Source organism: Lithobates pipiens, unplaced genomic scaffold, assembly GCF_037356315.1.
Source record: "Lithobates pipiens isolate NorthernLeopardFrog02 unplaced genomic scaffold, aLitPip1_a1.2 Scaffold_23, whole genome shotgun sequence".
NCBI lineage: Eukaryota > Metazoa > Chordata > Amphibia > Anura > Ranidae > Lithobates > Lithobates pipiens.
The window spans coordinates 276,883,374-277,141,831 of record NW_027507785.1 but is presented as its reverse complement, the minus strand read 5'-3'; the positions used below and the strand labels follow the sequence as shown (position 1 = coordinate 277,141,831).

The window sequence follows — 258,458 nt, the reverse complement described above, 5'->3', positions numbered from 1 at the left end:
ACTCCACCTCCTGAGCTCTGGCCATTGACATGCTCACAGACCGGAGACCCATTTAGGCTAGGTTCACACAATGTGCGGCATGGGGTACAGCAGGGGCTCCGGTACGTCCTGAGACAGAGCCGAATACATACAGGACTCTTCTGCTGTGCGCTCCATGGCCGCCCCGGAGATGTGTGAACCGGGTCCATGGAGAGCCGGTCACACTCTCCTGTCATGTGAATTGGATGCAGGGAAGCCCGCATCCAATTTGCAGTGTGAACCCAACCTCAGAGGGCTGTGACAGGCATAGAGATTACAACAAAGAGATACAGATAATGGGATTTAGATTCTTAGGAGACAAAGCATAACAAGGTGCATGTCTTCTAACATTACTTATTATGGGGTTTACAACCACTTTAATAGAATGCATTAGGCCTCTTTCACACGGACTGTCCGTTCAGATCCGTCTGTCAGTTTTTTAGGCGGACCTGAACGGACGCTCCATAGACCTCTATGGAGCGACGGATGTCAGCGGTGACATGTCCACTGACATCCGACCCGCTCCAGTCCGAAAAAGCGTGACGGAGGGAAAACCTATTTTTTGCCTCTATGACTCTATGGTCCGTCTTCATCCGATCCCCCATAGGGGAGAGTGGCGCTATGACAGGTCCATCCCTGCACAATGTGCAGAGATGGACATGTCATCTGCCGGCTTGGTAGGGATCGATGGAGCGATCCCCCGCTGAGCAGAGCGGGCTCCGTACATGGACATGTCTGTGTGAAGGAGCCCTTAGGGTAAAAAACCTTTAGCCTTTAAAACTACTTTTAACATGAGATGACAATTATCTGATTGGTACAGATGATCCCATGTGCATGAGTCTCGAACACAAGCACTCCCCAAAAGCTTTTGAGAAAAAAACTGCATGGTAGGTCAGAAGACCTCTTCTTCATTGCTGATTTTCATCTGCAACGTTTACCTATGTGATCTCCTTCCCCCTCATCTACCCTTTGACAAAATATTAACATTCCTTGGGGCCAGGCATCTGTCTATGGGAGTGTGTGTCCAAATCCTGAACCGTGGATGTGATTGGATCATGTATGCACATTCAGCCATTATATCAAAGGGTTGTGCAAGCGCAACATTGCATCACTCTTCTAAACAGAGAAATGAAGCAGATATTGCTCCTAATTAAAGGAAAGCCTATAGTAAGGCTTACCTGTAGGTAAAAAAAATATCTCCTAAACCTGTACGGTTTAGGAGATATTCCCCTCAGTATGCGCCGCTGACTGCAGCGGCGCATGCGCACAAGGGGATTCTCGGCTGAAAGTCCAGCAGTGGCCGCACCCGACCGAGATGAAATCTCCCGCGCGCATGCGCGGGAGTGACGATATCGCGACTCCGGCCACTCACAGCGCCGGAGCCGCGATACCCGGAAGAAACGCAGAGGGAGCATGTCGGCTCCCTCGGCGTGGATCGGGCCAGATGTCGGGGCCACGTTCTAAGGTAAGTATTTCATAATGAGCTAATATGCGGTGCATACTAGCTCATTATGCCTTTTGCTTTGCAGGTGGTAAAAAAAATAAAAATTAGCAGGTTTACTACCGCTTTAAGGGGCGCAAGATGGCTTCTTTGTTGATTAGGAGCAATTGGTTCTCTGTGTCAGGCAGCACACAGAAATGTCTGTTGACAGTTTTTGACAGTTTGTTAATTCCTCCGATAGTGTCCTGTGTCACAGATAAGCACTTGAATGACCGGTTTCCTGGGATGGAGTACTACACAAATATTGACCCGGTTCCTTATTGGACCGTCACTGTAATAGCAAGCTTCACTAATCAATAGGCTTGGCGGTATTGGCTAGGCTGCCAATCCAAGAAGCCATAGACTTTGATTACTAAGCAGTACAGTATAAGACTACATCTATGTTTTCATCCTTTGTGTTGTCATTAATCATGGTTATAGATTGCGTTTGCTCTGGAATTACATAGCAAGGTCAAAAATCTCCTTCATTGGATTTCTGGCAGTGAGCTTTTCTTTCCTTTTCATTTATTTGTGTTTTACACAAATGTGTTTTAATAAAATAAAAATACTAATATATAGTTACTATACATATTTAAAAAAAAAATCTCTATATTATTACAAAGTGCATTTGGCATTGTCAGGTCTCCATCGGTCATTGTAAAGAAAATCGTAGTTGCTGCTGATCTAATGGATTCAGGATACAGCAAATCAGCTTGTGTACACCTTTCTTAAAAAAAATAATAAATGGTTTTCCCTTTTTTTTTCCAAATATGTGAAAAGTGTGGGGTGCATTTGTATTCAGCCCCCCCCCAAGTCAATACATTGTAGAACCACCTTTTGCTGCATGTCTTTTTGGGGATGTCTCTACCAGCTTTGCACATCTAGAGGGTGAAATGTTTGCCCGTTCTTTTTTTTTTTTGGTTTAAAGGACAATTTTATTGAGCATAATGAACAGGATATAATCACGAAAACGCAATGCAACATGCACTACGCAAACAAACTTGTGCATTTTACAGACAGGTACAGTAAATATACGAAAATGTTTTGCAACAAAAGATGTGTGATGCAGTGATCAGCAGAGGAACCTAAAGGGTATACAGTGTAGGGAATAGTCCCTGGAAAAGACATAAAGACATATAGTACAGAGGTCAGCTAAGTCACGGCATTGCAGGTAGAAGCATTCTCCAACCATCTATCCCATATTTTGTTGTATTTATGGGGACAACCCCTATGAGCATACAACAGCTTCTTGAGGGGAAGCGTGTCATTGATCGCCCTAATCCATTGCTGTAGCGTGGGGGGACGCCCTCTCAACCACGTCCTAGCAATCTGCATCCTAGCCAAAAACAAGGTCTCCTGTAAAAAAATGTTGAGGTATTTCTCACTGTCGGGTAAAGAGAGGAGCCCCAGTATACACTGTCGAGGGGACAGGAACACCGGGGAGCCCATGCGGTCGTGAAGAAATCGGACCACCTGCGCCCAGTATCCCTGTATGATCGGGCAGGCCCACAATAGGTGGTAAAAGGATGCAGTCGGGGAATCACAACGGGGACAGTTGGGGTCGAAATCAGGTCTGTATTTAGCTATGCGTTGAGGCGTAAGATAGGACCTGTGCAGAATGTAGAGGTGGGTAAGGCGGTCCGGGAGCCTAGGTGACATGAGCCTGTGATTCGCCAGAGCTTCATCCCAATCCGCGTCCGACACCGCACCCAAATCACCCTCCCACCGAGAGCGCACCTGATAGGCCACGCTCAGGGCAGTAGGGGATAGCAGATACGCGTACAGCCGCGAGATCAATTGCCAATGGTCGTCACCCAGCACCAGGTCAACCACAGCTGGCGTCTCAACCCTCGGGATACTCCCAGTAAACTGGGCTTGGAGCGCGTGTCGGAGTTGGAGATAGCGAAACAACATGTGGTTGGGCAAGGCGTAGGTATCCTTGAGGGCCTGAAAGGATCTGACCACCCCATGGGAGACCACCTGTGACAGATAAATAACACCCTTATGCACCCATAACCCGGGATCTGGGACAAGGGCCAGTTCTGGTAGCTCGGAATTATTCCACAGAGGTGTGTGAGAGTGAGGAGAGGGGGCCTGTCCAAGGCGCATAGTAAGCTGCCAGATTCTACAATGATGGGAGAGCAGGAGGTGTCCGTCGTTAGGGAGGGGCGGAAGGCGTGAGTGACTAAACAGCAGTTGGAAAGGGTGAAACAAAGGGCCTGAGGCCCGTGAACACACTAGGGTGGTATAGCGGACTCTGTCCGTTTGATTGAAGTGAAAAAAGTGGGATAGTTGAGAGGCTATGTAATAGAGTTGGAGATCGGGCAGGGCGGCTCCCCCCAGGGTTGACGGACATTTTAAGACCCGCCACGACAACTTGTGTCGAGACGAGCCCCAAACAAATGTGTTAAGGATAGACTCCATAGCTTTAAATAGGCGGGGAGGGAGGTACAGCGGTGCCTGCCAGAATACATAAAGCAGCTTGGGAAGGATAATCATCTTAACCAAATTTATTCGGCCCATCACCCCAAGGGGGAGACGAGACCAGACTTGAGTTTTGGATTTTAGAACGTCAAATAGGGGTTCAACATTAAGGACGAGATAGTCGGAAAGGGACCTAGAGATGTGTACACCGAGATATTTAATGGAGTCAGTTCTAGCAAGTGGGAGCGCTGCCTGTTCAGCGGTGGGGGGCCCCAAATCTAGCGGGAGTATTTGAGATTTGGACCAGTTAATCTGGAGCCCAGAGAAGGCTCCAAAGGCCGTAATGAGACGCAGGGCTGTCTGCAATGAGGGACCAGCATCAGCTAGATACAACAGCATATCGTCTGCATATAGGCTGATCACCTCATGCAGATCACCACAGCGAAGACCCCTAATGTCTGGGTGAGACCTAAGGGCTATGGCCAGGGGCTCTACAGCCAAGGCGTACAGCAGCGGGGAGATAGGGCAGCCCTGACGGGTCCCCCTGGAGAGGGCAAATGAGGCGGAAGTCCTACCATTCACTTGAATACGTGCCGTGGGGGCGTAATATAGGAGCTGGATCCACTTAATAAACTTGGGGCCTATTCCGAATCTGCGAAGGCACTCCCAGAGGTAACACCACTCCACAGAGTCAAACGCCTTGGTGGCGTCCAGGCTGACCACAACCCTGGATCCAATATCAGCGTGCTGGGCCTGGAGGTTATGTTTGCCCGTTCTTCATTGCAAAATAGCTCAAGCTCTGTCAGATTGGATGGAGAGCGTCTGTGAACAGCAATTTTTAAGTCTTGCCACAGATTCTCAATTGAATTTAGGTCTGGACTTTGACTGGGCCATTTTAACACATGAATATGCTTTGATCTAAACCATTCCATTGTAGCTCTGGCTGTATGTTTTCGGTCATTGGCTTTTTTCAACAATGGCTTTCTTCTTACCACTCTTCCATAAAGGCCAGATTTGTGGAGTGCACGACTAATATTTGTCCTGTGGACAGATTCTCCCCCTGAGCTGTGGATCTCTGCAGCTCCTCCAGAGTTACCATGGGCCTCTTGGCTGCTTCTATGATTAATGTTCTCCTTGCCCGGCCTGTCCGTTTAGGTGGACGGCCATGTCTTGGTAGGTTTGCAGTTGTGCCATACTCTTTCCATTTTCGGAGGAATGAACAGTGGATTGAACAGTGATTCATGAGATGTTCAAAGCTCGGGATATTTTTTTTATAACCTAACCCTGCTTTAAACCTCTTCACAACTTTATTCCTGACCTGTCTGGTGTGTTCCTTGGCCTTCATGATGCTGTTTGTTCATTAAGGTTCTCTAAAAAAAACCTCTGAGGGCTTCACAGAACAGCTGTAATTATACAGAGATTAGATTACACACAGATGGACTCTATTTACTAATTAGTGACTTCTGAAGGCAATTGGTTCCACTAGATTTAGTTAGGGGTATCAGAGTAAAGGGGGCTGAATACAAATGCACGCCACACTTTTCAGATATTTATTTGTAAAAAAAAGTTTGAAAACCTTTTATCATTTTCCTTCCACTTCACAATTCTGCGCCACTTTGTGTTGGTCTGTTACATAAAATCCCAATAAAATACATTTACGTTATTGGTTGTAACATGAGAAAAGTGAAACATTTCAAGGGGTATAAATACTTTTTCCAGGCACTATATTTTTTATTCATTGATAGGATTTACATACACTTTAACCATAACAGTGATGTACAAGTTTTGGTCAGCATAGCTCCTCTAATATTGTTCTCTACTATTTCCAGGAGGATGTCAAGGATTTGGAGAAGCCGATTGTGGTACAGAGCGTGGGTACAGACGGACAGCTGTTCCACTTTATGGTTCTGCAACTGAACACTCTGGATTTGGAGTCCAGCAATGGCATCAAAAATATTGTCTGGATGGATGGAGACCAGGCCTTGTATGATACCGTGGCAGGCAAAGCAAAAATCATAAGGAAAGTGGTTGTGGTAAGTGGTGTGGAGGGGAGGCATGTAACGCTGCTAACACAATAGAGGGTGACATTTTATTATCCAAACCCTTGTGTTTCATGCATTTATGTTGTAGTTCCTAGAGTTTCTGGGCTGTCTTCAATATGCAAGTCAGCCTGTGTACACCTTTCTTTTAAAAAAATGTTGTAGAAACCAAATTTTGTATTCGTTTCTTAGAAACGTTGATGACAAGATGAGTTTGAGGTCCCAAAAAATTCACACATGCCACATCCATCCATAGAGGTTACCGCTCTCTCCTCCTGGATTGTTTTATTCATCTTGTATTATGGAGCATTCTAAAGAAAAGTAAAATCATTGCTCTAAAGTGGGCAGGAACAAAACCGGAATTGGCAGGGAAGCAGGGGCAGTTATGTTCACACTGCCCCGCTGCGTTTTTTTTTGCTAAAGTGCAGCTAACCCGTGGGCTATGAAGTCCTGGTGCAGTTTCAGAAATTGCAACCAAATTCCTGCATGTCGCATGCTTGGTGCATTTTCTGAAAAATGCCCTAAATTCACAGGACATTATAGAAGTATACGGGAAAGTGCAGCTAACCCGCACAAAATCCACAGATTAGCTGTGTGCCCAAAGCTCAGGGGGACAGCACCGGGACAGTGCAAAGCCCCCCTTAAAGACTTTGTAAAAAAAAAAAATTAAACAAAGTGACCCCCCCTGCAAAAAAAGAGCAGATGCCTCTCCAATTTCCTGTGCTGGCCATCACTGCTATAGCCATAGGAAACCACTGCTGTCAGAATCTGACACTTTCAGTATGTTGGATTTCTGGGTCCAAGAAAAAGACAACTTCTCCTACACTCTTCGAAGTGTGATACCGACAGTTTAAGAAGGTAGTGTCAAAAAGGTCTTGCAGCCCTCCTTAGAACATTGGGTATTCAAATACTGGAGAAAAACAAAACAAAAAAGGAAGGCGCACTGACCTAGTGCATTACCATAAATAGAGCTTTATTGAAAACAGAACATATAGTAAAATGGCTACTCACAAACGAGTATTGATAAAAGGCATAATCAATACAATTGGATCCATCGCACCAAATATTGACACATCCAGATCTGATGTCAGATGAATTGACGAATACCCCAACATAAACGGCTGACGCGTTTCAGGGGAGAACCCCTTTTTTCAGAGCCAAGACAGGCAAAGTGTGAGTAGTTATTTTGCTATATGTTCTGTTTTCAATAAAGCTCTATTTATGGTAATGCACTAGGTCAGTGCGCCTTCCTTTTTTGTTTTGGATTTCTGGGTCCCCCACTGTACTCAATGGTTCCTCCCACTGGCCTTACTTTACTACTGAGTGGATGTAAACCCTCACATATACCCAGTGAAGCGAACAGCCTCAGATGATACACAGGGATGAAACAAATTCAATTAAAACAATCCATTAAGTTCTCAGCTACATAAGAGCGGGGGGGGGAGAGAAGCAGCAGTACAATAATCTTCCCAGTGACAGGCTGTGCTGGGGGAATGTGTCAGGACAAGTCTGATTATTGGAGGAGAGCAAGTTGAGTTCCCAGCATAGTTGGAGAACTTACCACAGTGTGTTTCCTGCTTAGTGTGGTCAGTTTTTAATAGAAAACAGAGGGACTAGCAGGAATACCATGAATTTCACACAAAGCAAGCAATACAAAGAGAATAGGATGCGCTCTCGTACAAGTACATGGTACAGCAGCACATATCAGGAATATGAAGTGTTGGGGTAACAAATGCTTTGAGTATGAGTCATATGTAAGTCAATGTTTGTTTGTAACTTTGGGACAGCTTGTATTTATTTTAGGGTCACTTTAGGTTGGCTTTGCCTTGCATGAATAACAAAAAAAAAAAAATATTGCTCATCCATGTCTTTATGGACCTTGCTTTGTGCACTGGTGCGCAGTCATGTTGGAACAGGAAGGGGTCATCCCCAAACTGTTCCCACAAAGTTAGGGGCATGAAATTGCCCAAAGTGTCTTGGTATGCAAACGCCTTAAGAGTTCCCTTCACTGGAACTAAGGGGCCAAGCCCAACCCCTGAAAAACAACCATAAAACCACACCAAAATCCCCCTCCACCAAATTAGTTGGACCAGTGCACAAAGCAAGGTCCATAAAGACATGGATGAGTGAGTTTAGGGTAGAGGAACTTTACTGGCATGCAGTCCTGACCTCAACCCGATAGAACACCTTTGGGATTAATTAGTGTGGTGGGTATAGAAAAAATGGGGTTCCCTCACGATATCAAAGTGAAAAATATCTGAATGTGGTATGTCGGTTAGATTGCTGCTAGACCTAAAGTGTATACCATGCACTTGAACAAAAATAAATGAAAAAGGTGATCAGCGCAAATTATATACCATATATTACTACATCGATGGAATATCCTTGTTTGATATGTATTCTACCTCATAGATAAAGTGCAATAAATCAATAATTATACGAATACTAATGGTGAATCCTAATGCAAACTGCTGCTGCGCATGCACAGTTTGCACAGCAGCTAAATAATTGCATTCACAGCAGCAATTTGCATTGGGATTAAACATTAGTATTGGTATAATTATTGATTTATTGCACTTTATCTATGAGGTAGAATACATATCAAACAAGGATATTCCATCTTTGTAGTAATATATGGTATATAGTTTGCGCTGATCACCTTTTTTATTTATTTAATTAGCGTGGTGACTGCAAGCCAGGCCTTCTTGTCTAACTTCAAAAATGGGTTTCTGGAAGAATGGTCAAACATTCCCATAGACACGCTCCTAAACCTTGTGGACAGTCTTCCCAGATGAGTTGAAGCTGTTGTAGCTGCAAAGGGTGGGCCAACTCATTATTGAACCCTACAGACTAAGACTGGGATGCCATTTAGGTTCATGTACGTGTAAAGGCAGACGTCCCAATACTTTTGGTAATATAGCGTATATTGGGTTGGCTTGGCTTAATTTTTTGCCATGAGCTTAAAAAAAAAAAAAAATACATTGATAAACTGTTAATAGAATGCACTGCCATTATCACATTATAACAGAGTGGAAAATCTCAATTGACAGCTTTATATGACTTTATAATGAGTAGCCTGTACGTGGTTAGCTGAATATAAATGGGACATTTTTTTTGGAATAGAATCCGCTCCCTTTTTTTTTTTTTTTTTTAACTGGTTTCTGTCTCTCAGCTCGGAACTATATGAGCAGAAAGCCCAACCGGACATATAAATATGTATGAAGTGTGAAAAAATGAGCTGTGAGGGTCACAGATCTAATTTTGTCTCTATAGCTCCAATGTACTCCTTTACAGAGTACATTAAATCATTCTCATTCGTCTCAGTCCCCGAAAGAGCGTTCGGCCTGTTGTCTCTCTACACAAACAACACATTAGAGCCAGAAGACGCTTCTATTATGGCGTAGGAGGAAATTCTCACATGCAATCTCCTTTTATTATTGGCCTTGTGAGGATTGATCCGAGGTATCCGTGCTAACCACTGAGAAACAATGCTGCAGACGTGCTCATATTTCATTGATTGGTGCGTTTTATAGCACTAACTTATTCAGCAGCAATTTGCAGCGAAAGTTATTGGATTATTCCCATCTATCAGTGCCCACCAGCAATACTTCCAGTCATTAGCTCCAATCACAGCCAAACACTGGGGTTCATTTACTAAAACTGGAGCGTGCAAAATCTGGTGCAGCTCTGCATAGAAACCAATCGGCTTCCAGGTTGTTTTTTTTTTTGTTGTTTTTTTTTGTCAAAGCTTAATTGAACAAGGTGAGGTTAGAAGCTGATTGGCTACTGTGCAGAGCTGCACCAGATTTTGCCCTCTCCAGTTTTAGTAAATCAACCCCCCTGTAGCCTTGTAGTGCTGGTGCCCTGTGTTCAGTATGAGCATGGGTAATCACACTGAGAGCAGAATTGTTGTTTATTACAAGCAAAACACTGGTTGCTATGGGCAAACACATTTTGTCAGTAATTAATTGAGAAATGAGCTTTGAAAATGCAGAGTTTGTATGGAGCCCCTGTGTTTTAATTGGGGTGTTTCCTGTTGACAACCTCCCCCCCCCCTATTTGCTGGACTGTTAATATAAAAAAAATAAGCTGATCTGTGCAGACAACTAGAGACAAATATTAGATGTAGCGATTTAATGTTTTCTCTTCTTCTTTCAGGAACCTGCCGGAGTCTCTGGACTCAAACCAGAAATATTTCAGAAGTTTTGGGCAATGTACCTGCATGGGGCAGTCTAGATGAGCAGGGAGATACCTGTACATACAGTGTATGGAATAAACATTTGATATTTATGTAACATTGTGTCATTCTTCATTTGCTAACATCTAATTGGAAACATATAGATTGAAATACATCTGTCATGACTCATGAGAGATACGTTTTTAAAGTGGTTGTAAAGATAAATTATGTCGTTACATAGTAGGTGAGGTTGAAAAAGACACAAGTCCATCAAGTCCAATTTATGTGTGTGATTATATGTCAGTATTACATTGTATATCCCTATATGTTGCGGTCGTTCAGGTGCTTATCTAATAGTTTTTTGAAACTATTGATGCCCCCTGCTGAGACCACTGCCTGTGGAAGGGAATTCCACATCCTTACCACTCTTACAGTAAAGAACCCTCTATGTAGTTTAAGGTTAAACCTCTTTTCTTCTAATTTTAATGAGTGGCCAGACAATTAAAGTGATTGTAAAGACTTGTTTTTAAAAAAAACAAACATATTATACTTACCTCCTCTGTGCAGTTGGATTTGCACAGAGCAACCGGATCCTCCTCTTCTCGGGTCCCTCCTCAGTGCTCATGGCCCTTCCCCCTGTTGAGTGCCCCCACAGCAAGCAGATGCTATGGGGGCACTCGAGCTGAGTCACAGCTCCCTGTGTCCATTCAGATACGGAGCCCCGGCCTCGTCCCCTTTCTCCCCTGATTGGCTAGCTGACTTTGACAGCAGCGGGAGCCAATGGCGCTATTGCTGTGTCTCTGCCAATCAGGAAGGAGAATCTCAGACGACTGAAACACTCTTGGACATTTCTGGACAGAGAGGGAACTCTGGTAAGTAATAAGGGGGCTGCTGCACACACAAGGCTTTTTATCTTAATGTATAGAATGCATTAAGATAAAAAAAAAACACCTGCCTTTACAACCCTTTTAAATAAAAAAAAAAAAAGCAATGTCTATACTTACTGGTCATGAACCTCTTCTTCTTGGGTTCTCCTCTGTCACTGCTGTCTCCTCTCCTCTCTGTCCACTGCTTCCATGTGACAGAGTCTCCTCCCACTTCCCCCATGGGAAGCCACCAACGTGCACAGTGTTGGATCAAATGAGGGCTCAGGTAAGTTAAATGGGGGGGGGGGATGGGGAAGGATGCTGATGCCTAAAATCTTACCTTAATGCAATGAATACAGTAAGGTAAAAAAAGTTTAGGCTTTAGAACCCCTTTAAGTTAAGGAACCAAGTTTTGCATTCCATGCATTAAGATAAAAAAAACCTTCTGTGTGCAGCAGCTGCCCTCAGCCACCCTAATATTTACCTGTGCCCCATCTCTGGCCAACGTTGTCCATGAGTGCCTCAGCCATCCGGGACTCTCCTTCTGATTGGCTGAGACACAGCAGCAGCGCTATTAGCTCCCGCTGCCGGCAATCAAAGTCAGTTAGCCAGTCAGGAAAGAGAGGAAGGGGGGCCGAACCAGGACTCTGTGTCTGAATGGACAAAGGGAGCTGTGACTCAGCTTGGGTGCCCCCATAGCAAGCTGCTTGCTGTAAGGGCACTTAATAGAAAGAAGGGGCCATGAGTGCCCAAAGAGGAACATGAGAAGAGGAGGATCTGGGCTGCTCTGTGCAAATCCACTGCACAGAGAAGGTAAATATTACATGTTTGTTATTTTTAGAGGGGGGGGGGAGACTTTACAATTACCAGTTACTTTAACCACTTCCATACCAAGCCAGTTCTGGCATTCCACTCCTCCTATGTAAAAATCTGTATTTTTATGCTAGAAAATTACTCAGAATCCTCCAATATATATATATATATATATATATATATATATATATATATATATATATATATATATATATATATATATATATATATATATATATATATATATAAAAGCTACCTCTTATTGCTGGTGTTGTTCTGTTTCTGTAACACAGGCAGGCAGCTGCAGTAATTACAGTCGGTGTACTGTGTCATCTGCACCTAAAGCTACCCAATTGCTTGTTTTCCCATTTCCCTGCAGGCCATTACTATGTCTGGAAGGCCAACAAGGAGAGGCAGACAGTCACGAGTCAATAAAAGAGGGCAAGCAGGCTCTGTGTCTAGAGACAACAGTGCTGGTCGTGGACGTGGTGCATCGTCATCAGCACGTGGCCATGGGACACGCTTGTTCTTATTTTTGGCAGCTGGACGTGTTGAGCGTGTTGAGCCGCATCATGCCGAAGACTTGGTAGAGTGGATGACCAAACCCTCCTCATACTCCTCATCCTCTCACCCAGGCTCAGGGTACTAGCAAAGCAGCTGCCAACGCATCCTCTTCCCTTGTCTCAATGTCATCAGTCACTCCTTCCCTAGACCCACCATGTCCTCCTGAGGAGTCCCCCGAACTATTTGAGCACAATGTTGGGTACATGCTCCAGGAGGATGCCCAGCATTTTGAATGCTCTGATGATGATAACCAGCTAGAGGAAGGCAGTAGCGTGAGCACAGAGAGGGGATGCTCAAGAAGGACAGCAATCTGGCAGTCATGTTCCATCAGCTGCAGCATACTGCCAGGTTTGCTCCAGTGATGAAAAGGGAGGGGATGATGAGGTCACTGACTCCACGTGGGTGCCTGATAGGAGAGAGGAGGAGGATGAGGCACATCTCCAACGAGGCAGGATGCCCTCCGGGGGCCAGCTTAGGGGCAGCACACTGACTGAATCACACCGCAGAGCTCCGCCTGTGCAGGGCGCTGCCTCTGCATGTTATTCCAAAAGTTCTTTGGTGTGGGGCTTTTTTGAGACGAGTGCATCAGATTACACCGCTGCTATCTGCAACATATGTCTCAAGCATATCTCGCATGACCAAAACATCAGCCGCTTGGGCACCATATGTTGACCTGCCATGCAGCTCGTTGGCAAGCATACCTTAAAGACCCACACCAAAGAACAAAGCGCACCTCTCCTTGCTCCTCCTGAGCGGGGATCTCCAACCCCACTAGACCTTCAGTCCTCTCTGAAACATGCACTGAGAGGAATGAAGGTGTAGAATTAGGTGTGTCACTGCCAAGTACTTGAGGCCACTCTGCTAGCAGTACACCGACGTCCGATTGTACCAGGCAAATTTCCCTGCCCCAGCTGCTGGACTGTCAAAAGAAGTTTACTCCCAGCCATCCACATGCCCAGCGGTTGAATGCTAGCTTGGTTAAATTTCTAGCACTTCAGCTGCTGCCTTTTCAGTTGGTAGACTCAGCCCCCTTCTGTGAATTTGTGCAATGTGCGGTTCCTCAGTGGCAGGTCCCCAAACGCCACTTTTTCTCATGGAAGGCGATTTCGGCTCTACCTGCATGTGGGAGGCAATGTCCATGCCTCGCTGGACAGGGTGGTCAGCGGTAAGGTGCATATTACCGCTGACTCATGGTCCAGCAGGCATGGACAGGGACGTTGCCTGTCTCACGGCCCATTGGGTCACTCTTCTGGCAGCTGGGAAGGATGCAGGACAAGGTGCAGTAGTGTTGGAGGTTGTTCCGCCACCACGCCTCCAAAATGCTACTACAGGTTGTGACACACCTCTCTCCTCCACCCCTCCTCTTCTTCTTCCTCCGTGGCCTCTTCCAGTGCTTTGTCCTTGGAACCAGCGGTGCTCCGTAGGCGTTCAAGGGAGTACGCAGGCAAAAAGATGCCATGCCGTGCTTGCGCTGGTTTGTTTGGGGGACAGGAGCCACACTGGGGCAGATATTTTGTCAGCTCTGCAGGGGCAGGCCGAGAGGTGGTTGATGCCACGCCAGCTTAAGCCAGGAATGGTGGTTTGCTACAATGGCACCAACCTCCTCTCCACCCTCCGACAGGGACAACTGACCCATGTACCCTGTGTGGCTTATGTCCTTAACCTGGTGGTGCAACGGTTCTTGGGCAGGTAACCGGGCTTACAGGATGTCCTGAAGCAGTCCAGGAAAGTCTGTGCATTTCCATTGATCATTTAATGCCAATGCTTGGCTGGCTGAGCTCCAAAAGCAGTTGAACCTGCCCAAGAACCGCCTTATATGTGACATGCCCACCAGGTGGAACTCAACGTTGGCCATGCTGCAGTGGCTGCACATGCAGCTGAGGGCCATCAATGAGTACCTGTGCGTCTACGGCACCAGGACAGGGGAGCTTGTTTTTTTTCACCACCCCAGTGGGGTACGATCAGGGATGCATGCACTGTCCTGTCACCATTTTGAGGAGGCCACGAGGATGGTGAGCAGTGAAAGTGCATACATCAGTGACACTGTACCTCTTGTCCACCTGTTGGAGCACACGCTGCGTGGAATAATGGACAGGGCACTTTAGGCAGAACAGAGGCAGGAAGAGGAAGACTTCCTTGCCTCTCAAGGCCCCCTTTATCCAGACAGTGTTCCTGCTGTCCCACCCATCACAGGAGGAGGAGGAGGCTTGTGTCAGCATGGAGGTGGAGCCTGGCACTCAGCAGCAGCAGTCTTGTAGGGATGATTTACAGTCCCAAGAAACCCGTGGACTTGTACGTGGCTGGGAGGAGGTGGCTGCGGATCATGTTGTCCTTAGTGACCCACAGGACTCTGGACCGAATGCCTCAGCTAACCTATGCTGCATGGCCTCCCTGATCCTGCAAAGCCTGCGGAAGGATCCTCGTATTCTTCGGATCAAGGAGAGGGACCATTACTGGCTGACCACATGACAATGGTACCAAAAATGTGTCAAAAATGTCCGATGTGTCCGCCATAATGTCGCAGTCACAATAAAAATCGCTGATCGCCGCCATTACTATTAAAACTATTATTTTGTAAACGCTATAACTTTTGCGCAAACCAATCAATAATCGCTTATTACGATTTTTTTTTACCAAAAATATGTAGAACAATATGTATCGGCCTAAACTGAGGGGAAAAAATGTTTTTTTTATATATTTTTGGGGGATATTTATTATAACAAAAGTAAAAAATAATGCGTTTTTTTTCAAAATTGGCGCTCTATTTTTTTTATAGCGCAAAAAAAACAGCAGGGGTGGTCAAATACCACCAAAAGAAAGCCCTATTTGTGGGAAAAAAAGGACGGCAATTTTTTTGGGGAGCCACGTCGCACGACCGCGCAATTGTCAGTTAAAGCGACGCAGTGCCGAATCGCAAAAAGTGGTCTGGTCTTTGACCAGCAAAATGGTCCGGGGCTGAAGTAGTTAAATTACTTTTTTTTTCCATTAAATGTCATTTTGTGCAGGGACTGTTTTAAACATGGGAAACATGTGCCACTTCACAGGCATACTATAGACACCCCCCAGGCACAATATTTAAAGGAATATTTCACTTTTTTTTTCACTTTAATCATCATTAAAATCAGTGCTCCCGAAAAAACAGCAGTTTAAAAAAAAAAAAAAAAATTGGCATTGACCCATGTCCCCTGGGGCAGGAACCAGGTCCCCAAACCCTTTTTAGGACAATATCTTGCATATTAGCCATTAAAATTAGCACTTTTTATTTCGAACATTCGAGTCCCATAGACTTCAGTGGGGTTCTAAAGTTCGCACAAATTTTCGGTCCGTTCAAAAATTCTAGTGCGAACCGGGGGGTGTTCGGCTCATCCCTACTCCCTTACAAACCTCACACCTCTGCTTTCACTTTGTTTCTCCTATCTCCTATTATGTGAAATGGGAATGACTGTCTAATAATTAACCCTCTGTGTCCTTGGTGCTAGAGGAGGACTGCGCTTCTATACTCTGCTTCAATGGACACATGTACACTGATGCTAACATATATGGTCAACTCTTTACAGCTCAATATCTGCAGGCTGGTGCTTCTGGAATCAATGGCATTTAACACCTTAGGCTGCTTTCACACTGAGGCACTTTACATTCGCCATAGCGCCGGTAAAGCACCTTTCCAATGTGGGAGCCCGAGTGCTTTCACACTGGAGCGGTGCGCTGGCAGGACGCTCAAAGTCCTGCAAGCAGCTTCTTTGAGGCGCATTAGGAGTGATGTATCAGGAGCAGTGAAATCAAGGGGGGGCGCTTTTTAACCCTTTTTTCAACCTCTAGCGGGGGTTAAAAGCTCCCCGCTAGCAGCCAAAAAGCACCGCAAAAACGATGGGAAATAGCGGTGCTTTACCACTGAGGCCACCCACGCCCCAGTGTGAAAATGCCCTTAGTGTTTGCTTGTATATCCCTGTATCTTCCTCTCCAAAAACTCCAGCAACTGGTCTCTTCGGTTCCCAGATGTTTACAGAGTGTTGTTTAAAGAAGACAAGATGCTACACTGTGGGAAACATGGTTTTGTCACCACTTTTTTGAGACGTGTTGCTGCCATCAATTTCAAAATTACCTTTTTTTTCTTAAAATTTAAAAATTTTCTCAGTTTTTAGGGTTTTATTTCTTTCTTTTCTGTTTTTATGTAGATTTTACACAGCTTCTCAACTTTTTTGGAATGGGGGTCGTACTACATAGCTACTCTACTGGTCTATGCACATTGGTGGCTTTTCACTGAAACTAACAACTAAAGGTGGCTATCCTGACCTCCTCTGAAACCTGGAGCACCATAGATATACAGTTCGGTACGTGAACACCAAGATTATGTCAATGTGCATCCTTCCCGTTAGTCAAGTTGTTACTGGCAGAGAGATAATGGATACTTTCCATGTGTAGTCCACAACTAACAAAAGCGTTACAAATATCAAGATGAACACTTTGGGCCCGATATGGAATTGGATATCTATCTCAAATGTATGATAATGGTACATTCATAACCTTGCAGATTTTAAGAGCATGTATGGATTGCCCTGTACTACAAATTTTTGCTATTTGTAGATCAGGCATGCAGTGGCAGCACAGCTGGGTCTGGTTGACGTGTCTTTGTCTCTTTCCAGATTGGAAGAGTTGCTTAACCAATCATTGCACTCATTAGTGTCTACATACTATGTTCCACTATGCATAATAAGCCCAAAAGATTAATGCTGACTAAATGCCAGTGACAGGAGAACATATCTAATTTCCCCTAATCATCTTTCAGGACAGCCACCTGAGAGACCCCTCTGTAGGAAACACAGCTCCAGCCTTCTATAAATTTCCTCCTCGGTTATTTGTGTTTCCTCCAGAGGGGAGAGACCACCGGAACCAAGCCAGGAGAAGCCAGGGGGGCTCAGGCAGGAGGTCCTGAAAGGGAGCAAAACCCCAAAGATAGATGCAGCTTTCTCACAAGTCTCGAGGCACACGGATTTGGCCTCTGAGGACATGAGGGTTCTATCCAAAGGAATGGACAAAGGATGGACTCTCTCTTAAAAAGTCATGAGACTCCACAGTGGGAAGTCTAAAGCAAGCTTATGGCAGTAACGGTAGTGGCCAGAAATGCAGAGTTCTGGCTGACTCAAATACAGGCCCATATTGAGGAGGGAACTGCAAAGGAGCAGATTCTATCTTCCTTTCCCACTCTCCTGCAAGGTGTTGCATCGTATATTGCAGATGCATCAGCAGAGTTGGTACGGATGGCAGCCAGATCCTCCGCATTAGAAAACTCTACAAGAAGGGCTCTGTGGTTAAAGACATGGCAAGGGGACTGCACGTCTAACGCCAAACTTTGCAGGATCCCATTTACAGGGGACTTGCTGTTTGGGCCAGGGTTGGAGAAAGTGCTGGATCGCACAGCGGATGAAATGAAAGCATTTCCGCTGAAGCGTAAAACAACCTGGAGTGAGCCACAGAAGAATAAAAACAGGCAAAGAGGGGACACAAGATAGTGCTTTAGAGCACACAAGGATAAAAACCAGAAGAGACCTTGGGTACAGAGAGGGAAGGGCAAAGGAGGGGCAATTTTTCATCCTCTTGAACAAGCCTGCAATAAACAATGACAAGCCAGTGACAGTGGGGGGAATACTGGGGGCCTTCCTCTCACAATGGAAAAAGATATCCTCCAATCAGTTCATATTGAGAACGATAGGAACCGGGTATCACCTAGAGTTCTCAAGATCACCCCCAAACAGGTTTTACACCACCGAACTCCCAAAAAAACAGAGAAAGGCTTATGGCTTAATGAAAGCCATAAAAGATCTCAGAAAACAAAAGGTTATTGCCAAAGTACCAAAGGAAAAAAGAGGTCAGGGCTTTTACTCCCACATAGTCTGAGTACAAAAACCCTCTGAAAAGGTCAGACCAATACTCAACCTCAACCCCTTAAATCTATCCATAATTTACAAAAGATTCAGAATTGATTCCATATAGTCAGTAAAGGCTCTATTACCTCCAAACTGTTATATGGCTTCCCTGGATCTAAAGGATGCGTACTTACACATCCCGATAGATCAGAGTTGTCAAAAATGTCCAAGGTTAGCAATAAAAACAGAAAAAAGGAAACCATGGACCTTCAATTCCGGGCTCTACCTTGAAGATGCTAACACTTAAAGCAGTCTTCTTGGTAGCAATTACTACAGCCAAAAGGGTCTGTGAGATAGAGGCCCTATCAATCAGACCCCCCCCCCTTTTGTCTGTTTTCCCGGGTTCGTATTGTTTTTAAGATGGATTCTGGGTTTTTGCCTAAAGTGGCCTTGAAATATTACAGAGTCCAAGAGATTGTGTTACCATAATTTTGTACAAATCCTTCTGAGGAACAAGAAAGTTCCATAAGTTAGACATCAGGAGATGCGTCTTACATTATTTAGAGGTAACAAAAACCCTTGGGAAGACGGATTCCTTATTTATTTTAATTATTTATTTTATTTTCTGGAGCTAAGAAAGGGCACACAGCCTCAAAATGCACCATAGCCAGATGGCTAAGAGAGGCCACTGGACAGGCTTATACGTTCGGAGGCATGCAGATCCCAGAGGGTATCAGGGCACACTCATTGAGATCAGTGGCAGCGTTGCAGCCAGAGGGGGCTGGAGCAACACCGGAACAGATTTGTAAAGCGGCAACGTGGTCCAGCTTTGCCACCTTTGTAAGACACTATAGAGAGGACCTTTGGTCTGCCAAAGATCAGACCTTTGAACGCAAGGTCTTACAAGCTGTAGTCCCGCCCCAAGGGTAAATGCTCGTTTATCCTCTCAGGCGGCCATCCTGAAAGATGATTAGGGGAGAAACAAAGTTACTTACTGGTAACGTTCTTCCCTGGAGTCTTTCATGACAGCCGAGTACCCACAAAAATGTATAAAAAACATAAGATTTCCTTACAGGAAATGTGATATAGTTGACTGTGTATCATATGTTCTTGTGTCTCCCCAGCAGACTGGAGGTGCTCTTTAAAGAACTGAGGAGCCAGCAGGGGAGGAGGAAATGTATAGAAGGCTGGCGAGGTGTTTCCTACAGAGGGGAGGAGCCAAGGTCTCTCGGGTGGCTGTCCTGAAAGATTCCAAGAAAGAACGTTACTAGGAAGTTTGTTTTTTTTCAGGAAAAAAAAGGGAAATGTTCCCCAAGGATGGGATTTTCTAGGCAGCAATAATTGTGGAATAGACTCACATGGAGTAAAATTGATTGGCTTTATTAATATCAATTATAACATATTGACAGTAGGTTAAAATATGAGCTCTGGTATTGGGAATAGAAAACAATACAGTTGATGCAGACAGAATGATACACAACATTAAATGTTACAAATGCTGACAGTGCATGAATCCTGATGCCTTCTTCAGAGGTTTGGTCCGCTATGGAAGAAACTTTTTTGCATTCATAAATTGTACTTTATAGCTAAAAACATATTAATATTGATATTTAGTATATATTTACCAATAGCAATGTATAGTTAGAGTTCTCCTAACCAGAGATCCTCTAAAAAACCTTTTCACCTGATCCCACGGAAAAGTTCAATCCTTCGATGCTCTAGAAGGGGGCTCACATCACAGCCCACGTACACACAGTCAGAGATTTTGCCAACCAAATCCGTCGGATTTTGCCCGTCGGATTTAGTCCGACGGATTGTGTCCGAAACTGTTGCATACACACGGTCGGGCCAAGTTGGCGAAAAATCCGATCTTTCAGAACGTGATGACGTAATTTCGTTACGAGGAGACTACATTCAGGCTAGTAGCCAATAGCTTTGATGTAGGAATTTGATCTGAGCATGCGTGGCACTTGGTCCGATGAAAATGCTCTACACATGATCGGATTAGGTCCGTCCGGCCCAGTTGGTCGGGAAATATTTCCAACATGTTGGAAAATTGGGTCGGACGGAGATTCGGACGGAATCAGTCCGATGCATACCACACACAGTCGGATTATCTGACGACACGGTCCGATAAGACTCATTCCGACAGATTCTCCGACCGTGTGTACAAGGGCTTACAAGGAGTCACATTATCAGAGAAAATCCCCACACTTAGGCAGGACACGAGAGTGGAAAGCCAGCACCTGTAGTTGATCATTCGGGAACAGCACTATAAGTTACATCATATTAAACCCATATGGGTAGTATTACTTATAATTTCAATGATAAAAAACAAATACATTTTTTTTTTCTATTTTAAATTAATATTGAGTTCCGAATTGGAAGAGGAGGTCATTGCTTGCGGTATGGCCACGTTCATAAAGTATAACTAAAAATTAGGATATTAATTGATCAAGAGCACTGAGTGCAATGAAATAAAATAAATATAGTACAATAGTATTATCAATAATATTACAACCATTTTGAGAGTTTAAACATTAAATTTGTGAATCAACCGAAAACAAAAAATGTAAAAGATAATAATGAATGAAAAATGAATAAGCAGTGCTACAATGATCCCGATAGAATTGGGTGAAAAAAAGAGAAGAGTGAATGTGTGAAAAACTAAAATAATGAAAGAAAAAAGGTGAAAAATGGAAAGGGCAAGTGGGAATGAGATTGAAATAAGCAATAGAAAAAAGTTTTTTCAGATGCTTGGCAGGATATTATAGGCACACGTATTGCAACGATCATCTCCTCCAGAGACAAATTCATGTAAAATATTTACATTGTATAGATTATATGCAATAATAGATTTTTTTAAATTAGGAAAATTCCTACAGCTACTTGTCACAGCTCAGTCGACCAAACCTTTTTACACATATGGCATTGTCCCAGTAAAGCCATCATTTTGCCTCTTTTCTGATGTACACATAACCCAGCTAGATGCCTCCTTGTATATCTAGAAGATTCTGATATGCCTGACTGTACCAAATGTATTTTTTATGCAAAGAAATTGATAGCAGTCCAATGGAAATCCTCTGATCCTCCCTCCATTAACCAAGCCCTGCCGATGTATAAAATGACCTAAGCGGCCCACGATTGCCCAAAAAAATAAATGTGATAATCTACAGACCCGCTGGCTGGAAACCCAACATAGTGTTGCCCAAACAATACCCCATAATGACAACGTGAAAGAAGTTTGTTTGAAATCTTTGCAAATGTATTAAAAATAAAAAAATGTACATAAGTATTTACAGCCTTTGTCATGAAACTCAAAATTGAGCACAAGTGCATCCTGTTTCTGCTGATCATCCTTGAGATGTTTCTACAACTTGATTGGAGTCCGTCTGTGGTAAATTCAATTGATTGCACAAGATTTGGAAAGGCACACACCTGTCTATATAACGTCCCACAGTTAACATTGCATGTCAGAGCACAAACCAAGCCATGATGTTCAAGAAATTGTCTGTAGATCTTCGAGACAGGATTGTATCGAGGCACAGATCTGGGGAAGGGTACAGACAATTTCTGCAGCATTGAAGGTCTCAATGAGCACAGTGGCCTCCATCATCTGTAAATGGAAAAAGTTTGGAACCACCAGGACTCTTCCTAGAGCGGGCCGTCCAACCAACCTGAGCGATCGGGGAGAAGTGCCTTAGTCAGGGAGGTGACCAAGAACCGGATAGTCACTCTGACAGAGCTCCAGCATTTCCCTGTGGAGAGAGGAGAACCTTCCAGAAGAACAACCATCCCTGTAGCACTCCACCAATCAGGCCTGTATGGTAGAGTGGCCAGACGGAAGCCACTCCTCAGTAGAAGGCACATGACAGCCCACCTGGAGTTTGCCAAAAGGCACCTAAAGGACTCTCAGACCATGAGAAACCAAATTTCCTGGTCTGATGAAACAAAGATTGAACTCTTTGGGCTGAATGGCAAGCGTCATGTCTGGAGGAAACCAGGCACCGCTCATCACCTGGCCAATACCATCCCTACAGTGAATGGTGGTGGCAGCATCATGCTGTGGGGATGTTTTTCAGCAGCAGGAACTGGGAGACTAGTCAGGATCGAGGGGAAGATGAATGCAGCAATGTACAGAGACATCCTTAATGAAAACCTGTTCCAGAGCGGTCTGGACCTCAGACTGGGGCAAAGGTTCATCTTCCAACAGGACAACGACCCTAAGCACACAGCCAAGATAACAAAGGAGTGGCTACAGGACAACCCTGAATGTCCTTGAGTGGCCCAGCCAGAGCCCAGACTTTCATGTTGTCATTATGGGGTATTGTTTGAAGAATTTTGAGGAAATTAATGAATTTAATCCATTGTGGAATGAGGCTGTAACATAACAAATTGCGGAAAAAGTGAAGCATTTTGAATACTTTACGGATGCACTGTATTATGGCAGAGTAAAGCAATGCACTTACAAATAAGTTACATTTTGTTAATAAGCACCCCCTCTCCCATCATGTCTGGGAGGACAAGGAGAGGCAGATGTTCCCATGGCACTGTGAGGGGGCCAGCAGCGGAGGTGTCCACAGGAAAAGGTGGATGTGGTCAGTCCTCAGGTAGTGATGTTGCCCATGCTATCCAGCTACAGCATGCAGAGAAGGTGGTGGACTGGCTTACTAAACAATCCTCATCCTCCGTCACCCAAGCAGAGACTAGTGCTCAGTCCACTACCTCCTTGTCCACAGCTATTCCAGCCATAGCCCCCGCATCAGGCATGGAGAAGTCAGCTGAGTTATTTGAACACAGCATCAGCCACTTGCTTCTTGACGATGCACATTATGCACATTACTTGATTGCTTGTTGGTTCTGAGGTTGAGGAAGGCAGGAACATGAGCCCACAGAGAGGTGGTAATGAGGATGGAGGAGATGATGATGATGATGATGATGAGGTCACTGACTTGGGTGCCGGATAGAGCAGAGGAGGAAAGTGAGGGTGAGGTACATCCCCAATGAGACAGCCATCACGGAAGAGTAAAGAGCAGCCAACCTATTCCATGACATTGTGGAGCTGTTATCTCCTGGCCCACTTCCCACAGCTCAGCTGTCTGGGCCTTTTTTTAGCACATATGCAGCTGATCACACTGTTGCAATTTGCAAACTTTGTCTCAAGCACATCAAGCGTGGCAAAAACACCAGCCATTTGGGTATCACATGCTTGACAAGGCATTTAACCTCCCACCAGTCAGCTCATTGGCAAGAGCACCTGAAAGCCACACAAAAGGGGTGCAATTCTGTTCCTCCTCCTTACTCACCTCAGTCTGCCCCTGTGATACCTCATGAACGCTCAGCAGCCTCCACTGACAGGGATGATGGTATAGCGCAGGGTGTCCCAGGTCCTTGCAGCACATCTGCCAGTAGCACGCCACCAGCTCTAGACTATAGCCAGCAAATTTCACTGCCCCATCTGCTGCAGCAAAAAAAAAAAAAAATACAGTCATTGCCACCCACATGCCCAGCATCTAAATGCAAGCTTATCAAAGCTGCTGGATCTACAACTTCTGTCTTTCTGTCTGGTGGATTCTGCCCCTTCTGTGAATTTGCAGATTGTGCTGTACCACAATGGCAGGTTCCCAGTCGCTATTTCTTTTCATGCAAGACCATTCCAGCTATGTACCATCATATGGAAGGCAATTTTTTAGAATTGTTGGGCAAGGCAGTCAGCCTCAATGTCCACGTTACTGCTAAGTGGTCCAGCAAGCATGGTCAGGGACGATATATTTTGTTCCCAGCACACTGGGTAACTCTGCTTGCAACTTGGAAGGATGCAGGACAGGGCTCAGTGCTGCAGCATGTTGTGCCCCCACGTCTCCATACAGCTAGTGGTGATGGTTAACTTGTCCTATGAACCACCAGTACCCCTAAGTGTTCAAGGGGCTATTTAATTAGTCAGGCTAAAAGGTGCCATGCAGTGCTTCAGCTGGTGTGTTTAGGGGGCAGGAACCACACTGGAGCAGATATTCTTGTAGCTCTGCAGGGGAAGGCCCAGGGGTGGTCTACGCCACTCCAGCTGGAGCCAGGAATGGTTGTGTGCGATAATGGCCAAACCTCCTGTCCACCCTTAATCAGGGAAAGTTGGCACGTTTCCTCAATTTTGTGGTGCAGCGTTTCCTAAATAGGTACCCAGGGTTGGAAGATCTGCTAATGCAGGCCAGAAGAGTCTGTAGCCATTTCAGGCGGTAATACGCAGCCAGTGCTTGGTTGGCTGAAATTCAGCGGGAACCCACCAGTTAGAACTCGACTTTGGCAATGCTGTAGCGGCTGCACATGCAGCAGAGGGCCGTCAACAAGTACCCGTGTGAGTATGGCACAAAGACCACTCTGCTTTTTTCCCCCCACGCCAAAGGCTGCTCATAAAGGATGCATGCACTGTACTGTCACCATTTGAGGAGGCCAACGAGGATGGTGAGCTGTGACAATGCATGCATCAGTGACACAATCCCTGTTGTGTTTCTGTTGGATCAGAGTCTGCATGGCATTATGGACAGGGCATTTGAGGGAGAGCAGCGGAAAGAAGAGGAAGACTTCCTTTCTTCTCAAGGTCCACTTTAGGCAGACACCATTGTTCCTACGCCACAGAGCACACGGGGAGGGAGATTCTGGCAGTTCTGGAGCAGAGGAAGACACACGTCAAACAGTAATGCCTTGTACACACGACCAGACTTTTTGACAGCAAAGGTCAGACGGAACGAATTACAGGGTCGTGAAAAAATTAAGTTTTGAGGCTTCTGTTGGTCAAGAGATGGGAGGTGGAGAAGGCGGCCGCCTAAGTGATGCATTTCACAATTGTTTTAGTCCTCGCCGCTCAGGGCTGTCAGCTTCCACATTCCATCAGCAGCATCTGCATCACATGGTGGACAATTATCTAGGGGCGAAAACAGAGATGGAGAGCTTTCCAGTCGACGATCCACTGGCTTACTGCGTCATGAGAATAGACCACCTGCCAGAACTTGCCCAGTATGCAACTGAGTTGCTGGGCTTCCCTGCACCCAGCGTGTTTTCCAAATGGGCATTCAGTGCTGCTGGAAATTTTGTCTGTCCACAGACTACGTGGACTGTTGGACATTTATCAAAATGAATCAGTCCTGGATTACCAGCAGCTATGAAGCCCCTAATGCTAATGTTGCCGATTACCATATATACTTGTGTATAAGCCGAGTTTTTCAGCACATTTTTTATGCTGAAAAAGCCCCCACAGCTTATACTCGAGTGAGGGTCCCATTTATCTGTTCTCCAGTCTCTCCCACTCATCTTCGGCGCCTGCAGCCTCTGTGGGTGGTCCATTGACTGCTGATATCACCGTTCTTTGTCTCTCCTGCACGCTGGCAGCCTCTGTGTTGTCCGTCGGGAGCACTACATCCTTGTCAGATGAATGTTGGATGTGGCAGCTCTTCTTCTACTGGGCTGTGACCAATGACATAGCCTTTACAGTCTTACCCATGCTTGGTCACACCCCCTTGCTCTGCCCAAGCATTGCTGAATACAAGTACCGGTATATCTCTGGTCTTGGATATACAGTACATTTATTTACAGTACTTAATCTGCTATATTTTATTTTTTGTTTTCTTATTAACCCCTATCTGGACAGCACTTTGTATGAGAACGACAGCAGCGATGGTGATCACTGCGAATTCAGTGATGATGACAATATCTATGCCGATAACCTCACACCAGCTAATGCTGAAGCTCTGTTTAGACATACAGATGATGAGCAGGAATCCAGTTTTGAAGGATTTTAACTCTTGTGTTTTAGCTTGGTTGCTGATTGAGCTAAGGTTTTTGTACTTTTAAAGTTATAAATGATACCATATTGTTTTAGTTGACCCTCCTTTCCAGTTACAGCGCTAGTTTACTGTTTTTCTTTGAAATACATATTCAAAAACATTTACCCTAATGATGCCTCAATTAATGTAAATTTTTTTTGACAGCAAGGCCAATTCTTGCTACCATCAAGAGTACCTTAATGGGGTTACAGTGTGAAGGCACCACCGACACCCAAAGACCAATTGTTTCACACCTTTTTGACAGGTGCATATCATTAAAATTTTTGACAGCAAGGTCAATTCTTGCTTTCATCAAGAGTTTCTCTAGGGTTACAGTGTGATGACACCACCAACACTCAAGGACCAAATTTGCGCACCTGTTACTTCTATCCACAGTCTGTGGAAGAGGCACCAGAATTTATGCAAAAAAATCTCTAAATCTTGTTTCCAGTGCACTACATTGTGGCCTCATATAGACTAGCTCCGCAAGCTTACAAAATAAAGAGAGCCTACAGGGAAAATTTAATTTTTTTACAAACTTTTTTTTTCAATTGATGCATGTCCCCAGGGCAGTACCTGGACCCCCATAACCATTGTATGCACAATTACTTGCATATAAGCCTTTAAAATGGCACCCTTTTGATTTTTCCAGTTCGGGTCCCAGAGATTTCAATGGGGTTCGTTATTTGGTTCCAAACTTTCACGTTGTTGGAAAGCTCTGGTGTAAACCAAACAGGGGTTCGTTCGGCCCAGCCCTAGTCTCCACATACTTTTTAGCCATATTGTGTATGTAGAGATATATATATATATATATATATATATACACACACAGGTTGAACTTGTAATACAGAGCATAAGGCTGCTTTCACACTGGGGCGGTATTCAGGCGTTACAGCGCTAAAAATAGCGCCTGTGTAACGCCTGAAAAAAACCGGCCCCTTTAACTCCAGTGTGAAAGCCGGAGGGCTTTCACACTGGAGCGATGCGCTGGCAGGACGGTGAAAAAAGTCCTGCTAGCCGCATCTTTGCAGCGGTGAAGGAGCGGTGTATTCACCACTCCTATACCGCTCCTACCCATTGAAATCAATGGGATACCGCCGGCAAAGCGGCGCTTTGCGGGCGGGTTTAACCCCTTTTCGGCCGCTAGCGGGGGTTAAAACCACCTCGCTAGCGCCCGCACACCGCCGCTAAAACGACGGTAAAGCGCCGCTAAAAATAGCGGCGCTTTACCGCCGACGCTGCTCCCGCCCCAGTGTGAAAGCAGCCTAAGCCCCAATAAACTTAGAATAAGCTAAGGGGAACATGGTATTTAGATACAGTGTGGAAGGGTCAGAAACCATGTCATTTTTACTGCTAAGCAGGGCTCCAGTAGAGAGATTTTTCACAGCATGGGAATATCTGCAACAGGGAGTCAAACAACTAGAAAACCATCAAATCCATCCAGCACCTTACCCAGTGACCCTGTTATACCCAGCACAACACCAATGTGCCTAAAAGATGGATTAATGGCAAACGCACACCACCAATGCACTTTATTGTTTAAAAAAAAAAAGAAAAAAAAAAAAAGTACTGGGGGGAATTGATGTAAAAAACTGCAAAAAGTGGTAACAAAAAATTAAGGCAGCACATAGCATCTATTGACATTTCTCAAGGTAATAAGGTGACAAGATATCCATCACCTTGAGAAAAGGGTCCCTTGCGACTCTTAAGGCCTGGTTCACACCTATGCATTTTTTTTAGTGCGTTTTCAGTTTTGCAGAAACACACTACAGTCCATTTAACATGGCTTTCCTATCGGACACGTTCACGTCTGTGCAAGGACCAGGGACCAGCGGGTTGTGTTTTTAGTTCCATAGACTTCAATGGATCAAAAATGTGAAAAATGCACCTGGAATATGCATCAACTGCAACTTGCATAGGTGCGAACCAGGCCTAAAACATCAGTAGATGCTTTATGCCTGATCTTATTTATTTTTTCTCTTTACAATAAAATATCCTTTAGAGTAAAAGAATTCTGTTGTCACAACAACAGACGTTGAGGGGAAAAATCTGTTTGCCTTTGGTCTTCTGGAGGTAAAGATGGAAAGCAGGGTATCTGCCAGCTGAGCACACATCACAGCAATTGACCATCCCTTAAAACCTTCAGACGGTATGAAGCACAGAGTACGTGGCCAAAGGGCAATGAAAAGAAAACCACAAGGCAGAAACCTGGCTATTGATAGGATACAAGGCTAATTTCTGATCAAAACTCCCTTGGAAGATAGGCCAAAATCCAAGCTGACTATAGCAGTGAGGAGGTTTAGCACTAGCTATGACTGCCCTTAGGCAGTGCGGTTTTTTTTTCCTGGCTAGTGTCATTTGCCTGAAGGTGGCAATATAAACCTATGATCAAGAATATGAAGAGCTGTGTCAGTCAATGGTTGAAAGAGAAATTGGTTTTCCTTTGGTCTTCTAGAGGTAAAGATGGGAGGCAGGCTAATTGCCAGCTGGACACAATTCACAGCAATCAACATCCCTTAACCACTTAAGGACCAAGCCTCTTTTTGAGATTTGGTGTTTACAAGTTAAAAACAGTTTTTGTGGCTTGAAAATTACTTGAAAAAATTATGTATAATGTTGGGAGGGTTCTAACACCCTAGAGAATAAAATGGCGGCCGTTGCAATACTTTGTCGCACCATATTTGCGCAGCAGTCTTACAAGCACACTTTTTTTTTTTTTTTATTAAAAAAATAAGAGAACAGTATAGTTAGCACAATTTTTTTTTATATTGTGAAAGATAATGTTACGCCAAGTAAATTGATACCCAACATGTCACACTTCAAAATTGTGCTTGCTCGTGGAATGGCAAAAAAAAAAACTTACCTTTAAAAATCTCCATAGGCGACGTTTAAAAAATTCTACAGGTTGCATGTTTTGAGTTAGAGGAGATCTAGGGCTAGAATTATTGCTCTCGCTCTGATCAAGCCAATACTTCACACATGTGGTTTGAACACCGTTTTCATATGCGTTCGCTTCTGTACGCGACCTCGGTGGGACAGGGAGCGTTGAAACATTTTTTTGTTCTTTATTTTACCTTTTATTTTTACACTGTTCTTTAAAGCGGGAGTCCGCCGGGACTCCGCGTTTAAAAAAAAAAACAAAAAAAAAACAGCAGCTACAAATACTGCAGCTGCTGACTTTTAAAATAGTGACAATTACCTGTCTAGCGCGCCCGCGATGTCGGCACCCGAAGCCGATCTCTAGATCGTCTGTCGGGTGCTGCCGCCGCCATCTTGGGTATGGGAATCAGGAAATGGAGCCTTTCGGCTTCATTTCCTGGTTCCCTACTGCGCATGCACGAGCCGCGCTGCGCAATAAGGACGGTCCCCGCTGCCTCTGGGATCTGTGTGTTTCCCAGCAGGCAGCGGGGCACTTGCGGAAAGGGGCGGGCACTTGCGGAAAGGGGCGTAATCTACGCCCCTTTCCGCAGAGAGCTATCCCGGAAGTGGGTGCAGAATACCTGTACTGTACAGGTATCTGCACCCCCCTCCCCCCCTGAAAGGTGCCAATTGTGGCGCCGGAGGGGGGGAGGGTTCCGATGAGCGGAAGGTCCACTTTAGGGTGGACCTCCGCTTTAAAGAAGAAGAAAAAAAAAAAAAAAAAAGAAGAAGTGTCACCTTATTCCTATAACATCCCTTGTAATAGAAACAAACTAAAAAAAAAAAAAAAAAAAAAAAAAAAGGATGAGAGGACCTCTTAAATATGAGATCTGGGGTCAAAAAGACCTCCAAAAAAATAAAATGGCTAAAAAAAATAATGTTGCTTTAAGAGCTATGGGCGGAAGTGCCGTTTTGACATCGCTTCCACCATGCAATTGTAGGCAGACAGGCGAGGGCCATCTTCCCCTCACTCGTCTCCATACCAAGCCAGGAAGAGGTGCCCTCTCCCGCTGCCGATTAAAGCGCTCTCGCGGCAAATCTGCTGCAGAGGCCACTTTTATCTGAAACCGGACTGCTCACTGAAGAAGAGGATACCGGGGTTATGGCAGTCAGCTGCTGCCATAACGATATCCCTATTCAAAGTGCTGACGTATATTGGCATGAGCCGGTCCAGAAGTAGTTAAACAAGGGTAGGCGGCAACCTCAGCCCTCCAGCTGGGGTGAAACTACAAATCCGATCTTGCCTCTGCCTCTAGGAGTCATACCTGTGATTGTCAGGGTCTTGCAAGGTCTCACGGGACTTGAAGTTTCAAAACAGCTGGGGGGGCCACGTTTGCCTATCCCTGCCTTAAAACCTTCATCCTGCCAATCTAATATAATTTTGGGAAGGGGATTAAGCCTATTGGTATCCTGCAATATCTTTTACCTAAAATATAATTTAACTTCAGACCGCCGGCTGTCAAATGACGGCTAGGCGGCGGACCTATTGTGGCCTCCCGTTTAAACAGGGAATGCGCACGATCGTACGTGTGCATCCCTGTTTCTTCGTGGCGGCGTATCACGGAGACACCGCTTGCCACCGAAGGGGGTGAACAGCCATTGCGCATGGCTGTTTACCACGTGATCGGCCGTGATGAAGTCAAAGATGGTCACACCCCCATTGTGCACGGCGCATGCACGTCGGTGGCGGCGTGTTCCTGGGAACACTGCTCGTCATCGACGCTGGTAAACAGCCATTGGCTGGCTGTTTACCCACATGATCGGGTGTGATCGTTTCACAGCCGATCACTAAAATGTAAACAAACCGCGGTAACGAGATGTTACCGGGTTCTCCTCCTCACACACTGATCGTGTGTCAGGAGGAGATTGCAGTAACATCTCGTTACCGCTTACAGTGTACACCAATCACACTGATTACCCCCCCCCCCCCTTCAATAAAGAGGACCTGTCACTACCCCTCATAGTACATGTCACTCACACTCCATCAGAGTACCTGTCATAGTCCATCACCTGTCACGGCCCATCAGAGTACCCGAGCACCTGTCACGGCCCATCAGAGTACCCGAGCACCTGTCACGGCCCATCAGAGTACCCGAGCACCTGTCACGGACCATCAGAGTACCCAAGCACCTGTCACGGACCATCAGAGTACCCAAGCACCTGTCACGGACCATCAAAGTATCTGAGTACCTGACATGGCCCATAAGAGTACCCGAGCACCTGTCACGGACCATCAGAGTATCTGAGTACCTGATATGGCCCATAAGAGTACCTGAGTACCAGTCTAGGGGAACTGCAACCTAAGAGGCATAGCAGACAAACTGCAGTGCCTAGACCAACAGGTCCGCCAATGCAGCAAAAGGCAGGGAGATTCTGCTCCCTCTCTAGATGTTAGCTGGATCTTTAGACGCCAGAGATTCCTCTACTGGAATCATGGTTTCCTTGAGCAGCCTAGAGATATGGGGGGGGGGGGTCTACTACTGGTGGAACAGTCCACTTCTGAAGGAGGGACTCCTTAAGGAGTTACCTACCGCTCAGCAAGGGATTTCGGAAGCACAAAGGGCACTTTGGACACTCCCAGTCTTCATGGACAAATTTGGCAGAATAAGAGGGAGAAGGGAATGCTTTCGCCAAGCAAGGGGAACCAGTCTGCCACCGCTGCATTCCCCATCTTGAAAGGTTCCCGCACAGATGTAATAAGTGTGACAACACTGCAGTTTGAGGAATCATTCTCACTCTGACAGGATAGGATCATTCCAGACAAGAGGAGGTAGGGGAGGGAAAAACTCAGGGGGGGGCAGGGGGTGGCACCAACTAAGAACCCCACTGAACGAGGCCCACACAGGGGGCCCAGGAGCACCCACACCGGGCCCACCTAAAAACCCCCAAAACGAAATTGCCCTCAGAGCCCCCCCTCTGGTAGGGGGGCAGCCGTGAAGGCTAGCAGGCAGCAAAAGCTGCAGCCTAAATTTTCAGCTGCCTGCCGCGTGTGCAGCCTGCGGGGGGGGGACTGGACCGATCCAAGCGGCTGAACGGAGGGCAGACACCCAAAAATGGAAAGCGGCGGCCTCCGCCACCACCCCGCCCAGCAGGCCACAAATCCACAGCCTAAATTACGTGAGGGGCCCCCGATCACGGATGTCCAGTCATCCACCTCCCAGGCCCAACCACTGCAGCAGATGGGCCCAAGAGCTACCCCCTAGTAGCAACCCTGAGAATGGGGGGGGGGGGGGGGGGCAGTGTGTCCCAAAAGTGCCTAGGCCAGAAGCCAGGGCCTCACCCGCGGGAAGGGAGGGGTAGAGAAACCCAGAGGGAGCAACCACCCCAGGTAGTACCCCCACACCATGTCCAGAAGGAGAGGAGGAGGCTCCGTGCTTACCTATCCAGCAGAGGTTGGAGGTAATGCTCCCAGAGAGATCCCCTTGCCACGAAGTGGCGGGGGCGGTCAGCCATGAGGAATGATGCGACTCAGGCCGAGATCCAGTCGTATGCGACCTCACGAGACATTCAACTCGCAGGGCCAACCCCTATCCAGTGGAGATATGTCGTGGCTGACCTAGCGTGTAGCTGCGGTCTGCACGAGCTCGCTGGATCTTAGTGTCCAGCAGTTGATTGTAGATCTCACCAGAGAAAAAGACAGGAAAAAAGAAAACAAAAAAAAAATTCCTAGGACTAGAGATCCCAGCAGGGAACTAGGTCCTTACTCCCGACTAGGCAGAACAAAAAAAAAAAATAAAAAAAAAAATTGAAGGCCTATAGCAGAGAGGGGGGTGTATACCATCTAGGACTGCCCATAGGCGTAGCCAAGTCTTTCTGCCTAGTGTCCTACTCCTGTAGGGGGCAGTATAACCCTATGGTTCTGAAAAATGGAGTGCTGTGTCTGTCAATGAGCGAAAGAGAATTCTTTTTTTTTTTTTTTTTTTTTTTTTTACTTGTCGCTCTTTTTTGTTTATAGCGCAAAAAAATAAAAACCGCAGAGGTGATCAAATGCAACCAAAAGAAAGCTCTATTTATGGGGGAAAAATGGGTACAGTGTTGCATGACCACACAATTCAAAATGTTACAGCGCTGAAAATTAGGCAGGCAGGAAGGGGGTTAAAATGCCCGGTTTTGAAGTGGTTAAAGACACAGGATCAATTTTTTTTTTTTTTTTAGGGTAACAAACACTTTAAGGTCTGGAGACTGGCTAGCCCACTCCAGACCTTCTTGAGCCACTCCTTTGCTGTCTTGGCGGTATGTTTTGGGTCATTGTCCCGCTGGAAGACCCATATACGACCATTTTAAGTTTTCAGGCTGAGGGAAGGTTCTCATCCAAGATTTTACAATAAACGGCCCCATCCATTGGCCCCTCAATGCGGCAAAGTCAGCCTTGTACCTTTAGCAGAGAAACAGCCCCAAAGCATCATGTTTTCACCCCCCACGCTTGACTATAGAGATGGGGTTCTTAGGGTCATAGTCAGCATTTTTCTTACTCCAAAACACAGTGTCGCATTAATGTCAAAAATTTGGTCTCATCTGACCACAGTACTTTCTCCCAATCATTCTCTGAATCATTTAGATGTTCACTGGCATGACTGTAGGTGCCTTCTTGAGGAGGGGGGACTCAGTGGAGGAAGAAAAATGCTGACTATGACCGTGAGAACACGATCCCTACATCCAAGCATGGATATGGAAACATTTTGGGGCTGTTTCTCTACTAAAGGTACAGACCGACGTTGCTGCATTGAGGGGCCAATGGATTGTAAAATCTTGGATGAGAACCCTCAGCCAGAACACTTTAGATGGGTCGTGGTCACTTCAGCCGTCCTGGATGCCAGGCCGCCTGCCCCACCTCTCCTGGCCCTGGGACAGCCCTGTCAGCGTAAAGTTAAGACAAAATCATTGCCAGACCCTTTTTATGGATCAGGGGTCTCAAACTGGCGGCCCTCCAGCTGTTGTAAAACTACAAGTCCCATCATGCCTCTGCCTGTGGTAACCATGATTGTAACTGTCAGCCTTGCAATGCCTCATGGAACTTGTAGTTTTGCAACAGCTGGAGGGCCACCAGTTTGAGATCCCCGTTATAGATCCTTCCTACATTGTGTCACTCATTGAAAAACAGTGCCTGCCAATACCTTATTAGCTCCGTTCTTTCTGGCCGCTCTCCTCCGAGTGAAGCTTTAGATTGGAGGAGAGCAGTCACATGACCAGCGATGAAACATCAGAGGAGAGATGTGAACGGCCATGAAAGAATGGAGCTAATAAGGTATTTAGAGGCATCAGTTTACAATGACAGCGACAATGTAGGAAGGATCTATGAAAAGGGGCTGGCAGTGATTTTTTTTTTTTTTTACTTCAGAGTGCACTGGCAGGGCTGTCCAAGGAGAATGGGGGTCTCCTGGGAGTGCAGAGGGGATGTGCAATGTAAAAGGGGCCGTATAATGAAGGAGGCAGCATACTGTGCAGGGGGAGGGGGCAGCGTACTGTGCATTAATATTACTTTATGTACTAAAGTGGTATAAATATTACATTTAAAAAAAGTTCTGACCTACCCTTATTTTGTTTCAAAGTTCTTTATTTAAAAAGTATTTTTTTTCCTGAAACTTCCCTCTTAAAATTAGGGTGAGTGTTATATGCTGATAAACACAGTACTTATTTTACTCGCCAAACTGCAACTTCATTTATAAAATTTTTATCAAAAATTATAGTCCCTTTATTTCTTTGGAAGTGGGCAAACTTACAAAATCTGTAGGGGATCAAATAATTATTTTCCCCACTGCATGTGTGCTGTTATGCCACGTACACACGATCGGAATTATGGTCGGAAAAAGGTCTCATGGTTTTCCCAATGGAATTCAGCTCAAGCTGTCTTGCCTACACACGGTCACACCAAATTCTGGCCGCCAAGAGCGTGGTGATGTACAACATGTTCGACGGGACTAGAAAAAGGAAGTTCACTAGCCAGTAGCCAATAGCGTCCATCTCGTAGTTGAACCTGAGCATGAGTGATTTGCATACACACAATCGGAAGTTTTTCCGTCTGGAAAATTAAGAACACGCTCTCAAAATTTTTCCTGGTGGGAATTCGGCCAGCTAAATTCCGATGGAGCACACAAATGGTCGCATTTTCCAATGAAAAGCTCTCATCTGTCTCTTGCTGGCCAAAATTCCGATTGTGTGTACGTGACGTTATGCGTTTTGTAGCTTTAAAAACCTTTCAATAGAACAATTGGGGAAAAAAATACCACCAAAAGAACGCAAATAGCAATTGCCATTTCATATGCATCTCCGATGTATATGCTTTTAAAATGGATAAAAACACAGGAAATAAAACCACGATATTTGTTTGAATTTATTAAATTTATTACAGCATGGAGGCGGAAAAAATTACCATATCATTCCAAGCTGTCCCATAGCAAGAGACAATAATTTAACTATCCCTTTTCGAATACACAAGGAATTTCTCTTTTAACAATGTCCTGAGAGGAGCTGCTATTGTTCCTTCCTTCCAGTCACTCCTGACAAATAAAAAAGGACAATAAAGAGAAAAAAAAAAAAAGAAAAAAAAAAAGGAACACCTGACAATATGATCAGAAACTCCAACATCCTACACAAACTGTCCCTTTTACTGAGCGAATGACCAGCGAAGTCAAGTGTAGGTGCTTTCCAAGTTGCCAATGTTCACTTACTCAGAAAAATAAAAATAAAATACAGTGTTGTGTTATCAGCTGAAGTTGTTCTGGGCCAACAATGGTGTGACAACAAACAGACCAGGCAGTTGTATCTGTAAGGTTGGTGGCAGCTGTGCAGTAGGAGTGTACACGGGAGGGTCTTTGTTTGGTGGCGCCAGAAGCTCCGAAGCACACTGAGCCGCCACACAAATGAGTATTTCCTTCCGTCCAGAGTCTGCAACCAGTTCATAAAAATGCAGCAAGTTGCAGGCCGCATAGTCCTATAAAATCCCTTTGTGCACCGAATGTGTCCTCTTGGTTCTGGGAGCTTGTGGTAATTTCTCTTGCAGAGGTAAAAAGAAAAAAAAAAAAATCATACATAGTCTTAGGTGTTTAAACAGGAGATCAAGTGTTTGTATGAGGTAAAGAGGTGCAGTTCTGACCGCTTCTGCACGGTGGGAAAATAAAAATAATAAAATATTTCCAGAGGTCCGGGTCTGCACTAAAATCTCTTTGGAGGGAAGTGGGCAACTGAAAACCTCAGTCCATTCAAAAAATAAAAAATAAAGCTAAAAACTAAAGACACATGAATTTTCCTATTTGAGCTATTCTCCTTGAATATCACGTCACAGACATAGAACAATGGGGGGTGGGGGGGGAATATAAAAAGTACACAGCAATCATATTCATAACTTGAAATTTCCTTCTCTTGCAAATTAAAAAAAAAAAAAAAAAAAAATGAAAAAAATAAAATAAAAGAAGTTTTTATGTACAGATATAAATCCTTTGAGAAGGATTTTCTTGTCTTGACAGTTTTTGAACTGTTTGATGGAATAAAAAGTTTTGGCTTTTTATTGCATGAAACCAAACTGAAGGAGCTGTTTGATCCTCTTCTGCAACTCCAGACAACGGTCTCCGGCAATCTCAGTAATCTTCCAAAGTAGCAGCTGAGTGAAGAGTTGTCTCTGGTGTCACACGCTCATAGTCATGCTGGGAGAGTACTATGAAAAGGAGACAGGGGGATTAGACATTGCAAATATGGATGCAGCAGCTAACAAAATATCTGAAGCGAAGGTAAAAGTTGTGTCTACAACAATTAGATGGTTTCATTTCCTCAACTTATGGAAGGCGATGCTCAATTGGTTACTATAAGCAATTGCTTCACTTTCAATACATTAGTCCATGTGAATCTGAATTCACAACACAGTCATCATAGATGTGCGCAAGGGGTGTACCAGGTGTGCCTGGGCACACCCTAATCACCTTGTGCAGCACCGATTTGCTGCCCAGGCCCCGTGTTGAATAAAATATGACCAAAACTAAAAACTTAGATGACTAAAACTAAAATGGCATTTTAGTCAAAAGACTAACAAAACCTAAATTAAAATTTGATGTCAAAATGAACCCTGATCACGATGCCCATCAACTCTAAAAAAATAAAAAAAATATAATCCCAATGAAGACTCCTGCCATTTGCCAGCTCAGAAACGAAGGGGCGTGGCCACCCGGCAATGTCACCAGGTGACCCTGCCCCCTTGTGATGGGCATGCTGGCAAAGCACTACCCCCCCCCCCCCACCCACCCATTTTAAGTGCATGGTTGATTTCCTCCCTGGCCTGCCAGGCTGCATGCTCAAATAAGGGTCGGGGGGGGATCAAGAATTTAGTTCATAGTCAGATGGTTGCCAAGTCGGTTGTAGACCAGTCTTTCAAAAGAAGGAGGAAGGAAGGAAGGGAGGGAGGAAGGAAGTAAGGGAGGGAGGGAGGGAGGAAGGAAGGACGGGAGGAAGGAAGGAAGGGGTTGGTGGGGTCCAGTGAGGGCTTTTTAAGGATAGGGGTGACTAGTGCATGTTTTAGAGAGCTGGGGAAGATGCCAGAAGAGCGGAAGAAATTGAAAATGTGAGTTAGAGTGTACAATAGAGTCAGAGGGTGAGCGTAGCATTCTGAGACTTCTAGTGTCATCTGTTTGCGAGGGTTGTAGCAGTCAGGCCTAATTCTTCATGTAGTTGGGGGGGGGGGGAGCTTGACTAGGGAGGATGACAGTGAGCTGTTGTAGATAAAAGTGGCTAGGTTGGGGCAGGACAGGGGTAAGATTGTCAGAGGTTGTCAGTAGCAAAGTAGAGAAGTAAAGGGTTTAGGTGGCAAAAGGTTTCTACGGGTAACTGTTAGGCGGTTGGGGGGAAAGGAAGTCGAAGACCTGGAGAGTGAAACTAAAAGTTGTGATCAGAGAGTGGGAGAGGATGCACATATAGGAAAAGACAAGGTCAAGGGTGTTGCCATTGCAGTAAGTAGGATCCTGTATACATTGCTTCAGGTCAAGAGATGAGGTTAGACTGAGAAGTTTAGACATAGTAGTAGTGTTAACAGGGATGTTGAAGTCACCAAGAATGATAGTGGGGATTTCAGAAGAGAAAAAGTAGGGTAGCCAGGCAGAGAAGTCATCCAGGAAGGTTGATACCGGTCCAGTGGGCTGGTAGATGACAGCAATTCTTAAAGAAAATAAATGTATACAATGTGTCTCAAAAGAGGAGATTATCCGGGGGAGGTGGGTGAAGTACTGGATTGATGCTGCATGGGGCTAGAAGGATTCCCACTCCACCTCTCTTCCATCCATTTGGTCTGGGGGAGCGAGTCCAGAGAAGGCCACCATTGGAGAGAAGCAGGAGAAGTCAGGTTTCGGTGATGGCAAGTAGGTTAAAGGAATTTGTGATCAAGAGGTCATGGAGGACGGTGAGTTTGTTACAGACAGAGCAGGCATCCCAGAGAGCACAAGAGAAGGAAAGGCTGGTTTTGAGAAGAAGAGGAAAAGAGACTAAGTTCTGAGGGTTCCAACTGCTGCCAGTGGAGGCTGCAGGGAGATGGAAGCATCAGGAAGAGACAGCTGATGGAGGCACATGGTTTGGGGATGTGCTTCCAGAGGTTAGGAAGGTAATGTGGGAATGTGATTTAGATGAACTGACAGTCCAGGAGGTTTTATCAGTATATGGATGTAAAATAAGCAAGAGTTGGTTGGAGCAGTAATAGGGAGAGGACAGAAAGCAGTGGGATATATATAAGTTGTGGGGTGGAAAAGGGTGAAGAGTTTGAGCAGGGAGGACAACTGTCAGAAAGCACAGGTTACAGAGTGGAAGGAGAGCTGAATGGAGAGACAGGGTCACCTGCAACCCGTTAGGTGCTTTCCAGTGCTGTTTGCAATGTATGTTCGCTTCATGCAATCACTGAAGTGCAGAGCTTGAAGTGCATATCACTTGTATAAAGAATAACTGAGAAAGAAGCCTTGAGGAAAGAAGCCCACCAACGTGCTGACCCCTTAAGGGTGTTCTAAATGTATACTGTTATAAGGGTCGAGGTGGAAGATCGTTAATCACAAGTAAATATAAGGATGCCCAACAATCAAAGCGGACTTTTCACTTCTAAAGTCAGACTAGCAAGGGGCTAGAGGAAAAGACAGGATCAGCACATAAACTTAGGCAAGATAGTCCAGAGCAACAAAAAACATCATGATAATGCACACAGGGCAACAGATAGAGAAGGCAACATACCAAAAGCATATACGCATAAATAGCAAGCAGATCCTAGTTTTATTGTTTGTTTAAAAACGTTTTTTATTATGGATAAGGTCATAGTACAAGATAACAGTGGTAGAAGATGTACAAGTGAGTAATTTTGATTATCCTAGTTTCATTTAAAGGTGGAAGATGCGGTCAAGATGATAGACAGAAATAGCAACCAGATCCCAGTTTCAGCCCAGGTCCACACTGCAGCGCTTTGACATACGATTTGACACGTCAAATCAGCAGCAATTGCCATCAATGGCACCGTCCTAATCGGTGTGACGCTGTACCGATTTCAAAATGCAGTTTCTGTACTACTTTTTCTGATTTCAGGCTGCGATTCACATTCACATCTGTGCAGAAATCTGCACAGAGGTCTTTGAAATCGTGGCAGAAAACAGGACTGACATGCGGGAGTAAATTCGTGCAAGTTCAGCTGAACTCGCACAGCTTCCTTCCCGCAGCTTAGTGTGAACCTGGGCTCATAGATAGGTCTACTTTGAATAATTTCTAGATTGTTAACCTTTGTATAAGCCTCATTATTAGTCGGTATGGGCATACTCATGGCCTTTTTGTTATTCAAGATAGACAATTTGTCTTGTTGCGTATGGCTTAAACATAATAATGGATATAATATAATGTTCGTACAGCCTTCACATGCTGCTACGTTACTCAGAGTTTCAAGTACCCTTTGTTAGATGTTACATCAGTAAATGGCTGAATAGAGCTTTCTATAGGCTAGGTGGCTGCCTTATAATTTTGTATGATGTATCATTGTGCAGCTGTATTTACAGCTTACAGTTTTTTTTCTTTCTTCTTTTCTATTTTGTTTTCTGGTATGTCTTTGCTCTTTGTGCGTTGTGTCTTGTTAACAAAATGTATGTCTACAAAAAAATAAAAAACAAAAATAAAAAAAAAAACAAAAAAAATAAAAAAAATAAATAGGTCTACTTTGTAAAAACAAAGGTGTATAGACTGTTCATTGAGAAAGGGAATTTTCACTTTGCATGGATTTTTAATCTTGCCTAATGAATAAGGCGTAGCTCTGCTGACTTCAATCCAATCATGTGCAAGCAAAAACCTTTCCCCACTCCTTTTCTTGCACAGGATTTTGCAAAATGAATTTTCACCACATTCTACTCCTTTAGAGAAACAACCAAATTCTGCGCCTTCAGGGAAGTGCAAAAAAATTCCCTACATTTCCCCCTAGATATGGCATAGCATATACTACGTACTTACATTTGACTGATCTAGATCAAAGATTGGCCCTGAGGTGGGCCAAGTCATTGTCTCCCCTGATCTCAGCTAGCAGCGCACACTGGCTTAATTCTGTCAGTGAAAAATTTATGTAACATCTTCAGTACACCAAAGCCAGTGCATACTGCTGCTTGTGTATTGGACACCAATGGTGTTACATTCTGCCTCAAAGTCAGCCAACATAAAAGTTTGTAAGCGCAGCCCCCACCCATGGCATAAGGGAAAACGGCACGTTTCTCAGGGCCCCCCCGAAGATAAAAGCAGTGGAATAGCTTTATCAAAACTATTAAAGAAAAAAAAATAATTCAAAAGTGCAGGCACAGACGTAGTGTCAGCCAGCATCCACTTTACAAATAGGTCCTTTGCAAGTGGGAGTTGTTTAAGCCTGGTTCACACCTATGCATTTTTTTTAGTGTGTTTTCAGTTTTGCAGACACGCACACACTACAGTCCATTTACACGTTTTCCTCTGGGTCACAGTCACATCTGTGCATTTTATGGAAAGGGCCAGGGACCAACAGGCTGTGTTTTTGGTTCCATAGACCTTCAATGGATCAAAAACGTGCATTGAAAAACACAAAATGCACCTGGAATATGCAACCTGCATAGGTGTGAACCAGGCCTTAAGCAATTAAAACACAGGATCACAAAAATTCAGCAAGGATGGCTCAATATCCTGATGGTGATGGAGGTACCATTTTCAGGACTCTTCCATTCACTACTTGAGCTAGTCACCGATCCAAAACAACATTAGTAACCTTTACACTTTATTGGCAGTATGTTTGCTATGGATCATCGACTCAAATACCCATACAAAGAGTCTGGCATCACTAGCACTCTAAAACACAAACTATGGCAGCTCAGATATATTTTCTCTGGTTTTGCTCAAATTTAGCAATTTCTCATGGATCGCACACTTGCAGAAGCATACAGATAGCGATGGGTAGGCTGTACCAGATTTCTTTTCAAAAAGGTTATGAAACCGAGACCTCCACCAGTGTATGACTTGACAGTTTTCAATTAATGTGCATCTAAAGCCAAAGCTTTTATTTATTCATTTTTTTGCCCTTTTGGATAGAGTAGCGAGAGGTTCAAACCTCTGGAAGATATCCCTCTATGCCCACTCTGGTGACCTCTGCTGGCAAAGGGGGAAGGATGCACACTCGTACTGTTGACAGATCATTCCCAATACAGCCCAACCACCTTTTTCACATTTTTACTAATAAGGTTTTAAAACAGAAAGAACTACATTTTATTAAATTAGAACTCTTCATACAAAGCCTTTTGCTAGAGAACAGTTATGTCAGCAGAACACTCACATTGTCATTCTGGAAGGAATGAAGGAAGTTTCCTCCTAACTCTCCATCATCTCGAGGTGTGCCTGGAGGGTTGCTAATGCCACTTATGTTGTTTGGGGAATTCTGCAAAACAAAAAAAATATTTTCAATACAACATGACCAGTTATTTCGATTTGAAAGATGTTTAGCTCTGTGATACTCCACTGCACCATATGATGGCTGGGAGGGCTGCATCTAGACTAATGCCCCGTACACACCATAAGAAAAAAAAAAAAAAAAAAAAAAAAAAAAAAAAAAATCGGGCAAACATTTTCCTCCAAGGAAAGATCGTACGATTTTATAATAGTGTGTACACAACTTTTGAAAGCCGATTCCAAAAGAACAAACACCAAAATGTTCTCGTACGAGAACAGAACGAGGTTTGTTTAATGTGTACCGTTTTCATACAAGCAATATCAGATATAAAAGACTGCATATGATCAGAAGCAACAGGTAACAAAACAAAAAAGCCTTATGAGAATTTTTGTACATTTCTATCCTCTTTTCCAACTTTCTTTGAAACATCGGGGAAAACCATTAGTCTACTTTAACACTGAGGGGCTTCACAGGCACTAGAACGCTAAAGATACGCCTGCAAGAGTCTCTCCTCTCACTCCAGTGTGAAAGCCCGAGGGCTTTTAGACTGAAGCGGTGCGCTGGCAGGACGGTAAAAAAATAAATAAAAAAAAAAAAAGTCCCACAAGCAACATCTTTACAATGCTGTAAGAGTGGTGTATACACTGCTCCTAAAGTGCCCCTGCCCACTGAAATCAATGGGCAGTGCAGAACCAAAGCGGTGCTTTGCGGGCGGTTTTAACACTTTTTCAGCCGCTAGCGGGTGTTAAAAGCGCCCGCTTGCGGCCTAAAACCTTGGCAAAAATTATGGTAAAGCGCCGCTAAAAATAGTGGCGATTTACTGCCGACGCCCCAGTGAGAAAGAAGCCTCAAGGAAAGCGATTGTTTGCCCGATTCTCTCAGTGTGTATGGGGCCTTACAGGGGTTGAACTGGAGAGTGCAAAATTTGGTTCAGCTGTGTATGGTAGCCAATCAGCTTCTAATTTCAGCTTGTTAAATTAGGCTTTGACCAAAAAAAGAACCCTGGAAGGCGATTGATCTACATGCACAGCTCCACCAGATTTTGCACTCTCCAGTTTTAGCAAATCGACCCCACTGTTCCTTGTCGAGGCACCACTCACCATTATGTCTGCAACCGACCTCACCCTCAATGTACTGTGATCACCAAGTGTCTGAAACCTCCCCACCACTGTGCCTTTACTCTGCCAACCCCGTGCAATTGTTCCCCTCTTATCCTCCTCCTCCTGCATCAACACCAGCATCCGTTCTTATTGGGAGAATCCCTTAGAGATATGAAACAGGCAACTCATCCTACTGGCATCTTCCCAGAAAACAAAGACTGCAGATGGTTTAAAAGAAAAAAAAAAAAATAGACCAAGATAAATCACTTTGCATTATTTCCACCACCTGACTTATTATCTGTGCAATTCAATAAAAACTAAGTGAAATGTTTATAGAGAGAAAAAATAAAAATCATACTAATAGAGATATATTATAGAGAGATGGAGATAGATATCGATCGCTCACTGATCATCTTCTGGTGAAGCCATTATTTTGTTGATTTGGGCCGCTGTCAAACGGCCCAAATTAGCAGAGGCCTGAAGACTTCAATTTGTTTTTAATCGAATTGCACAGGTCACAATAAGTTGAAAAAAATTCTGATTTGGTTTATCTTGGTCTGATTTTGTTACATCGCGAAAACCTGGCATTTTAAACAGGGGTGTGTAGACTTTTTATATCCACTGTATTCCATGTCACTACATGGCGATCCAATGACCAGAACATGTACATATCAGACAACATGTATCGAAGTAGAAAGACAAGACCCCCGCCCCCTCCCCCCCACAGGTATTTGCTCCCACCTCTGGCGAAAGAGCGACGCAGATTATGAACTACGCCATGTCCAGCCCCTCCTCCGCCCGCAGTCAGAGACACACAGGACCCAGAAGACAGCAGGGACCACTCAGAACGTGCAGTGCGAATCGTGCCTGCACAGTAGGGAACCAGGCTGTGAAGCTGCAAGGCTTCACTTCCAGATTCCCTTACCGAAGATGCCAGCGACTCCACCTGGACCTGAGGGACAAGTCGGCTTCCGATGAGGACATTGTGGTTGCCCTGGACAGGCAAGTTACCTTATTTTAAAAGTGAGCATCTGCAGTATTTGTATCTGCTGACTTTATTTTCTTCCCCCCCCCCCCCCCCCCAACTGAACTCAGCTTTAATCAGACACTAATAAAAGTTTTGCATTTGATAGTATACAAAAATATAAAATAAAAAAATGCAGCTCCTCACCTTAGGAAGTCCGTCCATGTCTCCAGACCCTTCAGAGAAACCAAAAAAAAATATAATCAGTATCATAAGTCACAGATCATGTCATTCATGTTGTAAACCAAACTAGAATTGAAAAATGTAAACATAAATGTGATAATAAATGACTCCGGTAGGTCACTTACCTAATGACCCGTTCATATGATGAGGTTCCATTCCACCCATTCCTCCCATAGGCCCATCAGAACCGGGTCCCATTGGGAACTAAAAGTAAAAAACACACAAACATTACCTCTCTCTCCAATTTCATGAGCTGCCCAATGACAACGTTACCCCTGGATTGCCAATGCCGGGATATGTACATCAGGAACAATGACCCCAACATGGCCACACACTGGACCCCCCCAGGAATTAGTCTATGCACTCACATTTGACCGGTTCCCTGTGGGTGGTCCTGGATTCATCATTGTGTAAATGTTGTCACTTGAATTTGTCGACTCTGTAAAAATATGAAAGAGCATCAGTGACTGCATGAAAGCCGAAACGTTCATATTTCAAGGCACTGATCAATTGCAAACAATGCTACACTTGTGACAGCTGAAAAAAGGCAGAAGATTCTCGTACAGGATACAAAAATCTATAAGGCCTGATTCACATCTGTATGGGGTGCTTTAGACGCGTTCCTATTGACTTTTATATAAAGTGCGTTTTGATGAAAGTAAGCAGGATTGTTTTCTTTTAACACATCACACCAAAAGCACGTGTGACCAGGTCATCGAAAAAGAACATTCCTTTCACTGCATGTGTATCACACGCCAGGATCCCCAACATGTTAGTCAAATCAGCACAAGCAATACTATTACTGTTAATCATCACTTGTTGTTATCAACTCAGACAATAGCACCGTCGTGTTTCTAGTCAATGCTGTTTTACCCCTATATAGGTTAACCGAAGACAATAGAGGGTGACCCCAAAAATGTCAAAGTCTGGCCCCCCTGGCTTGCACATACTAACAGTTCTTTTGGACACCTAATGTTGGGTAATTTGGGTAAGCCCCCTTCTTGACACTTTGCGTTACTGGATGCTATTCTTTGAGATCTGCCTGACAGCGGCCTTATTAACAGTACCAACTACATCCTGACACTTTGTCCACTCATTAATGGGCATTGTTCCCTGTGATCATGGCTGCTCCTTGCACCTTATCCAGGTTGTCCATCCATATCAACAAAACGAAACACACTCCTGCGTTTAGGTGGAACACCAGACCGGCTATGGAAAAATTCAACACTAGTCTTGCTGCCCTTAAGGGTGTAGGACCCTAGAAGTCAAAGAGAGAAAAAAAAAAAAAAAGAGGGCGCACCGGCCATGTGCATTATCCTTTAAATATGTATTTATTGAAGACATAAAAAAGAAAACTACTCAAACGATCGTATAAAATCTTGCGATAAGACAGTATCTTGCGACAGACTGTCTTATCGCAAGATTTTATACGATCGTTTGTGAGCAGTTTTCTTTTTTATGGATCCCATAAATACATATTTAAAGGATAATGCACAAGGCCGGTGCGCCCTCTTTGTCCATCCATATCCCCTGGCACCCAGTTAAAAAGCCGGAACTGTATTCCTCTGGACATCATGCATTGTTTAACCCTATGTCAGTGTGACGGTTTGTTAGTTGTCATTCTGTAGCACAACCCCCCGTCAGGGGGGAATACATTTTCTATGCAAACCGGTAATAGGGGAAAAAAATTTAAAAATTACATCTCTAGCTATACATCTTTATTTCAATAGCACCATCAACAAGAGTGTAATAGTAGAACCATATGACTAAGCCTGTTGCTTGACTGGCATCTGAAAAGGAAACTCATCGCAAGAAAAACATGGAGGCTGCCACTGCTGCTCACTGTTCCTGATCCAAGCACTTGCTCCAGGTTTAGGATTCATTAACCACTGAAACCAGAGAGTTAGATCAACTGCCAGGTAACTAGCATTTTGAAAAAGAGGCCAGCATCCACTGTATTTCACGTGCAGATGTACTTTATATTGCAAGGATAGACCAGCTATGTTACTGTGAGCGAAAAGGTTACAGTTCATTGTTAGGTGAAAAACAATTTCTAGGTAGCATAAATATACACACACCTGCAGGGCTGGGCATGATCGGTGTTCCTGGAGGTCCTCCACCACCAGGGGGCCCCTGTAAGTAGACAAAATAGATTCTGGTTTGAAAATGTTCCAAAAATTGACCAAAGAATAATTACGTGGCTAAGATTATTAAACACATACAGTCATTGTTGCATCTAGTGTGCTATACAAGCCACATAAAAAGATCTCCAGCAAGATCAGACTAAACATGTCGTTGGCCGAAACATGTAAGCTGTTTTCATCCATTATCACCTCAAAGCAAATAATTCAACACGGATGTTTCGAGTTGCCGGCTTCCTCAGTGTCTGAGGGGGGTGCTGAGGTATGCAGCCAGTGTATGCTCTAGAGACCGAGGATTCTGCAAGGGGAGAAAAGGCCTGTGCAGCAGCAGATAGTTGAGATGGAGTACTGATAGAATGAGCAAACCTGCTCCCCTCAGAAGCTGTGTCTCTGGTAACGCTGAGGCAGTGCTACTGCACCAGCCAGGATCTGCCTTCTGTTCCGCTTCCCTTGCTCAATTGAGAATTTGTTATGCCCCGGGTGAAGTGATTGGTGGGTACAGCTGATCTCCCTATATGTGCTGCTCTGTAGAGGGAGGTCAGTAGCTCCTCAGGGAAGGATGCTGGATGGATCTGCCGATTTCCAATATGGATGTCCAAACACACCCCCAGAGTTTCCGATTGTATTGCCCCCTCCTCCTGGCACCCTAAGGCAGTGACAGTGAGTGGAGCTGTCAAGTCCAACCTCTCAAGTCGGGGGATAGGCGGAGATTATATTCAGAGCTCCGCCCCTTCTGTCAGACAACACTGTATTGACAGTGTTTATATATTGGTGGGCGAGGAGAAAGGTGGCAGGGGCAGGACCAATTGAAACTAATGTATATGTACCAGCTGCGGTGAATAATAAACATGAATTATACACCGCTGCTGGTACACATACAGTAGTTACAATTGGTCCTGCCCTCTGCCACATTCCTCCCCTCCCACCAATGTATAAACGCCAGCTTTTTGTCTAGGCACAGGTGGTTTGACAAAGAGGCGGGGCTCCACATATCAGCCCCGCCCATCCAACATCAGAGCTCCGATTTGACAGCTTCACTCACTTGTGGCCATATACGCCCCCCAATCCCTGCTATGCTGCATAGGTATTCACATTGCTGCATGTCCTGCTAGGGCTAGGCTGTCAGCAATGTGTATAGGCACTGCCCCCGAATCCGGGAACTGCCCCCGGAAATTGGGGACGTCTAGTCACCCTACTATAAATCCCTAGTGATCTTTAATTGTGCGTCCCTAATTTCTGATCTCCTTAAGGAGGAAACCAGGAGCACCTCTGGTGGCAGGAGGAGGAGATCATTAAAAAAGGAGATATCCCATCAGCGTGTTTGGGTTCCAATCCTTCCTGCTAAGGAGTAACAATGACCACAGTAGTGGATGGCCAGGTACGGCAGAGCACCCCGGAAGTGTCAGTCAAGAGTAGACATATCTGATCACCCATCATTCTCGGGAAGACAACATGTACCTACAGACCACTTTAGAACTTCCCATTGAAGACTCAAAAATGGTATTTGCCTGCCAAGTAGACTCGCCAAGTGTGAAGAGGTAAGCTATGCTAGAGAAGGGAGGAGTGGAGGGGAGAGATGAGTCAGTGGGATCAGTTGGTTTACCAACTGCGTGCAACAGCCAAGGAGAAAGGGATTAAGTAAACCAAGTAATAATCCGAACAGTTTATCCAACTTACCACATATGTGCCAGGTGATGACGAAGAGTATGGAATCTGTAAACAAGGTATATGGATTAGATATATGTTATATTAGATATATTCAGAGACATCTACCTACTATCCTATGTCCCCAATACATTGATTATTATGAGAATTTAATGTGTGGGCAAAATTAAAATAACTAAAAAAAAAAAGCAAACGTTTGTTTTGGAGAGGGAGAGAGGGAGAGAGGGAGAGAGGGAGAGAGAGAGGGAGAGAGAGAGAGAGAGATATTACAGCTCCAGGCTTTATTGCTGTCTGTGTCCCGTTAAGGAGATCCACCCTCTCTATTGGTCCTTTTTACCATCATCATTGAAAGTAGAAAAAAAAAAAAATCCCAAATTTTGGGTTGTCCCCCAGAAGTAATAGATGGGAAATCTACCAATGGGGATACTAGTTCTGGTGACCTGGAGGTCCCCAAGAAATTCATTTGCAGGGACCTTGCTTTTCCTGTTTGGCTATGGGACAGGAAGTGAAGGGAAATCTCCACAATGGGAAAGGGATGACGAAAATAAAAAAACTGACAGGGGTTATAACCCTCCTCTACTGCATCCAAATGAAGGGGGAAAAAAAAAAGTTTTGCCCATAGTTCTAAACAAAAAACAAAGCATTCTGTACATTTCATGCATCTTATCCTAACAATGACTGTATAGAGAAAAAAACTCTACATCTTGGCAGAAATTATAATTTCCTTTGCTTGCTGCCTGTGATGGCTGTTATCAGCTAGATGTGCCATCTATTCTCTCTCAACTACAGAACACCTTCCCCCTGTTATGGAGTTAAGAAAAAAAAAAAGGGGGGGGGGGGGGGGTGTGGGGTTTTTCTGTATTACTAGTTTTTTCTGCCCTAGAGTGACAACAAACACTGCTCCTCCAATGTTATAGCACAGCGAATGATCTCTTAACAGATACTTGTATTGCTCCATCAATTTAAGCAGAGGTTTACATCTATATTTTCCAGACACATCAGTCCCTACCCTCCTGGAGCTTACAATCTAAGGTCCCTAAATCACATTTATACATACATATACTAGGGCCAATTTGGACAGGAGCCAATTAAGCTCCCAGCATGTCTTTGCCAGAGTACCCAGAGAAAACCCACACAGTCACAGGGAAAAAAAATGCAAACTCCATGCAGGTAGAGCCGTGGTTGGGACATGTGAAAAATATATAGGAGAATTTGTTACATCTGTGTATCATCTTAGGCTGTTCACTTCACTGGGTATAGGGGAGGGTTTACATCCACTAAGTAACTTCCCTCTGCTAGGATCACCTGTTTAACATGTGTGTGATTGACCTTATATGAGATGAAGACGATTCCTACCCAAGATTGGGGAAAATTCAAGTGTAAGTAATAATTCTGGTAAAAGTCACCTCTTTGCTTCTGCAGTTTAGAGGTTTGTGCTTACTCCGTCTAATGGTAAATCCGAGCCTGCCTCTGTAGGATGGTTTCCTCAGTATCTTGCTACAGCAACATTCCTCGATAACCATGACCTTCACTGCATTGCAGATTTTGGGCATTACAGCAAAATGCAAAGCCTTTAGACTGTTACTAAACCCAGGAACCTGCATTCATTATATCTGTTCTCCCATAATACATGGATATGCAATCAATTTAGTAAATATAAACTGCTAAATAACTTCTCATCAGCAGTATATAGCAGTCTTGTGACTTCTATCAGTGTCTGCTTAAAGCTTGTAGGAGTTTTCATTCTCCCCCGACTGCCCTATGAGGCTGCAGGACCCCTGATCCTCTGTCTGGACAGTGCTGATTGGCCCTGTGCTGATCACATGCACTCTCCCAAGAAAAAAACAAAAACCAAAAGCTTTCTAGCAATACACACCGAACTGAGCATGTTCAGCTTGTCCCCTGGCCTCTGTTCTATCAGGAGATATATTGGGGACTGTGGAAGAAGGGGAGGATCAGAGGAGACCGGATCAAATAGTCTTTTTTTACACAATGCAGAGGATAAACCCCTTAGGTTCCACATTGAGTATAACCAGCATGCTTTTCTGTATATACAGGCTGATTTTACTGTTGTGGGTTTAGTAAAACATTAGGTTTGCTTTAAACTGACACTTACTGAATTTGCATTATTTGGATTTGGCCATGGTCTGCCTGTTCCTGGACCCCTGAAAGACGAGACAAGAAAGTACATTAGAGCAAACTTCCTTAACACAGAAAACCAAAAAACCCAGAATTCCCTTGTGCCAGACTGCTTACATGTTCATGCCGGGACCTAATGAATTGGGTGGAGGCCGCATCCCGCTTCCATAATTCTGCAATGATAACCAAGGGTCAGACTACGGTAACGAGGGATCAACCGGAGAGAGGTGGGAGAGAAGAAAATGAGAGGGTTAGTGGTGCAGACTGAAAAGCCATCTAGTAACAGTACAATTATTGACTAATAATGCAAATGATGAAAAGAGCGGCGGGATCATTATCATAATTAGTCGGAGTCTAATATGATTAACGCTTGCATTGATCCACATTTCAGATGACAGGACACAGAGCATTAACTGCCTGACAGTCAGAATCAGCCATCCTCGCATCCCACAGAGGGATAAAAAACAGTCACCAGATTCGTGTTAGTTTAATTATACAAGTTTCTCCAGACATCTCTTTTGTCAATCAAGGTTAGAACAAAGCCTGCCCTGCTTAAGTAACCGGCTTCTTTCATTCAGTTTTTTCATGACAATGTTATGTCCCTCTTTTCTTTGTTGTCGAGGTGACATAAACTTTTAATATAGACTTTCCAGCGTAGTTTTACATTACCGCATTTTGTATTGGACCTTGTTCACAGACAAGCAAGTTTTCCTTATTATTTTGGCAAACATGCAGTGCATGGTAAATCAACAATAAGGCCTCATTAATGCAGACGTTTCAATCTGTACGACGGCGCTAAGGGTCATCTTCAGCCACCCAGCATACACAAGTGATCTATGCAGGCAGTCTGTTTAAATGGATGGCGGGCAGCTGGCTGTACGGACCTCCATGCGGGTCTAATGCATGGATCAGAATGCAGTCCGTCTTTGACCTTACCCATGAATCTGACCCAGGATGTCCATGGAGGTCTGTGCAGCTAGCCGCCTGCCATTAATTTAAACCGGCTGCCTGCACTCCCCTGCATCCCGCTTAGCTCATATGTATGATTGGAAGTGAACAAGGCCTTAGAAGTGTTTACCAATATGCTATGAATTTAGAAGACCTTCTAAAATGCATCTGAGAGCAGATGTAAAAAAATAAAAATAAAAATCTGTGTGCAGCCAAAATCACAGATTGGCTGCTCAGCTAGTGGTAGCCAAACCAATTATGGGCTCTCCCTCTACAAAGATTCTACCCGTCAAGGTTCTCTGCCAGTGCCAATACCCAGAAGTAACCTGGACCTGCTTTTGTGAAAGAGCCAGTACCCAGGAGGGAGTCCAGAGCTGTACAAAAAACACAAAATGGCTAAACTTTTCATAATTGTAGAAAAAGTATATTCAAAAAATTAAAACTGAAATTATACATATTCTATGTAAATAAAGTAGCACTTTTACATACAACTAGAAGAACTCGTTATCGTTATTAACCAGGTTAGGAGTATAACATCTTGTGTAGAAGCAACAAATGACTGACCGCCTATTCATTAACTTCATGGGTATCCTACAGGTGTAGTAAAAAATAAAAACACACACACGCATGATGAAAGCACCTGGTTGTGAACACACACTGTGCAACTGCGTCACCCTTTGGTTTGCTGGAATTGTGGTCTGCAGTGGTGATCACCACACAATAACACACAAGTCTCCAATTGAGACCTAAGCAGATTTTCACCCATTTGACTGACTTGGCTCTTCTGCATCCAGCCCATTCTCCGCTGCACATATATTAGGTTCTGTAAGTCCCACCCTCATGAGATATAGGACGTACATGTCCCAGGAGGCACTGGGAGCCCCACACGTCACCTCGATCACTAACGGAGGAGAGGGGCTGGCCTAGTAGCATGGCATTGGTATGCTACGTCAAAACCCGAAAGAGTCGGTGCAGCCTGCCAATGACAGATGAACACGGTGGCTGCAGAGAAGAGGATCATAGCAGGACAACACTGGATCCTCTGTTTGGGCGAGTATCTGAAGTGTGGTTATTAACTGTAAGCTCCGATCCAGCATGTCCCGTCAACAAACGCTGGTCAGACTCCTGTACATACTGGCCGGAAATGGGCCAGTTCCTGCTGAACCAGCCAATTTTCAGGCAGTCTGTACTCCGTAGGGGGTCAACTGATTATTGGTGCGGCCGATATTCACTTTTTTTGAAGCATCAATATCGGTCACAAAACTTACCAATACTGCTTCAAGTGGTTGTACCAGGGTGATGCCTGTATCTGCAGGCATCACGCTGGTAATGTTCTTTAAAGCGGATATTACAAGCAGCCAGAGGGGACGTCCCGTCCGACTCTCCCGTCCCACTGGGAGACCCGAGCCACCAGCAAGGACGTCTGCTGACTGGCCAAAGACCCGAACAAAGCCAATGAATGCTTTGTTAGTCTCTTATCTAGTAACCTGGAAACAATGTCATAACATTAGTTCTGGACTACTGGCACGTTAAAGGTGGCAGTCTTAAAAAATAGAAAGTATATAAAAACGCAGATCTTGACGTTTTGAATACTTTCACGTGCAAAAAATAAAAATAAAAAAATCGGTATCGTATCGGCCCTCAAAAAGCTTTATCGGTTCATCCCTAGTACTCGGCTTTAGAACACTAAAGATTTTTAATCAAGTGACTGAGGGATCAGTCTCAGAAAAATGTCCTGTCGCACTGTAAATGAACCATTTAAAGCATTAGTGCTTAACCTTCTCCAAAAACTCTAATGGGTTGACGATTTTGACTGCTCATTAATGAGACTGTTGGCAATATTTCCAATATTAAGACCTGCAGAGTTCATTTAAGGACTAATGTTACAAAAAGAGAACACTCACACGCCCAACAACCCCCTGCAATGGAAAAACTAGCAAATATTACAAAAAAAAAAAAAATAATGACTTGTCCAATCACAACAAAAATAACATGACCAGAAGCACACAAAGAGACCAGCTCTAGCACAAAGGCCCTGCTCACAGGTAAAAAGGGTCATGTTAATCTCCAAAATACAAGAGAAATAAAAAAGGTAAATTAAAGTCTGTATTCTCACCTGAGGTCCAGGACCCATGGGGCCCATCGGTCGGGGGGGATTCATCCTTTGCATGGGTCCTCCCATGCCAGGGTGTCCTTTAGGATAAAAAGACAAGCTAATGAGAAATTCCCGCAAAGTGGAAAAAGAACCAAATGCCAGCTTTGTGACAGGTTACCTTGTCGGGTCGGGTCCATAGAGTTTGGTAATAAGGGCTGTGATCCTGGAACTCCACCTGGTGGCTAAAAACAAAAGCACATGTTCTTGATATTACAATCATAGAAGGCACAACCATGGGTCAAAAAAGTAACCAAAAAAAAAAGCCACATAAGTGTGGAAGGTGTTAAAAATGTATATCCAAAAGGAGAACTTGCCTGATTTCCCATTCTTATGTGCGGCCTGGGTCCTCCACCATATCGAGGAGACATAAAAGGCTATAATATGGAAACAGCATATAATTCAGGATATGTTAACGTATATTACGTTTTAGAGTGAAAATGTACAATTAAAACATACATAAAGCAAAAATTGAATGTAAAGATTGTGACAGTATATCCAATATTTGGAGAGGTGCTTTGAAAAAGGAAGTTATGGACTTGCACAGCACATGCCACGTGCAAACAATGAGGGGTAATTTCCTTTTAACGAAAGGGATAGAACAGGTCCTGGTTGAGGTGAAAGGCAGAAACTCAAACTACCCTAGGCTAGAAGTCATGGGTCTCGACACTACCCTTGTCCTTATGCAATACCAAAAAAAGGTTATTGGCAAGATAAAGCAAACAAATTTGTATGCAATCAGGCAGACCTTTGCACTACAAGGTTTTGGTAAATCTGAAGACAAAAATCTGCAGAAAATCTAATAGTGTATATGGAGGTCTAAAAGCCTGCAGGGTACAAATGCTACATGCATCGTATTATTCTAAAACTGAAAAAAAAATCCCCATACTTGTCTTTGAATGCTACAGCCATCTACTTCAGGCATTAAATAAGCAAGGGATCAACTGCTGCAGTGATAAGATTTCTAACTCGCTCTAGATTTTAAAAAACTTAGAAGACATGGTTAAAACAAAGTAAAGTCACAGCCAAGATTGAGTGCAGAGCAGGACCCCCCTAGCAAGCTTTAAAACACAGCACTTTGAATGTAGAGAAGAAAGAGCTACAGGTAGACAGGTACAACTTATATAAGAAGGATTTGTTTCCCCTCTGTATCACTTGAGGCCTGTTACATCACTGGGTATGTAAGGGTTTACAACCACGTTAACGCATGTGCAGAAACGCACAGCCTTATAGCAACACCAATTAATGTATGTGCAGTAACGCACCGCAACAGTGTGAATCTGCCAACAGAATAATCCACATAATCCCTTCAGCTTTGTAAAGTTAAGCAGAGGGATTTAAACATAATCTGATGCAAGCCACCAGCCCCTGCACTTTCCACATTGTGGATTGCAACCTGGCACTGGAACTATGCCAAAGTAATAAAGACAGCCCAGTTTTTTCTGGTAGGTGGCAATCTCCATTTTCCAAAAGCCTGCCTGTACATCTGATTGTGTACAAAGTCTCACATCCCTTTAAAAGGAAAGCAGAAAGTAAGCAGTCTGCAGTAAGAGGCAGTTTTAGTATGGCAGTTCCAGAATTCCATTTACACCTAAAGAGTTTAGATCATATGTGGACCAAACAGAGGCACTACTGACTCCAGTAATATTTTATGCAAGATCCTAAAATGAGTCACTTACCTGACTGTGAGGACCCATCATGTTGGGGTTGTGAGGTGGTGGCTGTGCATGAGGAGATGGCTGAGATCCTGGGGGACCCTGCTGAAAAGAACAGAAAAATCTTAGTTACTATAAACCAAGGGCATATTTAGCCACGTTCTGTCATACTTCTGGCTACAGAGACTATACAGATATTTACATTATGTAATATTTTTATATATTGTATCGTTTTTCAGAGCGTTGCCTGTGGGCCAAGATGTACAACCACTTTTGAAGGCTTCTTCTGCATAACAAATAACTTCCTTATATTTGCAATATTTTGGTCAATTATGCCATTGAACGCTTTTTTTTGTTATATATTTTCAATAGCTGCAATCAAAAAACAAAACAAACAAACAAAAAAAAAAAAACACATTGTCGTCTGTGCAACATTCCTTTATCTCAAACACTTCGATTACCCCTCCACTTTCTTGGACTACAGTGGGAGAAATTCTGCTTAGCAAAAGATAGCAGGGTTGGGCTGATACCACTCTTTTTTTTTTTTTTAAGTCCAGAAAAAGGGCACAACAGGAAATTCTGAATCCAAGTACATTTCTGGCCCTGCAGAGTTTTTAAAGCATTAAAAATGTGGACAAACATGCATGTATTTTGCTTATGTTTTAAAAAGAGAAATTGTAATAGTTTTAGGTCATTAACTATATATTTTTTTAAAGCTGATAAAAGTTTATAAATGTAATCATTGACCCTCTAGCCTCATCACGTTGATGGAGGGGCCTTCAAAGACAGAGGGAGGCTCAGGAGGCTAGACGAGTCCTCTACACTACTTCTGGGTGGTGAGCTAGGCTAGCCTGTCTTCTGCAACCCCCTAGTTGTTTATGGAGGTCATCCATCAATGTGATGGGCCAATCAGGAGGAAAGGGGCAGCCTCCAATACTTCAGAAGTGTTGCAGTATTCATATTAGAACACTCCAGCTTTCAGTGGTACAAGAGGACTCCTAAGCGGACCATAGATGGATCGAAATCCAGCATATTTAGCATAAATGCATACAAAATGACTTTAAAGGCATCCTTTGACATGTTTACCTGCATTTAGCAGTTTTCAGTTTTTCTGCATTCATAGAAATCTGTGTGCCCAGGGTTCGAAAGTCTAAATGCATGTAAACATGTGGAAATGCTTCTCTCCATGTTAGATTGTAAGCTTGCAGGAACAGGGCCCTCCTAACCCTCTTGTATTGAAATTGTATTGTTGCTGTATTGTCTAACTTTATATTGTAAAGTGCTATGCAAGCTGATAGCGCTATATAAATCCTGTATAATAATAATAATAATAATCACACAAAACAGGGCAAAACCTTGGTAAAGGGTGGTACATCTGAAACACAGAAGAAAATGATCTCAGAAGCATAAACTTTGTTCATACTTCCCAGATCATTTTTCATGTGCCCTGCACTTATTCCATGTCCCTGCTTTCCACAACTCCGTGTCGGAATGAACACAGGGAACTGCAGCTTGGCTCAGGTGCCCCCCATAGCAAACTGCTTGATGTGGGGGCACACAACAGGAGGAAGGGGCCAGGAGCACCAAAAAAGAACCCAAGAAGAGGAGGATCCAGGCTGCTCTGTGCAAAACCCCTTCAACAGAGCAGTCAAGTATTACACGTTTGTTCTTGAACGAGAAAAATAAAATTAAACATGAGACTTTAGTATCACTTATTAATGCCAGTAGGGTATTTCTAAAATATGTTCATAGGTAACTGATAGTATGTACAAATTTGAATTGCTAAATTTGTATCCAAAGTAAATTCATATACAGGTGTTTTAACAGTGTATATGTTTTGTGAGCAGGTTTTTGACCCAGATTTGCTTCCAGTCCTTCTGAATGCTGGACTTTTTAAGACGAAAGCCCACCACTGGCTATTTTCCTGCAAACTTTGCTTAAACAGCACTTTTTCGTCTTTGCTAGCAGAGAAGGAACTATTTTTACTACTATAGCTGCCCTAATGGATAAGCCTAAAATGTTCACCTTTGAGAGCATGTTATGTTACACCCATATTTAGGGTGCAACAGGCTGCAGCAGTCCACCCTCATGCCAGCAGACAGGGATCATCTCCCCGCACCCACTGTCATAATTTAAAAATAGCAAACCCATGTGGGGCTCCGCCCAAACAGCCACGTCATTCATTCACAGCGATCTGCAAGTACCCGCTTCCCCTGTGACAGGCTGCTTGTAGTTCCCAATGAACTGTGAGGGCACCGGAGAGCACTCTCCCTGTTCATTGATCTTACTGCATTTCAGTAACTGTCTGCCTGTATGGGCTATACTGACAGGTCTGCAGGAGCCTCACATTGCACCTGTGATTGCACCTGTGATCTACTGATGAAAAAAGCCTATTTTTTTTTACCCCAAAAAAGGTGAACTTTGAAAAAAGAATTTAAAAAGAACTTTTTAAACTTTTTAAAAGAAAGTATTTGCACAGAGCTACACCTGCTGGTTGCAACTAATAGGATATCCATATTTTAATATTTCATATTTACTGCATAAGAAGATTGTATTCTTTAAATATAAAGAACTTAAAACCATAAAAGTTGAAAGCATAACCTTGCATTTGCAATGAGAGATTATGGCAGCCCTTAGGTATATACTTGTATGAACCAAACCACACGGTAAAGCATTTCTGAAACTGGATTTTGAATAGGGTTCTACTGGGACCCTTCCAGTTTTTCATACAAAGTTAAAGCGTATCTAAAGCATGCAGGGGGGCTGTGCCCACACTGCATGGGTTAAACTACCCCTTTTCGTGCTCCTCTGACCGGTTCGTGCCCCCTGCATGCTAGGACTCTTGTGCATGGAACGCCCATAGACCGGCTCTGAACGTGAGGATAACAGGAACAATACACCACTGGACGTAGGAGAGTGCTGTTTTTCAGAGGATTGGGCAAGTATAGCCTTTTTGCCCCTGGACAAAACAAACAGTTAACCCATGCATTGCGGGCACAGCCCCACTGCATGAGGAAAAAAAAAAAAAATTCAGAGTTTTGCTTTAATATTTTGCAGCCTACTAGTCCTTTGATATAGTGGCTGCATTTTTTCTGGCTTCGGGAACACACTTCTTACTGCTGAGGCATCCAGGTTGTCTGCCTTTGTTCATCACCATTATGTAGTGGATGATGGGATTAGTTAGTCTACACAAGAAAGGTTGTTTGTGAATCTATTAAGCTCACAGGAAGTGATAAGGTACTTGCTCTGCTCTTAGGTTGATGGAAAAAAAAATAAAAAAAAATAAATAAATAAAAATAAAAAAATGAATGCAGCCACATATTACAATTTCGCTTTTGGGTTTAGGGACCCTTTACCCATTTGCGTATTGGGCACTTTCACCCCCTTCCTGCCCAGGACAATTTTCAGCTTTCAGCACTTTGAATGACAATTGCACGGTCATGTAGAACTGTAAACATAAGAAATGTTTTATTTTTTTCCACACAAATTGAGCTCTTTTGGTGGCATTTAATCACCACTGGGGTTTTTATTTTTTGCTAAAATGGAAAAAGACCAAAAAGTCTGAACCCCAAAAAAAGCAGTTTGACATAAAATTTTGTAAGTCATTTTTCTCCTTCACTCATGGGTGCTGATGAAGCTGCACTGATTGGCGCTAACAATATTATTATTATTCAGGATTTATATAGCGCCAACAGTTTGTGCAGCGCTTTACAATATGAGGGCAGACAGTACACTTACAATACAAATCAATACATGAGGGATCATAGGGCCCTGCTCGTTAGAGTTTACAATCTAGAAATGGATGATCAGTGTAGATGACCCCTTTCACACTTGCCAGTTATCACCGGCTCTCTCCTCTCCCCATGCTGTGACAGGAAAGGAATGTCGATAACCGGCAAGCCTGTTTACATCGTGATCAGCTGTGATTGGAGACAGCTGATCACATGGTAAATAAATGCTGCGATTGCCTCTTTACCTCGATCTGTGATCAGCTGTGTACAAGGACACATTCACAGAGTGTGCCGCAGCGCGTGCACGGTTCTGGGAGGACCTTAACAGACGTCCTCCCATAAATGGACGACGGCGATGTAGCCTTCTTTTGGCTACAGCACAGTCAGCAAACAGTTAAACATTTTTTTTTTAAATCATTGCAGTACAACTTCTGGGATTTTAGCAATTGGAAAACGTCAGATACAACGTTCTATATTGGCTGGGATTTGCAAATCCTTAACCTTAGGGATGCAGGGACACATGGCCAAAGCTGGTAATGCGGCAAGCTTGGTTGGTTGCTGGGACTTGTAGTTCCTCAGGAGCTGACAGATCCTTGTTTAGCTGTAGCTGCTCACAAGGTACGGCTGCGTTTGTTTTTTCTTCTTTATTTTAGCAGCTGGAGGGCTTTAGGTTAGCAACAGCAGGTTTTAGAGCCATGGTTATAGTTGCATGCGGCTGGAGATGATAGCTGTTCAGCAGGTGGTGGACCCAATATCGGCATGCCGCTTGAGAAAACTGCATGGCTAGAATGCTTTACTGTTCATCAGGAAGAAATTTTTAATGTGACATTTACATGCCACCCCCATGAAATCATTCTCTGCAGCTTTTACCTTTTATACCACCACCCCCTCCCTTTAGAATGTAAGCTCTATGAGCAGGGCCCTCCTGTACCTTTTGTATTGTACTGCAATTGTGTTGCCCCCCCTTATACATCGTAAAGCGCTGTGTAAACTGTTGGCGCTATATAAATCGTGTATGATTATAATAATTATATAAGGACTACTGGTCTGTATTCCTTTATGCACTTTATAGATTTGAAGATTTTCGCTCTGATGAATATCTAGAAGTTAGGGAGTGACGTTATCAGCCAGCAGAAAAGGAAAAAAAAAAATTTAGAAAAAGGGACAACTGCTGAGCGACACCAATTATGAGAAAGTGCGTCTTTTTTTTTTTTTTTTTTAATTACAAGTATTTATATATTGCCATAAATTTTTGGAGCGCTTTACATACAGTACATTTACATCAGTCCCTACATCAAGGAGCTTACAATTGAAGGTTCCCATCTCACATACATATACACACATAGTAGGACCAACGTAGGCTGGTGCCAAATAGATTTGTTCATTTATAATGGGTGCATGTTCATCCTGAAAGGATATGCTCAATGTTCAGAACCTTTATCCTTTATGGCCATGCAGGGCAGCGAGGACAGAAGGGTGAGAAGCTGGTCTAAAAGGAATGGGCAGACAATGCAAGATAATATTTGGCTATAGTGATCTGCAGAGCAGGGGAACCACAATGCAAATTTAAAGGTGCAGCAATTAGAAACGACATGATGTGCACACTGGGATTTGTAGTTTGTGGACAGCCATGAGTTTTCACGTTTGCATCAAGCAGCATATTAGGCATGGATCTATGCTTGCTGGGGAATGTAGTTCCTTAGCAACTGCAGAGCCAGTCTAACCACAGCTGGCCTAAAGGCATGCTTCCACGCTATGCTCAGTGACAAATCACCTCTGCCTCCAGAGGTGAACGAAGACTGATGACTGCGCTCTCCGTAGACCAAACTCTGCTGCTGTAATGCATCTCCTTAACCCCGTGAGAAGAGGAGTGTCCCATGAACCCGCCGCTGGAGCGAAGACGGCTAGTTACTATGAGCAGTTTGCCTTAATTAACAGAAATTAATTAGCCATTTTGCAAGCACTTGTTTAACAGCTTTGCTAAACATTAATGCCACTGATAATTCCTGCTGATTAGCAGGTCCCATAATTAGCGGCGGAGGAACAGAGGGAGGACGGCACGGCACCTGTACGCCCACTAATCAGGGATCTGGCTGCTGTTCGAGCCAGCAACGCCGCTGCAAACCTGGCTGCTTACATGCTTTGGAAACGTCCCAGAACTCTTCTCTCCTGCAGAGACTAACTAGCTGGCACTGGTCATCCAGGACAGCCAAGGGCACATTCAAAAAAAAACAAAAAAAAAACAAAAAAAACAACGAGGGTCTTACCTGGAAGAAGCCGGGGGGAATGGGTCCTCCTGGCATCCCATCGCTGGGAGGAATGTTGCCAAGAACTGGGCTTGGGGCGGCTGCCGCACTCTGTGGAAAGAAAGACATTTTGTGATTAACAGACGCTGTACAGGGGCTATAGATCATCAGCTACCCCAACCATTGGCCTGCAATGTCCTTCAGCAACTGGGAGGGAATTTTCCAATGTATAATGAGGCCTGTCACAAAGCAAAATACATGTGTGAGAAGTATCAGATGGAAGCTGCAGTTTCCAAGGGTGCATGCACCATTTACTTCACCAGCACTAGGACACATCTTCAAAGTTGGGGGTGCAGTTTCCAGCTGAGGCTTCTCACACATTAGGTTTTCTTTAATGTTGAATTGTGAAGAAAATGTATAAATATATATATATATATATATATATATATATATATATATATATATATATATATATATATATATATACACATACACACATATATACACACACATACATACATTACATACACACTTTAATCCAGTTATCGATTTAATGAAAAATCATTAAATGCATTTCAAAATAAAAATCATATTACTATCTTGCTCCATTCTTATATTAGGTTTCCCTGCTCAGCAAGCCTAAGAGTAAAGCAGGAAGACTCAGTACTGCTAGCCAAGTCAGAAACTACAAACACTGAAAAGTGTGCTGCCAGTCTAACATTGGCAGTATGCTGGCAGGAGAGAATAAGCAGAGTGATGTCATTACCAGTCTGCTGTCCAACTGGGTCAGTGACCAAGCAGTATGGTCTAAATTATCTAGAACACATTCCCCAAGTTTTGGAATAGATTAGAAAAAAGGGTTAAACTCTCGTACACACTACTAGTTTTTTTTCCTGTTGAACCCAGAGGGCTGAACGAAAAAACAAAACAAAAAACAAACAAAAAAACAAACATACAGCTCAAGTCAGAGTCGCAGTACTAACAAACTAATGTTAGTACAGCGATCTTCCCCCCTCTGAACTATTGCGTTCTGATGGGGGAACACTCCGGTCCAATGGCGGAGATGGCTTATTGCGAGCCAATCAGCAGACCTTTTTTCATACATGCCCCTTTGTTTACTGTGCAGAGAGGAAAGCATGACTTCTTACATATGTGGGCTGAATGAGAGAAACCTATATGTGTATGGTTAGGCTAAAGCATAGTACACGTGATCAGACAAAAAAAAAATACTGACTGTTAGTATATGTATGGGACCTATGAGCAAATTTCTTCACTTTGTGGCTGCCAAGAGTTTGATGAACCCCAAATGTGTTAGTAGTGCCATCTACAAAAGTCTATCTCATTTAAAGCGGAGTTCCACCCAAAAATGGAACTTCCGCTTTAAGGGAAGGTGACCCCCTGACATGTCACATTTGGCATGTTATTTGTTTGGGGGGGGGGGGGGGGGGTGTGGAGACCCTCCAGTTCCAACTTCCTCCTGGGGCTCCGCAAAACCGGAAGTCAGTTCACCTCTCCCTCCTCCCTCTTGGAAGTCACCTGGGACACGTCACAGGTCCCAGATCATTTCCTGGCCAGAAACAGCGCAGCGCCTGGCTCACGCATGCACAGTGCGTGCCCGGCTGTGAAGGCAGTGTCAGGCACCCACAGTGACAATGCCCGGGGCCGCCGAGAGCAGGACTAGCGGCCCTGGGACAGGCAAGTGACCGATTATTAGAAGTCAGCACCTGCAGTATTTGTGGCTGCTGACTTTTTTTTTTTTTTTTTTTAAGCGGAACTCCACTTTAAAGGTCTTTTTGAAACATTTAATGGTTAAGAGCATCAGATACAGCCAACATGTTTTTTTTTGGGGGGGGGGGGGCGCCTTAGCAGGGCTTTAGCAGTCAGTATTAAATAACAGAATGCACAAATGGACCTGTGGTAGGGGTAGATTGCTGCTGCCATCTGACGGTACACAGCTGGCTGCCTACGGTGCCGTCAGAAGACGCTAGTATTCATCAAGCCTTAACACAGGTCCCTTTGTGCACTTTGGCGTGATTTTTATTAAGATCTCCTGCTCAAGCCTTGAAGAAGGGAGGAGGCTTTTTCCCCTGAAAGGCATTGGTTGTATCTGATGCCCTTAACCATTAAAATGTTTGAAAAAGCCATAAGTGAGATGAACTTTTGTAGCCGGCGCTCCTCTATACTCATCTGGTGATCTCCTTGTAAGAGGACAAGAACGGGGTCCACCTACATCAGGCTTCAACCACAGACTTTCTTCTGTTTAAAAGAGGAATCCCTTTACAAATAGATCGATCCATCAGAACCAGTTTTTATTTCTATTGGTCCAGTGCTATCACACACACCAAGAGTTTGAAGGGAACATTCCCACCCTGGCGACTTCATTTATTACATAAATGGTCATTTCATGACTATACTTAAAAGGGGCTCGTCAACTTCACCACTATGGGAAACCCTGAAGCCGCGTACACACGGGCGGACTGTCTGTCCAACTTAGTCCGCTGAAACACATTTCAGCGGACAGTCCGCTCGTGTGTGGGCTTCAGCGGACTTTTTCAGCGGACAGTCTGGCGGACTAAGTCTTTCGGAATTTCCGTAATACAGTCCGTCCAACTTTGGTTTCAGCGGACAGTCCGGTCGTGAGTAGGCTAGTTGGACGGACCAAGTATGGCGCATGCTCAGAAAGGATTTACACGGCGGAAGGTTGCATTGCTGAGCATCGGACGTTCCATTTCTAGTCCCGTCGTACGTGCTGTACACGTCATCGCGCAAGCTTTCAACGGACTGTCTGTTCATCGTGTGTGGTCAAGTCCGTTCATTCAAAAGTAGGCCGGACTGTCTGTCGGATTGTCTGACGGACTTAGTTGGCCAGACAGTCCGCCCGTGTGTACGCAGCTTGACAGATCGGCCTGGGCACTCTCCCCGATCCTTGAAGGCACTCAGAGGAGTTTGAGTTACTTTTGCTTTCTCTGGTGTGATGTAGCTCTGGCAAACAATATAATCATTTATTTCTTTTGGCTTCTGGAGGCTGGAGCTGAATCACAATACAAAGCAGTACAAATTACCAGAGCATGCAGTCTCATCTTGCACAGGAGCTCCAGTTATTTTGAATTACGCCAGTCATGAGAGAATTGTGGCGGCTCCCATTGCTGACCTTTAGAATATGCCAGTTGCCCGGATGTCTCTCTGGATTCTGCACAACAAGCATGCAGAAAATCCACAACAGAAGTGGCAAACATCTATTCTAGGCCAGCGACTCAAAGCCTGAAGCTAGCCATACATGGCTCAAACTTAGGTCAGTTTAGCGTTTTGGTCCTTATTTTTTTTTATATGTTCACATTAAGCAAAACACATTCACTTTTAGGCCACCAATTCTCTACAAAGGGTGGAAACACTCGGCGAGGGAGTCACAGCATTGCAAGCTCAGCTGACAAATCATTTACAGAAAACAGAAAGTCCAAAGGACAGCCTCATCCCACCAAGATCCACAGCAACGTCAAGTTCTGTATCACCACATTTGTTATGGGCAAAGGGCCAGACACTGGCTTTACCGGCGTCCATTTCTGTTCTGATGTGCTCATTTAATGTACGCAAACTGCTTATAGGGGACCCCATTGCACTGCTCACAAATTAGTATGATCCATACCAGCATCTCTAAATCATTTGTATTTTCATTAAAAAATACCCTCTAAATAATAGCCCTCCTATATAATAATGATAATAGCAAAGATATTGCTTCTGATCTCCCCACCTAAAGCCTAGGCAAACATAAAATTCTTTACCTACCAGGAGCACTTGTAAATGTATTACAGAACGCAGAGAAACCACAAATCTTAGGGAGGCCATACACGGTTTCTCCTGCTGAACTGGCCGAGATATGTACGAAGTTGATCGGTCAACTTGGGTACAATCAGCATGCCGTGTTTTACCTGAGATTATCGCCAGCGGCTGCTATAGCCACTAGCAATAATCACTGTCTTCTCCTGGTGGGGGCGGCACACAGTAGATGGGTACTTTGAGTGAATGGAGGTCTTAGAAACTTTTCTTGGTTTTATGATCCCCAGATGTTTCATTTGTTTGACAAAATCCTTCTCTGTATATATTTTAAAGATCAAATGTACTCAAGACACCAAATCAGCATGACAGTCAAACAGTTCTAATGTTTAGAAGTAATAAAGACAATGGCTACCTCCATAGTCTCTCAATTTAGTAAGAAAAAAAAAAAAAGTGATTAGAAACAACAATCTTGTGTACAGTTTAAATGTACTATATTGTCTTGGCATTGGAAAGAAAAATAAAAAATAAAAATAAAAATGGTCCCATCGACTTTCGTACCCTTTAATGGCCCGTACACACGATCTGAAAATCAGACGACAGATACTTTTTTTTGCATGCTAGTCGCATATCAAAAATGGAGATTTTACTACAGTTCCGAAAATTCTCATAAGACAGAATAAAAATAAAATCGGAAGTAATGTCATGTGTTGTAGCGCTTGTCGTGTGTTTACAGACAACAACTGAACTGATTGAATGAAAATCGCACGATCTGGTATCAAACAAGAAAAAATTTCCTGTCGTGATTGGCTCTCGAAAACGCTGTACGAACGATCCGATTATCGCACGAGCAGCATTTCTCGTCCGATTTTCAGATCGGGTGTACGGGCCATAAGTTACAGCGCACTTCAGTCCAAATGAGGACACGAGTCGGCTGTAACTGACAAAATGTAACAGTTGTAGACGAGTAGAATAATGAATGGGGTTTCATAAAGGTGATCTAACAAGGAAGACATGGACAGTTCAATATGTCCAGCCCCGAGGGGCAAAAAGAAGAGTGATGAGAGAGGGATCATTAAATATGTAGTGTTCAAATAAGGTTTCAGATGGAGATATTTTTTATATATTACATTGAGCTGCAAGACACTGAAGAGCTCAGACAACTAAAAGTGACAATGTTTTTTTTTCCAAAGAGTGGCACGTGCTGAATCCGCTACCAGCATCCGCCCACCAAGGGTGCGCAACAGCACTAGGCAATCCATACCATACCAGAGAACAGTGACCCGCCAAGTCCAGTTTGACCACTGTAGTCGTTCTGTACTGGGCTTGGGCACGATTCAGCATACAATGCCCTGGCCCCCTTGAAGAGGCGGCCTCAGAAACAGTACCCATCTGTGTGGGCATAGGCGATGTAAGCATGCTCAGGCTTGGCACGGTGTGAGCAGCAGGGCCATGGGGGAAGTGGGAACAATTGCTTACTTTGATATTTTGTGAAAATTTTAATTTAATTAAAATAAAACTGTCCATAGATTGGTGATGGATCACGTCACATCCTAAGTATTATTAGATTCATATCGCCAAAGTTGCAAAAAAAATGTACTTAACTTGTCAACTGTAAATAAGTCCTGGATATCCAATTTAAAAAATTTAAATTACTACAAAATCAAAAAAAATAAATAAATAAATAAATAAATAAATAAATAAATTTCTCCCAAAAAGGCACAATTGTTCAATATTAATGTACCGACAATCACATCCCTTCCCATGCATCTGCCCCTTTACTATCCATCAAAATTCCAGAATACTTGATAACGTGTATAGATAAGGAAGGAGCACAAGTTAGCCAGAGAATTGTAACTTCTAAAGTATGGTCCATAGTCTATTATTATAAAAGAGCAACGTGTAGATCAAGTCAATGCGTTTTGGGGGAATAAACTCCCCCCCCTTCTTCAGGGCCAGCAAACAAAAAAAGCCCTGAAAGGGGGAGTTAATTCCCTTGAAACACCTTGGTTTGATGTACATGTTGCTACTTAATAAATGTCTATGAACCATACTTTAGAAGTTGCAATTCTCTGGACACCGGGTGCTCCTTCCTTTTTATCCAAGTCTACATGTGGAAACAACTAAAGTAGCACAGAAAATGCAGCAACCCAAGAGGGCACATCACCACCATCATTTACTAGGCACTATTCACCAGTAGGCATTCCTCCATTTTTGCCCACATGAATACCCACCCAGAAACAGCGACCAATCCAGTCAGTCCAGCACGGTCTCCAACACAACTAGAATACTTTATAATACGTTGACAAAAAGGAGAGAGTGACAATGGCAAAATATTTGACACGTTTCTCAGAATCCAGTCTACTTCCTCAGGAAGTATAGAAAATATACATATAACATGTATGGTGCCATGCCTCAACCAAACCTGGGGATACCGTAGGGGATAAAATTTGCAGGCCACACAGTGCCAACACAACCTTGCTGATTCACTAAAAGCAGTTCTTAAAGTGCCCATGCACTGGTTCAGAAAATACAACCCTGCTGTTGATTCAGGGGAATTAAGCCCAAAGGATAGGCCACAACTTCATTACCACAACTATGTTAACTGCAAGTGTCCATGTCACCACCACCTCCCGTCATCACCGATTGCTCCATCAGCCACATTGGTGTCAACACCACAAGTGTCTAGATCAGAAGGAGACTTGGAAATTACACACCCACCATTAGAACAGATATAATGTTCTAATAAACCTACCGTGAACATGGTCACCTCTTCAGAGTCAATGCACATTAAAGTTGAACTTTAGTCAGAAAATTAGGTCCTACTAGATCACATCAGGCTGGCCCCTTTTGAAGGTATAGCTATGTAAAACATTAAAAATTAAGTTGATACTGTTGAAAATCCTGTAATATGCCATTTCTTCCTGCTCTGCACATGCCTAGTTGCTCTATATTTTTTTTAGGTACTGCCGAATTTGTAGAGGTCGATCTGTTGAGCCTAAATATTTACTGCTGCTTAGGGGCTTTGGGCTTCAGCAAAATGGCAGCCTTTGGCAAGAAGAAACAGGAACAATGCTGGAGGCAATTTACAGCAAATACTAATTTTGGTAGCATAACTATTAATATGAAATGCGTGTTCCTTGCTAACAGGGCATTATTTTTTATTAAGTTATGGATAAAGTTCCACTTTAAAACGAGAACAGAGTAGCCAGACCTCGCATCTGATGCCAGCACCGATCCCCAAATATTCCCATTTTTGTCTGGACAAAAGCTTTAATGAAACAGGCAGACAAGACGACCACACAATGAGAAAATCGTCCAAAAAAAAAAAAAAATTAAAAAATTCGGAACCATCATCCGATAATCGATTTGATCGTACACAGCTTACGAGAGCCAATCAGGACAGTTTGTGCGAAAATATCCAAAGGGACAAGCACGAGAAATTCTCCTGCACAACAAATTTTGTGCAATTACTGTAGCATTTGTACAAAAGAATTTAGTGACCAGGACTACGCATGCTCAGAAATTAAAGAATACATTTCATTACAACACTTCCGAAACTGTATTTCGTCTTATGAGAAGTTCTGTGATTTTAGTAACCTCTTGATTTTCAATAGGACACTAGCATGCAAAAAAAAAAAAAATGATGATCAATCGTTCGATATTCTCATCATGTGTATGGGGCTACTAACAATTAGAACCTTCACCAAAACCGCCAATTTAATAAAATGTTAGGACAGGTTTGGATGTAAAGCTGGTCATACACCAGAAAGAAAGATGACTTTTGGAACCTTCAATTCTCCAATAGTTAATACGATAAAAGTGATATGTTTTCTCAACTGTAGTGCCAAGGAAAATAAAATTTTAAGACAATGCGATTTTTGTCAGGAAAATTCATATGGGGTATGCCCATCCTGAAATGGATGCAAATCTTGAAACGCTGGCACGGCAAATATTTCTCATACTCTTTATACAAAATTTGCGTAGTCCGTAGTGCTACTGTATGCCCGACAACTGATTTTTCCTGGAGTTTCTGTACAAACACAAATATCGACTGGTGTATGTCCAGTTTACGTGATATCTTCTCCTTGGAAGGTATATCCAGTTTATAGTGCTGACACTCGATCATCAGGCCTTTGGTCTTTTTGTTGTCCTCGTGTTTTTAGAGTACGTACACAGCACTACAACAGTCAACCAGCAGGGGGAGCTCAGGCACCAAATCTGGAATACGAGCTCAGCTTGAGATCAGCAAGTCAGCAGCAGTGTCACAATGCCATCAAAGGCCACCAATCAGCATAACAAAATGGGTGCTACACTGGCCTGAGCAGTAAAAATAAATAAAATAAAAAAAAAAGGTAAAGATTGAGCCTCTCTCTCCAACTGTTTTGCATTACAAAAGATGATTAGCCATGGATGATAAACCTACTCTTTGTATATTTCCTGCTATTAAAAGTATAAATTCTGTATTTTCACAAGGACATCACATCCTGTCCTAAAACCATCAGAGCGAACGCCGTTATGACAGCAATGAGCACGCCGACATCCCAGGAATTCTACAGTACAGCTAAACAATGGAGAGATTACTGAAGAACGCAAGATTTTATCTCCCAAACAAGTAGGTTTCTGTCCAGGATGTCCGCACAAATACAGGGCCAAGCCAGGCAGAGCGAGACCAATGAGGACAAGGAGCAGAGACAAAATGGCCACCCTTTGGCCAAGTACATTCCAGTTTGAAGACTAAGGCAATTCTAAGCCCCACTTTGCTGAGGTCACACGTGAAATTTCGTGGCAGAGATTTCTAGTTACAAATCGCTAATGGCAGTACTTGACAATGATTTAATCGCTAGAGTCGCAGGCGCCTTGTCGCCAAGAAGAGATCTGCTGTTGCTACAAGATAAACCAATGCTACAGCATGGAAGTTGGTTTGCTCTGCTACAAATGGCTCTCCAGCAATTTGCAGCCAGGCCATAGTGGTGATCTTGTCGGCGACATGAAGTGTCGCTAAAACTCAAATTGCTGAAAAACTAGACAGGTAGCAATTATTAATTTCTTAGAAAATCGCTGAACTGACAACCCTAAATTATAACCAAATGCAACATTTTATCCGAGTAATATATATATATATATATATATATATATATATATATATATATATATATACATATACATATATATATATATATATATATACATACATATATATATATATATATACATACACATATATATATATATATATATACATACATATATATATATATATACATACATATATACACACACACATACATATACACACACACACACTTTTTTTATTTTTTTTTTATTTTTTTACACCTTTCATTTTTGTACAGCTTCTGGAATATACACGCTTACTGTACCAAAACTTTATACCGATATGTCATATATAGATTTAGGGATAATCCCTCTAGTGGCTATTTGTAGGGCAGGCCATACGGGGTTCATTTTCTTTTGTTTAATGAAAAAAAAAAAAAAACGGAATTGATTCCCCCATTCATATATTTGAAGGTGGATGGAGGAATCCTTCCTCTGGAGTTGCTGTATTCTTACAGCGGGGAAATGTCCCCACCATCAGAATACATTCATCAGCACCGCTGGCCATAACCAGCGGCACTGATCAAGTAAATACTTTCCAACAGGCTGGTGGTACAGAAGTTAAATCCGTCTCCATAGATCAGTGATGGCAAACCTTGGCACCCCAGATGTTTTGGAACTACATTTCCCATGATGCTCATACACTCTGCAGTGTAGTTGAGCCTCATGGGAAATGTAGTTCCAAAACATCTGAGGTGCCAAGGTTCACCATCACTGCCATAGATGGCTCCATGTACAGGCAGCGTATGTCAGACCGCACACATGGTGTCCTTCAAGAACAAAGTAATAAATCCGTAGAATACATTTTTATTCTGGGTTTTAGAGATACTTTGAAGGATGAGCCACTCAGAAATTGAAGTCTTATTTTAGCCGAATCACGTTTGCCATCTTGCTACACTTTACAGAATACTTCATTAATCCCAAAAGGGAAAATACTTCCCAAAGGACTGGTTAGTACAAAGCTTCAAGTGTGTTTAAGCAAAAAGAATAAAAATGCAATATTGCAGCTTACCAGACCTCAGATGTGGTGGCTGCATTTGTTTTGTTTTTTCCAGGCTTCTTCGCCAATGACATCTGCAGATCAAGCCATTAAAGTGGAGGTTCACATAAAAATGGAACCTCCGCTTTTCAAAAGCCCCCCCCAGTGTTACATTTGGCACCTTTCAACCTTTCAGGGGGAGGCGATGTAGATAGCTGTAATACAGGTATTTGCACCAACTTCTGGGTCTACACCTCCCCCCCCCCCCCCCAACCCCCCGCTGTGTGCTGGGAAACACACAGGTCCCAGAGACAGCAGGGACCATCCGGATTGCTCAGCGCGGCTCGAGCATGCGCAGTAGGGAATCGGGAAGTGAAGCCGCATCCCCGAAAATGGCGGTGGCTGTACCCGAGTGACAGATCGGCTTTGGGTACCGACATCGCGAGTGCCCTGTACAGGTAAGTGTCCATATTTTAAAAGTCAGCATCTGCAGTATTTGTAGCTGCTGACTTTAAAAAAGAAAAAAAAATTCGGCGAACCTCCGCTTTAAGATTTGCTGTGGTCAGGCGATAATGATTACTCTGTACAGTACCTATGCAGGAGCAGTGTTGTCACCATCCATAGAACAAAGTTGAAGTGGAATTCAAGCATAAAGCCCAGTACACACGGGCCGAACGTCGGCTGGTTCAATAGAAAGTGGCTGACATTCAGCCAGTGTGTATGGCAGTCGGTACGACAGAAGTCAGCCGTTTGGCCAACTTCTGTTGGAGGCTCATGACTGAAAAAGCTGAGCACACTGACCAGTGTTCTGGCAGGAGGCGGACTGTCAGAACACAATCGCTCAGCAGGGAAGATAGCTGAACTAACATCAGATTGTTAGTACAACAGCTCCAATCTAAGCTGCCTTTTTGTTTAACCCAGCAATTTGATCTAGTGGTGTGTATGAGGCTTTGCATCAACTAGTGCTAAAAATGTTCTTACCCCCTCCTGTTACCTATCCTGCCCATGTTAAAGATTGTATACTTTTTCTTAGTCTAGTCGTGTGATCCTGCAGTGTCAGCTCCCATGTGTAAGAGGACTTGACAATGGCTGGGAATTCCAGGAGCCATGTCGTCACCCATAGGCTCCCATGGCCAAGCTGTTATCAGCGCTCGTTCCTCTCCCCTGCAGCTGCCACTCACTGACACAGGAGCTGCAGGATCATGTGACCAGATCGAACTTAAAAAAAAAAAAAAAAAAAAAAAGCATACACCACTTAATTTGTCAGGTATTTTGGGCGCTTACCAAACAGATACATTAATAATGCTTCAATTATAAATTTAACAGACCAAAAATGGAGCAAATAAGAGACGTTCGTTGGTCGAGTTTACATATACTTTAACTCAATGCACATATTAATAAACACAAAATGACTGAAAAGATGGGAATGGCTTCTATTGTTTACCGGGACTGATTTACGAAGCACAAGGACTGTGCTTACTAAGCAGAAAGTACAGCATGCATATATAATTAGCAAATATATTGATGGATTCTTGCTCTCAAAATTAGGATACAAAACAAGGTTTAGAAGCCATTACAGAATTGGGCGTCGCGCATCGTCATGTAAATTAGGCGGATCACATGAAACGTCTCTCTACAATGCAGGCGGCAGGGGCCCACTAACAACCCGGCAAAGGCGGCACTTTCTCTGCCCTCACCGGCTTCAACCGGCCAAACAGAACGAAAGTGCCGCTGAGGAGTTCAGCCAGTGGTGCAGTCAGGTACATTTAATTGGAATCCAGCTAAGTCTCTTATCTAATTAAAGTAATCACATTAACTTCAGTCGGCGAGAACTGTCACACCTGCTGTTCTCAGAGCAGACGGGCGGACATGGCAAAGTCACCTGATATTAGGGCAGAAGACCAAAAACAATGAGAACGAGCAACCGGACACAAAAGATGCAAAACACGCTCTGAGCCGCTCTTCAGACGCATCCATGAACCAAGCAGAGCATGTAAAAGGCTGATCAGCACATATCGCTCCGGCTCAGATTGGATTCCCGGATTTACACTTTTGCAATCAAAGTTGAGAAGCCCCCACTATGATTGTTCTGTGCCACCATTCATGCTGCATACCGGAAAATAATATAAAAGCATCTCTTATGTTTCGAGTCGCTTCTTTGGAGCAGGTTTATAGGACTTTATAGAGCACTTTAAAAATTCTTCAGACTAGTTTTCAATTAGGGGATAGATTTTAAGGGTTACTAAACCCACAAAAGTAAAATCAGTCTGTATATTCAGTAAAGCACACTTGTAATACTCACTATGAAACCTAAGGGGTTAATCCTCTGCATTGTAAAAAGGCTGTTTGATCCTGTCTTCACTGATCCTCCCCTTCTTCCACAGTCCAATTAATCTCCTGATAATACAGAGGCTGGGGGGCAAGCTACAGCTCAGTTTACTGTGTATTGCTAGAGTAGTTTTTTTTTCTTGGGAGGGTGCATGTGATCAGCACAGGGCCAATCAGCACTGTCCAGACAGAGGGTCAGGGGTCCTGCAGCCTCAAAAGGACACTGGGAAGAATGAAAACTCCTATAAGCTTTAACCAGACACCGATAGAAGCCACAAGACTGCCAACTGCTCATGAGAAAGGGTATTTAGCAGTTTATATTTACCAAAACTATTGCATTTCTATGTTGTGTACTGTGGGAGACCAGATATAGTGAATGCAGGGTCCAGGATTTAGTAACACATTAAGAGCCGGTTCACACAGCGGGCGATGCGAGGCGACACGACTCGCCTCACCTCGCTCTTGCAAGTCGCCCCCGTTCTGTACAATGGAACCGTTCTGAGAGGAGCGCCTCGAGTCGACGAAAAAAGGTTCCTGTACTACTTTTGGGCGACCTCGGGGCGACTTGCATTGACTTCTATACAGAAGTCATCTGCAAGTTGCCGCTGAGGTCGCGGCAGGTCGCGGCAAGGCAAGTCGGAGTCGCCTCGCCTGCAGTGTGAACCGGCCCTAAGGAGAGTGTTTTTTTGCATTAACATATACAATGCACCCCTAAAGCCTTGAGATGTTGAAACCTGTTAGGATACTCCATATCAAGTTTACAACTGACAATGAAGATCTGCCAGCACAGTACAGACACTGTTAATTATGGTTAAGTTAAATAACCCCAGCCCCATACTATAAAGATGAAGTTTATGCATGCCAATTTTTACATAGTTAACATTGTTCCAAGCTGGACCAATTTAAGTATTTATGTGCCAGACTTGAGGGACCCCCTAGAAACTGGAAATCACTGCAGTACACACCGCTGCGCCAGGGATCTTCATTAGCTTCAGAGTCCCACGCTCAGCAACTGCCCTGCTGTATTGTGAAAGCAAGGAGTCACCCACCCTGCATGGGCACCATTCAGATAACACTTTGTATTTTCTCAATATAAAGTATTTTTATTGGACAAGGTGGAGTTTGTGACTTCACCACCCTGCCTCTCCACCACCTTCAGTCTGCTAGCCGCATCTTTGTAGCGGTGTGTATACCACTCCTCCGCCGCTGCTGCCCTTTTAAATCAATGGGGCAGCGTGGCTATACTGCCAGCAAAGCGCTGCAGTAGCAGCGCTTTGCGGGTGGTTTTAACCTTTTCAGCCACTAGTAGGAGGTAGTAGGTGGTAGCTAGCAGCCGAATACCTCCGCAAATACAACGGTAAAGCGCTGCTAAAAATAGCGGCACTTTATCGCCAACGCCGCCCCTGCTCCAGTATGAAAGGGGCCTAAGAAGATACAAATTATTCCCCGAATGGCACCTGTGCTGAGCAAGCGACCTCCTGTGTTCACAATGCAGCAGGGCAGCTGTTAATCACGGGATCAAGAAGCAAGTGAAAATCCATTTTAGCCCTGGTTCACACTTATGCACTGTGATTTCAATGCAAATTTAGTGCAAATTCGTGTGGGGAGTGGTCACATCTGATTTTATTTTCTATGAAAATTAGACAAAAAAAAAAATAGTGATGTGAAAATGTGTCAATCTGGACCCATAGGAGTCTATGGAGCTGAAATTCGCAACGCCCTAAACTCGTACAGGACTGTTTTTGTGAACCGGATTAAATTCTCCCCGCATATATGTCAACAGCCTTCACTGGAAATAATGCTTTTTTTAATTTATTTTTTTTTTTTTTTTTTTTTTAACATGGCATGCAAATCTGCGCTTTTTTTTAGATCACATCTGATCCACGTAGAATTTGCAGTGTGCACCAGGGCTTAAAGAGGAGGGTAACAAATATTCATATTCACATGGGACCAAAGATGTAAAAATTGCCATACCTGGAATCCAGCAAGAGGAACACACAGTGAAGTGAATACACAGAAGAGTAAAGCAAAAGAAAAAAAAAAAAGAAAAAAAAAAAAAAACACACACACACACACACACACACACACACACACACACACCTAAAAAGAAAAACCAAAGGCAAACAGCTATTTAAAAGTTTTAATGTTATGGTACGTTTTAGAGAAAAGAGCCTAAGCAGTCAGTGGGCCCCCAAGTCAAAAAAATTAAAATAAAGCACAACTAAAACTCCCATAGCTTATTGCGCCCCAATCCTGTCCTGCTGCTAGGACGCCCGCCCCCCCAACACCAGTCAACTGAGCATGCTTCCTCGCTGAAATCCCTGCACTTATGCAGTACACACTCTCCTGTCCCATCATCACTGAGCTCATTTATTACCTCCCAGGTCTACATAGGTCATTTCTTTAAGAGGTGTGTAGGAGGTGCACAGAATGGAAATTTTGGTGCTGAAACCGAAAGCGTTTAAAAAAATATATATTTTTTTTTAAATATGTAATTGTATTATATTCGACTTTTTAATCAATATCATAAATTTAAAACAAATACGAATATGTCGGTCATTGTTGTCACCTTTAGCACAAGAAAAGCCTCAAGAAAAAGGCATCCCTTTAAACTATGCATGTCTTCTCACTTCCGTTGTGGTGTTAGAAATCTTGATTTTTATTTTTTCCCTGACTAAAAACGCAGCAAGAACCTCCTTGCTGAAACGCATTGAAAACGCAGCAAGAACGTGTTACCTTTTTGATCCTTATGACCTACGAGAACGCACCATAGGCACAATAAAATCATGGTAAAATCTTATGCGTTTTTCGGTGCCATTATCGGCACCGTTTATCGGCAAAACTCCCAGAACATTTTTAGGCCGAAATTTCAGTGCATCTCTAGGCCCGAGCCTTCAAATATACATTTTTGTTGTGGTGCTTTTTACAACTTAAGTTTGACGGGTCTGTAAAACTGTCCCATGCTGCAGGTATTTGGGGCATTTACTGCAGATATTAAAAGCCTTAGGGCCTATTCACACCAGAAGCTGCATATAACTTCACCTTTTTGATTGCATGATTACAGCGCGTTTTAAGTGTGCTTGAACGCGTTTAGGAGTACATTTTTCTATACATTTTTGGGCTTTGCTTTCTTGGCCTAAAAATGGGGCACAGCGCATTTGAAGCTCGTTCCCTGCATTTTTGGTGCGGAAAATACAGAATGATTTTTATCTGCACCGAACGGCAAAGATGTGAACTATGTCTATAGGATTACCTTGATTTTGGGCTGTCTATGAAGTTAGAGTGCAGTTTAAAACGCACCCAACTGCTTTCGTTGTGAGAGGGCTCCTATGAAGATGTTCTACCTGTGAGCAAACTTTTTGTAGAATAGATCTGGTCATCCCTAAAAATGTTAAAACCATTTAAAATGAGCTTAATACGGCTGGTAGACAAATGTGCAACAATTGTGTGAAATGAACAGAAGATTCCAAAATGACGGTAGAATAGCGGGGAGTGACATTTCCAACACACCTTCCACTTCCTCTACATTCACTGCCTACCATCATTCTCTTCAGAACTACATGGCAAAAACCGAATAAGGATTCTACACAGATATAAGAAAAATCCTTTGCTTTTATTGGTTAGTCGTCTTTTCAGGACATATTAGGCAGGCAAAAATGGCCACCTTCAGATCCAATCACAGCTTACAGCCGCTGACCTCTCGCAGTTCCAGCTCACCTTGCTAATTACGCAGCAGACACAATCCTCACACGGACAAGTAGTTTATGTAGGCATCATTAAACACAACAACAGCGTGGCATGACAGACTGAAATAACACGGCCTCGCTTACATCGCTTCTCAACGGCTGAGCTAGGGTTGGAAATGAACTGTATATATGGGACTTGAATTGTTCACCTTACTTTCCACCATGTTGCTTAGCATACAACATGGATTACAGAGTAAATTTAACACATTCCTATACAGTACCAAAAATAGACATATGTTATATACAAATAACAAAAAATTTCCTTGGGCCTAGAGAAGCCTCTCAGCTAGGGGTTCCACCTGAAGATACCCAAGACTCCTTGAGCAGATTGATGTACCACCTACCCTGACCACCAATGTAAGCGGTCACTTCTACCCTGACCACCAACTTCAGGACACAATATGTTTTTTTACCCCATTAATAATTTTTAAGATTATTTAAATTTTTTGTTGTATAGAGCAGGAGATGGAGATATATATATATATATATATACACACACACACACACACATACATGGAAGAGATTATATTTTGTGTTGAATGACTACTTGCTTTGTAATCTTTAAAGATTTGATAGAATAAAGCACATTTTTAAGTGCAGCAACTTTTGGAAAAATTATATTATATATATATATATATATATATATATATATATATATATATATATATATACACACACACACACACACACATACACACAGTCGGGGGGAGGACCTGTATGCTGGCACTAAATTGTATAATATATATATATTTATATTATACAATTTAGTGCCAGCATACAGGTCTCCCCCCCCCCCCCGACTGTGAAAATAAATAACATACACACACACATATAATATATATATATATATATATATATATACCCTGGATGTCTAATACTCTAGGTATCACACATTACATTATTCGTTTATTTAAAGTGGAAGTTCACTTTCTCAATCAACTCGCTATTTTTAATCTTTATGCTACTAGCAATAGTAAATAGATATAACAAATACAATATACTTTCCTAACCTTTTTTCCTTACGTTTCTTCAGTTACTTCCTGGTCTCCATGCATGTTATACGCCCTTAGTCAAGATGGCCACCGCCAGAAATGCTAGAGGGGTGTGTTTATCAAAGTGATTTCCCAAGAAAATAAAGCATGGATGGTTTCCCTTGAATACCAAAAATGAATTAAATAGCATTTTTTGTTTGTGGTGCTCAGATGCAGAGTAGTTCCACTTTAAAACCTTCTACAACCTATTGATCATACTAGTGTACAGGGTAAATTCCTGTGTATGACAAAGTCCTGTCTAAAGAACAAGCTGGTCATTACACACTAGAAATCCATCTCTAGCAGAATAAATTTCTACCAATTTGGCCATATTTGCTAAGGTAAAAATAACCAATGTAATCAACAACAATCATTTATAACAGGGGTTCCCCAAGACATTTCTAGGGTGCCTCCAAAGTGAAAACAAAAATTATGATGCCTGCATATGACAATGTCCTGTTCCATAGAACAAACTAGTCATTACGCATTAGCATATTGAACGGGAATTTTCCCACCAATTGTTACCATTTTCTCCTATGGTAACAATAATCAAAAGTAATCAATAACATGGGCACCTGGCCAGGTCTTTGGCCAAACCACTTTAGTTGGCTGATGTAAATGTGTTTGCCCTTGCAACCCCATCATTTTACACACCTTTACATATCTGCAGTAATGACCCAAATACCTGCAGCATGGACCAGTTTGCAGACCCATCAAACTCCCCAACTTTGCCCAGGGTTAGGAGAAAAAAAAATTCAATACATTCTGAATATGAATATAGGCCACCAATCTATAAAGCCTTTACACAGAGCTTATGTCATACTGAACTGGTGTACATGTTTTTCAATGGAGGAGCCTGGGAAGGAGTTATGCTGTAGGAGGCTTTTTTTGGCCTTTCTGCATTTCAACCTTTTCCTTTTTGCAATCTGTCGTAAAAAAAAGTGCAGAGGTGTGAAAAGCGCTTCCAATGTCAGTATATATAAACAGGGCCTTTATATTGCGTTTGCATGCTGCTCGTTTTTGATTGAGTTGGGGAGATTTCACTTTTTCCACAGAGACATGGACCTGGAATGTAGTGGAATTCCCACCTTCATGATTCGCTACTCAACAGATGGCCTCAAACGATAGAGAAAATGTATAGATATAGATATTAGATATATTCTACTACTGCAAAATTTTGGCTTTCCTCCCACTTCCTGTTCCATTGACAATGGCCATCATGACAGTGAGGGTGAATCTCCCACACAGGGACAGAAGTTCTATATCCACATTATCCATAAGTACAGGAACAAAGAAGACACTTAAATTTTCAGGTGGACCAAGAAATTATGTCCGTCTATAGCAGAGATTCCCAACCAGTGTTCCGTGGAACCCTAGGGTTCCTCCAAAAGGTTGCTAGGGGTTCCTTCAGCATTGGGCAATTTCTGCCTCTCAGATAAGTTTCCACTGACACCATTGATCTTTTTAGCTATCTGTAAGGAGGCAATTCTTCCCAATGACGACAAGTGTAAGGACCATTCTTCCAACTGATCATCACACTATTGTATCATGAGTTGTAGATTTCAAATTTTTAGTAGGGGTTCCCGAGACCGGAGAACTTTTTCAAGGGTTCCTCTGTGTTGAAAAGGTTGAGAAAGGCTGGTCTGCTGGTCTATAGCTTCCAATGGATATATAGGCAGTCCTCGAGTTACGAACATCTACTTACAAAAACGGAGGTGGCATGATGCACTGGTCCTGGATACTGCCGAGCAGCCATCTTTCAGCGCACGTAAAAGCGCCCAGAACATCCCACATCACAGGCTGGAGTTGCACTTTTAAAAAAAAGTACCGTTCCAACTTACAAATACTACTGAACAAACCTACAGTCCCTATCTTGTTTGTAACCCAGGGACCGCCTGTACTTGGTCAATTCTTGTAGATCATTTGGCCATTTCAATTTTTGACCAATTGCTATTGGCGTGCTATATGCGTTCATGCAACAGAATACAACAAACGTAATTAATTCCCTGGCAGTCACATCATTGCCCTCATCTCCAACTACACAATTGTGCAGCTAACTTGGTAAGCCGTCAGGGTAGAAATATGGAAGCTGCAAACTCCAAGATGGTCATTATTCGTGTAATTTATTTTAAAAGACAATACAGTCAAAAAATTGACAAAAGTCCAGAGATGGGAGCCCAGGCTACCTTGTCAGAATTTAGATTTTTCATCAGTCACTGCTGCAGTGAACCAGTTCACCCCAGTTTTTTTTTTATTATTTTTGTTAATCAATAATTCAGGAATCCTGCTTGTGATGCAGGATCGTTACTCCCAATGTAGGATGTTTGCCATTTCTTAGATACAGAAGGCCAGTTAGTGCTAAGAAGATTTTTCCTGTTATCCACAAGATTCAACCTGCATGGGAAGCTTAACTAAAACTAGTGACGGCATGAGATAAGAGGAGGTTACATAGTCCATGCTGCAGGAAGTACATTTCAAGTGACCCTGCAAGGTAGTAAAAGCATAGAATGTTGATAGTCTGAAATATCTGACGGATGGTCATACATCGATCTCGGGACACAAGCGGTATTTGCAGTCCATAAAATGTAATAAAGGAAAACAAACAGCAATTAAAGAATATGAAAGCTTTGGTTGGAGGCCTTCTTACCAGTCTTGACAACCCTCCAAACAATGACACTGCGGGGATCCCACTGGGACACACACCAGTCACTGCATTACAATGCAGTGGCCAGAGTGAATTAGTGCCAATACAGGGGTGTCCAAACTTTCTTAACAAAGGGCCAAGTTTACTGTACTACGTACTGACTTTAGGGGGTGGGACGAAGTGTGACCGGACATCAGTGGGAATAAACAATGCCCCATCTTTGGTATTAGGGGTAATTGTGCCCCATCGTTTGTGTCCATGGGAGGAATCGTACCCCATCATTGGTGTCATTGGGAGGAATTGTGACCCATTGTTGGTGCCAGGTGGAGGAATAGTGTCCCATTGTTGGCATCAGTGCCTCATTCTTGGTTTGAGCAGGAGGAATAGTGCCCCAGGTACTGGATAAAGGCAAGCAAAGGGCCACATCCAGCCCTGGGCCACAGTTTGGAGACCACTGCTCCAATAGTACAGTAAAACTAACAATATAGCCAAGGATGCTATAATCCATGGACCAGGTTGTCCGTAATTTGGCTTCAAGTTCTGTACAGATGCCTGGATGAGCACATAAACCAATTAAAAAGGACAGAAGGATTTTAATAAATTCTGTCTACACCCTTGGCAAGAGTATGCAGTTTGTAAAGGAGAAATGTGATTTTTGGCAGGTTTATAGAACCATAGCTGGCTGCAGAACACTAAAAGGTCATTCTAATTGTATTTTTTGAAAAAGTGTTAAATAAATTTTTAATGAAACCAAAGTTCCTCTAACACTTCTATCTGTTGCCGACCTGTATGCGTTTGGTACATGGAACCCTCATCACCTACCGAAAAGGAACTTGTTCCCAAGTAGTAGTAGTAGTAGTAGTAGTAGTAGTAGTAGTAGTAGTAGTACACCACCACCTTCTACTGAGGGACAAGGGATATAAACCTGATTTGCAATGTAGAAGGCTTACTAGAGAAAAGTAAACAAACATGGCAGGTGTGAAGAGAATAGGCCAAAGACTAACAGGCCGGCCCATGTCTTTGTTCAGACGGCCCCTATTATTTTGGGCTGCAGGGTGTCTTGGAGTGAGGGGACATCTGTTCCTGCCAGCTAAGGTTGACAGCCATCAATCAAACCACAGAATTCAGCCTAGCTCTTACCAAGACGGAGCATTATTAAGAGTCATATCAGAGACAAGCGCACAGCATTGCGTTGTGTCATTTACTGGAAAGGAAATAAAAACTAAATCCAAATCCTAAATAAATTTGCCACTGTGTAACAAAATTCTACCCCCCCCCCCCCCAACAGAAAATACGATTTTCTCTTTTCCTTTCCTGCATCTCAATCATTCTGATCTTCTGCCTCTAACAAAAAAGGTGACAAAGCCGGGCGACAACTACAGAGGAACTACACTGTATCCGAGCGCCACAAGTGCGATTCACTTCATTTTTAATATTCAAAGCAAACTCAACCTATCCATCCATCTCTCCTTTATTTTGCAGAGAAATTGTTTGGAAAACATTCCCTAGCATTTTTGGTTGTGACCATCTTAAGAGCAGATGATTTTCGTAGCATGTACTTCCTAGAATCTATCGGCTCTTAGCTCAGGCATGCAGATAAGAGGGTTTGGCTCAGCTGCAGCAAAAAAAAAAAAAAATAAATAAAAAAAAACTCCTGGGAAGTAGGACATTACTTGTCTACCCTGAAAACCAGGAAGTAACTGAAGAAATGTTAAAAAAAAAAAAAAAAAAAAAAAAAAGTAAATATACTAAAAAATACTTTCCTATCCATTTACTAAAGATCGCAACATGAGGATTGAAAACGGTGAATATCGATTGAGAGTGTGAAGTTTACTTTAAGAATTAGTTGACACCCATAACAGGAAGTGCTTAAATAAGGACCTTCAAGGCAGGGTCAATCTATTTACTTTTGGAATAACTTAATATGTAAAAGCATACAGGAGACATAACACGCCAGGGAATGTAGTTTCCCCATCAACTACATGCAATGCCCAATTTAAAATCAAAATTTGTCAACCCGTTTTTTTTTTCCCCCACTGTACTACATTTCAAAAAGATCTTAAAAGGTTGTTCAGATGGCTACGATTCCTGCAGGAAGAGAAACTAGCCCCCATGCACATGCTGTGTATGAACAGCCATGCCCCGATTTGCCCCCTGAACAAATCAAAGGCCGGTGCCACCGCTCATACAATCTGTTACATGCGTATAGGTCATCTCAACAAGCCTTGAAAACTGTGTGCATCAAGAGCTGGTGGTTTTGGCCTTACAAAAAACAGGACACCGCTAAATCGACCAGTTTGTATGCCGCTATATAGCGCATCAGTCACCAACAAACTGGTGTCATGCCTGATGAAGGACCCCTGTCCAGGCCACAAATGGTAATCATGCAATAAAAAGGGCTTTGCACCTTCTCTCACAAGCTTGTTGATGTTCTGGTGCATGATTTGGATAAGATATGTCACCAGGACTCAAATCATGCACCATGACTAGATGGGAATAGTTGCAGAACTCTAAACCACATGGTCAATTCCAGTATGGTGAGAGAAAAGAATGTACTCCACTGATCTTAGCTATCCTAACACAGAAGCCATTGCCCTGTCTGAATATGCCCTTTATCTGGCTGAAAAACTGCATTTAAAGTGGAGGTCCACCCTAAAGTGGACCTTCCGCTCATCGGAACCCCTTCCCCCCTCCGGCGCCACAATTGGCACCTTTCAGGGGGGAGGGGGGGTGCAGATACCTGTAGAGTACAGGTATCTGCACCCACTTCCGGGATGGCTCTCTGCAGAAAGGGGCGTAGATTACGCCCCTTTCCGCAAGTGCCCCGCTGCCTGCTGGGAAACACACAGATCCCAGAGGCAGCGGGGACCGTCCTTATTGCGCAGCGCAACTCGCGCATGCGCAGTAGGGAACCGGGAAATGAAGCCGAAAGGCTCCATTTCCTGATTCCCATACCCCAGATGGCGGCTGCAGGACCCGAGAGACGATCTAGAGATCGGCTTCGGGTGCCGACATCGTGGGCGCGCTGGACAGGTAAGTGTCACTATTTTAAAAGTCAGCAGCTGCAGTATTTGTAGCTGCTGGCTTTTAAAAAAAAAAACGCGGAGTCCCGGCGGACTCCCGCTTTAAGACAACATGATTAAAATGCATTGATAAGCAAGTCAAAGTAAAAAATTATAGACAATAAAAGCTATATAAACTATTGGGACACTTTTTTATATACACACACACTTTAACGGCATCCTCATCTTAGTCTGTAGGGTTCAATATGGAGTTGGCCCACCCTTTGTAGCTGTAACAGCTTCAAATCTTCTGGGAAGGTTGTCCACAAGGTTTAGGAGCGTGTCTATGGGAATGTTTGACCATTCTTCCAAAAGTGCATTTGTAAGGTCAGGCACGGGTGCTGGACGAGAAGGCCTGGTTCGCAGTCTCCACTCTATGGGTTGAGGTCAGGACTCTGTGCAGGCAAGTCAAGTTCCTCCACCCCAAACTCGCTCATCCATATCTTTATGGACCTTTTTTTTGTGCACTGGTGCGCAGTCATCCCCAGACTGTTCCCACAAAGTTGGGAGAAAGATATATTACAAAAGGTCTTGGTATGCCGACACCTTACGAGTTCCCTACACTGGAACTAAAGGGCCAAGCCCAACCTCCAAAAAGCAACCTCACACCATAATCCCCCTCCATCAAGTGGTTTGGACCAGTGCACAAAGCAAGATCCATAAAGATATGGATGAGCAAGCTTGGGGTTGAGGAACTTGACTGGCCTGCACAAGTCCTGGCAGCAACCTGATAGAACACCTTGCGGATAATCACATGGACTGCAAACACATAAGAGAGGCTAGCTGCTCTTTAGCAGACGTAGAGGAGTGTCATTATCTCTGAATGGCACCCCGATAAAATTGGCAAAGTTCTTGTGTTTTCTATGCAGTTCAAAATAAACGGGGGGGGGGACTCCTTTCCCTGCGTTTCTGTGGGTAGGGCAGCCCCACACAGAATGAGCCTTGCACATGTGTGATTGAAGCCTAAATGTACTGTGTGCTTAAAAAGAAAAAAGTATGGCTTTCAGGAATCTCAATTAACATGAAGCAACCAATAGAACTAGAAAAGGTCACCCGGACACACAAAAAGTAAAGCACTTGATGTGAGGTTACAGTGGAACGGGCCTCAAATCTCTGCCCAGGAGTCACAGGTACAACCCAATGCCAGCAAAATCTATGGCGGGCTGAAATACGCTCCAAACAGCTGAATTTATAAGTCAAACCCCCGCCGTGGGTCATCTACTTTTTGAGGATACAACTTCATGGTCCATTTTTCAGAATTCTCAAAAAAAAAAAAAAAAAAAAAAAGGAAGATTTTATCCAAGCTAGTCTCGTTTGGCATTAGGCCTCATCAAAAATTTTTCTTCTTCCAAATGCAAATATTCAATCCCAGGCGAATCACTATTCAATCGTCACTGAACTACAATCTTTATCTTGTCTGGCAAGTCAGAGAAGAGTAGAAAGTTGTGAACGCAGGGCGATCAGGAGAAGCCGGATACACTATAAGAGAAGGGGATTCAGAGGTCCCTTTTCTTTACACCCAGAATACTTGGCATGCCAGAAATTCTATAGGATAAGGAGAGGGAGGGAAAACCAAGTCGGCCAGGACAGAAAATTCAGGAAGTGGGGAGCCTCCTCCTGTAGCCTTGGGGTCACCTGTGTACTGCACATCCGTTGCCAAGGAAACCACCGCCATCAAGAAAGCCAGTGTTAACCCCCTCATGTCCAGCAACGTAAACCATCGCCAGTGCAAGTCCTACATGCAAGCACAAGGCAAAATTTGAGCAACCACTCTTTGGTAGAAGCTGCATCCTCCAAAGCGGATACTGTGGCTCGCCAGTCGGGAGCTGCACGAGATTCGCAGTATACACATCTAATTTTTTTTTTCGCAAGAAAGGATTAACTAAAAAAAGAACTACTCTCCCAAAATCAGGCCTGGGAGAAAGGCCCTACAACAAGGGGGCATTCTAGGGGAATGCTGAGAATCTGCATCCTTTGTAACATCCATTGTGCTATCACCAACACTCCCAACCCCCCTTTGCCTGTAATCCCCCCCTCAGGGCCTTAATCAGTTATGCAAATACTGCCCTCCCCCCTCCCCTCCCCACTGCATCTGCTCCAGTCCCTCTGTGGAGCCGCATGCCCTATTCTGAACCACAGGGCGTTAACCCCTGCACTCCTGCGCTGACACAAATACACAGCGGCAGCCCAGACAGACAAAGCTAGAGCTTAATCTCACACAGCCCTCTCCCTGCTATACACTCACAAAGCTAAAAATCCTGGACACCATTCAAATGCTGCAATACTTTCATAAAAATGGGCTCTTGTGCAGCCGAGCTACAGAAAACAATTGCTGGCGTCGTATTTACAAAACTGCCATGTGGCTCTGTACATACAAAGGCTGATAAGCAGGCACTGAACGCGTGTTCCATACGTGCACCGAGCAGCTATAGCAGCATCAATGGCCAATATGAGTGACTAGGCCTAGACATGAACACTCAAAAGCATTCAGGCAACTCAAGATATTATAATAAAAACTTCTAGATTGTAAGATTTAACGAGCAGGGCCCTCCGATTCCTCCTGTATAGGATTGTATGGTAACGGTACTGTTTGTAAAGTGCTGCGCTATATAAACCCTGTATAATAAATCGAACATATGTAGTGCTCATAAATATGAAACTCTTCAAGTGACCCTGACTGGAAAAGCCACCGATTCCCAGCCATTGCAAGCATTCCCCACCTCCCAGTACTTGCTCCCCTGCTGAACGGTGTGATCTCTCCCGCTTCTTCATACATGGACTACAGGACATGTGAGCTGATGGGAGAAACCACATTGTGCAACGGGGAAAACTAGTCTAAAATCAATGGAATACTTGCAGTGGCCACCGAGTAGCCAAGAAGTAGCTTTTAAAGACCCGGGCAACGGGAAAGGCAAGTATATTCACTTTTTAAACCAGTGACCTTGTATTGCGACAGGGTCACTAAAAAAAACAAAAAAAACAAACACACCAAAAGGCTTAAAAAACTAAACACTCAGGCTCGGTTCACACAGGGGTGACTTGTCCAGGCGACTTCGCCGCCTGACAAGTCGCTCCCCGTTCTGTACTACGGAACCGTTCTAATAGGAGCGACTCAAGTCGCTCCGACTTAGAAAAATTTTTCCTGTACTACTTTTGCAGAGACTTCGGGCGACTTGCATTGACTTCTATACAGAAGTCGTTTTGCAAGTCGCCGCTGAGGTCGCGGCAGGTCGCGGCGCTGCAAGTCGTGCCGCGTACTGTGTGAACTGAGCCTCATGGAGATGGTCATTGCTATCCTTTAGAAATCCTAGTTCTTGGCTGTCTCTGGCTACTGTAGTATTTTGCAGATTCAGAACTTATGTTGATATCAGAACTCCAGACCAGCATACTTGCTCTGTCATTAACACAAAATGCCAAACCCACCAAATCACTGACAGCCAGAGAGCTATTTTCAAGATAGGTCAGTAATGCCAACCTCCATACTTATAAGCTACAAGCTTCCCTTTAAAGTAGTAGTAGTAGTAACCCTACCTTTTCATCTTTTACCTTTAGGTAAGCCTGTAATAAGGCTTACCTGTAGGTACTGTGAATACCTCCTAAAAGTGATGCGTGAAGGAAGGAAGGAAGGTCCAGCATACCGCGCCGGGCCTTCAAGAGGTAGTAAACCATGATGGGTTTTACTTCTGCTTTATTTCCCTGCAAGGGTAAAGCATAACAGGCTACTATTATTAGACCTTTAGAAGCGGCACGATCTGTTTTTTCTAAAGTGCGCATGCGCCGTAGACATCGGCGCACAGCTTTACTGTAAATATCTCTTAAACCGTGGAAGTTTAGTAGATATTTCCAGCACCTACAGGTAAGCCTTAATATAGGCTTGCCTGTAGGTAAAAGTGGTTGTACAACCACTTTCAGAGCCCTTGCCGTAAACTGTGGCTACTGCACGCCTGTGCATAAATGACGTCATTGCGCCCCTGGCAACTCATGTGACCCGAGGCTGCAAGCCTGGAAGGAAGACCAGGTGAAGATTGAAGCCCTCTTAACGGTGACAGCTCAATACTAGAGGGCTTTGTTTTAAGGAAAGCCTCTCATAATATGCTAGTATGCAATGTACACTAGCACATTATGACATTGCCTTGCAGGAGATGTTTTTTTTTTTAACTGCGGTATACTACTGCTTAAGGAAGGCCCCATTTGATCATTGCGGGTGCGCTCGCTGCAGGACTGACAAGTGTTTAATAATGCCGAGTACACATGATGAGAAAAATCGGACAAAAAAAAAAAAAAGTCGCTTTCAGTGCGATTGTCCGATATGATCTTTAGTGCACAGCTTTCGAGAGCGCATCACGACTGTTCGTGCAAAAATATCCGAAGCAAGAAAAATGTCTTGTACGATAGCAGAACTAACAATTTTCGTGTAATTAGTATAGTATTTGTAGGGAATAAAATAGTGTGACCAGGACCACGCGTGCTCAGAAATAAAAGAATACATTACAAAACATTAAAATTACTTCCAAAGTTCTATTCTGTCATACGAGAATTTTCGTAACCTCTTGGTTTTTCGATATGAGACTAGCATGCAAAAACAAAAATGGACGCTCATTCGCCCAATATTTTTATTGTCTGTACGAGGCTTAAGGTTCAATGGTCATATATGCCTACATTGCCCTAAAACATCAGAATCAGCCAACAGGTCCATAAAAAGGAACGCTCTGCTCAATGTTCTCGGTTACATGAAGGCAGAGGGGGAAGGAGATTAGCAGAGCTCATGTATTTCAATAGACAAGAACAGCGATCAAGTCAAGTGTCCAAGCAACTGATCTCCAAGACAGAGGTCAACTGGGTTGAGCTGGATGACTGTCATCTGATGTTCATTGCTATGCTAAGCATTTAGGCTTGATGCAAACACAAGATTTAGGCTGGAGGGGGTGGATTGCACTCTAGCAACTCGTATAAAATTGGAGGTATACGTCGTAGCGCTTGATCACGCAAATGTAATTCTCTTCATTTAATTCAATAAAGCTACTTGATGCCCTTGAAAAGCTTGCTGCATGCCATGCTAGAAAAGATGCACCTTCCTATTCCACACAGGTGACTTCTGCTTCCTATACAAATCCAGCAGACACGGGGCAATGGCTGCAATCAAAATATGCCTTACCAAGGTAGCTTGAGAAGAATAGGTTTATAACATTCCAATTAAAGTTTTTGTAAAAGATACAAGTTCTGTACACGTTATAAAACCTGGCCAATTCAAATTGAGCAGGAGCATAAAAAAACACTTTAAAAAAATAAAATAAAAAAAATACATGCACATTTCTCTTGTGTTCTTTATCCCTTAATCAAGCTGTGAGCACAGGAAATAAAAAAAACTAACACAAACCGTTGATGTGCCAGAAATATAGTGTTCTGCTACCTTCTTCTTGGATATGAGAACACAGCATGTTTTCAGCTCTGAATTCCTAAACATGTGGTGTCAGCCCTGCCACCTTCATTTCTGATATATTACAAAGAACTGAGCCCTTTCCAAACCTCCTCCCTCGTTTCATCTCTAGAATCCCTTATTGTGTGCAGGCAGAGAGCACAGAAAGTTATCAACTCATAAGATTTCCGGCAACATTAAAAAGGAGAAGTATGGCTGAAAGAGCTTTAGCCATACTTATCCTGTAGGGTCATAGGATTGCATAGTTCAGCACTCCCGTGACAAAAATTACGCCAACAGCGAGCTAAAGTCTATTGTTGGCCGACGTCACAGAGCTGGTCCAGGCCCTGCAGGGACCGACAATGTTGAGATCTACCCAGATGCCAGACTGCCAACTGGCTTAGGCTCTCACTGCAACACTGAGAGCCTGACATTTCCACCATCCCTCCACAGCCCAGTGCTCCATTGAGTGCTGCAGGTTCAGAGCAATGACAGTCACCACGCCGTACTCAGAGCGGACAAGAGAATTGAGCAATCAGCAGCCTTTGATCACTCAGTTTGCAGTGTAGAGCTAGTGGGGGGGGGGGGGCAGCTGCAGCATCGGATCAACCACGACTATGGAACGCGCTACCCACGAACATCAGCTTTGAAGGAAACCATCGCACCTTCAGGAAAAAAAACTCAAGAACCACCTCTTAAGTCAACGCAGGTCGGATCAAGCTCCTTGAGGCGATTCAGTTCGCATTTGCAGCGCTATACAAGTCGTTCATTCATTCAATGCTGCAGCCATCTAGCAGAGTATGTATTTTTTTTTACAATCCCATACATCTCTCAACAGGCATTTTATGAATTTAGAAAACAGATGCAATAAAACTAAGTGGAATATTAAGCAGCCCAAAAGGGAGCGAGAGGAAAGTTCGTTTTTGGGGTTTACATACCCTTTAAACTATTATGTGGCTTCTCTGACCACAAGAGGATATGGCAAGCTTGACAGGTAAGATCAAGATTTTCATGCAAATTCCCTTCCATAATTTTGTGCTGTGCAGCCTCCCTACACTATGGTGTTTGAGTTAGGCCATAAAGAACTTGTGAGATGCCAGTGAACATAGAAGCTTGTGGCCAGAAGATGGGCAACTAAGGTCTGTAGGCCGGCAGCCAGAACACAACAGAATGAAAGTTTGAGCCACTTTTACAGAATAGTCATCTGGCCAAGAACTTCATGCGCCACTGACAAAATTCACAAATTTAAAAAAAACAGCGTTACAAATCCTAAGAACCATTTTACCACTATGCCAATAAATCGGCAGTTGGCACCAGTGAAATCATAAGACTTCTGACTTTAAAGTTTAATTAAAAATATATATTACTGCAGCTCTGTATTAATATTTGTATTCACATATCTAGACTGAAGACAGTCTAAACACATGAAATTGACAGGGTATCATCATCTTCTTGCACAGCAGAGCTCAGACTAGGAGAGGCAAAAGCAGTATTAGGAGCCAATCTGTTGTGCTGCAGTGCTCATGTGTTAACTGATAGGCATAGAGCACAGCAGGAGAGGAGCTCATCATTTATCTGCTGCCACATCTTTCACAGCCTGACTAAAGCCTGGGGAGGGACACAACCAGTAAGGGTTAGGTTAACTGCAAAGAAAAAAAATCATCATCTGGTCTCCTGCCATACCAGACAGGGCTAAACTGTGTGGCAGAGCCACGCAAATCCCAGGACTGGATGGACAGAAACAAATACTTTGGCAGATAAAAAAAAAAAAAACTTCCTTGTGTGTATTTAGCAACTTGTCAGGAATTCAGCTTTAAAGCCACACAAACAATGCCCCATCCCAAGAGACCGGTAATTAACATTGTAGCACAGAACTAAGAATGCACACCTGTGTGTGCTCCTAGTTCCCAAACTACACTTTCAAAGTGCCAACTTATGCAGGCCATACATGGGTCGAATTCCTAAGAAATTTTCTTTAGAAAGTCAGGAATTTCATGTGTTTTTTTTTTTAATTCAGATGGTGCACCATTGATTTCAAAACTCGACCAACCAAGCCTTTAATTTCACCTCATGTTGCTATAGAAAAGAATTTGTGGCCGGGAAACGTTTTTTCCCCGGGAATTTTCTTTCCGCTCATGCGCATTTCTCTTTAGATTATATTTCTCGCACGATTCTCCAATATGCCCGATTGCCAAAATTCAAAGGCCACACGAAAATCGCCTGTTGCTGCGGCCCATTAACCACTAAATATACGGCGGCAGATCATCTCTCCTGGGCAAACCGACGTACCCGTCGCACCAACTAAGGATGGTGCTGCACATGTGATTAGTTATGACACCAGTCATTTGAAGGCTTGATGGTTTGCTTTAGAATAAACGCACTTTTGACTGTTTACATTCAAGGCATGCCTTGAAATATAGTTTTAGGAAACAGTTAAATCGATGGGTTTAGTTCCACCTTGAAATGAACATGCCAAGGTAAGAACATAGGAGCTCTCATTGCTGGCTTGTTTCTAAAAAGGTTCCAACTCCAGGGCTTTGCTCCAGCTCAAGATGTATTTAGTAGTGAAAGATGGAGAACTACGTGACCCCCCGCGTACCTCATTTAAAGTCCCGCTTCCTCATTCTCTGTATGGATGAGAGCTATAGCCCTGGATATGGTCAGCTCCTATTTTCTATCACGACGAGGGTCTCTTTAAGAACATGTTCCTCGACAGAGCAGCTCCTCCATTCTGTGGAGATGTCCACCTCCAATCATTATCCTTCATATAAATCATCTTTAATAGGCTACTTTCTTATACTTAGTATTCCAGTGAAGTGGCTTCATTTACATTTCCAAAGTCATTTTGACACATTCCGATTACAGGTTTTAACCTTTACCTTTGCACGGTGGAAAAGCGGTGATGTACAATATAAAAAAATATGTTCCCGATTAGAGCAGTTTTTTTTTTTCTAAACCAGACAGACATGCCATGTAGTGCTGTGACTAGACAATCCATAGCAGGAATGAGGACACCACATGCAGTGACAAAGATGGATTCCCAGGCCGCCATCTCCTCTGTGATGTGACATTGCATGAACTCAGCTGCCCTGCCCTCAGCCATATGCTCAGCGAGATCGCCCGAGTAACCAAAACTTGCTGAAGCTGTGCAGGCCAGAAGCTATGGATATTACCGACCGATATGAAAGAGGTTTAGCCAGGACCTCCAACTGTCACACAGTTCAAAGGGCAGTCCCTATTTTCTGGCTGCGTTTGCATGGCCCTATCATCCTGAGTTCTAAAGAAAAAAAAAAGTGTAGAACAATTTATGGAATGGAACAGATTGGTGTCCAGTTCTGTTATAGGCCAACGCCAATCAAACATGAGCAATTTGTGTTTACCTTAATTTGGTTGTCAGACTCCGTTTGTGCCTGCTTGGGTTAGCAATACCCCTATATCATCTCAGTGGACCTCAATCTCGAAAGAGAGGATACTAAAGTTATGAAAATTCTCATACGACAGAATACAACTTCGGAAGTGATGTAATGTGTTGAATTCTTTAGTTTCCAAGCATGCCTGATCTTGTGCTTCTGAATGTTTTTGGACGAATACAGTGCTGATTAAAATGAAAATCGCACGGTCTTCGAGAAAATGTTCACGTTTGTCACCTTTGGAAAATTTCGAATGAACGGTCGTGAAATTATGAACTGTCATGATCACCTCTCTAAAAGCTGTGTACCAACAAAATTATCTTACCATTCCGTCAAAAGTGGTATTTTTCATCCAATTTTCTTACCATGTATAGTAGGTATAAGTAGATGAAAAATTCCGCGTTCAGAACTGATTTTCTTATTACGTGTACACTACTTTCAATAGCCAATTCGACTGTTCGGATGAACAAACTACAAAATAACTGATTTTTGTTCAATGTGTAAATGTTTTCGTAGTCTAAAATTCATAAAGTAAACCCCATGCATGATTGGAAACAAAAATTACAACCTGAAAGAATATTCAAATGGAAAGATAATTCGAAAGCATAAGAGCTATTCAAAAGAAAATTTCTGTAAAAAAAACATTTCTGAAGTTGGTTCTGTATAGCCAATACTTTAAATACTACTATTGGAATTGCTGGAGTTTGCAAGCGATCTGCAATAGAAGCCATCGGTCAAATCAGAGCGCATCTACCGGCAGGAACATTTTGCAACGCTCCCAACATATAGTGTAGAAAGGCATCACACTGGGGGCACACATACATTACATATACACAATAGAACTTGGTACTAACATTTATAGGTAAAGTTGATCCAGGGAAAATCTGCTTGCCTCTCGGGGGATCCGGAAGGCATTTTTCCCCTGCTGTAGCAAATTGGATTATGCTTTTCTGGGGTTTTTCGCCTTCCTCTGGATCAACTGAAGGATTGTGTATATGGGATTTTATTTTTTTGGTTGAATTAGATGGACTTTTCAATCTGACCAACTATGTAACTATATTACATTACATCACTTCCTACCCATGCAACACCTGTGTTATTTGAGAATTTTCATACCATTCTTGGTGGTGCACTGCCAACATTCGAGAACAAATGGACAATTGCTAGTCTGATTTTCATATAGCGTGTACCGATCTTTATGCTAGCCATACACGGCCACAGATTCCTTTGTCCACACTAAATAGTGTAGATAGAGGAACCTCCAGTAATCGGCTACTGTATTCAGGCTGCCACAGCAGGCTGAATTCCCAAGCAGTAAATACATCCGATACGACGCAATCACATGTTGACCAATAACTTTTCACCAGGCTCAGTCAATTTTTTTAAAATGGACTTCTTTAGACAAGTGGTACAGACCAAGGCCACCCATTGCTTGAATTTTGGCAGATTCATCAGGAATCAAGAAATTTTAATAGTCTTCAATTCATAGGACTATTTTACGATGCAGAATAAAGCTGATCTCCTGGCATTCTTTTTTTTTTTTAAACTAGTTCAGTATTTTTTTTGTATTACAAAGAATGACCCCCAAGTAACTATTTGGCTTTCCTGCACCACACTTTGGTAGAGCAGGACTTATACTAGTAGAGATGAGGCAGTGATGGCAAACCTTGGCACGCCAGATGTTTTGTAACTACATTAATCATGATGCTCAACTACACTGCAGAATGCATGAGCATTGTGGGAAATCTAGTTCCAAAACATTTGGGGTGCCAAGGTTTGCCATCACTGAGATAGGGTCAACACAATACTGATTTGCGCAGTGCTGTCTTATCTATGCTTCCAGAGGGGAAAGCAATGAGCGCAAAGTGAGCTGCTGATCCTTCACCACCCATTTACAGACTAGGGTGGGTCCTGGACCAGGATGTAGTGGTTAACTGCAATGTAGTCTGGAATATTTTGCCCAAAGAAGAATCCTAAGCAAACCAAGTTTCCTTAGGACCTTCACTTAACTTACCTAGTATGCAGGAATCTGTTGGAAACCAATAGATCCAATTTTCACCCATCACGGGTCAAAAGACCTTCAGGGACTGGGTTCCTTAAAAGGGATTTCTGCTTCCCTGGACCTGTATAGCACCCTGCCAAAAAGGCTTTGGCATTTTAGAAAAAATAACCAAAGAATTGGGTCCCAGGGTCCAACACTCCATGAGAGGCATTACAGGCAAAACCTTGGTTCTTCAGCGACGAGACCCGGGGACCATTCACCTTAGCCTTTAAATGGCACTTTGAACGGATCCAGCTTGTTAGCTTGCTCGTCCAGCAAGGATTGCTCCAGTGGAGCTCTTTATAAAACATCTTTAAACTGTGACCAACATCTTAGACACTGGCAAAAAAACAAAAACATGGAGGCGCTCCCAGTGTGGGAGGGGTTATATAGGGAGGCAACTTCTTGTCTTGGGCGTGCCAGTGTCCTAAAGGTGGCTATATACCCATATAGTTATCACTATGGCTCTGTGTCCTGTGATGTACAATAAAGAAATACCTGTATTTAGTTTGATGGGAGGGGTGTACAGAACTACAAGTGCAATCAGACCTCTGCCTTTGGGAGTCGTGCTTGTAACTGTCAGTGGTTTGCAATGTCATGGCACTTGTAGTTCTGCAACAGCTGAAGGGCCATGGGTTGAGCACCTATGGTGGCCTAAACAAATGCATGCCAATCCGTATCAAGCGCAGGTAGACCACCCCCTCCACCCCCTCCTTTCCCATGCCTTTTCGCATGGGAAAGTGGTTAATGGCCATGAAAGATTTGTTCATCCAAATGCTTCAGACTTCCCAAGGATTAGATCAACCCCCACCTCCCTATATATAAACATGTATGCCCAGGTGATTTGAGCATCAAAGTTTATAGAAAGATTCATTTAAAAAAAAAAAATCTTTTGGCAGTCAGATTGTGCCTGCAAGTCTAATGTCTGTGGCCTCCTTTACAACTAGAGTATATAAGAGGGTTGGAGGATGGAAGGTCAGAGTCTACAGCCCTAATCTCTTGGATTCCTTTCTTTGCAGATGCATGCTGGGGGATGGGGGAGGGGAGACATGCATTCATTTTATCCACAATGCACTAAAGAATTTTCAGCCCTACCATTGTTCTAACACACCACACATCCGGAGACACGAGTAAGAAACTTTACTTAAAATGTGTATCAAAACATCAGTGTACAGGCCTTCGTTTTACTCAGTGCCTTCATGTAATACATAATGACCTACTTTACTGGCTATTGGTGTAACTGGGCTTCATATTAGGCTGAGCAATGAACAAAATACAGTAGCAACTGGCAAAAAAAATAAAAAAATCAGCATTTGCCGATAGGTTGTTACCGATTATGGCGATGTGCCCTACCTTACTGCTCATGTATGCAGAATCAAAACTAAGACCAGACTCCTCTGATCCACTTGATCCTTGATGGTATTTAACCAAGAAGATGGCCAAATAAAAAACAGGTATAACCAGTTTGATCCCGGGCTGCATAGCTGGATTGTACTAAGCCCCATTAGCTGAGCTGGTAAGCAGAAGCACACAGACTAAAGTCAATGCCCTAGAATACGGCCTCCAGCCAAATTGATTAACATCTGACTATCCCTTATCAGATGTTACCACAAAATGTTCAATAAATGAGAAAATCAGGGAAAAATGGAAGGAGGTTGCTAAAATGTTACAGAACCCCTTTCATGCTATGAAATGCCCAGTAACGAACACTATATTGTCGAAAGTATTGCAACGCCTGCCTTTACACGCACATGAAGTTTAATGGCATTCCAGTCTTACTCCGTAGGGTTTAATATTGAGTTGGCCCACCCTTTGACGCTATAACAGCTTCAACTCTTCCGGGATGGCTGTCCACAAGGTTTAGGAGTGTGTCTATGGGAATACGTGACCAGTCGTATAGAAGCACATTTGTGAGGTCAGGCACCAATGTTGGAAGAGAAGGCATGGCTCACAGTCTCCAATTCATCCCAGAGGTGTTCTATCGGGTTGAGGCCAGTCTAATTCCTCCACCCTCAACTGACTCATCCATGTCTTTATGGACCTTGCTTTGTGCACTGGTGCGCAGTCATGTTGGAACAGGAAGGGGTCATCCCCAAACTGTTCCAAGGTTGGCAGAATGAAATTATCCAAAATGGAGAGCTGATGCCTTACAAGTTCCCTTTACTGGAACCAAGGGGCCAAGCCCAACCCCTGAAAAAACAACCACACACCATAAACCCCCCCCCAACAAATGATTTTGATGGGTACACAAATCAAGGTCCATAAAAGACAGAGGAGAGGGTTTGGGGTAGAGAAACTGCACAGAGTCCCAACCTCAACCCGGCAGAACACCTTTGCGACGAATTCGAGCCCGGCCTGCTCATCCAACATCCAAATGTAATATATTGCAGCTAGACAATCATCAGATGTGGCATCTGCATTTGTTTTCTTTAAAAGGAGAAGTGCGGCCTGTGCTCGTTTGGCTGGGCTTCTCCTCTGGGTCACAGGAGTGCAATTCATTTTGCACTCCTGTTCTCCGTTTTCAGCACAGAGCGGTCTGAAGTCTGCTCTGTTGACATCACTGGAATCAGTCCAGGCACGTCATCCCGACAAAGTCTGGATCCGCCAGGTGCCTGGACTGATGCCTGTCTCCACCTCTCAGTGAGCCGCTGAGATCCTGAGATAGGTGCACCCCGCCCCTCCGCAGCACTCCACTCGGGGAGCTGAGAGAACCGAGCCATCGGCGATCTTCAATGGTTCGGGTCTCAGTGCAGAGACACCGGCGGACAGATGCAGCATCCATCTAGGCAAGTATGAGGAGTAAAAACACACAAACACACACAAACACACACTTCTTTTAAGGCTTTTTCCTCTCATCGGCAATACACCTTCTGTATTAGAGTACATTCTGGCATTCGGCCATCTTTGGACAGTCACAGTGTCAGTCGGGGGGGTCCGGGGTGAGTGTAAGGCCTCTTTCACATGGCCGATCCATTCAGGTCCGCCTGTCAGTTTTTCAGGCGGACCTGAATGGATACTCCATAGAGATCTATTGAGTGTTGAATGTCAGCGGTGACATATCTGCCGACACCCGACCCGAAAAAGTGTGACGGAGGAAAAACCTACTTTTTCCATCTGTTACCGGATGACGACAGACTCTGCGGTCCGTCGTTATTCCGATCTCCCACAGTGTGCAGAGACTGACCTGTCATCTTCCTGATTCCCACTGAGTAAGCGGATAGCCACGGGGCGAATCAGCACTGATCCGCCCCGTATGAAAGAACCCTTAGTGTATTTAAATCTCCCAGTACATCTAACAAACTAAAGCCAAACCTCACACTTTATAAAACGAACTTAAAGCAACAGTCTTTCCCTTTTGGGGATAAAGGTTTTACATTATAAAAAATAAAAGCTGATCATTGTAAGCACCCATGACCATGTTGAATGGCTTGTCTCATCCCTGTAACCGCAGGAGAGCTTGTTCCTTTGAAAGTCGTGCAATTTGTGTTGTGATCTGACAGTTCAAAATCGCATGACAAGTCGCACCCCATTGTTGGCAATTGAAGCGTTCAAATTGTTGTGACTAAAGTCACAGCAAAATTAACAAAAAGGTTCTGCAATACTTTTTGGGGATTTCACCGCAACTTTCATATACTTCTGTTAAAGTGGTAGTAAAACACATTTTTCTTTATTTTTATTTTTTTTAAACTCTAGAACAAAATACCTTAGAATGAAGTCCTCCAGTGGTATGCTGTCACTGCTGAAGGTGCTTTATAATAATAATAATAATTTTTTTAGATGGATATACAGTAGATATATCTATATCCCCATCTCTCTATAGAAAAGATAGATAGATAGAAATGGGGGGGGGGGGGGGGGGAATACCAACTATTAAGGTGTTAGTAAAAACTGTTTAATCACTTATACCAATAGGTAAGCCTATATAGTAAGGCTTGCCTGTAGGTACTGTGGATATCTCCTTAACTTGCACAGTTTTTGAGATATTCAGAGAGCATGCAGCCGGTGACGTGACCGCGCATGCACTCTGAAGGGGCGGCATACCATGCCAGACATTCAGAGCCCATGCTGTAGACTGCAGCTCACACGCAGGAGTGACGTCATCGCACCCGGGCCACTTGTGTAGCCGGAGGGCACTTACCCGGAAAGAAGAAAAGGTGAAGATGGAAGGCCTTTTAAGGCAAGTCTCTCATAATGTGCTAGTACGCAATGCATACTAGCACATTATGACATTGCCTTGCAGGGGAATTTTTATTTATTTTTTTTCTCTTCAGTTGTGGTTTACTACCGCTTTAAACCTAACAATGGATTCTTTAGCTGGCCAAAGGCAGTTCAAGTACCAGCCAGTTCAGGCCGGCTGAGACTTGAACCATATATAGGCAAGCTGAAAGAATCCAAGTTGATTGAGCAACTTGGGTACAACCAGCCTGTCAGATTTTACATGCGATTATTGCTAGCGATTATAGCCACTAGAAGTAAAATCACTGTGTTCTGTGATCCCCATCAACACTGATTGCAACCCGTGGTTGCAGGAAAAAAAATAAAAATTGCTCCATCTATGGCCGGGCTTTAGATACTCCGCACAGAGAAACGCACACATATTTAATGACCTTTTCAACCCAAATTACATCAGACCGATGACTTGGTGCTAGAACAATGAAAAGGCACCAAGTGGATTGTTACTGTAAGAAGTGAACGTTAGGACTCCAAGGACGCCCAGCAAACACCACTTTCCCGTCAGTAGATATAGCTTGTTTGGTTTATAAGTCGGGGAGGATTAGTGCAAAAGTACACACCAAGCTGTCCTACAGGTCCGGTGGGAATGATCCGAGGAGCTTCCCCGAGCATTTATGGGTCATGTGACTCAGTCCTGCGCCGTGCACATCCTGTCCAAGCTATTTAGGGAGTAAATACTATTATTGTAATTGCAACTCTGCTCGTTTCAGCATGCTGGGGCCCTGGACAAGTCAAACTACATATTCCTAAAGTGCAAGTTTTAACATAATGGATGACATGGAAGAAATAGATTAGAATGTTCCCACGGGGAAAAGTATGCTGCGTTCAATAACCACAACAAAAAGGATGAAAACAGAAAAAAAAAATAAAAAAATAATCAGCTCTATGCTACAACATAAAAAAAATAAAAAAATAAAAAATAAATATCTATAAAAAATAAAGGCCAGATTTGGCCCACAATCCACTAATCAACAGCTAAGCAATGTGTTCCTTTATAAAGAAGCATTATAATATATTGGGGATAAACCAATTATCTGGCTGTGAGCTATAATTACTTATGTTTTAATTAAGCCATACATTGTACATATGCAGCCATTAACTGGGAGAACAAAAAAAGAAAAAGAAAAAAAAAAAAGTCAGAAAACATCAACAGCATCAGTAAGGCTCAGTTCACACTTATGCGTTTTTTCATTGCTTTTTGCAGAAATGCACTACAGTCCATTTAACATGGTTTCCTATGGGACACATTCACATCTATGCTTTTTCAGCTGCTGCATTTTTTGGAAATGGTCAGGGAACTTTAAAAGCAAACCGGTGCTTTTTTGGTTCAATAAACTTCAGTGGAAAGCTGAAGAAAAGCATGTAGTGTGTTTTTGCTACGATTTGCATTTATAATCCACCCAACAAATTGGCAAAACAATTAAAATCTAAAAAAAAAAAAAAAAAAAAAAAAAAAAAAAAAAGAAGCATAAAAAAAGTGAAAATGCGTCAAAAACGTGTGTGCAAAAACGCACTGCATAGGTATAAAACCAGGCCTAAGGGCTGGTTCACACTGCTGCGTGGCACGAGATCACATGCAATTCGCACCGCACTGTAAATCACATGCAATGTCCATTTAGCCACACAGATAGTATGGTTGAAGTCGCATCATTCGGCCAAAACTTGCACAGGACCCTTTTTTGGTCTGTAGCAGAATCGGATGTCAGGGGTGTGAACACCGATGCGATCCGATTCCTGTCCGAATTTGCAGATTGGACGGTGATATGCAAACGGATTTGGGGGTGTCATTGACTTTTGAGACTCCCAGCAGGTCGCATAGGGCAGTGTGAACTGCCACCGGGAGACATGCGATGTGGGAATTCGCAGGGCAGTATGAACCGAGCCTTAAGGCTCAACAAAACAAGCCTGCGGCTCCTATATACTGCTATGAACAATATTTTATAAAAACATAAAATGACACAGATGTTTGTTATTTATTATATATGCTGGTTATTTTATTTTTGGGAGGGGAAAAAAAAAAAAAAAAAAAACACTTTACACCCACGTAGAAACTGAACCCTCCTCTGCTACCCTCTGTTAAATAGGAAATTGCTTTCAGCTTCTGACAACACCCACCAAGTACTGTTGAAGCGTGTCATCAGGGAAAAGAGTTGTATATAATACAAAAATAAAGAAACTTGCCAAGTTTACTGCTTACTTTTATTCCGATTAATTCTCCTTTAAATAATATCTGACAGTTGAAGTGTTGCACATTGTTCTCATGCAAGATTATCTGCACCAAACAGGATGAATTCCACCAATAAGCAAACAGTGTACATGGTTCTAACATTTATGTTACAGGTTGATATCCTGCATGTACCTATACAGTGGATATAAAAAAAATCTACACACCCCTGTTAAAAATGTCAGGTTTCTGTGATGTAAAAAAATAAAAAAAAATAAAAAAAACACACTTGACAAAAATAAATTTCAGAGCTTTTTCCACCTCTAAGCACCTCAGCCCCAGAAAGTTTTACCCACTTAATGGCCAGGCCATTTTTTGCGATACAGCACCGTATTAATTTTGACAATTGCGAGGTTGTGGGTCGCTGTACCCAAATAAAATTGGTGTCCTCCCCCCCCCCCCACAAATAGATTTATTTTACTGGTATTTGACCACCTCTGGGTTCTTTTTTTCTGCTATAAAAGAAAAAAGAAATCCCAAATGTAAACAAAAATCTAAATTTCTTCATCAGTTTAGGCAAATATGTATTCTGCTACATATGTTTGGTAATAAAAAAAAAAAAAAAAAAAAAAAAACAACACACACACACACACACACAATCCCAATAAGTGTATATTGATTGGTTTGCACAACTACAAACTTTTTTTTTTTCACTAGTAATTGCGGCGATCAGTGATTTTTAGCGAGATTGCGCCAGACAAAAAAATCTGATACTTGAAACCTTTTTTGGGACCAGTGGCATTATTTCAGTGAACAGTGCTAAACGGGTGAAGACTGATTGATGTTCCTGCTTAACAGGAACACAAGATCTCCATCTTATCCCTGGTCAGAAAGGTGATCTGCCTGGTTTACATAGGCGGAACGGCGGTCTGTGCCTCTCTCAGGAACAAAGGGGGCTGATTGGCTCCCCCTCTGGCCAATGCGCTTGTGATCGTGCCGCCAGCAGCGCACGCCCACCCCCCACTGTCTAGTGCACAAAACGACATACAGGTACATGATTTGAAGCAATAGAGCGGATCTGCCACAGTACATGTATGACAGGTCAGTCGGCAAGTGGTTAATGTGACCTATAAAAAGCTGTACAACTCAATTGAAAATAAAAATTCTTTTGAGTAAAAATAAACTAAAATATTGTGGTTGCACAAGTGTGCACACCCTCTTATAACTGGGGGATGTAGCTGTGTTCAGAATTAACCAATCACATTCAAACTCATGTTAAATAGGAGTCAGTATACACCTGCCGTCATTTAACGTGCCTCTGATTAACTCCAAATAAAGCCAAGCTGTTCTAGTAGGTCTTTCCTGACATCCTTAGTCACATCCTACAGCAAAAGCCATGGTCCACAGAGAGCTTGCAAAGCATCAGGGGGATCTCATTGTTAAAAGAGATCAGTCAGGAGAAGGGTACAAAAGAATTTCCAAGGCATTAGATATACCATGGAACACAGTGAAGACAGTCATCAACGGTGACATTACCAAGAACTGGATATCCCTCCAAAATATTGATAAAGATGAGAAGAAAACTGGTCAGGGAGGCTGCCAAGAGGCCTACAGCAACATTAAAGGAGCTGCAGGAATATCTGTCAAGTACTGGTTGTGTGGTACATGTGACAACAATCTCCCGTATTCTTGATATGTCTGGGCTATGGGGTAGAGTGGCAAGACGTATCTGAAGTCTCCCAAAAGAATTTGGGTAAATGTGTTACGGTCTGATGAAACCAAAGGTTGAACTTTTTGGCCAGAATTCCAAAACATATGTTTGGTGCAAATATAACACTACACATCACAAAAAAAAAAAAAAAAAAAAAACACCATACCCACCGTGAAGTATGGTGGTGGCAGCATCATGCTTTGGGGCTGTTTTTCTTCAGCTGGAACGGGGTTTTTGTCAAGGTAGAGGGAATTATAAAAACAGTTCCAAATACCAGTCAAAATTGGCACAAAACCTTCAGGCTTTTGCTAGAAAGCTGAACATGAAGAGGAACTTCATCTTTCAGCATGACGACCCAAAGCATGCATCCAAATCAACAAAGGAATGGCCCCACCAGAAGACGATTAAAATTTTGGAATGGCTCAGCCATAGCCCAGACCTGAATCTGATTGAAAATCTGTGGGGTGATTTGAAGAGTGCTATGCACAGTAGATGCCCTCACAATCTGACAGGTTTGGAGTGCTTTTGCAAAGAAGAGTGGGCAAATATTGCCAAGTCAAGAGGTGCCACGCTGATAGACTTATACCCCAAAAAAATGAGTGCTGTAATAGAATCAAAAGTCGATTCAACAAAAGTATTAGTTTAAAGTGGTTGTTAAGCCACTATAATATATTCATGCCATCCCCATTTATATTAGAGTCTCCCGGTGCTCATGCAACTCCTCGGCTCTCTCCTCTCCCTGGCGTCAGCTATAGCGGGCGAGGCCTGAGCACTCCCGCTGATGTCAGGTGGGGAGCTGCATATTTTTTGTTTTTATATATATATATATATATATATATATATATATATATATATATATATATATATATATATATATATATATATATATATATATATATATATCAGACACTGGGACACATATTGTTAGATAACAGAGGGGATGTCATGAATATATTGTAGTTCTTAAAGCAGGAGGGCAAGGGGCGGGCACTGTCATGAGCAAATAGGCAGAGGAGGACAGAGCAGGGCTGCAGCTGATGGACGCGCGTAAACTTAGCACCGTGTCAGGGCTCAGCAGCCATGATAAACCGTGGTCAGTTTACAGGGGGATGTGGGAGAAGCAGGCAGGATCAGCCAGGTTTATTAGGCGATACAGAGGGCAAAATTACATAGCACAAGCACTGTGCTATGCAATATGCTTTAAGGGAACAGGATCCATTATGTTTTTTTTTTTTTATGGTAACAAACACTTCAAGGGTGTGCACATGTATGGGACCATATTTTAGTTTTTTTTTTTTTTTTTAGTTTTATTCTCCCCACCTAAAAGATTTCCGTTTGTTGTTCAGTTTATAAGCCACATTAAAAAAGGAGAAAAAAGTTCTGAAATGTCTTTTTTAAAATCACAGAAACCTGACATTTTAACAGGGGTGTGTAGACTTTGTATATCCAATGTACATGCCTCTTGTTAATCTTAAAATGGAACTAAACCCAGGACCCTGTATTCACTATATCCGGTCTCCCACAGTACATGAAAATGCAATTATTTTAGTAAACAAACTGCCAAATAACTTTTCTCAGCAGTATATAGCAGTCTTATTACTTCTATCAGTGTCTGGTTCAAACTTATAGGAGTTTTCATTCTACTCTGTACTAAGAGGCTGCAGGATCCCTGACTACATATCTGGACAGAGCCAATTGTTCCTGTGCTGGTCACATGCACCCTCCCAAGAAGTGGGGGGAACAAACCAGCAATAAACACCAAACTGAGCATGTGCAGAGTCCCCCCAAGGCTCTCTATCAGGAAATGGATTGGGGACTGTGAAAAAAGGGAGGAGGATCAGAAGACAGGATCAGCCTTTTTACACATTGGAAGCAATGGGGCCCCAGAACAGCAGACTTAAGAGGCGCTGGGACTTTTCAAACTTGTATGTGCAGTCCAATGAAGAAAAAAAAAAACTTCAAACAAGCTCTGTAGCACTGGCAAGCGAGGCTTCCCTTAATGTGCACCCAACAGTAGCTCAATCAGAAATACAGAAAAAGAGCATTAGACCAAAAATGGTCAAAAAAAAGCAACGGTTACATTGCTGCTCAATGAGGAGAATTTAGTACTGGTTATAATAGAACTCGGGGAGATCACTATCCATCCAAGTTTTGTCCAATGTTGACCCCCGATGAACAGGAAGTGGTGTTGCCCCCAATACTTTACAAGCAATTAAAAGTATCTTAGACTCATTTGTTTTTGGTCTGGGGCTTCATTCCAATTTGAAAAGGCAACTCAAAGTTGAAGGAGCCAAGCAAAAAAAATAAAAAATAAACCCAAAAAGCAGCTGCATCCAATCAGATGCAGCCACTGTTCAGGTGTTTCAACAGCCAAATGGTGCCAGCTGTCAGAACACAATAGCCCAATAGCAGATTCCTCCATGCACATTGTTTACCATGGGTGGGAGGAAATTGATAGAATCGTGCACTACATAGGATTGTAAACTGTGCGGCAATACAAAGGGTAATGTTTTACAAGATAATAGGCCCAAGGATAGGAATCTTTATCCCAGCCATGTAATTATACATTTTGATCATTGTTCTTGGACTCCTTCAAATAACTCACTTTTTTTGGGGGATATTCTAGTGTGTGAGCTTTGTAAAATTGAACTTCACGTTCAATTGCAACCATTGTAATACTAGAGGTTTATTCTGGGAACATTTTATGTACCTACAATTTTAGTGTGGCCGGTTGCCTGCATTTTAAACAATGGTAGATACTATCATTCAGACTAAACAGCCCAGTATTCTTGATTGTTTGTTCAGACAATTGTCTGAGGAGCAATTTTAAATTTTAAAGTCCATGTATATAGCCAAAATGTTTTATTTTTTTATTTTTTACGTTAGAGGAAAATCACAAAGTTGACAGGTTGTCTTAAGCTGGCCATACACCTATAGATTATCTGCAGATTTTCTATGGTTAGATGGAAAAAGTGGGAGATTCCTCCATCCACACAGTTTAGCGAACATGGAAAACCTGTTGCGCTTTCTCCCCCCCCCCCCATCTAACCATAGAAAATCTGCAGATAATCTATAGGTGTATGGCCAGCTTTAGATGTTCCTGGAACAGGTGTCTCCATTAGAAGATTTCCTTACCTCTTGTTCTGGGAACGACTCTAAAATGTTGGGATTATCCCTCACTTTCTCATTGTCACCAAGATAAAGAGGGGCGATTCCCCCCAAAAGGGGACACAGACAGCATTAAAAAGTATGGAGAATCTAAACCCGGCCTACCCAAAATCAAATGATCTATTCTCCTGGAGTTGCACTGAAAAACTAGAACCTCTGACTGGTCAGCATTTGAATGTTACTGCAACTGTCCTTTAGGTTGTACTTTTTTTTTTTTTAATTTTCAAGCATAAAAAAAAAAAAAAAAAAAATAATATATATATATAAATATATATATATATATATATATATATATATATATATATATATATATATATATATATATATATATATATATATATATAAAATTTCAAGCACAAAGAAGCGCATCATCTTTCGATTTTACAAATATGATCGCGGCTCAGAGTCAGGCCGAGTTCACGACAAGATCTGGGAGTGGGGCATGCTGGGAAGGCGAGCCCTTCTGACAACACAAAGCTGTTAATTAGCAGCCGGCCTGCCCCCCCCTGTGAAAGGAGGATGATATCGGGGCAGGGGTGTTCCAGTCTGCTTCCCTGATTTATTGCTGTCCGTTACCTCCCATGTAAAGAGGCTTTTTGTTCTCGGCAGTGTGGAGCCTCAGAATTGCAAATGTAAAGAGCTTTGTGTTCCTTTTGTTTCCTTGACCAAGAACAATAAAAGCAGATAACTTTGAGTTTACAAGCCCCCCATCCCCCCCCCCCCCCCTGGCCCCAAATCTACAACCTTTGCTCACTAGGGCATATGGGGGAAAAAGGAAGAAAGAAAAAAAAAAAAAAAAACACAACCATTTCTGAACCGAGCAACAGAAGGTGGAGGGATACACAAGCCTGATCCAGCCTAAGAAGACCATTAAAACAAAAACCAAAAAACTAACTGGACCGACATGTAGATCAATAAAAAGGACTGTATAAAATAAACGGCCTTTTGTTCACCTTTTTTGCATCTCAGGACTGCGGATCTTCATCTTCTTGCAACCACTTCCTGTCTACATGCACTCACCAACACCGGGTGCAAATCATTGCTCAACTCCGGCTTCCTGACCGTAGCCGTGAACCACGCCTGCACAATCTGCGTCTTCCCCACGGGTTATGTGACAGAGTGACAATACAGAACCATATTTGTGAGGCAGTTGTCACCAAAAAACAGAAGTGATAAAGGTGCGGCTTTAGAGCCCATCCACACCATGCCAACATGCGTTAACGCACAATGGGTTGGCGAACGCACCAAAAATGATAAATGTACCATACTCCGGCAGCACACCACACGCAGGTCAATGAGCTGCTTACCATCACAAGTCTGATGAGGTGCATTGGGGGCCACTCAGAATGAACTGCAAATACCTGGTAAACATTACATAAGATTTTAGTAACTGGTTTATTACCCGTTCCTCTGACAATTAGCAGTTCTGCCTGCCAGTCATGGAACTAATCACTGCCCAGTCCCAACAACACTGCGCTGTTAATTTTGGCAGCAAATTTCGATTTAGTTTTAGTCTTAGTCTTAAACCAAAATGCCATTTTTTAGTCCTTCGTCCCATTTTAGTCTTCCTCTATTGTTTTAGTCGTATTTAGTCGACTAAATCGCCGGGACTCCGCGTTTTTTTTTTTTTTTTTTTTTTTTAAAAGCCAGCAGCTACAAATACTGCAGCTGCTAACTTTTAAAATAGTGACACTTACCTGTCCAGCGCGCCCGCGATGTCGGCACCCGAAGCCGATCTCTAGATCGTCTCTCAGGTCCTGCCGCCGCCATCTTGGGTATGGGAATCAGGAAATGGAGCCTTTCGGCTTCATTTCCCGGTTCCCTACTGCGCATGCGCGAGTTGCGCTGCGCAATGAGGACGGTCCCTGATGCCTCTGGGATCTGTGTGTTTCCCAGCAGGCAGCGGGGCACTTGCGGAAAGGGGCGGGCACTTGCGGAAAGGGGCGTAATCTACGCCCCTTTCCGCAGAGAGCTATCCCGGAAGTGGGTGCAGATACCTGTACTGTACAGGTATCTGCACCCCCCCTCCCCCCTGAAAGGTGCCAATTGTGGCGCCGGAGGGGGGGAGGGTTCCGATGAGCGAAAGGTCCACTTTAGGGTGGACATCCACTTTAAGGTATTGAGGTATGAACATGCACTAAAGACCAGTGTTAAATTTTGAAGTCAAATTTCAATTTAGTCTTAACTAAAATGCCATAGTAATTTCAATTGTTTTAGTCAACTAAAATAGTAATCATTTAGTCGACTAAAATTTTCCAACAACAAAATCCGATCAGACTTTTTCCGACCGTGTGTAGAGAATTCCGATGCACAAAGTGTCACGCATGCTCAGAAAAAATTTGGACACAAAAGCTATTGGCCTCTACGTAGTCGTACGTGTATAATGTCACTTAGTTCCAAATGATCAGATTTTCCGACAACTTTGTGCGACTGTGTATGCAACACAAATTTCAGCCAAAATCCGTCGGGAAAAAAATCTGACGGATTTTGTGGTCAGAATGTCTGTGTGTACAGGGCATTAATGTGCCTAAGCACAGCATACAGAAACATCAAGTGTTTAAGCGTAATCATTTTTCTAGCCTTTTGGGGGAAAACCATTTATAAATGCAAACACACCTAAACTCATAGGCACGTTTCTTATTCTGCTTTTTTCTGCCATCATTTCTGGCATTTTTTTTTTTCTTGGTCCTAGTGTGCATAGACTCTTAAGGGCCATACACCTGAGCCAAATATCAGGCAGCAGACAGTTCAATAGAAATCAGCCGAAATTCAGCTGGCTGCCCCCCTTTGAGAATGCAATAGCTCAGCAGGGGAGATGGCTGTACTAACATTCAATAGTTAGTACAGGGGTTCCGAGCGCTGGGTTGAAGACAAATGGTGCGTATCAGGCTTTAAATGTGACCAGGTACAATTGCAGACAGCTTTTCTATGGCATCAGTCAAGAAATCTGAACTGCAAAACACCAAGATTTTCTATTCAGCTCTTAAGAGACAGCAGGATCAAGGTAAATGTTAGATTTGTAAATTTGCCTGAATTGTCAACACAAAGCATGTTAAGTGCACAAAGATTACTCTAAGGCCCCTTTCACATGGGACGGATCAGTAATGATCCGCCCTGTGATGATCCGCTTGCTCAGCTGGGATCGCTCAGTTGTCCCCGTTGAGCCGGCGGTGGACAGGGCGGTCTCTGCACACTGTGGGGGGGATCGGATGAGCACGGACCGTCTGTCCATGTTCATCCGATCCGCTCTGCATACGGATAGAAAAATAGGATTTTCCTCCGTCTGCAGACGGACGATAGCGGGTGTCTGCGGATGTTTATCTGCAGACACCCGCTATCCCATAGGAATGCATGTATGTCCGTATTTTATCCGCAAACGGATGGATGAAATACGGACATAATGTCCGTATGTGTGAAAGGGGCCTATGTCCCTGACCTGTATTCTGCACTGCTCACAACCCTGTGACTGCCCCGAGCTTTGATACCCCTTTGGACAGAGAAAATGTATGTATGTATGTATGTATGTATGTATGTATGTATGTATGTATGTATGTATGTATGTATGTATGTATGTATGTATGTATGTATGTATGTATGTATGTATGTATGTATGTATGTATGTATGTATGTATGTATGTATGTATATATATATATATATATATATATATATATATATATATATATATATATATATATATATACACACACACACACATATACATACACACACACACACACACACACACACACACACACACACACACCCCCCAGACAAGGCTGACAGTGCGCCGCCGCCCCCCCCCCCAAACAGAACATGAGTTACAGAAATGCATTACTTTTTGGAGCTTCAATTGCAAACAAAAAAAAAATGCATGCAAAACCTAATGATCAATATAAACCGTTTGCTGTACTATAATAAATAGAAGTGTGAAATGCAATATATACTGTATAATAGTATCATTGCGCAAACTGTCAAAGAATCTGATGTAGAATTTGCCACAAATATTCATTTGTCAAACTGTATGGTAATCTTACATCAGTTGGTGATCACCACGGTGTTCTAGAAAGGAAGTTGCCACATATCTTGCAGGGCATCAAGGCACTGACATGCCCTCACCACAAGTCCATATTCCTAGGTCACAATCAGAGGGAAAATCTGAATTGGTGTGTCACTACTGGCCTAGAGGCGATTCAGTTCGCATTGTGCGCTATATAAGTATTTCATTCATTCATAATAGTACAGGTCATTGGGGGAAACCAGCTCGGACTTCATCATCTACTTTAAGTGATCAAACAAAACCCATTGTCCAATTTATTTATTTTTTTGGAGCAACTTCTCACTTTTAAACCGTACAAAGTTCGGATTTAGATGTTCCAAGTTTAGACATTTACAGCCCCCCCCCCCCCCCCCCCCAAGCTGGCCACCCATTAGAATTTTGTTTGAAAATTTCCATTTTAATAAGGCTGATTTTCCATTAGTGGGGTCAAATCTATGTTCATTTTCAACTGTAGTGACAAGAAAATTCTAAGGAGCAGGATGAAAAACATCTTAAAAACAACCACATTTTGTAACCATGAATGTTGTTTTCGTTCAGGAAAGTCCATTTTACTTGGACTTCAAATGTTCAAGCAAACAAAAAATTTTTGTAATACTTTTGAACAAAATTAGGCAGGTTGTGGAAAGTACTGATGAGACTTTTGCTACAAACGTTTGTTCAAAAATCTACTAGTGTAGCCAGCTTTATCCAGGACAGGAACATTTTAAGAACATGTATAGAAAAGTTTTATTGAAGAAAAACCAGTAATCATGCACTCAAAACGGCCATTTCCATTTTATGCCCACCAGGGCGAAACACTCATTACACTAAACATGCCAAGGTTTGAAGTGCCTGCTACTCTCTGCTCAGTAGGCCACAGAGGCTCAGATTATTGTGCTGTGGTTTTATGCCTCTACGGCAAAGACCACAAGTCAGCCACTGCCCAAAAGGCTGAGAGAATGTGGTTCGTTCTTCATTTGTGTACAATACTACCAAGGACCAATGGTTATACCAAGCAGGTTTTAAAGGAATTCCAATCCAGGGAGTATACAACCCCCCCCCCCCCCCCCAAAAAAAAAAAAAAAAAAAAAAACCCACACAAAACAAACCTAAAATGGACCTAGTTAAGATATTTTTTAATGGTATAACAAATGTAGAAAAATAAATAAAAATTGAAATCCCAACCACAACGCTACCTGCCTGGAGTTTGCATGTTCTCCCTGTGCCTGTGTGGGTTTCCTCTGGGTACTCTGGTTTCCTCCCACACTCCAAAGACATGCAGGTAGGTTAATTGGCTTCTGTCCAAAATTGGCCCTAGTATATGAATGGGGACCTAGGATTGTGGGCTCCTTGAGGGTAGGGACCAATGTGAGTGTGTGATGTACAATGTACAGGGGGATAGGGACAATTGTAGACACTCACTCAGGTTGAACTGGATGGAGTGGTGTCTTTATTCATCCTTACTATCTATGTAACTATCTTAGCTAGGTCCATTTAGGTTTGTGTGTTGTGTGTGTTATTTTTTAATGGTATAACAAAAGTCAGAACAAAAAAAAAAAAAAAACAACACTTTAAAAAGCGGAGTTCCACCCAAAAATGGAACTTTAAGTGCAGGTGGCCCCCTGACATGCCACATCTGGCATTTTTTTTTTGGGGGGGGGGGGGGGAAGAGCGGGTACCCTGTTTAGGAGGCACCCAGCTTCCACTTCCTCCCCTGGCTCCGGAAGGAAGATCACCTCTTCCACCCCCTGCAATCTTCTGGGACATGCCACAGGTTCCCAGAAGGTTGCCCTGCCATTCACAGCACAGTTCATGCATGCGCAGTGTGCGCCCATAAATAGAATGCCAGCACCTCTCAGAGGAGGGTGAGAGGAGCGAGGCTTCCTGCACCGACATCTCTGGATGTGGGACAGGCGAGTGTTTGAGGATTAAAAGTCAGCAGCTACACTTTTTGTAGCTGCTGACTTTTAAATGGGTGAAACTCCGCTTTAAGACCCCTTTCACACCACACCGCCCTTTGCATCGGCGGTAAAACGCTGCCATTTTCAGCGGCGTTTTACCGCCAGATTTATGGCGCATTTCGGCCGCTAGCGGGGCGCTTTTACCCCCGCTAGCGGCCGCGAAAGGGTTAAAACCGCCGACAATACGCCGCAATAGCAGCGTTTTGCCGGCGGCGTTACAGCGCTGCCCCATTGATTTCAATGGGGAGCAGCGGTGGAGGAGCGGTAAACACACTTTTTTCTGACGTCCTGACAGCGCACCGCTGTAGTGTGAAAGCCCTGTGGGCTTTCACACTACAAACAATGGTGCAGCTTCTTTAGGGCGGATTGCAGGCACTATTTCTAATGCTATAGCGCCTGCAAAACGCCCTGGTGTGAAAGGGGTGTAAGAAAAGGAGAAAGAATCAAGTATACAAGATTTATTCTTAACATTTTTTCAGGAGGTATCAAATGGAGGTTGAACTTCAGGCAGCTTTAGAGAAGACACCAATAAATGAAAAATAAACCTAATTTTAAAATACAACTAATAATGTATTTCAGGCAAAAAAAATACACAAAAATGTATGCAGTTATAAATCGATTGTGGGCTCATAATAGTGAACATTTTTTTTTCCCTAAATGGTGTCAGCCCTGCCCAGGTATCTTTCACTAAACTACTGAATCCCTCCCCCTTTCCACTATTCTGTAGTTGAAAACAAGAATCTGAAAGGCTGATTGGACCGGAGATAATACTGCAGAATGCACAGGACAGCTCTGAATTACTGACATAATCAATAGGTGTACTTTTCCACTTCTGAAACACAGATTATAATACATTATACACACACCATAACTTTAGGACAACCCACCTAATATTGAGCAAGTCCCCCTGTAATTAATAAAATAGCCTCTTATGCTGCCAAAACAGCCATGACCCAATTGAGACATGGATGTTGTGAGTGGGGTCTCCAAGCAGACTTGTTTTTCCAGCACATCCCACAGAAGCTCAATTCAATTGTGATCTGGAGAATCTTAAGGCCAGGTCAACACTTAAGGCCAAGAAAACTTGTTGTGTTCCTAAAGCCATTCTTGAATCATTTTTGCAGAGCACATTATCCTGCTGAAAGAGGCCGCTGCCATCAGGGAATGCAATTTTCCATGAAGGGGTATACTTGGTCAGCAACAATGTTTATGTAGGTGGTAATTAATATCCACATAAATGGCAGGATCCAAAGTTTCCCAGCAGAACGTTGCCCAAAGCATCACACTGCTTCCGATAGGCTTTCCTTTTTCCCCCATACTGTATAATGGCGCCATCTCTTCACATAATCAACGTACACACACTCGGCCATCCATATGATGTAAAAAAAGTAATTCAGACCAGGCCACCTGCTTCAAGTGCTCAGTAGTCCAGTTCTTTTGCCCATTGTAGGTGCCGCTTGTGGACATGGGTCAGCATGGGCACATGGACCGATGCCCATTTCATCTGATTTCAACGTGTCAACTTCAGGGGCAACATGTTCACTTGCTGCTTAACATTTGCACCAGTGCACAAAGCAAGGTCCATAAAGAGATGGATAAGTGGTTGGGGTGGAGGAACTTGACCTCAACCCAACAGAACACCAAATGCGTTTCTGGAATAAATGGTCAAACATTCCCATAGACACTCCTAAACCTTGTGGACAGCCTTCCCAGTAGAGTTGAAGCTGTTATGGCTGCAAAGGGTGGGCCAATTCAATATTGAACCCTACAGACTAAGACTGGGACATCATTAAAGTTCAGTATTATATTATATTTTTTTATTATTATAATATAACTTAAATGCTAAAAAATATATAATAATAATAATAATAATAATAATAATAATAATAATAATAATAATAATATTACACATACATATGCAGACACAAAATTTGAATATATAATATTTATATACACATACATACCGAATATAAAGGCATATGTAAATAAAGAATAAGTTTTAAAATTAATGTTACAATCAATTACCCACCCCCAAGTTATAGAGATGCAGATAAACCTTCCAGCAAATAATCACAAAAGAAAAAGAACAAGAATTTCCAGTATGAGGACATCTTTGCTTGCAGGTCACACACATTGGAAACAAAATATAAGGTGCCCTAAACTGAACTCTGTAGTCATTCAGTAATACAGTAGTATAGCAGCCAAGACCAACAACTGGACTGTAGTCAACTAAGCCAACTCGGGATCTCCGCTCTCCTAAAACTGAAATACACGCGTGACCAGCCTCACCTGTCCACAAATTTGTTTTTCCTTTCAACAAGTCCTATGACACAACACCCCTGCCACTGAATATCCAGGTCCTGCACTCTTCACACTATATCCATTGAGCCGTGTTTTTCTGCACACCACTGCATGTGTATGGTGTGAACGAGCCCTTCGAGTTCTCTGAAGACAATACTGCAGATAAACAATGCAGCTTTGTCTACGACAATTGACCTAGCAGTGACGGGATAATGAAGCATGTGCAGCACACCAATGAGACCACTTTGTTTCCCCCCCTTAGAAAGCTCCCAGCATTAGATGGAGAGCACCATGCAATAGGGGTGAAGCTCAGCTAGCTTTAATGCTGCCCATCCTTCTCCCAGTGCTGCTGTGCATAGAGATAATATCTGTCCAAAAGGTGCATCAAAAGCTCAAGGCAATGACAGTGTTGTGAGGAGTGCAGAATCCAGGTCAGGACACACATATACATACACAGTGCCTTGGAAAAAGTATTCAGATCCCTTGAAATTTTCCACATTTGGTCGTGTTACAACCAAAAACGTAAAAATGTATTATGTGATAGACCAACACAAACTGGCACAGAATTGTGAAGTGGAAGGAAAAATTATAAATGTTTTTTTGCTTTTTTTATTTTATTTTTTTAAATAAATATCTGAAAAGTGTGGGTGCATTTGTATTCAGCCCCCCTGAATCAATATTTGTAGAACCCCCTTTCACCGCAATTAGAGCTGCAAGTCTTCTTGGGGATGTTAGATTGGATGGAGAGCGTCTGAACAGCAATTTCAAAGTCTTGCTACAGATTTTCAAATGGATTTAGGTCTGGACTTTGACTGGGCCATTCTAACACAGGAATATGCTTTGATCTAAACCATTCCATTGTAGCTCTGGTTGTATGTTTGGGGTCGTTGTCCTGCTGGAAGGTGAACCTCCACCCCAGTCTCAAGTCTTTTGCAGACTAACAGGTTTTCTTCTAAGATTGCCCTGTATTTAGCTCCATCCATCTTCCCATAAACTGAGCAGCTAGCTTCCCTGTCCCTGCTGAAAAAAAGCATTTCCACAACACGATGCTACCACCACGTTTCACGGTGGGGATGGTGTGTTCAGGGTGATGTGCAGCGTTAGTTTTTCGCCACACAGTTTAGTTTTTAGGCCAAAAAGTTGGCACACATACTGCAGCTGCTGGCTTTTAATAGGACACTTAACTGTCCTGGAGTCCAGCAATGTTGGCACCGCCATCAGCTTGCGGGTGCTGCGCTGCCATTGTGGGTAAGGTAGCCTGGCAGTGTAGCCTTACGGCTTCACACCGGGAATCCTACTGCTCATGGTTCCGCTCCTCTCTTACTGGCCTGGCGGCGGGGGAGGGTGGAAAGAGCTGAGCTGCTGGCGCACCTCGCTGGGGCCCGGACTCCCGGAAGTGGGAACAGGATACCTGTAAGAGACTTGTAGCTGCTTTCCCCCTCCCCCCGAAAGGTGCCAAATGTGGCACCAGAGGGGCAAAGGAGACAAAGGAGTGGAAGTTCCATATACTGTATATTAATCTAGATGCTCGCAAAACACTCCATCTGGAGATGCTAAAGTCTTAATTTTTACAATGGCTTCAGGTGCCGTGTGTAGGAAGTTACACTTGCCAAACCGTTTTGGTAGGACTGACCCTACCTAGTTACTACCAGACAGCTACCGTCAGGACACACAAGAGATTTTGGTTGTCAAAACTACCAGCAGAACCTACTAGAACTTTTAGGCCTGGTTCACACCTATGCATTTTTTTAGTGCACTTTTGTAGAAACACACTACAGTCCATTGACATGGTTTCCTATGGGTCATGTTCACATCTATGCATTCCATGGAAAGGGTCACAGACTTTTTCCACCCCTTCTGGTTTTTGGACCAATAATGTGTATTGAAATAACACAAAATGCACCTGGAATATGCATATACAAACTGCAACCTGCATTAGGTGTGAACCAGGCCTTAGGCTGCATTCACACCCGAGTAGACCAGGATTTTAGGAGGTTTTTATAGGAGAGTTTTTAGAAGTTTATTACAAGCGGTTTACAGCATTAGGCATTTTTGTTTAGCCAACAGAAAGCACTATGGGGCGGAGAGGTGAAGATTAGAGGTGGAGAGCTGCTTTTTGGAGCAGGAAACGTGACAAAATGCTCATGTTGCACATTTTCAGGAGTTCCCATTGCAGCCTATGGGGCTCAATTTGACAAAAAGAAGCTTGTACTTTGCGTTACAGGTGTTTTGATTCAGACGATCGAACACTCGGGGACCATTGAAATTAATGGGATTTGGCTTGTTGAATATTTTAGAGCTTCAAGACCAATGTGAATGTTGCATTCATACTATATATACATACACACACACACACTTTACAGCTGTAGGTTTAGTGACACTTTAAGATGAGTGTCGTTGGTTGCGTTTATACTTTGAGCATTTGTATGGGTATTTTTGCCCTTTTATTAAAAATTTCAGGTCAATGGAAAGCTGGTTGTTGGGTTAAAAAAAAATAAAAATAAAAAACACACACACACACACACACCCACCCCATGTTATGTGCATTTTTAGGGCCTCCCATTTTAGTCTATGGGGTTAAAATACACAACTGCCTGAAAATAAGTTTATGTACTTTTGATGAGCTTCAAGCTACATACACTATGTTCACATGTAAACAAGCATCATTGAATATAAAAGGAAATCCTAATGTTGAGCGTTAGAAGAGCTTCTAGTGAAGCTTTAAATCTGCTTCAAAATGGATTCAAATGATAAAGAAGCAGCTTTATTAGCATCAACCAATCCTCAAGTTCACCTTTTGGGTTACAGACATCTCTAATGCAAATCTGTGTTGCAGTCACAAAATACAAAAGTACATAAAACTGAGGAACATTTTATTTAAAACTTGGTCTGAGCTACTTTCTACCAGGAAACATTGTTTATGTCATACAACAGACTGTATCTCATCATGAAAATAAAGTAGAAAAGTTTTGTGCTGCATATCCCCCAAGGGACAGCGCACCTTTTTTTTAGTTTAGATAAGTTATTGGCCCAATGTCTGGGTTGCACGAGTTGCATCAGTCCACTATATAAATTTGGTTTTGGGCTGATCATAAGAATTGTATTTGCTTGGTGACAATTGCACCTTATGAAATGCAAATCTGCAGAACTCAGAAAAACTAAAGCTAGGAGTTCAAACAAGGTACACATCAATGGAGGACTAAACTACATGGGCAATTTTACTCATGCTATTGAACGGTGTAACCTTTTGTTAGTGATCCGCTAATCAGCAAAATACTGAAATCAATATGCTGCAAATTAAGGGATTGGCAACAAAACAGTAAAAGGGAGCTAAAAATTGCCCGTGTAGCTTACTTCACTCTAAAGCCCCTTTCACATGAGCGGACCGATCGGGTCGGCCTGTCCATTTTTTAGGTGGACCCGATTGGACCAGCCATTGCTCTTTATGGGGAGGCGGATGTAAACAGACATGTGTCCGTTTACACCAGCCTGCATCTGATCCACCAAAAACAGGCGGATGGGGGATCCAACTAACGGATCGAATGACAGTTGGATGGGAATGGACAGGCAGTCAATTTCCATCTCACCACCCCACAAAGAATAGCAAGCCGTGTCCGTATCATCCTCTTGCTCAGCGGGGATAAGCGGTCCCGTTGTCCTTATGGCACATATGTACCCATCTAATAAACTGATATCGGGAATTAGACTAGGGGATGGTGTACACAGGCAGTAAAAAATAAAAATAAAATTATGCAGCAATTTTTAATGGGTGTGAATGTAAGTTGTTTTTTTACAGGCCCATGCACCTACCTGCTTAAAGCAGACCTCCCCCTAAAATGGGAAGCTTCGTTTGCACCTTCCATTGCCACTTTTTTTTACCCACTCCCACTTCCGGGTTAGATCGCCAATCAGCGTTCTACGATATTTCCACCCCTCCTCCTTCCCTCTGCTGGCTTCTGGGATAATTTAAAAAGCGCAGTGCCACTTGCAATAGGAAACCAGCTGTGAAGCCTGATAGCCAGTTTCCCACACTTGCGATGATGGCACCTCCACCTGAAGCCGAGTGACAAATCAGGGATCCCTGGACAGGCAAGTGTCCAGGGATCCCTACAAATACTGTAGCTGCTGACTTATTTTATTTTCTTCCCCAGACTGGAGCCCTACTTTAAAAAAAGGGAAGTAAACCTGAGCAGCAAGCAGATCCATAACATCAAAATGGAAAATCTGACCATCATTTAGACTACTTGTGTAAAAGGTTTGCATTACAGCGCAAATGTAGTCTATTGGCCTGCTCAGGAGTGATGTGTTTAAAAAAAAAAAAAAAAAAAAAAGTGTAACGTGCTGATTACACATAATTTCAGGGGCCCCCAACCTGTCGCCCAAGATGGCTATGAATGCGGACCAAACACAAAACTGTAAAAACTTACTTGAAAATGTTGATTTTTTGGGGGAGGGAATTTATTTTTTTTCTTTTAAATGCGTTTACATTTAACAGACGTGGCCGAAGAAAACAATTTGACAGCATCTCTTTATTGGACTTTTAGAAGTTATCTTCCAAAGAAAAATCTTCAACTTTTCAAAATAACGCCTCTATGTCATCAGTGCCTAGATTTCTGAGCAACTATTTTCAAAGATTAAGCACCCCAAGGGCAAAATTCTAACCAAAATAGCCGATGAGCTTGAGAATTTAATGAGAATGGTTGCTACATTCATCCAACCAGATATGGATGCGTTCGTTTATCAAATATCCAGTTTAATGGTGCCCTTTTTTGTAATACTTTTTATTGTAAAATGTATTACTCAGATAGGTACATTACCTATATCAGTGATCATTAACTTGTTATCTGCCCAACTTTTCCCGCTAATCAGCTATCCTTAATGGTGGTATATTTTATGTGTGGCCCAAGAACATTCCTTCTTTCAATTTGGCCCAGGAAGGCCAAAAAAAATTGGACACCCCTGCACTATTGAGTTGACATAATGGCCCTCAATGGTCAGTCCTAGCAACCAAAGCTGCAAGGGTCCACTAGCGTCCTAGCAATCAAGGCCACTGGTCAGCGGGATCACCTAGCATCCCAACAGGGTACATTAGCAGTTTGACAAGTTTTTACATAGGATCATACAGTCTGCCAAGACCCTGCATAAAATACGGCCATGTGCACGAGTCCTAATACGGGAAGAGGAAATTGGGACCACTAGGCAGAAAAAAGGGTTTGCTAGTTTCAGCCAATTACAGTTATGTCTAGATTTTTTATTTATTTTTTAAACACATGTAAATCCATTCAGCAAATCCGTGCACAGGATCACACAGGTGTTATAAAGAAGGGGGGGGGGGGAATCACTGCAATACAATTTAATAAGTTCACATCACACGTGTTGTACGCACGGTAACATGCTGCGTGACGTGAGCAAGCTCTTTTCAGGCGACAATAGCTTCACTTTTAGACCTCGCCACTTCCAGAATTGGAATATCCGTACAGCAGATCATATCTGTTCTCCAGTCTGTGCAGGCTTTAGCAAGTATCAGAATACAACGTCTCAGGGAAATGGATGTTGCAGCTTCACGAGTTACAAATATAAGCCAGCGTGTGGCTCCTTACTGTGCGACACAGGTTCAATCTACTCTATGTTAAAGTTGAACTTCTCTCCTACAATCAACTTTGACTATTTTTAATCCCGCTGTCTTCTATGGGGCGGTCAGATGGAAATGGACAGCCTGTTTCTATCCAACAGTCAACCGATCCAATCCAGGCGTAAGGGGAATGGATCCCCCATCTATCTGCTTTTAGTGGACATGATCTGATTGGATGTGGCAGGTGTCAGCAGACACATGTCCGCTAACATCCACCGCTCCAAAGAGAGCAATGGATGGGCCAATCCACTCCGCCTGATAAAGGGGCCTAAAAGTACAAGACCCTTCCATTTATAGTGTGGTCTTGTTCTTGCAGGTGAGTAGACTCAAAGATCGACACACACACACAAATCATGTAGTCAAAAGCACTTTTGTTCCCCATCATTACATTTGAATATCAACTTTTAAAAAGGAGCCCGGGAACAAAAACATGTCTTATTTAGTTGGCCCGTTTGGCAATTAGACTAACCAGTCATCTATGTGAAAGACATGGTTTTACCAGCAGCTTAGAATATGCAGCATTTACCAGGATTTGCTCTGCACCGTATGTTGTTCCTCCACAACATCTTGCAAGATCTACGATTTAGGCTTTCTACAAGCAGCACAAGAGCCCTTATTGAAGTGTGGAGTGGGCTATACCAGTTTGCTTTAAAAGATTTAAGGCAAGCTCAACTTTAAAGCCTTCAGAGTCTTCCAGGGACTGTGAGGATGGGGTTCAAAATCCCTTAAAGTCCACATGCTGGAAGACAGACATTCCTCTCCAGGTCTGGACACCATAACCATAAGGAGCTGCTGGCCAATTTGAACCCAATACATTGGGACCTTAGCTATCCTACTTAAAGATTAGCTGCTCAGTACCCTACCTGAGACTACTAGAAAAGATGTGATAATGGTACCCAACCACACTCTAGAGGCATTTTTTTGCTTTAGTTACCAGCTTGAGTAAAAAAAAAAAAAAAAATAGTGCAAAGTATATAAAGTGCTGGAACACTTATCACTGACCTTAACCGAATCCATACTTTTGTACAATGAATTCTAACAGGCTGCTCAAGTTTGTACCTCTACTGAAGAAGCCTGAATCCGTCAGATCTAGACCCAAATTCAACAAAAACACCAGACAGGCAATGATTGTTTTCAGCAGTTCCAAGGGCAACCAAAAGCACTGGAAATATTTCCCTACAAGGAAATATGTAGGCTGCCATTGTCGATGTCTTGAGAAGGTTAGCTTCTTGGCCTTCTCTAATGTCAAGAGAAGTCAGAACACCCAATCCACAGCAGTGATTCAAAGCAAGGAAAGGGTTGGATCACAGACTGCCAGGCAACTAGCATTTGCAGAGAAAGATCAGCTATAGCCCTAATATTTCCTTCACTACGAGTTTCCTTTAACACTTTTCTCCCACCCCAGGAACTTAATATCCCTCTAGCAAAAGCTCAGATTGTCTAGTCAGCATTTTATTTGACAAATTCAGAGAAAAGCAGATGTTTATTGCAGATAGTAGCGACTGTACAAAAATTAAATTCCCAAGGTGGGACATCAAAACGCTACCAAGTAAAATCAAACAGCATACTACTCATGTTATCCAGCATCTGTACTAAAATCAATGTACATTTACCCCAAGTTTCATGACTGACTACAGCCAGATTGAGTGTTTTCACTGTGCCGCTAGTAGGACTGCAGTATCTTGTCAAATGATTCTGTGCAGTACAATCCTTTGCCAAAAGTATCAGAAAGAACTAGCTGCAGTAGGGGTTACTAAGGGGCTGTTGTATAAGAAAAAATAAACTAAGTTGCAGAGCATTTAAACATTATTATTGAAATTCCAATACCATCCACAAGTGCATAAATAGGAAGTTTGTATGCCTTATCACTTAGAAGCATGGAGGATAGCCCATGCCACAAAAGAAGAATGTGGCACTGCATACCAACAATATAAAACAGGAAATATTTTTGCAGAGGAAGGTTTTCATTTGCTGAAGTCATACTGGTGGTACTCCAGTTGTTTGCTTTACACAAACCATGCTCATTGGAGTTGCGCTTTAAGCAGCTAACACTGCAGGCCATTTGCAAATTATAACAAAACATTTGGCTACAACAGTACGAATAAGAACATTGCAGTCATTAAACCACCCTGCCCCACCCAGAATTCCCAAGTTCTAAAATTCAAAGACCTTAATGTATAGCTAAGGCCAACTCCCATCCCCCATTTTTGAGACAATGGGGAAAATTAGAACCTTTTGTGTGTCTCCCAGTGACATTTACAGTCCCATTAGATACAACAGCAAGTTAAAGGAACCTCTTCAAGGTGAGGAACGACCCTTAGACAAGTGTCACTGGAACAAGTGTCCACACTGGAAGATTTTTCCTTTAGACACAACTTCAAAACCTCTTCACCAAGTTACAAGATAAGGGAAGGTGTATATACACAACTTCATCAAACACATTAGTCCCACTACCCAGCCTGGCCACGTGAAGTGACCGCACTGTACTCACATAGTCGTGGAAAGCTTTTGCTTCACTTGAATGTTCACAGGTATCCCTCCTTTCTGGAGCAGCACAATATAAGTCCCAGAACACACTGCAACAGACAAATTATTAACATTAAATGCAAAGGATATCCATTATGAGATGTAGATGAGAGGTGCTTAATGCCATTTTACATGCAGGGCTGGAGTATGAAGATCCAATAACATCAGTGATTGGCCCAAATAAGTTAAGATTCTGGATGGAAATATAAATGTGCTAGGAGGAGAACAAGAGGACAGAGCCTTTCTGCTGCAATGCTTTGCCAAGCATATACCACCAAGGGACTCATACAGATGATACTTGGCGAGGATCAGGATTCACATCCAAGACCCTATGTGAGATGATATCTAACTCTAGGAGTATACCAACAGTGGAAGCATGCCAACTTCACATGATGTGAAAGTATCTCGTGGTCTTCACTAGCCATTTTGGAGAAGGCCGCCTCCTGATTATATGAGCTTGTGGATTCTTTACAGAATGAATATGAACTGTGCATGACTGCCGAGAAGCATAGGCTCATTTATGACCAACTAATAAATCAATACCTTGCCCCCTCAAAAGACACAGAAGCTGATTAAGTTGGAAATAGGGCAAGGCCACAGCTTTATTGAACTTTGGTACATTTGCAAACAATGCCAGTCACAGCTATAATGACAGCAGCACCCATAAAACAAACTCACAGTGTAAGAGGACCGTCTTTACCATCAATGGAAGACAGGCATTAGACTGACCCCAGAATTTAACTTGAGGGCATAGCACATAAAGCAACAGCAACTACTGGCAAGGTCAAAACCACCAATAATGCTGTGACAAAATATCACAATCCAACTCCTATGACAGCTGAAGCTCCTTAGCGCAGTTGGAGGTACCCCAGGAGTAGCCTTTTCTTAGAGTTCAGGTTCCACCCAGTCACCTTATGTCTTTGAAGCCAATTAACTTCCGTTTTAGGTTTACGCCCACAGTGATGCCATGCTTCCAGCAGTCAAGGCTCCCTTTCTGTAAAAAGGTGGTTCAAGGGGCCTTCAATATAACCAAAGCTATGTGGGAGCTATTTAGATAGATGGTATGTGTCTAACAAGCCACGCTCAGACAGGGATATTAGCAGATAAGAGTGTAGTAACTGTGGTCTACAACATTCCACTTGAATCCAACATTTTGCTTGTTAGGCTGATGGCAATGAATCTGCTGACTTGAGTCCTCTCCAAACTTTTTCATTACAAAAAAATATAAATAAATTCTATGCAATCTCCAACTTTTAATGTTACATGTGACCGCCCTTTAGGGTTTTTAACATTTCTGAAATTCGCTGAATTTTTTAGAACAAATGTAAATGAACTGAATTGGCAATATGGAATATCTGTATATAGAAAACCATGTTTGACAGATAAAAGTTTAACTTACCACCACCAAGAGTGTAAAAAGCCTGGAGGTTCCCCCAATGTAATATTCTTCTCCCACCTTATCTGTGAACACAAAATGAGATAAAACTTCTCTTTACAATGGAGCTTGAAAAAGGGAAGAAATCTCAAACACTATTGATTGAATTATCCTAACACTGTGTGTATCGCGTATATTGTGTCTAAAGTGGCCTTTCTCTACCTTTTCAACACAGATGCACCCTTGAACTTTCCAGTCTACAACTCATGATGATAACTTAGTGAAATGGTGAGTGAGAAGATGACTCCTTACACTTACACTCTGAGCAATCCTCCTATGGTTCAGTGAGATAAATCTTGACAGACAGAAAAACTTTGCCAAATCCTCCCCCTTGCTCTGAGTGACAGGTGATTTACATATCTCGTGCACTAGCCTAAGAGACGTGCATTCTTTTTTTTAATTCCCTCCCACTCCTTTCTTCTGCTGCTCTGCAAGGATTGGCTGTTCCACCCCTCAGCATGATTTGGCATGCTGAAGTCATGTGGGGACATGTCTGGGTTTTGACTGGATGTTAGTGATCATAGCAGAAGTTCAGTGTAAGAAATACACAGGAGAAAATGCATGTTGATAAGGAGAGTGTAGAGGTGAGTTTGGAGTCCGACATCACGACTCCACCCACTGAGCCCCGGAAAACAGACCCACCCACAAAATCTGCAGTTTTTGGGTCTCATATCAGACATTTGACATATAAGGATACATGCAGGATGCATGTATATCCTTCTAGATAACCAATATTGCAGTAGTTTAGAAAGGATGAGAGTGGGTTTACATTACCAGTTCCCGACCGGCACACAACGATGTACGTCGGCAGAATGGCACGGGCAGGTAAACTGGTGTACAGGTACGTCCAGTTGAATTTGCCACCCTGCCATCGCACGCACGCCCCGGTCGGGACCCCCGCGAGTCTGGTACCCGCGATAGTCTCACGAGGGAAATGCCGTTGTAAACAGCATCTTCCCGTTCTGCCTAGCAACAAGCGACACTGATCTCTGCTTCCTGTGATTGGAGCACAGATCAGTGTTCACTAACACACAGCCCAGCCTCCCCACAGTTAGTAACACTCCCCTAGGACACACTTAACCCCTACACTGCCACCCCTTGGTTAACCCCTTCACTGCCAGTGTCATTTACACAGGAATCAGTGCATTTGTATAGCACCGATTGCTGTATAAATGACAATGGTCCCAAAAATGTCCGACCATAATGTCGCAGTCACAATAAGAATCGCTGATCGCCGCCATTACTAGTAAAAAAATAATAATAAAAATGCCATAAAACTATCCCCTATTTTGTAAACGCTATAAATTTTGCGCAAACCAATCGCTTTTTGCGATGTCTCTTTGCCAAAAATATGTAGAATACGTATCGGCCTAAACTGAGGGGGAAAAAAAAAATGTTTTTTTTAATAACCGCGCAATTATCAGTTAAAGCGACGCAGTGTCGAATCGCAAAAAGTGGTCTGGTCATTGGCCTGCAAAATGGTCCGGTCTGAAAGTGGTTAAGGAACACATAGCAACCTCTCCAGGAACCCTAGTATAAAAAGATAGTCACAAAAAAATAAACTCCATATCTCAAAATTGTATGTATTCTACAGTAAAATCTTTGATTTATAGTACTTTAAATATTTTTTACAGGTGACTATTAGACACAATATACCCAATTTAGAGTATATAGGATGCTACGCTAAAATCTGTTTAACGTTAGTAATTTTTCATGATGGGCTTTAGGAATAAACTTCATTGCTAAAAGCGGCCAATATAAAAATAATGCAACCTTCTGAATATTCTGCTTGGAGGTAAAGAATAGATAGCCTTCAAAAAGGATACAGTGAAAGGTAGGAAAATGTTTTAAAAGTGTCGAGCAAGAGGACCTCCTGACCACTTGCTGCTGCTACCTGACAAAGATGCAATTTAAAACAAATAAAAAGCTCAAAGTCCAGGTCTCACCTCAGACAGGAACGTCTGTGCAGATTTCTGGGCACCAACATGTAGCAAGTATTCATATACATAAAGGGCAAGCCTGCAAAAAAATAAAAATAATAATCAAATAAAACACAAAGTAAGTTTAAAGCAAACATACATTTATTTTTTTTAGTAGAACAGGTCCCAAAAAAAAAAAAAAAAAAAGTACCCAATAAAAAAAATTTTTTTTTTTAAATTCATGTTTCTCTTATTTAACACACAATTTTTTTTTTTTTTTATTAGAGAGAGAATGAAAGGGTATAGATACAAAACATTGCCTTTGGGCATTCCCCAGCTAGCAGGCATATAAAACATTACCAACTGCCATCTTATAGAACAAAACCACAACATTCCATACACCTAACTTAGTTGTTCACGTACAAATTCAATGCAAGGGATTAATGGAATATAAAGGAGATGCCTGTTCCCTCTCAACCTTCAGGATGATATGGCAGAACAGGATAGTTGGATTCATATCTGAACAAACGTAAGTCACTGCAAAAGAGTAAAGCCTATGGACTCATGATCATCAGCTGTATATTCTGTGTCTGTCCACAAGTGCCAGACCTTCACAAATTTTTTAGGGCAACCTCGGGACAAATATATAACTTTGTACAGATGTACAACCCCATTGATTAGACGCTTAAAAAAAAAAAAAAAAAAAAAAAAAAAAAAAAAGGGCAAATTAGGGGCTGTGGCCGACTTCCACTTGAGTACTATGGCCTTCCTGGCACAAAATAGGAGACCCAGTAGAGTGCACATCGCCCTATTATACGGCCAAAGGGTCAACTAATCCCAGAAGACAAAAACGCCAACCTTTACAGGGACAAGCATAGTGGTCAGTAGAAATAAACTGGGTCACGTCCTGCCAATAGCCACGAATCTGGGGTCACTCCCAAAGATATGGGCAAATCCTGCAGGGTCACTAGGGCACCTCCAACAAGAGGAACTAGGGTAGATACGATGTAGTCTTTGTGGAGTAAAAGAAATTCTGTGTACCATTTTAAATTGGATAAAACGGTCTTTAATCAATATTAATGCCTAAAATGGTCTATCCCAGACTTCGGAGGAGCAGGACCTGGACAACTAACACCACACAGTAAGCAGGGAATCCAGACCCTCATGAACGGAGGGGCAGTAGGGACTTTTAGATCACAGATAGAGGTGTTTTTTTTTTGTTTTTGTTTTTTAAGAGCGTCATCCCGAAGGAGAACCTCCAAATCAATACAAAAAAAAAAAAAAAAAAAAAAAAAACACTACAGCGCTGACACTGTGCCCACCCTATAGTGATCAAATGTCATATACCAGGTTAAAAAAGAGCTACTGAAAAGATACTTATTCCCGGAGGTATAGGAATAAAAATGTAAAATTAGTGAGAAAAATGGCCGACACTGTGGTGCTGGCAAGAGGCTGCTTTCATTTGTGGGCTAGAAATCCACAATCTGTAAAATAGGACAGGAAGGGAGGTATGCGCCAAACCGGTACAATAGTGTAGCTCAATTTAAGTAAAATACCACATAAAACAGAACTCACAAGCGGGTGAGGGGGGAAGAGAGGAAGACAGTCCACCGTGGATTGTAATGAGTTGGGAGCTGTGTGGTAGTCCTTGGTGGAGAAGAAAGTCTGCTGTGCTCGGGGAGCAAGATGAGGCTGATGAAGGAGGCATGGTTAAGCTTCCGAAACACGTCCCGATTGGCTCACACAGTGGTTGGACTGACAGCTCCTCTCACTACTCCAGCTGAACACATCGACTTTGGGTGGACATCAGATTTCTGGATATACCATCACGGTCACACAGGGCAGCCTGACGCCAGTCTCCTTGCAGAGACTTCAGGCTCATCTTCATCTTGCTCCCCACAACAGCCGGCTTTCTTCTCCACCAAGGACTACCACGGTGCTCCCAGTTCATTGCAATCCACTGCAGACTGTCATCCTCCCTCTCCCCTCACCCGCTTGTGAGTTCTATTTGTTTTATATGGTATTTACTTTACAAATTGTGCTACACTATGCCAGTTTGGCACCTTCTTCCCTTTCAAACCTCCAAATCATCCTGCTCTGATCTAAAATGGAGAGGATTCAAACTGAAATGCATAGGCGTGTGGGAGTTGTAGTAAATCGGAAAAAGAACGTTTCTCTTCTCATAATCCACCATTATGAAAGACCTCATATTCTGCCGCATTCTTAGATAGTAGTACGAACCTCAGAAGCAGATTGAATTAAGGTTTTGAATGTTAGGTGTGCCCAGGTATGAAGTGTTTTGTCCTTATGAGCCAGGCCTAGCCATAGAGAATAAAGACCTCTCCCAAGCTTAGTGCACACAACCAAGGAGAACTTTTCCCCATGGTCAGGCACCATATGCAAGAAACCCTTTGAAATTATCAGCTCACCCAAAATTTGTCTAGCCAAACCTTAACTTTTACATTTATTTTTGTTTTATTAAATTCATCCAGTTTCTTTTTTTTTGGGGGGGGGGGGGGGGACACACCATGAGCAAGTGCAGTTTTTTTTCATTAATTTAAAAGGATATTTACAATAATTAAAGACAACTAAATACAACACTAAAGCATATGCTGGAATATTTTTACTCTAGAAGTGGTTTTAGCTAGTTTAATGCTGCCCAGCAGAGACGGCACAGCCAGATATCGACTGCTACTTCAGCAAAGCTTAGTCAGGAAGACCCCTTCAGCGTGCTGATTGGACAGAGGAAGCAGCAGAACAGAAAAGTCATCCGTTTGCTCATTTCAGCATTGCCGCACACCCAACTGACTTGACTAAGCACTAGTTTCTTTCACCTCTAATCTGGTAGAAGAACCTCAGTAATTGAAGTCCCAGGTCTCCATAGCTGCCGAAGCCATCAGAAGTAGTCTCACCCTTTTGTTATATTTTATTTAAAGCGGGATCCGCCGGGACTCCGCGTTTTTTTTTGTTTTTTTTTTAAAGTCAGCAGCTACAAATACTGCAGCTACTGACTTTTAAAATAGTGACACTTAGCTGTCCAGCGCGCCCGCGATGTCGGCACCCGAAGCCGATCTCTAGATCGACACTCGAGTGCTGCCGCCGCCATCTTGGGTATGGGAATCAGGAAATGGAGCCTTTCGGCTTCATTTCCCGGTTCCCTACTGCGCATGCGCGAGCCGTGCAATGAGGACGGTCCCCGCTGCCTCTGGGATCTGTGTGTTTCCCAGCAGGCAGCGGGGCACTTGCGGAAGGGGGCGGGCACTTGCGGAAAGGGGCGTAATGTACGCCCCTTTCCGCAGAGAGCTAGCCCGGAAGTGGGTGCAGTTACCTGGATTATCCAGGTAACTGCACCCCCCTCCCCCCTGAAAGGTGCCAATCGTGGCGCCGGAGGGGGGGAGGAATCCGATGAGCGGAAGGTCCATTTTAGGGTGGACCTCCGCTTTAAAATTATTGCGGATGTCAGTAGGTGGAGTTGTGGCCAACTCACTAGAGATCTCACCACCACCCAGGGTGGATATAAAATCAATGATTAAAAAAAAAAAAAAAAAAAAAAAAAAATATATATATATATATATATATATATATATATATATATATATATATATATATATATATATATATATATATATATATATATATATATATATATATAATATAATATAATATAAATCAGATTTCTATCAAATTTTAATAGATGGATTTTTACTCCAATAACATTTTATCTATAGTTTTCTATTTACGATACATTCATAATTTAGTTTATTCAGCATGAAATGGAGCCTAATTGTGTAGCATGAGGCTGCATGTTCTGCAATATTTACATTTTTGGTAAACTCAATGAATCCAAGCTCTGTAAGCTGAGATAACATGCACTGCATTGATGCTTTCACACAATTTCACAGTATCCATGAGAAAAACCAAAGTTCAGGAATATTCCTTTATCCCATTGTTTTGCAAATATATGTACACTAAAAAACGATATGATTGAATCGGTTTTGCTATCGCTGTTTTACTAACCTGAGAGCTTATCATTCTAAACAGGAAACCTTCATTTTTGTTTGCAAACGTTAAAGAGGTTAACTACCAGAAAGAATAAGTCCTTACATTTAGGGCCAGTTCACACCAGACGCAGGTCTGTTCAGTTCCATGCGCTTTTTTTCTGTACAAAATGCATGCAGTGTTTTCAATGTATTTTAATGGCTCTAGTTCACACCATGCAGTCAGTCTCCGGTTAGTTTCTGCACCGGAAACTGACTGCATGGTGTGAACTAGAGCCATTGAAATCCATGGAAAACACTGTGCATGCATTTTTAGTGCAGAAAAAAAAAAAAAAAAAAAAAAAAAAAAAGCACACGGAACTGAACACAACTGCATCTGGTGTGAACTAGCACTTAAAGAGCACCTGTCATTTCAGATCCATCATGGCAACGTCGGTTAGCGGGCACTCACTCACCTCGTTGTGTCAATGCCGCATCACCAGCCGCCCCATTAAAGTGAATAGGACTGTCGCTGAGTCAACAGCGGGTCAGAGGAGGAGCCCCTGTGGGTCAGAGATGACAGTTGCTCTTTAAAAACTACAATTTAAAAATCAAGCCTTTTAACTAGTAATTTAAATCGACTTGAGTCGATTAGGCTCACAAAAAAGTAATAGGAAACCTGTACCAAGAAACATGGAGGCAGTCATTGCTGGCCTCCTGGCTCCCTTGATTCAATGCTTTTAGTCACTGAGCGTAAAGAGACAGCCAGAGATGTCAGAATTAATTCAGAACTAAAAAAATATATATTTCCCAGTCACTTATCAAGGGCATTGGATCAATTTTATAATGCAGCAACTTTAAAATTTCTGAAGTTAGGAATTGCAACTTCGCTTTTCTCTCACTCAGATTCCTCTTAAAAAAAGAACAAACTGTCACATTGCCCGCTATGATTAGCCATGTTAACTACGACTGAAGCTTACATAAAGTGGCAACGTCAACCCTACTGTCAAAACTGGCCACTAGGTCTGAGCATGCATCATGGGAGGTGGCATTTTACAGCGCCGACCAGAGGGAAAGAAGCAGCAGTGGAGTACTGCAGAGGCAAGTATAAAATGATTGGGGGGGGGGGGGGGGGGGGGTGCCTCACTTTAAATTAAATAAAACTTTGAGGCAGACTGACCTTCTATATGGTTACAAGGTTAAATCGGTAGAACATGACGGCAACCCCCCCCCCCCCCCCCCCCCCAAATCTACTCAACTGCTGCAGCTTTGATCCAGAGTAAGGCAGAACAAATCACCCTGTGCGACTATTGCCAGTTCACCATACAGGCAAAAAAAGAAGAAAAAAAAAAAAAAATCACCCGGTTTTCTTAGTTTCACAGCAGACAAACTAAATTGTACAAAAATTCTCGTCGTTCGTTTCTGATCATGCGCAGTCTTTCGTTTCCAATTTTTATTTGTATGAAAACAGCACCAATTAAATGGAAAAAACAGTTCTGTTCACATACGAGAAAAACGTTTGAGTTTGTCCCTTCGGACATTTGTTACAAAGTCTGAATCGGGTGTTGAAAGTGGTGTACGAAAATATAACGACCGTGCCTTGTATGGAGTTTTTCTTCTGATTTTCTCAGCGTGTACCCCACTTTAGGCTTAGTTTTACACATGCGGCCATCATTGACACTTCTAAAAAGCGTTCTGCAGTCAAATCGCTTTTCAGTCATTGGACAGGTGGCTTCCTGTTTTAACCCCATAAATGCCACACCACAGTGCTGCAACCTCATGCATTGAATGTCGTTGTGGGGAGGTTGCAGTGTGGCCTCATTCACTGGTTGCCTTCCTCTGGATCAACTGTGGGTATTGGATAATGTATATGGAGGTTTTCTGATTGAGTGCGTTTGTTGAACTGGATGGACTTTTTTCAAACCAGATTAACTATGCAACTTGAAGGGGTAGAGCCGGCCAAATGCGACAGAGGGTTCCTTTTTTGCCGTAACTGCAACAAAGCATTGCAGCATGTGTACACCCCGGTCTGCTGCCTTTGAGGCTTAATAGGGAGCAGTAAAATGTGGCTCTGCCACAACTTTATACAAGTTCTGTGGAAAGTTCTCAGCATTTTCCACCACTTTGCTGGTATTGGGGTGCTTCTGTTCACAATCTCGTTTGACATTTTGTGAACGGCAGAGGATAAAAACTCCAAGCAATGGATCAGAAACTGTAGCGAGAGACAAAATTACACCATAGTAATCCCAGCAAAGGACAAAAGTGATCAAAGCATACTTTACAGTGACAGCTCCCCAGGGCCGTCGACCCTCCTGTTACAGAACATGAACGTTTTTCACTTACACAGGTACTGTGGCTGTGTGAAGGAGTGGTTTGTTCACACGTCTGGAATCACCCGTTACTCTATGAGGGTGCAGCAGTTGTATGCACACAGCTGCAGGTTCTAATTTGCTAGGTATGCAGGCGTGGGTAAATGGCTCTAAATGCACACGGTCTGACCTGCACCCACATGCATGTGAAAATAAGGACCGCGAGGAGTCACAGCTTGCATCCCCCCTTAGTAAACATGCTGATCCAAGGAGATCTGAAGACTGGCGAAGAACCAGCCTGGGTCAGGATGGCGCTGGATCCTTGGTCAGAGAAAAAAAAAAAAAAAAAAAAAAAAAAAAACACACGGGGCTGTCAGTGTACGGACTCCGCTTGCTCAGCGGGAGATCGATCCGTTGATCCCCGCTGAAGCCAACGGATGACAGCAAAGAGATACTGTCACTAGGCCATTTATTTCAATAATGTTCTCATAGGATATGTGCATTTCAAGTATGTTATGCACATGATGTACATAAAAGCTTCCCTTGTGAAGACATCCAAAAGCCCCGTCGCCATCTTGGAAGTGATGTCAGCTGCCCCAGACTCAGGTCTGTCCCTTTCTCAAGTGAAGTATTCCATCTTTCCTCCTCTGACTGCTACATAAAAAGGTCATGTAGAGAGGGAGGAGGAGGTGCTGGACCAGCACAGACATTCCCAAAAGGGGAGAGGGCTATGATGTGCAAGAAGAGAGACAGGGCTGTGCTAGGGAACTGACTTTTCCAGACAAAGACAAAGCTAAAAAGGCACATTGCAAGTGAATAAAATATCTTTAAGGAAAAAAAAAAATGCTGCAAGCATTTACAGTAGGGATGAGCTCAGGCGTGTTCGCAAGTCTGCGCGCCCGCCAGGAAGCTGACACTCCGCAGTGCTAATCACAGGCAGTGAGACATTTCCTGATCTGCGGCTGCACAGATCAGGAAAAGTCTCATTGCCTGCAGTTAGCGATGTGAAGCGCCAGCGTCCTGGCGAGCACGCAGACTTGCGAACACGCCTGAGCTCATCCCTAATTTGCAGCACAAATTTTTGCTTTTACCTGTACTGGATTTTGTTGGTGAGAGGGTCTCTTTAAATATGAAGCTTTTCAAAATACCATAACTGAAGAATAGAGTACAGCATCCTTCATGAAATTACATACAACGAAACAGGAGTGCTTAATGTTCAGAAATAGTGCAATTTATAGATACTGACATGTAGGATGGAAAGATTAATCTGACTGCCCCATGGCTAGAAGTCCTGACACTAAAATGTACGCATCATTGCAAGCAGTACATGGTGTACAAGCTGTTCTAGTTCTGCAGAGCCAGGCATTGTTCTCTCTGGGCCTACGGTCAGTCCAGTCCCATGAATATGCATCTATGCTAACGCTGAGGGGGAAGAAAACTGGATGGAAAAATTGTTTGCTTTTGAGAACAATTTCTACTAAATATTAGACGCTTTTCTTCCCCTTTCTCCTGCTGACAAACTAAATGGATTCAAAAATCACCTCAAAGAGACCAGTCCACCTTTTGCAAAAAAAAAAATAAAAAATGTAATAAAAGTTTAATTTCTGCATGGAAGCCTGAACAACTTTCGTCAGTGCGCAGTGGGGGCATTGTCTACATCCCAGCCCCATGTCCGTATGGCACTATGGACCTCTGTTCTGGAGCTGTAGGAAGTAAACAAGAGCACAATTGTAGCATCATCACCACACTTGTGTCAGTGCGATCTGGAAGTCTCTGCCACGGTGGCAGATGGAGCTCGTAGTCCTCCCATTCACAGATCTCTGCAAAAGTCACATACAGCCATGCTAGGTTTAAAAAAAACAGCAGGATGTTCCATCCATGGAACCCCGTGATTCAGGCAATGGGGGGGGGGGGGGGTTACGAAACGCGACCTTGTTTTATGGTACACGCAATAGCTGTTTGCATGAGGCCTAACAACTGCGCACGAGATGTAAAATCCACAGGGCAGAACTGATGGAAAATATGACTGCTACCATTCAGGATATTTCTGAGGAACTTAAGACCAGGTGGTTTCACTGGGACCTTTTCCGCTTCTCAGACGAATACCTCCACAATACATAGCTGAGCTTTAATGAGCGCCAAAGGCTTTAGCTTTAAACCTGATGCTTACATTGCTTGATGTTAACAGACGCTCCTTACCCCCATGTGGAACTTTAATCTTCGCTATACCCCCCCCCCCTTTTTTTCCCCCTCTCTCTCTTTCCTATTATAGTTCCAAAAAATTGGTATGTCTTGACCCTAATGGGAAGCCCCGCATTAAACTTCCCTCATGTGCTAACAAATGTTCTTCAAAAACAAAAGGGATCCCTCCCTATTGCAGTGCAGGAGATCACTTGCCTAGGAGGATCCCTAGACTGTTATCATAGGTACCCGGGCTGCCTGAATATTTATGGCTTTATCCTCTGGTAACTACATGGTGTGACCCCATTGTAGATATCATAGGTTATTCTGTGAACTTATCTTTTCATTGTATATGTCAAATACCACTAAATAAAAAAAATTCCCAGGAATCAGCACATGCTTCTTATAGCCACCAATACAAGTGAATGGCTGTACACAGTCACGCTCTGGGAAATGCCCTAATACCCACACTCCTCCCCAAATGAGAAAGTGGTACATTGAGGGAGAAGCACCATACGCACATGTGCAGGTAAACATAAATGCAGAAGCAATTGGCATTTACTTGACAAAGGCCGCAAACGGCCATTCATTTGTACTGGCATGTTTACGCAGCACTTGCAGCTCTCCAGGCACCACAAAGCGCCGGGGATTTTATGCCTCAGCACACAATCTGGTAAGCGACCATGAGGCCTGATTAACCACCTCGCGCCCGCCCTATAGCCGAATGACAGCCGTAGAGCAGGCGCTTTCGTCCGGGTGGCCGTCCCTGGACGCCCTGTTTACTTCCGCAATGCGCGCCGCCACGGGCGCGCATCGCGAAAGTTCTGTGTTCGCCCTGTCCCCCGGGGACAGGCAAACACAGATCGCTGTAAACGGCCAATCACAGCGGCCGTTTACAGCGCGATCGGCGTGTCCAATGGGAGATGATCTCATATGTAAACATATGAGATCATCTCTCAGCGCCTCTCTCCCTCCTCACACAGACAGAGTGTGAGAGGGGAGAGATGAACGGCTGCAGCGGCAGCCGTTCTGCTTTGCTTCGAGTAAAAAAAAAAAAATAAAAAAAAAAAAAAGTGCCATCCTCCCCCAGCAGTGCCACCTGCCCCAGCAGTGCCACATAGTGCCATCTGTCATCGGTGGCACGTATTAGTGCCACGTATTAGTGCCACGTGTCATTGTCCTGGTGCTTCAAAAGTGTAATAAATAGTCAACAAGTTAGATGTGTAATTTATGTTCCTAGAACACATGATGGCGCTACCTGCATGTTGAGTCTCTCTATGTGGCCAGGCTGTGAAAAAGTCCCACACATGTGGTATTGTAATACTCAGGAGGAGGAGCAGAATTTTTTTTGGGGGGGGGGGTGTAATTTGTGGTATACACATACCATCTGAGAGAAATAACCTATTACAATGACAATTTTGTGGAGAAAAAAAAATGAAAAATCTTAATTTTGCAAAGAATTGTGGGGAAAAAAATGACAACATCAAAAAGCTCACCATGCCTCTTACTAAATACCTTGGAATGTCTACTTTCCAAAAAGGGTCATTTGGGGGGTATTTGTACTTTCCTGACTTGTTCGGGTCACAAGAAGCGAGATAGTCCACCAGTACATCAGATGTGATCAATTTTGTGCGATTCGCACCACAGCTTGTAGACTCTCTAACTTTCACAAAGACCAAATAATATCCACTAATTTGGGTTATTTTTACCAAAGATATGTAGCAGTATAAATTGTGGCCAAAATTTATGAAGAAAAATTAATAATTTGCATAATTCTGTCACAGAAACAAAGAAATATGCGTTTTTTTTCTCAAAATTTTCAGTATTTTTTCATTTATAGCGCAAAAAATAAAAACCCCAGAGGTGATCAAATACCACCAAAAGAAAGCTCTATTTGTGGGAGAAAAAGGACAAAAAATTCATTTGGGTACAGTGTTGCATGACTGAGTAATTGTCATTCAAAGTGTGAGAGCACCGAAAGCTGAAAATTCTGGGTCTGGGCAGAAGGGTGTTTAAGTGCCCAGTAAGCAAGTGGTTAAGGACGAAAGTGATGAAATGTCAGCACATCAAGGATTCCTCAGAAGGGTCCACCAAAGCTTTATCCACATGCCCTGCGTGGCTCCAAAACGTTGCTATACATGTACCGTGTGACCATGTGGATAAAGCTTTGGACCCTTCTGAGGAATCCTGTGTGTGCCGGTGACATCTTCTTCAGATTGTCCGTGGTTTCCAGCCGGTGGTCATTACAGCACCCCGAATTATTACAGCCATTTTCATGAATGTGTGCATGGGGAATATTGGATTTGGACCCAATAAGGATGCAACACGAAACATGGTCACAGGTTGTTTTTTTGTTTTTCTGATGTTCCCTCACTTCCTGTTTCACTGACATTTTACCAGACAGGAAGTGAGGAACTCGCCAACAGCAACAAAAGACAAAAACTTTTTTTAGTAGAGAAAAAAATAAAAAAAAAGATAAAAAGGGAGCTTAGCACCTGTTGTATTATTTTATTGTTGTCTGTGTCCCTGTTGAAGGCTCCCCCTCACTTCCTGTCTAGGAAAACTGTTGTCAGAGGGACAGGAAGTGAGGGGAACTCTAATGGGAGACCTGGATAGCAGTAAAAACTCATAAAAAAAAAAAAAAAAGTTTTGACATATGCTTTTAACCTGACTAACCAATGACTTTCTGGACAGTATGCAAAATAAAATATGGTAGTTATTTGTCCCTTCCTAACAGCAACATCCCTGTGGGTCATTCATTGACAACCTTACTGTCCAGCAGGAATGCTCATGACATGAGGGGGTGTTAAAAAGCTTGACTTTTTACAAGAAAAGTCAAGATCTGCATACATATCTACACATTGTCTATACCTCTGATTCAATGCATTTTGACGTTTTCACTGAAGTAACCTCTACTCATGCATTTTCCTTTATATATTCAGTTTCAAGTGTCAGGTTTACAGCTGAACTCCAGCCAAATATAAAGACACAAATTACCATAGTCCTGTATTCATGAATACATCACTAAATGTAGTTTTATTTGTTAATGTCTGACATACAAGTACCTGAATTTGACTTAGCCTCTAAAGATCTCCGCACAGCAGAGCTTAGACCGGAGGATGGAGAATCAGCACAAGGGGCAAAACACTTGTGCTGCATTGCAAGCACGGTGATAGGAGATGACAGAGTCACAGATGAGCTCACTAGGTCTGCTGCTTCCCCTCTTACTGTCCAATCACAAGGTGGGGAGAAGATGTGCAAGTATTACTGAGCTTTAGCAGGAAATAATGCGGTCTCCTCCCCTGCTAGAGGAAAGTTGCCCTGTGTGGAAGAGCAGTGTATATCCCAGGACTGGATGGACAAATACAAATTCTTAACGTGGTTCTAAAGTCACTTTTTTTTTGTTTTTATACCTTAATTTCCCGCATTAAAGCGATGGTAAAGCTGGTGAAAAAATAAAAAAAATAAAGAATTCCCTGCAAGGTAATGTCATAATGTGCTAGTATGCACCACATACTAGCAATTTACAAGAAACTCTCCTTAGAATGAAGCTCTCCAGCATTGCGCTGTCACGGCTGAGAGGGCTTTTCCCCCTGGGTCTTCCTTCTGGTTCCACGGCCCCCAGATACATGTGCCAGAGATGGAACTTCAGATGGTACGCGGCAGTGACATCACTGGCTGCATCCACTCTCAATATTTCCTAAACAGTGCAAGTTTAGGAGATATTCACTGTACCTACAGGTAAGCCTTATTATAGACTTACCTGTAGGTATAAGTGGTGTAACTGAGTTTACTACCACTTTGAGGTAAAAAAAAAAAAATTAATAATAATAATAAGACAAAACACTTGCACCGTTTGCTCCTAAATACATACCTGAGACCTGTATTGATCCAGTGCTGTGCACATTTGCAGCACCAGTGCTATTCTTTCTTCCTGGTCTCACAGGACAGATTTATAGCATTGGGAGCCATTGGCTCCTGCCATTGTCAATCAAATCCAGTGAGGAGATGGGGCTGAGTCATACTGTGTGGGCGCGCGTGCCTATAGATGCACACCGCCCAGCTCAGGACCAAGCAGCTTTTGGTGTGGGCAGACAGTGCCTGCCCGCAGGACCCGCAGACTCGATGTCCGCGGGAATATCTGCGATAGTGTCACAGAGCTGAAGAACGGAGAGATGCCAATGTAAACACTATTTTTTTTTTTTTTAGTAGACGCCCTAGAGAATAAAATGGTGGATGTTGCAATATTTTAAGTCACACTGTATTTGCACAGCAGTCTTTTAAATGCTTTTTTTTTTTTTTTTTTTTATTACTTTAATGAAAAAAATAAATAAATAAAAACAGTAAAGTTAACCCATTTTTTGTATAATGTGAAAGATTTTACGTCAGGAGAATGGTGATTTTTTTTTTTTTTTTTTTTGCGTAGAATAAAAAGAAGTTTTTGTTTTTTTTAATCTACATTTTACAACAGCATGCACGACGCACCTTATGCGTACCATAACAAGCGAATGACCCCCCCTAAATATGTATGTAAATAACGAGAGTAGGAATGCTATTTCGTGAGCGGCAGAGTGTAGAAAGGAAACCGGGGGAAGGGAAGCTTGTGTTACTATGAAGCAGACAGAGGGGAAGCAGGAAAACCAAACTTAAGAGACAGGATGTAAAAGAACTAGACAGAGAAGCGGAATGTCTGCCCATCTCAGACAGAATGGTGGCAGCCATGTTACCAGGGAGAGAAGCCAATCAAACCACAAGGTCCAAGTGACATCACTGAAGCGTTGCATGTCAAAAGCCACCAAAGGTCTACATTGCTCAGCCCACTATGTGCTACCAGTTAAATCAGACCCGTCACCTGCACAAGCTAAAGACATTCAATAATCTGGATGATGTGGGTGCGTTTTCTTGTATTTGCATCTTTGTACATCACGAGTATGGCAGAACACCACATAATAGTTAAATGCCTTCAGGTCGTCACATGCAGTTTAGTGTAATGGCTCTTGTCGTGACGTAATATGAACATGATATATGGACAATGTAGCAGCACTTTTAAAGTGGAACTTCACTCTCTGAAATATTGACAGTTTTTAATCCCTATAATGCCAACATTGGTAAATAGATAAAGAAATGTAAATATGGTATACTTTCCTATTGACTTCCCGGTTTCCACGCCTAGGCAAACGAGGTCATACATCCCAGGAGTCTTCAGGAGGGGAGGATGGGTTTTCTCAGCCAAGAACAACCTCCTACATGCATCCCTGAACTAAGGGCAAATTAATTCCAGGAAGTAAATGCTACATGAATCACCTGCCCTTACTCAAGATGGCCAAGGCCAGAAAAGTGATTTTTCAGCCACATAAAGTATGGAGAGATGGATGGATGCGTTTGCTTTCAATATTAAACATTAAATAGCATTTTTTGGTGCTCAGATGCAGTGTATTTCCACTTTAACCACTAGCCGCAAATCGCCATAGCTGTAGGCGGCTTGGGCAGACTATGTCTGCCGGCAACCCACCATCACCTAGTACAGAGGCAGAAACGGGGCTCTGCCAGTGTAAACAAGCAGATCCCTGTTGCGATAGGGAACATGTCAGATCTTCTTTTCCCAGTGATTGGGGACAGTGATCTCATGTCCCAGCCAGCCCATCCCCCCTACAGTTACAAACACACCCAGGGAACACATTCACTGCCAGTGTCGTTTTTACATTGATCAGTGCATTTTTTTTTTTAAGCACTGATCAATGTAATAATGTTAATGGTCCCCAAAAAGTGTAATTTGGGGTCAGATTTGTCCGCCACAATTTCGCAGTCCCGAAAAAAGAATTTTATTGCAGATCGCCGCCATTACCAGAAAAAAAATAAAAATAAAAAAAAAAAGTCCCCAAATCTATCCCATAGTTTGTATACGCAATATGTTTTGCGCAAAACCTAACAATATGTGATACATGTAGATAGCAATTTTTTTTAACCAAAAATACATAGAGAAATAAATAGAGAGCTATAGATATATCCATCTAAACTGATGAATAAATGTGTTTTTATATTTATTTTGGATTATAGCAAAAAAATAAAAAAAAATTCTTCTTCAAAATTGTCGCTAAAATAAAAAAAACTGCAATAATAAAAAATACCACCAAAAGAAAGCTCTATTTGTTGGAAAAAAAACTACATCAATTTTGTTTGGGTACAACATCGCATAACCGTGCAAATGTCAGTTAAAGAAAAACAGTGCCATATCGCAAAAAATGGCCTGGTCATTAAGGGGGTAAATCCTTACAAGGCTGAAGTGGTTAAAGATGACCTTCTTAATTATAATTCTTATAATTACGTATACCTGTATAGAAGAACTAAATGCCTAACTCTCCTGCCACCTCCACTGCCCAAGCTCCTCTGTTGCAAAAAAAACAGATCCCCCAACTGGGTTCCTGGTAGGAAACAGACACTTCCCAGGAGTGTCAATCACAGATTCCCTGCACCACCCTTGGCTCCTCCTCCTGACCTCCACCATCAGCAATGGCTAAGCAGTCAGCTAGAGGAACCAATGAGTACTGTAGAGATTCACACTCCTGGAAGGGTTGGTGGACTTCGGGAGACCATTTATGAGAGGCTTGGGTGTCAAGAAATGTTTTAACGTGACAGGGTCTCTTACATAAGTTCGGCACGATTGTGAATCCATAAAAAAGTTAAAAGTAGAACTACACTGTCTGAGAACCAAAAAGTTAACTACATTTTTAATACTCAAAAGCAAACACACCCATCCACGTCTCCATTAGTGATACACCGAAATTTAGGGTTTTCAGCGCTGTGCTAAAAAAAGGTGCCGAAAATGGCTGCCAAAAACGTCCAAGATTCTGCCTTGCTTATGGTGTGTTTTTCATGCGACTCAAAAAATGCATCAAAATTGCAACACTGGTGCATTTTTTATGCGTTCTTGTGCCTTTTCAGTGCATTTCAATAGAGAGGTGCGTTTGTGGCGCGGTTTGCCAAAGATGCACCAAAAATACAGCAAGCAGGATTTTTAACACCGCTTCAAAAAGGTGCCAATAATGGCTGATCAATTCAGATTATATTAAAAATTTATTAGAATGGCAAATTATATATATTTTTAAGCATCAATTTTCAGTTCCAGCCAAGTGCATCCAGAATTTTTTTGGCACCAAATTTTCATTTTGGAGCATCACTAGTCTCCATACGCTATTTTGCTGAGAAATCACTTTGAAATACACCCTGTGGCCATCTTGAGTAAGGGCAGATGATTCATGCAACATTTACTTCCTGGAATCCATCTGCCCTTGGCTCAGGCATGCAGGCAGGAGGGTGTGCTTAGCTGGAAAAACTCTTCCTGAAGACTCCTGGGATGTATGACATAATTTGCCTAGGCATGGAAACCAGGAAGTAACTGAAAAAGTAAAAAATAAATAAAACAAAAAATAAAAAATAAAAAAAAGGCAAATATATAATTTTTCCATTTACTAATGCTAATGATTAAAAATAGTCAATGTTCATTGAGAGAGAGTGAAGTTACACTTTAAAGAGGCAAAAAATACTGTCAAATATAAGTGCCAGAAATCCTACAATATGGTTTTCTCCTTTTTAAACCAAAGAACCACCATAGTAGACAAACTCACAAGGCTTATATAAAACAAAAAGTTTCTTCGACGCGGGATAGACGCGGGATAGACGCGGGATAGACGCGGGATAGACGCGGGATAGACATACAAGGCCCCCCGGGGACTATGAATGGAATGGATACTTCTAGGCCAAATTACAAAAACTAGGCAAGTAGAAAAACTTCCAATAGTGGACCAAATCCTGGTGCCCCTTCTCGAGCGCAGGCTACAATCTGCAAGTAAATATCTGATTGGCTCCTGAACACCCAAACTTTATATTCTCTTCTGTTCTGAATCTCAAAGCTTTTGAAGATGCAAAATATATGGAAAAATGAAAACTGGGGGAGATAAATGCTGTGCGAGGTTCTAGTTCCCAGTGAGAGTGTAGGAGGAAGAACAACCACACGTCACACAGCACAGATGGAGCTTAACACGTCATGTCAAACGCCACACAGCCATACGGAATGTCCTTATCATAAGTAAAGGAACAGACTCCACACATCTACGCCAGATCTAACACTAGAGGAGAGTTTATGGGGAAGCAGCATGACAGCTAAGAGGCTGGAGGTGTACACTTGAAGATAAAGCACAGGTTAAGAAAGGGATTTCGACAGAAGTAAATGTTCAAGACGGAAGAGCCCTAAGTAGGTAACCGTATTTAACTGGTGAACACCAAAAGAGCACGTTGGTGCAACTGTAGAACGTCAAAAGCGCATGTTGGTGGAATAGTAAACAGGTCATCAAAGATTATTCCGAGGTTGTGCAGTGAATGAGTAGGAAGGCTGAAGACCTCAATTGAGGAGGACCCACTTTGGAGGAACACCAGACATAAACTAGATGGGTAAAGAGAAGTGGGGTCATCAGACATGACAAGGGTGATTGGTCATGGCTAATGGTTAGAGTCGACACACTAGACATGAATTTCAGGGATGAGCCTTTATTGGGGATAGTAGAGACACGACTAGATGACACAATAGTAGAGACATGACCACCTGAGAAAAAATGGCTGTACAGGTCACCGGACATTGCCGGTGTGTCTTGAATGACAGACGTCATTGATAACCATACAGATGACATGGCTGGGGTGAGTGCCTGACAAGGGACACTGGACTTCTATAGAGGGATGAATATTTTGGAGACATCAGAAATAAAGAGGAGAGTCAATGACCAGAAATAGTACCCCAGGGACCACATAGGGGTAAACGGATCTGGGTTACATAGAGGAGCACCAGACATCTGAAAGCATTATATGGTTAAAGGGGCAGCACATGCCTCGACACAGCATTTGTTGACTGAAGGGGCACCAGAAATGCCCACTAGGGGGATAGTTTACGGGAGGGGGGAAGATAAAAAGGAACTAGAATCCACCACATAGGAGCATAGCTAGAGGAACACCAGAAACATCTACGAGGGGTAAATAGTTATAAACACCAGAAATCATCAGAAGAATTGTTAAAATAAGAACGACCACTATAGTGGGTACATATACACCCCGGGGCTAAATAATTAAAGAGGAAGCATACTTCACTATAGGACTAAAAAGACAGAGGGACTGTAGACATCATCTGAAGGAAGAACAGTTAAAGGAACAGTACACAACTAAGGGGGTAGATGTTATTGGACATCACAGGCTGCTACAGAGGAGAAGCAATCCTCACTGTATGCCTTCATGGATAAAGAGACACATGACAATACCATAGGGATCAATGGAAGGACTCCCGAGATCAGGACAGTGGTGATATGTAAAAGTAACTCGCACATCACAATAGAAGAGAATGGAAGAGGGGCAGCACTCAGAACTATGGAGAGGTCGAGAGTCAGAAGTATAGCCGGCCTTATAATAGGACAAGCCAGTAATAGGGGGTTAGTAAACAGCCGCCTTAACATTTTATACTGGCTGACCATTGAGAAGGGCAACACACATAGCTATTGGGGGACCACTGATTAAAGGGGCAATGCACATCACTATGGGGTGCCACCGGGTTAAAGGGGGGGCAAGCGCACATCACTATGGGGGGACCACCGCTTAAAAGGGCAAGCGCACATAACTATAGGGGGAGTACCGCTTAAAAGGGCAAGCGCACATCGCTATAGGGGGAGTACCGCTTAAAAGGGCAAGCGCACATCGCTATAGGGGGAGTACCGCTTAAAAGGGCAAGCCCACATCGCTATAGGGGGGAGTACCGCTTAAAAAGGGCAAGCGCACATCACTATAGGGGGGGGGGTACCACTTAAAAAGGGCAAGCGCACATCACTATAGGGGGGGGGGTACCGCTTAAAAGGGCAAGCGCACATCACTATAGGGGGGAGTACCGCTTAAAAGGGCAAGCGCACATCACTATAGGGGGGAGTACCGCTTAAAAAGGGCAAGCGCACATCGCTATAGGGGGGAGTACCGCTTAAAAAGGGCAAGCGCACATCGCTATAGGGGGAGTACCGCTTAAAGGGGCAAGCGCACATCGCTATAGGGGGAGTACCGCTTAAAGGGGCAAGCGCACATCGCTATAGGGGGAGTACCGCTTAAAGGGGCAAGCGCACATCGCTATAGGGGGAGTACCGCTTAAAGGGGCAAGCGCACATCGCTATAGGGGGAGTACCGCTTAAAGGGGCAAGCGCACATCGCTATAGGGGGACCACCGCTTAAAGGGGCAAGCGCACATCGCTATAGGGGGACCACCGCTTAAAGGGGCAAGCGCACATCGCTATAGGGGGACCACCGCTTAAAGGGGCAAGCGCACATCGCTATAGGGGGACCACCGCTTAAAGGGGCAAGCGCACATCGCTATAGGGGGACCACCGCTTAAAGGGGCAAGCGCACATCGCTATAGGGGGACCACCGCTTAAAAGGGCAAGCGCACATCGCTATAGGGGGACCACCGCTTAAAAGGGCAAGCGCACATCGCTATAGGGGGACCACCGCTTAAAAGGGCAAGCGCACATCACTATAGGGGGACCACCGCTTAAAAGGGCAAGCACACATCACTATAGGGGGACCACCAGTTAAAGGGGCAAGCACACATCACTACAGGGGGACCACCAGTTAAAGGGGGAAGCACACATCACTATAGGGGGACCACCAGTTAAAGGGGGAAGCACACATCACTATAGGGGGACCACCAGTTAAAGGGGGAAGCACACATCACTATAGGGGGACCACCAGTTAAAGGGGGAAGCACACATCACTATAGGGGTGCCAGCAGTTAAAGGGGAAGCACACATCACTATAGGGGGACCACACACAGCCATCAGGGGACACCAGTTAAAGCAGAAGGCCACATTACAATAGGGGCCTCCATTTAAAGGGGCCGCACACATGACAATGGAGGTCTCCTAGTTAAAGGAGCAGCACACCTCTTCCTCCTGCTGGGAGGACGCCATTTAAAGCGGTATGACCCCGATGAACACAGCCTCCCCTCCCCCTCCCCGCTTACTTCTCCCGGGCCTGGCCGTCGGACGGCACCGCCGATCCTTTCCCCTTGGCGAACATGTCGATGTGATTTGCCGATCCCGGGCCGCAGACAGGCGGGGAGGAGGAGTTGTAGGACGCCGGTGCTGTGCTCGGTGTTGTCGGTAGGTGGGTGGGGGGTTGGGTTTCGGGTACGCTCGGCTCAGTCCCTGCACGGCCCCATCTCCCGCTGTGCTCGGCCCATGTCTCCCAGCCCTGTGCATGCACTGTGTGTATGTGATGAGAACGTGTCCTGGAGGGGGCGGAGCCTGGACCTTCCGCTGCCCCTCACCCACCCGGCCGGCCAATGGGAGGGGGACTGTGTATACGGTGTGTGTCACCCATTGTGCTGCCTGCCAGCCATTGTGTACAGCGGAGAGAGGGAGAGGGAGAGCTGCATGCTGTGTGCCCGGGGAGCAGACACCCCCGATCACCCCCGACTGATCCCTCATGGGGGAGGGGAGCGCTTATTGATCCATAATAACCCTGTGTGTGTGTGTGTGAGCAGAACCATCACCTGATGGGGGAGGGGAGGGTGTGCTGTGGGGGGCTCTGAGTCTGAGATCATCTAATAATATAAATAAAACTGCAGCAGCAATGCAGATCTATATCCGATCTATATCCTATAAATCAATGTGATCGATCGTTCCCAATCTACACAGATCGCCGCAGAAAGTTGGCGATTGCTCCAATATCTGTGCGTGAGTGCTGGAGATCTAACTCAAATGCTGATCAATACAACTCGTTTCAGTCGATCGCAACTGCGAACAATGGGACGTATTTATATGTCAGCGAATCTAACATTCACTGCCGGTGAATCCTCCCAATGTGTCCTCCGGATGAGCTTGCGCATGCTGATGGGCAATGGTGGACAACCCGCAGCGCTGTTCATTTTTGGGGGGAATTGTCTGGGTGTGTGTGTTATAAATGACAGCAAATAATTCCCCACCAGCGAATGTTTGGTGAAAATCACATCTGCCACTTTATAAGGCCACGTTCACACTGGCAAATCCGATTAAATTCCCAGCAAGAGGAAGCCTCATCGAAAGATATGGAAGGCTGTCGGCTCCCGCAGCTAAACGTGGCCGCTCATATGTAATTGCTGTCTGCGTCCAGGGCCGATCGCTCATCGCTGCCTCTGTCTGCGTCCAGGGCCAATCGTTCGCCGCTGGGGTTCTCCCATGTAATCGCTTTCTGCGTCCAGGGCTGATCGCTCGTCGCTGCCTCTGTCTGCGTCCAGGGGCGATTAATTGCTGCTGGGGTTCTCCCATGTAATCGCTTTCTGCGTCCAGGGTTGATTGCTCACCGCTGCCTCTGTCTGCGTCCAGGGCCGATCATTCTCTGCTGGGGTTCTCCCATGTAATTGCTGTCTGCGTCCAGGGCCGATCGCTCATCGCTGCCTCTGTCTGCGTCCAGGGCCAATCGTTCGCCGCTGGGGTTCTCCCATGTAATCGCTTTCTGCGTCCAGGGCCGATCGCTCGTCGCTGCCTCTGTCTGCCTCCAGGGGCGATTAATTGCCGCTGGGGTTCTCCCATGTAATCGCTTTCTGCGTCCAGGGTTGATTGCTCACCGCTGCCTCTGTCTGCGTCCAGGGTCGATCGCTCATCGCTGCCTCTCTCTGCGTCCAGGGCCGATCGTTCTCTGCTGGGGTTCTCCCATGTAATTGCTGTCTGTGTCCAGGGCCAATCGCTTGTCGCTGGGGTTTCATAGTTACATAGTAAGTGAGATTGAAAAAAATACATAAGTCCATCAAGTCCAACCTATGTGTGTGATTATATGTCGTTATTACTTTGTATATCCATGTATGTTTCGGTCGTTCAGGTGCTTATCTAATAGTTTCTTGAAACTATCAATGCCCCCCGCTGAGACCACCATCTGTGGAAGGGAATTCCACATCCTTTCCGCTCTTACAGTAAAGAACCCTCTACGTAGTTTAAGGTTAAACTTCTTTTCTTCTAATTTTAATGAGTGGCCACAAGTCTTGTTAAACTCCCTTCCACGAAAAAGTTTGATCCCTATTGTATATTGTAATCATATTCCCTCTCAAGCGTCTTTTCTCCAGAGAGAATAAGTTCAGTGCTCACAACCTTTCCTCATAACTAATATCCTCCAGACCCTTTATTAGCTTTGTTGCCCTTCTCTGTACTCGCTCCATTTCCAGTACATCCTTCCTGAGGACTGGTGCCCAGAACTGGACAGCATATTCCAGGTGCGGCCGGACCAGAGTCTTGTAGAGAGGGAGAATTATCATTTTATCTCTGGAGTTGATCCCCTCTTTAGTGCATGCCAATGTTAGGTTTGCTTTGTTAGCAGCAGCTTGGCATTGCATGGCATTGCTGAGCCTATCATCTACTAGGACCCCCAGGTCCTTTTCCATCCTAGATTCCCCCAGAGGTTCTCCCCCCAGTGTATAGATTGCATTTGTATTTTTGCCACCCAAATGCATTATTTTACATTTTTTCTGCATTAAACCTCATTTGTCATGTAGTTTCCCACCCCATTAATTTGTTCAGATCTTCTTGCAAGGTTTGCACATCCTGCGGAGAAGTTATTGCCCTGCTTAGCTTAGTATTGTCTGCAAATACAGAGATTGAACTGTTTATCCCATCGTACAGGTCGTTTATGAATATATTAAACAGGACTGGTCCCAGCACAGAACCCTGTTCTCACATGTATTTGGTGTGGGGCCCATTCACAGGTGTGAATGTGGCCTAAAGATCCCCCACCGTCCAATAATATTATAACTGCTGGTGAGCTTCTGACTGATTTCCTACTGATAAGAGGAGCAAAGAAAAGGAACATGAATTCCAAGGGATAACAATACTAATCGTGTGTACACCACACCGCCAATGAGCGCACGCCCATTTACACCCATCTTTCCATAGGGATGAATGGACCTCCTGATCAAGTCTGCCCGAAAAAATGACAGGTGGACCTGACTGGACCGGCCACGAAAAAGGGACTTTAGGTGTAGAGATGAGCATGGGCATTCTTCAAACTCATCTCTATCCCAACTTCCACTTTGCGTTCTTTTTAAGTCCAATCAGCTGCAGGCCGGGTCATTTAAACAAAGGGGGCGAGATGCTGGTGACATCATTGCCCTAATAATGGGCTAAATATAGGCATGTGTCCATATAAGGGAAATTATGTCACCAGCACCCCGCCCCTTCTATTTACATGTGCTGCAGGGCAGAGACTGACCCTACTCACAGGTGATTGGATTGGAAGAGCCCAAAGTGAAAGTTCGGAGAGAGATACATTCGGAGCAGAGAGCTCATCTATAGTTAGAAGCAGCTTCATTAAGGCTCCATTCACACATGTGCGACTTTTCATGCATCTTTGGACACAAAAAGTCGCATGACAAGTGGCAGCCCATTGCAATGGCAACTGTTCAGATCAGTGCCACTTAAAGCCCTTGTACACATGGTCGGACATTCCGATGGAAAATGTTGTCGGATAATCCGACCGTGTGTGGGCTACATCGGACTGTTTCCTTCGGAATATCCGACCGACAAAGTTTTAGAGCTGAGCAATAAAATTTTCAGACAACATGGTTTGTACAGAATTCCAATCGGACAAAGTGCCACGCATGCTCAGATCAAATTCCTAGACCAAAGCTATTGGCTACTAGCCTGAACGTAGTCCTGTTGTAATGAAATAACGTCATCACGTTACGAACGATCGGATTTTCCGACAACTTTGTCCGACCGTGTGTATGCAACACCAGTTTCGGACAAAATCCGACGGATTTTGTTGTCGGAAATGTCCGACCGTGTGTACAAGGGCAAAGAGTTGCAAAGTCTCAAGTTTTTCCACCTTAATGCATTCTATGCATTAAGGTGAAAAATCTGTGTGGCAGCTGCCCCCAGAGCCCTTCTTTTTCTAACCTGAACCTGTTCGTTCCAGCGTCGAGGACAAGCCCAGAAGCTCCAGCCACTGTCTCAGGGTCCTCATTGGATAGATTGATAGAAGAAGGAGCCATTGGCTCCCACTGCTGTCAGTTAAATCCAGTGACGCAGGGGCCAAGTGCCACTGTCTGTGTCAATGGACACAGCAGCAGGACTCGGGAGCGTGCCTGCATGGGTGCCCCCATGAAATGCAGCTCTCTGTGGGGGCTCCCGATGAAGAGAAGGAGCCAGGAGCACCGCCGGGGGGCCCCAGAAAAGGAGGATCGGGGCCACTCTGTGCAAAACCCTGGCACAGAGCAAGTAAGTATGACATGTTTGTTATTTTACAAAAAAAAAAACATTTACAATCACTTTAAAGTGGTTGTAAAGGCACAAGGTTTTTTTTTACCTTCTTGCATTCTTTGCATGAAGGTAAAAACCTTCTGTTTGCCCTAATACTTACCTGAGCCCCCTCTGAATCCAGTATTGTCCACAAGTGCCTTGGCTCTTTGGGGACTTGCATTCCTGATTGGATTTTGGCGGCAGCGGGAGCCAGTGAGTTAATCGGGAGATGGAGGGGGCAGGGCCGAGCCATGGCTCCATGTGTGAATGGACACAGAGCTGTGGCTCAGGAGTGCGCCTGCTTGGGTACTTGCTGTGGGGGGTACTGGCAGAAGGGAGGGGCCAAGAGCGTCGGCGAGGGGCCCGAGAAGAGGAGGAGCTGGGCTCTTCTGTGCAAAACCAACTGCACAGAAGAGGTAAGTATACAAGGGCTTAGTAAAGCCTTGTAAAAACGATCCGAAAAGCGGAAGACAGATTGTCAGTTTTTTTGTTTTTTTTTTGCATGCTAGTCATATATCAAACATGAAAAGTTTACTAAATGCTCCTACGACAGAATAAAAAAAACGGAAGTGATATCATGTTTTGTAATGCATTTTCGAACAACAATTGTATCGATTAAATGAAAATCGTAGGATCTGTTATTGTACAAGAAAATTTTTTGTGCATGTCTGATCAGATAAAATCGGATGAACTGTCATGATCGGCTCTCAAAACCTCTAATAACGATCAGAATTTTTGTACAGTCACTTCAAAGGCGGTATTTTTCGTACAATTTTCAGATCGTGTCTTTGAAAAGGTGTCTGCACCACTTTGTTGCTACTTTTGATCTAACTTGTGTGAGTGTAAAGCCGGATCAAAGTCACACTGGAAATCATGCGACTTTGGAGTTGCACAAGTGTGAATGGAGTCTAATACTCAGGAGTCATCAAAGCCCATTGTACCCTTTCAGTCTGGGTTCACACTGCTGTACGGAGCGCACAGCAGGGGGTCCGGTGCGCCCCTGTTCACCTCTTCAGGCCCGATTTCAGTCCAAATTTTAGAAAAAGGAAGTTCAATAGCCATTAGCCAATAGCTGCCCATGCGTCGTTTTTACGTTGGAACAGCATACAGACGAATGGTTTTCCCGATAGGAATTGATTCCGTCAGAAAGATTTAAAACATGTTCTATTTCTAGGTCCGTCAGAATTTTCGAAAAAAAAAAAAAAGTCAGATAAAGCCCACACACGATCGGAACATCCAATGAAATGATTCCGTCTGACTTGTTCTGCCGGAAAGTCCGACTATGTACACGGCATTAGTTTCACTCATTGTGCTGCTTAGATGACTTTTGCTTTATATATATATATATATATATATATATATATATATATATATATATATATTATTTTTTTTATTTATTTTTTGGTGTATTTTATTTACTGTTATTTTTTTCATCTTTGAATTTGTTGATCATTTGTTTACATTTTTTTTGTTGTTGTCCATTTTTTCTTTGTAAGAAAAACATAAATAAACAAAGCTAAGGAAAGGATATTTTTTGGCACAGGACCAGGTCCGGGATATTTAGACCCACAGTGGCCATTTAAAGCACACTGCACCCTTAAAAGCCACCAGATGCATTTGGACACATTTTTAAACATAGTATGAACACATATGCAAGAAATTCGTCATTTTCAGTGAGCCCAGTTTACATCACTCTGGTGCTTTAAAAAAAAAAATGTAGAGCATGATGCATTTTTGCCTAAACATACTGGAATGCACGTGAACTCACAGCAAATGCATGAAAATGCAACTTAGTTTAAAAAACAAAACATAAATAATGCTAATAAAAAGCATTGCGAATGTGCTCCAAACGCGCCAGTTACAAATGCATGTAAATGCTTATGTGGACCTGCACAGTGAACTTGGGGATAGCAATGTATACAAACCCTTATGCCCCATACACACGATTGGAAATTCCGCCAACAAAAGTCAGATGACAGCTTTTGGTCGGAAAATGCGATCGTGTGTATGCTCCATCGGACTTTTGCTGGCGGAATTTCGGCCAGCAAAAGATTGAGAGCGGGTTCTCAATTTTTCGGTCGGAAAAAGTTCTGATCGGAAATTCCGATCGTCTGTACAAATTCCAATGCAAAAATATTCCTACGCATGCTCGGAAACAATTTGACGCATGCTTGGAAGCATGAACTTCATTTTCTCGGCTCGTCGTAGTGTTGTACATCACCGCGTTCTTGGCGGTTGAAAGTTCCGCGAACTTTTGTGTGACCCTGTGTATGCAAGCCAAGCTTGAGTGGAATCCCATCGGAAAAACCACCCAAGTTTTTTTTCCGATGGAAAATATGCTTGTGTATACGGGGCATTAATTTCACCTCCCCCATTACCTTTTTTGCATTTTGCCAAAATGATGAAATATACAGAAATCGTATTTTTTCTGAAATTTCAGGGAAGGGAAATTTCTCATCCACAGTGAGCTGTACTTTGTGATCTACATTGTAACAAGGGATGGACAATGATACTATTCCCTGATATAAATGATACAATTGTATACAATAACATCCTCTCTGGGCACAGCATGTTCTCCCCCACTACATCTCATCCTCTGTCAGGCTAGGTTCACACTAATGTGCGGCGGGAATGCATGCGGCTCCAAGCCGCACATGGGCAGACACAGGGCAGTGCCATTTATTCTTACGCAATGCCAATGCGTTTGGATGTAGTAAGATTTAAAAAAAAAGGACCAGGGGACTTCTTTCCTTGCATTTTTGGTGAGTACATCAGCCCATTCACATGAAAAAGCTACTGTACATGTGACAAGCATGCGCAAACTTGCCCCACATATGTGAATCAGCGCTCAGTCTTATGGTGGCCATAACTGGAATGCATTTATATAAGGTTGTATTGAAAAGGACTGATGCCGTGTACACACAACCGGACTTTCCATCAGACTAGGTTCGACGGTCTTCCCAACGGACTTTCGGCAGAGTTCTAATAGACTTGGCCACACACGAACGGACTAAGTTCGTTCGGAAGTCCGTTCGTTTTGAATGTGATGATGTAAGACGGGACTAAACAAGGAAGTTCAATAGCCAGTAGCCAATAGCTTCCCTTGCGTCGTATTTGGTCCGTCGGACCAGCACACAGACGAACGGTTTTCCCGATTTTTAGTCTGTCGGAATTGAGTCTGTCGCATAGATTTGAAACATGTTCTATTTCTAGGTCCGTCACATTTTTTTTTTTAAACGATAGAACTAGCCCACACACGATCGGATTGTCCGACGGACTAATCCCTTCGGACCTAGTCTGCCAGAGAGTCCGGTCGTGTGTACGCCGCATTACTGTCCAACCAGAAGGAAAAGATTGTTCAATGTATTGTGCCAGCACGCAGGTAAAGTCACCTGGTTGTATCCAGGATGGGAAATATGTGTGCCCTAGATTCAGGCTTTATGTAGACTTTTACAATTAGAGGGGAAGAGTTAATGAGCCCAGCTGAAGTAAGTGGGCTCATTAAGACCTCTACAAAAAACCCCAGCATGCTTAGGGAGATGCTCCATCCTGGAATCAGTTTTGTGTTTGTATAGACTGGGGAGTGTGATATCTGTTCTGTGCGGTGAGTTAACGCCTGTGTGGCAAACCTCTACAACAAAGACAGGGACTGGTGCAGCACAAGGCTGCACTCAGTTGTTAGACAGGGAATCTAAGTGTGTAGTTAGAGGTCAAGCTGACCAGGATTTATTTTCATGTTTTATTTTTGTTTGGCTGTTATATGTATCACTGCATGTAGCATAAATAAACTGCATCTTTTGTTTTTGCACCTACAACGCTGTCTGCTGTGCCTGATTTTGTGTTGTGAACCCATCCAGGGGGTCACACACACCCGCTGCCGAGCTAACCCCTCACAGTATCATATACCTTATGGTGGTCATACACGCTAAAGCCCCATACACACTATCAATTTTTCTGCTGAGTTTTTCCTTCAGATTGACCAAAACCATATAATATGAGGTCAAACCTTAGGAGTTTCAATGTGTATGCAATCAGGCAGGCCCTTGCACTACATGGTTTTGGTAAACCTCAAGGAAAAAATCTGCAGAAAATCTGATAGTGTGTATGGGGCATTAGAGTTCTTTTTTCAGTCAATCTCTCCCGATAGGAATAACTGATCTATAGTTAACAATTCAATCAACTGATACACCACACACATTCATTCAATAGTTGGAACAGGGGTCTCCAAACTCACTAAACAAAGGGCCAGTTTACTGTTCTTCAGACTATTGGCTATTGGGAGTAAAAAAGGTCCCAACATCAGTGGGAACAGACAATGCCCCATCGTTGGTGTCATTGGGAGGAATAATGCCCAATCGTTGGTGTCATTGGGAAAAATAGTGCCCCATCGTTGGTGTCATTAGGAGGAATAGTGCCTCATCATTGGTGTCATTGGGAGGAATAGCGTCCCATCCTTGGTGTCATTGGGAGGAATAGTGCCTCATCATTGGTGTCATTGGGAGGAATAGCGTCCCATCCTTGGTGTCATTGGGAGGAATAGCGCCCCATTTTTGGTTTCATTGGGAGAAACCGCACCCCATTGTTGGTGTTATTGAGAAGACCAATGCCCTGTTGTTGGTGTCATTGGGAGGAACAGTGCCCCATCGTTGGTGTCATTGAGAGGACCAGTGCCACCCCTTGTCCTGGCAATGCCACTCAGGGCTGGGACAAGGGGTGGGCATTAGGGGAGGTTGCCCTGGGCTCTGTGGTATTATGTAAGGTGGGGGGCACCGCAAAGGCATTGGGGGGGGGGGATTTGTGTTGGGAGAGGCAATTCAAGGGTCGGCAGGGCTTAAAGCGGAGGTCTGCCCACCGCTCCAAAAAATGAAAAGCCAGCAGCTACACATACTGCAGCTGTTGACTTTTATTAATCGGACACTTACCTGTCCTGGAGTCCAGCTATGTCGGTGCCACAGCTGATGTTTCAATCAGCTGTCGGGAACATGCTGCCTCCATTGTGAGTAAAGGAACCCGGCAGTGTAGCCTTTCAGCTTCACGCCGCAAACCCTACTGCGCATGCGCGAGGCCCCTGCTTCTCTCTCCTACTGGCCTGGCGACAAGGGAGGAGGAGGGATCCCCAGCCGAGACGACAATACCTGCGGCTGAGGCTCCCGGAAGTGGGGAAAGCATACCTGTGAAAGACAGGTATGCTGTCGTCTGTCCATCCCTCCTCCTCCCGAAAGGTGCCAAATGTGGAGGGGGGAGGAGTACAATGAGCAGAAGTTCCACTTTTGGGTGGCACTACGCTTTAAGATTTATTCTAATAGGGAAAATTGGAAGTATATGTTAAATATTAGTGTATGTAACAGTGATGATTTGGAGGGATTTGTTTTCGGATGGGGAAGCAGAATTGTGTTAGGAGGGGAATTCGGGGGGTTTGTGCTGCAATATGTGAAATGGTAAAGGGGGAGGGTATGTGTACTAAGAGGGGACATTTTTATGGAGGGGGAGGGGAATTGTGCTAGTAGGGATAACTTGAAGATATTTATGCTAGGAGGGGGCATGATTTGTGCTAGGAGGGGGGTGGAGGGGAGTTGGAATGGGGGGGAGAATGTGTACTGGGGGGCAGATTTGTGCTAGGAGGGGTATGGAGGGGAGTTTGCCCTGGGAGGGGGGACTTGGAATGGGGGGGAGAGAGAGAATGTGTACTGGGGGGGATTTGTGCTAGGAGGGGGATAGAGGAGAGTTTGTGCTGGGAGGGGGGACTTGGAATAGGGCGGGATGTGCACTGGGGGGGATTTGTGCTAGGAGGGGGATGGAGGGGAGTTTGTGCTGGGGAGATGGCAGGATTTGTGCTAGGAGGGGGATGGAGGGGAGTTTGTGCTGGGAGGGGGGACCTGAAATGGAGGGGAGAGAATTTGTACTGGGGGGGGTTGTGCTGGGAGGGATTTGAGGAGAGAGAGAGAGAGAGAGGATTAGAGCTGGGAGGGGGGATAAATTATGCTTGAGAGGTAAGCACGGCAGCTAAGTGCTAATTTTTTTTTTGGGGGGGGGATTTTTGCTGACACATATTGCTCATACATCTTAGTGGGGTGCAGTTTGGCATGTTGGCCCTGGGCTCTAGATGACCTTATCCTGGCACTGATGTCACTTGTCAAACTCTGCACCCGAGTTAAAAAATGCTGCGTCATGTGTACACGTCATACACCCCTGCCCGGCTGTGTTGTTACAATTCAGTTGGTGTGCTTGGGGGGGCTCTGTTTTTACCGCTCCCCCTTGCCGACCATCTGAAAGCACCATTATGGCTATTTGAATTTTTTTGTCGATTTGATCGCTTTGATCTAACCACACATCGATCATATGATAAAATCAAAGCATTTAGGACCATAGTGATCAGTAGGGATGAGCTCAGGCGTGTTTGCATGGTCCATGTGCAGAGCCCGCCAGAAAGTCGGCGCAGCGCTGCGCTAATCACAGGCAGTGAGACATTGCCCGATCTCTGCAGCCGCACATCGGGGCAATGTCTCACTGCCTGTGATTAGCGCAGCGCTGCACTGACTTCCTGGCGGGCTCTGCACATGGACCATGTGAACACTCCTGAGCTCATCCCTAGTGATCAGGTTGAAGGGTCTACACTCCTACGATCGCGCTTTTCCACCCAGACTGATCACAATTGGAATTAGTACTGCTGGGACCCTGATGAAGGGGACATTACCTTTAAATCTTGTCCTGAACAATTGTATGTTAGTGCAAATCAGAAAAGTACCATGGACTATACTTAATAATTTAAATTAAATGAATTAATAATTCAGAGATCCGATCATTCTATCCCAACCAGCAAGGAATTGTGCGATCGGATTGTTCCGTGTATGACCGCCATTATGTAATCCAGATTCCTCCTCTGATTTAATCCTAGACTTGTGTATCAGTTTAGGAGCACAGCGGCCTGTACAGTGCAGCTAAAGGGTTAATGGGGGCAGGGCACTGATCTAATAATGGGGGGGAGGGGAGGGGGGGCACCTATGGAAATGCCTGCTGCATGACTCCTTGTGTCTGGCAGCTCTGCAGATCATTCACCCTCTAATCTGAGATCCAAACAGGAGCTGAGCCATTATTTGTTCCTGATTATTGAGTGGAGCTCAGATCTGCCTCTTGGGGTTACTCAGAGCTCACTGCTAATTCTCCTCTCCCCTTTAATCGTATAACATTCCCCTCCTCGGAGGCTCCGCTCCCCCCTCTCTCTTTAATTACTGGTGTACTGCCCCTTTAAGAGAAGCGAGCTGGAGCTTCCTGTCTCTTTAAACTGGCTGCGGATCAAAACGCTCTGATTGGCTGATTTCCTAGGGGGAACTTGAAACTGCTCGCCCGGCCCGACTATGAGTGCCGCTGTTCCAAGAAGAGACCCCCCCCCCCCCCCCCACCGTGCTCCGGCACTGTCCGGGGAGGAGAGGGGGAGGGAGAGACTGGCAGAGCAGAGACATCATCACCCTGTCCTGGAGACTGACAGCGACTGCACCACAATGTCACACTGCTGGGGGTGGAACTACAAGTCCCAGCATGGCACCAGAGCAAGAAAAGAGTGGAAGAAGAGGACCTGATATATAAAATGTGAAATGTATCCTCCAAACAATGTTACATAGAGCAGATGACATCCTATGGAGGTGCTGGCTGCGCTCGTTTTTTCATTTGGATGCGTTTTCAAACCGCATCCGATTCGCACGACATGTGAAATAACATCGCTTTCCAATGTAATCGCAGATACTTGCATGTGATTCCCGCGCACCTCACACGCCATGTCTGTGCGATGCAAATTCAGGCTGAAATCGCATCACATTTGCACCAAAATGGTGCAGGAGCTTTTTTTTTTTTTTTTTTTTTTTGTCCGCACTGGATTTGGATCGCATAAGTGTTCAGACCTATGTGATCTGATTCCACAGTTTGCATTGCATTCTGCAAACCGAGGAGTCATTAACATTATATTGGGTGAACTGCCTGCGATTCTGAATACGCACAGGAATTGAATACGCACAGGAATTGCTGTGGTTCCTGCAAAACAAATTCAGCCATACAGTTTGTATGGCTGAAATCGCATGGTGCAGGATCTTTTTTTTTTAATGTTTAGACCCATGTGATCCGATTCCACAGTTCACACTGCGTTCTGCGAATTTAGTGCTGTCATTAACATCATATTGACACCCTCCGGTTCACAGAAGACAGTGTGAACCAGTGTGCCATTCTGATGTGGTGCAGGAACCTACACAGGAATCGCTGTGGTTCCTGTATCTCCCTAGTGAGAACCTAGCCGGCTGGGTTCACACTTGTGTGATATGGGAAATGCTGCGATTTACTGCCGGTTCCCACATCGCACCTGAATCACACACTGCCCTCTACAAACCGCTAGGGGTGTCAATGTAAAGTTAATGACACCCCCACATCAGTTGGCAGATCACAGTGCAAACTGTCAAATGTGCAGGAATGGGATCACATGGCTGTGAACACTCATGTGATCACATTTCAGTGCCGACTGCTGGTGGGCAGTCCACAAGTGATTACGGTGGGCATACAGATATCAATTAGAGATAAATCTGGGTATAAGAAACCCAACCTTGACCCCCAAAGACCCTAACTACCGCAGACTGGTAACAAGCCTGAACACCATCTCCAAAATTTTGGAGAAAGCAGTAGTACAACAGCTACAACTCCATCTGGACTCAGACAAACTCTTGAACCCACTTCAATCAGACTTCTGCCCAGGCCATGGCACAGAAATGGCACTCAAAATATGGGACGACTCCCTGGAAGCAGCAGATGACGGAGAATCATGTCTCCTGGTACTTCTGGACCTCAGTGCAGCATTCGACACAGTGGACCACAATACTCTGCTCATATGCCTCAAAGAAGTAGCAGGAGTCACAGATTACAATCTACCATGGTTTGCATCCTTCTTAAGCCTCATACACACGATCGGACTTTGTACAAACTTTCCCGTGGACTTTTGTACAAAGGGCGTAGTCCACAAGTTTGTATTGCATACACACGATCGGACTTTTTGACAACAAACACGAATGTAGTGACGTCACAACGTACTGACGACAATTCAAAAGAGGACGTTCAATGACTCCAGCGCCACCTTTGGTCAACTTCTGTATTGTAGTCTAATCTTTTGCATTGGTTCTGAGCATGCGTGTTTGTACCTTGTACAAAAGTCCGATGCTTTTGCGTACACACGATCGGACTTTGCTCCATCGGACTTATGTTGTCAAAAAGTTTGTCCGATCGCACAGCCAATAAAAGTCAGATGAAAACAGAAAAAGTTTGTCCGATGGAGCATACACACGGACGGATGTTGCTCCAAAACAGCTAATTTGCATGTTTGTTGTCAAAAAGTCCGACCATGTGTACGAGCCTTTAGGTAACTGAACACAGACCCTGAAACTAGGAGCCTTCATCTCTGAAACTCAGGAAATTTCGTATGGAGTCCCTCAAGGATCACCCCTGTCTCCCGTTCTCTTCAACATCTACATCCGTCCTCTCCTCAAAATCATCAGGAAAACTGACCTATGCTTCCACTCATGACACGCAACTCTACTATCGCATCACCGGACAAAATGACCAATACCAGAAACTAGAAAAATGCCTCACATTGATAGACGACTAGATGACCGTGAGCTCCCTCAAACTTAATGGATCCAAAAAAGAGCTTCTTCTCCTCAACGCAAACAGAAATACAAAAACGAAGACCCCTTGGACACCACCCACCATCCATGGACAGACCATCTCCCCAAGCACCAAAGTCAAAAGTCATCTTTGACTCAGAAATGTCGATGGATGCACAAATAGGATCAGTAGTCAGTGGATCTCACCATCTTCTCCGCCTGCTACGTAGACTTATCTCCTTCATTCCAGAAAAAGAGAAAGCAGTAGTAGTTGGAACAATCATTAATTCCCGACTCGACTGCGCAGACTCCTTCTACATAGGACTACCCAAATACCAGATTGCATGCTTAAAAGTCGTTCAAAATGCGGCAGCAAGACTAGTCACAGGAAAAAAAACCCTGGCAATCAATCTCCCATCCCTTAGGACCCTACACTGGCTAACTGTAAAGGATCGGATCACTTTCAAGACCCTCAGCTCACCCACAAATGCACACAAGGAAACGCTCCATAATGCCTATGCGATAAAATAAAACACTACACACCAAATCGCAACCTCCGATCAACTAACCAAAACCTCCTCCTCAACCCCAAATCCCGCTACAAAACAAAGGGAGAATGAAGATTCGCAGTCCAAGGACCACGGCTATGGAACGCTCTACCCACTAACATCCGCATGGAAGAAAACCATCGGGCCTTCAAAAAAACTCAAGACCCACCTCTTCTAAGGAACAGGAAGCACAGGACGGATCAAGCGCCTTGAGGCGATTCAGTTCGCAGTTACAGCGCTATAAAAAATCATTCATTCATATAAGGGCCCATTCACACCTGAGTGTTTTCAGCTCGTAAAATGCTCATCTCAAAAGTCCCAAAACACCCAACAAGCACAATCCTATTCATTTAAGTGGCCCCTGTTCACATCTGAGCGTTCTGTCACCTAAAGCAAAACGCTTGAGCCTGGGTTCACACTAGCGCGATCTCAGAGATCGCATGTGATTCGCACCTGCGGTGCAGGTGCCGATCACATGCGATCTCTGAGCAATGCGAGTTCTGCCATACAGTTGTATGGCTGAACTCGCATTGGATTCACACAGAAAATAGTGCAGGGACCTGTTTTTCCCCGCACTAGAATCGGATCGTATGGGTGTTCTCACCTATGCGCTCTGATTCCTGTGCAAGTTCAGTTTGCACTGCGATCTGTGAACCAATCCGGTTTGCAGAAGGCAGTGCGAACTGACTGCGGGAGAGGAGCCATGCAGGAACCGGAGCTGTAATCACGCTGGTTCCCGCATCGCATCAGTGTGAACCTAGGCTGAATGCAAAATTTTCATAGCTGAGCAAACCTTAAATGCTTCTAGACTGCCCTACGTACATTTACTGCAGCGGTGCGGCCTGTCTGGGCGAAGTTCTGTACCTGTACACAATTTCGCTCTTTCTGGTCAAGGGAGCACAGGCGCACCGTCGGCGATTGGACACAGCAGGAGCCAATCAGAAAATCTGGCAGACCCAATGTCCGCCGGGATCTGCCGTTCATTCCCGAGGCAGACAGAACAGAGGTCTGCCTATGTAAACAAGGCTGATCACCATTCTGTGACAGGAGACGACAGAGATCTTGTGTTCCTGCTAAGCAGGGGCACAGATAGATCTCTGTCTTCTTACAGTGAAAGCACATCCCCCACAGTTATAAAGCATTCCTTAGGGACACATTGCCCCAAAATTAACCCCTGTCTTGCATACACACGGCCACACAAAAGTTCTCTGAACTTTAGACCGTCAGGAACGCAGAGAAAATAAGAAAATGAACTTCAATACTTACGAGCATGCGTAGGAATTTTGCACGTTGGAATTGCTACAGACGATCGGAATTTCCGATCGGAACTTTTTCAGTCGGAAATATAGAGAACCTGCTCTTAATCTTTTGCTGGCAGAAATTCCGCCAGAAAAAATCCGATGGAGCATTCACACGGTCGGAATTTCCGACCAAAAGCTATCATTGAACTTTTGCTGGTGGAATTTCCGATCGTGTGTACGGGGGCTTAAGTGTCCGCCGCAATGTCGCAGTCCCGCTATAAATAGCTGATCGCCGCCATTAATAATAATTTTTTTTTTTATAATAATTCTATAAAAATATCCCATAGTTTGTAGACGCTATAACTTTTGTGGAAACCAATCAATATACGCTCTTTGGGATATTTTTTTTTACTAGAAATATGTAGCAGAATACATATTGGCCTAAATTCATGAAGAAATTCGATTTTTTTATTTTTATTTATTGGATGCATTTTATAGCAGAAAGTAAAGAATATTAGATTTTATTCAAAATTGGCGGCCTTTTTTGTTTATAGGGCAAAAAATAATAACCGTGCAGAGGTGAAAAAATGCCACCAAAAGAAAACTCTATTTGTGGTGAAAAAATTACATCCATTTTATTTGGGTACAGCGTCGAGCGACCGCGCAATTGTCATTTATAGGGTAAGTTTACCGTTACAAAAAAATCTGTAAGGTGAACTTATACAGGACCCCCACCTCGCCCCCCCCCCCCCAGTCCCGCTGACCCGCATGGAGGCAATTCTGAGCCCTGGTATAGCCGCTTAACGGAAATCCCCGCAGCTTAATCTCCTAAACGTACCCTGTCAGGAGGTATGTTTAGGAGCATTATAATTGGTCGGTGCCATCACATGGGCAGCGCAGACCAATCAGAAGCCACGTAGCCTGTCCTCTCAGCGGGGAAGAAGAAGAGTGTAAGCTGAGAGGATTTCTAAGTGCCGGAGCCCTGAGGCAACTATACCGGGGCTCAAAACGGGCGATTGCCACCATGCAGGTCAGCGGGAATGGAGGGAGGGGGGTGGTGAGGTGGGGGTCCTATGTTAGTTCACCTTACAGATTTTTCTATAAATGTGAACTTACACTTTAAAGTAACGTGGTGCCGTATCCCAAAAAATGGCCTGATCAGCAAGGGATAAAGTGTAAACCTTAATCTTGTACTCGCGCCTATAATAAGGCTTACCTAAAAGTACTGTAAATATCTCCTGAACGTGCACCGTGTAGGACAGGGGTGCTCAACCCTTTGAGGAGCGAGGGCCACTTTAGCGTCTTGGTAACCGGTCGCGGGCCACAATGAGCGTAGCGGGAGGATGGCAGGTCTGTGTCCACTCTGCATATGCAGAGCAGACACGGATGCAGCCCGCTCTACCCTAAGGGCCCTCTGATCTGCTCAAACAGAAGGGGACAGATCCCCTTCTGTTTTTTAAGCAGATCGGATTGCAGATAGGCGGGTGTAAGCAGACACGAGTCTGTTTACTTCTGCCACTATAGAGGTGAATGGAGGGTCCGCCTGAAAAACAGACAGGCAGACCTGATCGGACCGATCGTGTGAAAGGGGCCTAATGCTGCTTTCACATTGATGCACAGCAGTTTACCTGCATGTCAACTGACCTTGATCTTCACTTCTTCCTCAGGATTCCTGCAGCTGGTTGCTGCTGTCCCCCAAGTTGTTATAACTGGTGGCTGCTGGCTGTCCTCCAAGGCTGGTAGTGCTGTTGGGTACTGCCTGCTGGTACTGCTGGTAGATTCCGCTGGCTGGTACTGCTGGCGGGTACTGGTACTGCTGTTGGGTACTGCCTGCTGGTACTGCTGGCAGATACCATTGGCTGGTACTGCTGGTGGATATTGGTACTGCTTGCTGGTACTGGTGCTACTGGCTGGTACTGCTGGCGGGTACTGGTTCTGCTTGCGGGTGCTGGTGGGTACTGGTGCTGCTGGCTGGTACTTGTACTGGTGGCTGGTACTGCTGGTGGGTACCGGTCCACAATACATAGGGTTGAGGTGCAGTACTGCTGACCGCTGCCCTATACTGCAGCAGTCCTTCATCGGTATAGGGACTGACGTACAGTCTGCTAATCACTCACACACAACCTACTTGGTCCACAAAAGTCCTTATAAGGACTGGTAAGGTATATAGGGTGCTACAATACATAGAGTTGAGTGAGGTACAGTCTGCTATTCTATAAGGACTGGTATCGGTCCACAATACATAGGGTTGAGGTGCACTACTGCTGACCGCTGCCCTATACTGCAGCAGTCCTTCATCGGTATAGGGACTGACGTACAGTCTGCTAATCACTCACACACAACCTACTTGGTCCACAAAAGTCCTTATAAGGACTGGTAAGGTATATAGGGTGCTACAGTACATAGGGTTGAGTGAGGTACAGTCTGCTATTCTATAAGGACTGGTATCGGTCCACAATACATAGGGTTGAGGTGCACTACTGCTGACCGCTGCCCTATACTGCAGCAGTCCTTCATCGGTATAGGGACTGACGTACAGTCTGCTAATCACTCACACACAACCTGCTTGGTTCACAAAAGTCCTTATAAGGACTGGTAAGGTATATAGGGTGCTACAGTACATAGGGTTGAGTGAGGTACAGTCTGCTATTCTATAAGGACTGGTATCGGTCCACAATACATAGGGTTGAGGTGCACTACTGCTGACCGCTGCCCTATACTGCAGCAGTCCTTCATTGGTATAGGGACTGAGAGTTTTGTCACAGGGTCATTTAAAAAATGACAGGCAGAGGAAGAGGCAGGCCCTTCCGCAGGGGTGGTAGGGGTAGGGCAGGAGCAACAGGCTTGAGCCAAAGTGGGAAGTTGCAGAAGGTGCGTTCAATTACTCTAAAGGATGCACCAGACTTGGTTGAATGGCTCGCTCAGCCTTACTCTTCTGCACCCTCCTCATCCTCTCAATCTGCACCCTCTTCTTCACTCTCTGCTATGTGCACCCCCAAAGACACTACCACCAACAACACCACCACCACATACCTTCCGCTTGAGTCACAGGAATTATTTTCCGATCCATATCAAGAGGACATTTCTGATGCGCAGCCACTCTTGGTATTGGATCAGGAAGAGGAGGTAGCAACAACCGCTACTCAGCAGTGTGATGGCAGTACCCAGATCAGCCCAAGGAGGAGGTTGGTCCCCGGTGTTGCTGCCTACTCCGAGATCTCTACTTATAGCGGTGGGGAAGGTGACGTTGATGATGACGTGTCTAGTGATGTCACGTGGGTGCCCACAAGAGAGGAAGAGGAGGGGAGTTCAGAGGGAGATATGGACCAGCAGATAGGGAGGAGAAGCAGGAATAACTTACATTGCACAGGAGGGACAAAGCAGACTGCAAATGTATCAGGAGCGAGTCATCGACCATGTACGGTCACATCTGGCGCTCCCAGGACACCGGCACATGGCTCCGCAGTGTGGGCTTTTTTTAACGTGTCCGCTGCTGACAATAGCGTTGCCATCTGCAAGCTTTGCAGTCAACGCATTAGTCGCGGTAAGCCCAACACTCACCTAGGGACGACCGCCTTAAGAAGGCACATGAGCAGCCATCACCGAGCCAAGTGGGAGCAACGGAACACACAAAGCCACACTGCAGGCTCTCACCGTCCAGCCTCGTCTTCTACTTCTCCTTCTCCTCTCTCCTCACAGTTGTCCTCCACTCCACCTTCCATCACGCCAAGCTCACGTTTTTCTGCAAAAAGGCAGGCTTCCGTGGGCCTAATGTTCGAGCGTAAAAAAATGATGACGCCGGATAACCCTCTTGCCCAACGGTTGACGGCTGGGTTGTCAGAACTCATAGCCCGCCAACTACTGCCATATAAACTGGTGGACTCGGAGGCCTTTCGCAAATTTGTGGCCATTGGAACACCACAATGGAAGGTCCCAGGAAGGAAGTATTTCTCACAGAAGGGCATCCCAGAGCTATATGGCCATGTTCAGCGGCAAGTGAATGTATCTCTGGCACACAGTGTCGGTGCCAAGATACATCTGACCACAGACACGTGGTCTAGCAAACACAGGCAGGAAAGGTATATCACTTTTACTGCCCACTGGGTGAACCTTCTGACGGCCGTCAAGCATGTAACCCGTGGCACCCGTGTAGATTTGGTTTTACCGCCACGGATTGCATGCAGGCCTTACTCTTCTTCTCCTCCTCCTCCTACTCCATCCTCCTCCCTCTCCTCCTCAGCTGACTCCTTCTTTTCCGCTGCTAGCGTCTCTTCCGCTGCATCGCCCAAGCTCCCCAGAACCTATTCCACATGCCAGATGAGACGTTGCCATGCCGTGCTGCGTCTGTTGTGCCTGAAAGCCAAGAGCCACACTGGCCCGGCACTCCTTTCAGCTTTGCGTTCACAGGCAGATCAGTGGCTGACACCGCTCAATTTGACAGTTGGTAAAGTGGTGTGTGACAACGGTGCCAATCTGCTTAGCGCATTGAAACAGGGCAAAATCACGCACGTGCCATGCATGGCACACGTCTTAAACTTGGTCGTGCAGCGATTCGTTGTCAAATACCCTGGGGTCCAGGACATCTTGCGGCAGGCAAGGAAAATCTCGGCCCATTTCAGAAGATCTTACACGGCCATGGCTCGCCTTGCTGACATTCAGCAGCGACACAATCTGCCGGTCAGACGTCTTATTTGCGATTGCCCGACGCGATGGAACTCAACCTTCTATATGCTTGATAGGCTGCTCCAGCAGAAACGTGCAGTTACGTCTACCTGTATGAACTCTGCGGCAGAACCGGTTCTGGGGAGCTGGGTTTTTTTTCACCGCGCCAGTGGCTGCTCATGCGCGACGCATGCAGACTTCTGCGGCCATTTGAGGAGATCACCAAACTGGTCAGTCGCAGCCATGGCGCCATCAGTGACATGGTACCTTATGCCTTCTTTATGGAGCGTGCATTGCGTCGTGTCATTGATCAAGCTGTGGAGAAGCAGGAGCGGGAAGATGAGGAAGTCGCAATGCTGGATGAATTCCCAGGGGGGGCTACTCTATCTGAGACAAGTGAACAACAGGAGTCTGAAGAGGAGTCAGAGGAGGATGGTGCCGGGCGGATGAGGAGGAGCAAGAAGAGCATGCTTTAAACCTTTCTGGGACCCCTGTTGTTGTGCTTGGATGGGGAGAGGAGAACGAAGAGGACGACATTATCCTGGATGATGAGCAGGAGCCAGGCCACCACACCGCTTCCACTTTAGTGCAAATGGGGGCCTTCATGCTCCAGTGTTTTAATAGGGACCCCCGTATAAAAAGCATAAGGGCCAAGGACCAGTACTGGGTGGCAAGGTACTTAGACCCCCGGTACAAACACAAAATGGCGGAAATGTTACCGCCGTCGCAGAGGGCTGTCAGAATGCAGCACTTCCAGGCCTTGCTTCGAGAAATGCTGCATTCTGCTTTTGCGTGCGCTGGCAGAGGAGCAATTCCCACTCCCAGAGAAGGAGTTGCGGGTACCAATCCAACAGCGCCTGCAAGAAGAGGCCGGTTTGAAGATGTGTTGGTGACTTCGGATATGAGGTCATTCTTTCAGCCGACCCATCGACAGGTGTCATCCGGATCCAGCATCAGGGAACGCCTAGACCGCCAGGTGTCCGACTACATCGGGTTAACGGCCGATGTGGACGCTCTGAGGAGTGATGAACCCCTGGACTACTGGGTGGGCAGGCTTGACCTCTGGCCAGAGCTTGCCCAATTTGCAATGGAACTGTTGGCTTGCCCCTCGTCCAGTGTCCTGTCCGAAAGGACGTTCAGCGCAGCAGGGGGGATCGTGACCGATAAGCGTACTCGCCTAGCTCACAACAGTGTTAACTACCTCACATTTCTAAAAATGAATGAGGCATGGATCTCGGAGGAATTCAACACATGTGACCAGTAGACCATGTATATGTCTATAAACAATTTTTTTAATCAAGCACACAGACCTTCTTTCTTCATTTGGCTCACTTCCTTGTCCAAAAAAAGCACACCGTACTATATGCCCGTACCCTCCTCTTTGAAGAGGTTGAGCGGTGTCATATTTCTACTGGGGCTGCTTATTATGAGGGGCTCCCACCATCCCTGTGCTGTGCTGACATCCTCCTGGGGCTGTACCTCTGCTGTGCATATTATGAGGGGCTCCCACCATCCCTGTGCTGTGCTGACTTCCTCCTGGGGCTGTACCTCTGCTGTGCATATTTTGAGGTGCTCCCACCATCCCTGTGCTATGCTCATTATGAGGGGCTCCCACCATCCCTGTGCTGTGCTGACTTCCTCCTGGGGCTGTACCTCTGCTGTGCATATTTTAAGGTGCTCCCACCATCCCTGTGCTATGCTCATTATGAGGGGCTCCCACCATCCCTGTGCTATGCTGACATCCTCCTGGGGCTGCTTATTATGAGGGGCTCCCACCATCCCTGTGCTATGCTCATTATGAGGGGCTCCCACCATCCCTGTGCTATGCTGACTTTCTCCTGGGGCTGCTTACGGTGCAGGTGTCAGTGCTGTATATCACGGTGCTGATGTCAGTGCTCTCTATCACGGTGCTGCTGTCAGTGCTGTATATCACGGTGCTGGTGTCATTGCTGTATGTCACGCTGCTGATGTCAGTGCTCTCTATCACGGTGCTGCTGTCAGTGCTGTATATCACGGTGCTGGTGTGAGTGCTTTATGTCACGCTGCTGATGTCAGTGCTCTCTATCACGGTGCTGTTGTCAGATGACTCTATCACGGTGCAGGTGTCATTGCTGTATGTCACGGTGCTGATGTCAGTGCTCTGTATCACGGTGCTGTTGTCAGATGACTCTATCACGGTGCAGGTGTCATTGCTGTATGTCACACTGCTGGTGATCATCTCCTGCACCCTCTTCTTTGCTTACCCTGGTCCCTGACCTTCCCTCTCCTCCATTGCCTTCATGCGCTCCACAGTCCTGAATTGTCACAACAATTTCCCATATAAAAAAAGAATGCTTGTAGTTGTCGATCCCAGATTCACCTCATACATGTGTTATGTCATTGGCCATGTGGTGGGACTATGTTTGCACAGCTAATAATTATTTTGTGGCTGCAAATTTGACCTATAGGTTTGCGAAGTTCGCCTCCCATTGAAGTCAATGGGGCCCGCCGCGAACGTTCCGGTTCGCGAACTATCGGCCGCGTTCGCGGTCCGCGTTCGCGAAACGTCCCGTCGGAAGTTCGTCCATCACTACTGATGACTGGTACTGGCACTGCTGGCTGCTGTCTGATATCACAGGAAGCATGCAGCTGCAGTAGAGAGCAGAGCCGATGCTTCCTGTCACAGGTGGAGTACATTTGGTATCACTCCGCCTGTGAAGGAGCTGGCGCTATACAGGAAGCATCGGCTCTGCTTCCTTTAGCAGCAGTTCCATTGTTTTTGCTCTGATGCTCGGAGATGGCGGGTCGGGAACCCCCGATCTGGGCTTGCTGACCGGCCATCTCAGAGCAAGATGGGGCGGGCCACCGGTTGGGCACCCCTGGTGTAGGAAATATTTACTATATATGCAGCTGATGACATTGGCGCATGCGCTCTGAAGGAACGGTCACCTAGCCCTTTCCTTCAGAATCCTATGCCGTATGGCTCACCCATGCATACGTGGGTGTGACATCATCGCAGCTCTGGCCAGTCACAATGCCAGAGTCCTCGGACTCAGAAGGAAGACGGGTGAAGATGGAAGTGGCCTCCAGTGATGTCAAGTCAATGCTTTTTCAGGTATGTTTCATATAATGTGCTAGTATGTGATGTATACTAGCATGTTATGCCTTTACCTTTTAGGTCTAAAAAAAAAAAAAAAAACACCCAGCGGTTTACAACCACTTAAAAAATATGATCTATTGAAAGTGATAATTGAATTTAACTTTAACCACTTAAGGACCGCCGCATGTAATTATACGTCGGCAGAATGGCACGGACGGGCACAAGCACGTACCCGTACGTGCCTGCCTTCCAGCGGGTGGGGGGTCCGATCGGACCCCCTCCCGCTGGCTGCGGCGGTCCGTTTCGCTTCAGGAGTGATCCGGGATGAGGGGATGGCCGTTGGCCATCCCCTCTCGATCGCTCCTGGCGAATGAGAAGCTTCCCCTACCTGTGTAGTGTAAACACAGGCAGGAGGAAGTGATGTCACTCTCCTCGGGCGGTCTTTTTGACCGGACTGCGAGGAGAGAAGACATAGTAAGTGTGCACCAACACTACACTGACATGTAGGTACACATAGGCACACTGTGACCCCTCCGCCCCCCCCCCCCCCCGTCACAGTGTCACTGATTGCAGTGATCATTTATTTACTGATCAATGCATTTAGTGTCAGTTGTAACTCTAAAAACTGTCAGGGCAGTTAGTGTTAGGTCCAAGGTAGCCCACTAGCCCCCCCCCAATAAAGGTTTAACCCCCTGATTGCCCCTAGTTAACCCTTTCACCCCCTTTTGCCAGTGTCACTAAGCGATCGTTTTTCTGATCGCTGCATTAGTGTCACTAGTGCCGCTAGGTAGCTAGTTATTTTTTAGGTTCACCGCCAGGTTTTTATAGCATTAGGTACCCCCATATACTACCCAATAAAGGTTTTAACCCCCTTATTGCCCCTAAAGTTAACCCTTTCACCAGCGATCACCGTATAAGTGTCACTGGTGATGCTGGTTAGTTATTTAGGTTCCCCGTCAGGTTTTTATATAGCGTCAGGGACCCCCATATACTACCTAATAAAGGTTTTAACCCCCTGATTGCCCCCAGGTAACCCTTTCACCCCCTTTTGCCAGTGTCACTAAGCGATCGTTTTTCTGATCGCTGCATTAGTGTCACTGGTGCCGCTAGGTAGCTAGTTATTTTTTAGGTTCACCGCCAGGTTTTTATAGCGTTAGGTACCACTATATACTACCTAATAAAGATTTTAACCCCCTGATTGCCCCTAGAGTTAACCCTTTCACCAGCGATCACCGTATAAGTGTCACTGGTGACGCTGGATAGCCAGTTAGTTATTTAGGTTCCCCGTCGGGTTTTTATATAGCGTCAGGGACCCCCATATACTACCTAATAAAGGTTTTAAACCCCTGATTGCCCCTAGTTAACCCTTTCACCAGTGATCACCGTATAAGTGTTACGGGTGACTCTGGTTAGTTTGCTTTTTATAGCATCAGGGCACCCACCACTTATTACTCAATAAAGGTTTAACCCCCTGATCACCCAGTGGGTGATATCAATTAGGTTTTAGGGTCAGATAGGGTCTGCTTCGCCCCAGGCAGCGCTAGGTTAGTGCCAGTACCGCTAACACCCACGTGCAAAGCATACACCTCCCGTAGTGGTATAGTATCTGAACAGATCAATATCTGATCAGATCTATACTAGCGTCCCCAGCAGTTTAGGGTTCCAAAAAAACGCATTGTTAGCGGGATCAGCCCAGATACCTGCTAGCACCTGCATTTTGCCCCTCTGCAGCCCACCCAAGTGCAGTATCGATCGATCACTGTCACTTACAAAACACTAAACACATAACTGCAGCGTTTGCAGAGTCAGGCCTGATCCCTGCGATCGCTAACAGTTTTTTTTGGTAGCGTTTTATATTTAAATCCTGCAGTGCTTGGTTTTCGGGGTCCCGTACGCGGCTAGGCTCCCAAAAAGTCCCCCACATGTGGTATCCCTGTACTCAGGAGAAGCAGCAGAATTTATTTTGGGGTATAATTTCACTTATGCCCATAGCATGTGTGAGCAATATATCATTTAGTGACAACTTTGTGCAAAAAAAAGAAAAAAAAAGTTTGTAATATTCCCGCAACATGTGGCAAAATATAAAATATTCCATGGACTCAACATTCCTCTCAGTAAATAGCTTGGGGTGTCTACTTTCCAAAATGAGGTCATTTGGGGGGGTTTGTGCTATTTTGGCATTTTATGGCCTTCGAAACTGTGATAGGTAGTGAGGAGTGAAATCAAAAATTTGCACCCTTAGAAATACTGAAGGCAGTGAATGGTTTTCGGGGTGCCGTACGTGACTAGACTCCCAAAAAGTCCCACACATGTGGTATGCCCGTACTCAGGAGAAGCAGCAGAATATATTTTGGGGAGCAATTCCACATATAACTATGGCATGTGTGAGCAATATATCATTTAGTGACAACTTTTTGTAAACTTTTTTTTTTTTTTTTGTCATTATTTAATCACTTGGGACAAAAAAAATAAAAATATTCAATGGGTTCAACATGCCCCTCAGCAATTTCCTTGGGGTGTCTACTTGGGGGGGGGGGGGGTTTGTACTGCCCTGCCATTTCAGCACCTCAAGAAATGAGATAGGCAGTCATAAATTAAAAGCTGTGTAAATTCCAGAAAATGTACTCTAGTTTTGTAGACGCTATAACTTTTGCGCAAACCAATAAATATACGCGTATTGACATTTTTTTTTACTAAAGACATGTGGCTGAATACATTTTGGCCTAAATGTATGACTAAAATTGAGTTTATTCAATTTTTCTTATAACAAAATTTTCAGTCTTTTTCCTTTTATATCGTAAAAAATAAAAATCGCAGAGGCAATCAAATACCATCAAAAGAAAGCTCTATTTGTGGGAAGAAAAGGACGCAAATTTCGTTTGGGTACAACATTGCATGACCGCGCAATTACCAGTTAAAGCAGTGCAGTGCGAAAATGTAAAAAGACCTCTGGTCCTTAGGCTGACAATTGGTCCGGGGCTTAAGTGGTTAAAGGAAGCCTGCACTGAGGTAAACATGTGGGCGGCCATTGCTGGCCTTGTCTTGAAAATGTTGCCTGGCTGCCTCTGGCTTTGGGTACTCTCTGAGTCACTGACCTGGAACAAGTGTGCAGCAGCTACATTTGCTTGACGTCAGAAGTGCGGATTTGCATACTTATTTCAGGTCATGACTCAGAAAGAATTAAAGATGGGGGACCAGCATGACAAGCAGACAAAAGGAGAGGCCAGCCCTGGGAGCCTGCATATTTATGTCAAAACGGGTTTCCTTTAATGGCTCAGTCTCAGCTTCCACATGTGAGGAGACAGGCAGCACTGAGCCACTCCAAACAAGTGTGTGTTCTTCCATGTGTGCTGCTGTCTGCATTGGGCCCCATTCACATTATGACGCTTACTGGTAGGGGTCACATTTTGTCATTCTACACACCTAAGCAAACGCATTCATTTCAATGGGATGCCCTATGTGTGACTAGTGCAGCAAAGTAACTCATGCACCTTCTTAAGCATCAGGCTGGGATCAAACCTATGCGAATTGGATGTGGATTTCTTCTCACCCAATTCACATGACAGGAAATTGTGACCGTCTCTCTGTGGAGCCGGTTCGCATATCTTCGTTGCGGCTGCGGAGTAGCTTGCACAGGAACGCTGTGTGTCTTTGGTTTTGTTTCAGGGGCGTTTTCAGGCAAAAATGCGGCCCCGATTAGTCCCTGAAATGGAGAACAGGGACGCACCGGACCCCTGCTGCAAGCCGCATCCGTCAGAGGTGTGAACCCAGCCTCAAGGTTCATGCTTCTGCTTGTCACGTGTAGGGTGCAAAAACCGTTTTGCAAGGGTGACATTTTTTTTGTGTATTACGTAAATGCATGTAAATTGTGATTCCACATTCATGAAACTCTATAGTGCAAATGTATCCTAGGCCCCATGCACATTGCATTCTGGGCATTTATCCCTGGGCACATACTGACCTAAACATTAGTACCATAGTGGAGGACCCCCCCCCCCCCCAGCCATATGAACATTTAGGGCCCATTCACACCTGTGTGACTTGTCATGCGTATTTGACATGACAAGTCACAACCCATTGTTTGCAATGGCACCCATTTGGTGCAACTTAAAGTTGCAGCAATTTTAAAAGGGGCTTGCACTACTTCGGTGTGATTTTTGATGCGACTTTGGTCCAGAGAATTTATAGTTGGATAAAAGCCGCACTAATCCAGCAACTTTGGAAATGCGCTAATGTGAATGGAGCTTTAAAGAGAAACTCCAGTCTTAATTTAAAAAAAATTTAAAGTCAGCAACTACATTAAGACCCCTTTCACCTTAATGCATAGAATGCATTAAGGTGAAAAAACTTTTACCTTTACAACCCCTTTTAACATATGTTGCATTAAGGCAGCCCATCAATTTTGAATGTGTTGACAAAAACAGACATGCACATTTGTCTGTGCACCAGAATGCACATGCTGGGAGTTGTAGTGTGCTGCAGTGCAGGAATGTTTTCTTTTGCTCCATTCACACCTGGGCATTTTGGGATTGCGGCAGAATCAAAACACACTACAAATCGCAAAAAACGCAGGTTCGGGTGCCATTGTTTTCAATAGCACCTAAAACGTGGTGTGGTTTTGCCACGATTGTCGCGCAGCAAATCACATCATGTCAAGCTTGTCACCCAAAAAGGAGCAGGAGCTGCTTCTGGGCGACAAGCTTCATGCAATGCCATTTGCCACACAATAAACTGCACAACAATCACAGCAAAGCAGCACTGCGTTTTTATTTTCAATGGCACCTGAATCTGCATTCTGGGACTGTAGTGTGTTTTGAGATTGCAGTGATTCTGCCATGATTTCAGAATGCCCAGGTGTGAATGGAGCCTTACTGTATTAGTGTGCCACTAAAAATATAACCGGTAATAGTCTATTGCTTTTTGTAAACATATGGGTCCATTGCAGTGATATGCCACAATGTGCAAGTATGCACCACATACTAGCACTTTATGGCAGAGTTACTATTAAAATGGAGCCATCCAGTGGCATGCTGTCACCGCTGCTGACGCTCCCATCTTCATCCGGTCTTCTTTCTAGGTTTACGATCTCCAGCCGTTTGAATGGCCAGGCTATGATGATGTCATTCCCACGCATGCACATGGATGTCACCATCACAGCACTTTGGATACACGCCACACACTGAATGCAGAGCTTTGTCAGAAACCATGAACCAGACCGAGACAGAAGTACAATTAAATAACACTTGTTTATTAATAAAAAATAAAAAGGTAAATAGAGTAAGCGTAGTCAAAGCGTAGCCAGAGTCCAGTACCCGGATCATGTAGTCAGCCAGGCCAGAGTTCAGTAACCAGATCAGGTAATCAGCCAGGCCAGAAGTCAGGGATCCAAGTGGAGGAACAGCAAGCAGGATAAGGAGCCAGAAGGGATGTCAGAAAGCCAGTCTTTAAACAGGAATGCAGGAGATGGTTTCTTGTGATGTGACCAAGGCAAAGGCAGAGATGAAGTGAGCTGGACAGCTTTAAGTAGGCAGGTCAGAAGAGCAGGATTAGGAACAGCCGGTTAACTGTGGAGAGAGATGAGAGCTGGCAATTAGCCGACAGCTGAGCAGCCAGCCCAGAGAAGGAAGGGCTAAGCCAGCCCTGACAAGCATTACTGTGAATGTTTAGTGACATCATTGGCCATTGCCGATGTGATTATCTTCTAGACAGTGCACATTTAGGAGATTTTCATTGTCCTTACAGGCAGTGGCGGCCCGTCCATAGGGGGCGCCGCCCCCCCCTCAGTCTAAAAAAAAATAAAAAGTAAAAAAAAAAAAAAAAAAAACGGGCCCTTTAAGACATTTAAAACATTTTTAAAAAAATGTCATTTAACAATTTAACATAGTGTACTGTGGCACCGGTCGTAGTGCACTATGAGAAGCGCCACGTCGATGCAATCACAAGATTGCATCCATGGCGCTTCATTTGCGGGTTAAAAACCCGCCTTGCGGCGCACTGTAGAACGCCGACTAGCTTCCGCCCGTAAAAATCACTGTGATTCTACAGGCGGGAGCATTGTCATTCAAAGACAGGCAGATCACGTCCGGCTTCCGGCTGCTTCACGAAACCCGGAAGTGACGTCGGCAGCTCCGTTCCTCAGCCCGAGCGGAGCTGCAAGACGGTGAGTGGCATAATTGACTCTCTGACTGTGAAAAAAATGAAATAATGAAGTAAATAATAATTAATTACCAAATGCACCTAAGCCTTTACTAGACCACTCTCTGTGTGCTGTGCACTTGTGCAGGAATTATTATATTAGACAATAAGCAATTTGTAAAAGAAACAAATAATTTCATGCTTCTTGCAGGAGGATCACATCATGCCATGTGGTATTCTTATTCAGCAAGTGCAAAGTAATGGTCTGCTCTGTTGCTTGTTACTCACAGTTAATTTGCTGGCAAAGACATTTTATAAACCTTTTTTGTATTTTAGTGTAAATATGAGATCTGAGGACTCTTTGACCCAGATCTCATATTTAAGAGGACCTGTCATGCTTTTTTCTATTACAAGGAATGTTTACATTCCTTGTAATAGGAATAAAAGTGACACCATTTTTTTTTAAAACTGTGAAAAAAAATGTTTTTTAAAGCACCTAGTCCCGACGATCTCGCGTGCATAAGCGAACGCATACGTGAGTACTGCGCCCGGCCGCCCGCATATGAAAACGGCGGTCAAATCACACATGTGAGGTATCACCACGATCGTTAGACTGAGCTCAATAATTCTAGCCCTAGACCTCCTCTATAACTTAAAAGATGCAACCTGTAGAATTTTTTAAACATTGCCTATGGAGATTGTTGAGGGTAAAAGTTTGACGCCATTCCATGAGCGGGCGCAATTTAGAAGCGTGACATGTTGGGTATCAATTTACTCGGCGTAACATTATCTTTCGGAATATATCTAAAAATTGGGGTACCTTTACTGTTATCTTATTTTTTTTATTTAAACCAATGAATTTTTTTCCAAATAAAGTGCGCTTGTAAGACCATTGTGCAAATACAGTATGAAAATAAGTATTGCAATGACCGCAATTTTATTTACTTGCAAACTATCTTAGTTTAAATTCCCTTGTCCCTTGTCCCTTGAGGTTTTAGTCCTGTGCTATCTCCCAATATCTCAGTGTGAAGTTATGTTACTAAAGCTGCCCAGCCCTATTGTTGTGTACAGATAACTCACTATGACATTATGGGTTGAAGGAAGTGGAATACAGGGGATGGATTAGGTAGATTACATAAGGGGCTTGGTTTATAAAAAAGTGGGATGGGCCAAAAATTATGGGCGGGGTCATAATGGGCGGGGTCTGGCGCCCCCCCATCCAAAAACATCACCAGCCGCCACTGCTTACAGGTAAGCTATATTATGAGCTACATAGGAATACCTTTTAAATAAATATGACCAGAAATATCAATCATGTCTTAACAGCTTCTTAAAATTAAGAACTCCGTTCAAATGTCACATCTGAAAGTTATTAGTTCAAAAGACCTTTCACATACACAAAATTACAGTTATATACTTTTAGGACCAAATTAAAATATAGATATTAAGAATATAACAGTAAGCTATATTATAAAATTACCTGTAGGTAAGATTCAGAAATGAGAGTATACTACCACGTTATTGGTACTACACTACACTATTGAGATTGCTGTGCCTTGTTGCAGTAATATACAGTGGGGGGGGAAACAATTATATGATCCCCTGCAGATTTTGGACATTTTCCCACTTACAATGAAATGAAAAGTCTATACTTTTTATCATAGATGTCTTTTAAATGATAGAGACAGACTATCAACCAAAAATCCTGAAAAAACGCATAAAACAGTTATACATTAAGCTGCAGTTCAATGAGTAAAATAAGTATTTGATCCCCAAACAAAACATGACTTAGTACTTGGAGTAACCCTTGTTGGCAAGCACAGAGGTAAGACGTTTCTTGTAGTTGGTGACCAGGTTTACACACATCTTAGGAGGGATTTTGGTCCAATCTTCTTTACAGTTTTTCTCTAAACCCTTAAGGTTTCTTGGCTGTCTCTTGGCAACTCAAAGTTTAAGCTCCCTTCATACATTTTCTATAGGATTAAAGTTTGGAGACTGACTAGGCCACTGCTTCTTCTTGAGCCACTCCTTTGTTGCCTTGGCGGTTTTGGGTCATTGTCATCCTGGAGGACCAAGCCACAACCCACCTTCAGTGTTCTGGCTGATTGAAGAAGGTTCTTGTCCAAGATTTTACAATACATAGCCCCGTCCAATTGCCCCCTTGATGCGGCAAAATTGGCCTGTACCTTTAGCAGAGAAACAGCCCTAAGGGCCGGTTCACACTGCAGGCGAGGCGAGGCGACTCCGACTTGCCTCGCCGCGACCTGCCGCGACCTCAGCGGCAACTTGCAGATGACTTCTGTATAGAAGTCAATGCAAGTCGCCCCGAGGTCGCCCAAAAGTAGTACAGGAACCTTTTTTCTGAGTCGGAGCGACTCGAGTCGCTCCTCTCAGAACGGTTCCATTGTACAGAACGGGGGCGACTTGCGAGAGCGAGGCGAGGCGAGTCGTGTCGCCTCGCATCGCCCGCTGTGTGAACCGGCTCTTAAGCATAATGTTTCCACCTCCGTGCTTGATTATAGGGATGGTGTTCATAGGGTCCTAGTCAGCATTTTTCTTCCCCCAAACATGGCGAGTTGAGTTAACGCTAAAGAGCTCAATTTTGGTCTCCTCTGACCACAGCACTTTCTCCCAATACTTCTCTGAATAATTTAGATGTTCATTGGCATGGCTGTACATGTGCCTTCCTGGAGGAGGAGGACTCGTCGTGTTTAGAGGACGAAAAATGCTGACTATGACCCTAAGAAAACCATCCCTACAGTCAAGCATGGAGGTGGAAACATTATACTTTGGGGCTGTTTCTTTTCTAAAGGTACAGACCAACTTGCCGCATTGAGGGGCCAATTGACGGGGGCATGTATTGTAAAATCTTGGATGAGTAGCTTCTTCCCTCAGCCAGGACACTGAAGCTGGGTCACGGATGGGTCCTCCAGCATGACAATGACCCAAAACGTACCACCAAGGCAACAAAGAGGTGGCTCAAGAAGAAGCACATTAAGGTCTCCAGGCCTTAATCCTATAGAAAATTTATGGAGGGAGCTGAAACTTCGAGTTGCCAAGCGACAGCCAAGAAACCTTAACCACTTCAGCCCCGGAAGATTTTCCTACTTAATGACCGGGCCATTTTTTGCCATACGGCACTGCGTCATTTTAACTGAAAATTGCACGGTCATGCGACATTCTACCCAAACAAATTGACGTCCTTTGTTTTTCACAAATAGTGCTTTCTTTTGGTAGAATTTGATCACCTCTGCGTTTTTTATTTTTTGCGCTATAAACAAATTTTTGAACAATTTGTTTTTACGGTTTGCTATAATAAATATCCTAATTTAAAAAAATAAATAAAAATTTCTTCCTCAGTTTAGGCCGATAATCTTCTACATATTTTTGGTAAAAAAAACACAATAAGCGTTTTTATTATTTTTATTTTATTTTAACTAGTAATGGCGGTGATCTGTGTTATTTTTGGGACTGCAACATTTTGGCAGACACATCGAACACTTTTTTGGGACCAGTGACCTTTATACAGCGATCAGTGCTAAAAATGCACTGATTACTGTAGAAATGTCATTGGCAGTGAAGGGGTTAACACTATGGGGCGATCAGGGGGTTAACTGTGTTACCTATGTGTGTTCTAACTGTGAGGGGGAATGTGCCTGACTAGAGGAGAAGAGACATTGTTGTTCCTACTTAGTAGGAACACACAATCTGTCTCCTCTCCCCGACAGAACTGGGATTTACACACACAAATCCTGGTTCTTGCTCTGTAATGAGTGACCGCGGGTGCCCAGCGGTCATCGCACCCGCCGGGCACTTGCATAGGTTTCGGGGACAGGCTTCGCGCATGCGCGCTGCCAGAGGAGCCTTAAAGAGCCGACATATACAGCTACGAAGGCCCACGCAGGGGAGCCAACCTGCTGCAGTATAACTGCGGTGGCTGGTCCGGAAGCGGTTAAAGAGGAACTGCAGTCTGCTCACATAATTTGTATTAAAAACATCTTTGCCATTCTGAAGCTTCCCTCCAACCACTTTGCATATTATTTTATATATACTGTGATCCTGTACTTACCAAATATGCTGCAGATATCTTCCTCCACTAAGGCTGGATTCACACCTATGCATTTTTTTGTGCTTTTTGCATTTTGCAGGTTTGCACTACAGTCCATTTAACATGGTTTCCTATGGAACAAGTTCTATAGTGGAAATCTGCAAAATGCAAAAAGCACTAAAAATGCATAGGTGTGAATCCAGGCTTAGTCTGGCTGCATCTATTTTAACTGTGGGCAGCTGAAGTTGCTGCCTGTTCACTTCCTTGATTTACGCAGAGGCACACCTCCAGCTCTGCAGCTCTCATTGGCCCTCTTATGACTCACCCCCCCTTCCTTCCTGGCAAAATCTCAAGAGAGTGAGAGAGAGCTGTGTATGATGTCATAAGCCTAGGCTAATAACCAGACAAGAAACAGGAAGTGGGCTGTATAAGGTATTTACTGGCAGAAAAAAATGTTTTACTATCCAAAGTTAAAACAACAAGGGCAGAAGATTTAATAGATGGAAAGATGAAAAAATTACTGCTGGTCCGCTGAAGATCTATAATGCCGTGTACACTCGGTCGGACTTTCCGGCAGAAAAAGTCAGTCGGAATCATTTCATCGTATATTCCGATCGTGTGTGGGCTTCATCTGACTTTTTTTTTTTTTTCAAAAATTCTGACGGACCTAGAAATAGAAATTTTTTTAAATCTTTCCGACGGAATCAATTCCTATCGGGAAAACCATTCGTCTGTATGCTATTCCAATGGACCAAAAATTACGCAAAGGCAGCTATTGGCTACTGGCTATTGAACTTCCTTTTTCTAGTCCCGTTGTACGTCATCGCGTTCTAAATTAACGGGCTTTTCTGTGATCGTGTGTAGGCAGGGCTGGTGCAATGATTTTTGGCACCCTAGGCAAAACCTCATTTTGCCGCCCCTCCCCCTGGCTTCACCCCTGACTCCGCCTCATTTCCCCTGCCCATGTACACCCCACCTTTTTAATAAAGCCTCACCAGCGCCCATCAATGCAGCTGACAAGCACCCATCAATGCAGTCTACCAGTGCCCATCAATGAATGTTTGCTTGCTTTAATTCATTCGGGAGTCAGGCCACAGACACAGTCCTCCACTGCCGCTGCACCTCTGACACTATGAGTGAAGGCGGCTGCCTGCTGATGCTGAGACTTAGTTGCTTGCTGCAGAGAGAAGAGAGTAGGAACACCAGTGGCCCGGCGCCCCCAGGCAGAAGTGTGCCCTAGGTGGCTGCCTAGTTTGCCTAGTGGTAGCACTGGCCCTGTGTGTAGGCAAGTCCGTTTCAGCGGAACTCCGTCGGAAAGACCGTCAGAGTTTATTCTGACGGAAAAAAACAGTCGTGTGTACGTGGCATAAGGAAGAGTGAACCAAAATCCCTCCTGAGAGGTGTGGAAACCTGGTCACCAACTACAAGAAACATCTCACTTCTGTGCCAACAATGGTTTCTCCAACATGTATGTTTTGCTTGGGGATCAAATACCTTTTTTACTCACTGAATTGCAATTCAATTCATAACATTTGTATCGTGTTTTTTTTTTTTTTTGGATTTGTGGTTGATATTTTGACTCTACCATTAAAAATACACCTATGATAAAAATTCGAAACCCTTAATTTCTTTGTAAGTGGGCAAACTTACAAAATCTGCAAGGGATCAAATAATTATTTTCCCCACTGTATGCATTTTACCTTGCGTTACCGCAGAGCAGAAGTGTGGTTGGGCCCTTAATCAGAGCGTCGGCAGGCGAGGGAGCGCGGTGTTTGTATTGTCCTCCCCTCCTGCTAATTAAATTTGGGTTATATTATATAAACAATTTAGAGTGCCAATAGTGGAATTCTTCTTTAAGAATCCGGCCCTGACAGTGACCTACAATGTAAGAGAAGGTGAAGAATCTTCTCCAGCCTTCATTTGATCCTATTAGAGAGGGGGCTCTCACACGGTTGATGTGACAGTTGCTTTTGCCTCAGTATGGATTTTAGAGCACAGTTTGTGCTGGAATAGAAACAAATATTTTATCGAATCCGCTGGGCTTCCAGGAAAATCCTTCTCAATAGAGAGCATTTATAAAGCGTGCCCAACATAAGACTTTCTAGGAGAAGTGGCATCTTGGCTGCTGGAGCGGAGTTATTTAATCCTTCCATCATGTGACAACTGACCTTATCAAAATGTTGCGTCAGCAGATTGTTGGGTCTTCTCAATTGTAAAGCCGAATTCCAGGATTGTCTTTTGTAGCCACTTTCTTTCTATATTCTTGCACCCCGGTGATGTATGGCATTTCTCAGGGTAAGCTTCCTGGTGGTGACTATGATGGACCATGCCTGTGTAAAGTGTGTTGAAATGTCCACTTATAATGCATTATCACCCTGTGTGACATGGTGACAAGACAGTATTCATTTATTAAAAGCCTCAGCTTAAAAATAATAAATCGAAAATAATAAAATGACCTTTAAAGTGATTGTAAACCCTTACAACACACTTTGACCCACAGGTAAGCCTAGATTAAGGCTTACCTGTAGGTCCAAGAAATATCTCCTAAACCTATACGGTTTAGGAGATATTTGCCCGAAGACAGGCACCGCTGTCTACGGCGCATGCGCCGTAGACAGCGGCGCACAGGCGCACTGAGCGCGACATTTCCAGCGACGGGGCTGCCGCGCGTCGGCTCCCGTGCGCATGTGCGGGAGTGACGTCGTCGCGGCTTCGCCGAATGACAGCGGCAGAGCTGCGAGACCCCACCGAGAAAATGGATGCGCCGGACTACAGGGGACAGCGGTGACTTCGCTGGCTCCTGTGTCAGGTAAGTGACACATAATGGACTACTATGCGATGCATAGTAGTCCATTATGCTTTGCCTTTGCAGGGAATGAAAGAGGAGGTAAACTCATCAGGGTTTACTTCCTCTTTAAATGACAATATGTCAAAACTTACAGAAGATCGTAGTGATTGGATTCACATATATTTAAAGTGATTGTAAAGCTATAATTTTTTTTTTTTCATTTAAAATAATAAACATGTTATACTTACCTGCTCTGTGCAGTGATTTTACACAGAGCAGCCCAGATCCTCCTCTTCTTGCGTCCCACACCGGCGCACCTAGCTCCTCCCTCCTGTCAGGTGACCCCCCATCAAGTATGGGGGCACCCGAGCTGAGCTTCTGCTCTGTGTGTCCATTCACACACACAACCGCGGTTCAGATCCGCCCCCTCTGTCTCCTGATTGGCTCACTGGCTGTAATTGACAACAGCGGGAGCCAAAGAAAATTACCCAAAAAAATTGTCCTAAAAAATTGGGTATTATATTGTGATTGTTTGCATTAAAATGCTTTGCTGCTGCACAAATACCATGTGACATAATTAGTTTTTTTTTTTTTTTATGTGCTCATTGGGGTATGTTAATGGATAACACATGTTGTGCCATACATTAACATGTGCTACATTAGACATGCAAACAGACATGCACATTTGTCTGACATGGTGCACCAGAATGCACATGCTGGGAGTTGTAGTGTGCTGCAGTGCAGGAATGTTCTCCTTTGCTCCATTCACACCTAGGCATTTTGGGATTGCAACAGAATCAAAACACGCAGGTTCAGGTGCCATTATTTTCAATAGCACCTAAAACGTGGTGCAGCTTTGCCACGATTGTTGCGTGGCAAATCGTATGACGTGAAGCTTGGTGCCCAAAAAGGAGCAGTAGCTGCTTCTGGGCAAAAAGCTTAATGCAATGTGATTTGCCACGCGATAAATTGTACAACAACCATGGCAAAACAGCACCGCGATTTTAGGTGCCATTGAAAGTAATGCCACCTGAATCTGCATTTTGGGACTGTATATATATAGATAGATAGATAGATAGATAGATAGATAGATAGATAGATAGATATAAATGTTTGGGGGTTCTAAGTCATTTTCTGGCAACAATACCAATTTTTACATGTAACAAAAAGTGTCAGAAAAGGCCTGATCTTAAAGCAGAAGTGCCAGCCAGCAGCTACAAATACTACAACTGCTGACTTTTAAAATAAGGACACTTACCAGTCCAGAGCGCCCACCTGCCATCTTCAGTAAGGGAATCAGGAAATGAAGCCTTGTGGCTTCACTTCCCGGGTTCCCTACCGCGCATGCGCGAGTCGCGCTGCGCAATCCGAATGGTCCCTGCTATCTCTGGGACCCGTTTTTGTCCCAGCACAGTGGGACGGGAAGAGGCGTAGTCTTAGACAGGTATTTGCACCCCCTTCCCCCCTGAAAGGTGCCAAATGTGACACTGGAGGGGGGGAGGGTTCCGAAAAGCAGAGATGCAATTTTTGTGTGATCCTCCACTTTAAAGTCATACCTCCCAACTTTCTGAGATGGCAACAAGGGACACCTATTAGCAAAAGTATGCAGGCATAGGTCACACTCCCTTAAAGGAGAATCATACAATAAAAATGATTAGTTAACCACTTCAGCCCTGGAAGATTTGGCTGCTGAATGACCGGGCCACTTTTTGCGATTTGGCACTGCGTCGTTTTAACTGACAATTGTGTGGTCGTGCGACGCTGTACCCAAACAAAATTGACGTCCTTTTTTTTTCCCACAAATAGAGCTTTCTTTTGGTGGTATTTGATCATCTCTGCTATAATCAAAAAAAGCGTGTCAATTTTGAAAAAAAACACAATATTTTGTTTTTTGCTATAATAAATATCCACATTTTTTCTCAATTTAGATCGATATGTATTCTTCTACATATTTTTGGTAAAAAAAATAAAATAAATCATAATAAGCGTACATTGATTGGTTTGCACAAAAGTTATAGCGTCTACAAAATAGGGGATAGATTTATAGCATTATTATTATTTTTTTTTTTACTAGTAATGGCGGTGATCTGCGATTCTTAATCGGGACTGCGACATTGTGGAGGACACATCGGACACTTTTGACACATTTTTAGGACCATTGGCATTGATACAGAGATCAGTGCTATAAAAATGCACTGATTACTGTAAAAATGTCAGCGGCAGGGAAGGGGTTAACACTAGGGGGCGATCCGGGGGTTAAGTGTTCCCTGTGTGTGTTTCTAACTGTAGGGGGAGGGGACTGACCTAGAGGAAATGACAGATAATGGTTCCTAGCTATTAGGAACTCACAATCTGTCTCTCTTCACAGAACAGGACAGGGATTTGTGCGTTTACACACACATGTCCCTGTTCTGCCTTTTGTGCCCGCGGCCGCTTATGGTTGGCGGTCATCACGGCCATCAGCCACAAGCATCAGCACCTCCGTAATGCAGCAGGCGTGCGCACGCCTGCTAACCCGCTAAAAAGAGCCAACATATAGCTACGGCGGCTCACAGGATTGTGCCGACCTGCCGCAGTATAATGATGGTGGCTGGTCCGCAAGCTGTAAATCCCACAAGTGCTTTTTTTTTTACCACTACTATTCCTTTATATTGGGTTTTGAAATGTACAAATGCAGCAATTTTGAAATTGGATAAAAGGTTTAGCACTGGGAAACACTGTTTGAAAGATAAAAAGTGCATTTTATATACAACTATATAGATCAGACCAAAATGAGGGACAAATGAAGAGAAAAGAGGGACAGGGGGACATTGCTCCAGATTGGGGATATTCCCTCTAAGTCAGGGAGGTTAAGAGATATGTTAACCACTTCCTGACCGGCGCACGCCGATGTACATTGGTAGAATGACACGGACAGACAAATGGGTGTACCTGTACGTCCCTTTAAATTTGCCGCCGTGCCATTGCCTGCTAGCCACCGGCGGCATGCGCGTGCCGGCATGGGTCCAGCAAACTCGATCACCGCGGGGATACCCGCGATCGCCTCACAGAGAGGAAGAAAGGTGAGATGCTAATGTAAACAAGCATCTCCCCATTCTGCCTAGTGACAGTGTCACTGATCTCTGCTCCCTGTCATCGGGAGCAGAGATTAGTGACGTGTCGCACACAGCCACGCCCCCCGCCCCCCCCGCAGTTAGAAACACGCCCCAGGACAGACTTAACCCTTACACTGCTCCTAGTGGTTAACCCCTTCTCTGCCAGTGTCATTTACACAGGAATCGGTGCATTTGTACAGCACTGATTGCTGAATAAATGACAATGGTCCCAAAAATGGCTCAAAAACGTGTCCACCATAATGTTGCAGTCACAATAAAAAAAAAACGTTGATTGCCACCATTACTAGTAAAAAAAAATTATTTATAAAAATGCCATAAAACTATCCCCTATTTTGTAAACGCTATAACTTTTGTGCAAACCAATCAATAAATGCTTATTGTGATTTTTTTTTATTTTTTTTACCAAAAATATGTATAGGCCTAAACTGAGGATTTTTTTTAATATATATATATATATATATATATATATATATATATATATATATATATATATATATATATTTATTTTTTTGGGGATATTTATTATAGCAAAATGTAAAAAAATAATGCGGTTTTTTTTTTCAAAATTGTCGCTTTTTTTCTTTTATAGCGCAAAAAATAAAAACCGCAGGGGTGGTCAAATACCACCAAAAGAAAGCTCTATTTGTGGGAAAAAAAGGACGTCAATTTTGTTTGGGAGCCACATCGCACGACCGTGCAATTGTCAGTTAAATCGACGCAGTGCCGAATTGCAAAAAGTGGTCTGGTCTTTGGCCAGCCAAATGGTCCGGGGCTTAAGTGGTTACTGTGCATTGTAGTAAAGCATAGGTCTCAATGGGTCCTAAGCCACCTCTCATTTCTCTTGTCTATTGGTCAGTATTGGTGAACATAAGGCCTCATTGACACAGGCATATCTATGTGTACAGCTGTGCAAACGGTCGTTTTTGCCTGCATGGGATGCACAAATGTTCCATGCATCTGCACGCAGGAATCCCATTCATATCTATTGGGATGCAACGGCTACATGAACATTGCACATTGTCTGCGTTCGAGGACAGGCACCTGCACGGTTGTTAAATTCAGACCAATGGCTGGGTCCATACAGTCGCAGTGTCCCAACAGACATGAATGGGACTGTGCATGGGCCTGTGCACATCTTGTGTGGGTGAAGACGGCCCTTTGCACGGTTATATGTGTAGCGCCGGCCCCTGAAGAGCATGCGCTATATGTTTTCACAACTTAATGTTACCCTTAAACCACAGTTTGGTTTGGGTTTAGTTGTTCTAAATTTTTGATCACAGCATCAATCTGACTGGACTACAGGGTGTTCTGCCTGGCCATAGGGGGCGCTGTCACTTTTGGCAGGCAAGGAAACAGTCTAGTTGGGTGAATTAAGGTTACTTTCTCTCGGAGCCAGCCCAGTGGGAGTGGCGCTCTTGCTGTGCCTTCTGGGAGAGGGTACTTAATGTGCGGATGTCACGTGTTTCGGGGGTTCCGGTCCAGAAGTATGTTCTGACTGCATGGTCCTGGTCCTCCTGACCAGCTCCCAGGACTTCCATGGCCTGGGGTGCGGATCCACCCAACTTTACGTCTCGGGGCTGGCTAGCCCGAGGCGAGGAAACTGAAAGAAGGATTCGGAGGTGGTCCGGTGCCATCTCGGTTAGTGGAGAGGCCCAGCAGCTGTGAAGTTATCAAGGGGAGAACTCTTCGGGAGAAGGCCACACAAGGGTTCAGCTGGAAAAGTTGAAGGACCTAAGTGAATCCAATCTCGTGCGGTATCGCCGGAAAGGCTGCAAGATACTAGTACCATACGAGTGTTCTACAAGTTTTCAAGTTTCCTTCACGTGTTCTATAGCAAAGTCTGTGGCAGAGACCTGTTCCTGACACAAGCACCCTGTTGGCTGCTAGGCCTGGTGAGAGAAGGACTATCCAATTAGGTTGAGGATCCAGCTGTGAATGGCTATTCTCTTGATTTATTCAAAGTGCGAGATTTTTTTCATACTGAATCTAACATTAAGAGTACCTGGATTTTTCACCTAAACCCTCTGATCCTATACCGAGAGACTGTGTTGTTTACCTTTTTGCAAATAAAAATCCCTTTAAGTGGATCGGTCGTCAGTCTCTACAGTTCTTAGGCCATCTACCTTGGGAAACCCCTAGACACATACGAGGTGAAGAAGGTAACGGTAGCCCAATAATTTCAGCCGCTCCTTCGGGAGTCAGTGCAACATATGCATACCCTGTTTCCCCGAAAATAAGACCTAGCGTGATTGTCGGTGAGGGCTGCAATATAAGCCCTACCCCCCAAATAAGCCCTAGTTATTTGGGGGGTAGGGCTTATATTGCAGCCCTCACTAGAACTTTAACTAGAAGTCCTTGTGGGTCTTCTTTTCAGGGTAGGGCTTATTTTCGGGGAAACAGGGAAGGGCTTATTTGGGGGGTAATGCTTATATTGCAGCCATCACCGACAATCACACTAGGTCTTATTTTGGGGGAAACAGGGTAGATATACCTGTGTGAATGAGGCCTAATGCTGCATACACACGATCGGAATTGCGGCCAGAAAAAGACAGATGAGAGCTTTTCATCGGAAAATTCGACCGTGTGTATGCTCCATCAGAATTTAGCTGTCCGAATTCCCGCCATCCAAAAATTGATAGCATGTTTTCAATTTTCCAGACGGAAAAACTTTCTATCAGTAATTCCAATCGTGTGTATGCAATTACGTCACGCAAAAACTCACACATGCTCAGATTCAACTACAAGACGGAAGCTATTGGCTACTGGCTATTGAACTTCCTTTTTCTAGTCCCATAGTACGTGGTGGACGTCACCACGTTCTTGGTGGTCGTAATTTGGTGTGACCGTGTGTAGGCAAGACAGCTTGAGTGGAATTCCATCTTCTGACGAGAATTACGATCGCGTGTACGCGGCATTAGACAGCATGCCTCCTCCAACAGCAAATCTCTACACTACTGTTACCTTAAATAATGGCAGGAGGGACAAAGCTTGTAGAAAATGGTGTCATTATTCAGGAGTGATGTCTGAACGCAGCCCTGCCTGTAGCCAAAACACCACTTGTGGGTGGAAAGTAAAGAGATGGACTCCTAAAGCAATGTGTTGACTTTTCTATGGCGCTGATACTGAGTGACGACGAGTGGTGACCCTCCACTTGTCACCTCTCATGTCACCCCTCAGGAGATTTGTGTACAATGTCCCCTCCACTGCACTCCCCTCCTGAGACTACACTGTGAAAACGCTGAGTCAACAGCTGATAAGATGTCTGCAGAGGGTGACATCATTCGCTGGGAGACGATCTGCTATTTTATTTTAATTAATTTCTGGGGACAATTCCTTAGCAGTGACAGTGTGGGGGTCATTGTGGGGTCACGGCACAGCAGCCTTCCGCTATTTATGGCACCGGGGGAAGATATCACATAGGGGGAATGACTTTCATGTCACACTCTGGCCAAGGTTCTTTCTTTCTGCAACAGGGTACATCCTGATGGACTGTCTAGCCATATGGCCTAGGCTAGTCCCTTAAAAAAAAAAAATGCATCCCTTGTCCCCTCAGGGACAGTTTAGGATCGCCCAGAATTTCATTACAAGAGCTGCTGCATTCTTTGTGGTGGATCTGCGTACCAGTTCTGTGAGTCTGACCTACGCGCCCGCTTCCTACCGAGCTTTTCAACATATGTAAATTGTTAGCATAATTGTGATTGGAACCGTTTTTTTTTTTTTCCCTTGTAGTTTTTCCTTAGGCTAATTTCATCAAAGGATGGGCGCAACATTGTGTGTGCACGCCACCTCTCTTCAGTTTCTGACAATATTTGTAAAGTTTATGGAGAACATTGGGCCTGTGTGCCATGGCCGTCAGGTTCCATTTTAAAGCGGACTTTCACCCAAAAGTGAAAATGGCGCTTTTTTTACTTTTTTGACAAGTACCCGCTCCCACTTCCTTAACCTCTTTTGGACCGCCCTGCGCAGATATACCATGGCAGGGTGGCCCTCCTGTGCAAAATCAGGTACCTGTATGCGATTTAATGCACAGAGTCTGGGGCGCGCGTGCAGTCGGTGATCCACTCCCGCTGTGGTTGGACTCAGCGGGAGCCAATCAATGGGTCCGGCGGACCCGATGTTCGCCAGCACCCCACGATCGTTCTCAGGAGAGGCCATTCTGTAAGAGGGGAAGATGGAGATCTTGTGTTTCTGCTAAGCAGGAACACAGATCTCAAAGCACCTCCCCACAGTTAGAAAGCACTCCCTAGGAGCCCTTTGATTGACCCTGATGTTAACCCCTTCCTGTCAATGTCATTAGTACAGTGAAAGTGCATTTTTTTTTAGCACTGATCACTGTATTGGTGTCAATGATCCCCAAAAAGTATCACTTATGCTGCGTACATACGACTGGACTTTTTGACAGCAAAGGTCCGACGGAACAAGTCTGTCGGACAATTCGATCTTGTGTGGGCTCAATTGGACCTTTGCTTGCCAAAAATCTGGCGGACTTTAGAAATAGAACATGTTTTAACTCCGCTGGACCGAGAAATACGTTTGTGTGTATGCTAATCCAACGGACAAAAACTGACGCTAGGGCAGCTATTGGCTACTGGCTATGAACTTCCTTATTCTAGTCCGGTCGTATGTCATCACGTTCGAATTCATCAGACTTTGGTGTGATTGTGTGTGTCCAAGTCCGTTTATTCAGAAAGTCCGCCGGAACTCCACCGAAAGTCCGTCAGGAAGACTGTCGGACCTAGTCCGTCAAAGTCCGGTCATGTGTACACAGCATTAGTGTCAGATTTGTCTGCCGCAATGTCGCAGTCCCACTAAAAATCACTGATCGCCACCATTACTAGTTAAAACAATAAAAAAAAAATTAAATTCCATAAATATATCCCATAGTTTGTAGACACTATAAATTTTGTGCAAACCAATCAGTATATGCTTATTGTGAATACATATTGGCCTAAATTGATGAATACATTTGATTTTAAAGTAAAAAATATTGTTTGTTTTTTTCAAAATTGTCAGTGTTTTTTGTTTATAGCACATAAATTAAAAGCCGCAGAGGTGATCAAATACCACCAAAAGAAAGCTCTATTTGTGGGAAAAAGGACATCAATTTTATTTGGGTACAGCATCGCACGACCGCGCAACTGTCAGTTAAAGTATCGCAGTGACGTATCACAAAAAATTGCCGGGTCATAAAACTTGGAAGAAGGTGCTCTGGTAAGTGGAACTTTTTGCCCTAAAAACCAAAATGCTGTGTGTGGCGGAAAACTAACACTACACATCACACTAAACACACCATCCCAACCATGAAACATAGTGGTGACAGCATCATGTTGTGGGGATGCTTTTCTTCAGCAAGGACAGGGAAGCTGGTCAGAGTTACTGGGAAGATGGATGGAGCCAAATACAGGGCAATCTTAGAAGAAAACCTGTTAAGCCCCATACACACTATCAGATTTTCTGCTGATTTTTTCCTTCACATTTACCAAAACCATGTAGTGCAAGGGCCTGCCTGATTGTATACAAATTGAAATGTTATGTCATATTATATGGTTTTGGTAAATCTGAAGGAAAAAATCAGCAGAAAATCTGATAGTGTGTATGGGGCTTTACAGTCTGCAAAATACTTGAGACTGGGGCGGAGGTTCACCTTCCAGCAGAACAACCCTAAACATACAGCCAGAGCTACAATGGAATGGTTTATATCAAAGCATATTCATGCGTTAGAATGGCCCAGTCAAAGTACAGACCTAAATCCAATTGAGAATCTGTGGCAAGACTTGAAAACTTGCTGCTCACAGACACTCTCCATCCAATCTGACAGAGCCTGAGCTATTTTGCAAACAAGAATGGGCAAAAATGTCACTCTCTAGATGTGCAAAGCTGTATTGACTCAGGGGTGCTGAATACAAATGCACGTCACATTTTTCACATATTTATTTGTAAAAAAATTTGAAAAGCATTTATCATTTTCTTTCTACTTCACAATTATGTGCAACTTTGTAAAAAAATATATAAGAAAAGAGTATCTTGGCACTCCCTATATAGTGAGAAACGACAGTCCTATCAATTAAATATAGTAAATAGTGTTGTGGCTAAACCAAATAAATGTGATAGACAAAAAGTCTGAAAAGCGACAAAGAAAATACTAAGTTGCCTTACAGAGTGCAGTTTAGCACTCTGTAAGGCAACTTAGTATTTTCTTTGTCGCTTTTCAGACTTTTTGTCTATCACATTTATTTGGTTTAGCCACAACACTATTTACTATATTTAATTGATAGGACTGTCGTTTCTCACTATATAGGGAGCGCCGGATTACTCTTTTTTTTAATATATATATTTTTTTGCATTCTAGTCCCTTTTGGGGGACCTAGCAGGGTAGGCATACCTATTGCCCTTTTTTGCCTAAGCGCGGTTGTTTTTATATATTCTTATGTGCAACTTTGTGTTGGTCTATCACATAAAATCCCAATAAAATACATTTAAGTTTTTGGTGTGTGGATCAGTTCTCTTTACATACGGAAATGATTCCAGACGGCTGCACTTCCTAAATCCTTTTATTGAAGCTTCATATGATCAGTGGTTGACAAATGGAGCAGAGGACAAAGGTAGACGCGTTTTGCGCAAATGTTAGCACTTAGTCATATCCAGTGGTAATGACTAAGCGCTAACATTTGCATGAAACGCATCTACCTCTATGTCCCCTGCTCCATCTGTTAATCACTGGTCATATGAGGCTTCAATAAAAGGATTTTTGGAAGTGGAACCGTCTGGAATCATTTCCTTATGTTTCACTTTGTGGGCGTTCTTTATCTATTCCCCATGGTTATTGGATGGCGCGATCCTCGCCAGAAGCCATGATATTGTTCTCATCACCATGACAGGGGAGAAAGATTTTTTCTCTTGGGCTTGTGAACAGCGCTTTTAGACTCTTATGCCCTGTACATACGGTCAGACGTTCCGATGACAAAATCCGTCTGATTTTTTCAGACGGATTTTAGCCCAAACTTGTCTTGCATACACACGGTTGCACAAAGTTGTCGGAAAATCTGATCGCTCAGAATGAGGTGGCGTACAAGACATACTGTATGATGGGACTATAAAGAGGCCAGTAGCCAATAGCTTTTGTTTCCGAATTTATTCTGATCATGCATGGCACTTTGTTTGTTGGAACTGTCTACACACGATCGGAATTTAAACAATCGGATTTTGTTGTCGGGAAATTTTAGATCCAGATCTCAAACTTTGTGTGTTGGAAATTCCGACGGAAAAAGTCCAATGGAGCCCACACACAATCGGATTTTCCGATAACACGATCCAATCGCACTTTTTGCGTTGGAAAGTTCGACCGTGTGTACAGGCATAATAATTTGGAGGTCTAAGATTTCCGGTAAGGAGGCAATCTATATAAATTCCAGTGGAGGTTCACCTGGGTGATTGTTATATTCATTTGGCATATGCACTCATATTGGATATATATCACAAGAATTTGTGATTTTGGATCACTGTTTTGTCACCATGAAGAATTGCGTGATAGTTGGAGTTTGTAGCCAACAATCCCAAATTTTATTGTACTTGGTGGGACAACCCCTGTTAATGTACATGAACTGTTTGTATGGGAGTGTAGTTTTAATTTCACGGATCCATGAGGATAAAGTAGGAGGCGTTGGTCGCATCAAGTTGCGAGCGATCAATTTTCTGGCAATAAAGAGGGTCTGGTACAAAAAAAAACGTTAGTAAATTTATCAAGAGTTACGTCGGGGAGCAGCCCCAATAAACTACTTGGGAGTTTATAGTTTAGCCCCATACACACGATCCAAAAATCGGACATGCTATGCGAAACGCATATCGACATGAAGAGTTTACTAAAGTTAGGAAAATTCTCGTACTACAGAATAAAAAAAATCGGTGATGACGTGTTATAATGTATTTCTATTGTATTTTCGGACGACAACTATACTGATTAAAAGAAAATCATACGATATGGTATCATACGAGAATCATTTTCGTGCTTGTCCGATCGGATAATATCGGATGAACTGTTGCGATTGGCTCTCGAAAGCTCTGTACTTATGATGCGAGTATTGTACGATTGATGCGAAAGCAATATTTTTTGTACGTTTTTTAGATCGTGTGTACGGACCTTTACAGGGATCCCATGGTATCGTGAAGAAATTTGACTACCTGAGGCCAAAATTCCTGAATATTTAAGCAAGCCCATATTAAGGGATAAAAAGTGCCTGGATGAAGATGACACATAAAGCACAGAATCCCTGCGATTTCTTGCTAGCCAAATCGGGATCAGATATGTGTGATGAAGGATATACAGCTGGCTGAGTCGATCGGATAATTTAAGAAATGCTGTCTTGTAAGCATCCAAAACTTCCACCCTATCTTCATCCCAAGCCCAAGGGGGATTTTACATTGAAGTACCACTGCCCAACCGCCTTAGCCCCCTTTCACAGAGACAGTGGACTTTACCACCGCTCTGATTAGCAATCACTTTTCAGAAGTGGTTTAGCAGGTGTTCAGGAGGCGATATTGCCACCCACTCAATGCCTGTTTTTTTGTCACATGCTACAAATGCTTGGCACACAGCTATGGTGCGTTCCCATTGACTTCAGTGGGTACCTGCCAAACAGGACATGCCAAGTTAAATTTGTTGCACCATGAAGCATCGCAGCAATGTGAACAGACCTGAGCAGCTGTCAAGTTAATCTGTAGGTAGGTGGTTGGGCTACTGTTAAAATATGGATCAGCCGCCTATTTTCACCACCCCTAACCCTAATGTTGGCCATTTTTAGTGAATTTCAGCTACTTTTGATCCAGCAGCCCAAAACCAAGCAAACCACTACCCAAGAGTCAACCTAAGCAATAAATTGACAACTTAAGAAACATGCAATCGAATTGAAATGGACTGGAATGTCAGGCCCTGTGGCTATACAATCAGAAAAGCTATATCTCTAAGCAGGGGGTGTTCTGGACCTCTGCAAAGAGACCACTGCTTTTAACTTTTAACAGGTTCTGAGTCACTGAAGAAACTTTTGTGCTATGCCTGCCTGTTTGATAGGAACAGTAGCCATTTAGGGTGAAGCTCTCCTTTAAGGGGGGGGGGGTAAAAAGTGACTAAACCACTTTTTTTTTACTGCCTTTCCCAAACACAATGGTAAATGAGGTCTTAACGATCCGCAATGAGGTTGGAGTGTCAGGTAAGGACACTCTGGTCTCAGTGATGCCCAACCAAAGAAAGGTAGCTTGTGTATTTTCATGATAGCAAAGTATGGGGAAACAAATTCTAGAAGTGCAGGTATTCTTTTTCTGGTAAATTAAAAAAAAAAACCTTCAGAAATATTACGATATTACGAAATATAAAAACATATTCTTTCATAAGTTTTAGCACAAATGGTCTTTCTCATATATATTTAATTTGTAAGTGTTGTGTCTTCCTAATTGATCACATCTAAGAAATGTTTTCATAATTTATTAAGAATACTTTTAAAAAGTTGAGAAAAGCAAAGTACAAATAATAAGCACAATAAACACGAATCAAATAATGTCAGCTTTAACAGGAAATTAATTAATAATGCAAACTTTTTCTTCTATATACTGGTTAAAAAAAGTGAACTTTTGTGTACTTGTAGCAATAAAATAAGTATTTGAAGGGTTCTAAGGACCAAAGAGAAAATCTGGGACGAAAAAAATATACAATTTAGTACTTATCTGGATTAAAAGATTTTTAACATCTGCCTGGACTATAAAGTATAACCACAGGCAACACATTTTTTTCTTTTAGTTTTGGACAGAGTGGAGAGGGATTAGAACACCTGTCAGGTTTTTTTTTTTTACCTCTCTAAGCCCTTGTACACACGGTCGGAGATTCCGACAACCAAATCCGACGGATTTTGTCCGAAACTGTTGTATACACACGGTCGGACGAAGTTGTTGGAAAATCCGATGTGATGACGTTATTTCGTTACGACGGGACTATGTTCAGGCTAGTAGCCAATAGCTTTGATGTAGGAATTTGATCTGAGCATGCGTGGCACTTTGTCCGATCGGAATTCTCTACACATGATCGGAGTATGTCCGATCGGAGCATTTTGTTGGAAAATTTTACCAACAAATTGGAAAACTTGGTCCGTCGGATATTCCGACGGAAACAGTCCGATGGAGACCACACACAGTTGGATTATCTGACAAAACGGTCCGATCGGACACATTCCGTCGGAATCTCCGACCGTGTGTACAAGGGCTTAGAGGGATTCACCCTCTATTTGTCCTGTTTACTCACAATAAAAGTGCAAAAAATCCCCAAATTTTGGGTTGTCACCAGAACTGGTATAGAAGATAAATCTTCCAATGGGGACACTAGCTGACAACCAGGGTTCCCTCACTCGCGAGGAATATCCTCTTACTTTCTGTTTTTGCTATGGTACAAGAAGTGAATGGAAATTTTCCCAATGGGACACAGATAACAAAAAAACTGACAGGAGTCACAATCCTTCCTTACGCTCTAAAATGACAAAAAGCCATTACACCCCAAATGCGAGGCAATTGTGGCCAGGGCCCCCATCAGGGGGAACAGCCCATACACATGTAGGGGCATCCCTAGAGGGCCAGCTGCCCGGGCTTCAACCAATGAAACTGAGTTGTTAATGCTATAGTAACTAGCAATTGCTAAAGCAGGGCGGTCGCGGATTGAGTCTCTGTCTCTGCAGATGTATATGCTCTTTGCTGGATTGGGCTGTCTCTTTGCTGAATATATGAGAATGTCTCTTTGCTGAATATATGAGGATGTCACTTTGCTGGATTGGGATGTCTCTTTGCTGAATATATGGGGATGTCTCTATGCTGGATTGGGATGTCTCTTTGCTGGTCTGGGCCACTCTTTGCTGAACATATGGGGATGTCTCTTTGCTGGGTTGGAATGTCTCTTTGCTGGTCTGGACTACTCTTTGCTGAACATATGGGGAAGTCTCTTTGCTGGATTGAATTCATTTTCATATATTACATTTTAAGAGTGTTAAAATAAAAGTGGGTGCACTGAAGGACTCAGTGGGATGACCAGTAGATAGATTGTGTATGATAGTGAGTGGGCCCTCCGCGGGGGGGGGGGGGGGGGGGGGTGTCAGGCCTAAAGTTGTATATGGGCCCCAAAAATTTCTGATGGCTGTCCTGATTGTGGCGTGCAAAGTTACAAAACTTTCAGGAAGTGATAAAACTTGCCCGGTCCCCCGCCTTCTATGTGTTCCTATTGGCCCATCACAATGATGGCCTACCTCTATGGCCAATGGGGATGTATAGGAGGTGAAACAGTCTGGTAAACTGCAACACTACCAGGAAGTGCTGGAACTTTAAGCGTCAGAACAACTTATCCTTCAGTTGTTATGCCATGTATGTATGTACCTGCACTTTTCAGCTTTTTTTTTTTTTTTTTTTTATGTAACGTATTTTATTTTAAAGGCTTACATTTTTTAAATCTATGGAGTTCTACACCCCACATCAAGCATTCTGACTTCTTTTTTTTTTTTTTTTGTCTGGACGCCAGAAGACACAAATTGCTGCTCCTCCCACCCACAATGATTGATAGTCCTTTCTAAGTAATCCGTTATTCCTCTTGCTGTCAGCAACAACATCCTCTCCAGGGTCCACAGAGAGCACAGCGGGGAAGAAGGAGGTAATCGCTTAAATGATTCAGGCAAATAAACGCTTTGATTTTTTTTCTTTCGATTTATTCCTTTACATGTTTTATCAATTGTTTTTTGGGAGTTTATATGTAGAACAGGTACAAAAATGAATTATAATTTAAACAAAAATGTTACACACCATAGAAATGATACATAACACTGTGATTGTAAACATTGCTGGGAAATACTAGGCGGTGCAAAAAAAGTCATGCTTCAAGTATAATTCAAGTAGTAGTAGAACCCTCAGTGAAAAATCCTGTTTTTGTCAGCAATTTTTTTTCCATCATTTGGACAAAGCACTTACGTTTCCTTTTTAGAAGATCTCTGCCCTGTGCCCCCACAACCTCAAACGTCTGGTTGAGGAGGGTTGGATCCGAAGAATCGGGTCTACATGTCATATGACAGCTGGTGTGCTAAACATGCCCATAAGCACATCACTGGAGAACCTGAACACAACATGGAGAAGCACATGATAAGCCCCAGCTGGGAATAGTCACATCAGGGTGGCTACACTGGGCCTCAAGGGAGTCCTTGCAAGGCAGCGTAGCCACCCAACAGGCAGAAATAAAATACACCATCTCATTATACTACAAAGAACAGCAAGAACCTTAACGTATGCTGTTACGCTTATATACATAATAGACACTATATTTTCAAAAGTATTGGTACATCTGCCTTTACACGCAAATGAACTGTAATGGCATCCCAGTCTTAGTCTGTAGGGTTCAGTATTGAGTTGGCCCACCCGTTGCAGCTATAACAGCTTCAACTCTTCTGGGAAGGCTGTCCACAAGGTTTAGGAGTGTGTCTATGGGAATGTTTGACTATTCTTCCAAAAGCGCATTTGTGAGGTCAGGTATTGATGTTGGACCAGAAGGCCTGGCTCTCTACTCGAATTCATCCCAAAGATGTTCTATCCGATTGAGGTCAGGACACTGTGAAGGCCAGTCAAGTTCCTCCACCCCAAACTTGATCATCCACGTCTTTATGAACCTTGCTTTTTGCACTGGTGTGCAGTCATGTTGGAACAGGAAGGGGCCATCCCCAAACTGTTCCCACAAAGTTGGGAGCATGAAGTTGTCCGAAATGTATTGAAATGCAGACACCTTAAGAGTTCCCTTTACTGGAACTAGGGGGCCAAGCCCAACCCCTGAAAAACAACCAAACACCACAATCCCCCCACCACCAAATGATTTGGACCCGTGCACAAAGCAAGGTCCATAAAGACATGGATAAGCAAGATTGGGGTGGAGGAACTTTACTGACCTGCGCAGAGTCATAACCTCAACCTGATAGAACACCTTTGGAATAAATTAAAGCGGAGACTGCGAGCCAGGTCTTCTCGTCCAACATCAGTGCCTGACCCTCACAAATGCACTTCTGCAAAAATGGTCAAACATTCCCATAGACACACTCCTAAACCTTGTGGACAGCCTTCCCAGAAGAGTTGAAGCTGTTATAGCTGGAAAAGGTGGGCCAACTCAATAGCAAACTCTACGGACTAAGACAGGGATGCCATTAAAGTTCACGTGTGCGTAAAGGCAGACGTACCAATACTTTTGAAAATATAAAGATCCTAGTATAGTCTTCATCCTATTGTGGAATTTCATATCCCAGCATGCCAGAATGTGTTCTGGCTGGATAGATACAAGTCTTGTAAGTATGTGTACCACCGCAGCTAATAAAGGTCTAACAGTCTAACAATAAAAGCATGTGTATATGTTATGATACTCATTAGACCCAATTCACTGAGCTGCAACGCATGTGTTACGTGCCATGTTACATATACCACTCACTGGCTGTCATTGTTGAAAATAACTTTTTTTTTTGGAAAATAATAAATTAAGTGGCCTGTTTATAAGCAAACAGTGCTTAGAGAGTTTTTCTTTAATGTGTATCATTGTGAAAGCATTTTTTTATATCTGTTTAAGGAATGCAAAGAAAACCTGTTGATGTCAGAAATCTCATGAGCTGATTCCTCTGCACAAGAGGGTAATGGAAATGGGGGGGGGGGGGGGGGGGGGGGGTCTATATTCTTTATAATCCATCAGAAATAAAGAAGGCAGGGCTGACACCACATCCTTAGGAATTCAGAGATGTGTTGTCACGTTTAAGAGAAAGGTAATGGAATACTGTATTATTGGTACATCAACAGTTATTTTCTGTACTTACAGCATGCTTAAATGGATAAAACATGAGGAAATCTGTGTGTATCCTAGGGATGTACTAACTTATTTTTTAATTTTGCCTTGACATATGCATTATTTATCACCTTGATAGTTCTCACTTTAAAAGGAAGCTATACTAAATTTCAATTTTTTTTTACAGTTATACTGCAAGTTTTTTTTTTCTACATTAAGTTCCACTGTCTGTTGTCATCCTGATTCAATCAAATACTTCACTGGTCCTGGGTGGAGTATGAGATTTCCAATGTGATTCATTGAAATTGTGGCACAAGTGCACAGGAGGAACAGAGGCTGTGCAGCACTGAGTAGGCCACACAGTGAAGAATCCCAGCAGAGTTAGAGCTGGTAAGTGTGTGACTTGTAAGGGGTGACGGCAGGGCTTTAGGGCCCACTAAGTGTATATCCATTAAAAGTGGATTTACATTTTAGTACAGGTTCACTCCTTGGGAGTGTGGTGTCAAAGATCACTATGGGAGAACACAACAGAATATGTTTGCCTTCACACTGTCTCTCTCTAATGATTGAGGGCCCCTTCAGACCTTTGTGGTTGAGTGCTTTTATCTAAAATACATTTCTGGCATAACTGACATTTTTGCATGCTTGCTCTCCTATATTTTTGGGCAGTTTTCCTATTAAAGACCAACGCTAGGCTCTGCGGTCCCCCCAAGGGCACCACAAGGAGATTGGGAAAAGGGGATTTGTGTTGGGAGGGGGAATTTGGGAGGCAGCAGGGGGTAAGGATTTTTTTAGGAAGGGAAATTTGTTGGAAGGGGGTGCTTTTGGGGAAAGAAGATTTGTGCTAGGAGGGGGGGGGGGTGTTTGTGCTAGAAGAGGTGATATGGTAGAGGGATTTGTGCGCAAAGGGGAACATTTATTTTTTTTTGGGTGGGAGAGGGTTTATGCTAGCAGGGATAATTTGGTGGGGGGTGTATTCAGAGGGGAAATTTCAGGGGTATAGGATTTGTATTAGGAAAGGCTATTATTCTTTTTTGGGGGGCAAGGGGAGGGGAGGGTCTGTGCTGTGAGGAGTCGAGGAGAAAATAGATGTGAGGGGGGGATTCAAGCAGGGAGCAGATTTATCCTGGTAGGAGGGAACATTTATGCTTAGAGGGTAAGCATGTAGATAAGTGCTCAATTTTTATTTTGGGGGGGAATCTTGCTGACACATAATGGTAATACATCTTCTGTGTGTGTGTGTGGGGGGGGGGGGGGCAGTTTGGTATGTTTGCCCTGGGCTCTAGATGACCTTATCCCGGCACTGATATGTATTTGGTTCACTAAGCTGGTGGGCCTATTTAATTTTAATAATTAGCCAGAGTTATTCCTGAGAATTCTCAATTATAGATAAACCTAGAGGCAAGGTAGGTGAGCCACTACAGTGCATTTACAAAAGAGTAATTTCTTATTTGGCATAGTCTACCTTTTGAAAAATGTACCTACATTAAGGCTACTTATAAACGTGTGCATCTGCCTGTGCAGTGTGAACAGGCTGTGTATTTTTGGTGCCTAAGATGTCCTAAAGCTGTGTGGAGCCCCCCTAGACTTCAATGGGTGAAGGCGGTTGTAAGTCGCGTATCTTAAATTGTAAAGTAGCGTATGCGTGCAGATGTAACATCCTTACACCAAGTTAATATCTGAGATAGATATCCCAGGAGGCTGCAGGAGCAGGGTGACATAATTCTCGCCTAGACAAAAATGGAGACAGGTGGTGGGGTGGAACAAAGATCCAAAAAAACAAAAACAAAAAAAAAACATATACCCAAAAAAAGAGTTGGCTTTTTTAGATTAAAGCAGAAATTCACCTATTTGAATAACTTCCTCTTTCCTGCCTCATCCTCTCTCTCACATCATCCTCGCCTAGGTGACATCTCCAGCCCCCTGTTGCCTCCTGGGGTGTCTATGTCAAACACCCCAGGAGGAAGTTTGTGAGATCTTGTACATGGGCAGAGACCCGAAACGTATCTGCGCTTGCGCAAGGGAGGATGTGGTCTATGCGCAGCCATGACCTGGGTCCTGTTGCCATGTCTGCGCATGCGTTGGATCTTATTTCAAAATGGCAGTGCAGGAGCAGAGCAATGGATGGAGGCTGTATGAACTAGTAAGTCTGCTTTTTTTTTGTTTTTTGATTTTTTTATACAGGGTGTTTTTAAGTGTCAAAGCGTTTGTTACGTCATCACTTCATATTCCTGATATGTGCCTGCTGTACCATGTACTTGTATGGTAAAGTATCCTGTTCTCGTTGCATTGCTTTCTTTGTGTGAAATCCCTGGTGTTCCTGCCAGTCCCTCTGCTTTAGATATATAAAGTTAATATCTTGTGCTTAACCTAAACACAAAATGTGAAAAATAAAATAAAATAAATAAAAAGGTGTAGGTGCTGCTACTTTAAATCGAAATACTCAATTTAACACATATATATACAAAAAGTGCGCAATCCTAAAGTTTAAATTTCAAGGGTAAAAATTGATAAAAAATAGAAATTATAAAATCGAAACAGATTCTCTACATGTGTAAAGTCCACATTAATAATCAAAGTTTGTCCATTAGTGTTCTTAGTGTAGAATCATGATAATCCGTGCTGTTCTACGGTGTGTTCTCTTACAACAAATGGAAATTAAAGCCTCTTACCAGAAAGGATGGATCCCAGGTTATGGGGATCATACACGCTTAGTTGTTAATGAAACCAACTGTGATATTCCACTCTTTTCGGCTCCAACGAGAGACCCTCCTCCTGTTGTGATGGCAACTTCACCGGAGTATGGGAATAATTTCCAATAATTCCAGCTCCAATTCTGCTGAGTGCTCTCCAGCATATAACAATATTATGAAGGGAGAAACTTCATGGTGTAGTATGAAACCCTCTGCTTTCCTATTAAAAACTGGCCACACTAATGCCCCATACACACGGTCGGAAATTCGAAAGGAAAAAGTCAGATCGGTTTATGTTGTCGGAAAATCCGATCGTGCGTGGGCTCTATCGGACTTTTTCCATCGGAAATTTCCGATGGAAAAAGTTTGAGAGCTGGATCCAAAATTTTCCGACAACAAAATCCGCACGGACTTTTTCTGATCGTGTGAGGAGAATTCCGACAGACAAAGTGCCACGCATGCTCAGAATAAATTACGAGACTAAAGCTATTGGCTACTGGCCTCTTTATAGTCCCGTCGTACGTGGTTTACATCACCTCGTTCTGAACGATTGGATTTTCCGACAACTTTGTCCGACCCTGTGTATGCAACCCAAGTTTCGGCCAAAATCCGTCGTAAAAAATCCAATGAATTTTGTGGTCGGAATGTCCGAACATGTGTACAGGGCTTAAGCAGGGCAGCACAACATGGTCAGTTCTCCAGCTATGCTGGGAACACAGGCTGCTCTCCTCCAATGATCAGACTTGTCCGGACACGACCTCCCCTACACAGCAATTCACTGGGAAGCTCAGTGTACTGCTGCTTCTCCTCCCCGCAGCTCTTATGCAGCTGAGAACAGAGGGAATGAGATCACTTATAAAAAAGGGGAAAAATATATTTAGAATGACTATACAAAGATGTTTTGCCTTTCATTTCTATTTTAAACTGAATAGGTTGTTTTACAAGGTGATCGTGTACAATCACTTTAAGGATATTACATTTTATTTTAGCTAAGTAAGGAGGAGAAATAAAATGGGGCAAAAGGGTATTTTGTAATGAAGGTAAGTGCTGCAGAAAAGTTTGAATAAAGAGAAAAATTAATAAACATTGTTAGCAACGTATTTTTACTGTTCACTCCACTCTAAAGTGCTATGGAATATGATAGTGCCGTATAAATAAAATATAATAATTATAAGCTCGTCTCCAAATGCTCTATCCCTCAGGCTACTCCGATGTATGTGATTTGATCATAATATCTTTAAATTGATACCCACAGAAAAATCCTGTATAATACTATCTGGGCATCAACTGCAGAAGCAGCACTTGAAACCATAGCCAGTGGCAGCGACTGCATTATTCCTTATGCCGTATGGCTTGGGGGGGGGGTCATTCTCTAGAGAGAAGACTAGCAGGGGGGAAAGTCCGTTTATCACCGCACCAAAGTCCCATCTGTTACATGCAAAATCTCTCCTTTCTCTAGTGTCTTCCCATAAGATGCAATGCTACCATGTGACCTTTGGCTATCTGGCTGGTAGGGGAATGAAGCACTAGTCTATTAGAGGATTCTGGGAGCCCATATACATGGATATATGGGGCTTAAGTAATCAATGCCAACAAACAATCATTATCACCACTGAAAGCTCTTCAATATAGAGAACAATTGAAACAAAAAAATAACAATAAATAATAAATAATGTCGAAACGCAAATTATGGAGCGAATAATGCCACATTTTGTTGGTTTAAATCAACGGCGCTCAAACTTAATTATTTTACATGAGGACACCGTAGGATGAGAGAACGATTATTAGGAGACTCTCAAATAATGTAGGTAGCAGATTAAGAGGTAACATCCAGTTGTCACTTCTGCAGCGTGGAGTATTACCTTTGTAGTATCAAAAAATAGCAAAATGAGCCAATTAAAATATTAAAAAACAAGCATTTGCTGCAATATTTATCCTAAAATTTAGAGCTTTACAGTACTTATATTCCACCACTAGATGTGCTCAGTATGATGGCCAGCATCATTCAACCCACTTCCAATGAGCCCAGGTTGTCCTGGAGCCACTCCCATCCTGTGGTTGGACAGTGAAGGGAGAAGCAGAAGAGTGAAATGCTCAGCCCTCTGTCACTCTGCTTTCTCCTCCTATCAGCATGCTCCTTGTCAGCACATAAAATGATTGGCTCCTTGTGCTGTTTCTTCCTCTCACACTAGCTTTGCTGTACAGGGACAGCAGGGTTGATACCAGTTCAAATTCTGGTACATACATTGCTTATATTAAAAATACTTTTAAACACTTGACCTCCGGAGGATTTTCCCTCCGTCATCACCAGGCCATTTTTTGTGATATGGCACTGCGTTACTTTAAAGTGATACCAAGGTTTTTGTTTTTTCTTTAACCACTTGCCGACCAGCGCACGCCGATTTACGTCGGCAGAATGGCGCTGGTGGGCAAAAGGGCATACAGGTATGTCCCCTTTAAGAAGTGTTGCTGCGGGTGTGACCGCGGGTCCCGCAGGCTTAATGTCTGCCGGGTACCCGCCATTGTGTCACGGGAGGTAGAATGGGGAGATGCTTTTGTAAACAAAGCATTTCCCCATTCTGCCTAGTAACAGGACAGTGATCACTGCTCTCTGTCATCGGGAGCAGTGATCGCTGTCATATGAGTTGTAGCCCCTCCCCCCCCACAGTTAGAATCACTCCCTAGGACACACTTAACCCCTTCACCGCCCCCTAGTGGTTAACCCCTTCATTGCCAGTGTCATTTACACAGTAATCAATACATTTCTATAGCACTGATCGCTGTATAAATGACAAAGGTCCCAAAATACTGTCAAAAGTGTCCGATCTGTCCACCATAATGTTGCAGTCCCGATAAAAATCGCAGATCGCCGCCATTACTAATAAAAAAAATTAAAATAAAAATGCCATAAAACTATCCCCTATTTTGTAGATGCTGTAAATTTTGTGAAAACCAATCAATATACGCTTATTGCTAATTTTTTTTTTTACCAAAAATATGTATAAGAATACATATCGGCCTAAACTGAGGGAAAATTTTTTTTTTTAATATATTTTTGGGGGATATTTATTATAGCAAAAAGTAAAAATATTGAATTTTTTTCAAAATTGACGCTTTTTTTTGTTTATAGCGTAAAAAATAAAAACCGTAGAGGTGATCAAATACCACCAAAAGAAAACTATTTGTGCGGAAAAAAGGACGTCAATTTTGTTTGGGTACAACTATGCACAACCGCGCAATGTTCAGTTAAAGGGCCACAGTGGCGAATCACAAAAAGTGCTCTTGTCAGGAAATTCTTCTGGGGCTAATGTGGTTAAAAATAACAAACATGTTAAACTTACCTGCTCTGTGAAATGGTTTTGCACAGAGCAGCCTGGATCCTCCTCTTCTCGGGACCCTCTTTGATGCTCTGGCCCCTCCCTCCTGTTGAGTGCCACCACAGCAAGCAGCTTGCTATGGTTGTACCCAAGCTGAGCCACAGCTCTGTGTCCATTCAGACATGGAACTCCGGTTTAGCCCCTCCCTCTCTCTCCTGATTGGCTAACTGACTTTGATTGACAGTACAGGGAGCCTATGGCACTCAGGAGGGAGAGTCCCAGACAGCCGAGGCACTCGTGCACATAGCTGGATCGAGATGGGGCTCAGATAAGTATTAGAGGGGCTGAGGGGGGCTCCTGCACACAGAAGTTTGTTTATCTTAATGAACAGAATGCATTAAAATAAAAAACCTTCTGCCTTTACAACCACTTTAACTGACATTTTCGCGGTCGTGCGGCGCTGTACACAAATAAAATGTATGTCCTTTTTTTCCCACAAATAGAGCTTTCGTTTGGTGGTATTTGATCACATCTGCGTTTTTTTTTTCAATTAATATACGCTTATTGGGATTTTTTTACCAAAAATATGTAGCGCAATACATTTTGGCCTAAATTGATGAAGAAATTTGATTTTTACATATTTATTTTGTGGATATGTTTTATAGCAGAAAGTAAAAAAATATTGTTTTCTTTTTCAAAATTGACAGTAATTTTTTTGTTTACAAATAAATCCCGCAGAGGTAATCAAATACCACCAAAAGAAAGCTCTATTTGTGGGTAGAAAAAGGATGTCAGTTTTGTTTGGGTACAGCATCGCACAACAGCGCAATGGTCAGTTAAAGCAACGCAGTGCCGTATCGCAAAAAATGGCCTGGTCATTAAGGGGGAAAATCCTTCTGGGGCTAAAGTGGTTAAAAACTAATATTGCACAAACATTGGAGCTATATAAATTTTGCATAATAAAAACAAGGATTCTGATTTGTTGATGGGGGGCAAAAGGACATTATCCACTTTCTGGAATTTTTTTTTTTTTTTTTTACAAAACGTTTTATTCATATGCAATCCAACATATAAGAACAAGGACTAGAAGGTTACAGCACATAATAAGCCACACTTTCCGGCTTTAAGGCTGGGTTCACACCGCTGCGGGGGGAGAACCGGATGTGATTCGCACAGCAAATCACATCCGATCTCCGTAGCACTGCGAGTTCAGCCATACAGATAGTATGGCTGAACTCGCAGCTGTCCCGCAGCAAACTCGCACAGGACCCTTTTTTGGGTCCGCAACGGAATCGGATCGCATGGGGGTTCACACCATGCGATCCGATTCCTGTGCGAGTCGGCAGATCGCACTGCGATATGCCGACGGATCTGGGGGTGTCATTAACATAACATTGACACCCCCAGCCGTCCGCATAGGGCAGTGTGAACTGCCGGCGGGAGGTGAGCGATGCGGGAAAACGCCGCGGATTCGCGGCGTTCCCGCATCGCAATAGTGTGAACCTAGCCTTAAGGCTAGGTTCACACTATTGCGATGCGGGAACGCCGCGAATCCGCGGCGTTTTCCCGCATCGCATACCTCCCGCCGGCAGTTCACACTGCCCTATGCGGACGGCTGGGGGTGTCAATGTTATGTTAATGACACCCCCAGATCCGTCGGCATATCGCAGTGCGATCTGCCGACTCGCACAGGAATCGGATCGCATGGTGTGAACCCCCATGCGATCCGATTCCGTTGCGGACCCAAAAAAGGGTCCTGTGCGAGTTTGCTGCGGGACAGCTGCGAGTTCAGCCATACTATCTGTATGGCTGAACTCGCAGTGCTACGGAGATCGGATGTGATTTGCTGTGCGAATCACATCCGGATCTCCCCCCGCAGCAGTGTGAACCCAGCCTTAAGTAGAAAGGTCGATGAATACACCTCCTAATGTTTAGCTTCTGTAATAAACAGTACTATGGTGAGATTCTTGGTGTAGGACTCACATTGTTCTCTCTGCTGCTTTTGTTATTCTGATTTAAAGGAACCGTGTATTAAACAACCCGTGCAATTACCCAACCCCCTCCCCCACCCCACCGATGGTGGAAACATGGCTCCCTACAGTGGCTTTACATACTTTCCCTGTTACTGTCCACTGACCTGATTCACTGTGCAGTCCCATGAAAATCTTTCTTGGTATGGTCATACATTTGGGTATGCTATATAAGTGGCCTTACATGGAGTGCTAATCTTTGAGTATGGTTGGTATCTGCACAGGAACTTTGCATGGAGTGGTAAGTAAAGAAGACCTTCTATAAAGTCTTCTGTATAGGCCAATCCTGACATTTATCTCATACATGTAAAAATCAAAAAAATTTTATTAGAAAATTGTTTAGAACCTCCCAAACATTATATATTTTTCAGTCAGAGATCCTAGAGAATAAAATGATGGGTGTTGCAATTTTTTATGTCACATGATATTTGTGAGCGGTTTTTCAAACACAAATTTTTCAGAAAAAATATACTTTCATGAATTTTAGTACACACAAACGCAATATAATTCTTCCAAATTTTTGGGTAAAATATAAAAGATGATGCTATGCCGAGTAACTAGATACCAAACATGTCACGCCCTGTGGAATGGTGACAAATTATGGTATAATAATGGTAATTATTATTATACAAATTATATTACATTATATATTATATTATATATTATATTATTATACAAATGATGCTATAATAAAATATCTATAGGTGACGCTTTAAAAGCCTTTACAAGTTACCAGTTTAGAGTTACACAGGAGGTCTAGCACTAGAATTATCGCTCTCACTATGACGTAAGCATTTACAAGTAACCACGGCAGGAGTGGGGCACTTAAAAAATAGTTTTATACATTTTATTATTTGTCTTATTTACATTTTTCTATTTCCACTGCATCCTTCTTTTTTTTTTTCTTATATATATATATATATATATATATATATATATATATATATATACATAAAACTTTATTGCTTTCACAAGGGATAAACTACATCCCCTGCGATAGCAAGGGCCATGACAGATCTTCTTGGAGAAATCTTGATCTTTTAGACCCCAGATCTCTCCTCTGCTCCACAGCATCTGATTAAACCGAGATTAGTTTGATCAGCTGCTGCATAGCTCCCAACTGTCCCTGATTTCGAGGGACTGTCCCTGATTTGGAAAAAAGTCCATCTGTCCCTCCTTCCTCCTCATTTGTCTCTAATTTTTGGTCTGATCTATATAGTTGTATATAAAATGCACCTTTTATCTTTCAAAAAGTGTTTCCCAGTGCTAAACCTTTCATACAATTTCTAAATGATTGCATTTGTACATTTTAAAATCCAATATAAAAGAATAGTAGTGTTAAAAAAAAAAGCACTTTTGGGTTTAACTAATCATTTTTTTTTGTATAATTTTCCTTTAAGGGGGCGTGGCAGGGGGTGTGTCCTATGCCTGCATACTTTTGCTACTAGGTGTCCCTCGTTCCCTCTCAAAAAGTTGGGAGGTATGGATGCTGTACAAGCCAGAAACGGCTTGTCAACAAACAAACCAAAACCGGAATTGATGAACTCCTCGTTGCTTTCAGTTTTTGAAATCATAGAAGAGCGACAGTCTTGTCAGTGAATGCAACCAAACCAATCACATCGTTATCAGGCTCCTTGATGGGACAGGAGAGCCTTGGAAAGGCGGTGGTGGCGGGATAGGGGGACCTGTGATCCAGCAGCTGTATAGAGAGAATCCCCTCCTCTAAAAAACGTAGCCTCAACCATGATCCCCATATAACCACTTCACTACAATGCCGTATAAATAAATACGACGGTATTGAAGTGAATAATACAGGTTCACATCAAGCTAGGACTACAAGTTTGCAGAAAAAAATTAGCAGGTACAATTGTGGTACCAGACTTTCTTATATTGCATACCACCTAACCATAATTTTCTCAAATGGCAAAGGGGGACATATTATAGCATTAAGTATGTAAGCCAAGAATACACCCTTGTCATACCTCCAGGTACAGGATCTCACAAAAGTGAGTACACCCCTCACATTTTTGTAAATGTTTTATTATATCTTTTCATGTGACAACATTGAAGAAATGACACTTTGCTTCAATGTAAAGTAGTGAGTGTACAGCTTGTATAACAGTGTAAATTTGCCGTCCCCTCAAAATAACTCAACACACAGCCATTAATTTCTAAACCGCTGGCAACAAACGTGAGTACACCCCTAAGTGAAAATGTCCAAATTGGGCCCAATTATCAATTTTCCCTCCCCGGTGTCATGTGACTCATTAGTGTTACAAGGTCCCAGGTGTGAATGGGGAGCAGGTGTGTTTAAATTTGGTGTTTTCGATCTCACTCTCTCATACTGGTCACTGGAAGTTCAACATGGCACCTCATGGCAAAGAACTTTCTGTGGATCTAAAAAAAAAAAAAATGTTTCTCTACATAAAGATGGCCTAGGCTATAAGAAGATTGCCAGGACCCTGAAACTGAGCTGCAGTACGGTGGCCAACACTATACAGCCGTTTCACAGGACAGGTTCCACTCAGAACAGGCCTCGCCATGATCGACCAAAGAAGTTGAGTGCATGTGCTCAGCATCATATCCAAAGGTTGTCTTTGGGAAATAGACATATGAGTGCTGCCAGCATTGCTGCAGAGGTTGAAGGGGTGGGGGGACAGCCTGTCAGTTCTCAGACCATACACCTCACACTGCATCAAATTGGTCTGCATGGCTGTCATCCCAGGAAGAAGTCTCTTCTAAAGATGATGCACAAGAAAGCCTGCAAACAGTTTGCTGAAGACATGCAGACTAACAAAATGGATTACTGGAACCATGTCCTGTGGTCTGATGAGACCAAGATAAACCTATTTGGTTGCGATGGTGTCAAGCGTGTGTGGCAGCAACCAGGTGAGGCGTACAAAGCCCCTGTACACACGGTCGGAGATTCTGCCAACCAAATCCGTCGTGTGTCCGAAACTGTTGCATACACACAGTCGGACCAAGTTGTCGGAAAATCCGATCATTCAGAACGTGATGACGTTATTTAGTTACGATGGGACTACGTTCAGGCTAGTAGCCAATAGCTTTGGTCTAGGAATTTGATCTGAGCATGCGGGGCACTTGGTCCGATCAAAATTCTCTACACATGATCGGAGTATTTCCGATCGAACCAGCTGGTCGGAAAATATTTCCAACATGTTGGAAAATTGGGTCCGACGGATATTCCGACGGAATCAGTCCGATGCATACCACACACAGTCGGATTATCCGACAACACGGTCCGATAGGACATATTCCAACGGATTCTCTGACCGTGTGTACAAGGGCAAAGACAAGTGTGTCTTGCCTACAGTCAAGCATGGTGGTGGGAGTGTCATGGTCTGGGGCTGCCGCCACTGGGAAGCTACAGTTCATTGAGGGAACCATGAATGCCAACATGTACTGTGACATACTGAAGCAGAGCATGATCCCCTCCCCTCAGAGACTGGGCAGTATTCCAACATGATAACGACCCCAAACACACCTCCAAGACAACCAATGCGTTGCTAAAGAAGCCAAGGGTAAAGGTGATGGACTGGCCAAGCATGTCTTCAGACCTAAACCCTATTGAGCATTTGTGGGGCATCCTCAAACAGAAAGTGGAGGAACACAAGTTCTCTCACATCCACCAGCTCCATGATGTCGCCATGGAGAAGTAGAAGAGGACTCCAGCGGCAACTTGTGAAGCTCTGATGCACTCCATGCCCAAGAGGATTAAGGAAGTGCTGGAAAATAATGGTGGCCACACAAAATTTTTACACTTTGTGCCCAATTTGGATGTTTTCACTTATGGGTTTACTCAATTTTTATTTAATTTTATAACAGAAACTAAGAAAAAGGTTTTTTTTTGTTCAAAATTTTTGGTCTTTTTGCATTTTTAGTGCAGAAAAAAAAACAACAAAAAAACCCCAGTGGTGATTAAAGTGGTGTTCCATGGAAAAAAAAAACAATTAAAATTGCTAAAAGAAAAACATTTGGAATTTTTTTTTAACTCACCTCTAAATGCCTGTTGCTAGGGGGTCCCTCGTAGTCTGCCTCTTTCAGTACCTAGCTGGTGACATCACTTCCCCATTGGCGCAGGAAGGGCTCAGCTCTGCCCCCTCCCTCCTGTCAGTCATCTGGGAAACGTGACAGGTCCCAGATGACTGCGTGGCCAATCGCGCCGCCGAGCGGAGGGGGGAATGAGCGGGGCTTCATTCCCCCGCATCGCTGGGCCCTGGGACAGGTAAGTGTCCGATTATTAAATGGCAGCAGCTGCAGTATTTGTAGCTGCTTTAATTTTTTATTTTTTTTTAAGGGAAACACCTCTTTAAATACCTCCAAAGGAAAGCTCTATTTGTGTGAACAAAATGATTTAAATTTCATATGGATACAGTGTTACATGACCGCGCAATTGTCATTCTGCCTGGGCAGAAAGGGGGTGGAAGTGCCCGGTAGGCAAGTGGTTAAAAGTCGAGCATCAAAAATGAACCTCCCATTTGAAATGAATGGAAAAAACGCATAAAAAATTCACTCGCCGTGCATTTTTGGTTCATCTTTTGAGTCACATGTTTTACAGGAGCATGATTGGAGTCCAGAAAACACAGCAAAAATGCATATTCATTTTTACCACATTTTTTTTTTTTCAACAGAGTAGTGTGAAAGGGCCATTTTTTTTTATAAATCTTCCTGGAGTTCCGCTTTATTCTGGGACATGGCAGCATAACTGCACACAATTTCACGTTCGTTTTTGCTGATTAGATCCTGAAGGATGATGCACCGATGTAGAACTTGGTTGGGAAGATAACAAGACTCAGCAGTTCTGGACTGGCAATAATATCAAAATGGTCTGACTTGTCATGTCACAGTCTATTGATCTGTGATTGTTAACAAATATGACGTATGACCACAGCATTTCGGGAAAGCAGACCAGCTATGCAAGTTTTTCGTCTAATAATACAGGCTGATGTTGGGAAAGGGCTACATTTACTGAAGAATGAGCCGTGAGTCAGTCATTCCTAGGAGCAGCAGTTACAATCATTTACTGACAGTAGCACAGTAAACTTGCAGGATGCTCCAGATTGGCGTCCTGCCTTACAACTTTTCTGAGTCATAATAATGGCTGCAGTATTTGGAAATCTTCTAAAAAGATTTAAAAAATTTGCTGCAGGGACACTTTGGTTAATGAGGGACATTGAGATTCCAGTTATATCTATCAAATATACTGGTATTTCTCCAGGTGTTCAGCAAACATATTCCCATAGCATTCAAAAATCAATATGTAAATGTACATGTAGCAAAGTCTTTAGCCTCTTCCAGTCTATTGAGGACCTCTAAGACCAAAGATAGCTGACATCCTTCCATATGTATTGGGTTGTGAGGCATAGTGGATGCAAAGATGGTGAGAGTCATTGGGTGCCAGACACTTCTTGGATGTAAAAGAGGTTTTATTTCTCTTAACAGTCCCTTTTGTATTTTTGAGGGAAATAAGGTTAGGGCAAGGACACCCTTAAGTAGTTGTAGATTTAATTGGTAGACTGTGAGACTTCAATAGGAGGACAGCTGTGCAGAGAAAGGCCCCAGCAAGGTGCCACATCTGCACATGCAGGAATGCTGCCTCCTATGGCAACAGTCTTTAAATTGGTTGTAAACCCTTTACAACCACTTTTTACTACTGGCAAGCCTATAATTAGGATTACCTGTAGCTAAACTAGATATCTCCTAAATCTGCACGGTTTAGGAGATATCCCTGTATTTGCATGTGCCAAAGTCATTGGCACATGTGCACTTAAAGCGGGAGTCCGCCGGGACTCCACGTTTTTTTTTTTTTTTTTAAAGTCAGCAGCTACAAATACTGCAGCTGCTGACTTTTAAAATAGTGACACTTACCTGTCCAGCGCGCCCGCGATGTCGGCACCCAAAGCCGATCTCTAGATCGACACTCGAGTGCTGCCGCAGCCATCTTGGGTATGGGAATCAGGAAATGGAGCCTTTCGGCTTCATTTCCCCGTTCCCTACTGCGCATGCGCGAGCCGCGCTGCGCAATGAGGACGGTCCCCGCTGCCTCTGGGATCTGTGTGTTTCCCAGCAGGCAGCGGGGCACTTGCGGAAGGGGGCGGGCACTTGCGGAAAGGGGCGTAATGTACGCCCCTTTCCGCAGAGAGCTAGCCCGGAAGTGGGTGCATTTACCTGGATTATCCAGGTAACTGCACCCCCCTCCCCCCTGAAAGGTGCCAATTGTGGCGCCGGAGGGGGGGAGGAATCCGATGAGCGGAAGGTCCATTTTAGGGTGGACCTCCGCTTTAAGCCGTGCCGTTACATACATACATGCCGTTGCTTCAGTTAGACTGGGCCGCTACCGGCGTCATCGCGGCTCCGGATAATCACAGCGCCAGAGCCGCTATACCTGGAAATAAGCCCTGGGAGAGATGTCGGCTGCCAGAGTGGTGAACGAGGACCGCTGCGGGGGCTTCAATCTCGGGTAAGTAATTCATAATGAGCTAGTATGCATAGCATACTAGCTCATTATGCCTTTGTCTTGCAGGTTTTTTTTTGTTTTTTGTTTTTTAGGGTTTACAACCACTTTAACAGTTCCTAACTTAAACATAACAGTTCTTTCAGCTTCACTACAACTGTTTCTTGTAGTTCTTCAACACTGAGCTCTCGGTCTCTCGACAGACCCTCCATTTCACTGACTCTGAATCCCTTGAGCTCCTCCAATATTTGCGGTGGTATCTCCCTCAAGCATCACCCACGCTTCCCTGCTGGGTCCCTAGCTTGGCACTCCAGATGCTTCTCAAGCTTGAACCCTACTGACCAGCTCGATCCCTGGCTTGACACACAAGGCTGCTCTGCACCTCCTGGTTGGGTCCCCAACTTTATCACCACCTGAAGTTTCCCGATTCTCCACCATGCCCAATCAGTCAGCATACTACTCTGGTACTTGCTTCAGTTACTCACTGTGGTCCTTGGTAAAGGTGGTTGGTCCCTTAGTGGTGACAGCTCCCCTTCTACCTCTGACCACGACAGGTTCTGTGGCTAACAGAACTGGCACTTTTGGTTGGACTGCAAGCTACAATCCCAAACCTGCTGTGCCCTCTTACTTTTGGATAGGCCCTCACACAGCCTGGCAGCAAGATGCCCCTGGGATAGGCCCAATCTCTGGCCTAGCAGCCCGGGGCGTACAACACACGTCAGCCCAGTCAGCCATCCAGGTGGCACAGAACATGGATCATCTGACTCCACCCAAATATATAGGTGCTCCCAGCAGGCCAAGGGATTTAAGAAAACCCCTGGCCATTGGCTGAGATACTCCATACACCCATAATCTGACCTTGGGTTGCCCTTCTCATAACTAGTACCACCAAGTACTCGGTCACCTAGTGGTAGAAGAGAAAAGTGCAACAAGGCCAAACAGGGAGAAATCAAAGGATCTCTATCAATCAACCAGGATAACTACTGCTGGCAAAAAAATCTGTGTCTAAACTACAGGGTGCTACATACAGTATACTTAAGAAACATACAGTTTGTGGGAGCAAGACTGTGGGTAGTAGGAAGTTGTTTATTTTATATTTAAAGTGAACCTTTCCCCCTTTTCACTAAAAATCACATCAGTGAGCAGCTCTGCATACTGATATAAAATCATCTTATAATTCATTAGTTAGACAAAGATTTTTGCTTTTATTTCCAATAACTCTTTTTATGTTTCCTGGTTGAGCAAGGTACTGGTGATGCAACCTCACAGATGCATCCTGGGATGTTTCTGTCACAAGTTCCAGGATCTTTCCTCCTTTTCACTAAAAATCCCATCAGTGGGCAGCTCTGCGTGCTAATACAAAATAGTTTTACAATTCATTCCTTAAACAAAGTTTTTCTCTATTTCCTGGTTGAGCGAGGTACTGGTGATGAAACGCTGACCTCACAGATGCATCCTGAGAAGTTCCTGTCACAGGTTCCAGGACCCTCCCTCCTTTTCCCTAAAAATCACATCAATTGGAAGCTCTGCCTGCTGATATGAAATCATCTTACAATTCATTAGATAAACAGAGATTTTTTTGCTTTTACTTAGAATTACTTTTTTTCTATTTCCTGGTTGAGCAAGGTACTGGTGATGTAACACTGACCTCACAGATGCATCCTGGGAAGTTCCTGTCACATGTTCCAGGACCTTCCCCCTTTTCACAAAAAAAACACATCAGTGGGCAGCTCTGTATGCTGATATGAAATCATTTTACAATTCGTTAGTTAAAGATGTTTTTTCTTTTACTTACAATAACTGTTTTGCTATTTTCTGGTTGAGCAAGGTGCCGGTGATGTAACGCTGACCTCACAGATCCTGGGAAGTTCCTGTCACATGTTCAAGGACCCCCCCCCCCCCTTTCCCCCTTTTCACAAAAAATCACATCAGTGGGCAGCTTTGCATGCTGACACAAAGTCATTTTACAATTCATTAGTTAAAGATTTTTTGCTTTTACTTACAATTACTTTTTTTTCTATTTCCTGGTTGATCGAGGTACTGGTGATGTAACGTTGACATCACAGATGCATCCTGGGAAGTTCCTGTCATGTATTCCAGGACCTTTCCCCCTTTTCGCTAAAAATCACATCAGAGGGAAGCTCTGCATGGTGATTTGAAATCATCTTACAATTCATTAGTAAAACAAAGATTTTTAGTTTTTTCTTATGTAGCACTGACCCCGAAGGAGCGGCTGTTGGGCTTACCGTTACCTTCTTAACCTCGTGTATATCTAGGGGTTTCCCAAGGTAGATGGCCCAAAGAACTGCAGAAACTTACACTGGATCCACTTTTGGGATTTTTATTTGCAAATAAGAGTAGCTAAAACACAGTCTCTCAATGGGGGCTAGAGGGTTTAGGTAGAAAGTTCAGGTACTCTTGGAACTGCTCAAAATAGAAAGTCTCTCACTATAGAAATCCAGAGAATAGTCAATCACAACTGGATTCTCACAGCTACCGGATAGACCTCCTCTCACTAGGCCTAACAGCCGATAGAGTGTTCAGATAAAGCAAAGTCTCTGCCACAGACTTGCATATAGAACGTTTGAATAAAGTCTCTGCCACAGACTTGTTGTAGAACACTTGTTGAATAAAGTCCCTGCCACAAACTTGTTGTAGAACACTTGTAGTAACTGAAGGATGTAGACAAATTTAGAGAATTCACTTGGTGTCTTTCAACTAAGCCTCCAGGCTCTTTCTGAGAAGCCAGCCTTCAGCCGCCGGCTGTATCACGGGAGCGCGCACGCAGGTGCTTCTCAGCCGAGACAGCCGCCGAGGGACCCCAGAAGAGCAGGTTCGGGGCCACTCTGTGCAAAACGAGCTGCACAGTGGAGGTAAGTATGACATGTTTGTTATTTTAAAAAAAATAATAATTTACTTTACAACCCCTTTAAGGTACCTTTATTGTAATTTTTATGATAAGGGTGAAGTTTCTCTTTCAAGCAACAATGTATCCCTCGATACTACTAAACTGCAGATACCCTTTAAAAGAAGCTGATAAATACTCTGTAGGTGGGAAGGCAGATCCTCAATTTCTTCATTGCCTCCACTATCTGACACTTCTGGGTGTGATGGATAACATTACCCCACTCAGTGCCGTGGTTCCTTCTCCACTGTGTCTTTACAGAATAAAGCAAACAGCCAGTGGGTGACACGCTATCTGACATTAATGAAAGGCACAAATACCTTATAGAGTGAGGAAGTATTAAAACCAATTTTATATTTTTATTGCCATAGGTGTCCCAGATGGGGGAGATTCACCCTTGTGAAGATAGTGAGGTCTGACAAACTTGAGCTCTGTGGAGAGAATTGTGGAGAGTTGTAGTAATGCCACCTTTCTTTTTAATATCATGTCTTGCTAGGCATTTATGGAAGGTGACACATTTTATGAACCACAGTTCAGCTTGGATAGAAAACAGAGCATCATAGACCTTAGAAGGGTCTTCAGATGATTTATAATCAGGCCCCGTTATAAATGTTCAAGTCACAAACAATCAATAAAGCAGTTTGAGGAATACATGTGTGAGTCTGGTATATTGATCTAGAGCAAAACTTTAATACATCTCAAACTCTATTCTAATTAATATTCTATAACTGTGTGGTAGTAGTGTTGCTTTGCGAAAAAATGGCTTTGGTAATGTATAAGAAGATACCAATCAGTTAAACAACAAACATGCCCATTTTACAAGATCAGATGGATAAGAGAACACACTAGATCACCTAAGAAAACTATACATCGGACCTGTATCATATTTGGTATCTAACTAATCATAATTTCATTCCACAAAATAAATTGTTGGTTGTGGGATTGTAAAACCTTGTCATATGGAGATACAGATGTTCCCAGGATAGTTGGCATTAAAGTGGTTACAAAACCTAAACATTTTTTATCTTAATGCATTCCTTGCATTAAGGTAAAAAATGTTTAAGCATCAGCATCCCCCCTCAACCCCCCGCCCCTTCTACCTACCTGAGCCCTCATTTGATCCAGCGCCATGCACGTCTGCAGCTCTTTGCTCCCTGGCCTCTGGGTCTCACTGGCTTTGCTGAGGCACCAGGAGCCATTGGCTCCTTGTGCTGTCAATCAAAGCCAGTGATGAGGGAGTGGGGGCGAGTCGCACTGTTTGTGTCAATGAATGCAGCAGCGGGGATCGGGAGTGAGCATGCACGAGTGCCCCCATGGGAAGGGGGGACTGGACAGAGAGGAGGGGCCAGAAGCGCCGAAGTGGGAGCCAAGAAGAGGAGGATCTGGGCTGCTCTGTGCAAAATCACTGCACAAAGCAGGTAAGTATAACATGTTGGTTATTTAAAAAAAAGTCTTCAATATCTCTTTAAGGGTGTGTCCGCTGAGCATACTAAAATACTGCTCAGCCCAGCTACAACACATCCCTTGGACCTTTTGCTTTGGTAGAATTACATCTTACTTATGTATGTTTTGTAACAGAAACTAAGAAAAAACATTTTTTTTCAAAATTTTCTGTCTTTTTTTATTTGTAACGCAAAAAATAAAAACCCCAGTAGTGATCAAATACCACCAAAAGAAAGCTCTATTTGTGGGGAAAAAAATTATGAAAATTTTGTTTTGGTACAGCATCGCATGACCGCGCAATTGTCATTCACAATGTGATAGCGCTGAAAGCTGAAAAATTGTACTGGGCAGGAAGGGGGGGGGGGGTGTGCCCGGGATTGAAGTGGTTAAATAATTTACCCTGGAGTAAACTTTTTGCAAGGTGTGGCAACCAGTCATACAGACATTATTAAAAGGTCAAAACTGCAATAACAGATGCTGTGAACTTGCGTGTCTCCTGTGTGTGTGCCTACCCCGGTGATATTCATTCTCAGTCCACTGGTGCTTAGATTATTGTCCTGCAAGCTGGTGCTATCATTACAACTTTCTCTTCATACCCTGGTACCCTTGTAATGGAGAAATATATTGATGGGCAATCCAAAATGTTACTGCTGTCACTGGAAAAGAAATTGAGGGGAAATCTTCCATATAAGGACTACTGTGGCAGTGACAGCTGGCTTCCTCTCAGTTCCTGTTGTGTCTCTGGGACAGGAAGTGTAAATAGAAATCACCCCAACAGGACGAATAAAATAAAAACAGATAAAAAAAAAAAAGTAATTTTTTATTTTATGACGGAATGCTGGAGAAAAGTATGCTTTTCACTGACGCCACACAAAACCCAAGAGCCTATCTCTACAGCATGATGGCAAAGGACAGGCTTTCTGTGGCTCCTTTCTAAGGAAATGGATCTATAATGCTTTGCACATCTTTTTGTTTTAAATGCACCTGGAAGTAGTTCAATACCCAAGAACAAACATTGATTGTATTGCAACTTGCCTGTCATTAGATGTGGTGGCTGCATTAGTTTTCCTATTTTCGCTCTATTTTTCTGTCCTGCAGTGGTGTGCGCTGAAAAAAAGTAGGCCATGCTCCATTTTTTTCTCAGTGCAGCATGTTGCATTGCAGAGCATGTAGAATAAAATGTATCATTACAAAGCATTGGCACCTCTTCACAGTGTACACCAGTGGCATAAAATATGTCTCCTCCTTCTATGTCCAAATTGAAGAAGGAACAGTTACATATTACTATTATACAAGAATTATGTAGCGCTGACAGTTTACGCAGTGCTTTACAACAGAAGGGTAGACAGTACAAATACAGTACAGTTTAATACAGGAGGAATTAGAGAGCCCTTCTTGTTAGAGCTTCTAAGTATAAGTCTAAGCCCTTGTACACACGGTCGGACATTCTGACAACAAAATCTGTAGGATTTTGTCCGAAACTGGTGTTGCATACACACGGTTGGACAAAGTTGTCCGAAAATCCAATCGTTCGTAACGTGATGACGTAATTTCGTTACGATGGGACTACGTTCAGGCTAGTAGCCAATAGCTTTGGTCTAGGAATTTGATCTGAGCATGCGTGGCACTTTGTCTGATCAGAATTCTCTACACACAATCGGACAAAGTCCGATCGGATCATGTTGTCGGAAAATTGTATAGCCCAGCTCTAAAACTTTGTCGGTCGGATATTCCGTCATAATCAGTCCGATGGAGCCCACACACAGTCGGATTATCCGACAACACGGTCCGATCGGACATTTTGCATCAAAATGTCCAACCGTGTGTACAAGGGCAAAGAGGGGTCAACAAATATAAAGATAAAAACTGTGGGGGGTGGGCTGATGTTGAAAACAAATGTACAGTTGTTAGGTGGGGGGCTGGATAGACCTCTCTGAAGAGATGAGTTTTCAGGGATCGTCTGAAAGTGGACAGATTAGGAGATACAGTAGTTGGACAGACCGGTGTAGGGAGTTCTGAAGGATGGGAGAGGCTTGGGAGAAGTCCTGGAGGCGACCATGGGAGGAGATGACACAGGAACTAGAGAGCAGGAGTTCCTTGGAGGGACGAAGAGAACGATTTGGTTGGTATTTTGAGACTAGGTTAGCGATGTAGCTGGGGGCAGAGCTGTGGATGGCTTTGTAAGTTGTTAGTATTTTGAATTTAATTTGTTGGGTGAGAGGAAGCCAGCGGAGGGATTGGCAGAGCGGGGTAGCAGACACTGAGCGGTCGGTAAGGTGGATGGGCCTGGCAGCAGCATTCATGACAAACTGAAGCGGAGGTATCTTACATAAGGGTAAGCCAATGAGGAGGGAGTTGCAGTAGTTGAGGTGGGAGATGACCAGGGAGCCAATTCAAAGATTTGTGGTGTAATTGGTAAGAAGGGGCGTTTCTTGGAGATGTTGCAGAGGTTGAGACGTCAGGCTTTGGACAGTGAATGGATGAGGGACTGAAAGGAGAGTTCAGAGTCCAGGATTACACCTAGAACCTTGGCGTGAAGGGATGGGTTGATAGTTAAGTCATTGATTTTGAAATTGAGAAATCATACATACTATACATTTTATGGTTATATCTAATGTGCATATATCCTCTGGATATAACAATGTTTGAAAGTTTTTTTTAATCAATGTCTGATAGATTTATTTTATCTTTGATACTGAAACCTGTTCCTTTCAACTACCCCCAAGTGTGTCCTGACAAAGCAAAACAGGGAAACGCGTTGACGCACAGGGGCTCACTGTCGTTTATTTGGTGTCAACTCTCTTGTATACACTAGATACTCATTACTATCATATGCCTATCGTATGTTTTTAATTCTTTTTTACTTGACCTGTTTGATATGACTCATTGTTAATAAAATATATTATTGCACTATATCATTGTCCATGTTGCCTGTAAAGTCCAAATTAAGGCCCTGTGGCCCTTTAGCTCTTCTCTCTTCCAATCAAGTTGATACAGATGTGGCTTTAGGAGGGTTATTTCAATCTTTGTGGTTATGGCCACTGTATTCTGACAGCCAGAGCCTCCATCTCTCAAAATACCCAAACAGTGCCTGCATCTGGCTGTAGGTGCTGTTCGGCCATTGTTTTTCTTCCCAGCGCCTTCAATCGAATGACGTCGGGTGGGAGGGTGCCAACAGGGCCAACCGCAGAGCAATTTCAAGGTCCATCAGCTTTAGGGTCCGCTGCCAACTGTCAGAATACCAGACAGCCGGCCACTGCATCTGTTTGGAGGCAGCCACTGTTCTGCTAACAATTTTCCGCCTGGCCCCTTCGATCAATCAAAGGAAGTCAGGCAGGAGAGCGCAGACAGGGCCACCCACTAAGAAATTTTATCTGGTTCACCAGGAACTGGATAAAATTTGCTCAGTGTAAAGTCAGGTTATCTCTACAACATAGATCTTGCTTTAAATTTACTATGCTTTTGTCTTCTGTTTAGGATAGTCTCTGTGTTCTCTTACTAAAAAGTGCCACATTGCAGCAGTTAGAAGATATAGGGAAGCATGAGATCTCATCAAAAGCCAATTATGCCTATGGAATGTAAAACATTTAATTTACGCAATGTCTTCTAGTGCGGGTTAGAAAAGTAAGGGGAAGCGGCAATTGATTGCTGTGTGCAGTCTTCCTCTTTGACCAGTGAGGCCAGGCAGGGAAGGGTGAATATCCCTCACACAGCAGGCCTCCTGACTATTCTGCGCCTCCTTGGGTTTTGCTAGCTGGGGGAGGGGAGCTTCAGGAGAAAGAATATTTAGCAGTCTTTTCACTAGTTTATCAAGCAAGCAAAGGCTGAAAATACAGAGGCAATGAGTGCGATCAGCTTCAAGGTATGGAAGCTCCCAGCAATGTTCCCTGTAAATAATTAAACACGGGACTTCCTTGATGATCCTCGATTTATCCCCAGCCACTCCAACCTCACCATATGTACATGCGGAGGGGGATATTTACAGAATCTTTATTACCTCTGATACTGCCAATGTCTTTCCCAGCACCTGTGACTACCGTCATAAAGTACACTTTTAGGTCTGAATTATCCTAATATTTAAAGCAGACTCATCAGCATATAAAAAGTCCATCATTTAATTCTGTTATATAACCCAGAATTTAATCCAATCATGTGATTTTTATCCTTGACAACTATGCTTTAAAGTGGTATTTTTTTTGTAGAGTAGGGCCCCTTATATCCAGGGTGCTTCTGAAATTAGCATCCTGCCCCTTGCTATTGGTCATTGAGGGCCCCCTTTGCATTGAGTGGCCAACAGAAGTTAGAGTGGGTGTGGCTAGAAACTGACTTAAAATAGAAGTTTGGATTTGGGTTTTTTTCCTAGGTGGATGCAGCATCGGAACACTGAGAACCAAGCAATTGAACACCGCCAATGGCTCGGTTCTTACAGCTCCTCGAGCAGAGAGCTGCTGACTGTCAATCAGCATCTCTCCACTCTGCTCCTCCACGCTCATTGGAGCTCTGAGCTGTGGAGGGGTCGGGTGCGGCCGTCTCAGGCTGTCAGTGGCTCGCTGAGAGGTTGAGACGGGTATCAGTACCAGGCACCTGGTGGATGCAGACCTCCATTGTCGCATTGACGCGGTGCCTGGACTCATTCCTGTGACGTCAGCAGAGAGCAGACTGAAGTCCGCTTTCTGCTGAAAACGGGTTACAGGAGTGCAAAACGGATTGTGACCAGGGTACCCCAGGCAGCCTGAAGAAAGCAAAATTATGTGTAGGCACCTCTGTGTGTCTATATTAAATTGCTATTATTATTATTATTATACAAGATTTATAAAGCACCAACAGTTTGCACAGCACTTTACAATATAACGGGGGATAGTACAATTACAATACAGTTCAATACAGAAGAAATAGCAGGGCCCTGTTTATGGAGCTTACAATCTAAAGGAAGGGGGAGGTTCTACAAAAGGTAATAGCTGCAGGGGATGCTCTGAGGTGGCCTTAGTACAGTTTTCAGGTGAAGGTGGAGTAGGCTTCCCTGAATAAATAATTATTTGGAGGATCGCCTAATGGAGGACAGGGTAGGAGCTAACCGGACATACTGGGGTAAGGAGTTCCAGAGGATGAGAGAGGTTCTTTGAGAAGTCATGAGGGCGAGCATGGGAGGAGGTAATGAGGGAGCTAGAGAGCAGGAGGTCCTGGGAGGAGCGGATTGGGCAATGTCTGCAGATGAAGTTGGTGATGGGGCATGGATGGCTTTATATGTTGTGGATAGCATTATGATTTTTTTTATGTTGCTGGTGGAAGCCAGTGAAGGGATTGGCAGAGAGGGACCATGGTCAGTTTAGGTTTTTAGGTTGGATTGTTAATAACAGTAAAAAAAATATTTTTTTCCTGTGTGCAGAATCCAGCTTAGTTGCCTCTAATATACATCTGGAGGTTGCTGGGGATGCATACAACCCAAATACTACTGTTGGCTTTGATCTTTTGGCTCAGCTGCTGTGAGTTCTGATGCTCCTACGGTGATGATAGGGGGTTGCTCACTTCTCAATGCCTCATTTAAAAAATGTCTTGTATTATTTTTCATGCAAAAGAAAGTTCTCTCTGAATGGTCAATGGATGAACATCAGGTTGTCCATTCAGAGAAAGCCTTGTATTCTGCAATGAAAATTACAAGACATTTTCTGACTAGAAGAGCTGAAGAGTAAGCGACCCCCTATCATCGCTGTAGAAGTGGAAGCTGAGCTGACCTGGAAGCTCAAGGCCAACAGTGGTATATAGCATAATAAGATTTTTTGTAACCCTCAAGACATTGGGGTTGATTTACTAAAACTGATGAGTATAAAATCTGGCGCAGCTCTGCATGGTATCCAATCAGCTTTTAGGTTGTCTTTTGTGAAAGTTTTATTGAACGAGTTGAATTTGGAAGCTGTTTGGCTACCATGCACAGCTGCACCAGATTGTCTACTCGCCAGTTTTAGTAAATCAACCCCATACTATACCAAGAATTAGAGGTAACTAAGTTGGACCCAGCACTTGGTAAAAATTAGTTAGAAGGTAGAAGGCACCAAAACTGGTGATTTTCTTGATAACTTTGCAATCCTGGAAAGTAAAAGCAAAGAATCCAGTAGTGCACAATTTGTATATAAACTGTCCACAATACAGGAGTCTATTTATACATTACAAAAAAAACTATACCCCTCCCAAGGAAAAGAAAATACAGACTTTTTATAGTGTTTCTTGGGCCCCAAAAATGAGCCAGTCGCTCCAGCAGGAAATTTAATCCCCCACCCCCCCTCCCCCGGACCATTAAATAATTAAAACCAAGAGGCATAAACTCTGTGTGTTGGTTTCGATGGCCCATCCGTCACAAAGCACCAGCAAATTTACTATTTCACTCGAAAGACTGCAAAGTGCAGCGCTATTCAATCCCCTGTGGGAAAAGAACACCCTCAAAGAAACACAATTTGTGAATTGTCCCCAAAGGAATGGTATTTCACAAATCTTGTTCTGCACATTATACACAGTCCAATATTGGCCACTAATCACTGGAACAGTAACTCTAAACCACTCCTGCTAGAGGCAAGGTTGCAAGGTACCTATAGACATGACACAAGATTATCAGGAATTGAAACATTGGATTTTGGCGCTAAAGCCGGCCATAGATGGAGTGATTTTTCTTTCCTATAACCACATAGTTGCAGCAAAGAAAATTACTAGATCCCCCCAGCAACTCAGGGTCCCATGCAGTTGTTAGGATGAGATAAGGCCTCGTTCACACAGGTGGCACCCCTTTCAGTTGGCAGGTGGCTGGGGGGCAATATGTCATCTCCTCATTGCCTGGTTTAACTTTAAAAAAGGCTGTACCACTGGGCCACAACCTTTGTGCGCTGTTGCGGGATGGTTGCGACTAGTTGGTGGTGGTAAAACTGCGGCTGTTTTTCTTCCCACCAGCTTCCCATGTGAGCGAGGTCCAAGGTAGAAAACATGAAGCAAACTGCCCTCTTGTTTGCCTCTTTGTCCCACACTTAACTGATGCCCTAATCACTACCCAACAATGGTGCACCCATCAGACCTCACCCTCCTCCTCCAAAGATGTATACTTACTGAGATTAGACTGCCATGGCCTCTGCTTTTTTCTTTTTGCATCCCATTCCATAATTCTGCTCTCGCCTGCCCAGGCAGGAGCATTATAGTCTTATAAAAGTCTATGGGGATTGTCCACCTTGGTCTCTCTACTGGGAAATGAAGGTAGAAGAGCCCCATGGAAGTCCATGGACTGTAATGTGGCTGCACAGCCAAGAGAAAGAGGACTTGCAGTGTACTGGGGGGCAGGGGGGCAGAAGGTGGGTGAAATTGGTTGGCTCAGAGCAAAGTCCCCCTATCCTTTAAGGGATGTGCCCCAAGCACATGCTTATTTGGCTTAATGGTTAATCAAACCCTGATATAACCCAACCTCCACCTATGCTGGCATCATTGGTTCTTCAATCTAATTTATTGAGACAGCAGTCTGTAGGACACTGGGCTTGCACATAGACCCTAACAGAGGAGCAGTCTATTGTCAAGTCTGGAAAGAGGACAGCTTCTCCTTTACAGACTATAGAGAAGGCCATGCATGCCCACCAACAGACCCCCCACCCTTGGCCTTCTCAGGAGAAAAAAATGAAGTTTGTGTTAGGTACAAAAATGTGCAGGGCCTGTCAGTATGAGCATACATGTTTATGCTCCAATCTTTCTCAAGAATACCATTTTAGTGGCCAGCTCTTTGGACTGCTGTCTAATGTGTAGGAGATACAAAGAGATGGCAGACTGTGGAGGGATTTATAGAGAGGGCTTGTGCCCTGTATATTATGGACAGCCAGAGTAGAAAGAAGACTAATTAATGGAACAGGAGGAGAATTATATTAGCCAAGCTGCAGTATTCATAAAATATGAGAGTACGGCTATTAACAACAAGACCACAGAGAAGGGTGTTACAGTAGTGAAGCTGGGATATGGTTAGATCATGCACTGGTATTTAAAGGAAAACTGCTATGATTTATGGTTGATTTCAATTTTTGAACATTTAAGAGTTTATTAATGGATGTTTTATACTTTTTTTTTATTGTTTGTATAAAATCTTTATTTTGCAACCATCTCATAAGAGATTCTTTGGTGCCTCGCTGGGCTTCCTTGTAAAAAGAAAAGCCCAACACTTGCTTTGCATTTTTTGACCTCTGCAGATTAACACTCCAAACCGGTCTTTTATTTGGCAGCAGGAAAGCGAGGGGACCCTCCATTGCCTTATTTAGCCATGTGGGTTTTAATCCAATATGCTGCTATTTGAGTGTATTTACAGCACCATAGTAAAGCATCTTTCTAATGTGCTAGTTTTGCACTTGCTACCTGCTGACTAAACTGGTAAACAAGATAAGTTCATAAGCAAATATTTCATTTTTACTTAACTAAAAAGAAAAAAAAATGTAGTCTTGAATATCAATAAGGCCTCATGTGCATGGGCCCCTTTGCCCAAAGAACATAAAAACTGGGCACCCATGAGATCTAGCGTGGTTTGTTATTCTTTATAAAAAAAACATGCCAGAACTCTTAGGCCGCGTACACACGGGCGGACTGTCCGCCCAACTAGGTTCGTCAAACAGTTTGACAAACAGTCCGTTCAAAATTTGCATGAGCGGACTTGACCACACACGACGAACGAACAGTCCGCTGAAAACTTGCGCGATGACGTGAACGGCACGTACGACGGTACGAGAGATTCGAAGTCCTATACACTGCAATGCAACCTTCGGCGTGTAAATCCTTTCTGAGCATGCGCGGAACTTAGTTTGACGAACAAGCCTACACATGAGCGGACTGTCCGCTCAAACCAAGTTTCAGCGGACAGTCTTACGGAAATTCCGAAAAACTTTGTTCGTCAGACTGTCCGCTGAAACTGTCCGCTGAAGCCCACACACGAGCGGACTGTCCGCTGAAACACTGTTCAGCGGACAAAGTTGGACGAACAGTCCGCCCGTGTGTACGCGGCCTTAGGCCGCGTACACACGGGCGGATTGTCTGGCCAACTAAGTTCGTCAGACAATCCGACAGACAGTCCGTCCTACTTTTGAATGAACGGACTTGACCACATACGATGAACAGACAGTCCGCTGAAAGCTTGCGCGATGACGTGTACAGCACGTACGACGGGACTAGAAATACGACGTCCAATACACTGCAATGCAACCTTCGGCCGTGTAAATCCTTTCTGAGCATGCGCCATACTTAGTCCGTCCAACTTGCCTACTCACGAGCGGACTGTCCGCTGAAACCAAGTTTGGACGGACTGTATTACGGAAATTCCGAAAGACTTAGTCCGCCAGACTGTCCGCTGAAAAAGTCAGCTGAAGCCCACACACGAGCGGATTGTGACTAAGTTGGACAGACAGTCCGCCCGTGTATACGCGGCCTTATATTGCACTGGTGGCATAGCCCTGGTCCCACAGTTTCCCCCTATGAAGGCTATGTCACCAGTACCTTACAGGGAGATTTCACCTGATTCCATGCATGCAATGCACAAGTTCTAGAATTATTTCTTATGAACAAAAGCCGTGCCGGATTTCATTTGGCACACTGGTGACATACAGTGGGGAAAATAATTATTTGAGCCCTTGCACATTTTGTAAGTTTGCCCACTTACAAAGAAATTAAGGAGCTATAATTTTTATCATAGGTGTATTTTAAATGATAGAGACAGAATATCAACCAAAAATCCAGAAAAAACAAATGCTATAAATTAAGTTGCAGTTCAGTCAGTAAAATAAGTATTTGATCCCCAAGCAAAACATGACTTAGTACTTGGTGGAGAAACCCTTGTTGGCAAGCACAGAGGTAAGATGTTTCTTGTAGTTAGTGATCAGGTTTATACACATCTCAGGAGGGATTTTGGTCCACTCTTCTTTACAGATCTTCTCTAAATCCTTATGGTTTTGTGGCTGTCTTTTGGCCACTCCATGACCTTAATGTGGTTCTTCTTGAGCCACTTCTTAGCGGTATGTTTTGGGTCATTATCATTCAGGAAGAACCACCCATGACCCACCTTTAGTAGGGATGGGCCGAATTTTTGCTTTTTGGACGTTCGATAAACAGCCGCCGCCCGAACCAACCATAATGCATTGCGACCCTGAATGGTGCATTGCAAGCCCTGATTGGCTGAAGCAGTGAAAGCTTCAGCCAATTAGGGCACAGAGCACTGTCAGAGTCATGATTTGGACACTGTCGACATTACTTTATCCAATCATGGCTCATTCGTGCCCCACAGTATAAAAGTATTCTTTCAATGGCAGCCATTTTCAGTGTGATTTCGGCATGGAGAGATATAGTTAGTGTGCTATACTGTGCTATTTTGCTTCAATTGTCAGTGTAGAATATTAGTTTAGTGTCAGTCTAGGGATAGTGTGAATGTAGTGAGGAGGACCATCATTCAGCTTTGCATAGTGTGCAGCTAGACACAGCTCATATATTTTCACTGTAGTGTAGTGAGACTGTGTCATTCATACATACTGTACATTAGTGTAGAGTAGGGACAGCTCACATAGTTTCAGTGTAGTGTAGTGAGACTGTGTCAGTAATCTTTACATTAGTGTATAGCTAGAGTAGGGACAGTTCAGATAGCGTCAGTGTAGTGACGGTTGAACACTGTCTATTTGATTGCTTTACTGCCAGTTTAACGCCATATAGTTCTGTGTGCATTACTGCCAGTTTAACACTATATAGTTCTGTGTCCGTTACTGCCAGTTTAACGCCATATAGTTTTGTGCGTTACTGCCAGTTTAACGCCATATAATTCTGTGTGCTTTACTGCCAGTTTAACGCCACATAGTTTTTGTGCGTTATTGCTCGTTTAACGCCATATAGTTTTGGGTGCGTTACTGCCAGTTTAATGCAATATAGTTCTGTGCGTCAATGTATGTTTGGCGCATTATATTGCATATTATAGTGTATCCATGGATTGTGTCTGTGTAGTGTGAGTACTCAAATTAAAGTTTGCCGAACACCTCTTTACATTGATTAAAGTGCATCTACGCACAGATTTCAACTTCTTCTTTACATTTGCTTATAAGCACCGACCCCTCCCTCCCAATAATGTCTGGGAGGACAACAAGGAGAGGTAAATGTTCTCTTGGCACTGTAAGGGGGCCCGCAACAAATGTGTCCACAGGCAAAGGTGGACGTGGTGGTCAGTCGTCAGGCAGGGCATCATTTCCTCTGTTTAGTGAGTTTGCCATGCTATCCAGCTACAGCATGCAGAGGAGGTGGTGGATGATGATGAGGTTACTGATACGACTTGGGTGCCAGATAGAGCAGAGGGGGAAACTGAAGGTGAGGCAGCACAACCCCAAGAAGGCCGACATCAAGAAAGAGTAGAGAACAGCCACCCTGTTCCATCACATTCTTCCGCTGTTATCTCCCGACCCACTCCCCAAAGCTCAGCTGTCTGGGCCTTTTTCAGCGCATCTGTAGCAGATCGCACTGTTGCTATCTGCAAACTGTGTCTCAGGCACATCAAACGTGGAAAAAACATGAACCATTTGGGTACCACGTGCTTAACAAGGCATTTGACGTCCAACCACTGAAGCCCCTTGGCAAGAGCAGCTAAAAGCCACACAAGAGCAGCACAAATCTGTCCCTCCTCCTCCTCCTCTACTTCAGCCTGCCCCTGAGTCATTACCTCTCAGTAGCCTTCACTGACAGGGATGAAGGTATAGCACAGGGTGTCCCAGGTCCCAGCAGCACACCACCAGCTGTAGACTGTAGCTGGCAAATTTCTCTGCCCCATCTGCTGCAGTGAAAAAAAAAATACAATCCCTGCCACCCACATGCCCAGTGTCTAAATGCAAGCTTGCCAAAGCTGTTGGCTCGCCAACTTCTGCATTTCAGCCTGGTGGATTGTGCCAATGCCATGAATTTGCACAATGTGCTGTAGCACAATGGCAGGTTCTCAGTCGCTACTACTTTTCACGTAAGGCCGTTCCATCTCTCTACCATCACATGGAAGGGAATGTTCTGGCATCGTTGGGCAAGGCAGTCAGCCGTAAAATCCACCTTATTGGTGACACATGCTCCAGCAAGCATGGACAGGGATGATATAATTCCTTCACAGCACACTGGTTAACGCTGCTTGCAACTCAAAAGGAAGCAGGACAGGGCACGGTGCTGCAGGTTGTTGTGCCCCCACGTCTCCATACAGCTGGTGGTGATGATGCCAGACCTGTGAACTCTACCCCCTCCTCCTCCTCCTCTACCATCTCTATGCCCTCCTCTGCAGAATTTTCCTATGAACATCAGGTACCCCCTAAGTGTTCAAAGGGCTATTCCCAGAGTAAGGCTAAAAGGTGCCATGCAGTGCTTCAGCTGGTGTTTTTCCTGACTCCAGTAGGTTACAGTGTGGAAAACGTCATTTTGAGTCTTCTGTTGGTCAAGAGAGGAGCGTTGGAGAAGGCGTCCGCCTAAGTGAGGCATTTCGGATTTTTTTTAGTCCTCACCGCCCAGGGCTGTCAGCTTCCACATGCCATCAGCAGCGTCTGCATCACATGGTGGACGATTACCTCAGGGCCAAAACAGAGATGGAGAGCTTTCCAGCTGACGTTCCACTGACTTACTGGGTCATGAGAATAGACCACTGGCCAGAACTTGCCCAGTATGGTATTGAGTTGTTGGGCTGCCCTGCATTCAGCGTGCTTTCAGAATGGGCATTCGGTGCTGCAGGAGGTTTCGTTACTGATCATAGAATGCATCTGTCCACAGACTCTGTGGACGGTTTGACTTTTATAAAAATGAATCAGTCCTGGATTACCAGCTATGAAGCCCCTGATGCCGATGTCACTAATTAAGTCTTTTTGGGATGTGGAATCTTTGCAGGACTTTGAGGCTGCCTAGCTTGGTGTTCAATCATTTCATCTGGAAGAATGTTCTTGGTATAGGTTTCATGGGCACAATTAACACCCAAAGACCAATTTTTCAGCACCTGTTTGACAGGTGCATATCATTGCAATTTTTTTTGCCTTCATCAAGAGCAGCTCTATAGGGTTACAGTGGGGTGGCACCACCGCCCCCCAAGACCAATTTTTTTGTACCTGTTTGACAGGTGCATATCATTGCAATTTTTTTACAGCAAGGCAAATTCTTGCTCTCATCAAGATTACCTTTATAGGGTTACGGTGGGAATGCGCCACCGACACCCAAAGACCAATTTTTACGCACCCATTACTTCTATACAAAGTCAAAGTGCCTCATCATACACACTCGCTCCCCAGCTGTTGCTGAGCAAAATAAAGGCAGCGTGCAGGGAATCTATTTATTTTTTTGGCTTTATAAATGCAATTATTGCTGCAGCAGATTCTGGACATGGTACAGATCTGCCACTTTACAGGTAGACTAATGGGACGCTCCAGGCACTACATTGGAAGGAATTTTTAATTTTTAGGCTTTCACTTTAAAAAAATAAAAATAAAATCACTGCTCATATAAAAATTTTATTTTTTACAAACTTTTTTTTTTTATTGATGCATGTCCCTCAGGGCAGGGCCTTGGACCCCTATAACCATTGTATGCCCAATTACTTGCATATAAGCCTTCAAAATGGGCACTTTTGATTTTTGACTTTAATGGGGTTCGTCATTCGGGTCCGAATTTTCATGGTGTTCGGAAGTTCTGAACCCGAACAGGGGTCCGTTTGGCCCATCCCTAATCTTCAGTGTTCTGGCTGAGGGAAGAAGGTTCTCATCCAAGATTTTACAATACATGGCCTTGTCAATTGGCACTAGTGCGGCAAAGTCAGTCTGTACTTCAGAGAAACAGCCCCAAAGGAACTTGTTTTGCTTGGAGACCAAATACTTATTTTAGTCACTGAACTGCTTAACTTAATTTATAGCATTTGTTTTTTTCTGGATTTTTTATTGATATTCTGTAAATAAAATACACTTATGATAGGTTATTATATAATTGTGATGGCAAACCTTGGCACCCCAGATTTTTGGATCCACATTTCCCATGACGCCTAACTACACTGCAGAGTGTATGAGCATCATGGGAAATGTAGTTCTAAAACAGGGATCCTGTTATGGCCCTCCAACTGTTGCGAACCTACACATCCCATGAGGCATTGTAAAACTCTTACATTCACAGACATGACTAGGCATGATGGGAATTGTAGTTCCTGAACAAAAGGAGGGCCATAGTTTGAAGACCCATGTTCTAAAACATCTGGGGTGCCAAGGTTCACCATCACTGTTATAGACCCTTCATTTCTTTGTAAGTGGGCACACTTACAAAATCTGCAGGGGATCAAATAATTATTTTCCCCACTGTAGCCCTGGTCTCTCAGTTGCCCCCTGGGAAGGCTACATCACCAGTACCTTCCAGGAAGATCTCGCCTGATCTTTGGCTTGCGTTGCTTAGAGATCTGGTGAGATTTGCTGTTCTTCCACAACAAACTGTGGCAGATTTTACGCGGTGGATGCTTGGGACCAGGCGAAGACATCATCGGTGGAAGAATGAGCTGGCCGCTGATAACATTTCTTTAACAAAGGGCAGTGCGAGTTTCACATTCTGTGGGGGGAGAACAGACTACAGAGGCTGCACGAGAGATAAAAGAGAATTGCAAGTAACTATTGCTAATTTATTGATCTTAGAATGTAACATTGCGTTGCTGGTGTCATTTTTATTAAAGGGGGGAGGGGGTCCACTTTAATGTATGACCAGTATTTCCTTTTTTATGATCACGAGAGTTCTTCTTTAATAAAAAAAAGAATGGTTTATGGCATGAAGAATGTATAACGCCATGCGGCGAGGGTTCAGCCCTGGCTGTATACACAGGGAAGTGTCCCCTGGCTGTCAGTATATACAGAGCTCCTCGCACACTGTCACTGTGACGCCAGCTGTTACTTTGTCACACACTTGTCTCACTAGTGACTCCAGAGCAGGGAAAGGGCGCCTTGAAACTGCTGGCGGCGGCCAGTGATTGGTGGAGGAGGGAGTGTGACGCTGCGAGCTCCCCCATCACCAGGAAGGAGATTGAGAGCAGGATCCCAGGAGGACACATCTCCCCCTCCCCCCTCCTCCTCCTCCTGTAACATTAGATGGCTTGTATTCTCCCCCTACCCCCTGTGTGTGCTCCACGTGTGGCTGGACTAACAGTCCCTGCCCTATTCTCTGCTCACACAGCCTCTGAAAACACAAACCTTTTTTTTTTTTGAAGGTGCTTGCCTAAGACCTGCACATGTTACACCTTATCTGGCCTGCAAGGACCATGTGCATGGTGGAGGGGGGAGGGGAGAGGCATGGTGGGGGTGATGCATGCTAAGTAGCCCATTTAGAAAGATTTGAAGACAGATCTCTGGCTGAGATTTATTTCCCGTTAAAGTGACCGTACATCACCAGGCGCGCTCAGCTCACGGCGCGCAAAGAACAGCAACCCCGTGGCTCGGTTCACAAAGCCGTGATGCAGGTGTTGTCTGCCGCAAAGGATCGCCATTATCATCCACGTGATTACGTTCAGCTTTTTGTTGCTGGACATAATCACTGTCATGGCAAACAAAAATGATATCACACCCTCTAACTTTCCAAGATGAGAAAAACTTTTTTTCCCCATTTTGGTTATAACTGATTTTCTCAATTTGTTTTTGTTTTTGTGTGCCTTATATGTCTCCGATCCGGGAGAATTTGCTTCACTTCCTGTCCCATAGCCACAACAGGAAGTGAAGGTAATTCTCCCCGATAGGAGACATACATGGCAATTAAATAAATACAGTAAAACCTTGGATTGCGAGCATAAGGCCCCTTTCACACGGGACGGATCAGTAATGATCCGCCCCGTGATGATCCGCTCGCTCAGCGGGATCGCTCCGTTGTCCCCGCTGAGCCGGCGGCGGACAGGGCGATCTCCGCACACTGTGCAGGGACCGCCCTGTCAGCTCTCCGCTCGCCTCTATGGGGATCGGATGAGCACGGACCGTCTGCCCGTGTTCATCCGATCCGCTCTGCAGACGGATAGAAAAATAGGATTTTCCTCCATCTGCAGAAACGGACAGTAGCGGAGGCGGACGATATCGGGTGTCTGCGGATGTTCATCCGCAGACACCCGCTATCCCATAGGGATGAATGTATGCCCGTATTTCATCGGCAAACGGATGGATGAAATACGGACATATTGTCCGCATGTGTGAAAGGGGCCTTATGCATTCCGGAAACATGGTTGTAATCCAAAGCACTTGTATATCAAAGCGAATTTCCCCATAAGAAATAATGGAAACTCAGGTAATTCGTTCCACAACCATTTCTTCATAGGTCAACATGGGGAAAAGGTTCTTTATGGTGGGGGGGGGGGGGGGGGGGGCTGAGCCCTCCCTGCATGTCAATGGCATGCGGCCTGGTATGTTTCAGGAAGGGGCGGGGGTAGGGTTGCCACCTGTCCAGGATTCACCCGGACAGTTCGGTATTGGAATCATGTGTCCAGGTTTTGGACTGTCTGAAACCCGGACACATTATTTAGATTGGACTATGGCTAGGGTTACTGACTGCAGTTGTCTCAGCTGAGAGTGTCTGTTACATTCTTTCACACTGCCCAAAGCCAACACTAACAAACCCCCCCCCCCCCCAACACATACAGAGGGCAGAGGAGAGAGGGCTTCGAACTGCACCTCTTCCCCCCACCTCTCTTTGTCTGCCCACACTCCAATCCCTGGCACTGTGCCTCAGAAAAGGAAAGTGGCTGGAAATTTGAAGTCCAGTAGCCTCAGATCCATCTGGATGAGAGGTGTTGACTGCCAAGGGGTGAGTGAGCTCATCATCCATTCATCCGTCTGTGACTGAAGTCTTCCCCTTCTCTCTCTTGCCTCTGAGTAAGTACATTAAGGCAAATCAGGGTTCTCAGAGCACCCCTTACATCAGAGTTCCCCTTTATACCAGAGGCCACAGTGTTTCCGCTTACATTAGAATCTTCTCCGTACATCGGTGTTCTCAGTGTACACCCTCAGTATTCCCAGAGCATCCCTTATGAGTCCCCAGAGTTCTCCCTTACATCAGAATCTGCATAGTCCCCCCTCACAGTGAAAGGGAACTCTGCAAGTTCAGCTGTAAAAGGGGAAATCTGTGGACTCTGATGTAAAGGGGGACCCTTGTTATTAACTTCATATGATTAGAAATGTTATTTAGCAGCAAAATATATGTATAGTTTATACTATAGAAAAAAAAATTGCTGTGCCATGCAAAAGTGTTCGGGTTTGACTTGAAGAAAAGGTGGCAACCCTAGGCGGGGGGGGGGGGGGGGTTCGGGGCGGCTCACTCGTCCGCTCCCTTTCCTGACCTGCCAGGCTGCATGCTTGGATAATGGTCTGGTATGGATTTGGAGGAGGGGTTAGGCACGCCATTTTAAAAATATATTTTGGCATGGGGTTCCTCTCCAAATCCTTACCAGACCCAAAGGGCCTGGTATGGATTGCGGGAGGGGGACCCCACACTGATTTCTTCACAAATTTTTTAGCTGCCAATTTTTTTTTTTTACATTCAGCTGTCAGCGGGAATTCTGCTGACAGCTGATGACTCATCGTTAGTTAAGGACGCGGTGGACGGCTTCCGGGCCCACTCCTTAGCAACCAGCTATATACAGTGTTTTTAAAGGGGTAAAATAAAAAAAAACACAAAACGCATCAAAAATGGGACACTTTTATTTCTGGTATGACTCCATTGAAGTCTATTACATAAAAAATGCAATGTGCTGCGGGAAAAAAAGCACCTGACCCTTTCCAAAAACGCATAGATGTGGACGTGTACCATAGGAAACCATGTTAAATGGACTGTAGTGCGTTTCTCCAAATTGCCAAACGCATCAAAAAGCGCATAGGTGGGAATGTAGGGTTATCGTTTTTCCAGATCTCTGCAACATGATGCAACCTGTACAGACACTATTAATATATTACCTACTAAAGGGTTACTTTTAAAGTGTTGCTGCCAATAATTACAGCATGTACATTGTGGTCAGTGCAGTGATGTTCTGATGCCGTGTGAAAAGCATTGAGCTGCTTGTGATTTTTTTTTTCGGGCAGTTGGCCATACATTTTAGCTTGGCAATGCTCCCCCCCCCCCCCCCCCCTTCCCCGTCCAGGCCTCCTGCTGGTAGAGCATTAAAGTCAGAGCCAACACTGGGATTATATACACATAAATATGTTGTGTGTATGAGCCTCACGCTAGCTATACGTGGCTCCAATTTTTCGCCGATTCTTGCTTTACAGGTTAAAATTAAAGGTGCAGGTGGCCTTGTCAGTACCACCCCACTTGCCAAACTAAGGTGCAAAAATCAAAGTAGTCCGCAGTAAAACCTCGGCCAAAACTGCAGCCAATCAGATACAGATTTGTGTATATTGACAACTGTGGGAATATCTGATTGGTGGAAACATTTCCAACACATCCCTTCAACAGAAATCTATTAACCACTTGCCTACTGGGCACTTTTACCCCCTTCCTGCCCAGGCCAATTTTCAGCTTTAAAGAGGAAGTAAACCCTAATGGGTTTACTTCCTCTTTCATTCCCTGCAAAGGTAAAGCATAATGGACTACTATGCATCGGATAGTAGTCCATTATGTGTCACTTACCTGACACAGGAGCCAGTGATGTCACCCCTGTCCCCTGTAGTACGGCGCATCCATCTTCTCGGTGGGTCTCGCCGCTCCGCCGCTGTCATTCGGCAAAGCCGCGATGACGTCACTCCGGCGCATGCGCACGGGAGCCGCCACTCGCGGCATATCGCCGTTGACCGCGGCGCGCTCAGTGCGCCTACGCGCCGCTGTCTATGGCGCATGCGCCATAGACAGCGGTGCCTGTCTTTCTGCAAATATCTCCTAAACTGTGTAGGTTTAGGAGATATTTATTGGACCTACAAGTAAGCCTTAATCTAGGCTTTCCTATAGGTCAAAGTTGGTTGTAAGGGTGTACAACCACTTTCAGAGCTGTCACACTTTGAATAACAATTGGGCGATCATGCAACACTGTACCCAGATTCAATTTTTATCATGTTTCTTTTTGTGGTATTTAATAACCCCTGTGTTTTTTATCTTTTGCTAAACAAACGAAAAAAGACCAGAAATGTTGAAAAAAAAAACAAACAAACATTTTTCAACGTTTATTATAAAATTTAGCAAACAGGTAATTTTTTTCCTTCCCAGATGTGCGCTCATGAGGCTGCACTGATGGCCACAGATGAGGCGGCAGGCACTGATGGCCACAGAGGAGGCTGCACTGATGACCACAGATGAGGCAGCAGGCACTGATGACCACAGATGAGGCGGCAGGCACTGGTGACCACAGATGAGGCGGCAGGCACTGATGACCACAGATGAGGCGGCAGGCACTGATGACCACAGATGAGGCGGCAGGCACTGGTGACCACAGATGAGGCGGCAGGCACTGGTGACCACAGATGAGGCGGCAGGCACTGGTGACCACAGATGAGGCGGCAGGCACTGATGACCACAGATGAGGCGGCAGGCACTGATGGCCACAGATGAGGCGGCAGGCACTGATGGCCACAGATGAGGCGGCAGGCACTGATGGCCACAGATGAGGCGGCAGGCACTGATGGCCACAGATGAGGCGGCAGGCACTGATGGCCACAGATGAGGCGGCAGGCACTGATTGCCACAGATGAGGCGGCAGGCACTGATGGCCACAGATGAGGCGGCAGGCACTGATGGCCACAGATGAGGCGGCAGGCACTGATGGCCACAGATGAGGCGGCAGGCACTGATGGCCACAGATGAGGCGGCAGGCACTGATGGCAACAGATGAGGCGGCAGGCACTGATGGCAACAGATGAGGCGGCAGGCACTGATGACCACAGATGAGGCGGCAGGCACCGATGGGCACTGGTGAGGCTGCACTGATAGGCAGCACTGAAGGGCACTGATAGGTGGCACTGATAGGTGACACTGATGAGGAGGCACTGATTGGTAGCACTGGTGGGCACTGACTGGCAGCACTGGTATGTACTGATAGGACTAGACTGATAATCAGTAGAAAAAAAAAAAAAAAAAGAGTGAACCGCAAATCTGTTGTCCATATAGCAATTTTAATAGTTGGTTACAAAAAGCAACAAGCAAAACATCTGACGTGTTTCAGCAACAGCCTTGGTCGTAGTTGTGTGCGCTGCCTCTCCTCAAACTTAACTGATAATCAGTACCCTGTCGGCTCTCTTTTTCTCTCCTCACGCTGTCAGCGTGAGGAAAGAAAATCCGATAACCAGCTTGTGTTTACATCTATGATCAGCTGTCATTGGACACAGCTGCTCATGCAGTAATTGGCCACTGTGCTTGGCCTTTTACCCCGATCTGTGATCAGAGTCTGAAGGTGTCAGGGCTGGGCTCAGCCCGTCCTTCTCTGAGCTGGCTGCTCAGCTGTCAGCTAATTGCCAGCTCCTATCTCTCCACAGTTACTCAGCTGTTGATGATATCCTGCTCGTCAGTCCTGCCTACTTAAGCCGTCCAGTCCAGAGGAGCTCTGCCTTTGGCTTGGTCAACATCACAGAAACGGAGAGGCTCGTCTGCGATCCCGTTCAAGACTTGCTTTGCTGTCCTCCCTTCTGGATCCTGATCCTGATCCTGATCCTGCTTGCTGTTCCACTATATTGATCCCTGACTTCTGGCTTGGCTGACTATCTGTTCCGGTTACTGAACTTTGGCTATGTTTTGACTACGTTTGTTCTTTTTACTTTTATTATTAAACAAGCGTGATTTAACTGTACTGTCTCGGCCCAATTTCATGGTTTGTGACAGAAGGACTGCGTGCCGCAGCGGGGAGCATGATGACGGTAGGACATTAATAGACACCCTCTTGTTAAAGTAAGCCCCGTCATTCGGCTATTGTGTGGGCGGGAAGGGATTAAACAGTCGACTTCTGTTGAGCAGGGAGTGTCACACACTGACTGAAATTTGGCCTGTCCCTGCTGGACCAGTGTATGGCAGAAAAAAACTTCCCATACCTGGCAAGTGGTAAGATAAATCATCACCCCCGGGTGTGTCAGATGGCATGTCCCTTCTGGGCATGTGGTTCTCCCCCCAAACCTCCATGTCACACCACAGGACACAGTGGTGGTCTCTAGGAGGAACTCCAGTCTCAAGTGGGAAACATGCTATCTGACCCACCCGACACTGTTACATTCATGACATCATGTCGTACACTAATGCACATATAATCGTTGATGCAGAGAAGCATTATCGGTTACACAAGTACAGGGTCATACATCCATTCACTTCTACCATTGTCTGTACACCCCATCTGCAAGTAAGCCTAAGGAAATCTACATGTTTTCTCTAAGGCTAATGCAGCTAGAACAATATTACCAAATACACTATATTGTCAAAAGTATTGGGACACCTGCCTTTACACACACATGAACTTTAATGGCATTCCAGGCTTAGATCCCATATACACTATTAGATTTTATGCAGATTTTTGGCTTCAGATTTACCAAAACCATATAATATGAGGTCAAACCTTAAGAGTTTAAATTTATAAGCAATCAGGCAGGCCCTTGCACTACATGGTTTTGGTAAATCTGAAGACAAAAATCTGCAGAAAATCTAATAGTGTGTATGGGACTTTAGTCCGTAGGGTTCAATATTGAGTTGGCCCACCCTTTGCAGCTATAACAATGTCAACTCTTCTGGGAAGACTGTCCAATAACTCAGTATTGAACCCTACGGACTAAGACTGGGATGCCATTAAAGTTCTTGTGCCCCAATACTTTTGGTAATATAATGTGTGTATATTAAACTTTCTGAAGCTGAACTGCAGGGACGATCTGTATTCTACAGTTACATTGGTCGATATTGGAACACTGTAAGTTAGTACATCTCATATTTGGGTGATCGCTGGGGAAGCTGATAATCTCTGTAGTAGTTGGTGCTACTACAGCAATAGCTGTGATCTTCCGGGCCTTGCTCCGGTTTTGTGTGATTGGCTTCCCATTTTCATGTTTATCACAGGGCACCAACAGCATGCGTAGAACACCATGTACGTATTTCAAAGAATATAAGGTATTCTCTGATTGGACTAGAGTTGCCACTTTTATTTTCAAGCCAAACCCAAACACTTTAGAGGCACACAGTAATTTTAGTATACAATATAGGATTGTAACAGACCTGGGACACCTTTGGGCACTCCAAAGAGTATTGTAATGTGGCGCAGGTGGATTGAAACCCATGATTCAAAACCCGGACTGCCCGGGTGAGCCTGTATACCAAAAACCAGTGCTGCACTACTAAAGTCACTCAAGACATCTAAAACACAAATGTATTCATAATAAATATATATAATTAGTTCACTGAATGTGAAAAAATATCTTGCGTGTCGGGGGCAGGGCCTGCATACCGACGCCAACTGTAGCCATCTCGATACTGGGATGCTTTGAATGACTTTGCAGCTAGCACAAGCTGATTGTGCCTTATTTGTGAGTTTATTTACTACTTTTTTATACGATTAAATTATTCCAATATTGGCCTTTTCTTGCATATAATTTCCAACGGGTAAGATCGGGGTAACAGGAGAACCTAAAAAAAGGAGCCTTTCTTCAAAGGAGGTCTTTGCATCCATATTACGCCAGGTGTCTTCATTATCCCCAGAGGGGAAAACTGCGATTTTCTCTTGTATTGTCGGCACTTTGGTGAATTGATGTTCCGTTGGATTTTCTACCCCAGATATCTCCTAAACCTGAACGGTTTAGGAGATATCCCCTGTATTTGCATGTGCCGACGTCATTGGCACATGCGCACTGAAGCAACGGCACATATGTGCCGTTGCTTCGGCTAGACTGTTCTGTTACTGGTGGCTCCCACGCGCATGCTCGGCCAATCACAGCGCCGGAGCCTCGATACCCAGAAGTAACTCCGGGGAGAAATGTCGCTGGCTGGAGCAGTGAACGAGGACCGCTCCTGGGTCTTCGATCTAAGGTAAGTAATACATAATGAGCTAGTATGCTATGCATACTAGCTCATTATGCCTTTGTCTTGCATGTTTTTTTTTTGGGGGGGGGGGGGGTTTACAACCACTTTAAGTGATAGCAGCTACTATTTATTAGTGATTATACACATTTTTTTAATTATGCCGATAGATTTTTGCACATTTGTTTCTAGTTTGTCAGGTTGAATCACTGGACAAGGTGGAGAAGAGGGGTGGTGTTGTCTCGATCTCCACCTTGTCCAATCTCAAATACCTTGCATTCATTGAAAAAAAAATGATAAATTCAAATCTGCAAAATGCACTAAAAATGCATAAGTGTGAATCCAGCCTTAAAACCGAACACATATTAATTACACAGGTTCTGTGGCTGATTAAGGTGGTAATTAAACTCACTTGGTGCCCTTATCTGCATATAATTAGCCTCAGAACCTGTGTAATTCAAAGGTGTTCAGGTTTAAAGGGATGAGGTGGCAACTCTACCAGGAAGATTGCAGCTATCACTGTAGTAGCACTGACTACTATTGTACAGTGATGGCAGCTTCCCCAGTGGCCCATCGGGTATGAGATAGGCATACTTTGCGCCAAGCTGGACCAATGTAACTATGCACTACAGATCATTCCTGGAGATCAGCTTTAACAATAATTGAATTGAAAAGTTGGATCGCCGTCTGCCAGGAAAATGGAAATGAAGCACTGGGTGTCCCATTGTTGATGGTGGCGGTGTTGATGATGGTAGTGTCGATGGTGGCAGTGTTGATGATGGTGGTGTCGATGGTGGCAGTGTTGATGATGGTGGTGTCGATGGTGGCAGTGTTGATGATGGTGGTGTAGATGGTGGCGGTGTTGATGATGGTGGTGTCGATGGTGGCGGTGTCGATGGTGGCGGTGTTGATGATGGTGGTGTAGATGGTGGCGGTGTTGATGATGGTGGTGTAGATGGTGGCGGTGTTGATGATGGTGGTGTAGATGGTGGCGGTGTTGATGATGGTGGTGTTGATGGTGGCGGTGTTGATGATGGTGGTGTCGATGGTGGCGGTGTTGATGATGGTGGTGTAGATGGTGGCGGTGTTGATGATGGTGGTGTAGATGGTGGCGGTGTTGATGATGGTGGTGTAGATGGTGGCGGTGTTGATGATGGTGGTGTAGATGGTGGCGGTGTTGATGATGGTGGTGTCGATGGTGATGATGATGGTGGTGTAGATGGTGGCGGTGTTGATGATGGTGGTGTAGATGGTGGCGGTGTTGATGATGGTGGTGTCGATGGTGATGATGATGGTGGTGTTGATGATGGTGGTGTAGATGGTGGCGGTGTTGATGATGGTGGTGTCGATGGTGGCGGTGTTGATGATGGTGGTGTCGATGGTGGCGGTGTTGATGATGGTGGTATCGATGGTGGCGGTGCTGTATTATATCCTCAGATCTCAGAAGAAGCTCTGACTTTTAATAACATAGTCCAGTGATGGCGAACCTTGGCACTCCAGATGTTTTTTAACTACATTTCCCATGATGCTAATGCACTCTGCAGTATAGTGGAGCATTATGGGAAATGTAGTTCCAAAACATCTGGGGTGCCAAGGTTTGCCATCACTGACATAGTCCATGAAAATAGACATGTGCATGCCTCCAAGTCTAGCGAGAACATGTGCTACAAGCCTGTAGAGTGAATCTAGATTGCTTATCCATTTAAACCTATGATCTACTCAGGAAGGAATGCACACTATCCAGATATTTATATTATGAATTAAAAAGGTACCTAAATTGGAATCTCACTAAATGAATACAGCTGGTTGAAATAGTTCCAGAGTAGAGGTTCCTTTGTCAGGCAGCCCTAATCTTCATTTGCATTGCTATGGAATACAGAGAGGGAATCTGCATGAGTTTGAAGTGGAGACTCATACTGCCATCTGCTGGCTGCAGTGTTCATGACACCAGGTGCTCAGGGCACCCAGACAATCAATAAGGAATAGTAATGCAGACAATTGGTTTGGAACAAATAATGACCTGCCATAGTCTGTGTAATTGGAGTCTTATAAGATTCTCTTTTTTGGCATCGTCATCGCACACTTGTCCCTCGTATATTTATGCCTAATACATCCAGCAGCATCATGCTTGGATTTTAACAGCTTGTTGTAAAGTAACAAAAGAAATAAGAAATTAAAATAAGCTAATTTGTAATAAAAGTGTAAATGATCCCATAGTTTAATAGGGTATCTGTGAAGATAGAAATATAGTAGATGCCAATGTTGGCCTGATTTGTGGAGCTGTCATTTTCACCCTTTTTGAGTCACTGACCCTCAACAAGCATGCAGGCAGTGAAGGCTAAGGCTGGATTCACACCTATGCAGCTTTAGTGCTTTTTGCATTTTGCAGATTTGCACTACTGTCCATTTAACATGGTTTCCTATGGAACACGTTCTGTAGTGCAAATCTGCAAAATGCAATAAGCACTAAAACTGCATAGGTGTGAATCCAGCCTTAGATTCCATGCCCAGCTCTCCTAAACATCTTTCCTCCTAGCAGAAAAAACACTTGACACATGTAGCTATGTCTAGTCATGTTTAAGCGCTCCAAGTGCTTGGGCATAATGAATTTCATAATAATATATTCTGGGCATTGGAATGGATTAATGGGCAAGCGCTTGGCGTGTCTAAATGGGCCTAAGTGCATCAATTGTTTTTTCTGCCAAAATGCTGCTGCTGGATGCGCTGGCAGTGGGTTTTTTATTCTGCCTCCAAACAACTATGTGTGCATGGACACAGACTAACATGAAGTGGTATTTACTCGTTCACACCTATGCCTTTTCTGGTGCATTTTGCAGAAATGCACTACAGTCCATTTAACATGGTTTCCTATGGATGTAGTTCACATCTCTGTGTTTAGCGGTACTGCATTATTTTTATTTTTTTAAAAGGTCAGGGACTTTTTACCCTGCAGCAAATTGCATTTTGCATGTAATAGACTTCAATGGAGTCACATTTTTGGTACTTTATGTTTTTTTTTTTTCTTTAAACACACTGCATATTGCTGATTGGGAGCTGAGGAGCTGGGAAGCAGGCTGCTGTGTCCTTAACAACTGATAAATCATCAGCTGTCAGAAGGGGTTCCCTGTTAACAGCTGAATGTGAAAAAAAAAAAAAAAAGAATTACCAGCAAGAAATAAATTAGGAAAAAAACAGTGTGGGGTCCCCCCCAAATCCATACCAGGCCCTTTGGAGGGGAACCTCATACCAATTTTTTTTTTTTAAATGGCACGGGGTCCCCCTCCAAATCCATACCAGACCCTTTCAAGCATGCATCCCAGCAGGTCAGGAACGGGAGGGGATGAGCAAGCGCCCCCCCTCCTGAACCATACTAGACTGCATGCTCTCAACATGGGGGGGTGCTTTGGGGCAGGGGGGCTCTGCCCATGCTGATGGGGACAAGGGCCTCTTCCCTACAACCCTGGGTGGTGGTTGTGGGGGTCTGCGGGTGGGGGGGTTATCAGAATCTGGAAGCCCCTTTTAACAAGTAGGCCCCCACATCCTGGCGCTCCCCCATGTAAATGAGTATGGGGTACTATTTTAATTTATGAAAAAAAGTGTCAAAGAAAAAAAAACACAATTCCTTTAACCCCCCCCCCCCAAAAACAAAACAAAACAATGTCCCCCGATGTAGATCCCTCCTCAATTACGCTGCCTGCCATACCACCTGTGCCGGGGAAAAAAAACTTGATGAAGGGTAACCACCAACCGCCCACACCTCTGTCCTACAGTTCTTAAATAGGTAAGGGGTGGGGTCACCAGGTGATGTCATTGTGAAGGCCTGGTATGGTTAGGGGGGGGGTGCTCACTTGTCCCCTTCCTTTCCTGACCTGCTGGGCTAAATGCAAGTGCTTGGGTAAAGGTCTGGTATGGATTTTGGGTGGACCTCATGCCATTAAAAATAAATTTAAAAAATTGACGTGGGGTTCCCCTCCAAATCCATACCAAACCCAAACTGCCTGGTATGGATTTGGGGGGCACACCATTTTTTTTCTTCAATTTTTTTTTTTTTACATTCAGATGTCAGTGGGGATTCTACTGACAGTTGAGAACTCACGGGTTTAAAAGCGCAAAACACGCCTGAAAACCACAACCGCATAGATGTGAACCTAGACTCAGAGGCAGAAAAAAAATGCCATATGAGTGTTTTTAACACTCACTGTGCATGAGGCCTAAAAAGCCTGAACTGCCATCCTGCATACTTATTCCAGATTAGCAACTTACCTTGTATAAGGGAACACAGGATGACAGCCATGGAGCCTGCAAAGAGTTGTGTAATAGAGAGCGCCCTCTGCCCCTACATGCCACATATGTGTTTTAATCAAGGCCAGTCCAGAGAGGTCACAGTCCTTTCTTTTCTCCTGTGAAGGTGGTAGGTTCTATCACTGTCCTGAATTGGGCTCACATAATGACACTTGAGCACTGTTAATGTCACAGTATTCTGAATGGAGGCTCAGGGGGCGGGTCCATGACGGCCTAGGCTCAGAGGAAGTGGGTTAAATGATGCTGACCTTTGGTGTCATCTTGTGGTGAAAAATAATTACTGCAGGGGACAGCTTCTGGATTAAAGATGATATTTGTAGAAAGATTGAACTGGGTTACTGATGTATTTAGTTGTATGTGTAATTCTGTTTTTAAGATGCAAAATAGATTGTGTATAGTGGGGAAGATAATTATTTCATCCCCTGCAGATTTTGTAAGTTTTCTCACTTACAAAGAAATTAAGGGTCTATAATTTTTATCATAGGTATATTTTAACTGATAGAGATAATAAAAAGAAAGGGTTACCCAGCGCATGACAATGAGAGCCTGTATTGTAGTTCAGCTTAATATTGTCCTTTGTATAATTGGAATTTGTCCATATATGCTTTAAAAAAAAGTTGAGGTGCAAGCCATCCCCAGAGCGTATCCAAGGTACTCTGTGAGGAATGCAAGAAAGAGAAGGAGGAAGCCGCACCTAAATGCACTATTATAAGGTTATTTTAATAGCGCAAAAATAAATGCACTTAGAGGAACTAAGACATCACAGGCATATCTGTCATGTATGGAGTCCTCCTTGAGGGGTTGATGACAGTACGGTTTTCCCATCGTTCGACTGTGTTTTCTCATGCAAAGGACGCCGTTTCCAAAGCAGGAAGTGAGGGAGATCCTGGCTGCCTGGCATGAACCTCGCGCAGGAAATGACGTCACCTGGTGGGCGGACCTCTATGTCAGAAGGACAGGAAAGAAACAAGGCTACGCGTTCGGATCATACAGCTGGCCAGTAGAAGGAGCTGTATGCTCTCAGCGCGTAGCCTTGTCACATTTGTGAGGTCAGGCCCTGCTGTTGGACAAGAAGGCCTGGTTCCCATTCTCTGCTCTAATTAATCCCAAAGGTGCTCTATCGGTTTGAGGTCAGGACTCTGGGCAGGCCAGTCAAGTTCCTCCACCCCAAACTCGCTCATCCATGTCTTTATGGACCTTGCTCAACCTGATAGAACACCTTTGGGATAAATTAGAGCGAAGACTGCAAGCCAGGCCTTCTCATCCAACTTGTGTAGATGGGCACATGCAAATTGTTTTCAGGTGCACTCTGTCTGCATTTGACATGCACTTAAGATACTTATATAGGGGGTAGACATTTGCACTGGCAAAAGATTTGTTCGTTTTTGTCTTTTTTTATTATTTTATTTTTTATCAATTTTTGGGGTCATTTAGTTATGATCGAAATTCATAAATCCGGAAATTAAAAAATTTGTACATTCCTAAATTTGAAAATCCGGCAATTCAAAATCTGGAAATTAGAAATAATAACTAAAAATAACTATTAAATTATAGGTATTGGAATTTACTTTCAAATTTGGCTATTGGTGAACGTAACGAATGCAAATTTATCCGCAGTTACAAATGACCTGAAATAATGAATGTATCTAAACAAATGGAACAGAGCGAATTATTAATAATAATAATAATAAGTTTTTATTATTATTGTTTATTATTATTAATTGATTATGTTCCATGCATTTAGATAAGGCATTTTTTCGTAAAATTCAAACTACGGATAAATTCGTATTCATTACATTCACTAACAGATAAATTTGAAAGGAAATTCCAATACCTATAAATTTAATAGTAAAGTTATTATTAGTTAGTTATTTCAGATTTTCTAATTTTCAGATTTTCGTTCTTCTTTTGAATTTCGGTTTATCTTCTGAAATTTCAGATTTTCGAGTTACGAATTTCGGAAATTTGAATATTCGAAATTCTGTAATTTTTGAATATTCGTTTCGTATTTTGTTAAACGGGTTTTCGTTAATTAGGATATTTACGAATTTGTCAAAATTCATTAAACTAATTTGGAACTAAATAAATTGCACATGTCTAATAAGGGCGGGGGAAGCAGTTCTAACAACACCAAAAAGCTTGTCCACACGTGTCCTTCAAGGATTTTACCCTGTTTTGGTTCTGTCAATAATCTGACAGAGGGTGGGAATCTACCTGCCATTATTCTCAGCACTGTAACCAGGGCTGGACTGGGACAAAAATTTGGCCCTGGACTTCATCCAGACCGGCCCACTCCAATTTTGCAAACACGCACAAAAACAGTATGCTGCGCACTTGCACGAGAGTGACGCCATCATGGCCCGGCTAGACACATAGCAGGAGTATGCAAACTCAGAAGCCGACAGCACACTGCTGGTGATCTTTTATTTTCCCCCCTCCTCTACCCCCTGGTGTCCCCCTGTCACCTGCCCTGAAGTCTGGCTCTGCATTATATATTTTAAAATAAACAAATAATGCGCACACCAATTTCTGATCAACCGCAGTAATGAGAAGCTGCCAACATCAAACAGGTTTAGGCCCCTTTCACACGGGGCGGATCAGTAATGATCCACCCCGTGATGATCCGCTCGCTCAGCGGGGATCGCTCTGTTGTCCCCGCTGAGCCGGCTGCGGACAGGGCGGTCTCCGCTCTCCTCTATGGGGATCGGATGCGTACGGACCGTCTGTCCGTGTTCATCCGATCCGCTCTGCAGACGGATAGAAAAATAGGATTTTCCTCCATCTGCAGAATCGGACTGTTGCGGAGGCGGAGGAAATCGGGTGTCTGCGGATGTTCATGCTATCCCATAGGGATGAATGTATGCCCGTATTTCATCCGCAAACGGATGGATGAAATACGGACATATCATCCGCATGTGTGAAAGGGGCCTAACACAAACCCACAGATAAATTGAATATATAGCAAAGGATGTGATGCTAACCAAAATAACATTAAAAAAATCAATTTTGTGCAAATAATGATTCAAATAATACAAAAAATCCAACATAGCTAAAAGTACATCAAACGTGTCAATTAATATTGAAATGTGCATAAAAAAATTTTCAGCAAAAAATTCATATATAAACCATGCTTATAATTAAAACCATTTTATCCAAACTATGTCCTTGGTATTAAAGTGCAAAAAAAAGGGGGGTTTTTAATTATAAGCATTTTTTATATATGATTTTTTTGCTGAAAATATTTTTATGCACATTTTAATATTAATTGACAGTTTTGGTGAACTTTTAGCTATGTTGGATTTTGCATATTATTTTAACCATTATTTTTACCAAATGGATTTTTTATGTTATTTTATTTAGCACCACATCCTTTGCTATATATATATCTACACACACACATACACAGCATATATTATATATATATATATATATATATATATATATATATATATATACAGCAATGTGCTATATACAGTATTCAATGGGCCGGCCGGTTACCTGGATGGGTTCCTGCAGCACTGCCATCCTCCAGGCTCCCTCGTCTGCTCCGGGGACTTCTCTGCCTGTCGGCTGCTTTCACGGCGGCCCCCGGCTCGTTACCGCGGGGGCCGCTGGAGATAGCCGAGTTTTGTTCGCTGAAGCGCTGTCGGAGAGGAGCAGGGCGGGGGAAGCCGAGCGGTGGCGGAAAAGGACGACTGTGGGCCGGAGGTGGCCGAAGATGTGTGCAATACTAGTATTATGAGAGTGCCGAGTGGGGGCGGAAAGAGCCGAAGTGTGCCGCGCTGCGCTCGGAAGTACAGCGGTGCTCAAATGAATGGCTGTGCAAGTAGCGCAGCCATTCATTTGGCTAGGCTGTCACTGAAATCGGCCCACTGAGCCATCGGCCCACCGGGAATCTCCCGGTAGTCCCGATGGCCAGTACATGCCTGACTGTAACCGGAGAAATAACCCATCTCCTGCACTTGTATAGATACAGTACAGAACCAAAGAAGAGACTCGCTGCAGTAAACGTAAGGACAGAGCAGGGGATGTCTGAAATATCACCTCAAACTCTGTGCAGATGTCTGAATAAGGCCCTGTTCACACGTGTGCTTTTTATGTGCACTTTAGGGACCTAAAACACATGTAAATCACCCCTTATGCACACTGCACAGAATGTGACCCAGCCCTTAAACAATCAGCCAATCACAATCAAAAAAATGATATTTCAGGGATTCATTCAATACTGACAGTCTGCAGAATACCCCAAAAATTCTGTTGCAGTGACTGCAAGGAAGTTTTAGAAAATCATAGCTGCCTGTAGATATAGAAAGGTCATTTTTAATAACATTAAACTTCCAAATGGCTTGTCCAGCAGTTTTATTAACTTTTTAAACAAACAGTTGAGTTTTAATTTTAAAGTCTTATTATTTACATTTCACAGTGCACTAGTTAGAAGAGTTCTCACTTGGACCCCCTCCACTGTACACAGTGCTGTACAATTACAATACCTGTTTGCAGACACACCTTGTCGGGTGCTCCTGAAAACAAAGCACAGGAGTTTTTATATAGGGTGGACTGACCTCCCAAAACTTTACTTTGTATAAACCTCTTGGCTTTCGGATCTGCCCTGTAAAAGGTATATAGTCTTTGTAGTATTGTAAAATCTCATTGCTGGAACCCTACATCTAAATGGTCAGTTGTTGGTGGAGTGTTTTCCTTTTTTCATTTATTAGAATACTTTATAGAGTAGTAGAAATAGTTTTCTGTGATGCACATAGAATTTAGCTGCAATAGGTTGCTACTGAACAAATAACATCTCTATTATGAAAAAAAAGGTATTTTGAAAGTCGGCACTGGTGGGATTTTGCAATAAAACAAAGGATAAGGACTTGACAATGTGCAAAGTACAGTAACCAGTAATATCATTAGTTGGCAGCTGCTCTGTCCCAATACTATGTATTTTTCTGTTGTACTGAACTGTGTCAGGTTGCTATTGTTAAGTACTGTATGTTAACATCTAGTGGTGGTTTGGGAACAGTAAAGCTTGTTCACTTATGTGTAGCTCTCTCTGTACTTCTCTCCTGTTTAGTACTAGTTAGTTCAGGCTCTGCTTGTTTCTTCCATGTTCCATCAGCGTTTTTTTGCAGAGACTGGGCTTATGAAGTCATTGTCTACTTACACTTCAAACGATTGGAAAAAGATCCTCTGAAGTAAAAAATAGTCAGATTCAACTTCTGTGTCTTAATGACGATTTATAGGTGATCTCCAGCTTTCATTTAAAGGGGTTGTAAACCCTTGTGGTTTTTCACCTTAATGCATTCTATGTATTAAGGTGAAAAACCTTCTCTAGTCCTGCAGCCCCCCAGACTCCCCGTTTTTACTTACCTGAGCCCTGTCCATCTCGCCCCGGGGAAGAGCACACCAGCTATGGCTGGTGTCTCGTGTCCTACACCCCTTTTGTAAATATTTTATTATATTTTTCCATTTGACAACACTGAAGAAATTACATTTTGCTACAATGTAAAGTAGTAAGTATACAGCTTGTATAACAGTGTAAATTTGCTGACCCCTCAAAATAACTCAACACACAGCCATTAATGTCTTAACTGATGGCAATAAAAGTGAGTACACCCCTGAAATGTAAAGTGTCCAAGTGAAAATGTCCAAATTGGGCCCAGAGTGTCAATTTGTGTGCCCACCAATATTTTTCAGCACTGCCTTAACCCACTTGTGTACGGAGTTCAGCAGAGCTTCACAGGTTGCCACTGGAGTCGTCTTCCACTCCTCCATGATGACATCATGGAGCTGGTGGATGTTAGAGAACTTGCGCTCCTCCATCTTCCATTTGAGGATGTACCACAGATGCTCAATAGGGTTTACATCTGGAGACATGTTTGGCCAGTCCATAGAATACTGCCCTGAATCTCAGTCTCCAAAGGAAGGGGATCATGCTCTGCTTCAGTATGTCACAGTACATGTTGGCATTCATGGTTCCCTCAATGAACTGTAGCTCTCAAGTCCCGGAAGCACTCATGCAGCCCCAGACCATGACACTCCCACCACAATGCTTGACTGTAGGCAAGACACACTTGTCTTTGTACTCCTCACCTGGTTGCCGCCACATACGCTTGACACCATCTGAACTAATACGTTTATCTTGGTCTTATCAGACCACAGGACATGGTTCCAGTAATCCATGCCCTTGCTTGTCTTCAGCAAACAGTTTACAAACTTTCGTGTGCATCAGCTTCCTTCTGGGATGACAGCCATGCAGACCAATTTGATGCAGTATGCGGCATATGGTCTGAGCCATATACCGCATACAGATGGTCTGAGCACTGACAGGCTGACCCCCCCCCACACACACACACACACACTCTTTCAACCTGGCAGCACTCATACCTCTATTTCCCAAAGACAACCTCTGGATATGACGCTGAGCATGTGAATTCAACTTCTTTGGTCGACCATGGTGAGGCTTGTTCTGAGTGGAACCTGTCCTGTTAAACCACTGTATGGTCTTGCCACCATGCTGCAGCTCAGTTTCAGGGTCTTGGCAATCTTCTTATAGCCTAGGCCATCTTTATGTAGAGCAACAGTTCTTTTTTCAGAGAGTTCTTTGCCATGAGGTGCCGTGTTGAGAGTGAGAGCAATAACCCCAAATTTAACACGCCTGCCCCCCATTCACACCTGAGACCTTGTAACAATAATGAGTCACATGACACTGGAGAGGGAAAATAGCTAATTGGGCCCAATTTGGACATTTTCACTTAGGGGTGTACTCACTTTTGTTGCCAGCGGTTTAGACATCAATGGCTGTGTGTTGAGTTATTTTGAGGGGACAGCAAATGTACACTGTTATAAAAGCTGTACACTCACTACTTTATATTGTAGCAAAGTGTCATTTCTTCAGTGTTGTCACAGGGAAAGGTATAATAAAATATTTACAAAAATGGGAGGGGTGTACTCACTTTTGTGAGATACTGTATCTCTAACAAACCAAATATATAAAGTGCGCTAGTGACAATTAATTATCAAAAAATTATATGATTGCACCGATACCACTTTTTTTAAGACCGAGTACAAGTACCGATACTTTTTTTCAAGTATTCGCCATTACCGATACTTTTGTTAATGTCAAGTGACAGTTTTCAAAGTACTGACTGATGGCCACTGATTTGCGGCTCTGATGGCTAGCACTTACTGATGGGCACTGATATGCAGCCCTTGTGGGCACTGATAGCTAGCACTGACTTATGGGCAATGATAGGTGGAACTGTTTGGTAGGCAGTGGCACTGAAAATAATGCAGCACTAATTGTTGGCAGCATGGCATGATAAAATAAAATCGATGATATGTGATGACTGAGTATACAAGAGCCCATCTTGATACACCCTGCACTCGGCGTCAGTAAGCCCAGTCAGAATGCAGCAGCGGACATCTTGTTGTGGGCTGGGTTTAACAAGATGTCCGCTGCTGCCTTGTGACTGCAGGCTACTGAGGCCGAGTTCAGGGTGTAGCAAGAGGGGTGTTGCCGTGTACAGCCTCTGACGGACACTCAGGCCGTCACTTCAGTTAACGATTCTGATGGCCCGGTCACAGATTCTGATGGATGCACGCGACTGCGACCCACAACCCTGCCCCATAAGCTTATGTAGCGGATGACATTTTGGACAAAGTGTCATTCATGTGTAAATTTAGTTTTTGCCTCAGAACAGTAGTGGGGTTCTGAGGGTTAATTGTGTAGGTTAACTTTGACATAAGTTTGGCTGGGCTGTGTTAGAGTTCTGCTTGGTCATGTGTACAGTGAGGTGCACATGACAAGCCAGAACCAGGCTTTTTTTTGGGTATCAGCTTTCTTGGAACCAATCAGTGGGTGTGCCGGGCCCCACTGAGGAGTCTGGGAAGGAGTACTTAAAATGTTGAGGTCACGTGTTCAGTAGGAGTTTGTGAGGCCCAAGCGGTCTGTTCTTGTTTTCCTGGACCGGGATAGCCCCGTGAGGGGTCCTGGTCACGGGTTGTTCGACATCCCGCAACAAGCTTCTGTTGGTTACCCCCAATAGACCCGTTTAGTTCTGGGGTAGTGATCCATCTGTTCCCGAGTCTAGGAACCAGCTGGTCCGAGGCGCAGAAACTGAGGGAGGTTTCAAGGTGTCCGGGGGTGCTCTCGACTTGGAGGGGCACTGCAGCTCGTGAAGGTGACCGGGGTAGGACTCTTCGGAGGAGGGCCAACAAGCTGGCATCCTGAGAAGTGTCTGGTTACTGAGTTGGGAAGGACATTGACGAATCCACGCTTTTTCCAGTACTATCAAGGAGACAGAGAATGTTCCAGGTACTGAGGAAAAAGGTTCCTGTTCACTTTCAGTTACAACTTGTTCAAGGTCAGAGATTTTACAAGTTCTGAATCAAAGTGCTGACTGCCATAATCTCTGGCTAGATTCAGCCTTTAAGCGCCCAGCTGCGAGTGGCTACTCTCTGGGTGGTACTAGAGACTTTGTTATGTCTGCAGTTCAAGGTGCCTGAGTTCTTCACCCTTGCCCTCTGTTCCTATACGAGACTGTGTTGTTGGATGTTACCTCTGCAAATAAAAACCTTTCAAAAGGACTTTATTGGTGTCAGCGTCCAAGTTGTTGGGTATCAACCCTGGGAACCCCTAGACGTGGAAGAACAAGCCAAGCAGAAGTAACCGGTAAGCCCATAAAGTTAAGGCCGCCCTACAAAGTATTATGGCTGCTACACTTACTTTCCTCCGCTGCAAGGACTCTCACTGTGCCAGGACCAGCGCTCCGCCTTCTCCCACCCACTCCGCCCACTGGCTTCTAGGATCCAAGGTATCGGGTGAAGCATCGGGAGCATTTGCCTGAGTACAAGTACTCGGGCAAATACTCGGTATCGGTACCGATACTAGTATCCGTATTGGTGCAACCCTATCATAATATCATCATCTGTCATAAAAGAAAGTCCATTGTTAAAGTGCTGAAATTGTCTACACAAACGTGTTCCAGTGCACTAAAAGTGCTATGTGCAAAATTCTATGTTGACAAGTTCATGTGAAGACATGCATTGATATAAACTTATATATATTCAAAAAATCTAATTCATAAAAAAAACTGGTGATAGCAAGCGTGTCCTTGTGTCCACTCAGGTGCTCCCCCCTTCTGTATATGCGCTCACCTTAGCGCATGTGACCTTCCAATTAAGCTTGGTCTAAACACGCATATGAACCACCTCTGGGTTCAGTGTTTGTACTGGGATCCTGGGCTGGTTGCTAGCACGTTTTTCACATGTATATATAATAAGAGAGACTAGATAGTGTGATATTGTTTTAACTCTATTTATTAACCACTTCAGCCCCGGAAGATTTTACCCTCTTCCTGACCAGAGCACTTTTTGCGATTCGGCACTGCGTCGCTTTAACTGGCAATTGCGCGGTTGTGCGACGTGGCTCCCAAACAAAATTGACGTCCTTTTTTGCCCCGCAAATAGAGATTTTCGTGGTATTTGATGACCTCCTGCAGTTTTTATTTTTTGCGCTTTAACCCCAAAAAAGCGACAATTTTGAAAAAAAACACAGTTTTTACTTTTTTGCTATAATAAATATCCCCAAAAAAATATTTTAAATTTTTTTTTCTCAGTTTAGGCTGATATGTATTCTTCTACATATTTTTGGTTAAAAAAATAAAAATAAAAAATCACAATAAGCGTGTATTGATTGGTTTGCGTAAAAGTTATAGCGTTTACAAAATAGGGGATAGTTTTATGGCATTTTTTATTGATATTTTTTTTTACTAGTAATGGTGGCAATCAGTGATTTTTATCGTGACTGCAAAATTATGGCGGACACAGACAATTTCGACACATTTTGGGACCATTGGCATTAATACAGCAATCAATGCTAAAAAATTGTATTGATTACTGTAAAAATGTCACTGGCAGTGAAGTGGTTAACCACTAGGTGGCGCTGTAAGGGTTATGTGTGTCCTAGGGAGTGATTCTAACTGGGGGGGGAGGGGGCTGTGTGTGGCACCTCACTGATCACCACTCCCGATTACAGGGAGAGCTGATCAGTGACAGTGTCACTAGGCAGAACGGGGAGATGCTTGTTTACATTAGCATCTCCCCATTCTTCCTCACCGTGAGACGATCGCGGGTATCCCCGCGGACATTGGGTCCATGGGACCCGCATTTACAGAGCTCCTTGCGGGCGCGAGTCGCCTCTTAAAGGGCAACGTACAGGTACATTAATCTGCCTGTATGTGCCCTTCTGCCACAGTATATCTGTGTGAGGCGGTCAGGAAGCGGTTAATAAACATTAACCCCTTCTTTAGGGTACTCACATTTCATGGGTGCTACAGTGCACCACTCTTTACAAGAGCAAAGGGAACGCTGAATCCACTAAACGAATGTGTCCTTTCCTTGCCGAGACCGATCCACTGCCTTATGCACCATCCTGTCCCCTGCTCAATATGTTTATGGTAGCTCGCAAGATTCTCAGTGCTTAGAATACCAACATGTATAATAACAGTTATAAAAAAAAAATACACTTTTAAAGGTTACACTATATATATATATATATATATATATATATATATATATATATATATATATATATCTTGGATCAACTGTAGGTGTGATATATGGGATTGTATGATTTTTTTTTTGTTGCACAGGGGTGGATGTGGAACAACTATAGCCCTAAATAAAGATATAAAATCAAAAGTTAAAGTGAGGTAGGGTGGGACTTTGTGTGTACTTTTTGTAGGGTTTGAATAAAGATACATGCCACAAATTTAAAAGAAAGGTGTTTAAACTTTATTTTTCCATCTGTTAGTTAAAAGCATATTACAGTTGTACAAACACAGTTATTGTTAATTGGGTCCAGGACGTGCTTATCCTGGTATGACGAATCAAAAAGTATGGCCTATGCATTTCATGGGACACCCCACTTCATCAGGGCCTTAGTTTACAAGATATTCACAGTTGCCCAAATATTCTTCTATCAATTCCATTATAACAATTCAAACAAAAAATTTGAGCCTCCTTGGCTTGCCACTAGTCTGTGAGATACCACTGGACATCAAATAAGCTATACATAATTCTATATCGATAGAAAATGAATTGTTGCAGGGCCGATCCTGAGCGGGTGCCTGGGGTGCACCGCACAGCAGCTGGGAGCATTGTCTCTCTCCTGTGCGCTCCCCTGCATGCTGCTGCAGCCTAGTGTGCACAGCAAAGGAAACAGACACAACACAGGCGGGCAGAGAGAACAGAGCGGAGGGAGGACCCGCCCATCGCCCTGCAGACCTAGGCTCTGATGATTGTTCAGAGCTGTGCTCCCTCAGGGGCTGTGCCCGGATCCAGGGTCCTGCTGCCACCTCAGGGCAGAAGATGATGCCGTTCTCGGGGTCCCCTGCCAGTGCCACTAGGCCTGTGTTGAGCCAGGGCCTAACAGAAGGAGAGGACTTGGGAGGCGGAAGATCAGGCCACCAGCTGCCAGGAGGAGAGGTAAGTGAGCCGTTACACTGAGTCTGAGCAAAGTCCTTAGTGGGGTGACTGGGGTTGAAATTTGTGAAGTGTTGTAAGTGTTGGGGGGGGTGGGTGGGTTGAGCTATTTGTGAAGTGTAAGGTTAATAGTGCGTCCGCTGACACCAGTGCTGGGGATTAATAGTGCGTCCGCTGACACCAGTGCTGATTGTGTTAATAGTGTGTCTGCTGACGCAAGTGCTGGAGGTCAATAATGCGCCTCCTGACACCGGTGCTGTTCTTGAAGTTTGAAAGTTTGCATGAGGCCTCCATGGGATATCGAAACTGGTCTTGTGGCCCTCAGGTAATTTGAGTTTGGGACCCCTGATTTAGGAAGACAAAGACTTCTGGCTATTCCTGCAGATGAAAACAAGGGTGAACCAGATGTCTACTCTACAATGGTATCCTCATGGATCATAGAAAACATTCTCAACTACTACAACTAATTCAAAAAACAAATTGTTTCTGTCCATAGCAACCAACTCCTATCAAGTTTCTGCAGTAGGTAAACGGAAATGAAGATACAAGCAGCTATAATTGACGCCATCAGTACCATCCTACTCTAGTGTTTTCAGATAAGCAACACAATCATTTGGAGTGTAAAATCAATGTAGTAAAATAGTACATTTGTATATACAGATCATTATCCTACCTAAGAAAGCGTCAGTTGTGGAGGAAAGAGGGAAGGGGGGATTGGGGTATATCTATTGGACTGACCATCATCTCATTCAGGATATCCAGGGTTCCTCTGAATGTTCTATGGGTTCTTTAGAGGGGAGCAGTGGTGGATTGACCTCCCCTCTGAAGGTGCCTACATAGATCTGTGCTGATGTAACTTTACAGAGTCAATAGTGTTGGAGTCATCAAGTGGAACCTCTTCTCTTCTGACAGGTAGGAACTTTTTATTGTTTATAAAAAACTTTTTTCCCAATGACCCCCAGTGTAAGAGGGCACTATACTTCATCCAAATATAAGATGGCACTTAACTAAATCCCAATGTATGGGGGCAGTACACTGACCCCAGTGCAAAGGGACACTACAACCACCAATATAAGAGGGCACTACACTCACCCCCAATGTAATAGTGCATTATAAGGACCACCAATGTAAGACAGCACTACACTCACCCCAGTATAAGAAGGCACTACACTGACCCCATTGTAATGGGGCATTATACTAACCAGCACTGTAATAGGGTACTACACTCACTTACAATAAAAGAGGGCACTACATAGACCCCCAATTTAAGAAGACGCTACACTGATCACTAGTGTAATGGGGCACTACAATCACTGCCAATATAAGAGGGCACTGCACAGACCCCCAATGTAATGGGGCACTATATTAACCGCCAATGTAAAAGGGTACTATACCCCCCCAATAAAAGAAGGTGTTACACTGACCCCAATATAATGTGGCACTATACAGACCACCAATATAAGAGGGCACTACACTCACCCCCAATATAAGAGGGCACTACACTGACCACCAATGTAAGGAATCATTCTTCCCAGTGACCACTAATGTAAGGGGGTATTTCTCAACTGCCTACTAATGCATGGGTGCATTTCCTCACTGCAGACTATGCTGTCAAGCAAAATGAGTGTGACAGGGGTTGGGACAAGCTATATAACTACCAGGATTGCTTGCTTGAGTTGTTGTGGCAATAGTTTTCACTGGTATGAGGCCAATCAGACCTATGCAGGTTGGTGTAATGCTTTACCCATGCACATACTGTATGTTAATATGTGGTATGCTGCACATTAAAATGTATTGCATTACATAGTTAGTCGGGTTGAAAAAAGACACAAGTCCATCTAGTTAAAAAAAAATAAAAAAATACAATCCCATATACACAATCCTTCACCCACAATTGATCCAGAGGAATGAAAAAAACCCCAGCAAAGCCTGCTCCAATTTGCTACAGCGGGGGGGGTTGTTGTTTGAGGATTTGCATCATTTCATTTACAGAACATGCCCACAACTTTTGATTCTTTTTTTTAAATTTTTTAATTTTTTTTATTGTGAAGCAACAATAAATGGGTCAAAATAACAGAAAAGTCAATGTGCATAACTATTCACCCCCTAAAGTAAATACTTTGTAGAGCCACCTTTTGCAGCTATCACAGACCCAAGTCGCTCTTGATAAATCTCTACGCGCTTGCCATATCTTACCACTGGGATTTTTGCCCATTCCTCCTTGCAAAACTGTTCCAAGTTGGTCTTCGTGTTTGGTTAGTGGTGCCTCTTGCTTAGGTGTTGCAGCCTCTGGGGCCTTTCAAAAAGGTGTGTATATGTAATGACAGATCATTGACACTTAGATTGCACACAGGTGGACATCATTTCACTAATTATGTGACTTCTGAAGGTAATTGGTGGCACCAGAGATTTTTATGGGCTTCATAACAAAGGAGGTGAATACATACACACATGGCAATTATCAGTTTTTATTTCTGAAAAATAGTTTTATGTATATAATTTTTCTAATTTTACTTCACCAACTTAGACTATTGTGTTCTGATCTATCACATA

The 258,458-nt window shown here is 43.8% G+C and overlaps 2 protein-coding genes across 6 annotated transcripts in view; one reads left to right on the top strand and one right to left on the bottom strand.

Annotated features, from left to right (window-relative positions):
* Positions 1-10,256, top strand: part of MRPL37 (mitochondrial ribosomal protein L37) — a 22,686-nt gene extending 12,430 nt beyond the window's left edge. Inside the window, exons 6-7 of one of the 2 annotated variants that reach the window (XR_013262400.1) lie at positions 5,755-5,955; positions 10,120-10,256. Coding sequence is in view for 1 of the 2 variants with exons in the window: in XM_077453277.1 (XP_077309403.1) it covers positions 5,752-5,955; positions 10,120-10,197 (282 nt within the window). In the remaining variant the exon portion in view is untranslated. Of the gene's footprint in view, positions 1-5,751; positions 5,956-10,119 lie in introns of both variants that reach the window. The other variant, XM_077453277.1, reaches the window with a different exon arrangement.
* Positions 10,257-35,298: 25,042 nt separating this feature from the next.
* On the bottom strand, positions 35,299-145,272 carry SSBP3 (single stranded DNA binding protein 3). Of its 4 annotated transcripts, none has more exons than XM_077453274.1 (18): positions 144,990-145,272; positions 125,512-125,584; positions 123,530-123,591; positions 122,096-122,180; positions 60,876-60,965; positions 54,902-54,982; positions 53,540-53,599; positions 53,344-53,407; positions 53,187-53,263; positions 50,240-50,295; positions 50,100-50,148; positions 47,996-48,031; positions 46,256-46,310; positions 44,546-44,616; positions 44,303-44,381; positions 44,142-44,170; positions 41,757-41,858; positions 35,299-36,629 (listed from the first exon to the last, which is right to left on the bottom strand). In XM_077453274.1, the coding sequence occupies exons 1-18, from the start codon at positions 145,043-145,045 to the stop codon at positions 36,600-36,602; spliced, it is 1,155 nt and encodes a 384-aa protein (XP_077309400.1). In that variant the 5' UTR covers positions 145,046-145,272; the 3' UTR covers positions 35,299-36,599. The 4 variants fall into 4 exon arrangements, with proteins under 4 accessions (XP_077309400.1, XP_077309402.1, XP_077309399.1 ...); XM_077453276.1 differs by having other exon boundaries at positions 54,902-54,979; XM_077453273.1 differs by having other exon boundaries at positions 50,240-50,319; positions 54,902-54,979; positions 144,990-145,271.
* Between the last annotated feature and the right edge of the window lie 113,186 nt (positions 145,273-258,458).

Bases quoted from the DNA above. Each gene is read 5' to 3' on its own strand.
- SSBP3 (XM_077453272.1), bottom strand. From the start codon at position 145,045: ATGTTCGCCAAGGGGAAAGGATCGGCGGTGCCGTCCGACGGCCAGGCC. The intron at 54,983-60,875 runs GTAAGACCCTCG...TGTTCTTTTCAG, and splicing joins TTCCCCCCGGCTTCTTCCAG to CAGGGTCCCCCAGGATCTCA. The intron at 53,600-54,901 runs GTAAGTGACTCA...TCCATATTATAG, and splicing joins TGATGGGTCCTCACAGTCAG to CCTTTTATGTCTCCTCGATA.